Source organism: Zootoca vivipara, chromosome 11 (assembly GCF_965207765.1).
Source record: "Zootoca vivipara chromosome 11, rZooViv2.hap1.1, whole genome shotgun sequence".
In the NCBI taxonomy this organism is placed as follows: Eukaryota; Metazoa; Chordata; class Lepidosauria; order Squamata; family Lacertidae; genus Zootoca; species Zootoca vivipara.
In genome coordinates, this window is record NC_142594.1 from 19,496,260 (window position 1) to 19,784,617 (window position 288,358).

The 288,358-nt window shown below is 42.0% G+C and overlaps 1 protein-coding gene across 1 annotated transcript; it reads right to left on the reverse strand.

Annotated features, from left to right (window-relative positions):
* Nucleotides 1-13,204: 13,204 nt before the first annotated feature.
* Nucleotides 13,205-172,441, reverse strand: KCNH8 (potassium voltage-gated channel subfamily H member 8). Its single transcript, XM_060280535.2, has 16 exons — nt 172,366-172,441; nt 118,309-118,542; nt 104,627-104,758; nt 87,575-87,702; nt 82,875-83,115; nt 73,969-74,126; nt 69,094-69,298; nt 55,932-56,129; nt 52,146-52,345; nt 50,770-51,019; nt 48,075-48,289; nt 29,449-29,487; nt 24,674-25,035; nt 20,416-20,522; nt 19,551-19,627; nt 13,205-14,011 (listed from the first exon to the last, which is right to left on the reverse strand). The coding sequence occupies exons 1-16, from the start codon at nt 172,439-172,441 to the stop codon at nt 13,304-13,306; spliced, it is 3,330 nt and encodes a 1,109-aa protein (XP_060136518.2). The 3' UTR covers nt 13,205-13,303.
* Between the last annotated feature and the right edge of the window lie 115,917 nt (nt 172,442-288,358).

Consider the following 288,358-nt stretch of genomic DNA (forward strand, 5'->3'; position numbering starts at 1 on the left):
TTACAACACTCACAGGTTAGCTACCAGAGAACAATGCTCAGTTAAATAATCATTAACTCAGCAAGAGCTCAAAGTGCTTTCCTTGGTGTTAATCCCCATGTTAAACCTATTCACCAATACACATTTAGGCATTCTCATTTCAGGGTCAATTAAACCATTATACTTAACCGTCCCTCCTACAATTATTAACTCTTAACTCTCTTAGTACTATTGCATACGATTTCTCACGGAGTTCAGCAACATGTGGAGGTCAGAGTAGATAAAAAGGGGTGCTTGGAAGTGACCTAAATCTTGAAAGATAACCTCGACTCTCCCCCACAATGGCAAACTATCTTATAATTGATCTGCCTGTTGAGAAATGGCAAAGACTTCCAAGTTCTGCTGCATCATTCCACCCAATGTCTCTGTGTCAGGAGCCTTAGATAAGGAACTCTTGTAATTTGGGAAGACCAAGAGGCACTGACAAGTGACTTTGTCATTATCTCCGCATAGTAGGGTTGGGTATTGCACAACAACCTGAGAAGGAATCTAAGGAAGTAAGCAGATGGAAGTATTCATAAAATATCCCAGGATCCTTTGCCTCTGTGAAGAAAGGCTGGTGATTTTGCTTTGAACCAAGAACCGCAGGCACCTGCGGCTATGTAAACAAGGCCTCATATTTGTAATGTGTCTTGAAAAAGAGAGCTTGCATGTTGGCCTGGGAATCAGCATGTTTCTTCGCCCCACACCCTCCCTCTTCCCCCCTTGTTTTGCTGCCTGCACAGCGGCAGGTGGTTACAGCTTTCAAAATAGTCTTCAGAAAATGTGCAAATTGAGCCAGAGAGCTATAGGAACATAATTGATTTAATCAAATCACAGCATCTTTCTAAAGTTGTTTGTGGAACTCTACTCCCGGGGTAGAGAAAGGCTCCAGGGTTGCTCTAACAAACTGAAAAGGGGGATTTAGCGCTAAGGATCCCATCTGCCACCTATTTCATTTATAAATGCAAAAATTAATTTGCGGAAAGTTTAAAGGATTTGTTTAATTAAACTCTAAGTAGTGTTGGAAACTACTGAGAGTTTAAGGTGCAGCTTGCCAGCCAAATTTTGATGCTAGCCCTGCCGGTGACCTGCCATGTATGTAGACTTGGGCACATCACTTCAGCCCTCATCTTTCAGTTGACATTAAAGAATAACTGAGAATACTTTCAGAGGCGGCAGACAACAAATAAGTGATTACCAGGAGCCAAAGGGGTGGGGACTCCTAATATGCTAATTACGAGAGAGAGAGAGAGACTGAAATTGAGCTTGGGTATCTACATAATCTTATTTTTACATGATTGGCAGTTGAAAAGAGCACAAGGAGTTAGAAGAATTTGTCTCCGGTTTTTTTTTTTTTTTGAATAGGCTCAAGTGGCATCAGGAAACCAGAAATAACCAGGCAAGAAAATTAGAATGCACAAATACGGCCACTTCATATGACATAGGAACATAATAAACATAGGCAACTACATAGGGACGAAATGAAACCATGTGTGTGGAATATCCCCTAACTCCTAAGCCTGTTGACTTGGTGAGTCTACAGGGCCGTATTTAGGTTTGATGAGGCCCTAAGCTACTGAAGGAAATGGGGCCCTTTATATGTCCAGATGTCCTTTGTCAACAACAAATTGTCACTGTTTTTTGTGTTGAATATATGCTATATGGTAATTATATGGTAATTTATGCAGAATGCAGAACCCTATATACTGTATAAAAATGAGCAAACCAGTGATATTTTAGGGAGCAGGCTAGCAGGCGGGGCCCATTACTTACATCATAGGAGCCTACACAACACAAAACACTGTTGCTGTATGTAGGTTTTATTTTATTTGTTTTTTTATCTTATATTTTGGAAATATACATCCAGGTTTTTTTTCCTTTAAATTTTTTTGGGGCCCCCAAGAGAGCAGGGCCCTAAGCTGTAGCTTGTATAGGTAAAACAACCCCTGACCATTAGGTCCAGTCGTGACAGACTGTGGGGTTGCGGCGCTCATCTCGCGTTATTGGCCGAGGGATCTGGCGTACAGCTTCCAGGTCATATGGCCAGCATGACAAAGCCGCTTCTGGCGAACCAGAGCAGCGCACAAAAACGCCTATTTATCTACTTGCACTTTGACGTGCTTTCGAACTGCTAGGTTGGCAGGAGCTGGGACCGAGCAATGGGAGCTCACCCCGTCGCGGGGATTCGGACCGCCAACCTTCTGATCGGCAAGCCCTAGGCTCTGTGGTTTAACCCACAGCACCACCCGCATCCCATATAGCTTGTTTAGCTTACTGTATACATGGATCCGGCACCGTGAGTCTACTTTGCAGAGAGTAAAGTTGGCCTGCAATTTGAAATCTTTCCTTCTGCCACACCCTTTAGGTGAGGAGGGAGGTCTTCCTGACACCCCCTTGGGGCTGCATCAATTTCAACAGGTCTACTTTGAGTATGACGTAGCTGGGTGTCACCCAGCAGGAATAACTAAGCAGCAAAGCATCCCAAATATTTCTTTTCAGCCCCAAAGTGGAGGTGACTTTGTACTTGGTGGTTGGCTAATTGCTTTGGGATCTGTGGGGATGAGCTGCACTATCTCAATTTAGTGGTTTTCTAGGGGTGCGGAGCAAAGAGTTTTGTGTCTTTGAGATCAATACATCTTTGCTGCGAAGGCTCAGGTCTCCTGGGGAATCACACCTGCTGAGGCAAGAACTATATACATTCATGGGAAAATAATAAACAGAAGCAACATGAAATGGAGGTTGCATCTGAATGCTCCTATCCCAAGGCCAGTCCAGCTCTGATATCAGATATGAAAAGGTATTAAATGAGAAGTGTTCATGCCTGGAGACAGATAACGGGGAGCTGCTAATAGGATCTTAACGTGTTAGAAGAAACCCACGAGGTACTGCTCTGTGAAAAGGGGAAAGCCTTGGCAATGCGTTGACCTTATGTACAGAGCAAACAGCATCAAGATTCCTCCTCTTCTCTTGCCTGCCTGCCTGCAAAATAGCGTTTAGCTTTTATTTTAGTTTTTAGCTTTTATATATCCTGCCAAACATCCCCAACAGGGCCGCAGAGGGTAGCTTATGATAAAGACAGACAGAAATACAATACCTGCTTAACTATTGGCATTAAAACCCGAAAACATATTAGCTGTAAGCAATAGAGATTTTAAAGAAGAACAGCCAGATTAATTGGATGCTTTATATACGTTTTATGTTCTGAACTTCTTACTCTGCCTAGAGCCTTTTGGATCAGGTGAGATTAACCCAATAATAGAAAGCCAATACATATATGCATGGGCGTAGGCAGGGGGGCAGGAGGGGGCAATTGCCCCCCTCTAGAAACAGGGCCGCTGGCCAGCCTGCCCCACTGCCCGCCCGGTGCTGTCTCCCTTCTCCCTGGCTGGCTGTGGGGCGGGCGGAGGGAGCAAAGCATTTGGCTGGCTTTCCCTCCCTCTGCCCCACAGCCAGCAAGGGAGAAGGGAGACGTTTGCGCGGCTCTGGGGCTTTCCCTCCACCTGCCCCAGCGATTGCAGAGGGGGAGGAGGGGATCGGAGCAGCCCGATTTCGGGCTGATCCTGGCTCCCCCTCGCCCCTGCCAATGGCGGAGGGGGAGTCGGGAGTCGGAGCAGCCCGATTTCGGGCTGATCCTGGCTCCCCCTCGTCCCTTCCGATCGCGGAGGGGGAGAAGGGAGTCGGGGCAGCCCGATTTCGGGCTGATCCTGGCTCCCCCTCGTCCCTGCCGATCGCGGAGGGGGAGGAGGGAGTCGGAGCAGCCCGAAATCGGGCTGCTCCGATGTGGCCCCGCCCCTGCCCCTTGGCCCCCCCTTGCCCCCCGCCCCTTGCCCCCCCTGATTTTCATCCTGGCTACGCCCCTGCATATATGGCAGACAGCCTGCTTCCTATAGCATATGAATAATAACATAGTTATATACTTTTGGTGCCTTTGGCTTCAATGAGAGAGAGAGTTAAGCATAAGCTTAGCAGGTTGCCTATGAATATGTGTTATCTTGATGCATTATGGGCACAAGAATGTTCTGGACAGGATGCAGAGGCACGTATAGAGTTGCCATATTTTGAACAGCAAAAAAGAGAACACATTTGTTGACTTCTACTCTTAACTATGGATCGTTAAGGCAACTCTCATTTTAAATACCCCTACTATATGTAGGCTATAGAAGCTGTGATATATTGTGAATAGCAATGTTCTTAACTTTCAACAAAATAATAATAATAATAATAATAATAATAATAATAATAATAATAATAATATTGCTCCCTCACTTGTGACATGTTCACATCTTTGTGAACATAACTGTGCACAGAACAATTTAACTGTTTAATGTGTACATTTGGACTCTCCTTAAGGGCAGGGGGATGTTAGCTCTCACCCTCCCCGACTCCTTCTCCAAGATCTTGTAGCTGAGCCAGGATCTAGTTCAGCCACAAGAGAAGCAATTTTTTACAATACAGTATGTAGCTAGTTTAAGATGTTGCTCTGTTGTGCTTCTTTGCTGCAGACCAGCTTAGCCAGGTGCCTTAGATTTGAGTCTAATACACTAGGAACATTTTATTGGGTTACTGTAAACAAAAAAACCAAACAAAACCCCCCAGACATTTTGCCAAAAATCCACTCGGGTAGAAATTTTTATCCTGAAAAAGAGGACATATGGCAACCAGATCTGAAAAAGAGTATGTGTCCTGAAAAAAGAGGACATATGGCAACCTTACACATAGGAAGCTGGACAAGAAGCAAATATACATAGGATATACTGTATTCACATCACCACTGACCACAGCCATTGCTCTCCCACTGCTGGTCGGTCCATGGATGGGCTTCAGAGGGTCAGTGGAAGAATGCCTTTACCAATCCAATGAAATGAGTCGTATGCAAACATGTTTTTTTTCTGGATCGTGGCTTCATAGCCTTCCTCACATTCTCAAAGGGATCCGTGACCCATAAAAGGTTAAGAACTACTGACCTACTGGGAAGTTCTCGTGTTCAGCCTCCATCACAATGAACAGGAACTGTGTAAGAACATCACCCTGATCTTATGCGTTGGCTGACTGACTGACAGAGGGCATCCCAGACCGAATTACTTCTCTCTCCTCCCAAACCTTCCTCTCCTTGATTGCTCTCTCCTTATCCACAGACAACATTGCCACCCAGCTTGTTATCCAGGCGTAAAACCCAGGTGTGTACACATTTAATCTGTTTTCTAGTGCTGTCGCTTCTCCTTACATGACAGAAGGACATGTGGATCCAGAATTGGCCTCCACAGTCACTTACAGATACACTGTTAAGACCGTATTCATGGAAGACAATCTTACTTGGCTATGAGTGATCACCAAAAAAGAAGAAAAACTTGGCTTCCCAGCTCCTCCTGAAGCCAGCACAAAGTCCATGCCCTTAACTATAAAACTACCCAGCACCTTGACCAACTTTATCTTTGGGCTCACATATGACCCTTGGAAAGTTGCCCAGAAGCAAAGGACCATAGCTCAGTGTTAGAGAATCAGCCCTCCAGGCAGAAGACCAAAACTGTGACAATGTGAAATGAGACTGCTGGTCTTAAAAAAAAAGGGAAGGGGAGGGGTTGCTGCCCCTGCTTGCAGCTAATCTGAAATATCAGATTTTAAAGATCCTTGTTACCTTACCGCTGACGTAATCGTTCTTTATGGCTTCAGTAAATGCTAGCGCTTGGCAAAAGCAGGTTTTGCAACAGGGAAGCAGGTGTGTTTTGGCAGCTGGAACAACAGAGCTGTCAAAGCGAAACCTCTCCCCCCCTCCCCCGTCTCCTCTGTATAGATCTGCCGGGTATGCCAATGAATAATGGATTGTGAGAGATCATACATCTCCTTCTGGATTATATGAGCAGGTGAGGACATTCTAAACTTATGTTAATTACTCCATAAACACAGCCGGATAATAGCAGGCTGAAAAGCCTTTGAGAGAGCGACGACAGCCTAGGATTTGCTTTTGCCAAACCTGCTTTATTTCATTATGAAGAGGACATTCACAATGCCTTGCATTCTGTTCCAGGAGGTTTGCATTGTTCTGTTGGTTGGAGCATATTAATTCCTGGTATATTTTGAACCCCAAGTTGCTGGTGATATATTAGAGAGACCCCAAAGGGTTCTTCCTGCACATCTCCATGGGCACCTCCACACAAGGGAAGCAGAATGCAGTAGTGGAGTGGGCTGTACTATTGTCACAGCCTTCAAGATGAGATATAAATCTAAGCCAATGTTTTAATAATTACCCCTGTTTCCATAATTATAGCAACTGATTACATGCTTTCATTTATATGTTAACAAACTCTTCTATGACTCGTTAACTACAATTATTTGCAGGGTTAACACCCCACCCTGAAATTTGTCCATTCCAAATTCTCTGGAACATTCAGTTTAAAATAATGGTCTGCTGGAATAAATCCACCGCTTCTATAAGGAACAAGCTCCCTTGTGAAATGATTGACAGCAGAAGCATTAGATAGGCATAATGAATCTTTGGTATTAACTTGCATAAAGATGCACGAGGATAAGTTATTCTGTTAGAAAACCTATTTTGTTCACTTAGGCCACAAATGCAGCAGTAAGGATACTGAATGTTTGCCGACAGATATTCTGTGAAATTTCAGCTAGAAATTGTGGGTTATTCACTTGATATCCTCATCTCCATAGAAGCTGGGGGCAGCCTACTGGGAGGTGGAAATACAAATGTCTGTAGCAGGTTCATATTGGGAAAATACCAGAGATGATGATGATCACACAGAGAAGGGTGTCCCAAGCGACTCGCCGTGAAAAAGGCAATAAAACCGTACATAAAGCAACAAGAAAACACAATACCTAAACATGTGCATACAAAAATATTTTTTAAAACCCAAATCATATCCACCCCACTAAAATATCAGCACTAAAACAGGCAAAAACAAACAAACAACCCCCCGCTAACTCTCTACTCTCAAATTTAGCAGAATTTTTTTAGCCTTGCATCTAAAGGTGGGCAGTGCCAATCTTCCTTTCTACTGTGCCACCTCTCATCTCATTCGGCTTTTGTACTTTCTTCTTTCTGCTATAGTATTTATATACTGTACATAGATTATATATCATACATTTTGTATATTAAATATACTGAACTCTGCTCTTCACTCCTTGTGCGATTTGGTTTGGTTTCTCTGTCTCTGTCCAGCTCCTGCCTCCCATACATTCCATCTCCTGAGAGTTACAGTGGGTCAAAGGGCCAGGCTGAGAAAAGGAATCTCCTCCCTCTCTCCTGCTCTCATTTTAACGTCTGATGTGCTCCTTCTTGTAATTCTATAAGCCTCTCTCCTGCTCAGCTTATATATAAATATCTTGGATTTTTAATCCACGCAAAATTGCTTTATGCAAAACAAAACAAAAGCCAAAGGGCTTAAAGAAGAGATGTGTACCTCTAAGAAGGGGGAACGAATGCCATCTGACGTGGTATTGCCGAACACCCAACAAAAAAGCACCTACAGTTCCAAAATGTTTCTGCATTCCCCTTCTGAACTGGAAACAAAAAGAAGGGCAGTAATTTGACTGCAGTTGTTGGGGGCATTCTTTGACCAAACACAAAAGAGGTGATGTCATGGACTGGTTAGATGCAAAGAATGATGGGAACCCACAAGGGAAGAAGGCTCAGAGCCCAGGGAGGGGTGGTGGGACAATGATGAGTGGCTACAGGGAGGAGACTGGGAAGAGGAGGTATCAGAAACTGAAGAGGTAACAGGGCTGACTGAGCTGAGGTGAGTCTGTGGCAGAGAGAAGTCCAGAATCAGAGGCAGAAGCTGAAGCAAGCGAGTGGGATGAGGAAGACCAAGAGGCAGAGATGAATCATGCTGGTGAAGAGTCATGGGTGTCTCCCCCTCCTGCTATGACAAGCTCCCTTCCCCACTTGTCTCCCAGTACCAAAAGAGGCATAAAATGGGTGGAGGAGAGGTTGGCTGCACACAGGTGCAGTCTCCGGTTGCTTGGGAAAGGCCGTGGAGAGGAGGGGAGGTGGGAGTTTTTTAGCCTCAGCAACTGATTTTCATGGAGTAAGACCACTGAGAATGAGCTGCTCTGCTCATCAGGCCTGACACTCAACCAAATCTGTGGAGACAGTGTTTTGTTTTTTGCTAATAAAGAGTTAACACCACCTTTGAACTGTGTGATTACTGGCTGGCACACTCCTGTGACAGGTGAGGATTAGTGTGAGTACCAAGGAAAGGGGAACTGGCTGACAAAGGGGCAAAAGGAAAAGATTGCATCTGTAGAGAAATATTGGAGGTGGGAGCACACTGAAAAACACAAATCAAGGTAGTGCAGAAATCGTAAGTTAAAAACAAAAATGAAGGATACTAAAATGGAATTTGTTTTAGTTTTTATAATGCATACCGTGTTTCTCATATTATAAGACACGTCTTATATTTATTTTTTCCTCAAAAAAACACACTATGGCTTATTTTCAAGGGATGTCTTATTTTTTTCCTCCTCCTCCTGCCGCGGCCGGCATTGCTGCTGTGCCTATCACTATGTCTTATTTTCGGGGTATGGCTTATATTCCTTGAATGCTTAAAATCCTGCTATGGCTTATTTTATGGGTATGTCTTAAAATATGAGAAACAGGGGTAGTACAAAGTAATGAAACAATGAACTATCCAGGCTGGGATGGTTGTAAGGAAGGCAGCTCTAGGAAGAGATACGCTTCTAAAGGCAGCTGGATTGCAAAACTCTCAGAAAGACAATTTGAAATGCTCTTACAATGATTATGTCTACATACCTATCCAATTCCAGTTACTGTTGCCAGACTGCCTGGATATGGTGCTACATTAAAAAAAGATTCATATCAGCTGTTTTGGACGCTTTAAATATTCCACTTTGCTAAGCAATATCCCATTTTCACGAAAGTTGGAAATAAGCATTGCTGAATGTGATGGTTTTTTCCTTACCTCAATCAACATCTCAATCCAGTGTGGCCTGTGATTTTATTTTTAGCTAGAAACACCCTTCACTCTATGTTTCTGCGCATGGGTTTGTGACCTGCACCTCCCTTCTCCTCCATGGATGCCTTCCCTTTTTTGGTCTCTCCTCTGCAACTATACTCTCACAAAATCTCTGCCACCCAAGGCCCTCTTTACGCACACACTGAACCTCACGGGTACCAATTGCCTATGGTGTTATCCCATGTACAGTATGTAAATACTTCAACCAGGGCCAGATTTAGGTTTAATGAGGCCCTAATCTACAGAAGGTAACGGGGCCCTTAATATGCCCAACTGTCCTTTGTCAACCACAAATTGTCGCTGTTTTTTGTGTTGAATGTTTTAGGGAGCAGGCTAGCAGGCGGGGCCCATTACTTATATCTTAGGAGCCTACACAACACAAAACACTGTTGCTGTATGTAGGTTTTATTTGTTTTTTTAAATCTTATATTTGGAAATGTACATCCAGTTGTTGTTTTCCCTTTAAATATTTTTGGGGCCCCCAAGAAAGCGGGGCCCTAAGCTACAGCTTGTTTAGCTAATACATAAATCCAGCACTGACTTCAACCAGAGGTGGGTTTCCCCACACCTGATTGGTCGCCCCCCCCCCAGGAATGGAGATTCACCTAGTCACACTCAATGGTGTTGCACCCAAGATGACTGAGCACGAAGTGTTAGTGGCTGTGCTTACAAATATACACATGAAATCAAGGAGAGCTTTTATGATAAATCAGCTGAGGTTTATTTGCTCCATTAAGTTTCTTGCATTAAGTATTTTATTCTAGATCCAAATGTACAATAGTGGATCTCTGTGCAAGGATCCCATTCATTCCACTCTACATATTTTGTGTTTTCTTTAAAATGAAGTGAAACATAACCAATTTATATATACTTTTTGTCAGCAAAAATAAAATGTTTGCTATTGATAGAAAACACCCCCCCCCCTTCAAATGAGTTTATAAGCTGTAAAAATAAATACTTTCCCACCAGTGGCTTCATTTTAATGCTATGGATTTTCTCTAGTGCTAGTCATTCTTAAAGTAGACCCACTGAAATGAATGAACATAACTAACTTAGGTCATTCATTTAAACTAATGTGTCTACTGGTATAGCATTTGGGCTTTCTGGTATTGCTAATTTTCTATGCTCCCTGTCCCTTACTCTCCAATCCAGAAGAGTGAGTTATAGGGGAAGGAAGCTGAAATAGGTCTCCCTTTAACTACAGCTACTGGCTTACACGGAAAGGTTCAGCTATTAGCACAGGGCAAATTATATACCCCCCGTGGGCCATAGCTGCCAAGTTCTCCCTTTTTTTAAGGGAAATTCCCTTATGCTGAATAGGCTTCCTTGCGAGAAAAGGGAAAACTTGGCAGCTATGCCGTGGGCAATAAAGAAAAGTGATAGGGAGAAAAATAAAATGTTACTATAGAGATTTGAGAAACCAGGACCCTTTGCTCAATGAAACCCATTTGATAGCTCCACAGATTATAACTTCAAAAAACTCTGCCAATGAAAGAAAATCAAATGGTTTGTGGTGACCAGCACAGTGGAGAAAAAATAAGAAGGGAACATTCCTTTAAATCATGCAGGATTTGTAAAATAGTATGTTTCAGGGTTTTTTTTCCCATGGAAAAGAGCCTTTCCCATACAGGAATATTTTAGTTACAGGTAGGTAACCGTGTTGGTCTGACGTCGTCGAAACAAAATAAAGAAATTCCTTCCAGCAACACCTTAGAGACCAACTAAGCTTGTTATTTTAGTTGTACATCCTAGATCCTAACTTCCCAGGGAGTAAGCTCAATTGAACTCAATGGGACTTTTCTTCTTAAAAAGGTGTAGTAGGATTGCACTGTAACATTATCGGGCCATATTATCTTTCGGGGGGAAACAATTCTCATGTGTATGTTTATGTTGTTAATTAATTTCAACATCTCATTCCAATCCTATTATACATAGATGAACAAAGCCTTCTGCAAGAATAGTAGCCAAGTGAATAATAGCAGAATTAATAGGGAGTACCTGGGGACCCAGGTGGCGCTGTGGTTAAACCACTGAGCCTAGGGCTTGCCAATCAGAAGGTCGGCGGTTCGAATCCCTGTGACGGGGTGAGCTCCCGTTGCTTGGTCCCAGCTCCTGCCAACCTAGCAGTTCGAAAGCACGTCAAAATGCAAGTAGATAAATAGGAACCGCTACAGCAGGAAGGTAAACGGCGTTTCCATGTGCTGCTCTGGTTTGCCAGAAGTGGCTTTGTCATGCTGGCCACATGACCTGGAAGCTGTACGCCGGCTCCCTCGGCCAATAATGCGAGATGAGCGCGCAACCCCAGAGTCGGTCACGACTGGACCTAATGGTCAGGGGTCCCTTTACCTTTACCTTTACCTTCCCTTTAGCTTAGTTGGCCTTGCTTCTGAGTAAACCTGAGTAGCATCACACTACATGGTGCCATACCATTTGAAATGAAAGGGTTGCACCTAATGGTGTCAGGTAACGGTATGGCTTCCATTAGAGGAAAAGGAAGGAAAGCAATTTTCAACTATTTCTCCCCTGTAGCCTCTCTGCGTCTTCTATGGAGCTCCCCTAACTCTCTGGAGGACATTTAGGGTTTGCGAGCTGGGCGGCAGGGGGCAGAGGGAATAACTGAAAATTGCTTCCCTCTCCATTCAACTGATGGAAGCTTTACTGTTAACTGAGAGGCCCTGTTGGATTAAACCCACAAATTGACGTTTCACTCTTTTCTAAAGTTAGAACATCTCAGCCTTTAACTTTGGCCTTGATCCAAAGTTGCTTCCTTTGTTCCCCTTAAGATCTCAGATAAGTGGCTGGCCGACCTTGGCAATCATCAAAATATGCCATCCGTTGCTGCTTCATGTGATTTACTGTGCTTCTTCCTCAATTCAAAACAGGGGGTGTATTATTTAGACTAGAACGCATATGTAGTGTTATGATGACACAGAATCTGTGGTATCTATGTTGCACGTTCAAAATGCGCTTCCCTGTGGAAAAGAGTTGGTCTGCATACCCCAGAAATTAGCTATTTGGTTTTCTAATATTATAAATTGCAATTACATGCCTATTTGGGTAACCCACTTGCCTATTTTATTATTTCTAGTGTTAAATTTATGTACAAAAGTGCAAGCCAGTTTATAAATATCCCCTACTGATTTAATGACTATTCATTTTTATGGTGGGGGAAAGTGGTAAGTATTTGCTTTAAAACGTACGGTATTTCAGAATTATTTGCTTGTGCTTCTACAGTCTGAGAGGCCATGGTTTTGGTTGAGGAAGTTACCTCTGATTGTCCGGTTTTACTCTGAAATGGTTACCTGACCTTTAAAAAATAAAGGATAAAAGTGATGATGTGCAATAGCAATAAATAAGGGCATTGGTTATCAACGATTAAAGTAGTACAGTTCATATGTTGTTACATAGTTTTCTGATTTAACATTGTATAAGCAACCTGGTTTTTATTCTCCTGTAAATAAAACAGTACCCTATTCTTGATTTGTATTCTAACGGCATGAACAAGTTCATTGCAAACTGCATGCAGAGAAAAGGGCTGTATGTCTGCTTTAAGCTAAGAATATTTCGATCTAAAGACATAATAATGTATACATGATAGTGCATTAATTCTGAAAACGGCAAGCATTGTTACCAAAAAAAGGAAAAACAAACTCCTGATTAGTCTCCTTATAAATATTTTGAATACATATTTCTTACCAAGTATAGAAAAATAGTATTTTTGATTAAGAGGTCTGATTTACATAACAAAGAGCGTGCAACAATTAACCACTCTCTACCAGCTCTATTTGGTTGATTGTCAAGGAGGTGACATGCAGTGGTTATTGTCCCTTTGCCTTTGCAGCACTGGCATAAATACTAGCAGGAGCCTCGATCACCTGAAGCAAACAATGCTGCTGGTATTGTCTGGCGGCAACAATCAGGCAGTAAGGGGGTGAAAAACCCTTTGCTTCACACAACAAAGACCTCCTGTGCCAAGGCTCCTCAGTCTTCGTGGTCCAGCTACTTTGTCCCTCAGGAGCCAGAGTGTCACAAAAGTCTGTTGAGCAGTCCAGTTAAGCTACAATCTGTGTATAAAAGGCTTTTTCAATGTGCTTCTTAAATCTAGAAATCACCTCTCTGCATATGCGCTGGTCAAACCTTTGCCTTTGCACGGGTCGCCAATTTTTGAGTTTGCAAATTTCCATGAGCATCTGAGGAAAAGGCCAAAAAAAAAATGTCATGCAGTACTGAGTCAAGTTTATAAGCTGGCAGTTGTGGAGCATGCTTGAAGTGTTATCACGTCACTGTTTCCATTATACATTTATGGCTTTGCTATCTTTAATATCCACTGTGCTTTTCATGACATCCAGAGGAAAGTCTTCTGAGGTCTGCGCTGCTGCTGTCCCTGTAGTTCCTTCCAGGTCCCAAGAGCCTGGCAGGTTCTCGAGGCTTAGAGAACTGACTGCTCCCTGACTAAAGCTGCCTTCCTCGGATCTGCTGGGCAACACAAGGTGCAAGGACGTATCCGACGAAGAGTACATGGAGGAGGAAAGAGTTGCTGAAATGGACTGGAGGGGAGTCAAAGTGGTGTCTGAATGTGGAGAGGTGCAACTCACAAACTGCAGGTGATCTTTCTGGATCACATGGTAGTGGGAGGGGGAATGTTCAAGGCCCGACGTATAATAAAATTCGCCACCCGTAGAATTTTGAAGGTGGGATTCAGTTCTTTGTGGGTCGCTACCTACGGAGGTTGCATCCATGTTCCAGATGCCGGCTATCGTATTGGAATGGCAGAGCTGTGCTTTGGTGCAGGTGACATTCGGAACCTGCATATGCATACATGGCTGGTGTGTAGGCCAAGTCATTCTAGTCTGTAAGCTTTCCATGTTGGGGCTCACGGCTGCGCCGTGCACGGCGCAAATCTCCGGGGACTTCTGTGCCACAACCAGGTTTTCCAAGAGGTGCATCACATTCTTCATGTCCTTGCTTAACTGAGAGACCTCTTGAGTCAAAGCAGTGACCTGAAATATATATATATATATTAAAAATATATATACATATAAAAATATTGGCACAACATCATTCAAATGAAAAAGAAAAGGTGGAATCCAACTCATGCCATTGCACTCACAGAAGGGCTTTTGATCCAGCAGATGCTTCCACTAATGGAAGAGGAAGGGAAGATATATATATATTTGGCCAATTCTGCAGACCTCGGAAATCTGCTTACAAACACTCTGGATCAGGGTAGAAGGTGGCGTGGGGTTATGGAAGGGAAAGGGTGAATGGGCAAGAATCACCTTCCATCTTCTTCCATTAGTGGAGCTGTCCGCTGGATCAAAAGCTCTGTCATGAATGTAAGGGTGCCAACAGCATCCTATCCAATAGACAGAAGTCAAGTTTCACAACTTAATCCATCTCTCTGGTTCCAGTTGCAAAATTCTCTTTAAGAGCAGAGGAGTTTATTTTCTAAGGAAAATACCGTATTTTTCTGTGTATAAGACTAGGCTTCCCCCCCCTAAAAAACAATGTCAAAAATGTGGGGGCTTCTTATACACGGATACATCTCTCCCCATTTTCTTAAATCGGAATCCCCCAAAATAGTCTTATACATGGGGGCATCTTATAGATGGAAAAATACGGTAAATCCATTGATTCTTGTTTTGTTTGATATTTGTGCCACTTGTGGTTCACGATTGTGTGCCACAGAATCGCTAACAAATAACCTATTTTAAATTTCGTTAAAACAAACTGTGTGGGTCAAAGTTCTCCCATGGGGAGCAAACCAGAAGATTCAAGAAATCAAGCCTGAGTTTTGAATTACTTCAGGACAAATTGGTGCTACATTCCAGTTTGCTGAGTCAAGCTGGAGCCTCCTCAAATCATATTTTCAAACTATTTTAATAATCTGTTTCCAACATGATGAAGTAAAAACAAATTATTAGAGGGGGTTGCTTTTGAAAATAAACCTTTTGGCTTGAATCCTATAATCACTTACCTTGGAGAAACCCTACTGAACTCAATAGGACGGACTTTTGAATTGATATGTACAGGATTGTTCCGTAAAGGCAGGAAGAGAAAAAAAAGTACTTCTCCCCCCCCCACAAATGTCGTAAATGTTTGCAAAAGCTCAGCTGAAACCAAGTGAAACATTGGATCGGAGGAAATTAAGGCTTTAGTAGCATAGAAATCAATGAGACTTATGCTAGCCATGACTAAAATTTCCCCATTTCAATGGGACTAAGATGTCATTGCTGAAAGCTTTCTATGTAACAGAAATGCTGTTGAAATATTTCCTAGTTTAAGAAGTGCCCAACCACCAAGAATTAACAGTGTTCCCTATCTAATATTATATGTTGTGCAATAGAATGGCCATTTCTTTAATGAAAATGCAAAATTTGAGAAGTACTCATCTGGGAAGGCTTATCATCATGATAGTTTATATGGGTAATCTTTTTTTTTTTTTTTGAATACATAAAATTTGCTATAGGGCTGTTGATGGAGAATATACGTCTATATAATGAAAGTAACCAGCTGTAGTCTACAACCCATTTATTCTAGCATTGTTGGCTGAAATCAATGAGATTACTTTACACACATTGAACTGAGTGAATTGTGGATTAAAGTTGAAGGGAACCTTCTTTTCTCCCATTTGATTCTACTGTACGTAGCTAGCAGGGGAAAAAAACCAAATGAAGGTACAAAATTAAAAATTAGCTCTGCATTGCTTCCAGTAGCAGATAATCAATGTATTTTAGGTGAGATTACTGCCACTGTGCTCGCAGAATTAAACTTGTGCAGTTCACCAAATTGATGAAAAGAGGAAGTAATCTGCAGAAAGCAAGATGAGGCTGTACATTAGTTTTCAAAAGGGTAAACGTACCCGACAGAAAGAGAAAAGGATAATTGTGAAGCATTTGAGTCTTTCTGAACTAAAAGCGTTTCCAATTAGTGGGTGACTTGTACAACTTAACCTGCTCATTACTACAAATTAAGCACCTGACACTGTCATGGTTAAGTCAAAGCAAATCAAGTAGCCCTAAGTCACATCCACACACCTTAGAGTTAAAGCATAGTTATGCCACTTAACAGTCGAGGTTCAATCCCTAGCATCTCCAGGCAGGCCTGGGAAGATCCCCTGACTGAAAATCTGGAGAGCACACTGCCAGCCTCTATAAGGCAACTTCCTATGTTCACTAATTATTAACAATATAAAAATACACTGGATATGCTGAAAATATAGGTTAGGGTTCTAAGAGCCCACGTGGTCATTTAAAGGTTCTCTTTCTGACTGAAAAGCTGCTCCTGAAAACTGGGGAACTCTCTGAAATGGCATTTGAAAGTGTGTGGTGGGAAGGGATAATCCAGGTCATGCTCAAACAAACATCTTAATTTTGCTTCACCTTGACCCTCAGTTTCCACGATTTTGTTTGTTTGTTTCCCCTTCCCCCACGTACCATTGTGTGAAATACTATCTCATAATGTATTTCTACTTCCAGTTTGTTGGGCTTCATATAAGTGGGGGGAAAGCCTAATGACTGTGGTATTAATCTTTAGTGCTTCTGAAATCACATTACAAACAGGTAAGCAGTTCACTACCCATCTTAAGGTGCCTTCAGTGGAGATAGTAATAAATCTCTACGTTTTGGGGTGCATAGTTAATTTTGTATCTTCAGCTTGCTTTATTTGTTTGTTTGTTTGTTTGTTTGTTTGTTTGTTTGTTTGTTTGTTTACTACCACTTGCTTTAAGAAATATATAAAAGTTGAAGCAGTCATGTGAGCTACATCACAGGGTTGTCAAGAGGACAGATAATGGAAGAGGAAAATTAGCACGCCACTGCTTCCTGGGAGGCCACATGCTAACCACTACACCACACTGCTCTCCAATTTGTATGCTGTATGGGGACTAATAGGTCTGCAGTGTGGGCTGAGGTCTTGCAGTGAGAGGTGCATGAAGGTGACCCACCACAGTTTCTCATCTGCAAATGCACCCACAGGCTCAGCAATGTTACCAAGCCTTCATCTGTCCCTGGAACCACTCAATTATATTCCGTAGCTAAGTGAACAGACACTGCACATTGCAACCACTAGGTGGATCTCTCTGCAAGCACTAAACTCTAGGAGGGACCTTTGGCTTTGATTTTCATTCCTGCTATGCCCTGCAAAGGTAAAAAGGTAAAGGAATCCTGGACAGTTAAGTCCAGTCAAAGGTGACTATGGGGTTGCGGCACTCATCTTGCGTTTAGGCTGAGGGAGCCAGCATTTGTCCACAGACAGCTTTCCAGGTCATGTGGCTAGCATGACTAAACCACTTCTGGCACAACGGAACACCATGACGAATGCCAGAGTGCATGGATATGCCATTTACCTTCCTGCTGCAGTGGTACCTATTTATCTACTTGCACTGGAGTGTTTTCGAACTGCTAGTTTGGCAGGAGCTGGGACAGAGCAACGGGAGCTCACCCTGTCGCGTGGATTCAAACTGCTGACTTTCCAATCGGCAAGCCCAAGAGGCCCTTCCCACCACACACTTTCAAATGCCATTTCAGAGGGTTCCCCAGATCTTCAGGAGCAGCTTTTAGACCTGCGTCCCTGCACCTTTCTGCAAATACTTGTTTTCCATAAACTTTAATGGGACAAGGGAAACCTTAATTAACTTTGACTTTCAGAACTTCACCAAATCAATGAAAGTATGTGCTCTCTGAACAAAGCCTGAATGAAGTGCACCAGTACTTTCTACAAAAATGGAAATATATTATAAACCTGCAGAACAGCAGGTTGAAATGCCTATTTTTCAGCACTTTCAAACTTGATGTACCTGTGCTGTAATGGATAGAGTGTTGAACTATGACCTAGGAGGCCAGGGTTCTAATCCCCACTCTGCCACGAATCCCACTGGGTGACCTTGGGCCAGTAACTGCCTCTCAACTAAACCTACTTCACAGGATTGCTGTGAGGATAAGATGGGGAGGGGAGGACCATGTTCACCACATTGGGGCCCTTGGGGGAAAATATAATAAATCAATAGATCATAGTTGTTTGAAGGTTGGCACATTTGTAGAACTCTTCAGGTAGATCCCACATGCCAAATTTCAAAATTACCAGCTCAGCAGGTATTATTTTTTAAGCTGTAGACTGTCAAGGTTCATATTGGCAAAACCTTCTTTTTGCCCCTCTCCTGACTCTATAATAAAACATGGGTAGCTTTCAGCTGCATAAATTTGCTAGGGAGTTTTGGACTACTGGCACACATTTTAAAGTAATGCATCTCTATAGACATACAGTAATCATTTTTGCTAACTAGAGACTTTAGAGTTTTGTGAATGCTAAGCATTTCCTATGAAAGTGAAATGCACTTCTGTATTATAGATCATAATACAGCACAAATTTATGGATCATAGTATGTTTGCTTGATTTTGGTCCATTCTGCTCCAGTAGCTTTTGCTCTGTGGCAAATTACTAGTTCCCCTCCAAAAGGAGAGCTAGGTAGCAATTTTTTGATTGCTAGTAAAGTGCCGTAACACAATTACATTGTATGAAAGCAGTTATTTGCCCTTTTGCTAGAAAGCTTTTAATCTCGGTCGGAAAGACTGCTAATGAAATGTGTTGCTCCTGGCTACCAATGACCTCCTTTCTCATTTTTTCCCCCTTAAAAAAAACACAAAAAAACTGGAGTAGGGTATTCTTAGAAATAAGATGAAGGTGCTGGAAAAGCTAGGGATTGTGTTCCCCCTCTTACAATCCAATGCATTGGTAGGAAATGTCGTCACGGCCACAGACATACACCCTGTCTGGGTGTGCTGCTCATGTGTAAATCGTACACACAAGGGAAAAGCCTACTAAGCTCTCCGTCGCCCTCCATGAGTTCCATTTCATTTCTTTCCACTTCTAATTTGTATATAGCCTTTCTATATTACCATACACAAGGTGGCTTACAGCAACAAAATATACAACAAAGAACACACACCTTATTATTACATCTGATCCAATACAGAAAGTCAAAATAAAGCATAACTTAAAAATGGAACGACTTATATCTAATAAAGTAATATTCAATAAGCTAGTTGAATATAATAACACAATAAAATTAAACAGCTCCAAACGTCAGCAAATGATAATTAAACAGAAATCCACTCTTAACAATCACAATAAATACTGACTGAACTACGACAGAAAAAACCCCCCAGCAAGTCCAATGCATAAAATAAAAAGGACAAAGCACCCTCTCCTTCAAAACTGGGATTCCAAATCGTATCTCTGAGCAGAGAACTGAGCAGACACTTAGATGTCACCTTCTATGTCCTAGAAGGCAATGCAAATTGTGATGCAGGTGGTAGAGTTTAGTGCCCTCGTCCCCATTTGCCCTGCATGCACATACGGTAGCATTTATACATGAGCAGCGCACCTGAAAAGTGCTATAGGCTATTGGAACTAAAGATTTATCAAATATCGCTAGGCATGAAAAATTAGCCTTACCTCAAGGGTGTTGCTGATCCTAACAAGTTTCATTTCTCCACAAAGAAGAGTAGAACAATTGAAATGACATGAAATCCTCCATACCTCATTATTAAGCCTGTTGATCTGTTGCTTTGCTTCTTCCGCTTTGATGACTAGCACAGCAGCGCCAACTTCGTTCTCTGTAATAATAACAATACATACTGTAAGTGGATGGTCATAGAAATCTCATATCTGTGACCTGATTGCTCATTTATTTCCAGATTTTAGTTTGTGAAGGAACGATTTGCCTATGTAAAAACAAGTGTCTAAATCGAGACCCTTTTCTTGATTAAATAAAGCTAAATTAATTCAAATATGTAAAATTCTACCTTTCCTTCAATGAGTTCAGGATAAAGACAACATCAATAAAAATATAAAAATAAAAATAAACCACGGTTCCTCTGGAATTTAAATGACTCAGCTAAAAAGAGAGAGGAAGGGATGGGTAAGGTTTGATTGCTTGCCTTCCATAGGTTTGTGCTCTGGTGCTTGTCACAATTCAGAAATGATCCTCCTCCTCTGGCAGCAATTATCTTTCACCACCCACTGCCAGAATTGCACGTTTGGCTTTGGGACTGCAGACTATTGGACCTTAAATGAACACTTTGCTACTTAATATTAACTTCTTACAATTAGTGTTGACTTCTTTAATGGGGCATGCAGAACTACACACAGGGATGGGCCCTGATTTAGGAAGCAGCAATGCCTGTAAGCATCATGATCTTTTTACCTTGTCTGATAAATGGCAAGAAAAGAAGCCCAGATAACTGGAAAGAAATAGCTCTACACTTCACCCCCCTGTCACTCTTGGCCATGATGATCCAGTCACATCTAAGGATTTCTCCCACAGTTTGCAGTACACAAAAGGCAGCCCTCTCCGAAAGGCGCATTATGAATCATTTGTAAGATGGCTAAATATAGCACTAACCCCTGATGGTAGGAGATGCACTGGAATCCTGCCTGAGTTGTTCAGAGCTAAAGTCAAACGCCTGGCTTTCCTCGTTATTGTTACCATCTTCTGTTCCATCAACGATCCTGTTTGGAATAATTGCACAGAAATCAAGCTTCTTTGTCCTCAGGCATGGCTAACAATACACACATTTTTAGGGAAACAGAACGTTCATATGATGAACTTTACCATTATTCGAACCTAAAATTGCTTAAAAGAAAAGAGCTGCTAGGTCAGTCGGCTGATAACCTGCATAGAAAATTCTATGTTTATCTTTGCAAAGAAAGCACAGAAAGCACACCGAAGTGAATGTTACGGACTTAAAACAACATTTCCCCTTAATAAAGTACTGCAAGCCTTTGTCTGTCCTGTCAGATCTCATTTCCTCCCGAGGGACTACTCATACTTTTGAAGAGGAATAGGGATAAAAGTAGGGTCCAAACCGCTTCCCCAGGTTAGAGGAAATCTGAGATTTTCCTTAGCCTGGGAAGCAGCAGAGTTTCTATAATGAAATGTGTTGAAAAGTTTGTTCCGCTGTAATATTATTTTGGATTTGATGTGCTCCTTGCAAGCAGAGCCTGAAACTATATTGTGATGTTTGCTTCATATAGGAACAGAAGATTGTGGTGTATATGAAAAACAGAAAGAAAGAAAGCAAACAAAAATAACCCTCTGCACACAATGGCCATAAATTAGAATTTCAGCTCGCTGAATAGATGCCCATTCTCATTCCCTGCCTGCCTCCAACATGGTGAAACATAATTTGTGTTTTGTGTTGTGTTAGCAAGTAATAATACAAGCTGTACTGGAGGTTTTGTAAAAACCTGGGAGTCCTACATGCTCTCTTTTTGGGCAGGGGCAGAGATTAATTTAATGTTAAAAAAATCTGACTTGTGCAGTTCCACTCCCTTTATAAACTTTCAAATTGGGCATGGGGAGAGGGAGCACTGAAGCAGCCAATTTCATCCCCACCTTGCACCACACACTTAAACATCAGCAGATAGCTTCTTCTGTCAATAATAGTATATGCAGTGGAATCTCTCTGCATGGGCTCTCAATCACACACAGAGTTGTTGTTGTTTAGTCGTTTAGTCGTGTCCGACTCTTCGTGACCCCATGGACCATAGCACGCCAGGCACTCCTGTCTTGCACTGCCTCCCGCAGTTTGGTCAAACTCATGTTCGTAGCTTCGAGAACACTGTCCAACCATCTCGTCCTCGTCCCCTTCACTCACAGGGAGCCTTCTACATTTAACAGTTGCACAAATAGGATGCCCCCACAAGTGTTATACTAGATCAGGCATAGGCAACCTTTGGCCCTCCAGATGTTTTGGACTACAATTCCCATCATCCCTGACCACTGGTCCTGTTAGCTAGGGATCATGGGAGTTGTAGGCCAAAACACCTGGAGGGCCGAAGGTTGCCTATGCCTGTACTAGATGCATAAAGTTCAGGAACAGGGACTGATACTAAGCTCCCAGGCACTTGCACTCTCATCAGATCGCCTGAATGAGTCTTTCTTCTTTGGCAATATGACTGTGTTTCTGTACTTATTGTCCTGTTTTTCATCCATACTTTGCCGTTTCTGTGTTCTTTCTTTCTTTTTAATTGATGAGCCTTTCTCTCTCCCCCCCCCCCGCCCTCTCCATGAAGGGTTACCACACATCCAGAATACTGCAGTCAGCAGCAGCAGTGTCTGGGCAGAAATTGAGAAGATGTCCGGGAAAATATGGCAACCCATGTCGGCAGTGCCGTTTCCCCCCCAACAACTCAGCAACTTGGGGCAAAAGTAAAATAACAATAATAATAAAGTCCAAAAACTTTGCCCAAAAACATATTTTCTGCCCCGATTTTCACTTTGAAATATGGCAACCCTACCTCCATGGCAGAGTTTGGAAGACGGCTACCCAACCAAGGTGTTGTTTAATTATGGCAACTTTCCTTAAGTCATATGAATGTTTGCACACTCCATCATTTCCTTTGACTTATCATTAATCTCCCCCGCATTTCAAATAAAGAAGAAGTGCTGCCGAGATACAAAATGGGGGAATATCATTTGTTCAGCCAACCTCTGTCGATAAATGCCTGTGCGAGATTAGCAGTTGTATAACACTCATCAGTAAATTTACTGTAATGAAAGGGATGTGATAATGCACCATGAAGGAATGAAAATGGATTTATTGAACTATAACCTATTTTACAAAGGTCACTGAACACCTATTAAAGGTGATTACTTTCATTCATAACTGTCCTAAGCTAAAATCAGCGATGTGGCAGTGGAGGAGGAGGTTCCTCCCCCCCCTCTCCCATTTCTTATTCCTCAGGCACTCCTTCTTGCAGCTAGCTTCTATGGATACAGTTCACTGAGATGTTTCCTGCACAAGCCAAATTGAAATGAATAGGGAAGTAGTACATGCTGTTCCTATTTCTCTCAATGGACCTCATGCAGCAGAGCTCCCCACTGGGTTCGGCTTAATGTCTTTCCAAAAGCCTTTCAAGGTGCGAATGCTGTCTGTGAGCATTTTAAGGAGAAGGGAGCTGAACTTTCGTCTTAAAATTTGCATGGGTCAACAAAAGAGAGCCTTAAAGCAAACAGCCAAGCACTTTGCTGAGAAATCAACCGTTTCTCTGCTTTTGCACTGCGGAGAGACAGCTGTGCAAAGGCTGTTGTTACTTAAAAAAAAAAAACCCTCCAAGGAACCGCACAGTCCCTGAGATTGTCTAAGCTGACTGAGCCAAAGCTTGGACAGAATCACTTTATATATTCTCTGTACATAACGGCATAAATGGCCCTAAATGGCCTCAGTCCAGTATACCTGAAGGAGCGTCTCCACCCCCATCGTTCTGCCCGGACACTGAGGTCCAGTACGTGGGCCTTCTGGCGGTTCCCTCGCTGCGAGAAGCCAAGTTGCAGGGAACCAGGCAGAGGGCCTTCTCGGTGGTGGCGCCTGTCCTGTGGAACACCCTCCCATCAGATGTCAAAGAGAAAAACAGCTACCAGATTTTTAGAAGACATCTGAAGGCAGTCCTGTTTAGGGAGGCTTTTAATGTTTAATTGTTTTATTTCATTTTTCTGTTGTAAGCCGCCCAGAATATTATTATTATTATTATTATTATTATTATTATTATTATTATTATTATTGCCTGCTGGATCAGGCCATCTCGTCCAGCACCCTGTTTTCACAGTGGCCAGTCAGATGCCTGTGGTAGGGTTGCCATATTTCAAAAAGTAAAAACTAGGAGCCCCCCAAATTGTTGAGGGTTTTTTGTTTGTTTTTAAGGAATCCACCCCACACCTTTCGGAAATTCCCCTTGGATGTCAATTCCACCTTTGAAATCCCAGCCATGTCCAGGGCGTATGGCCAGTGGGAAACCCTGCAAACCTACCAATCAGGCAGCCATAGGCAGAGCTGGCGGTAGGGCAAGGAAGGTTTTCATATAAAGTGACTCTGCCTAAGCTTTAGCTCTGACCAGGGACCTTCCCTTCAAAATGCCTTGAGTGGGTATTTTGCAACCAGGGTATCAATTTTTATATAAGATACAATAAAACATACTGCTCTCCATTGCTTCCAGAGCTCTGAAACGTTCCTGACCCAAGCTCTATGGGCTAGCTCAGGGACTGCATGTTTTCAATGACCCTTAAAAAAACACACCTCATACTTTGTGTTCTTTTTACATATCCTTCTGACTTCCAGGACTCTGAATGAAAAACAGACAATTTTTTAAGCAGGTCTGTTGAAGGGATGTTGAAAGATGCAGGTGCATTTTGGCAATTAAAAAACAAACAAACCTGAAATTAAACTGAAATCAGTAAGGATGATTTTTGTGCTTACAGTGCAATCCTGTCGATGTCTGCTCAGAAATAAGTCCCATAAAACTCAGTGGGGCTTACTTCTAGGCAAGTGAGTAGAGGACTGTAGAATAGCCTCAATCTCCCATAATGAATGCTGGATAGGATGGAGAAGGGTCTTATTGTGCCCTTAAACATTGTGGATTGTACTGGTTTTAGTTACCAGTTCTTCTGAATGCCATCTGTATAGAGACCATTATTCCTTTATGGGTCGTAGTTAAAGTTGTTTAACTATTACAGTGGGTGAAATTGGTGGGTAATTTTAAGGCAACAATATTGTTAGCAACAGTAGCAAAGAACGGAAAACATTTATGATCCACAGGAAAAATGTTGGTAGGAAAGGAGAAACTGGGTGCGCGCCATTGTAAGAGACGTTCCTAATATTTACCTGGGGCTGAGGTCTGGGGGACCAGTGCTGTTTAGGGATGGAAGGTGCAGCTTCATATTCTTCTCTCTCCTTTTGGAGTAATAATGCAGTTCCGTTTCATGCTTGGTTCTAGAGGAGGTTGCACTGCAAACTCGGATAGGTGAGTGGAAGGGCACAGTTCCTGAGGCCAACTGTTTCAAGTTTATCCCAAGATAGCTTTTATTGCTTCCTGACTTTTTCTGCTGGGAGGAGGAGGTTGTGCTTCTGGTATGGACTGGAGAAAGAGTACCGGCCTCCTCTTCTACCATCTCCTCCTCTTCTTCCTCATCTTCCACAATAGAGGGAAGTCTCTTGTTGATGCTTCCATTTCCTTTCGAGTCGGCCTAAAATAGCAGATAATTCATATTGATATTAAAATGGAAATCTGCTGGCTATGTCGTAACTACAGTAATCTGAGAATCCAACTAGTACTGTGTTGAATGTTCCTTCCACATATTTTCCATCCATTTCCCAGGAGGGGAGAGATTGCATTTGAAAATTAGTAAAGGGGTAAGAAAATTGCAGTGAATTTCTCTTGGGTGGGGGGCAGAGGTGCTTTTTGTGCTCAACTCGCTTTTGGGAGGGCCAAATGGTGTTTGTGAGTGTCTTGTCTTTCAATCTACGTCATCTTACCAGTAGCCTGCACTTTGTAGCCTTCTGGGGTGCCTGCACTATAATGAGAAGATACAATAAGATAACGCCTCTCATGCAGCTTTTTTTTTTTCAGATCAAGAGGCATGGGCAGCCAAGGAGGCTGCAGAGTGCTGGGGAAAAGCTTACTGGAAAGAAAAACTCAGAGGCACACCATTCTTGGCCACCTTGCAACAAGGTAAGTTCAGTGTGGTGTAGTGGTTAAGAGCGGTAGATTCGTAATCTGGGGAACCGGGTTCGCGTCTCCGCTCCTCCACATGCAGCTGCTGGGTGACCTTGGGCTAGTCACTTCTCTGAAGTCTCTCAGCCCTACCCACCTCACAGGGTGTTTGTTGTGGGGGAGGAAGGCAAAGGAGAATGTTAGCCGCTTTGAGACTCCTTCGGGAAGTGATAAAGCGGGATATCAAATCCAAACTCTTCTTCTTCAACACCCTGCACCCAAATTCTTAAGTGCCCTGAGAATTACATAGAATAATGGAAGCCTCTTCCCGAGAGGAAGAAAACTTTTGAGCATTCAGTCAAACCCAAGGACCATAAATGTTCCCATTGTAAACATTTTGCAGCTTCTTGGGTTCCTTAAATGGGATTCCACTATGTGAGGAGATATATAAAATATCGGTCTATAAACACAGTTCAGCAAAATGAAAGCAAATGCATTTTGTTACCCAGAAATGTTCCATGTTTTTAGTTCATACAGAGCGATGTAATAGATAAATATGTTCCCTGATTAATTTACCTATTTATTTAAATCACTTAAATCCTATGTTTCTAAATTTGTTCAGATGGCAACAAATTAAAGTGTACAAAACAAAATAAAACACAAAACACAAAACAAAACAAAACATAAAACACAACAAAACACAACAAAACAGAAAGCCAAATCTACACTGACAAATAACAACATAAAGCAACTCCAAATGAACTGGACCAGCTTCCCCCCTAAAAACTAGCTCTAAGTTTTAGTAAAAAGGTATGGTAGATCTTACATAGTTACCTAAGCCAAATAAGAATATAGGCAGACCTGCTGAGGGAGACTGTCCCAGAGCTGGGGTAGCCACTGAAGGTGCTTTGCGCATCCTGTGGAAAGGGAACCTGGCGTGAAAGCCTTCACAATGCTATTTGCAGGTGTGTGGGCTCAGGGAGGCGGGTGCAAGTTGTTGTCTGATAATAGTAAATAGCCTTAAGAGCCTTTGCAGACAGGGGAGAACATTTGAAATTAAGTGAATCCAAATAGGGTAACGATGCTCAACAGTAGACAACACTATTGATGTCTGAGAGCTTCAAAGCAGAACTTTTCGCAAGATAGGCACTGTGTGAATTGCAAGAACCAAAATTAGGCAACATTTCTCAGTAAAGAAAATGATCCTGAAACTGGAGTTTGGGTTTAAAATCAGGAGTTTTCCCTCTACATGTAGCCTTATTCCTTTCCATAACATACTTACTCCACGTGGGTTGGAGTGTACATTCCAGATGCAGTTTTCTATTTAGATTAAATGAGCGTAATGTTGCTAACAAGCCCCGTGGTCTGTAGTGGCTTGCTTCTCTTCCTTTCTATCGTATTTCCATCCTGCTTGTGGCAATTTTTCATTTTATGTCCACAACTATATTGACTACTACCTTGACAGCTAACTAGTGGAACTTCCAAGACTCACCAAAAATTTGGACCAGGGTTTAAAAGCTTTTAGTCCTAACCTTCTAACCAAGATATCATATTGGATATCATAATGATTTTCTATATTTTGTTCTCAACTGAGTGGTGCCTTGCAAGACAACTACAGTGGTGCCTCGCAAGACAAATTTAATTTGTTCCGCGAGTCAATTCGTTTTGCGAAAAATTCGTCTTGCAAATCGCGGTTTCCCATAGGAATGCATTGAAATTTCTTTTTTTTGCCTATAGGAACACATTAATTAAATTTCAATGGGAAACCGCAATTTGGAAGATGAATTTTTTGCAAAATGAATTGCGAGTCACCATCAGATTGCAAGATGCATTTGTCTTGCGAAAAATTCGTCTTGCAGGGCATTCGTCTTGCGAGGTATCACTGTACAGTATGGTCCCATTGTGACATAAGTTTTATCTTCATGGCACAATGTATTTTATTTTTCTGTTGGAAGCCACCCAGAGTGGCTGGGGAAATCCAGCCAGATAGGTGGGGTATAAATATTATTATTATTATTATTATTATTATTATTATTATTATTATTATTATGATGCCCATGGAGGATTAAGTATGAGCAATATTACATCAGAATGAAAACTCAATCTGGGAGAAAATATGTAGACCCTGCATCCTGATCAAAGGCTGACCAACCCAAATTCACCTCTGTTTTGAATTTGGTTTAAGAAACTATATATATATATATATATATATATATATATATATATATATATATATATATATGGCAAGGTTTATTAGGGGCTCATTCAAAATATGTACTAATAGGTGAAATAATAACAACAAAAAGGATCAGTGAACATGTTGAAAATGCCTTTGCTTATCATGTAGCAACTACAGCATGTTCCTAAACCAGATTTCCTCAGCCTGGTCCCCTCAATATGTTTTGGACTTCAACTCTCATCATCCCTCACCATTGGCCATGCTAGCTGGGGCTGGTGGGAGTTGTGGTTCAAAACATTTGGAGGGCAGCAGGTTGGCAAAAGCTGCCTTACACTTAGAATTAAAAGCCAAAACTTCCAGGACAGGCTTGAGTTCCAGTATTCTTCTTCTTATTAGAACGAAAGTGTGGGTAGTCTCTTCAGTAGACTCACTGAGGCAGCGGGTGAGATAGGACATTACCTCTCTTCCTCTCTGGCCCATGAAGGAAGGTGAGAACATGCTCTGGCCCCCTCTGATATCACTGAATGGCCGCACAGAGATGCAATGTTCAAACGTATATGCAAAATCAAAAGGGCTAGTTATCTGGGCCACATTTTATCTGGAACGTCAACCGTACAAAATGGGCCTGAACACAACCCAACACATAGGGCTGTATTCAACTAACTTCTTTGCAGAGTAGATGCACTGAAATTAACGGCCACATCTAACTTAGGTGGGTCAACTCTAAGTAAAAGTTAGCTGAATACAACCCCTTTATGTATAAACTCAAGTTTGCTTAGGCTCATTGTATTAGAATGTTTTGCCCCCACAGGGTAGGAAGGGAGGCATGTTCCACTTTCCTCCACTTATGTGGACAAGATCATAGAAAGGTATCATGTGAATCCAGATCACTATACAGTGGTACCTCTACTTACGAATAACTCTACTTACAAATGTTTCTACTTACGAATGGAGCTCCGTCCGCCATCTTGGATGCGGTTTAGATAGGATTTTTTCTACTTACGAATTTTTAGATAGGGTTGCTTCTACTTACAAATGTTTTCTTCCAATGCATTCCTATGGGATTTGACTTACAATTTTTTTCGACTTACGAATGTGCGTTCGGAACGCATTAAATTCGTAAGTAGAGGTACCACTGTATTGAAATCAGCCCTGTGATTATTGAGCCACACAGCACAATTTCAAGAACCCTGATCATATTATTGTTAGGATAGGCGAGTTCTGTGGACTCTTGTTGTTAGGTTCAGTATTAACATGATCATAATTTGGCTATGGAGTTTCTCTCTATATACTTTTGAAATTGCTACATTCACATTGATATAGCATAGTAAAAGCCTGTTGCTTTGAAATCAATATTTCAAACATCATTGTGAGTTGCAATTCAGAAGGTGATCTTTTGGGGAGATGCATCAACATGCAGAAGTTGGAATCAGCATGCAAAACGCATCATATTTTGATATGAGGCAGCCCAATATTTAACGAGAACTTATATATAAATATATTTTACTTCATAATTCTACGCATACCAGCAACTGTGCATGCAGGGCCAGGCTTTAAAATGCAGAGGTAGCAACTGGGCATGCAAACAGGCAAGTCTATCCATGCCAACACTACTGTACCCATTATAAACAAGGATCTTTTTAAAAAGGTACATAATCTCAGTGCCTGCTGGGATCCAAAGGTGACTCTCTGACCCGAAAAGGAACTTGGATTCAGCCACAGGTATTTTAAAACTAAGCTCATTATATTAAAATCAGTCAACCATACCTGACAGATTGCAGACTTGTTTGATAATCTTGTGATTACCTGGAAAGAACAACAAATAGAGGAAGTAGCAAATACCAGAATCTGCACAATGGTGGCTTTTCCAGCAGCAATTTTAGAGCAGGGGATGGCGTAAAAGGGAAATCTCACATCAATTGTCTCTCATGTCTGTTTGCTAAATCAGTTGACAAAAAGGTTTAGTAGAAAGGGAATTATTTTTAAAAATCCCTATGTCTTAAAATGTGAGCAAATATTCACTTATGATACTGAAGCCCACCATTTTTTCTTAGGTGGTACTTTCTGTTTTGATGCATAAGGGTACCATGCCACAAAAAAGTGGCTTTTTAATGGCATGGTGCCTATATGTATATAATCTTATTTGATTTTCATCTTTTGTATATGCCTGAATGTGCCATGGGATAGAACACGCCTAGCAAAAACAACAGATTTTGGTTTGGTATATGGTATAATTTGCATTTTTTCACATTGAACATGCATGCCCTTTGATCTTTTCACTGTGCAGCTAAATGCATTCCCTTGTTTTTATATAACCTTTGTGTTTTGTTTGAACTTACTTATGAGAATTAAGCTGCTGGATGTTACTGCAGGATCAGATCTGAAGCAATTGCAAATTTCTAGAGTCACATGCTTAAAATGCGCATTAGAATTGTGCAGTTTGGGATATTTTTAAGAGTCACTGCTTTTAGATATTACCAGTTGTAATTGTTTTTGGAAACTTTCTAAGTATTTTTCCTTTGTTTTCCTTTTTAAATTTTGTATCTGTTTGCCACCCTGGGCAGAGCAGGATATAGATTTCAATAAATAAATGAAATGAAATGAATATGCTTTAAATGTATAGTGTGGATATGCTATGTCAGTCGTTCATTTTGTTCCTCTACCAAGTTCTTGCGAGATTTCCAATTTGTAAAATTTGTAAACATAGGTACAGGCAGGAAAAAAACAAAACACCTGAACTTGTGGGTGCTTTTCTGAACAGAACCATTGAATCTAGCCGTTCTTACCATTAGTTGCTACTTCCTCTCACACGTTCAAACACAATGACTCACACCTTTAGATACTCTTTGTTGAGAGAGATCTTGTGTTCCTTTGTGCTCCCTTATCTATCATAACCAAGGGAATGATGAGTGTTGGCTCAGTTTCATCAAGAATCAAATTGTAACAACAATAATGTTGCTGCCCAGATGTTGCTGTACTCCAACTCCCATCAGCCCAAGCAAGCATGGCCAATGGTCAAGAAGGAAGGAAGTTGCAGTCGAAAAGCATCTGGAGGAGTCACTCTAACCTGCCTCAGGGAAAATAGCAGCTTGGGAGATAGAAAAATGAGTCAGGGAAGAGCTTCATTACCTTTCTGGCATCATGGCCCTGATTTAATTTGTGCTCCAAGTGGCTGTTTTTACATGTAAGGGTGCTTTCAGATGGATGTTCATTGTGGGATCAATAAATGCAAGTTCTTGCAGCAAGTTCCTCACAACATGGTTGGCATCAAAAGGCTAGCCTGTATTTCCCCCTATTTAATCTGGATTTACCATTTCCGGGGGAAATCTGATTAGTAAAAAAAACAAAAACAAAAACAAAACTCTTGCCAATGACCCATTTGCTGTATCGGAACAGCCCATTTGCAAATTAACCCATCTGGCAGTAGCTAACCAATCCACAGACGGTCCCAATTGTGCGTTTTCCATGTTGCATCTCTTTGCATCCTTCCAGGGCAATGGCCACTGCTCCACATCAGCTCTGATTTTATTTGAGATGGTATTGTTGCAGCCCAATCCTACACATCTTTACTTGGAAGTAAATCCCACAGAGATAAATTAGAATGACCCTCGAAGCAAGTGTGCCTACCCTGTTTCTCATATTTTAAGACATACCCATAAAATAAGCCATAGCAGGATTTTTAAGCATTCAAGGAATATAAGCCATACCCCGAAAATAAGACATAGTGATAGGCGCAGCAGCAATGCCGGCCGTGGCAGGAGGAGGAGGAAAAAAATAAGACATCCCTTGAAAATAAGCCATAGTGTGTTTTTTTGAGGAAAAAATAAATATAAGACGTGTCTTATAATATGAGAAACACGGTATAGGCTGCATATCTGTTTTGTTTTCCATGTCTACAAATTGTACCTCTCTGGGAATTTATATTAATAGTTGATAAATATTTCTCTCAAAAATCTGCAGAAATGGAGCTTGAGTTGCTTATTTTTATAAGTGAAGCATTGGGACAGAGTATGAGAATGAATATTTTACATATAAAAAAATATTGAATTCATTGAGCTCCCTATGAGGGGTGATAGTCGCCTGTGTTTTCTGTAAAAGTCTTTTGTCTCTACTGCCTCTTCTTTGTCTCCAAACAGAAAGCAGTCACACAGACACAAACAAGGACAAAGGCAGACACAGAAAACTGTAGAAAATTTTAAGGCCACAGAACACACATAACCATGGTTACACCTTTCTGCCTCTTGGTGCATTTAATATAAGATGAATTAATTGTGAGTGGACCTGCAAAGATGCCCTGATTTCTTATCACTTTAATACTTTTTAAAGGATGCTGGGAACAGGCTTTGCTTAATAACCCTAAATAAGGAGGTCAACAAGAAGGAGGTAGAAATGTTTTGATCAAAAGAGAAAACTAGGCTTTGATTTTTCTGATCACAGGAATCGGTCTACTGATTCTAGAAGAAAAGTGTGAGAGACAGACCAAATAAACTCAAAGCAACAAGTTACAACATTATCAAACCTTTGCATAGATTTTCAATCACCAGCTTGTGTTATTTAACTCAAATGTGTGACTCCACAGCAGGGTGGAAAACTAAAACCCAGAGATGATTCAGCGGTAATTCAGTTTCCACCAGGCTCACACCTTCTTCCATGTGACACCATTGTGGTACTGAGATCTAAAGCAATCACCAGTATCTTGGTGCTATGCTTTAGTCTACACTGACAGTCATAAAATATGTTAGGGATAACGAGCATGTGTGTTTATGTGAGTGTGTGCTAGTTCTGGGGTGATCCTGAGAAAGTGGGAGCAGCTATTTTGTGAATAACCATGCCCTTGCGACAGTCCATTTTGTGGCCCCATATCCTTTTCTTTTTTAAAAAAAATCCTTGAAAGGTTGAGAACCCTACAGAAAAAAATAGGGGGGGGGAGACACACACACACACAAATCTGTATGACATATTTTTAAATTATTCCATCTGTAATATTAAAGAGTACTCAAATTATGATATTATTCTGCCCTTCAACAGCCATATTGGACAAAGCTATGCATCCATTTTCGAAACAGCTTCACTCATTTCTTATTGCATTAAAAGGTAAAAGACCCCTGACAGTTAAGTCTAGTCAAATTCAACTATGGGGTTGCGGCGCTCATCTCGCTTTACAGGCCGAGGGAGCCGGCGTTTGTCTGCAGAAAGTTTTTCTGGGTCATGGGGCCAGCATGACTAAGCCGCTTCCAGAGCAGTGCACAGAAACACCATTTACCTTCCTGCTGGAGTGGTACCTATTTGTCTACTTGCACCATTTTTGGGAGTGCTTTCGAACTGCTAGGTTGGCAGGAGCTGGGACCGAGCAACGGGAGCTCACCCCATCGCGGGAATTTGAACTGCCGACCTTCTGATCGGCAAGCCCAAGAGACTCAGTGGTTTAGACCACAGTGCCACCTGCGTCCCCTCCTCTTATTGTATTACTATGTATAAAAAAACTTCCCAAGTCTCATTCATTTGATTTGAAAGAGCTTTGGCTGGTCATCTTGATGTTGTATTCAGACCAAAAGAAAATGTGGATATATTGCAAAGAAGGACATTTAAACCTTGTCATATGCACTGAATTATTTGTTCTATGTTTTGTATGTCTGCTAATTTGGGGTGGGGCAAAAACACTAACCCAGCCTTTGAACTGGATTTCCACTCAAATTGGAAATGGTAATATGCTTAGCATTAAGAAGTACAACATTCTGTTTGTGAATGTTGGCACTATGAATGTAGATCAAATGTCATATGCTTTGTTCCTAGGGATTTTTCTGTGTGGTAATGGAAAATATGTGAGCATATAACAAGGGATTACTGTATCACCTAAAAGCTTAGTGACTCATACATGTTCATCTCTCTCTACTTTCCTTTGAGCGGGAGGATATATGTTTTATTTTTGAATGAAATATGTAAATCCCCAAATTGCATCCCACTGAGACAAATGCGATCTGAAGGACCTCTTAGGTTAGCTATAATTGTTACTGTAACTAAACTCAATAATTGAATATAACATTCCCAAGACAATTTTCTAGTCCAACATCTCCTGAATTTTAATTTTTCACTTCATCGGCTTGCTCAGCTTCTGTTCAGTTTGATTGCATTTTATGTATCTCTGGCGGACGAGGGAACTCCTAAATATTCAAGCACTTCCCTTAGCGCCAGCAGGAAAAAGGTAGTATAAGTAACAAAAAACAAACAAACATGTTTCTTCTGCTCCTGAGCTGACAGTATTCATTGTATTTTTACAGGGATAGAAATGTTAGGTCCCACAGAAATACAGTTGTGAATGTATGGAAAGTTTACTGGAACGGTAACCCCCCCCCACTGCTGCATGCAGATAGACTCTTGCTCATCACCTAACACAAGTCATCACTGACAATATATCCATCCAGCTCCCCCATCTTGCAGTCAAGGTTCCAGGGGGATTGGAGAGGGAGGGAAAGTTGGATAGAAACAAAACACACATCTTTATCTGTAAGGTAAGGTTTATATGGAGCTTATATTGGGACGCGGGTGGTCTAAACCACCGAGCCTCATGGGCTTGCCAATCGGAAGGCCAGCGGTTCGAATCCCCATGATGGGGTGAGCTCCCGTTGCTCTGTCCCAGCTCCTGCCAACCTAGCAGTTGGAAAGCACACCAGTGCAAGTAGATAAATAGGTACCGCTGCAGTGGGAAGGTAAATGGCATTTCCATGCACTCTGGCACTCGTCACGTTGTTGTGATGTGAAGCGGTTTTAGTCATGCTGGCCATATGGCCTGGAAAGCTGTCTGTGGACAAACGCCGGCTCCCTTGGCCTGGAAGCGAGATGAGCACCACACCCCATAGTTGCCTTTGACTGGACTTAACCATCCAGGGTCCCTTTGCCTTTACAGTGGTGCCTCGCTTAACGAATGCCCTGCTTAACGAAATTTCCGCTTAACGAAATGATTTTTCGAGCGGAGGTTGCCTCGCTAGACAAATTCGTTTTATGAAAAATTCATCTAGCGAATTGCGGTTTCCCATAGGAATGCATTGAAATTCAATCAATTCGTTCCTATGGGCAAAAAAAAATTTCAAAAAAATTCAATGCATTCCTATGGGATTCGCTAGACGAATTTTTTGTTATAAGAAAAGACCCGTGGAACGAATTAAATTCGTCTAGCAAGGCACCACTGTACCTTTTTACCTTATATGAAGCTATAAGGGCTCAACAAGACCTGATATGGGATTTACATATGATAATTGGGCTCTCCTGTGCTTTATTCTTTTTTTTTTTGATCAACCAACCATGTGAGGCCGCTCGCTTATTTAGTTATTTATTTAATCAGCCATTTCTTACCTATCCTCCTACATATACCGTAATCCCAGGAAGGATTACAGTCATAGCTGCCAAGTTTTCGCTTTTCTCGCGAGGAAGCCTATTCAGCATAAGGGAAAATCCCTGTAAAAAAGGGATAACTTGGCAGCTATGATTACAGTTCAATAAAAGACTAAAACAACCCTACAATAAAGAAATGGTTCAACACAGAACATAAAAAATATAACCCACCCATAAAAAAATACCCAGGGAGCCACAACCTGGGATGCTCACTTTCAGGCACAATGTAATTCCTACTATTTCCCCCAAAGCCCAAGCAGATGAATGACTTTTCACCTGGCACTGAATCGATAAAAAGTATCTTTGCCTTCTGTGACATTCCCCTGATCTAAATTGCCCCCATTTGAAATAGTTATTATCTCCATCTGTGGTATGAGGGGGGAAAGAGACAGCTACTGATGTTGCACACACCTCTCCTACACCTATGCCAATCCACGTCCCGTCCCCGCCTGCGCCCCCACCCCACCCCCCACGGGCAACATAACAACAGGCTAAAGTTGTGATTTAGGTAAGGGAAAGGGTTAAAGCACTCTCTTCCCAGTGCTGCCTCTCTGATCAAATTAGACGCCCCCAAGCAGCTGCTTGCACAGTAAAAAAAAAAAGTAGAAATAAAATAAAATGATGCCTATGCTAAGTAATGTATCTCCTGCGTCATGTCTAGTTTGGTTCTAAAGCAGACATTTATATAGATGGTTTAGTGAAGATTGAAAGCAAAGCAATAAAATTGGATTCCAAACAAGCATGGCTGTTTTAAAAAAGAGCTGTTGCAACACTCAGTAGTTTTGGCATCACAGTCAAGTCAATAATTTTGCAGTATAAAGTAAGCTGCAGCAGAAGGGGGGTCCAATGCCAGTAATTTTGGTGGGAAATGGTCCAGCGGTGGATCTTGAATACATTTAATGGATTGCACCATCTGTGGTACAAAGTGAGGGACAAATTACAAGTTGGACACAAGTGTGCATATTGAAGCCATGTCATATTTTTGCATAGGGTTGTTACACTAGCAGGGTTTTTTTTATATATAAAAAATAAAGACTACAGCCGTGGTAGAAGCAATTTTTAATACCAGGCAGAGGTGTCCAATGCTTTCCCTGTTTCCAGTCAATTTTTCAACAGCGCTTCCTGCTGCTGAGCTCTTGATTCATGCATCTGGGACTCTGTGGGCTGTGGGGGAGCAGTTTGGGCAGAGAACTGAGCTGAAAAGCAGTCAGTGAGGCCAGATTTATCACTCCCCCCCCAGTTTTCCATTCATAGTGCACTTTAATGCACTTTTAGGCCCTCCAAGTGCCCCCATTTTCCCGGGAGGGGTCACTGATTTAGAGAAGCTGTCCCAGTTTCTGATTTGATCCCAGAATGTCCCACTTTTCCTTAGGATGCCCCTGTTACCACTGGAGAAATGTTGGAAGGTATGGAGTTATCTGAACCCCCCCCCAACCATCTGAAAGCAATCCTGTATAGCAGGCACGTCCAACAGGTCGATCGTGATCTACCGGTAGATCACTGGACATCTGTGGTACATCACTGGTAGATCACTGGCTCCGCCCAAAGCAGCTCAACAGCTTTAGCTCCCCTAAAAAAAGCTCAACATTTTTGCCCTGCATACCCCCCAAATGTGGCTTTCTTTCACCCTAAAAGAAGGTCAACAACATTGACCTGAACCCCCCCATAAACATGGCTTTCCTCCTCCCTAAAAAGCTCAACAACTTGGACCTGAACCCCCCCCCCCAAACAGGGCTTTCCTTCATAGAAAAAGTTCAACAACCTTGACCCGAAGCCCCCAAAAAGGGGTAGATCACTGCCAGTTTTTACCTCCGTGAGTAGATCGCAGTCTCCTAGGAGTTGGTCACCCCTGCTGGATAGGGAAGTGTTTTTTTTTTTAAAAAAAATGTTTAATGTTTTATTAAGTTTTTATGTGTGTTGGAAGCTGCCCAGAATGGCTGGGGCAACCCAGTATAAGATGTGTCGGGTATAAATAATAAAATCATCATTATGGAATGGGACGTCCCTATTTTCACTGGAGAAATGTTGGAGGGTATGCACTTTTCTTTAAAGAAAAATGGTGTTAGCCCTTCATTACATGCAATGCGCAGTGTGTCCCTAAAATGCATCACATACAAGCCTAACCAAACATATATCAAAATTCCAAATGCTTTAAACCAGTGCTTTCCAAACTTGGGTCCCTAGCTGTTTTTGGACTACAATTCCCACCATCCCTGACCACTGGTCCTGCTAGCTAATTGGGGGAATGGGGACATTTTGGCAACTACTGGTCTCTCCATTGGTAGAGATCAATGATTCATAGCAGCTGGATGTTGGAGCTTCTAATCCAGTGCAGCAGTCAATAAGTATGGCTTCCTGTTAGTTGGGACAATTTATATACCAACCAATACAAGTTTATATACCAACCAATACAAGTTGTCACAAGTGAAAAGAACCCAATGCTATCAACTGTTGCACAGCACTGGAAAAGTCTAGGACTTAACTGATGACCTTTACACTCCCTGCATTTCAGAAGATAATAGCTATGTTTGGATGTAATTCTAAACCATAGTTGATAGCTATGTTAATGAGTCCTGGGCTCACATGGTTCCTCCTTCCCCTCTTCTCCTCCAGTGCAGTGACAAGGAGGACTGGAAGCATTCACTGTTGTTTTCAGCTAACCACAGTTTACTGTTTTGTGTGAACCAGGACAAACTATGGTTAGGTGAGGGAGAAATTCGATTCTGTTTACATTTAAAGACAAACATATGCAATTCACAGTTTCCAAAAAAATAGAAAAGGGGGAAAGCAAATGGCTGTTTAACAGACTGTGATGTAGATAGAGCTGCTTTGTTTCAAAGACAAAGTTATTAGCTCTTTCAAACTAAAACCCACAGTTCAACTGGGATTCTCATGGACTTCTGGATCATTTATAACTTGCAATAGGCAACCAGGCAAGTGGCTGATTACAAGCTTGCCCTCATGCCCTGTGGTTTTATAATCCCATGATTATTAATTTTTGTAAAACTTGTACATAGGACTGCAACTCTTCCTTTTGGGTCTGTACATTCCAGCTCTTCCAGGGCTACTGTGATCAGAACAGAACTGTGTTTATATTTAACACACACACCCCTCACTCTCACACACAAATGCCTGTTGAACCTAAGATGGTTTTTCTGGCCGAAAGGATACTTGGCTCGGTGCTTTATAACCTCCTTGCGCCACATTTTAAAAACACAGATAAGCCGCTTTGCTGGACTATGGATCTCCACCCCCTCCCCTCATCCAAACATGTAACCCTCTGGCTAAGCTTTATAATCTGAGGCCTCATGTAATAATCCTAGGAAGCGAGGTGAATGAGGAGGGAGAGAGTTCAAAATGGTTCAAAAGCTAAAATTAATAGTTGAGCTTCGTCCCTCTTTCAGTCACCACAAAGCCTAGGGTTGAAAACTCTTTAACTAGCATATCTTTAACAACAATTAGGAGGTGATGTAATTTAGCTTCCTATTACAAAATGCTTTCATTTGTGATTTATGTGGATCAAACATCTGTTTTAAAAGCTGACCAGATAGATTCCACCCTCCTCTGCTGCCCAGCCAACCTAGAGACCTAGAGAGCATAAAATAATTACAAGGAAGTATTTGGGGGGGGGGGGAACCTCGCACAAGATTCGTAAACGTACTAAACAGCAGGTTGGCTAAGTTACACACTTATACAAATTTTGATTTGCAGTTCTCCAAATTATGCATAAAAAGGAACATATTAGTTAAAATAACTTACAAAAATGCTTTGCATCAGGACAAATTGCTTGTAAAAAAATGTGTACAATAGTCAAAACTGCGTACAAAAAACCTATTAGGAGAAATTAGCACTAAAATGCTGAAGAATTTTCATGGCGATTAAAAATATATATTAAAAAAAATACTGCAGAAATGTGGAGAACTGGATTTAAGATTGGAAAAATGAGTTGCGTGTTCAGACCCACAGACCTCCCCCCTAAATAAATCCACACTTGACTCAAATTTTAGTTTTGGTTTTTGGCAGAATTTAGGCCACAACTTTATTGATTACAGAAAGTGAGTGGTTGCATAGGCTCTGGTTCGACTAGCTCCCTGCACCCTTGCAGGTAGCGCTGACCCAGGGCACCAGCATAGGTCAGCCTTGGGTGAACACCTGGATAGGCGAAAAGCCAGGAACAGACTATGTCTGCCACCCAGATGTCCCCCTGGACTCAGGCATGGGCACAACCCCCTCTCAGGGGTTGACCAAACCATTTGAGTCTCTGGATTCCTTTAACGTAATACCCTTCACATAGGGATGGCGAGAGCGTTCTCCCATCCTTATTACCTTAACCAGTGCCTAACTGTAACCTTACAAGTTGTGATGATTTGCTATGCGGCAAGCGAAACCCAAATGGCAACAGCCAATCAGCCAAGTGGTCAAAATTCCTGCCGTGCCCCTGTCCCAATGACAGACGACACATGACGGCAAAGCAAGGTCAAGCGCAAAATGCCCTAAAAGTAGGGAGAGGTGGGCAGGTGTTCTGAATGCACAAGCCAAAAGAGGAAGCTCTGGGTCACGTGCATGGGTATATATAGGTCCCTCGATCTGTTTGGACTGTGCCCCATTGGCCATATTGAACCCAACATTGAGGGACCTACCAATCGGGTGTTGTGGCTGACCAATCTTACCCACCCACAACACAGGAGGTTAGTCTCCAGGTCTCTCCGCAACAGGATTTCAGCCTATACCAAGCATCAGTCACACAGCTACATCTTCAACGTAAAAGAATCCCACTTTGCAACCAATGAGATTTGTGCACATATTATTGTATATGCAATGTGAGGACCATTCAAACACAGCCAGGATCTTTCTTTTCCTCTTGGCTATATAATACTTATTATTTTCAATTTAAATATTTGGTTTTGTCAGTGCTGGGCAGGATGCAACACATTAGTGCTATTTTTAGTGCTTTGTAGGAAAAGCATTCATGCTAATTATACATCCTGTCTGCAGTGACAGATCTCTACATATTCAAGCAAGCCATCTTTTTCTCCACGATGTGACACATATTGATAGTACCTCACTGAACCAAAAGGAGAGAAGTCATGCTTCCCTCAGAGGTTTTCATCTTCCTTTGGGACTTCATTAAAGTTTGTGGAATGCACAGAAGACCTCTGAGTGACTCAGGCTGCTACAATGCTTGGTGTTAAGAGATGAATCAAATCTCACTGCAGCTACAGGGGAAAGGTGTTATTCTGTTTCTGGGGGCACAGTAGTAATCTCACTTGGCATCATCTAGCAAATTAGTTCGTGGTTATGCTATTGCATCCCACGGCAAAACCAGAAAGAGCACTAGCCAACAATGAGCTCTCTCAAAACTTACTTCAAATCTTGCCATAGGCTTAAACTTACTTTAAGTTTTCTTTTGCAGTAAGCTCTCATCGCAAATACTCTATCTGCGCCATCTCTACTCCTTCCAATTTAGTACTTAGAAATATAAGGACTTTACCCTCTTCTATTGTGCCACATGCACAGCTATGAAGCCAACGAGCCACAAGGAATGGGTGTGTTCCTAACCTTGTCCATGTCTGCTTCTTTGCAGGTCCTCACTGCTGGGAACAGGACTACTTAAAAGCAGAGTGACCCTAGAACTCTTGGGTGCAGCAAGGTGAGTTGTCTCCATTCCCTGACAATGGCTGAATGTATTGCAGTGGGTTCGATGCAGAGGCAGGGTATGCATATTGGGAAGGGAGGTTTCTAGTACAGTATAGTATCACCCAACGGGTGGCCTGTGTTCATTCCTCCAAAGGCTACATCTCTGAAGGACCAAATAGGAAGGGAAGAAAAGCTGTGGTAAAGTGAACAAATAATGGATCCGTCTCCCTAAAGTACGTAGAAGATGCAACTGTTTTATTTGAATTCTTTTCTCACTGGCTAAAGGAGTAGCAAAGATTAATTACTGGAGAGAATGACAACATTTGGAACTTATATGCATCAACAGAACCTGAGTTTAGGCTGGGCCAGGGAGGTGATCAATGCCTCTTTATGAGAGCAGGTGGTCCCTGCCTGTTTGAAGGAGGCAGTGGTAAAACCATTCCTTAAGAAACCCTCCCTGGATTTGGCAAACCTAACTATCTACCGGCCAGTTGCTAATCCTCCTTTCCTGACCAATGTTCTGGAGCGAGTGGTCGCAGACCAGATCCAGGCACTTTTGGAAGAAACTGATTTTCTGGATCCATTTCAATCAGGGTTGAGAGAGACAAATGAAAGGGTAGGACCGAGGGACGGGAAGTAGAAAGTGAAGTCAGCAACCCTGAGGATATCAGTCTAGAACAGTTTCCCAAACTTGGGTCTCCAACCATTTTTGGACTACAACTCCCATCATCCCTAGCTAGCAGGACGAGATGGAGACCCAAGTTTGGGAGACCCTGGTCTAGCTGCATCTGAGGAAAGGTCAGAAAGATGGTCTGGTCTTGGGAGTTTGAAGGTTCTATGCCACCCCATCAACCTTACTACAGCTGCACTGCATCCAAACACTTGCAATGGAGAATGTATGGTCCAGTGGCGGAGCTTCATGCTCTGGCACCAGGGGGCGGAGAGCAGGCAGGGGCAGGGTGTGGCATGCGTCCTGGGGCGTGGCATGCTGCCTGTGGGGGTGTGGCACCCAGCATGGGCAAGGGGACATCTGCGATGGCATCCTGCCGGGATCGCGCTGCCGGTGGCGGTGCGCTCCCCCCGCACTCCTCTTCCTCTGCCAGTGGTATGGTCTTGCCACAGCAAAGGCCTGGCCAACAACCAGCACAAAGGTATCATAGTGACATATCCAAACAGTGGGTGGCACAGGTCACCCCCAAAATAAAATTCCAGGTGCAGCTCTCAAATGTAACTAGGATGTATGCCATTCAGGAAATACAGAAACCAACAATGTTGGTGTTAAATCAATTTGCCACTCTACCAGCAATCCATGTAAAGAATGCAGGGTGGGTGTTAACAAGGTTTCCTAAGCTGTCATGTAACTGCATTTAAGCAATCTGCAAATGACAGAGAAGCACCAATGGAAGCCTTTAGTAGAGACAATTGCAATATAAAAACAAAATAAAAGAAAGCATTATGTTGGCAAAGTGCATACGGGCTTAGTTTAAAGGAATGATATAGAAGCTTGTTTCTGCATGCAACTGAGAGAGAAAGAGATGTTCTTTTTTTGCATTCTTGAACTATCCCAATAATCCACAGGGAAAGAAGTACAATAACAGTGCTAGACTATAGGTACACACCTCACCAGCTTCAGATAACACTGCCAACCACTTGGGCATTGATGTTTCTGCCAGCGTCATCAGGGTCCCTTGAAGCATTCAATTCATGTTGCCATTTTTGTTACTCTTCCCCAAGAGGCTGATACCAAATAATCTCTCTGTTATTTTCCATCTTCTCTTACCTTTCCAGGGATATTAAAATCTATGTATCTAAACCAGCACACTCACAGGAGAATGCTTGCAATCTCAACTGAGTTTCCCAAAAAAGACATCTCACTTACTGGTTGTTCACCAGTAAGTGGTAACAAATACTTTATGTAACTGTCAACATTCACCAGATTTCAGCTATTCAGTGTTAACATGCATAGTCCTCTGAAATTTTCTTAGTTTGCAATCCCACTCTCACTTATCTGGAGTAAGTTCCATTGAACTCGATGGGGCTTACTTCTGAGGTACTGGATTGCACAGCACATATCTGCTTATTTTCCATGGAGTGAGATAATCTCCATATCACAAAAACTACAAAGATCTCCTTTTGGATTGGGAGGAAAACGAAATAGAATCTCAAGCCCCAACATGAATACTGTATGTGAATTAGCCAAAATTCTCTTATTTTTCGTGTAAAGGAAAGATTGCCTATGTTGAACCAAAACACTGGAAAAGAAAAGATCAATTCTTAATGAGGAAAACCACCATAAATAGCATATAGGTATTATACATATCCAGTGAAAAGTTATGCACACAGCTAGATATTATATGTATCGGGTGAACAATTCCTAAATAATCTTAATCTATTTTGAGGGTTGTCATAAAAACTCCGAGCCATAAGATTGGTGATCAAATGTGACGACCATTAATGAGATGGCGTTTTCCCAAGTACTCATTAGATAACAGGTGCCACAGAATATTCTTCATACACTCTGGCCAGTATCTGCTTGAAAGATAACGTGCCCTGTACTGCTGATCAGGAGTTCTCACATTTTGCTTACTCGTGAAATCTCAACAAATATAATCAAGTGCATCTGGCAGCACTCATTTTTGTCTTTCATGCGAGTAGGGGTTGATCAAAAGAAATAGGAGGAAATGACAAAGTTCATGCAAGGCCGTTCTATGATTCAAGGTTCCTGGGGGAGGAGTCCTAGGAAGCAGAATAGCTAAATAGTTTTCTTACATTGCACCAGCATATGAAAAGAAAAAGTGCAACAACAAAAAATGCAAATAAGGGTGGTGCTTTGCCTTTTGGATCAAACAAGAAAGTCATCAGGAAAGAGGACCACACTCTTCTGAGGCACCCCCCTTCAAAATGGACTCAAAGCACTTGCTCCAGGGCTGGTGAAAAATATTTGGAGAAAATGCAGCAAAATTGCCTTCTTTGGGGAGTTTTGCAAATCAATTTAACACTGAATTCTACAATGTATATACAATTTAGAGTGCAATCCTATACATGTCTACTCAGTTCAATTAGGTTTATTACTTAATAAGTAAAAATAGGCTGCATGAGTTCTTCTCTTGCAATAATATTTATAATACATAGGGCAGTAATTGTCTCTGCTGTTGTGCACATGACTGTTCTTTTTGTATGCATGCTAAGGAAGAGTTAGATTTAGAAGTAGAGAAGAAGCAGAAAGACTATGTTGACTCTCCATTAGAACTCTACTGTGTATTGCAGAACACTAGATAGACAGATTGTTCTAGTTTTATTACCGGTAAATATTGACACAATCGTGGGTGGATTTCCAATTCTTAGGGATCTTGTGCCATTACACCAAGGGTGCCCAAACTTTTTTCAAAGAAGGACAGATTTGATGAAGTGAACATGCGTGAGGGCCGACCAAAGTTGTTAAGCTTTTTTTTTAGGATTGAAGTTGCTGAGATTTTTAAAGGATTTTACCCTAGGACATATACTGCCATTGGGGCTGGATTAAATGGACTGGCGGGCTGGATTAAACCGCCGAAACGGACTTTGGACACTATCTTTCCCATTCATCCAACTGTAAATAAGATGAAACATTTCATTTAGTCCCTTTAAAAAATAACCAGTTGTCCTCACTTGTCATTTCCTATTATATACGCTGGGAACTTCTACTGGGGCATGTCTGTTAACCTGATCCTGGATGCACCAGTAGAGGTCAGTGGGGGTGCTCATTTGCCCTTCCAAGGTTGAGTATCAATGCTGGTTCCTTAGAGGATTGAAGGGCAGAGCTCTCAGCATGGTGTGAGCACAGTAGCAGAACCCATCCTCCACTCCTGCCACCATTCCTGCACTGCGCCAAACTCCCTGAGCCTCTCAGGAACCAGCAGCAATGCGTGGTGGTGGGAGCTGTGTGCAAAATTCTCCACCCTATTTTTTTTTGGAAGAGACAACATTAATCAAATTACTCCAAGGGGAAGAAAATATATCTAACAATTTCACAGGGGTTGGACTCATCACAAGCAGTAGTAGCAGCCCAGCTTCCTTCTCCCCCCCCTTTTTTTTAGGGGGCTATCACGGCAGGTAGCAGCAACAACAATTATCCTGCTAGTCTGCTCACCATTCTGAATCATTCATGATGCCCCATATTTAGTATCATTGGAGGTCATTGGAGCAGGATTGGAAAACGGCATTCACCGTAAAGAAATGGTGAAGATATTCTGGGGGAATTTTAAGGTGTGTGTGCATGTAATAAACAGGAGGTGGGGCTGAATTAAGAGCATCTCCTGAACCATGTCTTCTGAGAAATTTCAGCTCAATCTCAGCAAATCATAATGACGTATAGTCACTTTGTGTTGCTTCACACACCACGGTTTTTATGGGCACTGTCAGAGTTGTTATGACTACTCCTGAGTAACGACCTTCCACATGCTTGTCTTTCAAAAGTCTTTATTAGTGCACATTATTTACAGTGTAGCAAGCTGTTGGTTTCATGTCTCCTCATTCCGAATCAGAATCCGGCACTGCCCCTTTTCGCGATTTTGACCAACATAAAAGCCTCGGGACAGTGAATCTCCTCCCTTTTCTCCTCCTTCTCAATACCGGTGTCGGGGGGAAGGGTCTACGGTCTGCCCTGTTCCTGTCCACCTTTCCCGCCTCTCTCTCTTCCTGCCTGTGGAGCAGGGGCTCTCCAGTGCTGCCAGAGCCCTGGCACTACTTCTCCGTCTCCTGACTCGCTGCTTCTGATGAGGGGGGGGGGTTCTCTGTAATCCCTCCCCCTTACAGGCACACATTACAGTTTTCATGGGTACTCATTGTGTACCTCCTAAACCATAATGTCTGCAGCATATACAGGTGTATTTGCAGCACACACATATTTTCCTCAGCTCATATATACCATGAAAACACACTGCGGAAATCTGTTACTGGCTTTCAGTTTAGAAGGTGCCGAACAGAGGTCTTTAATTTGTCCCTGTTAAAAGTGTAACATGTGAAGCATCCCACAGGTGTTGATCTAGCCAATTAGTTTATGCAAATACATTCTCAGCTACAAATGCCTGAGAGGAACCTAAACAATAGGAAACTTGACAAAAATCTAATTAAAGTTCAGCATAGATAGCTCAGATAACACTGTTCTCATATCAGAATACCTTGGCCTTGCAACAAATCTGTGAGGTAGGTCGTCATTACTTACTTATTTACTTAGTAACTATTATTTTTATTATTTTTATTAGTTACTTATTACTTACTTAGTTAGTGACTAACTTATGATTACTCATGGTTAGGATTATGCTGTTTTGGAATCAATGGGGCTTACTCCCAGGTAAGTGGAATTAGGGTTGCAGCCTAAGCACTGGCGAAGGAAGGGGTGTGTGGTGGGTGCGACTAGCCCCGGGTGTCATCCCTGAGGGGGGTTGACATCACTGCCCCATAGGGTTGCCAGACTCAATAGAGGACAGGACTTCTGTGCCTTTAATTGCCCTGCTCTCTTTTGAGTCTGGAAACCTTGAAGAGAAGCCAGCAGACCCTTTGCTTGGAAATTAAACAAAGGGTCTGCTGGTTTCTCTTTAAGGTTTCCAGACTCAAAAGAGAGCAGGGCAATTAAAGGCACAGAAGTCCTGTCCTCTATCGAGTCTGGCAACCCTACTGCCCCACCTCCCTGGGATGCTCGCCGTGGGCAGCGCCCTCCTGGGACGCTCGCTCCGCCCCTGCGGGCAGCTAGCCCTGCTCCCGGGTGCACAGCATGTGTGCCGCTCCAGGTGGCAGAGCAGCTAGCTCCGCCTCTGAGCCTAAGTGGTATCTTGTGGGGAAGAGCAATTACTTTCTATGCCAGTGTCACAATTCCATGGGGGTGGATGACACTGGCACTGGAGGTAATCATGAAATCATGACATCTGCCCCTCCCACACAATCTTCCTGTTTGAGATTTACCAAAGAGGCAAGGAATATAGCCACAGAAGCAGAAAGACACATTGTTCTCAGAGTCAACCCTGAGATGTTCACTATATTAAGGACGATGTGGCGTAGGGTGGGGAAAACTGTACCAAGTTTTTCTCCTCCAAAAAGCACAATGTGAAGAAAGCACATAGTTTATAGGATGTGCAGATAGGAGTGTTCCAAATATTTCATGGCATGAATCGATAGGTTCTAGAGATTTAGAAAAATGGTTGTATTATTCCTTGGGCGCTAGTAAGAAATCTCTAAAATCAAGGGATTGCAGTGTTTAGTTTCATTAGATGAAAACTAAAAGGCATGCATACAACTCTTGAACTTTTGATGCATGGCTTTTCTCTGCCTAGTGGGTGTTATTTACTGTTGTAATTCATATACTTTAGCTCTGAAAATAAGCCCATTAATGATCATGTGTGGAGAACTCTCAACAGACTCCTGGTCTTTTAGGGCTTGTAGAGTTCAGTTCAACTTAAGAGCCATCATAAATTGTAATTCCCCCTTGTGCATCTACATTGGCAACATTTTCTTGTATTTAAAACTGAAAGAACTCTCTAAACTACATTAAATTGCAGGAGTAGGTGAGAATTAACTCTTACTTAGGATGTAAAATAGAAATGGTTTAATGTTACTTTGGATTAAGGTTTAGACTAGCAAATATTTGAAAATATAAGCACACAGGGACAAAACCCACACCAAATGAATAATTTATATAGAAGTATAGAGTAATTTGTATCAGATCTATAATTCATCTATATATATATAAAATTGTAAAAGGGGCCTGTGCGTGTGCGTTGATCTTTCGCCAAAACCGCTTGCGTTCCAATTTTGACACAACGTCAAATGCGAATGTCTGAGTAACACCATGCACATTGGGAAGACAGATGTGACACCTCCGCAACGTAAAACCCCCAAAACTTCATCATTTGGAACTTCATCATTTGGAACCCTCAAATCCCACAGCCGAGGAAGCTGGGAAATAACAGGCAGAGAGATTCCACAACAGCGCCCTCTACCGACGGCTACACTGGTACTACACCTAAGGTAGAAAAGCTTCACTCTCCACTTTATCTCAGCTCGGCTATGCAGACTAGGCCACTTTCAAGACTAGGCCGAGTAACACATGTAAAACAGGGGGACTCTGAAGGTGAGGGGGGATCTGAAGGGAGACTCTGAGGCTCCATTTAACAGACTGACTCAGAGCAACGCGTGGCAGGGCCAGCTAGTTATCAATAATTTGATTAAGCCGTGTCTGAATTGTTAAGTTGGACCCAAGCAGAATTCATTTGAAAATGAACACTATACAGTACATATATTTTTACTCTGATGTACATATGAAGGAGAACTGCTGAAACACAAGAACTAATTTTAAAGCTGAAAGTAACTGTAGTCCTATTAAATCTACTTACATCACTTTCATGGCCTTCCCGGAGATTATATGTGAGATCATGCTGAATTTCTTCAACAAACTTGTGAGCATATTCTGGGTAAAGGTCTAACACTTCAAAGAGTCCTTTGAGAATTATACATTGGAGGTCACAGTAGGTTAGAGCTTTCACATCAGCATTTGTTTTAATCACTTGGTCCTTAATTGAGAGATTTGCTCCAATTAAATCTCCTTTACCTAAAAGAAAATATGCAAGAGGAGAGCAATATTATTCATGAACGAATTTTCGACTTTGCTTAGAAACAGAGAACAGCTTAAACAGATTGTGCGGAATACACAGGGAACCAAATACCAAGATGCAGAACTATTAAGCTTCTGTAAGTAAGTTGAAACTAGTGGCTCTGGGAATTCTGGTAATTAATAATAATGGGAGGCGTCAGTAAGGATGATAGTATGAACAGCACAAAGCTGCTGACTGCTATGGTGCACACAATAATAGTTCCAATATAGCCAAAGAAGAAATTTTGTAATTGCTTCACTCAGGTGTATTCTGTTACAATCTAGTTGAAGCTCAGTTTAAATAAATTGAAATGCCATGTTTTTTGCTTTGCAGTTGGAACTGTCATTACTTCTTAAATCTCTGCTTTCCTTACCTCAACTGAAAGAAAGGCAATTTGCAAAGAAACACGGATTAACTGTTATTAAATACCCTCTTCCATAACCAAAGCAGAAATTCTTAAGTATAAGAAAATTTCAGTATTCTGAATTTTGCTCAAAGATCATATTGGCATTTTATATAGGGATGGTTTGGTATAGCATGGCGTCTTATTCATTGCCATATATACTTCCTGTTTGGTGGTAGAATATAAAATAAGAATAAAGCATTGGTTTTTGGGGGCTTGAAGTAATTCTGGAAATTATTAGTTATTCTAAGAATTATACTCTATATCTGACTGGGGAAAGGATTTCCCTATTCAAGCATTCACACTTTTAACAAGTGATCTAGATCCACACCTGCTTACACTTAAACATGGTTCTGCATGTGCAATCTCCCCTGTTCAAAACAATGGAACGAGCTAATACGTGCACACAATGGGGCTCACATTGGCCCAACTCCACTGAAATAAATGGAGAGGAGGCACAGGAGACTGGGAAATGCATGCACTTAATGAACTAGAGGATCCAAACTTTTTTCAAGGAGGGCCAGATTTGATAAAGTGAGCATGTGTGAGGGCCGACCAAAGTTGTTGACCTTTTCTTGGGATTGAAGTTGTTGAGCTTTTTATTGAATTGAAATTGCTGAGGGTTTTAGCCCAGGAAATAAACTGCCAGAGGGGCCAGATTAAACTGACCGGTGGGCCTGATTTATCCCCCGAAGCAGACTATGGACATGCCTGGTGTAGGGGCACTCACAAAAGCAAGCACCCCTGCTCAAACGCTTATAAGCAAGAACAGGTTGAGTATAGTACTGCCAGCAGTGAATGCATGCTTCATTTTTTTTGCAAGCCACCACCGCTGCCTCATCCTCTCTCCACTGCTCCAAGGCCCAGAAACTCACTTTGAAGGGGAGACATTTCCTCATTGGGGAAGGAAGTTCTACTGTGCCCCGAAGAGCACCCAGCACTTCTGCTGCTGCTTCCCATGCATCAAGGTATGTTTTATTTCAACTCCAGGTTAAATTCATCGGATGCAGTCAACAAATGCCAAAGTATGGTACACTAGTATCCCAATGAAAAGTCCTTATACAGTAGTATGAATCATACCTACCATTTCTTTGTACCTGGCATGGGTTGCAAAGGTCACACAAGCCACACTTACCCTGGCACAGGTTCAGCACAGCAGTTCTTGCACTTACTGGGGTGGACACAACTTGATCTATCAGCTAACAATGATCAACAGTACAGTCATACCTCGGTTTAAGTACGCTTCGGTTTGAGTATTTTCAGTTTAAGTACTCCATCTGGAAGGGATTAATCCACTTTCCATTACTTTCAATGGGAAAGTTTGCTTCAGGTTAAGTATGCTTCAGGTTGAGTACTCCACGGACCCGTCTGGAACGGATTAATCCACTTTCCATTACTTTCAATAGGAAAGTTCGCTTCAGGCTAAGTACGTTTCAGTTTAAGTACTCCACGGACTGTCTGGAATGGATTAATCCACTTTCCATTACTTTCAATGGGAAAGTTCGCTTCAGGTTAAGTACGCTTCAGGTTAAGTACAGACTTCCGGAACCAATTGTGTACTTAAACTGAGGTACCACTGTATCTTGCAGGAGCAACCGAACCCAAGATCTGCCAAGATGAGCAGAGTTTGGAATAGGCCAAACTTTGGATGAGTCTGGGCTGAGCCAGAGATACGCCAATGTAAATCCTGAATTCTGGCTCAGCCAGGGCTCATTCAACTCATCCTGAGAAAGGAGCTTAATCCTATTCCAAACCCCATTCAGCTTGGTCACATGACCTAGCAACCCAGCAGGAGCCATACTGGCAGAAAGGGTGGTGAAATGTCTAAATCATGCTATTTTAAAATCTGGCTTGGGCTGGCTCAACCATCAGTAGACCCTCTGCTGAACAGAGTTTGGAACAGTAAGTCACACCAGCATAGTGTACCTTGGTATATATATCATGGAGATGTCATATAGTTTCGATTGCTCTACCCATATATTTCTTTAACTCCACTCTCCGTCTGGCAATAGTAGAGCACGTCCAAGAACTTACCTAGAATTGCCAGCACCATGCTGTCTTTTAGAACTTCCATGGAACCTGAGCACACAAAATAGATAGCCTGCAAGGCATCTCCCTGCCGGAGGAGGTACTCCCCAGGAGCACAAAAGGAGGTTTTGATATGCAGAGACAGAGACCTGAGGCACCCGCGGCTGGCACACTCAAAAAGGGACAGCTGCAGAATCTCCTTGTTCAAGTGCATGGTGATGTCAGAGCGCAGCTCATCAGGAAAGTCCTTTAAAAGCTGTCCAGAAAGGGGGAGAAAGTTTCCCGTTAGATTTCAGTAAATCTACACCTTTATCCATTTAGCTCCTCTATTTGCCATTTTACGAGTCAACTGTGCGATCACCTTTGAAATACTATGTACGGTTGTGGTCACGTCACTTTTTAAAAACATAGAGAGAGCTGAAAAAGTTCAGCTTGAGGGGCTGAAATGGGGCAAAAACTGGTGCACAAGAGTGAGTTCAAAGCTAACTTTGTTGCACAGGTGTACTTACCTTCAATGGTTGGGTGCTTTTGTGGTAGGTGCCTCAAGCAACTTCCATGATCTAGCCGGGAAGCAGCAGGTGGATTGGAGTGGAGCCTGCAGGCCATTCTGCCCTGCCCCTGGGGTGGAGCCAGCTGATTAGCCTGCCCATGATAGGCCAATTATTGGGCAGGGTACTATTCAGTTCCCAGGCCAGTGTGAGGCACATTTGGTGGTCAGTTGGTCTGGGAAAACCCCTCAATGGCTGCTCTCGGCTGGATCATGGAGCTACAAAGTTAGCTTTGCATTCACAAGTTTATGTATTCAGAGATATCCTGTTAAAGGGATCCAGAAGGAGTCACTTCTGTCCAGATGCCCAGGCAGGGGCTAGGGCCATAGAACTCCTCAGAGCAGCAACCCTACAAGGGGTGCCTACTTGACGCGTGTCATAGGCCCCCTTCGCGCCAGGTTGATACCTTAACAGGTATACCCCAGCAGGCGAGCTGGTGGTTCAATGGTTATACCCATCGCCTATGCCAAACTTCTACATCCATAATCAATGAAGTTGTGGCCTAAGTTGACCCGAAATATTGCTGTCTTGCATGTTTATCGGGGAGATGGTCACAGGTTGCGGGAGGCACCTGGTTCACGCAATTGGTTGCTCAATCTGTCCCACTGTGAGTTTCTGCTAACACAATTGTTGTGCTGAATTCCTCTGTTGTGCAACCTTAAAACTCATCCGTCACCTAACCCTCTCACTAGCTGTCAGAGGATGTTGGATACCACCCTATGCATACAAGTAAGATTGTTCCAGAAATACAATATCACCAAATGGCAAAATAAAACACCACCAACATTGTTGACATCAGATTTAAGAATTTATAGCTAGAAAGACCCTGATTACCTCATTGGAATCTATTCCGTTATTGACAGACCAGGTGGTTTGGAAATATTCAAGCATCCTTTGCTTTAACTGCTGTGGTAGGTGATGGACCCTTATGAAATCCTTCAGGTCCTTGGTTCTTGTGTGATAAAGGGACCATCTGGAGTACATCCGTTGAATAATAGCCGTCACATTACCAAACACCAAGGCATGCATCAAAGCTGTAAAAGAGAGAAAGCATACTGAAGCAGAAAAGAGACCCTACTGTCACCAAAACTGATGCTGGAGTTACAGGAAAGAAAGAACTTGCTCATTAATGATGGCAACATAATAAAAGGCGAACAGCAAATGATCTGGAATGAATAAAATAAGTTTGATAGTGAGAATCAATGACTCGCTCTGCTCTGCTCTGCTCTGCTCTGCTGAGAAGGTAGTTTGGAAAATGTAGAGATTCATAAATTCTTTTGTGATATTTCAGTTTAAAACATATTAAAAACCAGAGGACATTCATGAATATTATTAAAACACTGGGAAGTCAGTATATGCAGAATGCATCTTGCAAATTTGTCTCAGAAGAGAGCAAAATGAAAATAACGGCCGGAGAATTAAAATCTACTATATGCTACGTATACATTTGCTCAGCCGACCTATAATTTGAACCTGTAATAAAACTTTCAGTTTGCCTTTATGCTGGTACTTCTGCATGTTGCACAGTTCCCACTTGGAAATGTTGGGCAGCACAACCTGAACCGCCAGATCTGCTGAGTGAATACACTGAAGAGCTTATATTTTTTCCAAATCTTATATTTTCCAAATTATCTTTCTCTTTCCTGGCATATGCTGCCACTACTTCCCTAACCCTGAACAAATGAAAATTGTTTCTTGCTTCTACATTACATTCCTGACCCAGATAATAATGAAAGAATATATTTTATGTTCCTAGAATATTGTTACTGTTTTTTAAAAAAATATAAAACCTCAACATTTTAAACAGCATAATATGTGTTCCTTATCCATAGCAAAAAGAATTAAGGTTATTTCTAATTTAGTAAACTGCACTCCATGGCATTTTAAACAGTAATCTCAACCTATTAGAATTAATGTGAGTTTTGCCATTGAGATCCAGTCAGAAAACTATACCTGAGAGTAACTTGGATTTCTTCTTGAATATTTCCTAACTACATCCCCAGTGACCAGTTCCATTCTGCTCCCTTCCCTTACATTGAAATTATTATAGGTTTTGCTTAGCTAATTATGAGAGTAAATCACATAAAGTTTACTCATCTAATTAATAAGACACTGCTCCTCTTACAGCTGATTATAATCACAGCTATTTGTTTTCAAAACAGAACAGGGATATTAATACAGCTGGGAGGAAGACTGTTTTTCCTCATTCCCGAGCCCCCCTCCCTTTTGCATTAATATTTTCCTTAGTGTTGAGAATATCTCAGACTGTCAGCTTTACAATTTCTTCTTAATGAGGAAGTTATAACAGAGAACAGCCATGCAGGCTAGGTCTGGAGTGAACATTAGGTAATGATACAACATTCAGCACCAAATCTAGGACAATCAGTTCAATATCACAAGCGGCTTTAAATAATAGGTTATTAGTAGATTAATTCAGTGTGATATTTGATAGCACTAACTTTCTTTTCCAGTGCTAACTCAGGTTTGTTTGTTTTTTCTTTTTGTATATCTATATTGTATTCAGCAAGCTCTAGGTCAGTGTTTCCCAACCAGTGTGCCTCCAGATGTTTTGGGACTACAACTCCCATCACTTTGGGACTACAACTCCTGACCACTGGTCTTGCTAGCTAGGGATGATGGGAGTTGTAGTCCCAAAACATCTGGAGGCACACTGGTTGGGAAACACTGCTCTAGGTTGCTGGGTTCTCCTTTTACTCACAGTGGAGACATGAGCACTGCTGAACTAAAGATCACAGCCATGCAGAGTGGGTCCAAAGCAAGATTTGAACAAAAGTCATGTAATTTAAGGGTATAGCTGCTGGGAAGAAGGCAATGACCCACCAGTATTAGGGATGTTGTGTTGGGTGAGTTTCAGTTAGTAAGGCTTGAGGATGTAGACACGGTGCTTGTATTGTTCTGCACCTTGCACTCTTCTCTCTTGTGTCTATTGACTGATAAAAACTAGCAGGGAGGAGACAGCTAGCTGGGCTAGGGAGGTGATTGCCTCCTTGTGAGAGGGGGTGGTCCTTGCCTGCTTGAAAGAGGTAGTAATAATTCCACTCCTCAATAAATCCTCCCTGAATTTGGAAAATCTCAGTAATTATCGGCCTGTTGCCAATCTCCCCTTCTTGGGCAAGGTTCTTGAGCAGGTGGTCATGGACCAAGTTCAGGCACTCTTGGAGGAAACTGATTTTCTAGATCCATTTCAATCAGGGTTTAGGCCTGGTTTTGGCACAGAAACTGCTTTGGTAACCCTGTGTGATCACCTCTGTTGAGAGTGCCTTCCATCAGCTTTGGCTGGTGGGCATATCTGCATTTCTGTCTGGACAGGGATAGCCTAACTTCTGTCTATGCTTTGATAACCTCTAGATTAGATTATTGTAGTATGTTATATGTGGGGCTGCCTCTGAAGATGGTTTGGAAACTTCAGCTGGTGCAGAATTCAGTGGTCAGGCTGCTCACTGTGGCAAGATGGTTTTAGAATATGACGTCAATGCTGGTCAGACTGCACTGGCTGCCAATTAGTTTCTGGGTCCAATTCAAAGTGCTCCTTTTGACCTATCAAGTCTTAACAGCTCAGGACCATAATACCTCAAGGACTGCCTTGCCTCTCATATGAACAGTCCTCGACCCTGGGATCATTATCTGAGATTCTTCTTTGGGTGCCTGCTCCACAAGAGATCTTGAGGGTGGCAACATGAGAATGGGCCTTTTCTGCAGTGGCTCCCCACTTGTGGAATGCTCTCCCCAGAGAGGCTCACTTGGTACCTTTGTTATATATTTATAGGCACCAGGCAAAATCTTTCCTTTTCCACGAGGCCTTTTGGCCAATTAAACAATTTATGAGCAATTAAACTCTCTCTCTCTCTCTCTCTCTCTCTCTGTGTGTGTGTGTGTGTGTGTTGTTTTTGTTTGTTATTATCACATGTATTTTTGTATTGTAAACTGCCCTGTGATCTTCGGATAAAGGGCAGTATAGAAATTTACTTAATAATAGTAACAACAACAACTACTTGTTTATCTGTAGCATGCCCCAAACTCTTGCTTTTTAAGGATGGAGTCTAAAGTTCTGTGCTGCACGATGAATATTAATGCTCCACTCGACAATAACTACAACAATCACAGCTGTGTGGTGTGAAATTTGCATGGCTTAATTAGTTAAGCTGCAATGTTGTCAATCTTACAGCCTAATACACAACAAAATGTGTTTTTTGATAATTTTTCCGATGAACCTCAACTTTGCTTTAAAAAGGCACCATTGATTAGTTTACTATTTAGAATTTGGTTTAATTTATACTGAAGTATGAACTGAAAATATTCCTTCACCCCCAGGCCAATGTTGTTAATTTAAAAGAAAATTAGAGGTGTTCCCAGACCTCTAATAAGAACAGACACTGCTATTTACAAATGGAATTTCAATATCTTAATGTAAAATGACTTCAACCAGTCCTATCACTAGTAATAACTGGTAAGGGTTCTTCTTCCTATTCTGGCTCTGGAAGGCACATGGCCGCTCCTAAAATTATTAACACTTCACGGTGCTGTTGCATGCACCATAGTTGTGAACTACTGCATTCTCACCCCCAGATTCTACTTTCTGCATTTAATACGTTTACTTACCCCCTATCAGCATTGTGCAAATGGAAAAAATCTTTTCAGCATCGGTGTTGGCTGAGACGTTACCAAACCCAACACTGGTGAGGCTGCTGAGGGTGAAATACAGGGCAGCAATATAGGCACTTCTGAGGGATGGGCCTCCTGATGTATTATTGCCAAGGTAGGGAGACTCCAAACGTTTTCCTAGTTCATGAAGCCAACCTGAAGTCAAAGAAACATAGCCCGTGATCAAACTCTACGGAGCCACCATTCTGCTGCTTCATAATACCTTGAATCCAGGAGATAGGATGTTTGCTACTTGATTCTGAAAACAGTTAAGTGCATCCACTTTCAAATATCTTACCAATCACCTGCAGTCTGATATAATAACTATGGACACATGAATTATTTCTACTATGAAGATGACACATTTTTTAAAAAAACAAACACAATTCTACTGCCTTGGCTCATGAGACGAGTCTCTGTACTGTTGTAGGATGTTCCAGGTTGACTACCAAAATGGTAAATGCATGTACGTCCCACTTTTCCTTGAAATTCCATATCAAAACCCACCTCTCCAGTGGAAGTGTTCCAAGTGTTCTGCTCATAGAATGGATGGTAGCACTTCAGACTGCAGGCAGATGGTCAAATTCTTGACTGTGATCAAAAACTAGACAGCACAGAAACCAAAGAGTTGGCATAGAACAGGCATAGGCAACCTCGGCTCTCCAGATGTTTTGGAACTACAACTCCCATCCATGACCACTGGCCCTGTTAGCTAGGGATCATGGGAGTTGTGGTTCCAAAACATCTGGCGAGCCAAGGTTGCCTATGCCTGGCATGGAACCTTTCTCCCTGCTCTTATTCCACCTGCAGGGCTTGGGTCTACATGGAAGAGCATCCAAAACTGAAACACTTTCAAACCCAGAAGGCATTTTGGGGGGGGGGTGAGTTGTTATTTGACATGTGGCCTGCATCTATCTTACCAGATCATCCCCCCCCCCAATCTTCCATACCCTCCAACATTACTCAGATGAAAATAGAGACATTTGGCTTCTGTGTTTCTGTGGCTGGCCCCACTGGAGTTATCATTCCCTGACAACTGGCCCTCGTTGACTCCTTCCCCCCCTATTTTGCCCCCTCAAGCCCCCCCCCACAGAGCATTTTCTACCAGTGGAAGGGCGGGCGCCACCACCACTACAGCAATGGAATACAGCACAATTCTTTCCAGGGCAGCAGCAGCCATGGAGAGACAATAGGATGCTCACTCGTAGCCACTGCCACCAAGGCTCAGTGTAAGCACCAGTTCATCCTCCTCCCCGAGCTTGGCAGGGGAAATAGGGACATTCTTGGATCAAATCAGAAGCCAGGATGGTTTTTGTAATTCTGAGACTTTCCCTGGAAAATCGGGACACTTGGAGGGTATGCATCTTCTTGTGCATGACCTGACTAGAGCTCAGCCCCTTAGGCCATACTGCATTTATTTATTTTTGTACATTAACAACCCACCTTTCTTTCATCATGAAACCCATAGCAGCATGCATGCAGTTCCTAGACAGTCTCCCATCATTGCACTGAAGTTGTGTGGGTTTTTTTTAAAGTAATTTTGCTACAAGTAATTATTTTTCTCTCTCTATGTCTGTTCTTAAATGCTAAGGTGGTTGGTGGTATTGCAAAGGAAAGCAAAAATGAAAAAAATGAAGGGGTCTTTTGAGAACATGAGCCATTGTTAGGGAGCAATTTGATTCTTCTGAGTAGCTCCCTTTTTGTGTTTTGAAGTTTAAAATTCCGAGTATCACACAATGGAAGCGTAATTTGGTATTCTGACCCATTTCGAACAAATCTTTGTGGGATTTTCAGCATGGGGTTTCTATTTCTGACCTGGCATAAAGCTTGAATTTGCTGTTTTAAGCACAAAGTGACAGATAGAAAGACAGAAAGGTTTAGAGTTTAAAAACACTGCTCTTTACAATTACTCTGTCTGTTTGCGAAAGCTCCTTACAATAATTCTTTTACAAACTGAACGAAGTTCTTCTATTTGAAACACTAGGCAGTAGATTTGTGATAAAACATCTCATAATAGTTTAAATGACCAGAGAGTACATTTTCTTGTTGTAAATCAGGATACATAGTTGAGTTCTTACTGTCTAACAAAACATGCGTAATTTGTTAACAAGCTGTACTACATGACAGTTAGAAAGCAAATATTACAGAAATAGTGTTCATCTTGCCCCAGAATAGCTTTGCCTCTATTCCTGTCTATGCCTCATACTTTTTGAAAGCTCATTATTAACTACATATGATAGTTCGATCAAGTGTGAAATACATTAAGAACAGAGTATGCACACACAAAACCCTGAGAATTCTGGCCTTGATGTAAACTTCTATGGGAGCAAGACAGGGCATGTGACCCTCTATCAAGGACAACTGAAGGCACCAAAGACTCCTGAGAGCTATGTGCTGGCCTATCAAACCACAGAGGACTAAGAGCAATGACTAAAGGGAAAGTCAGTGTTGTCATTGTGTAGCAAACAGTTCCTTGAGACCAGGGAACAGAACAGACTGCATCTATATTCTCCTGCACTCCTTGACATTTATTGCCTTGTACTGACCCCATTGGCTTGGGTTTTCATTAAAACTGTCTGTAAATAAGCTAATAGACTGTATTGTTCATTTTGGAGTAGTAAAAGTACATTTGGAGTAATAAAAGTACTAGAAGTGAAGGAAACCAACTACTGGCTGCAAGATTCTTTGATGGCATCTTGAATAAATGACAGATCATGTCCTTGAACTGGTCTCTGGAATGATTTGGGCTTCCCCTAAAGAATCCTGGGAACTCTAGTTAAGCATGCTGAGATTTGTTAGGGGACCTCTTTTGACCCCCACAGAGCTACAATTCTCAAAGAGAGAGGTTTAACTCTCAATCCATCTTCCCACTGAACTCTGGGAATTGCATTTCTGTGAGGGGAGTAAGTATATCCTAACAACCCTCAGCATGCTTAAGGAACTACATTTCCCAGGATGCTTTTGAGGAAGCCATGACTGTCTATAAAGTTGTATAACTTTAAATACACAGTGCAGATAGGGCCTTAGATGTCTCTCCTCACTTTATAAGTAGGAAGGGGGTACACATGGGTGTTTGGTTTCAATACATTTATATTCCACTTTTCCCTCTAGGGAGCTCAAGATGGTGCACAAGGCGCTGCCCACCTCCTTTTTAGCCTTGCAACTATCCTGTGAGGTAGGTTAGTCAAAGAGACTATGACTGCCCCAAGGACACTCAGTGAGCTTCATGGCTGAGTGGGATTTGAAGACTGATTTTCCAGTTCCTAGTCCAGCATCTAGCAACCACACCACATTGGCATCACATTACATTTCTGAGCACAATTCAAAGTGTTGGTGCTGACCTTCAAAGCCCTAAATGGCCTTGGCTCTGTATACCTGAAGGAACGTCTCCACCCCCATCATTCAGCCCAGACACTGAGGTCCAACTCCAAGTGGCCTTCTGGCGGTTCCTTCATTGCGAGAAGTGAGGTTACAGGGAACCAGGCAGAGGGCCTTCTCGGTAGTGGCGCCCACTCTGTAGAATGGCCTCCCATCAGATGTCAACTATCTTATTTTTAGAAGACATCTGAAGGCAGGGAAGTTTTTAATATCTGGTGTTTTACTGTGTTTGATGCTATAAGTTGTTGGAAGCTGCCCAGAGTGGCTGGGGCAACCCAGTCAGATGGGCAGCATATAAATAATAACTTATTATTAATATTATTACTAGTTAACAGTACAGAGATGCCATGCTGCTGCTGCTGCACCAGACACCCATGTGTTCACTGTGGATGTCTGCAGAGGAAAGTCTAGGCTCATAGACTTCCCTGGTCACTCAGGTTATAATGAATTATTATTATGTCATTTATTATTTTCATTCCACACCTTCCTTCTGGCGAAGCTTGGGCCCAGCTAACAACAACCTTACAATAACACAGGTATCATGAAATTATTGTCAAAATTATAGCAGATTAATGAAAACCTTTAAAATCCAGTGGCTGGTGCTAAAACTCTCACTGTTCTAATATACATCTAGGCACCACAAGCCTAGCAAAACTGGTATGTTTTAAGGTGATGCCTAAACTTTGTCAATGTGGGGGGTGATATCAGCTAGGACAGAGCTCCATAAGCAGGTTTCAGTTCCTGTAAAAATGCATAGAGATCTTCGCCCCTGCAGACATCAACACTAATGGGTAGTCACTATGGGCAGCACCAGGGAAATTTGTATCTCATCAAGGGTGAAGCCAGTAGCACAGCCTCACAACCCTTTTAATTGTGTGGATCCCTCCCCACTTCATGCATATAACATTTGAAATGAAGATAGATGAGTTCTAACTTGAATGACTTGAACACACTACGTTCAGATTTCCAGAGCATTTGGTGTCAGGCAGAGAAGGTGCTAAGCACATCTACCACATTTGGACTGTCCCATCTTGTCCTTGTCCTCTGTGTTCTTTCTTCAGGAACTCAGCAAGCAAACCTGACATGCACACCCTGAATTGCAAAGGTAGAGGGGAGGGAGTACCACTTTAAATGAAGGAGAGGCCTCCTTGAATCTCAGTGTTCCTTCATGGTTTGTATCCAGACCTTAAAGTTATTTCACTCCATTTCTCAGATGGTTTTTTTTTTCAAAATGGCAATGTAATTAAAGTACGTACAGTTATTAATCAACAAGCACAAAAGATAGGTGGGTGCACAAATGCTTCTCTAAATCAAGGGGATTACTGGACTCATATTATGACCTTTCGGAAATCTCATCCAAAATGAATTGTAGGTAGAGGGATGATTTCACATCATGTTTTGTTTATCCATTTCTGGGAAGAGTTCCAGTGTTAGATAAAAATGTAAATGTGTTTCCAGGCTGGGATAGGTGATGACGGTAGCATTTACAGGCAACCGTACAAATAGCTCACATTTTACAAGTCCTCCCCCGTTCTTAAATCACAATCTGTCTACGTGTTGCTGCATGCATCCACTTATATATGGCACAAGAAGGCTAGGCCCAACAAGACGCAAACAAACAACAGCAGTACCCAATGTGCAGTAATCCTACTGTTAGTTGCTGGGTCTACCATGTAACAGAGTAGAAGGTCCAATAGGTCTTCTTTTCCTTTTCGTGCAATGATCACAGAATACTAGCTTGGACATTTGAAGGATGTATAGCAATGGGGAAGGCATCTTAGAAAAATTCCAAAAGCAAACTCGCCTGATTCAATTTGGGTGGATCATGACACAAATATTATCACGAGTCCACTTTGGAATCTGCGCTCTGGAGAATCCCTTTACTAGGTGTCCAAGTATTGTGAGCTGCTTCATTACTTTAAAACTGTTTTTTTAAAATTAAAAAATAAGGCATCAAACCACCCACATCCTGGGGTGGCTAGTTTGTGGGGCTTCTTGCTGCTGCATGCTGTGAATACAAACTTCCCCCAGGGAGTGATCAAACATGATGATGTTCCAAAACTCTTGAGGGAACACCAGAGAAAAAGCACAACTGCTTCTACCATGAAGCATAGAGACACAGAGAGAAGCACCTATGATTTCTGATTTTTTGTTAGGAAAAAGAATGATTAGGAAGGAATATGGCCACCTCAATAGTCTAACTTGCACACTTCTCTTACAGTCAAAACTCAGAGGAGAATGAAAGGTAAAGGTAAAGGATCACTGGAAGGTTAAAACTAGTCAAATTCAACTATGGGGTTACGGCACTCATCTTGCTTTCAGGCCGTGGGAACCAGCGTTTGTCCACAGACAGCTTTTCCGGGTCATGTGACCAGCATGACTGAACTGCTTCTGACACAATGGAACACTGTGATGAATGCCAGATTGCACAGAAACGCCGTTTACCTTCCTGCCTTAGCAATACCTATTTGTCTACTCACACTGGTGTTTTCAAACTGCTAGATTGGCAGGAGGAGGGACATAGCATTGGGAGCTCACACCATCATGCATATTCGAACTGCTGACCTTACGATCAGCAAGCCCAAGAGGCTTGGTGGTTTAGACCACAGCGCCACCCGTGTCCCACAAAGAGGAGAATGAAGACCCATGAGAAGAATCCTGTTTGTTTGCTTAATTATCCCTCCCCCCCATCACTTTATGATTGGAGCGGCCTCATAGAATAAGTCACTGTGAATAAAAGCAAAACCTGTCCGTCAAAGGGGAACATTCAAACATGCACAACCTCTCTACTTACTTCCACAAATTACCAGAAACCTTATAAAAGACTCCACAACACACCAAGCTAATCCCCAATGTGATTCTGCACATGTGTACTTGTAAATAAGTCTCACAGTGTTCAATGGGCTCATAGTCATGAGTAAGTGGGTCTTGAATTGCAGCCCCTTCTTTGAGCTTTATCTAATAAACACAAGATAGTTACACATTTACAATGCTGAAACACAAAGATTCCAAAATAAATTTGCAACAAATCTGCCTATGTATCAACTGGCCACTTAAAATATAGCACTAGCAGAGAATCCTCTGTTTAAGCAGACAGTTTGGGGTCAAAATAACTAGCAACTACCTGGAAAAAACTTGGGTCTGCCACCACTAGACTGCATTTTTCTTGGAAGTAGCACTGTACCAACCTGTAGCACTATTAACTCCTGCTGTCACAAACTGCCATCAATTTAATTGGTCTTTCCCCTTGTTACTGTGCAAAACATCAGGCTTGCCTTTCCCAGAATGTCAAAAACCATGTCAGTTTTCTTCGGGATATTGTGATTGGCTTAAAAATAATGAGTTTCTTTTCTTTTCAAACAATGCATCGTTTTATTTTGGATTGTTGTTGTTTAGTCGTTTGGTCGTGTCCGACTCTTCGTGACCCCATGGACCAGAGCACGCCAGGCACTCCTGTCTTCCACTGCCTCCCGCAGTTTGGTCAAACTCATGTTCGTAGCTTCGAGAACACTGTCCAACCATCTTGTCCTCTGTCGTCCCCTTCTCCTAGTGCCCTCCATCTTTCCCAACATCAGGGTCTTTTCCAAGGATTCTTCTCTTCTTCTCTTCTCATGAGGTGGCCAAAGTATTGGAGCCTCAGCTTCACGATCTGTCCTTCCAGTGAGCACTCAGGGCTGATTTCCTTCAGAATGGATAGGTTTGATCTTCTTGCAGTCCATGGGACTCTCAAGAGTCTCCTCCAGCACCATAATTCAAAAGCATCAATTCTTCGGTGATCAGCCTTCTTTATGGTCCAGCTCTCACTTCCATACATCACTACTGGGAAAACCATAGCTTTAACTATACGGACCTTTGTAGGCAAGGTGATGTCTCTGCTTTTTAAGATGCTGTCTAGGTTTGTCATTGCTTTTCTCCCAAGAAGCAGGCGTCTTTTAATTTCGTGACTGCTGTCACCATCTGCAGTGATCAAGGAGCCCAAGAAAGTAAAATCTCTCACTGCCTCCATTTCTTCCCCTTCTATTTGCCAGGAGGTGACGGGACCAGTGGCCATGATCTTGGTTTTTTTGATGTTGAGCTTCAGACCATATTTTGGGTAGTCACTATGGGCAGCCTTTATAGCACACTGCAACTGTCTTAAAGAATTTCTTTGCAAACAAGTAAAACTTAGTCCTTATTCTCACTGATGTAGTAAATCAGCATGTCAATCTGCATCTAAACCAATACTACTAATTTGCTTTGCTGGCTTATATTTTGCTGCCTAATACATTTATATTTTTAATAGACTGACCTGTTTTAAAATTTTGTGCTGTTTTCCTATGCACATTTTTCTCGCTTTTAAATGTATTTTATTTAATGACTATGGAAGATGTCTTACGGAGGCTATGCCCATAAATAAGAATGAAGATGTCTCTTGCCTATAAATTAGGATAATGGTGATGAACCAATCCTATGGTCCCTGGAAGGGTGTCTCGTAGGATTTGGTGGAGCTCTTTCTGTGGGTGGAGAGGGAGCTATGACTTCAAAGAGGAAAGTCAACTCCCAGAATAATTCTCTGCTGTCAATGTTTCAACAACAAAGAGGGGGGGGGAAACAGGGGCATGTCAGGTGTGGATCAATGGAGCTGTGGATCTATGGGAGCTAAAGCCTTGCCATTTCCCCAGAATGTGGGAAGGGAGAAGGTTACCCTGCTCTTGGGCTGGTGTATTCATTTTTCTCCCATTTAGACCAATGGGATGAGATTCAATTTTTTAAGGTTATGGAAAGATGGGAAATAAACAACACTATCTGGTCAACAACAACAACAACAACAACAACAACAACAACAACAATTTTATTATATATACCCTGCCCATCTGGCTGGGTTTCTGCAGCCACCGAGGGCCTTCTGGCGGTTCCCTCACTGCGAGAAGCGAGGTGACAGGAAACCAGGCAGAGGACCTTCTCGGTAGTGGCACCTACCCTGTGGAACACCTTGCCATCAGATGTCAAGGAAATAAACAACTACTGTATCTGATTTTTAGAAGACATCTGAAGGCAACACTGTATTGGGAAATTTTTAATGTTTGACATTTTATCATGTTTTTAATATTCTGTTGGGAGCTGCCCACAGTGGCTGGGGAAACCCAGCCAGATGGGCAGGGTATAAATAAATTATTATTATTATTATTATTATTATTATTATTATTATACACATCTACACAGAAGTAAGCCCCAGTGAGCTCAATGGAACTTATTCCAGGTAAATGTGAACAGAATTTCTACTTCTGTGCCTGTTAAAATTATTGAGAATAGAAACACTAACCTACAGCAGAGAGAAAGATCAGATACCTGCCAAGCATTTGTATTGTAAAAACTCAGCTGTGCTCTACTCTTTTGGGTAAAGTGTGATTCTGGGTGCCAGTTCTGCTAATGTATGGCAGCCCTCCTCTGAAGCGGTAACAGTGAAATTAAATAAAAGGAACCTAGAAGTAGGTCAGCTACAGGTTTCCACGTAAGATTCTCCAGTTGCTATCCAAAGAGCCTGCTGCTAGTTTGCCAAAGAGAACACACAGTTCCCTGGTTACAATGCAAAATGGGTTTTTAAAAAACAGCAGAAAATATCACCTGCAGCCTCATTAGCCAAGGAAACTGACCAACAGGCTTCAGCAGCACTTGGAATATTAATATATTGGGCAAACTATCAGCACAATCCCTTTTAACATTGACTATTTCCAAAAGTTATAAGGGGGCGTGAGTCTTCAAGCTATATCGCCCAAGGGTTGAAAACGGCCAAATGCGATTTTTCGCTTGCTTGGAACTGCTTTTTGCATCTGGCATTTGTGAGTTAAAAACATTAATTCATGCTGAATACCATTTTTAGAAGAAAAGCTACCTAGGTAAAGAAAAGGCAGTCTCATCATTTATTTCTGATTCCTATTTTGACCATAAAGTAGAATCTATCTGGTACTGAAGGGGCCAGTTTTGTCAACCCCTAGCTTTGTCTCTGGTGTGGACAAGCCATAGTCAGACGGGGATGTAAACTTCTCCTCCCCTTTTCTCTTTCTTCCTGTTTAGCTGTGAGAACTGAAGCTTTCCCCTTCCATTTTAAACTGACCACAGCTTGCTGTGACATTCAACACCAGGCAAACTGTGCTTTGCCGTAACTGTGGTTATTAAAAAACAAGCCAACTTCAAGCCATGCTATATGAAGTTCCTCATGCTCATCTTCTGCAAGGCTTCTGTTTTCCTTTGTGCTATTACTTACCAGCTGTTCAGTTTTGTCCCTACATCTGGAACCCGCTGCTTCTTAGTATCTATCTTTCAAAAAGCTTATAGGAAACTATTAATTCTGAACAACATTTTCTTCTGCAAACTCTTATGATGCTTAAAAAAATTCAGAAACTATTGATTCATAGTGCCTCCCCTTCCCCCTTCATGCCTGCTCCCTTACCACTCCAATTATATTGGTTACATGTGAGCTGGGAATTGTTGTTGTTTTTAACAGCATCCAGTAACTGTAGGTGTTTTATAAATAAAATATTGTGCAGGTGGGCATTGGCCTGATCCAGCAGGATCTACTTAAGTCCAACCAGCTCCAGGAGGAACAGTCCCATAAGCTCATATACTGCTTCAATGAAATCTTCTTCCATGACTCAAAACAGTTGTTGCCTTGAAATTCCCAGACTGATGCCTAATTCACTCTGATGTCACATAACTTTCCTAAAGTATAAATCCTATATGTTATAATATAAATTCCTCATCAATAATACTCACAAATTCCCTCTTACAAAAAGATGGCACAGCCACCCTGTTTTGCTGTTTAAGAAAGCCCTACATGGAAATGCGGGACCCAGTTGGCGCTGTGGGTTAAACCACAGAGTCTAGGGCTTGCTGATCAGAAGGTCGGCAGTTCAAATCCCTGCAACAGGGTGAGCTCCCGTTGCTCGGTCCCAGGTCCTGCCCACCTAGCAGTTTGAAAGCATGTCAAAGTGCAAGTAGATAAATAGGGACCGCTCCGGCGGGAAGGTAAACCGCGTTTCCGTGCGCTGCTCTGGTTCGCCAGAAGCAGCTTTGTCATGCTGGCCACATGACCCGGAAGCTGTCTGCGGACAAACGCCTGCTCCCTCGGCCTATAGAGCGAGATGAGTGCCGCAACCCCAGAGTCGGACACGACTGGACCTGATGGTCAGGGGCCCTTTGCCTTTACCCTTTTACAAAGAAATGCAGTCAAGCAAGGCAATCAGCAAAACTGCAAATGCTAAGCAATCACGAAGGTGCCTGGGTACAAATATGCCTGTATTGAAATCTTGGCCCAGACACCAACCTTGCCCTCTGATCTCTGGAAAACATCACTCAATAGTTTAGACCCTTGTTTATGTGCTGGAACTTTGCCCCTTCAGAAAGTGGATGGGAAGTCCTCTTGAGTCATAAGCTCCCTAGACATGAAAATGAGCACATTGGTAAGAAGACTAGACACAAATCTCTCTCTTTGGTGTGCCAAGTCTCCACAGACAGGGAATTTGGACATGAAGGACCACCAAACCATGCAACACTATCCTTGAACTAAACAGCAACACAGAAGGGTTGTACAGCATGCATTTTCTAAACCTGAGAAACCAGCCCTAAGAGACAGATGGGCACATCTATATGCAACAATACAGCAGAGGCAAGTTGTGCATCTGTTCCCCCCCACACACACAAAAGCCACACATGCAAAAAACTGAAGGTGTTGCATGTACCTGTATCTTGAGAAAGTAATATCAGAAGTGATCCAAAGTCAGCTTAATTTGCAAACATTCAGATGTACTAGATTTGTGGACTGGAATTATAACTCCAAATTGAAAGACTGGCAGCTTTAGTTACACCTTAGTTACTGCCTTTGTTAGTTACACCTAAATAATGTAATTTGTTTCTGAGGAAGGAAAAGGACTCATAACTTGAATTTTAACCTAGATAGATATACAAGTGCATGCCCTCAAGGATATATTCAAAATGCATACCCAGAGCTGCTGACAAGAATTTCTGGTGACCGCAGAAGCACTAATGAAGAGAATGATGAATGCTTCAGATTCCACTAGCATCAGCCCGGGAAAGCTTCCCAACCATTAAAATCTTTCTGTCAGTATTCTCAGAATATGATGTATGTGACGATAAAGATCATGGAAAAGATTTTAGCCTAGTGGCTGTCTTGAGGACGCTGATGGAGCACAAGTATGCAACAATAAACTTTCTACGATTAGTACTGCACCGTTAAAACAGAAGCATGGGTCCAAAGGTCAGTAAACTCCCAAGTTCCACCACTTATTGGTTCAAACATACTGAAGATGGCACATGTAATATGACCTCCCTTCAAGCACAAAAACAAACCATAAAGCAATGCACTTTAGTGAGGAAGTGTAAAAAGCAGACATTTCAGTGACTGGAGAAGACAAAAGTAGGCTTATTCAACGTAAATGGAATTGATTTACTGCTTATGGTAAGTCATTTCCTTTAATCACTATACACAAAACAGTTTTGAATTAGTTTTTCTTTCTCTTTTAAGATGCTGCTGAAATTATAGCTGACAGGTGGGAGATTTGCTCAAGACCATTGCAGAAATAATTTATGGCAGCTTTGATGAACTCAAGGAAGACGCATCCTGACTTTTTGGCCTCCAATTAACCTGCTATCCATGGCTGTCCAAAAGTTCCAAAATATAGAATACATTTTGCAGCCAAGAATATTTTCAGAGTAATCTGCTTATTGTCTGCACAGATCTAAATAGCACTTACATATACGTCTAAGAACTCAGAGGGAATCTCTTTTCATAATAGACCTCTCTAAACTATAAAGAATTTTAAAATATTATTATTATCTGCCCTAAGCCCTTAGAAAATCAGGACCTAAAACTGGTGTTGAAAAGATTAAATAATCAGGTAACCAAAAGCACTGTCAACTCAAAATTTATTTCATTTTCTCCAAAGGAAGTATGGAATATAGAAAGTGAGGAACAAAGAATTAGTCTGGAGAGATTAATATACTGTATATATAAAACCAGTAGCTATACTTTTGCAAACAAAGAACTGAAATGCATGGATTTTCAGGAGATTTCTTTTTTCTTTTCTTTCTTGTTTTTTGCTGATCATCAATCCTGCACATTTGGTTAAAATACTGTTGCTTTTTTATGGTTCCTGAAGGTAATGCACAGAGTCCTTGGTCAATGCAGTCAAGTTCTCATTGCCAGCAGAATAATTAACCTGATGAGACGCTCTGAGAAATGGCTCTCAAGGAAAACAATAGGGCTGAAAAGTTCTTAAATTTGATAAGACTGTGCCACAGTGCTTATAAATCTCCTTATAAGAAAATAATAGGCTCTTAGTAAATTCAGTTTAAACATATACAATATATTTAAATTACAAATGATCTGGAAGTTTTTGTGGTCTTACTGGTGGTTGGCTGATGTCAGTGTCATTATTTTATACTCAAAACCTTTATTTTAATCAATCAATCACACACACACACACACACACTACACCAGGGTGAGGCAGCAAGTATTGCCATCACTCTCATTTGGCTTTGGGAAATGTTGCATGAAGCTAATTCAGAGTGAGGCAAAAATTTCCTGCCCTCACTCTGTAGTCCAATGGGTTAAAAAGAAGATCGTGGAAGCCGGAAGTTTACATCATACCAAATCCATTTTTGTGCCCCCCCTTCCCTTAAGCTGCAACATTTTGATGTTTTAAAGTATAACTTTTCAGTCTATGAGGGAAAATAAAGCATGTACCTATGTCCCAAGTAAATGGTTTTTTCTCCATCTCCTTCTTTCCAATGACATACCAAATGCAAGCCATCCAATGAGCTAACAACGCAAACATAGACATAAGAAGTGTCAGAACAATAGTGCTGTGCTGGGAATAGCGATCCAACTTCTGAAGAAGACGTAAAAGTCGCAGCAATCGTACAGTCTTGAGAAGGTGAACGATGGACACCTGAAAGAGTGAGAAGGGAAAGTAATAGTCAGCTGTCTTTCCATACAGGAAAGTGCTTCAGGTACCTGTGTCATTTCTATACTTTTCCGACCTTACAGTTCTATATTTTTTTCTACATCTCTTTCTTTTTTTTCTAGGCCCATGGACTTTGCAACAAGTGAGGCTATCCAAAATATTACATGCAGTGCATTAAAGAGTTCTAGGTGGATTTTCTTTATTTTTTAAGCACAGCAGCATAAGGCTTCTTCAAAAGTTAAATGTTCCATTTAATTTTTTTAAAAAAAAAACCCTATGCCACAAAAACAAATCCCTGAACTCTTCAGAACTCAACATTTTTGTTAGCCTCATTTTGTGAGCCTATTGCAGGACACAAGCACCAAAAAGGAAAGGGCAGTCTGAAGCTATATGGTTTTTTTTTTTTAAAAAAAATGTATAAGCAAGAATGTACACCACTCCAACACCTCTTGAAAGTGAATCCCACTTCCTTCCCCACAAAAAGCCCCTGGACCTATTTGTCTGCAATTTGGCAGGCTTAATCCACTCTGGAGAGGCTTATGTGCCTGTTAATTTTACCCATATTGGACAAAAGGGGGAAATATTACAGCCATTTTTTGTTTCCCATTATAGTGAATGAGGAACACAGAGCTCCATTTTAGACAGAAAACCTTGGAACAGACCGAAGTGTGGGAGAGCAGAGTGACTCAGAAACAGATCAGAATTCACAGATGCACATAAAAGGCGGACCTTGATACCCATGTACATCCCTGGTGAATGCATAAAGGTGAGTTACACAGCCAGGTATGGAAAACCTGAAATGCTTCTAGTTAAATAATATTAATAATAATAATAGAAACTTAAACTTCTCGGGCTCTGTACAAAGATTTTTTGAAAATGTGTTTGCCATCAGGCTTACATCCTAGCAGTGTAAACCTATGCATATTAGTGTTATGAGTTTGTGGGTGCTAGAAACCCTAAATTCCTGAGTCCAGTAGGTGTTAGAATTTCATCAGTGCTTGGAATGTTAAGACTGGGTGGCAGACCCATATGTATTAAGCCCAAACTGTGTGTATTAAATTGTGCTAGACACAGCTAATCCTTTCATTAAGTCAAGTGTTGAACACTAATTAGGCTAAGCTAAGCTTTCTGCTTAGGGGGGGGGGGGCTAAGCCATTAAAAGGACAAAGCATCAAAGGGGCTCGGTGGTCCCTCAACTCCAAGTTAGTTTGAAGATAAAGCCACAGCTGAGAGAAGCTAGAAGCAATGTGAGCCAGCAGCTTAAGAGTAAGGAGTTATGTGACCAGGAGGCGCAAAGCAGCAGAGAGAGAGCATGATGTTGGATCTCTGCTTGGAACCTAGGATGCACCTATGGAGGAAGCAAGACGCTCCTGGAGTGCTGATGCTATGAACCCCTCCATTATTGCCCAAGGTTGTACATATGTGTAAATAAACCATGTGTCAACTTAAAAGGGTAGCTCAGTCGGTAGAGCAAGAGACTCTTAATCTTAGGGTCATGGGTTCGAGCCCCACATTGGGCAAAATGATTCTTGCATTGCAGGAATTGTGGTCTCTTCCAACTCCACAATGCTATTATTCTATTATCATAAAGACACCACAGTCTGTGCTGTACTTCATCCCCAAAAAGGAAACACAGACCCTGGGTAAGCCTGCCTGGAGACCCTGGAATTTCTCACGATCAGAGATTGGGGTGGTGTGTAACGCTATCAGATGTTAAGTCTCACTGGCTTCAATGGGCTTTACTTCCAGGTCAGTAATGTGAAATACACACCACAAAAGGGAAAACATTTGGGGAGGGAAGACTAAATCCAGGTACAAGGCAAAATGGCCACTGAGAAGACAGCTATCGGAAAGGAGGGGCCTATATATACTCCTTTCAAAGGGAAGTTATATCAGTTATATATATTTGAGCTCACATTACATTTTTTTATGATGGATTAAATTAAATCTCCAATTTTTAAAATTATGTGATAATAATAGGTTTGCAAATGAGTGTAATAAATCATGTGTAATTATTTCTCATTACTCATTCCAAATGTTTTTTCCCCCTTTAGCAGTGTTCGGTTTGTCACTGTAAGATCTGAAATTCATATACAGAAGATATATTTTCACAACTTAGAAAGACAGAATGAGGAGTCAGCACTCCTACTCTGTGCTTAGCTAAATTTGATTACTCACGTATGCAAAGCCAGCTGAATTTCACTTTATAGCTAACTGATTTAGACTAGTAAGGTTAAGCTTTTCCTAGCAACTGCAAGAATCTGCATTGCTAAAACTAAAAAGGTGGCTGGAGAAGGCATGGCAAGTGATAAAGTAATTGCCCAGTATTTTTGCTGCAATCTGGGGGCTACAGCGCCGCTGGGCAAAGGCATCTTGTGCTTATTGGGCCCAGAATGGGAATTATACCTCACCCAACAACAACTTATTACTTATACCTCACCCATCTGATTGGGTTGTCCCAGCCACTTTGGGTGGCTTCCAACAAAATATAAAAAAACACAGCAAAACATCAAGCATTAAAAACTTCCCGATACAGGGCTGCCTGGGTTGAGTTTTCCCACTGCTCCACTACAGAATTTCCGGCTGCACCTTAAAAAGGTAAAGGTAAAGGACCCCTGACAGTTAAGTCTGGTTTTTTTCTGGGTTATGTGGCCAGCATGACTAAGCCACTTCTGGCGAAACCAGAGCAGCACACGGAAATGCTGTTTACCTTCCTGCTGGAGTGGTATCTATTTATCTACTTGCACTTTGACATGCTTTTGAACTGCTAGGTTGGCAGGAGCAGGACCGAGCAACGGGAGCTCACTCTCTGTTGCGGGGATTCGAACCATCGACCTTCCAATCGGCAAGCCCTAGGCTCAGTGGTTAGGCCATAGTGCCACCTGCATCCCTATAGGGAACCCTAGACATCCACAAAACAAATTACTGCACAATTTACTAGTTATATAAAATGCTCCTAGCTCTTCTTGTGATCAGAACTTGTATGCTTTTGAACTCACTGAAAGCAGAATCTAAAAGGAAGAAGAAATTATAGCTACCTAGCCTTGTGATAGAGAGGGAGTGTTAACCTCTCCATGGGTAGGGATCAGCTTAGCCACTGTACCAAAGTAAGCAGAGCTTGTGTCATATCAATGCTTTTGAAACTTCAGACTTCAGCCTAACTGCATGCTGTCAGAAGGCTGTATAGTCTTCTCCAGCCTCTGCCTTTGAAAAAACCCCAAATGAAAGTACATACACTGTGCTAATTATTGCTAAGGAAGTATTCTGTTAGATGCTTAGAAATCCTTCACGTCACAATCATAATTAAAAATGAAGAAGTCTCTGTCAGCATTTGTTGACTCCTTTACTCTACATATAAGACTGTCAATTAAATAACAATCCAACAATTCACGAGGCTTCCATTGGTATCTCCAAATAATTCTGGATTTATGAAACTCTTTATGCATGTGGAGGACATTCATGGCCACCTAAGGCAGAATAATTTTCTGAGTAAATCAGCATCGTTGCATTGTGCATAAAGATCTTTAGAGACAGGAGAGTATTAAGGCATTAAAGAAGAAAAACTTGGAATACCCCCAAATCTACTGGTTTGCAGAACTGAGTCAACATCACAACATAGTAGGAACTATGCAAGTATCCCGCTTTTCAGTAAAACATAGCATATTATTTAAAAACCAATGTACATTACAACCCAAATTAATGAGGAGGGAGGGGTTGGTAGCAAAATATGAAAACGTTTAAAAAATAGTGTGGCAAAATAACTTCCTGAATGGGTTTTCTGTACAGTCTTGTGAATGTGCAGGTGCATATCAAGATTGTGGCTTAATGGGTTTTGACTGAACTGACACTCCCACCCCAAAGTCTGTCCTCCCCCACAAAATGCTGATGAACCTTGGAGCCTTCACTAGCTTACATCAACTTGCCAACATCTCTCGGGGTGGGGATAACCAATACAAGAATGATAACTGTGTATGTGTGTGTATATAATTAAAAATTATTAATTTTTAAGTTAGTTGCCACGAATATGTTCCACTAATTCCACTACCCCCCCCCCAAAATGGATAGCACACTTGATCTCATAAGCATTTTCAACTTTTTTTTAAAAAAAGAGCAAGATTTCCACCCCACCCCACCCCCACGCCCCAGTATTTCTAGTTGGCTTACATAACTCAGGGCAGGACCTGTGACACCCTTCCCCATCTTCATTGCCCTTGAACTCCAGCTTCCAGCAGCATGAAAGATGAAGGAAGTTGGAGATCAGAGTTAGGGGACCACGGATTCCACATCTGTGTGGGAGTACAAGATTGGCCCAAATTCCCCTTAGACATTTGTGTTTTGTTAGGGTTTCTCTGAACATAGAGAACCTTTTAAAAAAAAGACTACATGTGCATGAAGCACAGCAGACTTTGTAAGTCGAGAAGATTCCCCTCAGTTTGATACCTAAGGTTTTGCTTTAACTGCTACATTTTTCCCCACAATTGCTTCTTCAGCACTTCAAGACAAAGACAAGACAAGGGAGAGATAACAAGCTGCACTCAATGGTACAGTACACACACACTGGCCCTGTGCTTTCCTTTTGCCTGCGAAGGGCAATATTTTCATTCACAAAAGGGACACTTGAGAACAGTAAAGTGGGATAGAAGGGCCATACTCACCACATTGACATTAAAAGCATAAAGCAGATCAAAAGGAAGTGCAGCAATTAAATCAATGATGAACCAGGTAGTCACATAGTGGATACAAATAGACCTCGCTTCAAATATTACTTGGCCAGACTTGCTGACGTACGTTGTTCGGAAATTTAAAATAATATCTGCTTGAGAAAGAAACAAGTTGTCAGAGACTGCTATTCCCCCCCCCCCTTTAAATGATAAGTAGAGGGCAAAAAAAGCAATGCTCTTCATTTATTTCACAATAAAAACCTGGGAGGGAAACACTTTTGGCAAATATTTTTCAAATGTTTAGCACTCCACGCAACACAGTGAAGACTTGCTCAAAATGGAAAAGCTGAGTCAGCTGAAAGTAACTGAATGGTGAGAGATGGTGGGAACAAATCAAAGCTAAGAATTACAGTGTGGTGACTTGCAGTTTATGTGTTTCTGTATTACAGTTTGTGACTGCATTGCCTATTGCCATGAGAAATGCTTTTGACGTGGCATGCTATAGCATGTTAAAATCCAAACAAAAGTTCAGATTCTGGCAGTTGTCTCAATTATTATCATGTTCCAGAAGATGAGGACCGTATATTGCCCTCGGGCATATAGCTCTTACTGGTGTCAAGGAGAACATTGCTCTAACAATCTACAGAATGTAAAAGGAATTTTGCTAGAAGCTGCAGGTCCTGGCATTATTTCATTTCCACTCTATCAAAAACTTGCACAGAGTTTATATAATGCTTTGCTTGTATCTGACCATTTCAATTCATGTGATCTCAATCAGAAATTGCATGTCTGCAATTCAATTTGCACCATTGTTTTCAGTAATACTAGCACCCCTGGACCAGGCTGGACAGCGGTTGCCTTTCCCTGAGATAACTCAGAATGCAAAAGGTTTTTTAAAAAATCTATTTTGCAAAATGTTTGTGTGTGAGAGAGATGCGGCCTCTGAAAAGAAACATTAGGAAAATGTTGCTATGCTGAAGTTGGCTGAAACTTCACACACATTGCCATTTTTGCCATAACTGCAATACCGCTGATCTAGCGCCATTTGGCACTATGAATCCCCTGGATGTGCAGCAGCTCTGTAAACAGGAAACTCCACAGGACAGTGTGAAGTCCCTGGTAGTGACATGCAACTATCCAAAGCTATAGCTTGGTTTCTGGGCACATCACAGTCTATATCGTTTGTGAATAGAAACCATAAATCTGGAGGACCACCAGGAGCTACTGTCTTTAGGCATTTTTTTTTAAAATTACTATAAAAATGTGAACCATGCTTTAGCCATTTTTAAATTTGAAAATGTCTTCAATGTGCAGTGTGTTCCTATGTGAGTCTACTCAGACGTAGATCCAATGAATTTAAAATAAACCTCTGCTCACCTACTCAAAAGTAAGTTCAGTGGGACTCCCTGGTAAGTGTGCCTAGTACTGATTGATGCTTAGAGCTTGTGCTTTACACTAGAAATGTATTCTTCTTGGTGCATTCATTAATCCAGTGAACCATTTGACTCTAACAACAGTTCAATGTAGTGTTAAAACTGGCACAAGGTAGGGGTTAGTTAGCCCCAGAACCTTTTCAAATGTGAGTAATCACCTAGCTCTGAAATATACGGTATGTAAAAGAGGAGAGAGGGCAGCAAAGAGGAGCAAAGAGGCCCAGAGGATGCTCAGTTCCACCTTTTCTAAAGAAACACTTTTCCTGTCAGCCACACATTTTTTTACATTCCTCCCTCTTTAGTGAAGATACTGTCAGCAGCATATTTCTATATAGCCTATTGATAATAGGAATAAAGAGGGGCCACCACTGTTGAGATTACACTCCTCCCGAGCTGCAGATATGTGGATTGTTACATGTCACATGCCTGTTTCATTCTAGCACAGATTGCTGGTGTGAGCGGAACTTCCGCTCTGTATTGCTTTTGTTTTCACTCTCTCCGAGAAGAACGACAAGGAGAGAGGCCATGTTTTTCTTTGTCCTGATTTATGAACAATAAATGCGTAGCTCATAGCTGTCAAGTTCTCCCTTTTTAAAAGGGAAATTCCCTCATGCTGAATAGGCTTCCTCGCGAGTAAAGGGAAAAACTTGACAGCTATGGCGTAGCTTAGTATCATATCCACGCCTCAGGCCTGATCTGTTGTGTGATTACTCTGCCGAGTAATGTGTGCTCAATCCTGCACTGCAGCTTGAGTCTCAGACGCACGTCGGAGGGAGTGACTGATGGATCTCTACAGCAACAAGGCTAAGAAGGGAGATGCTCTGGCTGGGCCGAGCCAGCTGGCTTTTAATCTCCCGGTTCCGAAAACCACCAGGGGCAGTGCTTTGAAAAGGTTTTGCTGCAACATTAAGGCATCAGGCTCCCCATCTCACTGGTGACTAAAGCAGGTGAAAGGAACAGACATTGGAGCCAACTCCTAGGGGCTGAGGTCCCTTTGGCCCTCCCAATAAAATATTTGAGGGCTTGTTGTTGTTGTTTAGTCGTTTAGTCGTGTCCGACTCTTCGTGAGCCCATCATGGATCAATGCCTTGTCGTGGCGAAGGGGCTTGAATAACTCAGAGAAGCTATGAGCTATGCCAGTGTTTCTCAACCAGTGTGCCTCCAGATGTTTTGGGACTACAACTCCCATCATTCCTGACCACTGGTCTTGCTAGCTAGGGATGATGGGAGTTGTAGTCCCAACACATCTGGAGGCACACTGGTTGAGAAACACTGAGCTATGCCATGCAGGGCCACCCAAGATGGACAGGTCATAGTGGAGAGTTTTGACTAAACGTGATCCACCTGGAGAAGGAACTGGCAAGCCACTCCAGTATCCCTGCCAAGAAAACTCCATGGACAAAGACAACAGGCATATATTTGAGGGCACTGCCATTCAAATGGTGTGTGTTCACCATGTCATGTGATCAATTGTGTGAGTGGGGGCTTACTGCCCCCCTGCCCCAACATTTTAGTCAAGTTGGCACCCCTGGGAGCAGACATGTTAGGACTGACAATGCGACGTGACTTTGACAAATTCCCCACAAACTTTCTAACATAAAATAATACTAATCATTTTCACTTTGGGTTCTTAATATACCGGTAATCTAGATTATAAATAAACTGGGGACCGCATAACTCTATATCCCGGGTAATATCAGTAAGGGAAGGAATTTGCTCCAGTGAGACACGCTCGTGGTGCCGGACTCCAATTTGCATACCGAGGTTTTCAAGGAAACCCTGCTACACCATCCCTGGATGTGACTGAAGGTTCTGCCTAGGTCATTAAGCTGGAGATAGACTGGCTGTTTTAGCTTGTGCTCAGAAGTGTGCAAATATCATCCTTGAATGTGCACATACAGCATCTAATGCTAATATGGCTTGTGACAAGCATGTCAGGTTTCATAATTGCTTTTTCTCAGCCCTACTTCCTGATTTGCTTATAAATATACATAAGATCCTAGTTCCTTTTGTGGCCAACTATTATGCCTGCAGAGTGTTGCCACTAAAGAGTTTCTGATGAAAAGCAATCAAAGCACTGGAACATTTTCACTGGGCATATTGTTCTTCACCCCTTTGACTTTTTACTCAATCAGGCAATTCTGGCAAATTTTAAACTTTTCTTCAGCAATGGCTTTTACCCCTTCATTTCCCCCCCTCTTGCTGTCACTGAATAGTCATTATTCTACAAAAGTCACATCCAGAGAAGATTAATTAGGCTTTACTTCCCGACCTTCTAAAAGCTGCACATTTATTTAATTGGTCTCATTGCTATTTGTTTTGTTTTATTTTTCAGACCCTTAAGATGTGGTGACTTTGACAGATTTTCCCATAAATTTTTCACAGTAAAAAAACACCAAAAACCTAAGTAATAATTTTCAACTTTAATTCTTAATTAAACTGCAGTATTCCAGCCTGTTTAGAATTAAAATTGGGGCAACATTTAAAGCCTGGTTTATCAATCAGATAAAACCTACAAATCAGGAGCACTCATTCATTACAAGGAAAGGGAGAAAGCCGACCCTTCCAGCTGAGAAGAAACAGATGAATAGCCGCTTTGGTCTATTCTAGTAATGGAAAACATGACAACAGACCTAAACAAGAGATTAGAAGATAGCTATCTACTTATTGAGCTACCATGATTCAGTTTTCTAAACGTAAAAGCCAACTAAGAGACACAAAAAATAATTTATTATTATTGACCTGTTTAAAAACGTATATAGGATGTGACTATAACTTCACTTACTTGGGAGTAAACCTCATTGATTTCAATAGGCCTTACTTCTAAGTAGACATAGAATCATAGAGTTGGAAGGCACAACAAGGGCCTTGAAGTCAACCCCCTGCAGAACGACCCTGATAAAGAGTCTCATGCTCTATAAGTTAATTTGCCTGCATGGTTAGGACCTATAAAGGACTCGGATGAAGGAATTGATAGGATGATCATCAAATTTGCAGATGACCAAACTGGGAAGAGTAGCTAATACTTCAGAAGATAGAATCAGGATTCAGGATGACCTTAACATATTGCAGAACTGGGCTGAAACTTAACAAAATGAATTACGGTAGGGACAAATGTAAGGTTCATCTGACTTGACAGCAGTACATGTGAAAAGGATCTAGGGGCCTTAGTAGACCACAAGCTTAACATGAGTGAATAGTGTTATGCTGCAGCAAAAAAGCTAATGCGATTCTTGGTTGCATCAAGAGTAGTGTCCAGATCAAGGGAAGTAATTGTATCATTCTATTCTGCCGTGGTCAAATCCCATCTGGATTACTGTGTGCAGTTCTGGCACACCACAGTTTAAGGAGGATATTGACAAGCTGGAATGTAGGCAGAGGAGGGTGACCAAGATGTCTGGAAACCAAGCCTTCCTTATGAAAAACATTTGAGGGAGTTGGGCATGTTTAGCTTGAAGAACAGAAATCTGAGAGATGCTATGATAGCTACCTTCAAATGTCTGGAGTGTTGTCTCATGAAGATGGAGCTAACTTATTTTCTCCTGGATTCAAATTTACAAGAAAAGAGATTCCATCTGAACATTAGGAAAGAACTTTCTGACACTGAGTTTGGCAGTGGAACGGACTACCTCGGAAGGTGGTAGACCCCCCCCCTTCATTGGAGGTTTTTAAACAGCGCAGCTGCAATTCCTGCAAAGGGTTGGACCCGATGAGCCTCAGGGTCCTTTCAAACTCTACAATGCTATTCCTATTTCAAAGTCCACATCTGATTGTCCACTATGGTGATAATTATGTTATTGCAGTCATTATGTTCCTGAATAGGCCATGCTCCTGCACTTATGCTCCTGAATAAACATCCATGTAACCTGAAACATGGAAGAAGGGGACATTCATAGAAATTATAAGGGATTATAAACACTTTCATTGTTTCTGCTTTCTTCCTACTTACTAAGGCTTTAAATCTACAACAATTCTTTTTTTAAAAAAACACACACAACTAACAACCATAATTTTATTGATTTAGATTTCCAAGATCGCCTACAAACGAGAACCATAAAACAAATATAAAACAGATCAAAAACATCAGAAAGAAAAGCTTTTGAACTTCTGCTTTTAAATCTACAACGATTCCGAGCTTTTTAAATACTCCTATGATGTGGATTCACGCTGAAACCCTTGACCTCAAAGAAGTTACTCCAGTAAAGTTGAGTCAATATGGTGTCCAAAATGGTTATCCTTTTTGGACAGCCCTCTTTTTATTTTTTTAAGGAATGTTTCCCCATTCTTCAGCTATGATGATGCAGACGGATGGAGTGGAATCTAAAGCCCTTCCACAAGGTAAGCAACACATGCGGATAAAGAAAAATAACTACAAAATCAGTGTCACATTCATAGGTAATTTTTAACATATCATGTTTCCTATCAGTGCATGTCTCAGGCTGGAAAACTGGGGGTCATTTTGAATCAATCCACCTAGCTGCATTTTCTAAAATTCCACCTCACAGTAAGTGACTTGTGAATGCCTTCCAAAAGTTTAAAAGTTCCCATGCTAAATTCCGGCAGATCTGAAATAATTTTTTAACGTTCCATAAGACTGTCATTGTGAGATACATCTCAAGGTGCCTAATGAAAACATGCATATCTGGAAGGTGGTAAGAACAGGAATAGCACAGTTGCAGAAGGTTGGGCGAGATTATCTCCATGGTTCCTTCCAACAGTTCTATGATTCTTTGATTCTATAAGCCTATTTTGCATTATAAATGTACATGTACCAAGCTACCAAAGTTAAAACACTGGCATCTGTCAACTAGGCCATGCACAGATGTTGACTGATTTTTTTTAAAAAAACAACCTTTGCCTGTGCATCTCTTCCGTATGGTCTCCCTTTCTGCTGACTCTGGCTTTACAGAGTGGCCATTGTAATTGCTTACCTGCAGGCCTCAGACTTTCTCTTCTACAGGGCCTGACAAGGCAATGGAATTTCTGACTTACAGCCATTCAAAAATATTCACATAGATACAAGGCAGTCATGAGATGCAATAGTACCACAGACAGAAAGAGCTGAGATGAAGAATGTCCATTTATTTATGTCCTTGTCATAAACGCCATGAAATTTGTGCATGGATGAATTAATGAAAGGGGGTGGTGTTAAATTCACTCTCCATGTGGCAGAAGAAATCAGTGGTGCAACTTAAAAGGTGAAACCAATATACAGTGATACCTCGCAAGACGAATGCCCTGCAAGACGAATTTTTCGCAAGACGAATGCATCTTGCGACCTGACGGTGACTCGCAAGACGAATTTGTCTTGTGAAAAATTTGTCTTGCGAATCACGGTTTCCCATAGGAATGCATTGAAATTTAATTAATGTGTTACTATGGGCAAAAAAAGAAATTTCAATGCATTCCTATGGGAAACCGCGATTCGCAAGACGAATTTTTCGCAAAACGAATTGACTCGCGGAACGAATTAAATTCGTCTTGCGAGGCACCACTGTATGAGATAGATGCATGACATGCAAAGCAAGATATGTCAAGCCTTTATTTGTTGTAATTGTAATCATTTGTCGTTAGGCGGGTCAATTATAAATGGAATATAATTAATGAAATGTAATAGTGATGTTTATTTTTGTATTATTGTAACTACGGTATTTGTTTTATTACTATGGAATTTCCAAAAGAAAGCATTTGTAAAAATTAAAATAAAAAATAATAATAATAAGTTGCATTACTGAAATAAATGCACTTTTCGAGGATATTCTAATTTTCCGAGTTTCACCTGTACACCCAAAAATGGGGGGTGGGGCGGCGCAAAGCTCAGTGGTAGAGAACCAGTTGTTAATGCAGAAGGTCCCAGGGCATGATATTAATTTCAAAGAGCCCTTCCAATTTATTTTAACTCTAGTTAAGACATAATGAAATGTTACATCAGCATAGACTTAACTTCATTTTCCTTCATTGTTATTCTCTATTTGCATAGCAATAGCAACAACCCTAGTAAATAGTACGCACAGCACCCCAGCCTGCAGTGTTGTACAGGGAAGAACACATCTTTCTACACCCTGTACAAGTTATGTGTACTGGGGAATAATATATTAGGTGGATAACATATGTGGCTGGTGAAAGAAGGCAAATTCTAAGGCATTAGTCAATGATGGATATAATGGATGAATTTGTGACTATTGCAGCTAATTATTTCAGTTCATATCAGGTGTTGATATGAAATGTGAAGCCTTTTTTTATAGTAAACCCTAGTCATCAGGATTCCAAACTCTACCTTCAGCCTCAGTTTGATATAGAATGTAGGAGAATTGTTCCTATTCCTACTCCCTGGTAAAAGCAGCTAGAACTTTAACGTTAAATAAATCAGATAAGCTATGCACCATAATGGCTAGAAAGCAGAGCTTGGATGTGGGGTAACTCAAGATTCAAATACATGTTCATTCATGAAGCTCATAGAAGTCACCACTTGGAAGGACTGTTGTCAAGGAAAGTCAGTGGTAGAGCATTTGTTTGCATTCAAAAAAAGTCACTGGTTCAAACCCCAGGATTTCCAGGTAAGACTGGGAATGACTTCTGATCAAATCCTGGGGGGCTGCTGCCAGTCTGTGTAAATCATGTTGAGCCAGATGGACCAAAGATTGCTTCAAGTGAGTTTAATCCACTTGTGGCTCTGATCACAGACTAAGGGTTTCCATGACTACCACCTGACACTTGTGCAAGTTTGCCTTGATATATAAACATCAAACAGATACCATGATTCACAGACCCCTTTCATAGTCATGGACTCTGATCATTTTGAAATTAAAATTGATGCAATGGATAACTTTCAAAAGGAGATTCGGGACTTTCCTGAATCCATACCTTTAAAGCTTGAATTCCCAAATATGTGAGGCTTCTTTCATATTAATTAGAGGGAAAGGTGCTCTGCAAATGCTCTAAGTAGGGATGGGTTGGCTTAAAATGCAAGTACACCAGCTTAAATGCCTTGTCAGTCAGTTAGTGATGCCTGGTAATTTGACAGGCATCTATCATCCATACTTTGTGATGAGCTGTCCAGAAAAACAGAAACAGTCCAATATATATTGATGACTAAAGATGGAAATCCAAGTGGCACCTTCACTCCCCCTTCCCCTGCCACAATTTATTATTCTTATTCTCATCAACGGATCAATTCCATTCACCTTTACTTAGCCATAAGTCCTACTGAATTTAGTGTAACTTTATGCTAGCTTAGTGTACACAAGATTACAGCCTAAATCACTAACTGCTTCCCTTTGATTGCATGACAAAATATGCTATCTCAGATTATCTGTTTTGCTCTGCCTAACAGTATGGTTAGCCATGCCAGAAAATAAATACAGATATTTGAAAGCAGCATTATTTCTTCTTTTTTTTAAAAAAAACCTATAGTTATTTTCAGAGCCATGAAATGAGCAAAGCGGAAAGAGAAGAGGTGTGTCTTACCTATGATAAAAAGAATTTCCACTGCAATGTCACTGACAGTTGTGCTTCGCGTTGTAGATAGATCATCATTGCCAATAAAGCAAACATTGTAAGGTACAGTCACGGCAACATAAAACGTTGCCAATAAAATAAGCCAGTCCCAGCCAGCTTTGAAAGTGCTAAAATGCAAAAGTATGAATTTCGACTTTTTTGCATCTGAAACTTTGTATTCTGGAAATGCTGGTTTATCTACAAAAACATTCTGGAAGGGAAAGAGAGAAAGAGAATCAATATAAAATGCATCGGTTCCTATTTGACAACTAATGGAAAACTTTTTAGTAGCCTTACAACTTTGTAAAAGCTGCCCTCCCCCACCCACACATTGCCCACCAAAGCTAAATTTGCCGATATTGTTCCTTTAATCCTCCTTCCATGGGCTCAGCATAATCGCACTTCACATTAATGTACTGCAGGTTTATTTTAACTGTAAGGGAGGAGAATGGAAACACTTTCTGCCAGAAATGGAAAGGGAAAATCCTCGATGCTAACTCAGTAAAGAGGCCAAAAGTGCTCAAGAGAGCGGCTGTTGCATTATAAATCCAGAGAAAAATACATGGTGCTGCTTCTGAGATGTGCTGTTACCAGCGTAAGCTGGCATTTTCAGTTCAGCTACAGCCATTTCTGAAGCATCCATTACAGAACTCTTGACCTTTTAAACTGCCTGTTCATGTAATAATTCTTGGCTGACTTGCCCACCTCGGGTATTAAAATATAATGCTTGGCAATACAACACTAAAGCCATACTTTCTGTCTCTTTATTATCGTAGTTGCAAAAAGGGTAGATCATTTTGTGCGTTGTTGTTTCAACTGTAGGCACTGATGTCAGAGTACTTTGCTAAGTATGGACACAATCTAACAAAAGCTAAGCACTTTTAAGAACACAATCCTACGTTGAAGGGGGGCAAAGCAAGTTTAGTAAAGCCCCAAGGTTTACTAAAAGTAAGTTAGAAAACCAAGCCTTATGAGGAATGGTTGAGGGAGTTGGGTATGTTTGGCCTGGGTAAGAGGAGATTTGATAGCCATCTTCAAATATCTAAAGGGCTATCACTTGGAAGATAGAGCAAGCTTGTTTTCGCCTGTTCTGGAGCTTAGAACCTGAACCAACAGATTCAAGTTACAAGAAAGGAGACTCCAACTAAACGCCAGGAAGAACTTTCCGATGGTACAAGCTGTTCAAAAGTGGAACAGATTCCCTCAGAAGGAGGGAATCTTCCTTGGAGATTTTTAAGCAGAGTTTGAGTGGCTATGGATGCTTTGCAGGGAGGTTGGACTAGTAGACCCTAAAGATCCCTTCCAACTCTACAATTCTATGATAAAAAGAACAAGGATGGGGATGGTGCTTCCTGTGGGAGTGGCATGCTGATTGTACAGACCAGAAAGCCCAGGTTGTCTGGAGGCAGGTGACCAGTGGCTTTGAGACTTCTGAATCTAAAGCCCTGCGAATTCCCCAAAAGGCTCCTCAGCCTGGAGCTGGCATAGCAAAAAATAAAAATAAAAGCCCACCATCACACCTCCCATCCTGGCTGGTGCATGTTTAACAGAGTTTCGGATGTGGCAGTGAATCTAAAACTCTCTGCCTTGCCCTGCTGCTTTCTGATCGCAGGGTGAATTGCTCTGCTCATCTAATAAATTCCAATGGGAGGATTAAGCATATGTTTACATTATATTATTATTTTCAGCAGAAAATATTAAATACACTTAATATTTACATATTAAATATCATGCCTTTCTTTCCCAGGATCATCTCACCATAATTAAAAATTAAAATTCAGAGAACAACAAAATGCAACCTCCAACAAGTTCAATATACCCTCCATTTGAGAAGTGTACTACAAGTCATTTTATTATGTTCAATGACCAGTATTAAGAGCAAAATGCCAATTAAAATTTTGTTAAAGCTGAAAACAAGATAAAATGAAATAAAATCGCATATACATAAAAAAGCAGTTCTGGGTGGTCATTTATCTGTCAGAATGGAAAGCCTTCTGACCTAGAAGTGTCCATCGGTCAATATATTATAGTATATTATACTAATATATAATGGGTGCTAATCGTTATATGTCATATTTTGATTGCTGCTGCACAAAATTAGGCCACTTTGTGTGTTATAGCAGGATTTTTTAAATCAAGGAGAAACAGAGCGGCAAGAAATCAGAGCATCCTGTATATTTCAACTTCTCAGTCATGCAAGCTTTTGAAACAACATTTTCAAGACATGAACTCATATGGCTTCCTGGTTGCCAAAATGTCCTTACCAGCTTGATGTGGATTAAAACAAGCAAAACACAAGTACAGGACAGGCAAAAATAAAAAAATAAGAAATGGGGATGCAAGAGCAAAGTAATGTGTTAATCAATGCACACAATTAAAATTGTATCCACTTGTAGCCCAGAATGCATTGGGGCATCTTGTACGAACATCGGTCCAAAGGTCTGGTGGCAAAAGAAACCAGCCTACGAAAACAGCAAGTGTATTTTGCAGGCTTACTTGTCAGCTGTGGTTACTTAGAGATGTGCATCATCATGGAAGCCTTAGCAGAGACTATGATTGCAATTAAAGCACAAGAAGATCGATTTATGTATTCTACCAAGCTACACACATCCATTTCAAATCCAGGGAGAAATCTCTTCAGCTTCTAGGTTTTATTTACAACAGCAATGATTTGATGCAAAGTCTTGCTGCCAATTAAAGGGAGACTGAAAGTAATGAATTACTAAAAATACCTCGTGCTTTAAGCTTGCAATGGCAATATGAGCAACTGTGCTAAAACATTCCAGTTCTAAACACTGCTGCCCTGGTTCAGGGAATGTGTATTTGGCCAAACTGACATGCATGGTGAAAACTACTTTTCAGAGCCAAACTATATATGTAAATGTATTGTTAGCCATCATGTCCATGTTTTTTTTTAAAAAAAATATTAAAATAAACAAACAGCAGGTTAGCAGGTTAAACTCTTTCCTCCCTCACTGTAGTCCGAATTAAAATCCCACCCCACACTCCGTGGGAGTGGTAGCCTCTACTTGTGCCAATGGGGCCTTTCCTTCCAAGGCTAGTAGCAGCCACAGGTGGGGGGCATTTTTTATTAGGACATTGATAGAGGAAAGGATCAAATCTGCTACTAAATTGCTAACAATGCATTTGCCCCAACACCTGTGAAGAGGACTCAAGAGCCAGCATATTATTCAAATATAACACGAGACAATCTGTAAATCAAGAGCCAATTAATAAGTGAGGGCAAATGAGTTCATTCATTGTTTAGAGGAGAGCACCCCTCTTATCATCCCCTGAGCATGCCATTCGGTGATGATGATGATGATGATGATGATGATGATAATAATAATTTATTATTTATACCCCGCCCATCTGGCAAGGTTTCTCCAGCCACTCTGGGCAGCTTCCAACAAAATATTAAAATACAATAGTCTGTTAAACATTAAAAGCTTCCCTAAAGAGGGCTGCCTTCAGATGTCTTCTAAAAGGTACTTCATTAAAGGTACATTAAAGGTACTTCATCTCTCCTTCTTGCTAGATGAGCCTTGAGGAGGGAGGACCAAACATGTACAGAAAAGCATTCACCCAAGTGTCCCTGCCCATCCCTGTAGGCACCCCAAAACCACTTCCCCCTAGCCTGGGGCTATAGTTGATTGCTCCCATGAACCCACAACCCTGTAATGCCTCAGGGTGGCATAGGATTTCATCTTAATTTGCTCAGCTGCTTCCACTAAACACCACCCAAGGTGATCAGCTTCTACTTGTTTGCCTCCACCCAACCACAGATGATCTAAAAAAACAAGGAGGGGTTGGAGTAGCCCTAAAACTGGCCTGGTCCATTCCCCCATGATTGGTCGCCTCACCCCCGGTCACATATTTGCCCCCTCCCCTTGGGAAATTCAGGCAATTTCACTCCTGTTAATAGTGGGAACACCATTAGTGTCACATCTAGTTTGGCTCCCAGAGATGGACTCTAAATTCACTGTACAGTATATGAAATTGTACCATTCATATGAGAGCACACCTCTGATGTTACCAGAGGTTACATTATCTATGTGAGTTCTATACATCCCTAGGCTGTTCCTACTTAATATGGAAGTTCCTCCTTAGGTAAAACTTTTGCAGAATACTAAGGAAGTCCAAAGGAGTTTCAACAATACTACAGCATTTCTAGGAGAAGGGAAACAGTCAAATTCCTAACACCAGGGATTGGGGTATTCTGAATTGGCTCAAAATCCAGAGAATCTTGGAGATTGTGTGCATCCAGCAGGGAAATTCCTTACCTACTACATTAGATTCAGTTTTAAGAACTTTGCTAAAGAAAAGAAAACATAAAGAAGCTTGCAGCTGTGAAAATGAATTCCATTGATCTGCAAGCTTATGTGTCACCTATATGAAAAGCCAAGGTCCCAGCCAGCCTCTATTGTGTTCTGCCCTTGTCTTGCAATATAGCTCTATTCATTCTCTATAAAAATATTATACTGGCATAGTTTTTGCTTTATATGTTGACCTTCCATATTGCATTATTGAAAAGAAACTTGAGAGCAAGAACGTGCTACAAATAAAATTACAAATGATTAATAGCACCCGTTAGAGAAACTCTTCTGAGTTAGTAGAAAATTCAGTGTACAAATAACCACACAAAAAGAAGCTTAGTGCTCTACACCTACATTATTAATTTTTAATTTGTTCTTTTCTCTTCTTTGTAGGTGTCCAGAGATGTGATAAAGGACAGCTCTACTCCGTCTGCGGGCTGAATCAAAATGTGATCCTGCTCTCCCTCTTCCTTTGAATTTTTCTGAAGAACAAAGATGAGACAATATTAAACAATGCAGACACCACTTTGACTTCTGGACACTGAATCACTGCTATTTCAAGTTTCACCACTTTGGCAGTCTAAGCCCCAGATGGCTGTTTATTTGTTTTGTTTCATTTGTTTTGGTTTTGCTTCCTTTCTGTTTTAAAATTGAATTAATTTTCAGAGAAGGCACCAACCCTAATTCAACAGAGAGAAACACTGTGGTATAGTGGTTAGACTGTAAGGGTAGAAGGGAAAGGGGAGCAATATGGGGACAGGGAATAGGGAAATGGAGTGAGCAATGGGAAGAAAGAGGGGTGCTGCAGGAGTAGGGAGAAAGAGAGTGTGGGTGGATTTGGGTGTGGGAGGGAGAGGAGAAGGTGAGGCAGAGGGGAGGCGGAGGGGAGGGGAGAGAGAAGGCCTACTTGGTCATGCACACAAAAGTTGGATCTAGTGAAATGAATTCTCTTGAAAATGCTTATTTGTTTTGCAAGGTGCCTCAACACACCACCACCACTAAATCACAGGCCACATCTGTCCCCCATGACTGAATCATAAAAGTCACAGATCCAGTGCTTTCTAATATTTCCATTGTGTACTAATCCTTATAGATCCTCCAAATTTTGGACATCCCCTCCCCCAATCCTTATTGGCTCCTCCAAACCACCATCAAATCAGAAATCACTTCTGTGTCCACATATGTATTCCCCGATCCTCACGAATCCTGGGAAATGGACCAACAGTTCATCTGTACAGAATCGTATTTAAGTATACAGCTGATCACCATTGTTTCTGTATGTTCAGAAAATGAAATGTCATTTTCTTCTCCTGTAGCTATTATCTTAGAACAGGCAACCCATGAGGGCTAGAATTCAGCATTCGCTTGATTTCCAGCTTTCAGATTTATAATTGTGGTGCTGATTTAAACTTAGATTTTTTATTTCATTTTACACAATGGCCAATTGAGGTATCATTTATACCGCCCTCCATTCAATTCAGTTGCCATAGCTTCAGTAGAGTATCTCTGGGTTTAATGGTAAAGGGACCCCTGATCATTAAGTCCAGTCGTGACCGACTCTGGGGTTGCGCGCTCATCTCACATTATTGGCCGAGGGAGCCGGCATACAGCTTCCAGGTCATGTGGCCAGCATGACAAAGCCGCTTCTAGCGAACCAGAGCAGCACACGGAAACGCCGTTTACCTTCCCGCTGTAGCGGTCCCTATTTATCTACTTGCACTTTGATGTGCTTTCGAACTGCTAGGCTGGCAGGAGCTGGGACCGAGCAACGGGAGCTCACCCCGTCACAGGGATTCGAACCGCCAACCTTCTGATCAGCAAGCCCTAGGCTCTGTGGTTTAACCCACAGCGCCACCTGCGTCCCTGGGTTTATCTATGGGTTTATCCTTGTGTGAATTAGAGCAGAGTTCGAACTATTTGATAAAATGTTGGGATCAACTGAACGTACTGTGACACAGCATGACACACACCTACAACCTGTTCTAGAGAATGATCCTGCTCTCGGAAAGACGATAGTTGCTGCTATACAGATAACCCCACAAATATAAAGCTACAAACTAGGAATGAGAGCATCAACGTCAATCATATCAAGTTACAACACTGTTTAAAACACTGTGACTGCAAGTGTTCAGTTATCTGTGGAGTAGGCACCAAGGAAGTCAATGTGAGTTGGGCTGTGAATTGCCTTTTGCCCATTAATCAACACAGAGGATATGCCAACTCTGTCCACATCATCTGTGATGCCCCTCTATTTGGACACCTGGCAGGACCCTCAGTGTCGCAGAAGGGGTTTGAAAACATATTACTTGCCTTGAAAACAAATGCTGTGGATCGGAACAAATGTGTATAGAAACAATTTATACCACACTAACAGTGCAATCCTGTAATACAGAGCTTTCCAAACTTTTCATTTTGATGACATGCTTTTTAGACATGCATAAGCAAAGCGGAGATTAAACTAACCCTCTTCCAGCCCTGGGAAGAGCATGGGGAGTGTTCGTGTGATATAGCTACATACTGCATCTGACACACTAACGTGTCATGACACACAGTTTGGAAAGCTCTGCTGTAATATGTCTATTCAAAAGCAAGACTTGCTCCCAGGGAAGTGGATACAGAACTTCAACCTTAAGAATACATATCTGTTCACACACTAAAATAAAAAAATTCCTTCCAGTAGCACCTTGGAGACCAACTAAGTTTGTCATTGGTATGAGCTTTTGTGCGCATGTACATTTCTTCAGATACCTATCAGGTAACTTCAGGTATCTGACATTCACACGAAAGTTCATACCAATGACAAACTTAGTTGGTCTCTAAGGTGCTACTGGATGGATTTTTTTTTTATTTTTTTTTTGACTACAGCAGACCAGCATGGCTACCTACCTGTAACTGTTCACACACTGCTTGTGTGTAATTATTACATTAATTGTTTATTTGATTTGCTGCTCACAGTTCCAACTTTAGCATCTCATGAAGTAGGCAATCACCTACGAATGTCCAGGCTTGTTCAATAAAACCATTTCAGTTATCCTTACAGGTACAATGGGAACAATTTGATTATTATTATTTTTAATGAAGCCTAGCACCCTTTCCTCAAGTAACTGTAAGCTTAAACATGTTGCTAGAAATGAGAAAAGGAATTTGGGGAGCTTCAAACTAAGCTGCCCATCAAGCAAGCCTAATTAAAATCAATGCCAAATATACAGATGAGGTGAAGAAAACCCAATTAGCACAGCAAGAAATCAGCAATAGATAAAAAGTGCATCTTGACGTCTGCACAAAAGGAAACAGAGAGACTTGATGCCTTTATGATTGATGTGAAGGCTTAAATGGAAAGTAAGTCCATTAGTGAGGCAACACAGAGGGGCAATCACCTCTCCCTGAAATGATTCTGGACATGTTTCGTTCACCCTGCAGAGCTGGCTAAGGAGCCTTTTTTTAACACTTCTGTGAAACCCCCAAAGGCTTTTCTAGCACCATGCCATCTACCTGAATGCATTGGCTTTTAATTTTACAGTTTTTGTTGTTTTTGTTTTTGCATTAGAATGAGCATCCTAATCTTCAAATCATTATAAGCCACTGCTAAATACGAGGTATTTGGATGGAATTCTCACATTGGAGAAAGCACTGGCACACTCTTCCTGAATTCACACATTTTACTAACTTTCAGTGCCACTTCAGGGATTAAGAAGAGAGGCCATAGTCTATCAGAATCACCCCAAACAATGTCTTTCTTCTCTTTCCTCAAAAACATCCAAGAAAGGAATTCACTAACTTCCACAGGCAGCTTATTTCATTGCTGAAAGACACAGAGAATTCCAAATTATAGGAATCCAATGTAATTCACACTGGGGTAAAATATGCTGGCTTGCTGGGTCCAGAAGATGATAAATTCTTTGTTAGATAAATGTCTTCTTGAGAGACCAAATGCTTTGGTTGCCTCTAAACAAAAACCTGCTCTGGAACCAGAAGATATGCGCAATTATCAGCCAGTTGCTAACCGACAAGGTGTTTGAAAGGCTGGCTGTTGTCCAGGGATTCTTTGGATGAGCCTGAGTTTCCAGATCCATTTCAACAGAGGGAGGGGTTTCAAGAAATCCCAGAAGGTGGTTCTGGAAGGCTCCTTCTCAGATCCTTGGCATTATGCCATGGGGTCTGTAGGGTTCCATTTGGTCCGTCATGCTATTTAACATTTGCATGAAATCACTGAGAACGGTCATCCAGAGACCTGGGGTGAGGTGTTATGAATAAGTGGGTGACACTTAACTCTATTACTCTTTTTCATCAAATTGAAGGTAAAGCAACAGGAGTGCTAAATCAATGCCATGCTAAAGTAATGTTGAAGGATACAGTGGCAATCCTGCGCTAGATAGCATTGAACTCCCCCAGGAGAATAAATAATTTATTTGTACCCTGCCCTTCCCAGTTTAAAAACTGGGTCAGGGTGGCCAACAGCAAATATAAAACATTGATTAAAATGCGACTTAAAAACAGCATAAAGCAGCATAAATACAACAAAAAATGCAGCATCAATATTAATAAAATTGAAAAATTCAGGGGTCGTTTTTGGGAAGAAGGATAAAAACCCCAGTCAGTAGACATCGAATGATCACCAGGGCTAACTGGCCAAGTTGGTCCTACTAGGGCCAGCAAGGAGACCAGGGAAGAATTTAAATGTGGGGTCCCAGAAAGGTTTTCTTCATAGAAGAGGAAAGGGGAAAGGGAATAGAGGATCCAGCTAATTTAAATTGAAGGCCAGGAATAGCTCTGTCTTACAGGCCCTGCGGAAGGAGATCAAGTCCTGCAGGGCCCTAGTCTTGTGGGACAGAGCATTCCACCAGGTCGGAGCCGTCACTGAAAAAGCCCTGGCCTTGGTTGCTTCTGTGGCATAGAGTGTCTATAACCAGCCTGGTTAAAGGCCAAGGAAGGCTGACTAATTGTTGGAATGAGAGAAATAGAATGGAATATCCAGCGCTTTTTTCCTATTAAAAAAAATGCTTAGGGGTACTCTCATTTTCCTACTCATATTGAAATACTGCCTCTCAATGAGGCCAAACTTAGATTCACAAAATGTTTAGGTATGTGTGTACCCCTGCGTACCCCCAGAAAAAAGCACTGGGAATATCCTAGAAACAGGCAGGGTTCCAGCCAGTCAGCTGGAACAGGAACACTTTATGCAGTAATATTTTATTGTAAGTCCCACCTGTAGGGATACAAATAGTCACTGGAATAGCACAGTGAAGGAACCTAGACATGATTCTGTGATTTATGCTGCAGCAATCAGCTAGAGCTATACAAGAGAGGAAAAAGAGGGCTTCAACAGTATTTCAAGAAAGCCGCATTAATGCAGAAAACGGTAGAAGAATGCCTCTAATATATCTCAGGCAGATATGATTAAATAAAGAGCATTGCATTGCAGACTACAAAAACTAGGGCAGCTTATCTCTGCATTACTAAAAACAAATGGTTTAAGGGGCAGGCCAGGTGTCAGGGAAACCTAAAACTGATATAATATGTTATACAATAGTTGGGAAGAATGGTGGCATATTTTCAAGCTAGTTTGCAACAGTGTGCATCTAATAGTTTTCTTGATTTAGGTGGCAGCCATAAATATTGAATCAGAACAGAAAACATACTTCAGACACACACACACACACGAGTGTGTGTAGGACAGACATTGTGACCAGAGGCTTCCTTCTCAACCGTGAAGGGAGTTCCTGAAAAATGAATGTGTATAGAATGCCACCCTCTCCTCCACTTATTTATGTTCATCTAGTAGACCTATCAAGTCTAAAAAGAGATAGATTATACTTGTGGTTCTTGGATAAAATCTCAGGGCTGCCACCTAAATCATAACATCCTGCTTCTAGAGGCATCTGATAGTCCATGGTTAGCAGGACTGGCCTAAAACCTTTTGGTGCCTGAAGCGAAGGATAAGACATGCCACCTCTATTTCTACTTACAGAAGCATACTCCAGGACCAACAGCTGAATCTTACTTCAATACCAAACCTTCAAGCAGCAAGCCAGAAGATACCATGTGGTGCCCAAGGGCAATGAAGGTGGCTCAGTAGGAATAGCCAGGATTGCTACTGCTGGCCCTAAGCACCTGCTACCTGCTACCTAATGGTAGGCTTGGCTCGGATTATTAGAGGGAAATGTGCTGAACTGATTCACCTAGGAAAATTCCTGTGCTTTTATCACATATTTGACCCAAGTTCTATTGTGAAAACATAGGTGCAGGTGGCAGAATGGATTCTGATTAGATAAAGCATCGCTGATGTGGCACTCAATAGGGTATGTGAGGCCCAAGTGGATCCAGGTCAAGTCTGAAGACTTAACCAAACAGCAGGAAGAATCCTTACCCTAGAGTACGGATGAGGAATCTGTGATGCTACAGATGTTGTTGGACTCCAACAATTCCCGGCCACTTGAATACCAGAGGTTTCCTATCCATGCCTTTGAGTAAGAACCAAACCCCACCCATATCCAGAAAAGTGCACTAAAATGTAGTCTTCTAAAATAAAATAAAAATGCTGCATGAGGGTTCAAACCCTACCAATGTGAATACAGTCAGAACTGAATGACAAACAAGGTCTTGTGTTTCTTTTGAAACATCAACATGGAGGCTTGCAGGTGGACTTCTCAGTAGGCTATTCTAGATTCACCTGGCCCTTATTGAAAAGGTCCTGCTGTTATCAGTAGAATTTGCCAGAAACATGCACAACATGGTCCCATTGAGTTCAATGCTGTTTAATCCTAGAGGGAAAGGGTATAGGATTGCAGCTCAATCTTGCTGCTTCACTGATTTCAGTGGGAACTTGGTACCACTAACATACGGATCGTCCACTGTTCCACTTGTTCTGTGCCCAGAAAGCACATGTCTGAGAGGTTTCCATTTGTCCTGTGGGTCTGAACGGTTTTTCATTGGTCTTGCCGCTTTCCTCAGGAAAACCAGTTGATTATCTCTGAATTGGAACAAACATCAATTCACAGAAAAATCTAGAGATGTTTGTTCCAATTCAGCGGTAAACAATAAGTTTTCCTGAGGGGAAGTGGCAGGACAAGCGAAAGTGTGCACAAGGCCTTAGTCTAGATGCAACTCAATACTTTGGTAGATATTATTTACTTTTACTTTTATTGTATTTACTTTTATTGTATTTTAGTGGGTAGTCTTATCTGACGGATTTTAATTATGTTTCAGGTGCCGATATCTGCCTCTCATGATGTGACAGGTCTAAAAAAAAAGTTCCTTTATTTATATTGTGCTTTTATGTGGAAGATTTTCCCCATTTAGACTGCTCGCAACACAGAGATATGAAGAAAGACTCCAAAAATGTTTTTTCAAATGCCACATAGATTTTAAGCAACTGATTCTCAAAGTAGCCCTGTTCATACTTTGCATGAATAATTCATGCAATCATTAATGAATTAGGTCTGCCCTGAATATGGTAGATTTGCACTTTCATTATTCTTTCAGGTAGCAAAATAAGTTAGTTTAACTAAATTTCTGCCTTAAAACAATATTGTACGCCCTTCTTGCTCTAGCAGCTCTTCCAGGTGCATTGTTTCAACTCACAAACACAAGTTTGAAACCTGAAAAGTCATCAGGGTGTTATTTTTATATACATTTACTCAATGTGTGGTGATGTCCCAATGTTTTTAAAAAACATTAATATTTTTAAAGTTTGGCATTTTATTATGTTTGTATATGTGTTGGAAGCCACCCAGAGTGGCTGGGGCAACCCAGCCACATGGGCGGGGTAAACATAAATTAAATCATCATCATCATTACCATCATTGTCATCATCATCCTAAATACCGTCCCCCAAACACAACAAACAGAAACAAAGTTCTAGCTCATTGGAAAGATGAGGTAAAGGGACCCCTGACCATTAGGTCTAGTCGTGACCGCCTCTGGGGTTGGGGCGCTCATCTCGCCTTATTGGCCGAGGGAGCCGGCGTACAGCTTCCAGGTCATGTGGCCAGCATGACAAAGTCACTTCTGGCAAACCAGAGCAGCACACGGAAACGCCATTCACTTTCCCGCTGTAGCGGTACTTATTTATTTACTAGCACTTTGACGTGCTTTCGAACTGCTAGGTTGGCAGGAGCAGGGACCGAGCAATGGGAGCTCACCCCGTCGTGGGGATTCGAACTGCCGACCTTCTGATCAGCAATCCCTAGGCTCTGTGGTTTAACCCACAGCGCCACCCACGTCCCGTCAAACTTAACATACAGGAGACTTTATTGGTTATGAGGATCAGGCAATGCTGATCCAAGTTGATTCTGGGTTTATCATCTAGTTCAAACTTCTCAGCTAGGACTCCTGCCTCCCAAAGAAACCTATGGCTCGGCTCTGACACAAGCTCCTGAGATCGATCACACCTTTTAAACTCTATTAAATCCTTAATGGAATGAAAAAATGCACCCCCAAAATTGAGATTCTCAGCATTCCCATTACTGAAATTTGCACCAAGCTCAATTTTCTGCCCCATTCTAAACCTCTTCCCAACATTCCAAATTTTGTGAAAACCTGGACCTCAGAAAGAAAGAAGACCTAAGCCAAATAAAAGCACAGGGCAACATACTGTTGCATTATTTACTCTATGTGACCAGAATGCAGGTGTCATTGGCACATAATAGTGACTGAGAACAGATGAGTATAGAGTAGCCATGGTGATAATCATATGGCCAGAATAGTTACCAGCCATCAACATCAGGGCTATATTTTATTCAGAAGATGAAATATTTGCATCTATTCCACATTCTGTCAGTCTTTCAATGCTGCAGCAAGATCTGCCATCATGCTTTCCACTGCGCGAAGAATTTCCTTTGACTTGAATGAATTTTCTCTGCACAAATGCTGCTGCAATTGAGCAGATTCTGTGTCTTTGCATACAGTTGGTTCAGCTCTTGAGTATATTCCTCTGTTTATTAAGTGACCTTTCTCATCTGAGAAAATGTTTCTATCCTGCAGTGAAACTTTAGTCCCTGGAAGATGATAAAGATTATTCATAATTCAGGAGCAAAGCCAGGCACTGAATAATAGTTATTTGTTGACAGCTTTTCTAAGAAATCTCACATCTTATAAGTGTGGCTCACTTGTTCTCAAAGGGCCGAAGCAATGCAGGTTGTCTATAGGCACAGATTGCCACAGATGAGATCTTCCATAGTGGTGCAGGTTTGGGAAGAATCTGCCACAATAATTTGGTGAACAAGTCTTTATATATATAAAAAAACACCTGTGCCACAGAAGCTAAGCATCCTTCCAAGAACTTTATAATCAGCTTGACCTGGCAAACCAATGCAATTTATTGTCCAAGATGTGAAGTTCGCCTATGAATGTCAGTTGCTGGGGAAGAACAGTAGGAGAGGTCCATTACCTTTGTGCTATATTCATGGACTTCAAAGGGGTATCTGATTGGCCACTTTAGGAAACAAGATACTGGCCTCCTGGTATCAGCCTGCAGAATTCCACTTATGTCAATAATTCTTCTTATGTACAGTAAGTTGGTATGCACAATGCGGGTGGCGCTGTGGGTTAAACCACAGAGCCTAGGGCTTGCCGATCAGAAGGTCGGCGGTTCGAATCCCCGTCATGGGGTGAGCTCCCGTTGCTTTGTCCCTGCTCCTGCCAACCTAGCAGTTCGAAAGAATGAAGTGCAAGTAGATAAATACAGGTGAAACTCGGAAAATTAGAATATCGTCGAAAAGTGCATTTATTTTAGCCTAGGACACTCGTACTTACGGGACCGTCTCTCCCGGTATGCCCCGCGGAGGACCTTAAGGTCCATAAACAGTAACACCTTAGAGGCCCCGGGCCCGAAGGAAATCAGATTAGCTTCAACTAGAACCAGGGCCTTCTCAACACTAGCCCCGACCTGCTGGAACGTTCTGTCTCCTGAGACCAGGGCCCTGCGGGACCTGATTTCTTTCCACAGGGCCTGTAAGACAGAGTTGTTCTGCCTGGCATTTGGCCTGGAGCCAACCTGATTCCCTCCTCCATTTTCCCTTTCTTTTTCTTTTTGTACAAGGCTGCATTTTTAATTTTTAATTTAATTTAGATGTATTTAGTTTTGTTTTTGAGTTATATGTTAACCAGTTGTTTTATATTTGGTGTTAGCCACTCTGAGCCCGGCTTTCGCTGGGGAGGGTGGGGTATAAATAAAAATTTATTATTATTTATTATAATGCAACTTATTATTATTATTTATTGATTGATTGATTTTTACAAATGCTTTGTTTTGGAAATTCCACAGTAATAAAACAAATAGTTAAAATACTACAAAATTAAACAAAAATAAACATCGCTATTACATTTCATTAATTACATTCCATTTCATTAATTACATTCCATTTATAATTGACCCACCTAACGACAAATAATTACAATTACAACAAATAAAGGCTTGACATATCTTGCTTTTCATAGAATGTATCTATCTCATATATTGGTTTCACCTTTTAAGTTGCATTATTGAAATAGATGCACTTTGCGACGTTATTCTAATTTTCTGAGTTCCACCTGTAGATACCGCTCTGGCGGGAAGGTAAACGGCGTTTCCGTGCGCTGCTCTGGTTCTTCAGAAGCGGCTTAGTAATGCTGGCCACATGACCCAGAAGCTGTACACCAGCTCCCTCGGCCAATTAAGCGAGATGAGTGCCGCAACCCCAGAATCATCTGTGACTGCACCTTTACTTTGAAGTAAGTGGATGATGGTTACCTAAAGCTTCATCTGCTAACCTATTTATTTATAGATTATGCCCCAATCCTTTCTCAAGTACTGTCATCTCATGAACCGCATTGTGTCCATGATATCTGGGTTTGATTATTGTTTTTGAGTGGGCATCTACTAGGGACAGCAGAGAAATTTGGTTCCATTAGGATTTTAATACGAACCTACCTACTTTGTACCTTCCAAAATAATATGTGAACAGAAAATAGCTTTCCTTCAATATTTACTCTTCTCCAAATTTTGTGATAAGGTGTTCTAAAATGTGTATATTAGGGGAAAGTGTGCATCAAAATGCATATATCAGTGAAATAACATAAAGTGTGTTATATTAGGATAAATTGGTTGCATAAAGGTGAATATCAGGCAAATTGCATATAAAATGTGTATATTATGAGAAATTTGGATTAAAATGCTTTTACATTTTTATTAGGATTTTTGTTTTTGTTTTTTACTATGAGTAATGGTGGATATTTTTGAACATTGTGGGTAAAAGAGCAGACAATTACTAGAGGAATGTCAGCAATAAGTGGAGAGGCCCAGGAAGGTAAGAGAATGGCAGCCAGGGATCCTAGGCAAGATGAGAGATATTGGTGATGAATAGGTGGTCCAGGATGCAAGGGGTTATATGTCTATTCCCCCATTTATTTGCTCTTTTCAATCTGGCCCACACAAACATATAAACAGCAGGCTAAATTAGATCAAGGAAAGATGTTGCCAGTGTTCATCTATAAGATCAGGAAGTAATTAATACATTCAGTGATTCAGCTAAGATTACTTTAAATGAGAACACAGTTGACAAAGACGTAACCAGTGTTAGAATCATTCCTATTACATTACTCAACATAATGCAAGGGACTGAAATAACCCTTGCCACGCAGTGACTGCTAAACTTTCATTTGATTCTTTGAAAGCAAAACAGTTTTTCTAAAATAGCACAGCACATTTCCTGCATGCTGTGGAAGAACCAACCTTTTTTTGTCAGGTTATGCTAAATCTGGCGACGAATAGTGTCTCACAGCAGTATTTGATTAGAAGATTTAAAAGGAGAGAGAGAGAGAAGGAGAGAGAAGGAGAGAGAAGGAGAGAGAAGGTTGATTGACTTTTAAATGCATGACACTGAGTTATGGAAAACTCTTTGTCTGGAACCTAATTAGCAGTGTAACTTGTGGATAATTGAAAAGTAATTTACTGCTTCTTGTTAAAAGTTACAAGTTTAAATATCACTTGCGGAAATTTGCTGTTTCAAAATAATTGCCATGCCAATAGTGTACTGAATATATGAGCTGTTTTGTCAACTGTGTATAGACTACTCTTTGTGGTGAATGTGGGGGGCCCTGCAGAAGATGTATAGCTGTACAATTCCACCTTTCTAGAATTCCTTCTCCCATTGCTGCTTTCGCAACACTCATATCATACTTGGCAACTGTTGATTAAACCCAGTTCGTCTTTAAATCTGAGTCTCAATTGCTGTTTGAGTGACTGCAAGGTCTCCAAGGGTAAGGTGAGTAAGCAGTTTATAAAATTATGCATTGCATGGAGGAAATGGGTGGATAACAGTTTTCCTCCCTCTCTTATAATACTAGAATTCATGGGCATCCAATGAAGCTGAAGATGTTGGACCACAGCCACGTTTGAGTTTTCTGACAAAATGGTCACAAATGATTTGAAGGCCTTTTCATAAGTTCCAGCCAAGCACACACACCAAATGTCGCCAGGACAGAAAGGAAAAGACTCCAGAGGAGCTCAACATCTAGTCATGCTTGAACAGGACAGTTCTAAAGAAGGCAATTTATTCAAGTAACATGGTCCCAAGCTATTTTAGGACATTCATTACAGGTCAAAGCATCCAACAATGCCCCTTCCTTAACCTGTCCTGAAACCAGGGGCGTAGGAAGATAGGGGCGGTGGGGGCGGCCCGCCCCAAGCGGCACGATTCCAGGGGTGCCATCGCGGCTGCCTGCTCCGCCCCAAAACATGCACCCCCACCCCTGCGCACGACACCCCCTGCCCCCAAACGCGTGCCCCGCCCCACTCCCAGAACGCATGCCCCGTCCCTGGGGGCAGCGAGCCTGCTCTCTGCCCCCGGTGGTGGAGCATGAAGCTCCGCCGCTGCCTGAAACTTAACTGAAAATATGAAAAAGATTTTTAAATATACTTTCCCCAAAAATCCAGAAGCTTTTATATTAGGACTTATAGGACAAGAGATAATGAAAGGAGATCAAGTATTATTTATGTACACGGCAACTGCGGCTAGGACTTTGTTAGCCCCAAAATGGAAAACCCAGGAGTTACCGACGATTGAAGAGTGGCACGAAAATGATGGACTATGCAGAATTAGCAAGACTGACTATCAGGATCCGAAACCAGGGAGAGTCAGGGTTCCAAAAGGACTGGAGTAAATTTGTGGACTATATGGAGAATAACTGTAGAAGTTTAAAGACACTTGCAGGACTGAAATGAATCCTACGAATCGACTTTAAGTAGATGAAATAAAGGAACTGCGAGATAGGAGTGAATAAGAAAACCGAATGGGGGGAAGGAGGGAAGTCAAAGCTTGGCAGAGCAAAGAAAATCGTAAGGATTGATAAGATGTTAAGAAGAGAAATTTTGTGTTCACTATGTTTATTATGTGTTGTTGTGTTTGTGATTGTATGTGTGGTTTGTTTTTGTATAAATGTGTTTAATTGGAAAATCTAATAAATTGCTTTAAAAAAAGAAAAGAAACTTAACTGAAATATGGCAGACAAATAATCTGACCCTCCCAACAGAGTGCCTTTTCCTATATTGCATACTGGTAATACAAGTTCCAGAATCCCCGGTATTCTGTCAGTTTCCTGCTGGGATTTCTGGAACTTGTAGTCCTCAACTGCATCGGGTAAGGACAGATTACACAGGAATTTAGAAGTGCCCAGTGCTACTGCTTTCCCCATTTTCAAATTTCTGGGCCTTGGGCTAGGGCAGGCGTCCCCAAACTGTGGCCCTCCAGATATGACGGTGTGGGAAAATAAATAGGCATCAGATTTAGACATAATGAAGAGTCTGCACCAGAATAATAATATCCACATTGGTAATCATAGCTGGCAGATTACTGTGGCAACCCTAAAAAAAGCTTTTATTAACTATTATCCTCAAGGAACTATTTTCCCTAATGTATTGCTGCTTTATGAAATCAATTTTGTCTTGCTTTTTTTTTGTATGTGCTCTTAATAGAAATTCAGCAACAGCAATAATAATTATAACAAAAACCCGGAAGGTACGTAGCAGAACCATAAATATTTACAGAAATCTTGATAATGTGCAACTGAATTTACCTGGCTAGCATTACTCATCTGAAAAATAAGGCTTTGGAAAACGACGATAATATTTTCTTTTCTAAATTATTCTGTAGTTCACAATTCTATTATCTATTTTTCCTGGGCACTCCTTGTATATGCAACTGAAAATACTGAATATTGGCAAGAGTCCAAAGAACCATTAAACTATTTTCGTGAGCCCAAGGGATATTTTTGCTGCATTTCTTGCATTTCTTGCATTTCTTGAACATGGTGTTGCATGCTCCCTGGTGTTGAAGCAGACTTTGTCACTGAGGATTCAAAAGCAGTTTATAGTGTAGCATGAGCGCACACTGTACAAGAAAAAAGTCAAAATTTCCATTGGGCTATCACAACCAGTGTGTATGAAGGCTTAGCAGATATATGGACACCTGCCCTCATAGTGGCCAGCACGACTAAGCCACTTCTGGGGAACCAGAACAGCGCACGGAAACGCCATTTACCTTCCCGCTGGAGTGGTACTTATTTATCTACTTGCACTTTGACGTGCTTTTGAACTGCTAGGTTGGCAGGAGCAGGGACCAAGCAACAGGAGCTCACCCCATTGCGAGGATTCGAACCGCTGACCTTCTGATCAGCAAGTTTAGACCACAGCACCGTGTCAGCTAAAAACAACTTTCAAAAGACTCTTATAAGTGATCTCAAAAATAATTTAACTGTTTCACAATTCCTCAGTGTTTTTTAACATTTACCCCAAGGATCTCTACACCTCCAGATTAATAATATATTTTAGCCTGTTAAAGTTCTATACATTTTGACATTGAATCAATAGGAAGATTTACTTAAACCTTACAAATAACCATTGCAATTATTTCCATCTTTCATATGCTATGTGAATGCTCAGGCCCTTCCCCCATTTTAAAGAAACATTTATGATAAAAGCACAACATGTAACTGTTTACCTCAAATAATAATAATAATAATAATAATAATAATAATAATAATAATAATAATAATAATTTATTATTTATACCCCGCCCATCTGGCTGGGTTTCCCCAGCCACTCTGGGCGGCTTCCAACAGAAAAATAAAACACAATAATCTATTAAACATTAAAAGCCTCCCTGAACAGGGCTGCCTTCAGATGTCTTCTAAAAGTCTGGTACCAGTAGTTGTTTTTCTCTTTGACATCTCTTGGGAGGGCGTTCCACAGGGCAGGCGCCACCATCGAGAAGGCCCTCTGCCTAGTTCCCTGCAACTTGGCATCTCACAACGAGGGAACCGCCAGAAGGCCCTCGGTGCTGGACCTCAGTGTCCGGGCAGAATGATGGGGGTGGAGACGCTCCTTCAGGTATACTGGGCCAAGGCCATTTAGGGCTTTAAAGGTCAGTACCAACACTTTGAATTGTACTCGGAAACGTACTGGGAGCCAACCATCAAAGAATGTCAACCATTTTGAGCAAGTGCTATGGGCTCCCCTTATCACTTCTCCTCTCCCTTAGATCACCTTCCTAAGAGATAGATGCCTTTTCAAGAGATCTGGGTAAAAGTCAGATCCCGTAGAATTAATCTGAGCCTTGAAAAAGCATACAAAGCTGAAAGAGGAAAGAGGAAAGGGAATTACTCTTCTGACATCCTTCAGCTCTATGGGCTTTTCAAGGGAAATTCAATAACCAGCTCATGACTAAAGGGACCGGGAGATGTGTGGGTGGTTCAGAGGCTTCATTGATGCTGCAGAGAGATGTTAAGGGCGCCATAGTGCTTACTGGCACCAAGTATTTGCACCCAGGAGAATTAGAGTAGCTACCCACTTCTCCAAGGCACTGACCTGCCCCTCACACTGAGGGGGACCTGCGTTGTGTGACATGATTTGCACATCATGCTCCCTCTATGTGTCCCACCCCTGTCTGGTGTGCGAGTGCTGCCCAGTAGCATCGGGGGATGGCGACCCCCTCAATATTGAGGAGGGCTCAGCCCCCTACCAACAAATATTGAGGGGGCTGAAGCTCCTTCCACCCCCTATGGTTGGTGCCTCTGCCACACTTACTTTCAGAAACAGACGGAAACTAATGCCAGGCCTCCTGGTGTCCTGAGCATGGATTGAGGACACATGATATGGCCACATTTCTGAAGGTAAGCAAGCCTGGGTCTGCTCAGTGATGAATAGGAAACCACCTTGCAACGCCATGTAAGCTGCCTTGAGTTGCCTGATGGGGAAAAAATGTGGGATATAAAGGTACAGTGGTACCTCAGGTTAAGTACTTAATTGGTTCCGGAAGTCCGTACTTAACCTGAAGCGAACTCTCCCATTGAAAGTAATGGAAAGTGGATTAATCCGTTCCAGGCGATGAAAAACACCCCCCTAAAACAGCAATTTAACATGGATTTTACTGTCTAGCGAGACCATTGATCCATAAAATGAAGGCAATAATCAATGTACTGTACTATAAAATAAATAAGACAGTACTGTATGTTGAATGATTGTGTAAAAGTGTCGTTATTGTTTCACTGTACCTTTAAGAGTCAGGAAAGATCTAGTGACTGGAGTTCTGCAGCTGTGGAGCAGCTCGACAGGTGTTGCTGTGAAACTGATGATGCAGGGTATATCAGGGGTGTTGTGTGTTGCCTCTGTGCTGGGCGATTTCCCAGTGTGCTCTTGGTGGGTGGTTTGGTTGTGTGGGTGTTTTGTGTAAGCCTAATTTAATTTTTGTTATTTTTACTTTCTCCATTAAACCAAGCATTTGTTTAAGCCTTGGTATGACTCTATGTGTAAGTCCCTCAGCCAGCTTCTGCTGAGGCAACTCAATTGCTTCTAACCCTAACACTGTAGATGAAAAAAATTAACATTTACAGTGGTACCTCGGGTTAAGTACTTAATTGGTTCCGGGGTGCCATTCGCACCCCGAAAAGTACTTAACCTGAGCGGCGATAGCGCATGTGCATGAAGCGCCGATAGAGCAATTTTGAGCACGTGCGAAGCACGCAGATTGCTTCTGCGCATGCGCGCATGGCAGAACCCAGAAGTAAACACTTCCAGGTCCACAGAGTACTTAACCTGAAAGTACTCAACCTGAAACATATTTAACCCGAGGTATGACTGTACTAAACATTAATTATGGTGTGATTTCAGTATGGAACTACTGGTGGACACGTGTGAACTAAGCAATTGTGACACACGGGGCACAGTCTCCTGCAATTCCAACAGTAAGCAATGAAGTTTAAATTTTCTAGGCTCAATATGGTTATAACACTGCAAATGACATAAATTCACGACATACCTTTTCCACTGAGTTAGAGCCTAGTCACTTCTATAGTAATGTACATTTTTCACTCTTGTTTCATGTCACACTTCTCTGAAAACATGTCCCCTTTTATTCTGGAAATGATACGAACCTTCTTTTTTATCTTCCAGAGAAACCTTCACTTTTGTATCCGTTATATCTTTGAAAGAGGATAGAAACAGAACGACATCGCCTTTCTCATTCTTAATAGGGACAATGTCCAATAGGCACCAAAATGAATACCCTGTAAAGGGGGGGGGGAGAGAAATAATATATTTAATTCAAACAGCAATCTTTTCTCTTCTTTGGTAGAAAAATATATTTAAGGAATGAAAATTACAAGTAATGCAATTTTTAAAAACCCCAAAACACCCATAAATTATTTAAAGGGTCAATAGTCAGGAAATCACAGATGTTCAGCTCCTGTAAATCTCTTTCCATCATCAGCTGAAGCTCAGTAATTCTGCTTCCTCTGAAAGCAAAGCATTAATTCAAATGCAATATGCATCTACTGGGATCATTAATGGTCTAATGAAGCTTTTTATTATTTTTCTCACATGGTATTTCCCTTTTAACTTGGACTGTGTTTCTTATTTTAAAGAAATGCCCCTCCCCCCCCAGTATATTAACTTTGGCTTCTTAACCTCCTTTATTCACTATCAAATGCCATTACTTTAGATCAGGGTGCCCAAACTAAGGCCCGGGGGCCGGATGCGGCCCAGTCGCCTTCTAAATCTGGCCCACGGACGGTCCGGGAATCAGCATGTTTTTACATGAGTAGAATGTGTCTTTTTATTTAAAATGCATCTCTGGGTTATTTGTGGGGCCTGCCTGGTGTTTTTACATGAGTAGAATGTATCCTTTTATTTAAAATGCATCTCTGGGTTATTTTTGGGGCATAGAAATTCGTTCATTTCCCCCCCCAAAATATAGTCGTCCCCCCCACAAGGTCTGAGGGACAGTGGACCGGCCCCCTGCTGAAAAAGTTTGCTGCCCCCTGCTTTAGATTATGCCATCTCTCCCTCCTTGCCCTCCCCCTGGCATTGGTTACATTCCTGGTGTCTAATGTATAACTCCACTGTTTCAAATACATTAAAACTAATCACACTCTGCCTTAAAATAGAAACTAAAGCGCAGCTCCTCAAATCTCAGCTGTTAAATACAGGCAAGTTGAAACTCATTAAATGCTTGATTTCTACACAGGAGAATATCTGATACCCCTCTGCCTACGGAAATTACTGTGATAAATGTCTTCTGTGCGGTGTGTTAATTGCACTACGGCAGCATGGCAGGATTGTTTAAACACACTAGTTCAAAATGCATACAATTACATGTGTTTAAAATCACTCATTTTTTCCTGAATGGGTATGATGTATTTAATACGCTGGCTGTGATTTTTATAGTCATACTACATACTACTCCATAACATGATTAATAGTAGCAAGTTGCCATTCACACAAATACTTTATGCAGCGGGAGGAAATGGCAACATTCCCCAGTTATTTCCAGCATTATGCCTCGTGTGTTGAGATAAATGAAATTCACATACCAAGGATATCAGGTCTGAATACACAACTACTGGTTACAGGTAGGTAGCTGTATTGGTCTGCTGTCAAAACAAAAGAAAAATAAAATAGAAAAATTCCTTCCAGTAGCACCTTAGAGACCAACTAAGTTTGTCATTGGTATGAGCTTTCGTGTGCATACACACTTCTTCACACGCAAAAGCTCATACCAATGACAAACTTTGTTGGTCTCTAAGGTACTACTGGAAGGAACACAACTACTGGACATACATTTTGGAAAGTGTCTACCAAAGCCACAACAATACATCATAATAAAATGTAGTCAGGGCTCCTTGGGATTTTTAAAATCCCCCCTGCTTAATCTCAGGTGAGCAATTTGTTCCTGTGGTATTATGTTCCTGATAGTCTATGGCAGGACTTTTTTCCCAGCTGGAACTCAGTTCTGGCACCTCTCAGGTGTTCATAGTAAGTTCCGGCACCTCTTTTTCTAGAAAAAATAGCACTGGACTATGTGGATCCTGACCCAAAGAAGGAGTAACCAGCTGATTCAGGTACACCAGTGGTGCAACCTTTGGAGGTGCTGAACTGAGACTCTGACACTGAGCTAGAGTCAGGCCCTGCTAACCAGGAGCTTCCAGGATCTAGAGACACACAATTTAGTACCTCCAGAAGCAACAAGCACTGATCCAGATCCCCCTGAATAATTAGTATCTTTTACACCTGGGGTTTCACGTACTCCAGTATCAGTTTTCCAGGGCAGGAGGCATGGGAGGCACATCCCCCCCCCCATTCTTCAATCTGGACACTGCGAGAAGTGAAATTACAGGGAACCAGGCACAAGGCCTTTTTAGTAGTTGCACCCGCCCTGTGGAATGCCCTCCTGGCAGTGCCAGATTAGGTACTGGCCTATGGGCCCTACGCCTTTTAGGGGCCCCATGACAACGGATCAAAAGAATATTGTTTTGGTTTATTTAATTTTTTGGTTGGTAAAATCAAAAACTTATTAGGAGATAATTTGCAAGCCCCCCTCTGCCCGCCCCCCCCCCCAATTTTGACTTCTTAGGGGCCTCCACAGCATTTAATCCAGCACTGCCTCTTGGCAGATGTCAAAGAGTTAAACAACTATATAATTTCTCGTAGGCATCTGAAGGCAGCTCTGTTTTGGGAAGCTTTTAATGTTTGATGCTGTATTTGTGTTGGAAGCCAACCAAAGTACCTGGGGCTACCCGGTCAGGTGTGGAGTAAAAGATTATTATTATTATTATTATTATTATTATTATTATTATTATTATTGGAAGCTGACTGAGAGACAATAGAGTGCTAGACTTTAGGCTAGAGGATTGCTCCTAGCACAATAAGGTCTCATAGATTAGATATGGGCAGCTCCATCAGTTTCTGTTTCTGTTTCTGTTTTCAGTTCATCACATTTCCACATCACTCTGTATTTAGAACATAATAAAATATAGAACAAACAGAAGACAAATTAGGATTCAATACATTGGCAGCACAAACTGTTTGACCATATAATAATGAGAATAAACAGAAGTAGTATTTATTTATCACTCCGAGAAGAAAACATATGGCTGTATTTTATCTTCGAAATTATTATTCCAAAAATAATAATAAAAAGAGACTCTCTTTCAACAAATCTCTTAATTTTTCTCCTTGAGTAACTTCTTGAGAAATGAGTAAATTTTACTAGCAATGAATGAATGAATAGATTTGCTATAATCACTGACTTGTTTTGCATAAATGAAACACGTACATAGTTAACACTGTTTAAATAAAACAGGCAGTTGCGGCTAAAGCAAAGAAACCACCAACATTAAATTAAACTAGGACTGTAGCTAAATAAGATGCATGAGCAATTCAATGTCTCCAAATTATTATTTTTTCCAGTCTGGATTGTCTGTGTGGATTTCTAGTGTTCTGGAATACTCAGTTCTTGCAACAGCAATTATTTCTAAATCATCAGTGTCAGTGTCTCTCCTTGTAAATATGCCAAAAGAGTTATCTTCAAATGAAGCAGAATGTCACATCCTGCCATTTCTTTAATTTTATTTAGAGCTCCTCTCTAACCATAGCAGCTGGTGAGGCTGCCTTGCTCACACCTTGGCGGGTTGCTGGCGCCAACCAAGAGGGGAAGATACGAGGCAGTGGGAGGTCGGGGTGGGGCAGGCAAGGACTGCAAGAAGATCAAACCTATCCATTCTGAAGGAAATCAGCCCTGAGTGCTCACTGGAAGGACAAATCCTGAAGCTGAGGCTCCAATACTTTGGCCACCTCATGAGAAGAGAAGACTCCCTGAGAAAGACCCTGATGTTGGGAAAGATGGAGGGCACAAGGAGAAGGGGACGGCAGAGGATGAGATAGTTGGACAGTGTTCTCGAAGCTACGAACATGAGTCTGACCAAACTGCGGGAGGCAGTGGGAGACAGGAGTGCCTGGCATGCTATGGTCCATGGGGTCACGAAGAGTCAGACACGACTAAACAACTAAACAACAACAAAGGTTCATGAAAAGTTTTAAATTTAATGAAATGCTCACAGATGTTTTGATGGATGAAAGGGCATCAGGATCTTGTTGTACTGATCATTTTTTGAAACCAACCTTAATTTGGAACATTTTCTATATTCTTGTTTTATCTGTGCTGCAATATCAATTGGGAAAGCATGTGTGCTCAAGTCATGTGCCAGATCACGATTCAAGGCACTGATTTATTATTATTATTATTATTATTATTATTATTATTATTTAATATTGTTCATAGCATGATGAACTTGCACCAATAGTATTAATAAAATAATACAGAACATACATCCTTAATATAAGCCAACATCGATGATGTAAGAGAGAGAAGATACCAGATTCACCGACAAGCTGAAATCAGATCAAACCTCTGAGGTACTAGCTGAAAAAAATCAATAACTTTTAGTACTTGTTGAATGGTGGAAGTCAGAGACCTTCACACTGTCATTGCTTTCACATCTTTACTAGTTTCATTTTTTTAAGATTCTAACATGTAGGAAAATAAATATGTTAAATAAATGCAATTATTTGTACACTACTGGTGTGTGAGAAATCTAGTGGCTATGCTGCATTACATCATGATATGGCATTTCAAAGGGGGGGGGTATTGTTTTTTAGAAAGCTTTTCACAATAAATAACTTCCTTTGCCTCAGCTAGTCCACACAAAGGGCACTGCCACTGTCCATAATCACTGTCTGACTAAGATCTCCTTCACAGATTTATATTTATGCATTCTGTTTAGTGCCCTTAGCTACTTTCTGAGAAGAAAGAGATCTCACCCCCTCTTTGCAGTAAGATCCTAATGTTAAAAAACAGCAACAATGCTTGAACACCCTCAGGGCTGTGAACTCGGTAAAACTAGACAAGAGTTGGTGGATTTAATATTACCGTATACAAAGTCTCTCTCTCTCTCTCTCTCTCTCTCTCTCTCTCTCTCTCTCTCTCTCTCTCTCTCTCTCTCTCTCTATATATATATATATATATATATATATATAGTATCAAAATTCAACCAGCACGGAATCCTTTTCAAACCAGGTGAGCACAAGCCCTTGAAGCCAAACTTATGGAGGCTACATGCCAGCCATGGACAGAGTCAACAGCAAAGTGGGCACAGCAACAAAATTTACTTCCACACCCCTCTCTATCCTCCAGCTAGACAAATAGGAAGCACAATGTCAGGCTTCAGGGAATCAGATCTCTCCCCCAGAGGCAGTAAATAAGCAGATCAAACAAAGGGAACGTTCTTACCAGCTGGTTTCTTTAATAATGACAGAGAGAGAGAAAAGGAATGCATTCTCTCTAGAAACGGCGTTGCTCCCAGTACAGGTTAATCCCATTAATCTACGTCACTCCTACGTCAGGTAATCTGAGCTTGTTGCCGCTGAGCTCTCTGTTCTATCACTCTGAATGCCCATCTAGTCTTAGGCAAAGGGGGGTCAGGAATGCTGTCCAAGGACACTGAATCTGCCAGCTGTCTCTGTCCTGGTGTTTCCTCTTCTAGCTGTTCCTCACCCAGTATTTTCCAGCTTTCCCCCTCTGGACTATGCCCCTCTGCAAACCACTGTCCTAAATCAATACTGTCCTCCTGCCCTTGGGAAGGTTCAGGAGAAGTGGGGACGGCCCCACCAATACTTCTCAGTCCAAGCCCCTGACACACTATTAGAGTTCGAGGGTGTATTTGTAGCTAGGCAAAAACACTCGAGGATGCCACACAGTAGGGCCAATGAGGGTTTGGCCTGAGGATAAGGGGTGTGTCCTGAGGAGGGGTATTCCCAAGAGTCGGGCAGAGGAGGGGTATTCCCAAGAGTCGGGCAGAGAGGCCTGGAGCAAATGACCCTTGAATTCAGTAGCAGATTCCATCCTCTGCTAAATCTCCCGCTGGCCCTAAGGCAAGGCTGGGTGGCGCAATGCGCCAGGGTGCCGGGCCGCCAGGGGGGGTGCCGCACTATTGTGCCTGCGGCAGCCATGCTAGGAAATGGGGCAGGGGGGCCGCTGGAGGGATCTTCGCACCACGGCGCCAGGGTGCCAGATATGCTTAAGACGGCCCTGCTCCCACCCTCTCCTTCTGCATCAGACTGGAGTGAACATAGAGTAGGAAGTGAGAGATCCCGCCTCCTCTTCACTGCCTGCAACACATGGAAAAATCAGGACGAGTTTTCCCTTGAAGACAGGAATCTAGAAGAGGGTGGTTAACCTCGGTTGGTGCCATAGCACAAATAAGATCACACCAGGATCTGGCAGGTTAGGTTTCCTCAACATTGACATTCAATACATTGAATTTCTGCCTGCTAACATTCTGGGGATGAATCTCCTAAAGGCGAATTGTAACAACAATGACATTTTACACAGAAGAAGCTGAAAGCTGGCTTTGGTAGTCATCTTTGCCACATTAAGTTCATAATGGGATTTTACAGCATGGTGAGGAATTACATGCTTAAGAGAGTATTATTCTTCCAGATTTAGCAGATGAAACTGCACAGTCATATGATCCAGCCAGAAATTGTTCAATAAAAGGAATGTGAGTAACTTTCAACTTGTACCGGTAAGTTATCATGTTGTATTTGCTGCTTTTAATACTGCATGTAACAAGAGAGGCCCAATTTATTCAAACACACACACACACACACACACACACACACACACACACACACACACACGGCTAAAGTGAGCAGGGGGAGGAGGGCTGTAACTTTTGATCCCAATGTCACCATGACTCCAACTCAACCATGCTTACACTTTGCTAACTCCCTCCCTCTAATTCATGCACATTTGGCAGTTATCTGACATGGCTGGGCTGCTGGCTGTACCCCCATAGGCTCTTCCATGGGCTTTAATAGGGCTTAGTAAACTGAATTACCTTTGTTGCTTTTGGAAGGGCTGATACATGTACAGCAACTAATGATGAAAAATACATAGTGTACTGTGTGGCTTATGGTGTACCTTACTACTGTATAGGCAACCCCCTATTTGCATGGGCGGGGGGTTGCGTTCTGGGTCATCATGCATGACAGTGAAGCAGACATAAGTCTGCTCCACCCCGTTACGCCTCCGCTCCATTCTGCCTCCTTTTCTGGCCATGATGCACACGTGCGTGGCCGCACATCAATTGGACACAGGTAAATTGGTTGTTGCCTGCATACAATGGATATATGTGTGAAGGAAGCAACCCACCACCTGCTACAACTTCTGGGTTAGCTGCTCAGTTGGTACAGCATGAGACTCTTAATCTCAGGGTTGTGAGTTTGAGCCCCATGCTGAGCAAAAGATGCCTGCCTGCATTGCAGGGGATAAAATAAAATAAAAATTTATTTATACCCTGCCCATCTGTCTGGGTTTACCCAGCCACTCTGGACGGCTTCCAACAAAAGATTAAAAATACATTAAAACATCAGTCATTAAAAACTTCCCTAAACAGGGCTGCCTTCAGATGTCTTCTAAAAGTCTGGTAGTTGTTTTTCTCTTTGATGTCTGGTGGGAGGGCATTCCGCAGAGCAGGCGCCACTATTGAGAAGGCCCTCTGCCTGGTTCCCTGTAACTTTGCTTCTCGCAGTGAAGGAACTGCTAGAAGGCCCTCAGTACTGGACCTGAATGTCCGGGTTGAACGATGGGGTGGAGAAGCTCCTTCATGGTTGGATTAGATTACCCTCGTTGTCCGTTTCAACTCTACAGTTCTATGATTCCAACTGCACCCTTCCCAAAGGTAACTTTTTTGTTTGCAGGAGGAGAAGCAATGACTAAATTAGAATTTTTATGTATAAATACTGAATATTTGAAAGCTCCTTGAGTTCTATCTATCTATCTATCTATCTATCTATCTATCTATCTATCTATCTAAGATTATTGCATTTCTATCCCACCTGTCCCTCCAAGAATATCAAGGCGGTGTATATTACTCCCCCACCCCATTTAGTCCAGAACACTAACTACTACACTACACTGGCTTTCAATATGAACATTAAGAATTCAATTTTATTTGGGGGGCTGTCAGGAGGGGCAAGCATCATTCCTACTCATTTCTATCCATTCTATAGGATACAAATAACTTTTTCTTGCTCGCATTCTGTCTCTGCTTGTTTTTATGTCTCCCTCTTTATCTCTGAAATGTAAAATTGTTCAGGAGCAATTATGTAAGAGAGGAATAAAATCCAAGATACAAGAGAATGAAGGGGTTATTGACTCAGGGCAACTTACTATGTAAAACTGTTCATAAGAAAATACCATTATATAATAAGTTATCATCCTACTTGCTTCATAGATTATCTGTAAATATTTCTGCCAGAGATCTTAAGAGCAAAAGAATTAAAAGCTAGACTAGTCCAGAGGTCCTTCTAACTTGGCATCAATCCTGAAGAGGGCTAAAACTGCTGAAAAGCTTTTGCTGGCACATACTTCAAAAAACTCACTTAAAGTCCAAGTAAGTAAATCATAAGAACATAAGGACTCAAATACATTGATAAGACCAGTACTTTTTTCGGGGGGGGGGGGCATACCCCTAAACATTTTTTGAATCTAAGTTTGGCCTAATTGAGGGTCAAGTATTTCAATATGAGTAGGAAAATGAGAGTACCCCTGAACATTAATGTTTTTAATGCTTTTAATGTTTAATAGATTGTTGTGTTTTATTCTTCTGTTGGAAGCCGCCCAGAGTGGCTGGGGAGACCCGGCCAGATGGGTGGGGTATAAATAATAAATTATTATTATTATTATTTAAGAAAAAAGCACTCGATAAGACTTGACTTCCTAGCTGGAGCCATTTTGACTGTTCTTTCATCAACACAGCATGCTTTTTAAACAAACAACGACAAAAAAACATGTTTTGACAGTGTAATGCTTCCTGTCTGATGATATTACAGCCAAGAAACCCTCATTGAGAATGAATGAATATTGGCAAACATTCAACAGATAGGACTGGCTGCCTGGTGACTGCCTGGGCTAATGCCATACCTATTGCAATCCTCTGTGAATTTTTGCATTTCCCACCTAATTATAACTATCATTCGTATTGTATGGTACTTTTACATCATGTCCCAAGTTAAAATTACAGTGGGGAACAAATGGAGCATACCCTTGCCTCTGGCTTCCTATTAAGCCCTTTATTAGCAGTGTGATATGTAACAAAGAAACAGGCGTTTTTAGCAGTGCACTCCATTTATTGAATGTTTTCCCTACAGAGGCTTGCCCAGCACGTTGCTGGTTTCTTGGAGCTAGGCTGAAACACTTTTGTTCACCCAGGCATTTTAATCTCCTGCTTGTTTTAAAAAGTAAGGTTTTTCTCCAATGTTTTAGTGTTGCATTTTATATTTAACTCACTGTGTTGTATGTACATCACCCTGGGATTATAAACAGGGTGGTACAAACATGTTTTAAAGAGTGTTGTAAAAATGGTAGGGTGTGTGGATGTGTACCCAATACAAGAGGAAAAACTGGTACATATATTAAAGAAATATATATAAACTCACATACAAATACGTTTTCCCCCACCACTATCCTCCAATAACCCTGCAGAGGACTGTCCCATGTATAGAAGAAGATACGGCCACCCTAAGCTTAGGACCTAAAGCCTATCAAATTATTTTTGCCGCCAGAATCACAAAATCCCATAAGCACCTCATCACCTGGCAGTAAAATGATGGTGAAAACAACAATAACCATCAACAACAATAAATTAAATAATGAAAGAAATTAAAGAACAAACCATTTCCTGCCCATTCATGATGCACAAAATCAGCTACCAAAGGCAGCCGTCTCACTATGCACACCCAACATTCCTGACTGCAACAATATCCACCCCTTTTAGCACATGACACTCCATTGACCACCCTCTCTATGATCCCTGTACGCAATGAAAATCCATACTGAACTTTAAAAGCTAAGAGTTTACAGAAGATGGTGAGATGGAACCACCTGCCTGATGGAACCACCAGCATGGACCCGAACCCTCCTGAGCTAGAGGAACTAGTTGTGTTGTTCTCTTGATTCTGACCTACTTGTGTGTTACCTAAGTTTTCAGAAGTTGTCAGGTGCCTTATTTCAAGCTCCTTTTAATCTAGAATGAAGACATGGATCACATCCACACCAGGCACTCATACAGCATTAACAGCCATGCCTTCTCCCCCTACTCCAACCCTAGGAAGTGCCGTTTGTTAAGGGTGCTGGGAATTGCACTGTGAAGGAATGCCTAACAATTCAGCATCAGTTCCCAGGATTGTTTGGCAGAAGCCATGACTATTAAAGTGATATAAGAGTGTTTTAAATGAGTGGTGTGGGTGTGACCAGGGATGAAAGCAATTCAATCTGTAGATGAGCGCCTGGTCAGAATGTGAACAAAAAAATAAAAAATAAACTTGCAACTTGCTGATGCTATAAAGCAACTGGCAAAGATATAACTGAGATTTCAAACTGAGCTTTTGTCTTTCCAGATAAAAGAGCACTTTTAGAATATCTGTTCAATATCTAATAGAAACAAAATGTATCAAGAAAATGTAGCCACTATAGTAAATACTTACTATATTTCCTAATAGCATTTTACCTAGCTCAGTTCTGTGCTTATTTTTCAGTGTTTAAAATGCTCTGTATTATGAATTCGGATATGTGCCTGAAATCACTGCTTGTTCTCTAGGCAAGCCTGCACTGAAAGTGTGTCAGGTCTGTCAATTAGAGAAGTCAAACTTCCTCCTGGTTCTAGGTTTAAAATTGCAGAACAGTCTCACAACATTTCACTTTTTTCCTATTATGTCCCAAGGCTTTTTTGCTTCTAAAATAGTTCATGTAATGTATTAAAATATCTGCAATGTATGGGACAAAAATGTCAATAATAGCACAACTGCATATGAAAACTGAGATCCATTACTGTTATACAGTGGTACCTTGGGTTACAAACGCTTCAGGTTACAAACGCTTCAGGTTACAAACTCTGCTAACCCAGAAATAGTACCTCAGGTTAAGAACTTTGCTTCAGGATGAGAACAGAAATTGTGCTTTGGCGGCACGGCGGCAGCAGGAGGCCCCCATTAGCTAAAGTGGTGCTTCAGGTTAAGAACAGTTTTAGGTTAAGAATGGACCTCCGGAACGAATTAAGTTCTTAACCAGAGGTACCACTGTACTGTACAGCCCCAAGTTTCATTACAAGAGACACAACAAAGGTAAATAATAGTTGTCTCCCCCAGTACATTTGCTTCTTTGCCTGGTATGAGAAATACTGGAAAGCTATCCTATCACCTTGATTTTAATGACACTTCTGCCCCAAGCATGCTACCTGCAAGAAATGCATATTAAAAGGAGATCAGTATGTCTGTATCATTAGGAAAATCTGACTGTACCATGAAACAACCTGGGAAGCAGATTCCAAAGGTCGTATCACTTTCCTGCTTCTAATCTCTATTTCTCCATGTCATTAACAAACAACTTTGGTTCTTTTCGTTTTGTATCATCGACAGCCAATTTACAGCTGAAAGGAAGAAGAGGCTGTATTTGTTCAGTGAAATTAGTTCTTCTATGTTGAACTATTACTTGTTTTCAACCTGTGTACAAATGCTATCCTTCCATCTAAAAATGGAACTGTAGAAAGACCCCACTTGATACTTTGCAACTATCAGGAAGTATGCAACTGAATAACAGAGTTCCTGTTAACCTGCTGAAACTGGTGGGTGAATGTACAAAGGCTAAGCACTAGGTCTTTCTGAATTTTTTTCCCCATTTCAAAAACTCTGGACACACAGTGGGCTCTCCCCTTTTTGAACTGGAAAACTTGAGAAATGCATAAGTAAACACATTACTGCATTGCTTCCTCCATTCACCAACCTCTCCTGCTGCTGTATAGCCTAGTTCACTGGCCAGCCCCCACCGAAATGAACAGAGAGTTGTGTTATAGTAGTGATTGTCTACCCTTCCATATTGTAATGCTTAGTCATTGACATGCATAATGGCTCTGAAACTACTGGTGCAAGAGGATTGCTCATATTCAAGCAGTATTTGTAAATTATTTATCTCTACATATTATCTTTCTTGCATCAGTTTTCCAGGAATATGGTTTAGAGACGCAGTGGCATGTCTCCTTCAAATGCTAATGCTGTCAAAGGACATGATTCTGCTGAATTTTCGGAAGCATCCCTGCAATGCTACATTTTAAAGGTATACTCCATTAACATCCTGGCAACTTCACTAAACTTCATGCCTTTCTGTTTATGGGGTGGGTGTGGAGAGAGAGAGAGAGAGAGAGAGAGAGAGAGAGAGAGAGAGAGAGAGAGAGAGAGAGAGAGAGAGAGAGATGATTCTCTAGTACCATAAACACAGTGTTGTTTCTCTCTTTTGTGTGTATTAATTTAGAGTCAGATTTCCTCCTGTGCAAACAGAAGGCCTCCAGAAGGCCTCTATCCATTCACACAGGGAACTGGGACCAATGGAGGCTTCCTGTTGGAGAAAGGAGATAGGAAAGTGATTTTTGTCAGTTCCTGATTCCTCCATGTCCCTCAGGGCCACCTTCTGTTTGGAAGGGTCCCACAAACTGCCAGAGTAGGGCACACAGGCATGCAGAAAGGAGCAATCAGTGAAAATTGCCAGCCCATCCCCTTTCCCCAGCACCAGCAGAATTAACAGAATTCCATCAGTTCAAAACTTGGGAAAACGTTTCCAGAACATACTCCCCCCTAAATAAGAGCTGTGTTCTGAGCTGAAATATATTTCCACAGCAAAGAAGTTGATTCTCCTCTTTTTTCTGCTTATTTTTGCTACCCTCTTTTTTTATCTCCTTTTCACTTGAAAACCAGGAAGAGCCTGCCTTCTCTTCCTCCTTTTTGTTATCCATCAACCTGACATGTCCAGCTTGCTTCTTCAAGGGACAATGACACATTTCCTCATTGAAATATCCCAAATAATGTGTACAATTAACATTTGCTACGCGCCATTAGTATAGACATGTGAAACCACCTTCAGGAATTTTCATAGTCTTACTGAAATTCCTTTTGCTTCTGTTGAATTTCCTCAAAAAATCCCCACTATTTCAAGCAGGAACTTCCAAATTGACTTTTGAAATTTCAGATACAACTACAATGTTAAAAATAAAGCATTCTTGTGGCTAGATGTGGCATTGCCTGCAGTCCATTAGGCCTGAAGACTTACTTGTTGTGGGTTCTTGTTGTGGGACCAATTTCCTCCCAAGGGGTCCTTTACCTTTACCTTACTTTAAAGTGCAGGCAGGTTGAAGACTTATCGCACAAAGTTCAGAGCTATCCAGCACCTATTCATTTCAGTGTAGGCATGTAACACACCTTGGTATATTTTGCCATGGGTGTCAAAGGTCAGTTCAAACATGCGTTTTCATAACTCTGTGACTGAAATGATAATTACCATGTTTGAAAAGAACCTCACCGATCAAGCACTACCGCTCATATCACATCATCCCACCTCCAGTACAATATTTTTCATTGAGAGTCTCCCAAGCTCAGCCAACAATTTCAAATGGTGCATAATCAAGTTGTGAAATACATATTGAATCAGCTGTGTTGTCAATTAGTCTTATGAGTTCAAGTTACATGTTACCACAATCATGGGTTAGTGTTTCAATACAATCCCAAATTATGGACAATGTGGAATATAATCTACTTTATACCGAATTTAACAAAAACTCATAATAAGGTTCACAACTTTAGCGTGTACTTTCATGCAGATACATATATGTGGCCTTCTGAACATTCATACGCAAAATAAATACTGTAGTCTGATGAATGAAATTATACTCACCGGTCTTTTTGTAAAACATTATTTCTCCTTTGAATTCTATCTTTTCTTCCAGTGACTTTTCAATTTGAAGAATCATCTGCTCATTTGTTTCAGCACCATATAAAAATTTACAGCTGCAGCTCTTCTGCATGACTTCCGTTCGTGCAAATCCAGAAAGCTCACAGAAGCCATCGGAACAGTAAACTATGGGGAATCCTTTAGCCACCTGAGCATTTGCAAGGATAAAGTTACTATCTGTAGGGGAGGGAAGAAAACACATGGAAGCAAAACATTTATAAAATGGATCGCATTGTTCCCAGTACAATGTAATATTCAGGCTGATTCATGTGATGAAAAGTGATCATGGTAGAAAACAACAGCCATATAAATCAGATCATATGTTTTACTTCTAAGAGACAACTGGACTACAAAATATAAAGATAGTGACTTTTTTGCATTGTGGTTTTTTATTATTTGTTATATCAGTCATAAAAAGAGATTAATCCACAGCTGATTTTGTTTTGTTTTAACATTCCTTCCCCCCACTCCCATCCAGAAGCACCAAATGTTAATTTAATTACATTTAACTTCTTTTAATTTCAGTTTTTATTCAAAGGTATCTTTCCACAAATCACTATGTATCATTGGAGGTCTATAAGTAGGTTCTATCTATGTTACATATGCAATGAACTATGTTAGGTTGATTGACAAGTAGTGATTTCCTGTCAAGATATAGACTTTTTTCTTCTCATTAACGCTACAGGTAGTTAAATTAGTGGTTGTGAGTTTCAGTCATAAACAGCGACATCTGAAAGAAACAGGGCCCTGTCAATCAGATACACTATTGTTAAATACCAGCAAATAAATAGAGTGCATTATAAGCAGTGAAGGGAGACGTATGGTTTCTGAATTATGTTGCAGTGAATAATTTAGTTAGATAATTGTAAGCTGCTGTTTCTTTCTTTAGTTCTGTGAAACTTCCCATGTCCTATATGCTGTGTCTTTTAAGATTTTCAGTACATGCGATCCTCTTCCCGCTTTTGTCCTCTTGTAAAACTCCACAATGTAATGGACATTTTCCTGCTACCCTCTCTCACCTGCATTGGGTTGGAGAAGTTTAAGAGATGGCTTGCGTATCTTCTTTAGGGATGCTCTTTGCCACAACTTTGCATCTCCTAAAATGAGCACTGTTGTGTGTTGACCCCTGATCATTAATATACAATTGCTCTCTTGCAAACTAAAGTAGAAATTATGGAACAGCAGAAATATAAAAAAGAACTTTTTCTCAGGTATGTGTGCATAAGAGAAGTGAAGTCACAAGGACATGGGGTAGATGGGAAAGAGGGTATTAATATGCATCACTGATTTATTTTTAATAAGGCTCCCATCATTTTAATAAAGCACTGAAGTTTACTTTAATAGACTTGCTATATTTCAATTCCTGTGAGCTCACTTGCTTGACCTTATCCAATTAAAGCAGTTTCTGGAATTATTCATAACACTTCCTAATAGATTTTATTTGTTCACCTCACATCCACAATCCAGCTAGGTTCAAGCAATTGTTTGACTCCTCAAACTCCCACTTTTGTTTTACTAAATGGAAAATGAATATCATTACCAGTGTTATGTCTTTGTGTGCTGATTCTGCTGTCAAAACAAAATCAGATTCCCCTACTAGTAAAAGAATTAAAATCATATGCTTGCCATGCAAATTGATGATGTTGCCTCTGTATAAAAGCTAATGATCGTGTATCTAAAAAGCATCTGCAGCCTTCAAATTAATTTATTCCTGGGTTTCTTATTGTTTAAAATACAATTACCTACTGCAGAGTCATTCATCCTCTCAGCTAATTCAATGTGAATTACATGAAGCAGAAAAGGAACACTGAATAGATAAAAGGGGATTCTGGGCCATGCTAATTAGCTGCAAAAAGATTTTAATGCCTTCTAGAGCCACGGATGACCTGTCTAAGGGAAACAAACAGAAAAGTCTATATGTATTGGGGAAATTGTGGATGCTGATTCTGAATGTCTTAGTAAATGAGCTGGGGCCAACCATTCCCTTACAAGCATGGGCCTGTGACAGTTGCTGTTGAACTCCAACTCCCATCCATCCCAGTGAGCATGGATGGGCAATAATGATGGAATCTGTAATCTAACATCATCTGGGGGGCCAAGATTAGGGCCAGCGGGAGTTGTCATCTTTTCGTAGGGCCTGCAAGACGGAGCTGTTCCGCTTGACCTTTGGACTGACTCAGTCTGACCCTGGTGTTACCCTCCCCTAAGGTTTTATCCTACAGATATTTAAATGAGGTTGCACTTGTAGATTCCTAATTTTAAAATTGAATTTTAACATTGTATTTAATCAGCATTTTAATTGAATTGTTTCTTTTATGCTTGCTTTGATATTCTTGTTATTAGCCGCCCTGAGTCCGGTCTTGACTGGGAAGGGAGGGGGATAAATATTAATTATTATTATTATTATTATTATTTTCCTAAAGACCATGAGGCGCCAAGTGACCAACTTAGTTCAAAAATGTTATTCACTTACAGACTGCCTCTTTGTAATATGCTCAGGCACTGGAAGGACGTTATAATCCCCTTAAAGGTTAAAAAGTGGCATTAAATGAGAATGAACTGGAGAGACAAACACATCCAACCTCTTTTGCCTGTTTTAAGGTAGAGGTGATTGATCTCCAGTACCCATCAGTCCCAACTGGCATAGCCAATGGATAGGGATGGTGAGTTATGGTTCAACACTGCCAGAGGACCACCGCTTCCCCCCCCCCCCACAGTTGTTTTAAGGGCTTCCCTAGGCTGTTGCCTCTGCTTCCTTATCATAGATCCCAGAGCTATGCTTCCTTGGTTTCAATTTCATTTGTAATACATACTTAATGCATCTAGCACACTGTGGACTCTAAATAAATGATGGTGTTCATGGTAATTAAGCACTACTACCTCCAGACTTGTGAAAATGTAAATATAAGGCTTGTTTTATTAAATATCTGGCCTTACTTGGCACAATGCTTAATTTCTTTTCCTCTAAGTAGATTGGACTGTCTAAAATTAAACTTATACATCTTTGTGGGAAATATACCTAAGGGCCTAGCTGCTTGTTCAATAAAAGTTATATGGGATAAAGGCGAACCCAGTTTAGGAGAGGGATTTGGAATGGGAAAGAAAGGATGGAGGCAATCGTGATAAACATTGCTTTGAATGATTGGTGTGTCTTTTAAAACAATAAAAAAGAATTGTGTATTTTTATAGGAGTATATTTTTATATGCAAATAAAACTCCTGTATCAGCTATGTAAAATTTTGTTACAATTTTCTAGCCAATGAAACCAGATATTACAGGAATAACATTAGACAGAAACCAAAAAACTGTAAAGAAAAGTTAAAGTTAAATCTTGCTCCAACCCACATATAAGTCCATACTGGTTGAATCAACAAACCGGCTTATTTTAGAGGATGGGGGGTTACGGGGGAGGGGGCTTATAACATGATTTTTAAACTGCCTTTCAGGACATAAAAGACCTCACAAAACAGTGTACAATTCTTAATGCAAACGTAATAACATGCAAGATCATCCATTTTAAATCACGTATACCTCTTAAAATGCACGGTACAAATTAATCCAAGCACAGTTTAAAAACTCCTAATGATGGAGCAAGGGGAAGTGAATCGGAGTATGTGCCCCATCAGCCACTGTCTCCAGCATACCCAGTTGCAGACTTTGGAGAAGTCCCGGCTCCAGTTGGAAGGCTGAAAAGCCAGCACAGTGTGAGAAGAAACTGAGAGCAGGCCGCAATTTGTCCCCCCCCCCCCCGGAAATGGGCCCAGGTGGTGCTCATTGGCCGGCTAAGCCCACCCCCGGGGAACACCTGCCCAAGACCTGCTGCCATTGGCCAACTGCAGGTAGGCAGACCACACAACCCTACCATTCACTGGATCACTGACATGGCCCATGGTCCGGCCACAACACCGCCCACCATAAAATGTAAGCAGATTGACGTTTAGTAAGCCACTCTGGTAATATTATTGAAGGGTGGGATGAAAATCTTCCTAAAAAATATTTGTAAAATTAAGTAAGAAGACTTCCTGTCATACTTTCAATAATAAACCGAGTGAAGCCAATGCAGTGCCTTGCCACATGCTATGGCTATCAATGAGTGTGTACACATATGACATACTTGGAAAGGCACTTTGGAAGGCATTAAGAGATACTAATTACTGTCACGTGTACCAGTCTGCCCCCAAAATCAGCAATGAAGGTTCTTCTCATGCGCCCGCTTTTGAGATCAGTTATTCTAAAAAGCATATGTGGGTGAGGGCCTTTTCTGTAGTGGGACCTTGTCCCTGGAACACATTAGCGGGTGAGATCCCCTCCCCTCCAACATTTCTCCAATGAAAATTGGGAGCTCCTATTCCATACCCTCCAACATTTCTCCAATAATTACTAGAATTCAGAAGGGCCCTTTGTTTTCACTAGCCTTCTCCTGAGCTTCTTTTTCTGAAATTGTTTTCCTCAGATAATTTTTGGATAGATGAGAGGTGGCCTAAAAGGTTTTTAAAATAGACAAATGCTTTAGCACCCTGGATCTCCTGCATAACTGAGGTTCTATGATGAACATAAGTTAGAAGCTGCAAGACTATAAAATTTGAAATAAATCTTTTTCAAACTACATTCAAACTTCACACCATGGGATTAAGGCTAACATTACAAGCTTGATTTTAGTTAGAAAACTACAGTATCTCACACTATTAAACAAATCATACTCAGAAGCCATTGAGACAACTGGACTTCACACCCAGGAGTTAATTTACATCCATTTATTTCAATGGGTCTTCTCTGATCATCACTTAATGCTTAAAGCATCCTAGAATAAAAACATTTGTTTTTCTCTTTCTACTTTAGATGCCAGTTTGTTTTCGTGAATAGCAACACTTCTATTAGAGCTGCTAATTTGATTACATAATTTTGTTCCACAGTTGCTAACAGTTGGGCGGTTGTGAAACTCTTTTTCAGCTGCTAATTATTGATGCAAAGTATACAGCAGTACACATATATTATATAATATAATTTTCCTTATATAGCAGTAAACTAAGATGTAATTCACTCATACAGCTGTTAAACGTTTTTCTCACAACTATAGTGTGTGGCATTTGTTTTACAACTGCTGTCAGAAATTTGCTGTGGTCCCTCAAAGTTGTTAATTGTGAGCAACATTTCTTTTACAGCTATATGCTGTTATTCAACATTTCTTCTACAGTTATTCTTTTTTTCTTACAGTTACTGTTTTCGGGCAAAATATAATGTTTATTCCATAGGTGCTAATTGGCAACAAGACAAATGACAATGTTTTCTTATTGCTGTTAGATATGAGCAAGTGGGATACAGTATTTCTCTCAAAGCTGTAGATTGTGAGTAAAGTGGAAGATTTAGTGGGCAAGTGAGATATTTCTTCCACAGCTGTAGCCCGTGAACAAAGTGGAGTATGTACAATTCTATCATTCTTATGTATTTCACATCTAATAAGTGTTTGGGGGAGGGAACCAGTTTTTCTGCAAGGGAAATATCAGAGACAGAATTAGGAAATGTTGGATTAGAATGAAATCAATGGACTTTCATAATCTAACTCAATTGATTTCAACAGGTCTACAGAGTAAGATTTAGTTGGGTATTATCTAAGAGGTGGCTATTATTACTATCATAATTATTAACTAGCTAGGAAATTAAACAAAGGGTCTGCTGGTTTCTCTTTAAGGTTTCCAGACTCAAAAGAGAGCAGGGCAATTAAAGGCACAGAAGTCCTGTCCACTATTGACTCTGGCAACCCTACATTTAGGAGAAATGAATCTTGCAGGGGTCTACATCTCTAATGCCACCCGCCTGGGCACAGAAGAATTAATTATAGATGGGAGTGCAGTACACACAAGCTGTTTCCACCCATTTTTGTGATTTCCGCCTCCCAGTGCTGCCCCCCTTACCATATCCTAGGCCTCTATTGAGAGCCCTTGAGTGATCATAAGAGGCTACCCAATGGTGCATGGGAATGGGGAGTCTTTGCCTTCCAGATGCTGCTGAACTGCAACCCCCATCATCCCTGGTCATTGCCTGAGCTACACAGAACATAACAGGCAGGAAACCACGGCTGGAAAAGAGGCAAAGCCAAGTGATTCTTCAAGCTTTTATCAAAATAAAAGAAAGACAATGGGAGCCTTGGGAGCCACAACTCCCTTCATGAGTCTAATAATGAAAGCAAAGCCTTAATGTTCAAACAAGCCCATAACAATTTGACATCCTTGGACTCCCATCAACAGCAAAATAACATTTCTTGCTGCCTACATTGTTCAGCAATAACCTGGCATTTGGTGGAAGTGGAGAAGAGAAATCGCTCACTCTCTGCTGTGTGTTTTCCCCCCAGGGAAACAAGCAAGGCTGTGTGGGCGTCCTATCGGGAGGAGATCGACTGACCACAGCAGGAGCAAGAGAGAAAGCATTCTTCAGGATGAGGTAGGGAAGCACTGCCTTTAATCAAAGTAATTATCCAGCGAATCAATAATGGGTCAACACCGCAATAAAGGAACAGGCTAAGACTTGCTCAAAGGAAACAGAAAACCTTTCTTCACAATTCATGTTAATCTAGTTAAGTCTTTCCACTCAAGACACCTAAACAAAGCTGTCACTCACATACACACCACAAGAAGAGGCTTGATGAATCCTCTTCTGCCTCTTTTCTTACATTGTAAAACTTTCATTGGGCCCAATTATCTTTTTACAGTATGTGGTAGAATCAGCAATTTTTGCAATGTCAGCTTTGTCAAGTGTTCTGTTAAGAGCTGGTATTAAATATTGTACTTCTGAGCAGACATTCTTATTCAAGTTAGTACAGTGGCTGATTGACAAATCAAGAAGTCCTTGTGTCACGGTGGCCAGAGTAGGCTACTTCAGAGTAACGACTCTACACAGCTCTGCATTTTATCTTTTATTGGTGCTGAGTATTTACAGTGCTGATGGCAGTGCTATTTACAAAGACACATCTGTTCAGCTTGAATCAGAACCTCCAAGTGGCTTTTGGCGCGTCTTGTGCCAGCATAACAACTTGGGGAGACCCATCCTCTTCCCCCGACGCTTTCTGCGCAGTTCCGGAGTTGGGGGAACTGGTCTGCCCCCCTTCCTTCCCCCTTCCTGTCTCACCTGGGACGATGGCTCTTCTACCCTGCCAGAGCCTTGGACACCACTTCCTGTTTCCCCACTTGAGCTGGAGCTTTCCCTCTTTTCAGCCTCGCTCGGGGCTGGGCTGGAACTCAGGAGGGGAGGGGCTTCGCGATATCCCTTGCCCCTCACACCTTGGTTTGAATCTTGCCTCTCCCAAGGTGGCCTTAGGCAATCAGTCACTCTTTGATGCTATCTGCAATATTGAGATGATGACAGTGTTTAATTCAGCCTTCCCACATCGGGTGCCCTCTAGCTGCTTGGACTACAGTTCTCATTATTTCTTATCATTAGTCATGCTGACTGGGGCTGGTACAAGCTTTAGTTTATTTTTTATATAATATATTTATTTTTACATTTACAGTTGTACCTTGGAAGTCGAATGGAATCCGTTCCATAAGCCCGTTCAACTTCCAAAACATTCAAAAACCAAAGCGCAGCCAGATGTCCAGCTTCAGAAAACCGTTCAAAAACCAGAACACTCACTTCTGGGTTTTGATCATTTGGGAGCCAATTTGTTCGGGAGCCAAGGCATTTGAGATCCAAGGTACAACTGTATATCCCATCTTTTCTCCAAGATGGGGGCCTCTTCACAACTAGCAATGAGATCTGGGTAACGACTTCTTAAATGGGCTTGTTCTACAACAGATCACCATATATATATATATATATATATATATATATATATATATACCACTACATCTCAGATTTTGATTAAAATTGTTGCACATCTCACATGTCAAACTTACAGGTGTGAATAAAAAATTCCTATGCCTTATGATTTTTGACTTTTGGAGATGAAAATTATGGAAATGTTATATATATGCATCATAGAATGATGAAATGAATGATAGAAAAGACCGCAGTCGATATATTTTATTTTAGACACCTATGAGAACACATACTCCATGAAGCACATTTTTCAAAATACTCTTTTTTCTAGTTTTTCAAGCAGCATATTCATGTACAGTTTCGTCATGAGAGCTTCCTTGCAATGTCATTTTCTAGAGACAATACGCATAAATAATTTAAGCGTTCTTTAGTCATGGTAGACTGAAATTTGGTCTTTATAAAGGACGCTTTGAAAAATCCCATTCTGCTTCTCAGCACGTGATAGGCCTTGACAAGGACACCTTAAGCACAGTAGTAATATATCGGGGAACACTTCAGTTAAGTATTGCTCACAAAAAAGCAGAAGAATTTACACACACACACACAGCACCAATTTGAGTTGTGTGACTCAGATTGGGTGTACTATATCCAATTTTTTTTAGCAATGTGGACTAAAGTCACTTCTGGTAGCCTTTCAGGACTAGGGGCCCTGAAGCTTAACCTTTATTAGTTTCATAGTCGATTGACCCCTGCTCATCTGCACCTACCATTCAATTCTAGTTTGATGCAAACTGGAGAAAGGTGGTGAGGATTACTTGTTCTTCTTAGGAACAAGAAGACACAGTTCTCAACCACGTGCCCTCTGTGCCTGACCCCCAAACAGCCCTTGGTTATATCCAGATGGTAGTCCTGAAGGTTATCCAGTTCTCAAAGACAAATGCCCTGTCTTGCAGTGATTTGTCCTTGCCTGTCCGCCAACATATTCATACTGTGGTTTTTTTAGTGGGTTTGGACCAGCACAGGCTGTGCAGTCCGCACAGTGCCTCACTGTTACACTAGCACTAAAAAGAAGATATTTCTTTTTATAAATATGTGTGGGCTTGATTCCCTTTTGGCCAAATGCCATCCCTAAAGCACAGAATCTACTGTCTGAATTATCTGTACACATTCTTAGTGCAGATGTTGGGTTGGAGTGCAGCACACTCAAGAATCAGCATGTTGATTATGTGTATAATAACTATTATTGTAATGATGCTTTATTTATTTAACATGCTGAACTCAGCACTCAACAAAAATAAGTTACAACTCCTGTCCTCAGGCTTGCAAAGATTCGAGAAAGATTATTATTTGCTAAAATGCCAACACAGTATTGTTGATTGACATGCTTTAAAAAGCATGGATTTGAACTGAATTAAATATTTTGGCTGGTTGGTAATTTTTCTGCTTCTACCAAAGGATTCAGACATTATTTAATAAAAATGGGATGATAGTTTTTATTTTGCATGTCTTCACATTTCTAGAAAGTGTTTCCCATCCACAAGATTTATTTTAATAATAAACAACGGTAGCAAAATCAAGGAAATTTGTTTTGCACAGTATTTTAATAGTAGTGAACTGCCCTCTAGAGTCTTCTTCAATCAAAACACAAGCTGCTTAGTTAAGATGTACCCTCTTTCCTGAAGGCCAATCATATACAGGTCTGCCCAGAAATAACTCCTACTGTAGTCAATGGGAGTTGCTATCATCTATCAATCACATATATCTATAGCTATAGCTATAGCTATAGCTATAGCTATAGCTATCTATCTATCTATCTATCTATCTATCTATCTATCTATCTATCTAGCTATAGCTATAGCTATAGCTATAGCTATAGCTATCTATCTATCTATCTATCTATCTATCTATCTATCTATCTATATCTATCTATCTATCTATCTAGGGAAGCTTTTAATGATTAACAGACTATTGTAGTTGAATATTTTGTTGGAAGCCACCCAGAGTGGTTGGGGAAACCCTGCCAGATGGGCGGGGTATAAATAATAAATTATTATTATTATATATTATATTATATTATATTATATTATATTATATTATATTATATTATATATCTATCATCTATCTAAATTAGAATCATAGAATTGTACAAGGGTCATCTAGTCCCATCCACTGCAATGCAGGAATCTTTTGCCCAACGTGGGGCTAGGACCCATGACCCTGAGATTAAGAGTCTAATTATTACTATTCATTAAATTTGCTAGTCACTTTATCTTGCCCAGGGCAACCCAAAGTGACTCAATTATCATGAGTTAAACTTATTAGCTACTTGTTACCCAAAAGGTTTCCAAGCAACTTACATTTAAAAACATAAACATAAATACATTGTACCACCTGGATAACTCAGTTGGTTAGAGTGTGGTGCTGATAAGGCCAAAGTTGCAGGTTCAATCCCTGTATGGGACAGCTGCCTATTCCTGCATTGTAGGGGGTTGGAATAGATGATCCTCGGGGTCCCTTCCAACTCTACAATTCTATGATTCTATATGGGGAAGGGGGAGGGGAAAGAAAACATCATCTAAAACTTTAATGCTTTTTCATATGCCGTACCAAAAACAGCCTCACACAACAGCCATAGGAAGCTTCAGAAGCACACCAACAACAGGACAGAATTAGCTCAGGCCTGTAGGGAAAGGCAAGTCTACAACTGGCACCTAAAAGATACCAGCAAGGATGCCAGACTGACTTTACTGTGCAAGTGGACCTCATAATGTGTGCAGTGAATGAATGTAAGTTTGAAGTCTTAGGAATTGCTTCATATATTACATATTAAAAGATGTCCAGCAAATACAGTTGCAATTGAAATTATTGAACCCCCATTGCAAATCAGGCTTATTAGCAAAATTTACAGACTTTCAGCTGTTTGAAATGAGCAAATCAAACAAAAGCATTTGAAATAGCTCAACACAATGGATTTGAGCTATTCAAGTGGATTCAATGGATTCAAGTAGTTCCCCCAAATTCAGCTGAAATTGAAACTCTGGTGCATTGGAGCTCCTGCCAGTCTTCAGCCTTTACACTGAACAGGTGAGGCAAAACTGCTCTTCCTCCACAATGAACAGGGAAGGATTGTCGATAGAGCATGAAACAGTCCTTTGCATGTTTTTAAACAACCAGGGAAGGGGAGGCGGGTGTCAAAGTTTAAACTACACATAGGTCCTGCCTTATGAAGGTTTGCTATGCAAAAAAAAAAATCACTTTTCCAAATACAAGGAATCAGGACCCATAACAACAACAACAACAGCAACAACAACAACAACAACAATTTATTATTTATACCCTGTCCATCTGGCTGGGTTTCCCCAGCCACTCTGGGCGGCTTCCAACCAAATATTAAAAACAGTACGTACAGCATATTACCCAAATCTCAAGATACGCACTGCAGATTCAGATAACTGAACAGAAAACATTTTTTACTTCCTTGTTTGCCTTTTCCTGGTTGGCTGAGGAACAGAGGGAGAGAGGAAGGTGGAGGGCAATCAGACAAACCAGAGAGCATTTTTAATGGGATTTTCCTGGGCTTCTCCCTGCATTTTGGTTTCAAAATCCCGTGATGGGGAACGCATTAGAAAATCTTCCTGTAGTAATAAATGGAAATCATTGACTCGTTATGAGAAAGCTCACCTAACAAATGATTTCCAGGGAATGCATTGTGTTTGTAAAGTGGCGGCTGAGTGTATGGAAGGGATGCAGCATTCAATAATGGACTTTTCCACACAGAGCATCTACTTGTCAGCCATAAAACAGATGCGCAGGAGGAAAGAGTCTTCTCCAAATTTGTTTATCAAAGCATTTCTCAGGACGCAGAATTTGCTGGTGGTTCAGCAGTATTGCCAACACTTCATTGGCTCTTGCCTTTGCCTATTGCAATTATGTCAGTCTCAATTTTCTTATAGCATTGGGCTTGTTGTCTTTGAAGTGATTCTAAATATTCCCGAGGCCTTATTCTCTCTCTTGTTGGTGCCAGATGATAAAAGCCTTCAATGCCACAAGGAGAAGAAAAATCTATGATAACATAAATTCCTTAAGCATAAAATTCAAGATCAAGATCCCCCGCCCGTTTCATGCATTATGCATTAGACACTTGAAGAAATGAAAATATATGGGCCACAAATGTAAACAATACTGTGTACATTACCGGCATTTAATATAATGGCCTTCACAAGACCAAGTGGGAACAGCATCATTTCAAGGAAAGAGTCATAGCTCAGCATCAGAGCAGGTGATTTGCCGAAAGGCTCGAGATTAATTTCTAGGACCTTCAGAAAGAGCTGGAAAAGAGTCTTGTCTGAAACCTATGACAGCCACTGCCGGCCAATGTAGACCAGGCACCCCCAAACTGCGGCCTTCCAGATGTTTTGGCCTACAACTCCCATGATCCCTAGCTAACAGGACCAGTGGTCATTGAAGATGGGAATTGTAGTCCAAAACATCTGGAGGACCGAAGTTTGGGGATGCCTGATGTAGACAATACTGCTGGATGGACCAATACTCTCACCAAGTATTCTGCAACTTCCTGTGAGCCTAAGTGTACAGTCCAGGAACACCTGATACTGGAACTTAGAATATATGGTCCTAATCAGGAGCCTGAGTTAATTAGTTAGTTAGTTCAAGCTGAATTTACTAACTTATTCATCTCATATTAAGGCAGGCATCCCCAAACTTCGGCCCTCCAGATGTTTTGGACTACAATTCCCATCTTCCATGACCACTGGTCCTGTTAGCTAGGGATCATGGGAGTTGTAGGCCAAAACATCTGGAAGGCTGCAGTTTGGGGATGCCTGTATTAAGGTATGAAAAATAACACACAGTTTCTTCCATTTTCATTCAGGCATTTACACAGAGGTTTCATTCTGACACCCCACAAGCAGAAGTGAAAATCGCTTAAGGGGGGAATGCACCCCTAAATGCCACTCTCCCTCCCCAATCCAGATCAAAAATACTGCACGAAAAATATCCACAACTGGAATTGAAGCTCTAGGGCTGGCAGGAGACTGGAGGATGCATGGGAAAGCGGCGGCTGCTGGCTGCTGTGCTACCTCACACACCAGCTGTTAGGCGGGGAGGCTGAGCAGCCTAAGCAAAGCCCTGTTGTGCCTCCAGTCTTGGCCCTCAATGAAGTCCTCTTCGGGCTCTGGGAAGGGTCTCCCTGTGAGGTGCAAGGACTCTCCAGCTCTCCCCCTCCATTTCTGGGTATGTAGTAAATTATTTAATTGTTTCCCAGTGCTGTGTATATATGTCGTCACACGCAAGTCAATTGTGAGCTAGCAGGGTGGGTGGGATGTATCAATTCTGTCATTTGTATTGATGTAAACCTCTATAATGTATTTTGTATGGCTAAGCATTTAGCTCCAGCATCAGTATACAGTATTTCATTTTATTTTATTGCTGTGGCTAGTGGCTAATGCAAATAAAGTGTGTGTGCGCACACACACACACGCACACACACGCACACGCACACACACCCCTGTATTTTGTTCTATGAGATTGAGAATTCAATCATGAAGCAAAGATTACCAGTAAAACTCTTTAGGCAGCAATAATTTACAAAGTTCACTTTAAACTTACGGTAGTGAAATGATTCATTAAGCACTAGTGCAGAGAAGGCTGGGATCACAATTAATCCACACACACACCCCAATATTCATGATACCAGTCATTACTGTGGTTGCAGCTTTTCCTTTAATTGGCTGAAAGTGAAATGGAGTTTCCACACAGCACTACATTATCCAGCAATTCCCTTCCCCATGGTTGAGATCTTTATGCAATCATAACTCACAAATAATGTCCATTAAGCAAAGGTACTGCCTGATGTTAATTATGACTGGGAATTGTTCTTGAGACATGCCCACTGAAAACTTCATTACATCATACTCAATTGATGGGGTGTTGCAGAGCGATTCAGCCTCCTAATTTGCTGTTGGAGGTATCCTTCCATCTGTCTCTGTCACTGCCAAAAAGTTATTTTGTTATTTTATTTTGTTATTTTAAGTTTGATTAAATATATTGATTAAATATATTTTCTCCTTTTCATTTTTTAAAAAAATAGGAAGCAGAATTACAGTTGCTGCTGGTGGTTTAAATATTTCACTATTAAACAATGCATTGTTCTACTGATAGTATTGTTCAAAGGAAAAAAAAAGGAGTATAAACACTTGACAACTGGGAAACACTGGCCTGCGAGCACTCCAGTTGGAGAACACCCTTTACCAAAGGTGTCATGGGCTTTGAAGAAACTCGATCTCAGGACGAAAGGTAGAAACATGCTAAGAGGAAGGCACGCTTGGCAAATCCACACCGTGATCAACTCCCGCCTGGAAACCAATGTCCCCACTGTGGAAGGACGTGTGGATCCAGAATTGGCCTCCACAGTCACTTACGGACCCATTGTTAAAATCGTGTTTATGGAAGACAATCTTACTTGGCTACGAGTGATCGCCAAAGAAGAAGAATTGCTCAGAAATTAAGTGGGGGGGGGATTTCTAAAAATATATTCTTTTTTTGCTGGTCCTGCCCCTTTTGTTGCTTCCTGTGAATGAAGGCTTCAGAATCAGCGATGAATGGTCTTGTAAATGCCCCTTGAATAGCCCTCCCCCTTATTCTGGAGGTAAGAAAAGCTTTACTTGGCTATTTCCTATCTCTCTTTTTGCATTTTTCACATAGTGAATTATGATCTAAATCTGAACAGAAAAACATCAAAGTGCAAGTAGATAAATAGGGACCGCTCCGGCGGGAAGTAAACGGCGTTTCCGTGCGCTGCTCTGGTTCGCCAGAAGCAGCTTTGTCATGCTGGCCACATGACCCGGAAGCTGTCTGCGGACAAACGCCGGCTCCTTCTGCCTATAGAGCGAGATGTGCGCCACAACCTCAGAGTCGGACACGACTGGACCTGATGGTCAGGGGCCCCTTTACCTTTAAGGAACTAATAGCGAAAGTGCTGTCCCCGAGAGGAACAGGAATGAACAGTGGGGCAATTAAGAAACTATCACTAATCATTCTACCACTATCAACACAAAGCAATAGAAAGGTAAAGGCCTGGAAACGGTAGACTTTTAATTAAAGGCACAGGAACTGTTAAAAGTTTCAGTAGTACTTTTCTGTACTCACTGTGCTACTGCAATTGTGTTTAATTGGGGGTGGGGAAGTGGAGTGGGGGAGCCACAACTCAGGTAACTGAAAAGCTTCCTATAGGAAGGCAATACGGAGAACACTGAACTGCAATTAACATCCTGGTAGTAGGACCCAGAAGCATTCTGTTAGTTAGTTAGCAAAGATGGGAGTAGCAGCAGTTGCTTCACTTGGCAGTTCTGTGCTCTGTTGAGCATTTTGTGGAACACTTCTGCCCATCCTTGCCACCGCCTGTCATGGGAAACTTATGGGAGCAAAAGGGGTAGCAGTGCTCAGGCACTGAGCAAAGCAGCTTCTGCATCCACTGCTGTGTTCATAAAATACCATGCAGGGGCCATTTAACAATAGTCCCTGTTTGATGAAGGTAACAGATAGACTAGTCTGTAGTTAAACTAGTTCTGGTACAGTTTTTCCTACATGCTACAATTAAATGTTGCATTCCGAAGTCCGCTAATACTCCCGTTCTAAGAATTTATTTCTTCGGGCCTGAACTAATCTGTCTTTGCAATTCAGAGTTCCTGTTAGAAATGCTGCAAAGAATTGTGACTGCGGTTCTATTTGCACAATACCAAATATCAATAAATAAATAAATAAATAAAATGTGCATGGATTGTGGACCTGAAAAAAGCAACAACATGTAGGTTAATGCTTTTCTCTTTTCTTTTCTTTTCTCTGGTCTTGTTGATAAGCTATTTATGTGCTGCATTCCTGAGATATTATTCCATGGTCTAGACACACACATTGAATAATAGCAAGGTCTAAAACTACTCTTTTCCTCTAAAATAAACTTATGGGTTAGTTATTATCCAGGCAATGCTACATATCTTGTAAACTTAAACTTGGGGTGTGAATAATGCCCTTCTTGGAAACTGAGCCTTTGTTTTGCTTCACTTTGCTCTGCTCTGCTCTCTCTCTCCCCCCCCCCCCCGGTTTGTTTTGTTTCCAGCAAGAATGAGAGATCCTTATGCTTTTAGATTTTAGATAAATCTGAGCTTTCATCGTCATTTTCTCATTTTTTAAAAAAGCTATTGTATAACAGCAAAAATGAATTTTAAAGAGTGTCCCATTAGATTTCTGTTTCCCTGTGTTATAAGAATTCTAAGGCCCCAAATATAAAATAAACGTTCATAAATGAAGGCAAACACATACATAAGTATATAAACCACGTGTCTGAAATAGTACAGGAGAGCAATCCTGGAGTCATTTTGACTCTCCCAAACCATTTTGACCAGGGGCCGGCAAAGTTTTTTGGGCCGGTTCATGGTCCCACAGACGCCGCGGTCGGCCAGAGTGTGTACGTGCGCACGCACGCAGGCACAAATGCTATTTCTGGCGCTCCTTCCAGTGCAGAGGAGGCGTGTGCAGCTTCCCATTGGCTGCAGGAGCTTCCTGCAGCCAATGGGAAGCTGTCCAGTGTCACGGAAGGCAGTCCCCGCTCTGCTCTGTGACGGTTTAGGCACGGGAGCCGACCGAGCGGGCGGCGGGGGTCCATGGGCCAGTTAAACGACCCCCATGGGTCTGCTGCTCTGGTTCGCCAGAAGCGACTTTGTCATGCTGGCCACATGACCCGGAAACTGTACGCCAGCTCCCTCGGCCAATAACGCAAGATGAGCGCCGTAACCCCAGATTCGGTCACGACTAATTTTCAGGGGTCCCTTTACCTTTACCTTTTTAGGATGAGCCTGTGACCTGGATTCAGGAACTAAAAGTTTTTACCATCACAAAAGAATGGCCAGGCTGCCCAGGTAAAGGAATCCGTGACCATTCACAGATATCCTGGCAGACAGGATTTCTTCTGTGATGTATGTATGATGTTATTGGCGGTGGTCTTGAGCTACAGAGTGGGCAATTTTGTTCTGGGTTCTCCTCCCTCCTGCGCGTGGCGAGTGGGGACCCTGTTGCAACAGTTAATAAAGATCAGGCTTACTAGCCGCTTTGCTTCTCAATATACTCTGATTGGCCTCTCTCTGTTCTCCTACTGATAGGGAACCCTCTTAAGGACTTTCTACGGGCTCTTGGATACCCCATAAGGGAAAAGGAGCAGGGTTTGTTTCTATAACACCATAAATATCGATTTTGCAATTTAATTTTTTATCAAAGCCACTTCATATGGTTGTTCTTTTCAAACTGTATGTTTAATTGTAACTTTTAAAACTGTTAAAAACTATATTTAAATGGTTTTAACCTGCCCTGTGACCTTAGGGTGAAAGGCAGGTAATTAATAATGATAATTAATATGTGCGTCAAAATATTTTCAAACTCCTTACATCCCCTGCAAATATGATCCTAAAGTACCCTAGCTGATTAGTTAACATTTGAGACATGCTCAGAAGATCAAAGGCACTGCAGAGACATGGTGCTATGAATCATTGCTAATGTTGAACCTTTGTTAGGATACTGTTAGAATTCCCTACTATCTTAATTAGTTATGAAAGGTTCAAGAGTTCGTTTGTCAAGCTAAAGACAAAGACAGAATACAAATTTTTGCACATTATTATACTTGTCATCATAATTCAGATAATTTATACCGCAGGTTCAGCTGCAAATATTTTATTATTTATTTATTTCATAAAATATATATACCATTTAATTGGAAGAAGAAGAAGAAGAAGAAGAAGAAGAAGAAGAAGAAGAAGAAGAAGAAGAAGAAGTGTCAAAGCAGTTTACAAATATACCATGTGAACCAACCTATTATCTGGAGCCTTACTCTGCCATAGGGGGAGACGCAAAGCTGGACTTCTGATTAAAGCACTCTCTCCTGAGGGAGGTTTCACTGTCCCTGTCCTTCACTGTTTCCAGGTAGGCAGCCAAGACACTTTTATTCCACTGAACTTTTGTGTTTTGGGGTGGGGCGGGCGTTTTGGGGACGGGGCAGGCAGCCGTGATGGTGGCCCTGGGATCGCATCACCGCCCCCACCGTCCTACGCCCCTGTAAGAAGGTGCCTTACACCAAATCATTCTATTAATCCATGTAGTCCACTAGCAGTGGTTTTCCGAGGCCTTGCAAAAATGTCTTTCTTTGCTTGGCTGCCTGTGACCTTTTAAACTAGAGAATTACCGGTAACCTAGACCCTTCTGCATGCAAAGCAAGCACTCAACCTTCTTAGTTGAAAAAGAGTGAGAAGCCTCAGATAACATGGCTATTGCCTTTTCTGAAGGTTGTTGCTGACATTATGTAATGTTCAGTGACAGAACATCATGGTTATAATCGCCAGTTTGGGATACATAACAAGCACTTCAGATTTAGTGAATCAGTACTTTCCCCCCACAGTGATTATAGATTTGATGATGTTGATGACAATAATTATAATTAACGTTGGGCATGATCCTACCAAAATCAAGCAGTTTTCAGTCTCATTTATTACAACAGGAGATCTTTAAGCACATGGGTATTTGCAATGCGTAACTCAAACTGGACCTCACTGTTGTTTCTGAGTGGTGGTTCTTCTTCTTCCAAAATTGGTTTTTCCTCTGTAGGTTCATGTGGGGTTGTTACTTGGCACTTTCTGGAAACAGTTTTGACAGAGTTGTTGACAGATTTCAGTAGATCCGATAGGGTGGGAAGGAGTAGTTGCCCAACAGTAAATGTAAAATGCTATTTTCTTCCATGTGGGTTATCTTTCTTTAAACTGGCCTACTTTAGCATACTGTAGATGTTCCTCAAGTTTATTTTCTACAATTGGCAATGGGATCAGGGCAGCAAGAATGGAGGCAACTCTAGTATCTCTCTGCATGGTGGTTTAATAAGCTCAGAACAAGGATTCACATCCCTAATCCTCACCTCTATATAATGGCTCATTATGCTGCTGCTCTAATATTTAAGCAATTGTGTTACATGAAAACTTTCACTTCTTACATTGGTAGGTTTTATCCCTTCTCTCCTATAATACCCCTTATCTGGCTTCCTGTTTCCATGATACTGCTTCTCATCCATTCTGCTCTTTAATCTGCTTCTCTTGGAAAATCTCTCTCTCTCTCTCTCTCTCTCTCTCTCTCTCTCTCTCTCTCTCTCCTCTCTCCTCTCTCCTCTCTCCTCTCTCCCTCCCTCTCATTCTCTCCTTCCCTGGTGTAGCAGAGTCATGACCCATTTCAGGGGTGGAAAACCTGTTGCCCTCCAGATGTTTCTGAATTCCAACTCCCATCTGCCCCAATCAGTGTGGCCAATGGCTAGGGTTGATGAAAGCTATAATTCAACAATATCTGGAAAACCATATCCCTGTTTAACTCTATTCTACTCAGAATTGTTTGTCATGTATTAGGATACATATTTCTTTGGGTGCTTCAGAAACAAGAACCGGACCAATCATATAGCAAAACTATATAACTAACATTTTAGTTCTGAAACCAAAGCAGTGTTACTCCATGCAATGGTGTAGTAATAATTATGTTTCCTCATATTGTAAACACACTTACAAACAAAAGAATATAAATTCTCTAAATAAATAAAAGTTATGTCCTTTTTTAACTGTTCACAGCAAGGTCAGCTTTAGCACCTGGAACAACATACAAAGACAATCGTTACTAGCTTCCACTGCTATTTTTCATAGGGTTTTTTTATTAAGTAATTTCCAGCTTGCCCATCCACATAAATTCCTTCGCATTGTGGACAGCACAATGCTTTTTAGTAAACATGCTGTGTGGAGCTAAATAGGTTTGTACTCAGACTTCTTTGAGAAGACAAGCCTAAAATTCCCAGCTGTGCTATACTGCCTCTGAGGCATGTTTCCATTAGCAGTTGCAGATGGGAAAAAATTTCTCTGGGGATTGAAAATTCACTCCTACTTTTTGAATTAAGCAGTCTGGGAGAAAGCTATTGGTTGAGCTTAGCTGAAAGCAGAAATGAAATTGCCAGCTCAGCATTCAGAAGTAACATTATTGGGCTGAACAAGATTGCCTCTGGGCATTACCACTTAAAATGCAAAAGCAACCCACAACATTGCAAAGCATATTTGGAAAAAGATGCCTTATTTGTCAGGTAGAAAGAAGTGTACTGTGAAAAAGCAACAACAACAAAGAGAAAGAGAGAGAGAGAGAGAGAGAGGATTAATTAAGTCATCTCTGATACCTTTTGCACCGTAGCCTTTCTTAAAAATATGTTGGCGATTTTCCCCCAGCAAAAATTCTGTTTAATGGAGCATGAAAAATATATCTTGTGTTTGGTTATTTCATTAATATCATACCTCCAGAGAGGTGACCCTAAATTAAAATCCTTCAAAATTCACACAAATTCACTGCAAATGCCCTTAGGCTCCCCTTAGCTTACCTGGCCCCAGCTAAAAGTACAGTTGGAGTAAGCAGAGGGACTGTTGGCTCTTCAGAAATGAAAGTAAAAAAAGACCCATTGAACACACACAAGTCTGTCAGCACCCACAAAAGAATGGGTCACAGTTTGTTAGAAAGGATGGGAATCTAAAAGGAAGGAAATTGACCACAAAGAAACAACAACCTTAGGTGCACCTCACCATTAAAATATATACAGTGAAAACTTCAAGCAGCATAAACAAAAACCATCTAATGAAAGCTGGCAAGAAGACAAGATTCATGCGCTATATACAGTGTCAGCGAATGAGCTAGAAAATGATAAAGTCATAACTATCTAGGAGCTTCTGATGGGGAAAAGTTGGTTTTCCGGAGATAATCAGAAACCTCAAGCATTGCAAACCCCAGTGTAGGTAGGAATGCAGCTTTTTGTACTAATGTCTTACGCACATCTTCCCTAGAACTTGGATAATCATCACATCCTTGAAGGCTGTTCAGTATTTTTGTGAAAGAAGAATGAAGGAACATCATCACATCTGACACTGAATCCTGAATTGTGATTACACCATGGATGTTGCTTTCTCTTACATCATTGTGTTACCAGCTTTATCTTCCCATCTCTTGCTTTTCACCTGCTGTTTAATAGTCCAGCTTAGTCAGTGGCAACAATTTCACCTTTCATAACGCTGTTCCAGTAATAGCCATGATTTCAACCAATGAAGCTAGCCTGTAGACCTCACAAAGGGTAAATGAGTAGTTCATACCTATAATTTTTTGAAGAATTGTTTGGAAACTAAACACAGATGATGACGGCAGATATATATTTTTCCTTCCTTTGTTGTTCTTACATTCTCCCTTCATGTCTAACATGTCTCCTTTCAGTAAGAAGAAGAAAAAGGCAAACATAGTAGTTGTCAAAGCTACTACCCAAGAGAGGTTTTCTGTCTCATTAAGGATGGCTAATCCTGTCAAGAAGAAATGGTCTCCTAACAAAGAAAGAAAGAACCTTTGGACTGAAGGACTAAGAATATAAAGGCAGCGGTTAGTATGATTGGCTTAATTCATCCAGTCTAATGCCACAGCCTTTCAAGTAAGTCCTCTGCAGTACTGTACTAACAGAGATGAAATAATGACAGGCAGCATAGCTTTAAAATCATAGCCTAAAACCCTTTAATGATTTTCCATTCTTTCCCCATATCTTTAATACAGTACCAAAGTGCTAGCCAAGTCCTAGGCTTATATCTAAATTCCAAACCATACTGAGAAATTCAATGATGGTATCAAACTAGCCTTTTTTGAAACATATCAGCTCTCTTCCCACTCCTGGTACTTCATGGGTCATACATTTATGTGAGAGATGACAAACATAGTGTTGTAAGGTTTTTTGGGGTGGGGGTGGGGGACAGTGGTTAGGCTGTATGTCTGAGTACCTTCTAATTCCTGGATCCAGCAAGGGTTAAAATCTAATGTAGGATTCTACTGTCGGAATAGCCAGGCCAGCTTCTTGGTAATGGTCCTAAGTATGAGTCATTAGTATAAGAATGGAAGCTGCTCTGTGCCAGAAAGAAAATGGGTGGGCTTCCATCCTCATCTTGCTGGCACTTAGAAAGACAAAAGCCAGAGTTGAGTACAGTGGTACCTCTACTTACGAATTTAATGCGTTCCGAACACACATTTGTAAGTCGGAAAAAAATGTAAGTCAAATCCCATAGGAATGCATTGGGAGAAAAAAATCGTAAGTCGAAGCAACCCTATCTAAAAATTCCTAAGTAGAAAAAATCCTATCTAAACCACATCCAAGATGGCAGACGGAGCTCCGTTCGTAAGTAGAGTTATTCGTAAGTAGAGGTACCACTGTATATGCAGTGCTATTTTTCTAAAAAAAGAGGTGCTGGAACACACCAGAAACACGTCCCTCATTCTGTTAGAATGGCAATGGCACTCTGAGAGGTGCCAGAATCCATCTGAGGTGCCAGAACTGAGTTCCCGTGAGTTCCCCATGGAAAAAACCCTGAGTGTATGTGAGCTGGGCTAGAAGCAGGCAGAAACCTGAGAGTGAGAGACATGCCTGATCTCTGCTTGAATCCAAGGTGGTGGCTATGGGGAGAAACAAGACCCTTGTTGGGTGTTAATGCTGTGACCCCCCCCCCCACCGTAGGCTCAGGTTGGTATATATGTGTAAATAAACCACATATCATAAAGACACCAAAGTTTCTGCTGTGTCTCATTTCCAAAAGGAAACACGAACCCTGAGTAAGCACCTGTGACCCCTGGAATATCGCACCACTCGGAAATTGGGGTGCCAAGCAACAGTATGAGTGGAGACTTGGTAGGTATTGCATCTAGTGAACAAAAAATAAATAATTTATTATTTGTACCCCACCCATCCAGCTGGGTTTCCCCAGCCACTCTGGGCGGCTTCCAACAAAGATTAAAATACATAAAAATGTCACACATTAAAAACTTCCCTAAACAGGGCTGCCTTCATATGTTTTCTAAATGTCAGGTAGTTGTTTATCTCTTTGACATCTGATGGGAGGGTATTCCACAGGGCGAGCACCACTACCGAGAAGGCCCTCTGCCTGGTTCCCTGTAGCTTTGCTTCTCGCAGTGAGGGAACCGCCAAAAGGCCCTCAGTGCTGGACCTCAGTGTCCGGGCAGAATGATGGGGGTGGAGACACTCCTTCAGGTATACTTGGCCGAGGCTGTTTAGGGCTTTAAAGGTCAGCACCAACACTTTGAATTGTGCTTGGAAACATATTTATAAAGAGGGAGAAGATGTGAAAAGGAGTATGTAGGGCAAAGAGATGTACCCCACACTTTCTGCCTCCTTACTGGAAAGCAGTTCTCTCTCAGACTGACTCAAATATGAGTATTTGAGCATGGATGGGCGGCAAAAACTGCTTAGAGCAGCAGAGTGCAGTGAGGTAAAGTGAGAATGGGATAGTTCCCTCCCCTCTGCGCACCTTTTTATATAAAAAGTAGAGCTCCACTCCCATTTTACATGTAAATGGGGTAAATACAGCTAGGTAGCTGTCAGAGGTATTTTGGCCCTCACCACGGTCCCTGCATCCTGATGTACTGTTCCAAGATTATTCCATTTTCACTCTTCGCCAACCATGAATTTCCACATTATATATGAGCTTTCACACAACATAAAAAGCCACTTCCAGAAATACAGTGGAATATGCTGCCAGTTTAGTACTTATTCCTTTCTGTATGCTTCCAGAAATTCCATTTTCAATAAGCCCCTTTCTGATGTAGTTTGGCTCTCAGATTCACAGGAAAAGAGGGTAGCCCTCACATTACCACCTGCAGGCAAGTCTAACATTAGAAGAATAAGAATTTCAATAAAATCTTGACGGAAACCTTTTACAGTAACAATTACACATTTCAGGTTACTTTTTATTAATCAATGTGTATTTGGGCATTGACTCTTATGATTCTGATACATTGATAGATTAGGTACATAGATAGCACCCCACTTAGTTGTTTTATTTATTTTGATAATTTATATGCAGCTTAATTACAGTTGTCTCTAAGCAAAGCAATATGGTGCATTATATACCTTATGGAATATTCTCTACAGGGAAGCTAGGCACCAGCTCTGATGTATCGTCAGTTGCAAGCAAATGCAATTGTTTATTTTTCATTTTGTATTGCTTTATTTTTATACTGATTTTTAAGTTACTTTGTTGTTTTGTTTTTTAAATTATTCAACCTGCAAGTTGCACGGAAGGGTGGCATGTAATTTTTTTTAAATAAATAAAAAAGGAATAGCTATATTTGCAGCTGGATATCCAAAGGCAAAATGGTGGTTTTTATCTGCTTTCATTCAGAAAGCTGCTTCACAATGATTCAACAGTACAAAAGAGTGATATGTTTGCTTTTTAAAACACACACATGCATGTTGTCAGTTCTGCTCTATCCCTAAGGAGCACATGAAATAGTTATTTGATACATCCCTTACAAGATCTAAAACTGCATAAACAGGAGGAGGAGGAGGAGGTGTAATCAGAACAACCAATCTAAATCCCATTAGATTGACAATGAGAGAAGTATCTGGCACTCTTCCAACATAATTTAGAATAGTGGCAGATGAGAAAGAGTAATCAGAATTAAATATGACAGCCCCTCAATGGCTTCATGTCTCTTCTTCTTGTTGACATGTCTCTTACAAAGATATTGGCCAGTTACAAAGGCCTCCTGATTCCTCACAACCAAGTATGATACATCTGATGAAAACAAGACAGGGTACTATTACACTTATACAGCAGATTTCTTACTTATGTACCCATAAGCATGGTTAGCAACAGGAAATGCAACAGGTGGTGTTTTTTTAAGGGTGTGTGTGTGTGTGTGTGTGTGTTAAGGTTTAATGAGTGTCTCTCCCATAAAATTACAAAAGTACACTGAGCAACTTATATCAATAGGCTTAGACAGGGGGTGCATAATCGGGTCATGCAGAGGATTCTGATGAATCCCCAACAATCAGGAAACTCCATAGGGGACCTGGGATTGTTTGAGGCAAAGAGGGATGTGCCTGATATGCCCTGAGTCATAGCAGCACCTGAAAGCAGTTTGTGACACCTCTGTGTTTCAGATATAAAAAACCACTTCAGACAAGCATCAGCTAAAAATGAAATGAATATCTGTAAGCTTACCACATACAGAAAATGCCAGGGTGGGGAGAGGGGAAAGGGAAAGTTCTTCTGTGACTGACAGGTCTGACTGGCAACCAGAGAGAATTATTTAACCAGGTCTCTCCAATTGCAGTGCTTTAAGAGTTGAAGTAAATAAGTAGTTTCACTTTCATGTGCTCCTTGTTCTATGCTAGATTTGTCTCTGCGAAGCAGTAATGTTTTAAAGGTGTTACCATTTCAAGCTTTTCTTTAGCCCATGTGTTCCTGTTTACCAGCACCAGTTTATGTCGTTCCAGTCCAGTCCCTTATTTACCAACCTTAACATCTTACTGTCCTGTTTCATTGATTCCTTTTGATATAATCCTGCTGTCTGTCAGTGATCTTTCTTCCCCTAAGAATAGCTCTGGTCCAAGGAGTTTGCTTTCAGTTCCATGTGCAGTCTGTTTTATTTAATCTGTCTCAAGTGATTTGATTTATTAGTCATAGACTGCCTCGTCATTATTGTTGAATTCTTTGTGTGTATAATTAAATTCCCTCTGTGTGTGACAGGGAGAAACAGCCACACACCCATTACTGCTTGTTGCACTGTAGTAGAAGTTAATTTAGTGTATTCATGTGGTTTTTAATTCTTTTCTACTTATCAGCCATGGTCTGCATTACTATTATTATTTCTGTTATTAAATCTTAGTGTCTTTGTGTTTGAGAGAGTGTGTGTCTCACCCACACACCCAACTGTTTTACTGGACCGCAATGCTATTTTGCGTACACTCACTGTTATAAGCATAACAATCACACACATTTATCACTATTATCATTATTATTCTACAGACACACTCCTACAGACACACTCCTAATGGATTGTAAACAATCCATTATTGCACATTAGCAAACTGTGTGGCAGCTTCAGTGGTAGAGGTGGGGGAAAAGGCACAAGCATTACCATAGGCCAGTGTTCGCGAACCTATGGCACACGTACCAGAGTGGGCAGTCAGAGTCCTCTCTGCGGGCACGCAAGCCATTGACCCAGCAAGCACAGTGGCCATCCACTCCCCCCACGCCAGTGTGGGTGGGAAGCGCTCCTTAGAGTGTGCTCTGCCTGCAGTGGTGCCGGGGGGGAGTTTTGCCAGGTGGGGGCATGCCGCTGCGAGCAGTAAACGTTCCGTAGAGCATGCGTTGTGTGAAGTGAAGTTCCGTGCCTGCGAACCAGCTGGCGGTGTGCTATTGGTGAGTTGGAGATGCATGTTTGCTGCGCTGACACAAGCAACTTACAGCGTTTTTAGTGGTGTTAGTTATTTTCTGCATTCCCTAAAAAAGCTCCAGATCTCTGTGCAATCCCCCCCCCAAAAAAACCCCTCAACAACTTTGCCGTGTTGGCACTTTGCGAAAAATACGCGGGTTTTTGGTTGCAGTTTGGGCACTCGGTCTCTGAAAGGCTCACCACCACTGCCATAGGCCATTTGAGTTCCCTACCACAACCTAACTGAAATGCACTTTCACTGCTGTAGACACGAGGAGCAATGATATGCAGTGGCAAGTTACCCCACACTCAGAGGTTATTGGGGTTAGCAAGAGCAAGTCCACTTCTCCTCCAGCTCTTTTTGTATTGCATGGGGCCAAACTTTGCCACTGGCAGCTCCTTTGACTGGAGGGGACGTCGGTTTATTAGATACAGAGATTGAGAAGTTGATTGCAGAGAGCTGGTGGACACTTTAATTGAGTAGAGCAGGGGTCAGCAAACTTTTTCAGCAGGGACTGGTCCACTGTCCCTCAGACCTTGTAGGGAGCCAGACTATATTTTGAAAAACAATATGAACGAATTCCTATGCCCCACAAATAACCCAGGGATGCATTTTAAATAAAAGGACACATTCTACTCATGTATAAACATGCTGATTCCTGGACCGTCCGCGGGCTGGATTTAGAAGGCGATTGGGCCGCATCCAGCCCCCAGGCCTTAGTTTGGGGACCCCTGGAGTAGAGGGATCTCTTGAACAGCCCTCCTCACAGTTCCCTGAAAGAGGAAGCGGCATTCTGGTGCAGAGGAGGAGCACACACTGCAAAGGAAAAAATACCTCTGATACCAGTCCCTCCTCTACATATCCTGCAGAGGTCAACCAGAATAAAGGCAGAGATTCTTGGTCCTCACAGAAGCAGCAGAGTATGGTATGGGATCCCTTTTGGAGTGGCAGCAGATCCAGCTATGACAGCTGCCTGCATTGCATTAAGCAGCTGAGCAGGCAGAAGATTTCATGGCACTACACCACTAGCTGCCTTAGAATGGACCTGCACAGGCAGCTGCCCCTGAGGAGGGTCAGAGGGGCCCTAAACACAATCCTGTCCACCCCCTCCAGATTGGGCTCTCGACCCCAGGTGATCCAAAGTCCTCTCCTCTGGAAGAGACCAACTTAAGTCTCTTCCAAGGTGAGTTGAAAGCTCAGAGAAGAAAAGCAGTAAGGCAGGCTTCCCCAACCTCGGCCCTCCAGATGTTTTTGGCCTACAACTCCCATGATCCCTAGCTAGCAGGACCAGTGGTCAGGGATGATGGGAATTGTAGTCTCTCACACACACTTGATCTTAGCCAAAAGGCCGAGAAGCGATTATAGTCTCAAAACATCTGGAGGGCCGAGGTTGGGAAAGCCTGCAGTAAGGGTAAGAGGGGTGCAGGGCAGAGTGAGAGTGGTATCGCTGCAATATAAAGTGAACAGATTCTACCCTTTGGGCTGAAGCTGCTGTGACGCAATATGAATCTTGCAAACTGGGAGCGATGTAACACAGAGTGAAGCCACGCTATTTCCCCTGCAAGTCTCGACTTTTATTTTCACTTTGCTGCATGCACATCATCATTATGCCACCTATTTAAAATAATTCTTTTTTAAAAAAAATCACGCCACTGAACAAACTTTGCATCTAAAATACCGCCAATGAATTTTGAATGCTTTTCTAATGGTACTGCAATGTATTAAGCTGATTTAAATGCAGCACACCTGTTTGATCAGGTAATACCTACATGTCTACTCAGAAATAAGTTCCTCTGGGCACAATGGAAATGATTCCCAGGTAGGTGAGTACATGACTGTTGCTCAGACACAAGTACACAGATTTGGGTTGTGACAGCAGAGCAGGCCCCATTCTATCCCCTTTGCCTGCTCACATCATTTTGTACCTAGAAACTATTTGCATAGGGTCATCCACACACCTTCCCTAATAATTAAAGTACTGGCTATATGAATCATATCTGAATAATATAACAGCATTGGAATGATAATAAATTCCTAATTAACAAGCGGAAAGTGTATTTGATGTTGTGAGTTATTAAAGGTGTCTAGTGGAAGCTTCACCACTGACTTCAATAAGAACAGCAATAAGACCTGTGGTTTTAAATTAGAATTTGCCTAATTAGGTTGATTAGTATAAAAAGTCCGCATGTAGCTTTCATAAAGCCATTTTCTGTGGCTCTGATTAGTTACAACTCAAGAAGCAGCCATGGAAGTAGGGTAATTGTGTAGAGAAGAGATGGGTCTTGAATGCAGAAAAGGATCAAAGCAACAGGGAAGACAAAAATATCAAAACAAAAATCCACTTAGTGAAAATTCACATGCTATCTTTCCATGCAACAGGATGCAAGTGTAATTAATTCCCACAGCCCTTAAAAAGTACTTTGTATCATGTACAGGCTGTTTTAAAAGGGGCAATATTTCTTGGAGGTCTGGAATGGGAGACTTGTTTGTATGCTCAGGAGCTAGCTAATTAAGGGGAATGAGGCAAATGGGTTACAGATCAGATTGGTTGTTAGTGTGTGCTGTTTCATTTCTACAGCGATTCTACTGCTTTAAGAATTATTTTTATGGATTAGACCAAAAAGCTATATTGGCTGGGAGTGGGGAGTAGGGGGGGGGGAACCAAGATAAAATCAACATCAAAATAACACTATTTTTTTAAAAAATCCACTCTCCCCTAACCATAGGTAAAGGTAAAGGGACCCCTGACCATTAGGTCCAGTCGTGACCGACTCTGGGGTTGCGCGCTCATCTCGCATTATTGGCCGAGGGAGCCAGCGTATAGCTTCCAGGTCATGTGGCCAGCATGACAAAGCCGCTTCTGGCAAACCAGTGCAGCACATGGAAACGCCCCTAACCATAAATTAACACAATATATTAAAAGCTTTCATTTCTTTATAATGTAGTATTGCAGGAGTAATGGTACTCTCTGGACATTGGTGGACTCCAATGCCCACCAGCCCTAGCCAAAATGGCCAATGATCAGGGATGACGGACATTGCAGTCCCACAACCTAGGTCCTAGAGGAAGAATTAGGTTGGATGAAGGCTAATAAACTGAAGCTTAATCCAGACAGAGGTGTTACTGCTCAGGAGGAAGATGAACTTTGGAAGAGGGATTCAGCTGCTTTTGGATGGGGTAGCACTTCCATTGTAAAAGTTTGGAGGTGCTCCTGGATCCAGTTTGGCAGTAGCAGCTGTGGCCAGGATTGCCTTTGCCCAGTACATGCCAGTGCACTAGCTGTGCTCATTCCTGAGAAGATCAGCCACAGTTACACATGTTTCAGTTACATCCAGATTGGATTACCCTGATGCAGTCTGAATGGGACTACTTTGAGGAAATTTTTGGAAACTTCAATTGGTCAAGAATGCAGCTGCAAGAATTTTAGTGGGCACCATATTACACTGCAGCATTCTAAATGTTGGTGAGATTATGTTCAGAGCCTGAAATAATAAAATAATAATAATAATAATAATAATAATAATAATAATAATAATAATAATTTATTATTTATACCCCGCCCATCTGGCCGGGTTCCCCCAGCCACTCTGGGCTGCTTCCAACAAAACACTAAAATACAGAAATCCATCAAACATTAAAAGCTTCCCTAAACAGGGCTGCCTTGAGATGCCTTCTAAAGGTCTGTTAATTGTTGTTCTCTTTGACCTCTAGTGGGAGGGCGTTCCACAGGGTGGGTGCCACTACCGAGAAGGCCCTCTGCCTGGTTCCCTGTAACTTGGCTTCTCGTAGCGAGGGAACCGCCAGAAGGCCCTCGGCACTGGACCTCAGTGTCCGGGCAGAATGATGGGGGTGGAGACACTCCTTCAGGTATACTTAGCCGAGGCTGTTTAGGGCTTTAAAGGTCAGCACCAACACTTTGAATTGTGCTTGGAAACATATTTATAAAGAGGGAGAAGATGTGAAAAGGAGTATGTAGGGCAAAGAGATGTACCCCACACTTTCTGCCTCCTTACTGGAAAGCAGTTCTCTCTCAGACTGACTCAAATATGAGTATTTGAGCATTGATGGGTGGCAAAAAAACTGCTTAGAGCAGCAGAGTGCAGCAAGGGAAAGTGAGAATGGGATAGTTCCCTCCCCTCTGTGCACCTTTTTATATAAAAAGTAGAGCTCCACTCCCATTTTCAGGTATACTGGACCGAGACCGTCCAAATGGCGCTCCTTCAGGTATACTGGACCGAGACCGTCCAAATGGCTTGGATTGAGGACACCTGAGAGACTACCTCCTACTGTGGCCGGACCCTAGAATCTATTGGAGAGATATGCTGCTAGAGTGTCCCAGATTGTGCAGTACTTACCCCATGAGATCAGTTAGTTCCCTTCCTTCCTGTTTTCTGTTGGCTGTTATGGCAAGCCATTGCCTTGCTAGGCATATGGTTTTTTCCCCATAGCATACCCTCATTTTAGAAAGCTTTTATATGCTGTTTTTATGCAGTTTTACTTTTGTGGGCAATTTTGTTGCCCTGAGCAGTACTAATGCATTGATACAATGATACAATCTTTTTATATTCAAGTTTGATTAATGTATACAATGTATTCACAGCCTGAAATCAATACACAGATGCCTCTCCATAATGTAGCCCATTTAAGACATAACACTAAAACAGGGATCAACTTTTCCCACCATTTGTACCATTACACAATTTTTAAAAAGTTGAGTACCTTAATATGACATCTTGCAGCTCTGTGTATCATCTTGGCTGTGAGTCCTGGAAGACCTGCTTCCTGTCTTGCAGGCCTTTTTCCACCTGGCCCAGGAGGACAGAGCCATGACTGACTTCAGCTGCAAAAACTGAGTCTGCTGAACAGACATTTGGGCTGGGGTATTGTTTAGGGATTTTTGTTGAGGGCAGGCAGGTTGTTGCTGTTATTGATATTATTATTATTATTATTATTATTATTATTATTATTATTATTTATCTTTAATTTAGATGTTGCAATTTATGTGGACTGTTTCAATTTGTGTACTATTTGATGTGTTTTTATTGTTTATGACCACTTCTGTTATGTTTGTAATTGTGTCTTATTTTTCATGTTGTGAGCCTCCTTGAGCACGATTTTAACTGGTGAAAGGCGGCATACTGATAAAATTATGTATGCATGTGTATCATTACCACAGATCAGATAACTGCCTACTGTAATCTTTACCAGAGCACAGACAACTATGGACAACAGCTATTACAGCACTTTTTTTCTATTAGTGATAATGAGCATAGTAAAATTAAGCAGTTATTAAATTGTTATTAAATGTAAGTCATGAAACACTTCTGAAACTAATTATTAGTTAAAAATTGAACTGCAAAGCATTATCAAGGAATACCAATTAGTGCCAATTAAACATACAATATATAAGCAAAATTAATAAGCCAGGAATTCAAAAGAATCAAATAGCATGCTGTCATCAGTACAAGCTGGTGCAAAAAATAAAATGGAATTCACTGGTACACTTAAACCCTAAAGAAAGCAGGTTCAAACCACCACCAGCTGTGCACTAGCTGATGTACGGGGAGTTCAATCCTGCTTGTGCAGTACCTTCTCCCAATCACTTTGGTATCAGGTGAGTGGTCCTACCTGGGTGAGCTCCCAGCTCCAACCAATCTAGCTGTTTGTAAGCACACCAGTGCAAGTAGATATATAGGTACCATAGCTGCCAAGTTTTCCCTTTTCTCGCGAGGAAGCCTATTCAGCATAAGGGAAAATCCCTTTTAAAAAGGGATAACTTGGCAGCTATGATAGGTACTGCTGTGGTGGGAAGGTAAAGAAAAAAGAAAAGAAAAGGTAAAGGATCCCTTGACGGTCCAGTCAAAGGCAACTATGGGGTTGCAGCGCTCATCTCGTTTTCAGGCCAAGGGAGCCAGCGTTTGTCCACAGACAGCTTTCTGGGTCATGTGGCCAGCATGACTAAACTTCTTCTGGTGCAACGGGAAACCGTGATGGAAGCCAGAGCACACGGAAACGCCACTTACCTTCCCGCCACAGCGGCACATATTTATCTACTTGCACTGGCATGCTTTTGAACTGCTAGGTTGGCAGGAGCTGGGACAGAGCAGCGGGAGCTTACCCTGTCATGGGGATTCGAACCACCGACCTTCTGAGTGGCAAGCCCAAGAGGCTCAGTGGTTTGGACCACAGCGCCACCCGCGTCCCCTGGTGGGAAGTAAACGGCATTTCTGTGTGCTCTGGCTCCCGTCACCATGTCCCGTTGCACTAAAAGCGGTTCAGTCGTGCCAGCAATATGACCTGGAAACACTGTCTACAAACAAATGCTGGCTCCCTTGGCCTGAAAGCAAGATGAACACTGTACCCAATAGTCAAATTTACTAGACTTAGCTTTATAGTTGGCCCTTCAGGGTGGGAGAGATGAACATCTTTTCCCCCAGCCCTGCCTTAAAGGATTGTTGCCTTGCAATGTATGATGCTGCAATTTACTGAAACGTTTTATATGTGGGGCTGCCTTTGAAAATGGTTCAGAAACTGCAGCTAATGCAGAATTCAGCAGCCAAATTGTTGACCATGACAGGATGGTCCGAACAGATAACACCAATTCTGGCATGACTGCACTGCTATCATTTAGTTTCAGGCTCAGTTTAAAATGCTATAAAGGCACACGCACCTCAGGACCAACATTCCTCAAGGAACCAACCATCTCTTTTTGTTAAACAATCTGAATGCTATGATTTTATTCTGAGGCCCTTCTCTGTGTGCTCCTTCTATGGGAGGTCCAGAGGGTGATCACATAAAAGGAGGCCTTTTAGCGGTGCCTCCCTGCTTGTGGAATGTTCTTTCCAGCATGGCTCACTTTGCGTAATCTTTATTTTTAGGAACCAGGCAAAAGCTTTCCTTTTTACCCAGCCCCTAATTCGTAGGGTTTTAGGTACTTGCAGCCCGTTTTAGTGGGGCAGGATCTGTGATGCCTGTCTTGTTTGTATAGTTTTGTTTGTTTGTTTCTATTGGTTGTTGTAATTAGTTTTACCGTTTACTATTTTGTGTTAACAAGTGACACAAACTGACTGAATAGTGATTAATAAATATAATTATAATGATAATCTACAGTAACAACAGCATAAATAATAATGAAAATGAAAGTGGCTATGCTGGAAATGAGTCTTAAGAAGCAGAGGAACCTGTTTAAGCAATACCCTCTGACCTGAAAAGTCTCAGAGTAGAAGAAGAAGAAGAGAAGAAGAAGAGTTTGGATTTGATATCCCGCTTTATCACTACCTGAAGGAGTCTCAAAGCAGCTAACAATCTCCTTTCCCTTCCTCCCCCACAACAAACACTCTGTGAGGTGAGTGGGGCTGAGAGACTTCAAAGAAGTGTGACTAGCCCAAGGTCACCCAGCAGCTGCATGTGGAGGAGCGGAGACGCGAACCCGGTTCCCCAGATTACGAGTCTACCACTCTTAACCACTACACCACACTGGCTCTCAGAGGATGGTGTCTCTTCAAGAGATTATTCCTTCCTGTCTTTTGCCTCCCCTGGGCTTGGAGTCTGGGGAGCATGACAAAGACTATCCATCAACAGACCAGTTTTTTAACTTCTGCTCGAAGTTATATGGGTTCTTCAGTAAATTAAAGCATGGAGAAATCTACCATAAAGGTGCATTGCCCTCATTTTGTTCATTCTGCTTGAAAATGTCTATGCACCTTTAATAGTGATTCAAAGAACAAATAGTCTTTTGACTACTGTTGATTGCTGAATGTAACTAACTGGCAACTTGGCTAGATCCCATCACTGCACAATGCAAAGAGTATTAAAGAAAATGATATTTAATACTGAGCTGGAACGCTGAAGAAATTAAATACGCAAAATACAGAATAAAACTGTCTTTAACTGCATGCAACTGAAAGGGGAATGATTTAAAAATACAAAATAATAAAAGCTGCCATGATCTCTAACAAATTAAATTGGTGAAGAGGAAATTATGTATTTAAACGCCTGAAAATGGTACCACGAGCAATATGTCATGATACATCCACGCATTGGGAAGCTAGCCAATTTCAGCAAGTTCTGTTTCCAAGCAGAGAAAGATCCATAGCAATTCAATGAATATATTATGCAAAGCACACTTTTATTTCCATTAGAACACATACGGTTCTTCTGATTTATCCCCAATATATCTTGAAATTATTCAGAGCCCTGTGACATTTTTAAAATTTTCATTTTTAAGTTTTTGTAGATCAGAACCCACTTTGTCAGATGAAGAAGTTTATCCACAGTTGGCAGATATGGATTGATAGATACAGGCTTGGGTGCTAAAAATGGGTCTGGAAGTTCACAGAAGGAAATTTTCCTCTCGCCGCTTCTACTCTGCAGCCACCTGCTCTTTTGGGGAAAAAACTTTTTGAAGCACCTGGGGCTATTGAACTATGTTAGCTCAGTCAGTAGAGCATGAGACTCTTAATCTTAGGTTCGTGACTTCGAGTGCAGAGTTGGGGAAAAGATTCCTGTATTGCAGGGGGTTGGACTAGATGACCCTCATGGTCCCTTCCGATTCTATGATTCTATATGAGAAGGAGCATGGGGGGGAGGGGCATTGCTGAGGCAGGTCAGGAGCATCCAAAATCAGGAGGGAAGGGAACTTTCCTTACATTAACTTACCATAACATCTGCATATGAATTCCAACAGAGAACGTTTGTGCTAGAGTCTCCCTTTGTCTCTTTTTATGTTTGATCTGCTTTCATCATTCATGCCTTATAATTTCACAAGTAAACCTTTAGAGAGGACTATAACTTTATATATATACATACCATATTTTTCTGTGTATGACATGCCCCCATGTATAAGATGACCCCTATTTTTTGGGACCGCAACATAAAAAGGGGGGGGGGATTGCCAAATCACACACATTGCCATGACCACCAACCGTCAGCACACTTGCCGCCCAAAGCCCACCTGCACACTCGACACCACCACAGCCAATTGCATGCACGCCTTGCTACTGCTAAAAATAACCCGCCCAATTGGCACAGCCACAGCCAATCGGCAGCAGGCCTTGCCGCAGCAACCAATCACACACCCAATCACCACTGCCAATCTCCTGCTGGCTGCTGCAACCAATCGCCCCCCCCCCCCCCACTATCCATGTATAAGATAACCCAATTTTTTTGCCTATTATTTGTAAGGAAAATATATCGTCTTATAGACGGGAAAATTCGGTATATCCAAGTGCCCATAGCTTTCCTGTGAGTACAACAATTATCTCACGTAGATGACTACAGTATCAAAGGAATAATTAAAATTATACTCTGCAGGTAGTGCCTTAGGGTGATCTCTTTTCACACCTCCCTGTCATTCACTTCATCTGCCGACGACACAAGCTTCTAAATATTGCAAAAGAATCAAAAACTTTAAAAGTTTTGTTGCGGCTGTCAACAGTTTAAAGAGGCTACCTTGTGAGACATTCCATGCTGTCTTTTACGTCAAAACCCATGTGTTATTTATGAATTGGTTGTATAATGATAGATTATTCATGCTCTGTAATTTATTGCACTACTTGCCCTAAAAGCCTTTGGAGAAAGAAAAATAGCACGGATAGGCATACTTACTAGGCAGCGATATTATTAAAAATAGATGGCTTGTATGTTTTACAGTACTATAGGTTTTTAATTGCTGCTGCAGCAGCAACAACAACAACAACAAAACAACAACAACAACAACAACAACAACAACAACAACAACAACGTCGTTTAATTCCCAGTAGGAATGAAGGGTTGCTGTTTGGAAGCAGGGTGTCTGAGGCTGTAATAATGTCCTGAGAATAACACTTACCGTACTTTGAACCAAGTCCCTATGAAATCAATGGGACTGACTTTCATGTAACGTGTAAGAGAGTAAGCAGTACAGTATTTTTCTTTTAGCACCATTTTTTATTTAATGGGTCTCAACAAGTGTTGCTTAGGCTGCAATCCTGTGCCACTTTACTTGGGAATAAACCCCAGGGGCTCCTGTACCTGGGTTTAAACAACTTGGATGAATGTTGGAAAAATCAGTAGGTGCCAACTCCAACCTTATTCTTTGAGTCTTAAATTATGTGACATTTTCCCCACAACACTGCATTTTGGTTCTGAAAAACCAAACAACAACAACCATTGGTTATTAAAACATATGAGTTTCGGTCAGTTATTTGACTACTGTATTACTGATTAAATTTGCATTTGGCTAAAACCAATATTTGTGAAACAAGAAGCTTAATTTTTCTATTTTTTAGATGATATGCATGGTTTTTATGGTGGGCATCATCTCAGAAAAGCTGTTTCAACCAGATCATTTAGATTCTAAGAAGATTTTTTAATTTGATAGCTCTAACTGATCATTCAGTTAAACATTGGTGTCCTGCTTCATGATGCTGGGGGTGGCTTCATCTTTAAAGGCACAGGGGCTCTGCCTAAAATCACCACACACAAAAACTCGGAAGCTTAAATACAAAGTGGAATCACGAGATACCCCAACATATAGCTCTTAATAAACCCACATGTGCTGGGAAGTGTTATACTCTCGCGGACAGAAGTTGCTCCAATAAAAAGCATCACCATCCCTTCTCTGTGTCATTGTTAAAGGCAGGCAGCCTGGTCTGGAGAGATAATGGATTCATCATGAACTACTGTATTGCAGACGCTGTGTGAGGCTGTCTTTGTGTTTGCAGCATTGCTCTGAGCAATCAGCCACTAAAATGTTGAACAAATGGCTTCACTTTAGAGCGAGCCCTGGCAGAGCAATAAAGCCTGAGCTGGGAAGAGCTTACAGAAAAAGGAGGAGGAGGTTGAAATGTAGCAAGGCAGATAGATTTCAGATCTGAGGATAGAGACAGACCTAGTTAACAGGTGGATTTTATATTTTCAAATATGGGGCATCAGCCATTGTAGGTTCCTTCTTCCCAGCAATTCTAGGTGCAACCTGAAACCTGCATAGCATCTAACAGACCCTCATTTGAATGTCTGCAGCCTTCTCCCCCATTCCATCTTGAGACTGTGATGAGATCCAGACCCCATCACCACCACCACCATCAGCCAACTTTTTCCCTTCTCTACTGTGCAGCCCAGAAGTAGCTAATGTGGTGCCCTCCAGATGTTGTGGATCACAACTCCCACAGCCCTGACCATTAGTCAAATTTTGGGGGGTAGATGGTAGAAACAAAGCCTACAACATCTGGAGAGTTACATGCTGGCTACCTCTGATTTACCCTGATAAAAGAGTTCTGGAGGCTCAAATGTTTGCACATTAAGGTATTGTCTTAATATAGTATTTAGCTTTAAGAAATTCTCTCATCTACTAGTCATTGTGAAATTATGACAATTTGGCAGGGATAACCAGCATTCTATCCTCTGGAAGTTGTTAGACTGCAGTTTCCACCATCATTGACCACTAGCCATACCAGCTGTGGCCGATGGGAGTCCAACAAAACACAGATTCTGCCCCCCCTACCACTAATGGACTGCAGTCGTGAACACTGGAATGATTTATCCAAAATAATATCATTGATATAGTATTTGTACTTCCCCAGCTCCCTAAGAAGTAGGAACATTAAGGGAACAGCCAATCATAGTGTCTCTTTCCCATGAGAGGCTTAAAAAAAACACCCTTGATTGCTTGATTGACAGCTGATGCCTGAACACATCTTACCAGCTGTGGAGAAGGCTGAACAAGTTTGATAAACACCTTAGAAGACTCCAATAGTACTGCCTCTGAACCTCGAAGGGTTTTTCTCCACAGAGTTAAACCACAGAGCCTAGGGCTTGCTGATCAGAAGGTCAGTGGTTCGAATCCCCACGACAGAGTGAGCTCCCATTGCTTGGTTCCTGCTCCTGCCAACCTAGCAGTTCAAAAGCACGTCAAAGTGCAAGTAGATAAATAGGTACTGCTCTGGCGGGAAGGTAAACGGTGTTTCTATGCACTGCTCTGGTTTGCCAGAAGTGGCTTTGTCATGCTGGCCACATGACCTGGAAGCTATACGCCGGCTCCCTTGGCCAATAAAGCGAGATGAGCGCGCAACCCCAGAGTTGTCCGCGACTGGACCTAATGGCTAGGGGTCCCTTTATCTTTACCTTTTACTTTTTTTGCTTTAACATGAAAGTGGTCAGGCACAATGAATGGAGAGAAACTAGAGGCACTGGGTGGTATTCAACTATGTTTTATGCAGGAACATGACTAATTTACGCCCATTAAGTTCAGTGGGTCTACTCTGAAAAAAAACTTTGTTGAATAGCACCCAGGGCTAAGATGTATCTGATCCGTATGGAAATTGTTATCTTCATATTTGAGCTCAACTTGTTTGATACCTTTGGGGTTTGTGTTTAAATAAAATGGTTTTAATGTATGTTCATATTTTGTTTTAAAACAGTAGAATAAAAAAGAAGGCAGCAAACAAATTGCTTGCATATATGGTCTACCCACACTTATAAAAAAAACGTATTTGCCAAATAAATTATACTATCTAGTAATTGATGTAAGAAATAAATGTCAGAGAGATCATTAGAATTCTGTGTGAAAAATGAACACAGGGGTTTGTTGTCTTCTAATTGGTCTTTGCAAAACATATTATGAAAAGTGACTTAAGGTTGACTGAAAAATTAGATTAACTTTTGGACACTTCTTCTATAATACTCTTGAGTCAGCCATCTGGCCACCCTTTTCCCCTGTGGGATGAGGGTCTACAAAACTATAGTAGTAGGCTTCCTGCCTCAGCTACAGAGAACAACATATTATGTTGAAGTTTTACTGTGAGCCATTAGGGACAATCTGAGTGGCATCGTATATGGAATTTATTGAAGTAGGGGTGGAGTGGAAGTTGGCAGAACCTAGTTGAATCTGGACTTTAACCCCCCCCCCAAAAAAAATATTAATTACATTGCACAACACAATTTTACTAGATTCCCCCCCCCCAAAAAAAAGCATCTAAAACAAAGCCTAGTTGATAAGGGATGGTAATGGAACACATTAAGCAAATGTGGAGTCATGAGCAATAACTATAGGGGGTTTAGATGCCACATCTGTTCAAAGTACATGAGTAGGGTATGTGGGAATGCACATGCTTGAGCCATTGCCTATGCATCCAACAGCCACACACACACTCTGCTACCTATCCCCTCATTTCCCTCTGTGTTTTCCTCTACAGCAAATGCAGTAAATGCTTTCTTGACCGTTGGACCCACTCGATGTGCTGGAGCCTGTCTTCTCATGCAAGGGAGGTCTCCAACACTACCTCCAAGCATCTGGAAACAGCTGTCTGTAGACAGTGTGATAAATCTGTAATGCAGTACACTTCCGATAAGCTAGCTTTCTACAAATTAAAAACTGACCCAGACATCCTGAGAGTGTGCTAGATTAGTCACATTCCAGGAAAGCAGCAGACCACCCGGGCCATACAACACCTCTTGTCTGCTGAATCCCATTACACCTTACCCCCTAAAATAGACTGTTAAGTGCTAACTAAGTGAAACACTGCCTCCCAATAAATGGTGATATCCTTTCATGTCCTACTTCCTTTAAAAGTAACACCCAGCCCTTGTAGTACCAGCTTTGGAGCTAATTTTCCACCTTCTCCCTTGACTGTGCTCAAATGTACAAGGGATACCCATGCCCCAAACTGCAAAGTACTCACAAGTACGCATTCAGAATAAGGTCTTAAAGGGTAATTTACATTGTCACTGTGGCTACATTTAGATAATGGTAGCAATGATGTCAGACTCGGTTTGCTAAACTGCTATTAAAATGTATCATTTACAGTAAATGCAGGAGTCAAGAGACCTACACAGTTGTTTGGGGCACATTCAAATAACAGGTGGGAAATAGCAGGGAGAGAAAAATAAATTAACCAGTATTTTCCAGCTAGCAAGTTGTGAACCTCTTGGTTCTGAAGTGTGTTGCCATTGAGATTTATATGCAATAAAGTTACTGCAAGGTAAAATGGGCAGAAATAAAGTGAACATCTTCAAAGGGAAGCAGTTTCTGTTGTTTTGAATCTAGTGGGGATGTATTTCCTGCACAATCCACATACATTTTCAATATGATACAAAACTTATTTGTGCATTGGATAAAAATTGTTGGAATCAACCCCCGCGGAGGAAGGAGAATAGGATAAAAGGGATGTAAAAAATACAATAAGACTCAAGTCAACATCCAGAGCTGTTCCATCAACTTCCCCTGGACTTCCCTAGGGCATGTGCTAAATATTTCATTGCTGTGGCCATACAAAAATCCTCCATTAAAAAACTGAGCACAGGGCCTTGAATTTTAATTACGACTAATTGCATTTGTTAATCACTTTATTCAAAAAGTGACTTAATAATAATAATTCTTATTAATTATTTATACCCCGCCCATCCAACTGGGTTTCCCCAGCCACTCTGGGCAGCTCCCAACAGATTAAAAACAGATACAATACAAACAGATAAAAACAATGAAAAGCCAGAAAAAATTTAAAACAATGTTCAGTACAAAACACCTAAAAATGCTTATAGGGTAACAAAATAAAAGGGACAAATCCCACAACACTCTATTAAATGATGAGAAGCTCTGTAGAGGCCAACTTAGTTACCAAAGGCCTTAGTGAACAAAAATGTATTTGCTTGGCATCTAATTTAGTGCTTGAAGTCCACTTTCAGAAAGGTATGAGCTCACTCAGAAGCACTGAGATACTTAACACCTAGAAAGTCTTCCTTTGTGTATATTTCTCCAGCCTGAGTATCAGCAAGCGACCAATCTCTAAAGCAATCTATTCTCTTATTGTGTCTTCTTTTTTAATTGTGCCATTTACAAACTGTTGCTGGAAGCCGCAGATTAGCCATGGTAAATGAACCGTAAAAAAACTGAACCACCACACAAATTAGTACAATAATTTGGAAATTAAAAGATAATCATTTTGCTGTGATCAGCAATAATGTGTTAAGCTTTAATGACTGGAAATCTAGCAGTTGTAGTACTAACGACTGCCCTTGCATGAGTTCTTATCCTTAACTGAATTTCTAGGAAAAAAATATTGTCATTTGGGTAATTGTTATGATTATGTCTATTTTAATTACATGCAAGCAGAAATAACTTGGGGAAACTCTGTATTCTCTTGTCAGGAAATCAAAATGGGCTGAGTAATTTCCCAGCGGTGACAGTATCAATGTGCCAGAAGAATAGCAAGGTTTATATTTTTGCCCCAATAACTTGTTGGCTGTGGCTTCCATTGTGTGACTAAGGCTTACAGGAAACGTTTCATGCTTTAAAAAAAAAATCCCATCAACCAACTCTGAAAGGAATTACCCAAGGCATATCATGAGAAGAGACAAGTCTGCCATGCTATTAAAACAACAACAAACTATATTTACAAGAACCCCCCTAATTAGCTTCTAATTCTTGGGTTTCAATGGCGAGTGATTAACTGAAACTGTTATTGCTATATGGGGTCCTCCCTAACAGGACAGCATGTGTTGCGGTGCGACCTGGCAACCAGACCCTGTGTTGTGGGTGGGAACGTTTGGATCGCCACAACACCCTACTGGAGGTCCCTCGATCCTGGGTGCAATTGGGCCAGAGGGACACCAGTCAAAGCGATTGAGGGACCTCTATTTAAGCCCATGCACATTTCCCTGAGCTTCCTCTTTTGGGCTCAGTGCACCAGAACACCTGCCTACCTCTCCCTATATTTAGGGCTTGCGCTTGACCTTGTTATGCAGTCGTGTGTCGCCTGTCATTGGGACAGGGGCATGGCAGGAATTTTCCCCACTTGGCTGATTCGCTGGTGCCATTTGGGTTTCACCTGCCGCGTAGCAATTCGTCACAACTTGTAGGGTTGCGGATAGGCTCTGGTTCAGCTGATAGGGGTGGCAGGATGCCTAGCCATCCCTATGCGTTGGGTATTCTGCTAAAGGAATCCACGGACTCATGGCTGGTCTCCCTGTGAGGGGTTGTGCCCAGAGCCTGAGTCCAGGGGACATCTGGGTGGAGTTCTATCAGGGCTCTTGCTTGCCACTGTCCCAGGTGTTCACCCCAGGCTGACCTATGGTTGGTGCCCAGGGTCAGCGCTACCTGCAAGGGTACAGGTAGCTAGTCAAACCAGATTGTCATCAATAAAGTTGTGGCCTAAATTCTGCCAAAAACCAAACCAAAATTTGAGTCTTGTCTGAATTTATTTCGTGGGGTGTTTAAAAGGTCTACACAGGCAAGTAGCAAATTATTCTCTAGTGATTCAGATTTCTAGAGTCAGTTTCAGCTCTTTGGAGAGAGATGTTAAAAGTTCCCCCTTTTCTTTTCCTTCTTTCAGCAACAAATTATTAGAACAGGACAGCATTGTGATAACTCATGCCAAATAAGCAGGACTCCTTTCATCCTTTAAAAATGAATCTCTGGGTGATAAAAACATAAGCAACAGATTCCCCCCCCCATCCAACATTCCATTATTAAACGAGAAGGTAGAGCAAATTTGGCAGAAGCAGGGAAAAGTGAAATTTATTGATGATGAACTGAAGTAAGAGCAAGCAAGTCTTTGACCAAAAGATGCTCTTCAAGATACAGTTAGAAATGTATGGTATAGGAATACAACTATTTTTGTAGCTAGCAAACTAGTAACATCCATTTGTGGAAGCTGTTACTTGTCAAGCGATTCCATTTCCCCTTTCCTACACAGCTCATTTTAAGACCATTTCCCATCACTTTAGCACTTGTTTCCATTTCAGATGCTTTACTGTTCGTGTTAATTCCATGAACACAGTAGATGCTTTCTGCAGTAATCACAATGGAATTTAATTGAAATAGATGATACGTGCCTGTACAGTTTTGCATTTTCAAATGAAGAATGATATTCAAATCGAACAATTTAAAGAGATGTCTTATTCTTGCTTCTTCGGTGCCGGCAGTATCCAAAATTATTCTGATCTCTCACAATACTTAGAGGCAAAACAGATTTCTGACTACTGCAAAACAAATATACTCTGGCTCAAAATATAAAAACCAGAGAACAAGTGTAGTGTAGTGGCTAGATCGGGGTAGTCAACCTTTTTATACCTACTGCCCACTAATGCATCTTTCTTGATGGTAAAATTTCCTTACCACCCACCAGTGCTCAATAGAAGGAGGATTCAGCTTGTGCCGTAGAACCCCCTCTACCACCCACCTAGAATCCTGAAATGCCCACTAGTGGGTGGTAGGGACCAGGTTGACAAACCCTGGGCTAGACAGTTGGACTAGGACAGGGGTTCCTATGTTCAGACCATTGGCCATGAAGCTCACTGAGTGGCTTTGGACTAATCACTGTCTCTTGGCCTAACCTAGTGCTCAGAACTGCTTCAAGGTAAAATGAGGGGGAAATGGGTAGTATTCAACTGAGCTTTACTCAGAGTAGACCTGTTGAAATTAATGAACATAACTAAGTTAAGGCCATTAATTTCATTATGTATACTCTGAGTAAAACGTAGTTGCATGCCACCCACTTAGTAAGAGAAGAAGAAGAAGAAGAAGAAGAAGAAGAAGAAGAAGAAGAAGAAGAAGAAGAAGAAGAAGAAGAAGTCAATGTCAAGAATAATAAATCATTTTCTACACTTCCATTTTTGAAAAGAGATGCTTACAGTCAATGAGCACCGGTGTACACATTTGCTTTTGTTGTTTCTTCTGAATGGTTTTTATAGGTTTTAATCCTTGCCCTTTCAATATGCATTTTTACAGCACTGGGTATTTGTTTTATTTTAGAGCAAGATAAAAAGAACCACATTTTTCATCAAACAGCATATCTTCCCACAAGAGTCTCAAGATTAAGAGTCTCATGCCATCCCACAAACTGCTTTTTAAAGTCCTTTCAGTTTCAAAAGCAATTTCCCATGGGTTAATCTTCTGTTGAAAAGCAAAAAGGCCGAAGCTACATTGAGCATCTAAAACAAACTGTGTTCCATTATTTAATGGGGCTCATCTGGAGGGGTGGGGGAACATGCATAGGATTGTGCTGCATATGGAAAAATCCAGCACAAAGTCTCTTGTGCAGGCCCCATTAAAACAAATACAACTTTGCAAGAGCTCTGGTGGATTGCAGCAAGGGTTTTAATTGGCAACTTCTGAAGCTTCGCTTAAATGGTAATTATTATTACTGTTATTACTATTATAATTCTAACTTTCAAGCTTTAATCTTGAGTAGAATTTGATTTTACACAAAAAATAAAGGAGTATGAAACAAATATTGTTTATATGCAATCCAATATTTGCTTCTCTACAGATTTAAAGGGTGGTGGGCATTTCCAAGGCACAGGCATAGAAAAAGTGGGGTTTTAAACCAATTGTCCTTTTGTGATTGCTAAGCAAAATTCAACCTGGCAGTAGCTTATGATAAATTCAGACTTCTGGTATTAATATTTCTATGCAGCTCCTTCCAAGCCACTGCCCTTTGCTCACTCAGCAATCTAATCAGCAGCTCCCCAGGTTATTAACAGCTGGTGTAACTTCCCATTTTCATTCAGTGAACATACCTAATAAATAATAAGGAATGTGAATACAACACTTTGGTCATCACCATCATTTTATGTCTTCCTTCATAATCACTGTCACTATCTGTCCAATTTGATTGCTGAATATGTATAAGTGATAATCATCCAATAATGGGGCACTGACCCTGTGGGACGCCCTCCCATCAGATGTCAAAGAGAAAAACAACTACCAAACTTTTAGAAGACATCTGAAGGCAGCCCGGTTTAGGGAAGCTTTTAATGTTCAATAGATTATTGTATTTTAATATTCTGTTAGAAGCCGCCCAGAGTGGCTGGGGAAACCCAGCCAGATGGGCGCGGTATAAATAATAAATTATTATTATTGTTGTTGTTGTTATATTATTATTATTAATTATTATTATTATTATTATTATTATTATTATTATTATCATTTGTTTCAATAGCAGAATTATTTATTGTTGGGTTCTACTGGCTAGAGTGACAGGTTCAGAAACTAGAAGGTCTGGATTTTAATCTGTACATCATATACTTACTGGGTTGGCTTAAGCTAGTCACTCTCTCTTCAACTTTGGTACTCTAGTCACAAACCAGGAATATAAATTACCATCTTACAGAGCTGATGTGAAAATAAAAACTATGATGCTATTTGCACACAAACGGTACTAACCATAAGATGTGCCATGTTCAACAAAAATGTGGTTTTTTTAATTGGCTGTTTCAGAATTCATAATAAGTAGAACATGCACATTCTGTTCTTCTCCATTGTTAACTTCAGGGCATAGGAACCAACTCCTACCGGTAGGGGCTGAGGTCTCCTCACCCCCCCCCCAATAAACTATTTGAGGAGACTAGGGCCTCCCAAAGTTGATGGGCATTGCCATTCAAATGGTGTGTGTGTGTGTGTGTGTGTGTGTACCACATCATGTGATCGATAATGGCAGGGCAGGGCCTACATGCGCCCCCTCCCAATATTTTATTCAAGTTGGCACCCCTGCTTCAGAACAGGGATTAAACTAATATACAATTATTTCTACAAAAAGGTTTAAATACTTGAATAAAACTATATCCAGTATAAATGTCCAGTTTTTCTTAAGAAAAATCAGATAATATGAACCTCAGCTCAACTTCAACAGATATCAAGAACAGAAAAGTAACCTTGTCATGAAAAATGAGGCCTTAACGAAAAGTTTCTGAGAAACACATGAAACTCTTGTAGAAATAATTTTCAGCTCTACACAGAACAGGGGCACCTCTGTTTTCAGCAGGTTCCACTTGGAAGGCAAAGTAAAATTATAGGTCTGTCAGAGTCCACCCTTAAATAGCTCTGGGAACAGAAACTTAAACTTCCACTAGCTATAACAAGGGCTTCATAATAATATAAAAATGTAAGTGTTGTAAGAATTCAGTTACCTAATAGGAACATTCCAACAAGAATATTCCAACTGTGCAGTCATACAGGCATAAAACTAAAACCCTTCATAGGTGTATTTGGAAAATTCTTCCCCATTTGTAGAAGGCAAATGCTGTATCCTATTTTATTCAGAAAAAAAACATTTCTTTTCCATTAAATGTGGATTCCATTCTCTTTTCAAGCCCGCTGAATCTAAGAAACTAAAGAAACATCTAGCAGTATATTCAGGTTACAGATTTACAACGAAGGGATTATTTTGCCCCTTACCCAATGCATTATTAACATGCTTAATTTACTACCATGGTCTTCATTTTGTAACAGCCAGAAGGATGGAGTGAATAACAGTGGATGGAGCACTCTCTGACTATTACATAATGCACTTTAAACTAGTGTGCAGCCCAGGCCAATGTTGCGAGCAGTACAAGGATCCTTACTTTAAATCGGCATTGCACAAAACTGGGTATCTCATATTTCTGAGTTTGAGAACGTTACTTTACAAGTATGTTCCTAGCCCTCCTCATTGCCTAGAAAATGTCTCAATCACAACTGCAGAAAAGAGTTTATCTAATGAGATTTACTGACCATGTAGAATCCACCACCATATTCCTCTGCAACGACACAACTATTCCTTCTAGTTACAGTATTTCCCAACCATGCTTTTCAGCAAAGGGCCTGAAAGACCATGTAAAGGGAAACTGTTTCTCAATGAGGCAATTACACAAACTCGTTTCCCCTTTATCCTCCCACCCAACAAAATGCTGACAGAAACATGAAGAGAGTAAGATTGGGCAAGGGAAACAATTGGCCACAATGGGTTGTATTCACTGCTAATCCTGCTCAGAGCAGATCCATTGACATTTATGGGAATGTCTCACTTAGGTACACTAACATGGGTGTACTCTGAGTTAGACCTAACCGAATACCATCCAAACAGATAAGCAAAGGATGGAGCAGATAAGAGACAGGAACAAGGCTACAGGAACCTCAGAAAGAGGTTTAAAAGAAACACTTGATGTGGACTTAAGGCAGAATCAAACATGGAGATAAACAAAATCATGTCATCAAACAGTTTGATCATGTTTGTTTGTTTGTTTTAAAAAAACTTTTCTTCCTGCCTTTATAGTGATATTGTCAGGGCAACCCAGTTTTTGAAATTGGTTTAAAATTGCACGGCCATATTTCACCCTAAACTAAATAACACAATTATTTCATTCTTGTCTTTTGAAACTGTGGCCCCCTAAATCAGGCATCCCCAAACTTTGGCCCTCCAGATGTTTTGGACTACAATTCCCATCTTCCCCGATCACTGGTCCTGTTAACTAGGGATCATGGGAGTTGTAGGCCAAAACATCTGGAGGGCCGCAGTTTGGGGATGCCTGCCCTAAATCATTGCTAGAGAGCAACAGTCATACTTTACGTTTCCAAAAACCAAGGCTCTTTTTCCCCACTAGTCAACTATATCTTATCTCAGCCTCTTTGCCCTCCTTTTTCATACTCCCCATGTGAACCAGCCACATGAGTGTAACTATGCACAGTACATGTTCTTATCCAACATTTAGGGTCTGCAACATTTGCTATAGGTCCCTCAGTGTTGGTAATGTAAATATCTTAAAGCTTGCATATCAATGTACAACCTAGTGCTTGAAACCAGAATCCAGGAGGTGGTGGTTTTGTCTTGTTTTGTTTTAATCTTTTTCTTTGTCCAACTGGAAGTAACAGAACTTGTAGCTTACTTAGTTAACTGAAATTCATATATACCGGTAACTCTTCTTCCAGCAAAATCTCATCTTCTTGAACTGTCTGCAATTTATTAGATTACTTCTTTTCTTATGTAAAGGTAAATTTATTACCCTCCGAATCTATTGGCCTGGGTATATATTTGTAATAATTTCATCCTGGAACTTGTAAACTATTCTTACACATGATAATATATTGTTTTGCCCTCACTCTCCCAAACAGTATCAAATGGGAGGGCATGGAACTCGGGGTGCACTTTACAAAAAGGAGCCTTTGAAGACTATGTAAAATATCTGCAAGAGAAAAGACCTTTCAATACACACTGGTTGCCTGTCCAGTTCTGGGTGCATTCAACATTGTGATGATTATAGGATATAAAGCCTTACAAGGCCTGAATCCAATGTACCAGAGTACATTTTCCCCACACAACCCTCTCTGTCTATTATGTGTCCATCAATTTAATTATTTCTGCACATTGAACAGGGCCTTCTTTGCTCTGGTGCCCTGGAGAATCACTTCCTAGAGAAGCTTGCTCTAAACCCCAAGAGGAGCCAACATGGCTGTCTCCCGATATTGTTGGGCTACAATTCCCATAGTCCCTGACCATTAGCCATGTAGGCTGGAACTGATGAGGGTTGTGGTTCAAACCATGAGGCCACTGTGTTGGCTGCTTCTTCTGTACCACATTATAAACAAGTGAGAGCCTCTTTTTTTAACATTGTGCTTTTTGTAACTTAATTTCATGGTTTATGGTTTGGAGGGAAGGTTTTTTGGGGTGGGAGTGGTGTTCTGTTTATGTTGACTTTATCCTGCTTATGTTCTACTGTACCTTGATATTTTATAGGTATTGTGAACTTTGGTCACATTGAACAAAGAAAAAGGGAGAACAAATTTTCTAAATTAAATAAATATATAATCATGTAAGTAGGCGGAGCAATCCTAAATGGGGCTAGAGAGCAGGAGTGTGAGACAGTAGCAGAAGGGCCCAATGATTGGCCTTTTGAGGGATCCAGCAGATCCATAACCCTGCTACCCTGCTAAGAAATGCTCCATTAGGGAACCTCCTGCTAGAAGGAGCATTTTGATCACTCCGGTGAAGCAAGGGCTGCAGGTGCAGCAGAACACCTTAACCTGCCCATCCTCAATCAGCTGCATTCCTCTCCACTAGCCAACTGGGGAAACAGGAACACAGACATCAACATACAGGATTAGGATCGCACAGAAATGCTTTCCACCCTTATCAGCAATCCAAAACACATATTGGAAACTGTCCTTTGGTTTCCATTTTCCTAGCCTATCTTTTTCTTGATTTGAGACAACTTCCGAATTTGGCATCTATATTGTTTGAGAACTCATGAACTCCCATGGGATAAAGGGTTCACATAAACACCAGTTAATTGTATTGTTATGTGTTGGGGTGCCAGAATTATGTGAGTGCAAGGCACCCATAATTCTGAAAATTGGTAAGAGTTAGAATTAATCAAGGCTTGACTAAAGTCTGCTAAACATGGAAATTCTGGGGGTTTGTTTATGCTAACAAGCCAGACTAGCCTGGCGAGGCTAGCTCAGGGTAAGCCATTAAGGAACAAAGCAGAGTAATGGCCCATCAAGAAACCATCAAGAGAGAGTGAAGACTGCTGGACAAGAAGGTGAGGGAACCCTCCTCTGGCTGTGAGGGTTTCAGGGTAGATGACGTAAGCAAACAGGAAAAAAGTGTCAGTTTGGCAAGCAGTTTCGGAAGCAGAGAATGAAGGGTAGAACATGATGTGGGCTGACGGTGACAGGCTGAAACAAAAGAGACACAGAGCATGGTTTTTTTGCTGATCCTTGAATCTAAAGTAACCTTGAATCTTATGGAGGAGGGATTTGAATGCTCTGCAACCCCTTCATCTAGATTCAAGCTGTATATATGTGTAAATAAACCATCTATCATAAAGACATGGCTGTCTCTGCTGTGCCTCATTGTCCCAAAAGGGAACACAGACCCAGGTTACTGTTTCTGATACCTCTGCAATCTCATGCTACTCTGCAGAGATTGGGAAGGCGTGTAATAGTATATTCAAGCATATCAAGAAATTGCTGAAGTCCAAGGACTGCTTGTCAGTCAGGAAAAGCCAAGAGGCAGAATGAACTTGTCCAACAAGTTATTCCTCAAGAAGGCAATGGCAAGATCGCCACAGCCAGATAAGATAGATGGTGGCACAGCACCCTGGAAGTACATCACCTTGCCAATGGGCTAATGAGTGTAAAAGCGGTTGTCTTCAGGGAGATGGAAGCTATACCCCAGCTGCCATGGAAATGGGTAAAGCATGAGGGTCCCATAAAGGTTTAAAGCGGATCAGGAAGCCATGGCAGCATTCCCATCCATTATGTCACCAGTGAGGAAAGTCACATTTCCTTAAAGGTAACTTTTCAAGAGCTGTGTACTGGTGGTGGACATGGGTGGGGACACTAGTGGGCTAGAGCTAAAAGTGGGTAGTCACTCTCTTTCTAATTCTCTGTCTTTCTTTTACCACCCCTTCCACCCCTTAGTTCACTCCTGGCCACTCACATGATATTTGGCTGAGAGCTGCATATGGCCTTGGGACTGCAGGCTGCCCCTCTTCTTCATTACTTGCATTTCAAAATGTGCTCTTGAAGATTTGCAACCCCATCGTTTAGCAATCATGATTGCTCCAGTATAAGTACCATTGATTCTGAGGTGGCTTACTTCCAAGTTAGAGCATTAGGCTATGATTCTAAGCACACTTTCTTAGATAAAACATCTATTAAAAACAAGTGCACTTTAAAGTAAAATGTGTAAGAATACAGCTTGAGTACTTTAAGGCTACTTAAATTCATATAAACTGCTGGTAATAGCCAGTAATGAAGCAAATGTAGCATACTTCCAGAAGGGTAATACCCAGACCAATCCATGAGCCTTTATTTATTCAGTAATTTCACTTCAGATAGCCAACTGTGCTGATATCCCAGCTGCTTTCATTTGCTACAAGTGAGACCAATATTCGAGATCTGCTCTTTTCTGAATCACACATCACTGGGGAAGGGAGTTAATTTCAAGCAAGACATCCTAATTTGTATTTTTGTGTCTCTTGTCAACTGCAACCATCAGGTTGAAAAGGGGGTGTTTCAATTCATAATGTTTGTTTAAACGCTTGAGCATTTATCACTAACATTATACAGGGACTCATTATACAGCAGAACAAATGGTAGTGATGAAATCCAACCTATTTCTCCTCTTTAATGTCCCATAGTGTTCAGTGATTGCCATAACAGCAATGCCTCCAGCAGGACTAATATGCTCCTTTCCACACCAATTCCCAATATTATCTGAAGAGATATGTATACTACTGCTCAGGTGTAGCACCTGGTGAGTGATGGAACTGCATAAGATCATTATGTCAGGAATGCTTTGATGGTGTTTCCTGCTTGGCAGGGGGTTGGACTGGATGGCCCTTGTGGTCTCCTCCAACTCTATGATTCTATGATTAGATGAGCACAGCCCATCTAGTCCAGCGTCCTCTTCTCACACCGGTCAACCAGATGCCTTATGGGAAGCCTGCATGCAGGACTGCAATACAGCAGCTCTTGGCCCATTTCTGATTCCCAGCAAGTGGTATTCAGAGGCATACTTCAATATAGCCATTGTGACACTGAATAACAACATTGCACATGTTATTCATGTGTACCATGAATGCAGTTTGGGAAATCATGAAAATGTACAAATAATTCTCAATTAAAATCCAAATCGCACTGTGTTCCTAAGCAAAGTAGAGAGAAATATGGTTGCCTGTCACTACTGTAAGCATCATTCCTTGCTTGTGAACTTCCCAGTCAAATTTTGGCCACTGTTTGAGAGAAGACCCTTAGAAGACTATTATGGAGACACTTCAGCTGATGAAATTTGCCGCCCTCTAAATTGCTTAAGTACAAGCGTATAAAGACCCAAGCAAAGTTTTCTTTTTACTTGAGGTGATTCAATCTGCCAAGATTCTCTATCGCGTGTAAACTTCAATGATTAAAGATGAAATAGATTTTTTAAAAACAAAATTTATGCTCTAATGAGAGTGCTTTATAAATCAGAACATATTTCCCAACATGATCAGGAATCCTTTCCTGTACTGTTGCCCAGAATTAGAATTAATTCTCCACAGGATTAAAGATGTATTGCTGGATAAGAGTCTTACTGATGACAACATAATATATCCTCCCCAAAGATTTAGAATAAAAAGGAGCTATGTTAGCTACAGCCAATGTTAAAACATGGGCTCAACATTTATAACACCATAATATCACTTTCAAAGGGGTTTGCAGGACAAAATAGTTTATGTAAATTGTACTGTGCAATATTTAAGGACACGGTCTATTAAAAATGAGTATTTATCAGTCTCATTGATTTTAGTGACAGAGTTAAGCAAGTGCTTGTCTTGACTCAGTCATGTGCCACCTTTGAACATTATAACATTGAAAATTGTTTGAGGAAAGATTGGCAGCTTTTGCCACAACCCCACAGAGTGCTGTATTTAGCCCAAATTTAGATCCCTTGCCCACATGTACTCCAACTTGGCTTGGTTGTGATGTAACCTGCATTCCTCTAGAAGTCCAGAAATCAGAAGTCCAATTGAGCTCAAGGGTGGGTGTATTTCTTTACACATTTACATATAAAAAGTTGTTTGGTGTAGGGGTCTTTTAAAAAAAGCTAAACAAAATGACATTTTACTTCTATAGTTTCATGGGGGGGGGATCCTTATGCTTTCACTTGGTTCCAGTATGTAGCACCTGGATATTTATTTTTAATTTCTCAAGTTGAAATTACTTGAAATTGCTAACATAGAATAGAGCTGGAAAACTAAATGCACAAACAAAAGAATGAATTTATGCCAAAATGAAAACCTAACTTTTTCATCTAATCCTACTAACCTGGTCCCAGAGTATGACACAATTTAATTCAGCATTACGATTTATTATAAGTGATTACTGTAGCTATAGAGAGTATAATTAACATCTTACAATTTAAGAAGACACAACTGTATCACCCTGATGCATTGAACCAGAGTCTTGACTAGCGCAATATTCATAGGAGACGGGGTGTGGGGTGGAAGCAACAACCAAGAATTGTCAACACTTTAAAGAACTGATTCATGGTAATCCTCCTAAAAGCAGCTACAGACTTCACAGAAATACTGACATTCTCCCACTGCTAATAAACGTTTGCTGAATGATCCTTATGTACTCCCTTTATTTAAATATTTAAATAGTTCTACATCTATCAGGGCAAATAGCAACATTCTTCCAAAAAAGAATGTTTTAATAATCCTTCAGGTGGTGTGTATTTGTGTGTGTGTGTGTTGTCGCGTGTGCATGTGTTCAATTACAGTATACATACACACACCCCATACACAAACGCGCACACCCCTATGTGAAAACAATATATCACAAGGGAACCATTGAACAGGGATTAACTGAAGCAGCAGGAAGGCCATGTGTGTCCTGTGAAGGGAGGGAAATTGTATTCTAACTGGGTTTTCTTTTCCTTTTAAACACACACACAAACACAAGGAACAGCTGGAATGTTAAAAACAAACAAACAGGCCATCAGGGACACACGCAACCCTTTAGAGAGAAATCTAGGATTATACTTCTGGGTGAGAACGATTAGATCTGTCCAGGGTCCTGAAAGGCTAACCTTTCTCCCTTTTTTCTCCCGGTTGCCGTAATAAACTCATTCATTAATCGGACGGATATAGACTTCATTCAGTAACCTCAGACAACAGCTGCCCAGCCAATACACAACCTGGTTTACCAGAATTAAGCTTTTAAAGAGATCTTTTTTAAAAAAATACAATAAAAATCAAAGCTCCATTCTGAGAACGAGGTCTGCCTGTTTCTGTCCCTCCCACCTCCATCCAAGTCCCTTACTTACGAGGAGATTTCCCGAATATATCTTAAACCAGATCACACAAGGGAGAAATTGGACGGGGAACGGGGCGGGTGTGTGTGTGTTCAAATCATCTTTGATCGCGAAGTCTCTTTAGATACCCAAAGTTTGTAAAGTGACAATAATAATGATGTAGGATGGGCAATAATGGAAAGCACCCCCTTTTTCTTTTAAAAAACGAGAGAATTCACATGTTGTCAGCACCCCTTGCGAAGAAATAGTCTGCAAAGTTTGATCCAAGCCATTTCCCCAGCCCTCCTTCCCAAAAACAGCACCGGCAACGAGATGGAGAGTTTCTCCAAGCCCCGAGAAGCGCCTTGCCTCTGGCTGCCCGGAGGTGCGCCTTGCCTGGGCGAGACTTACGTGTGCCGTCAAACCTAGTGGCGATGGTGTCCAGGAAGGTGTTCTGAGGTGCCAGTAATCCTTTCATAACAGGCATTTTTCCAGCGCGGTGTGAAATTCTCCATCAAAGTTTGCCTTGCGAAGGATGGGGTGGCGGGTAAGAAAGTGCAAGCGCGCTGGTGGCGGAGGGAAGAAGAAGAAGAAGAGTAGCAGCAGGAGGAGGAGCGCCACGGACTTTCGGGCATAGGGAACGGATGCTACTTTCGCTGCCGCCGCTCCTGCCCACTTTCGCAGACCCGGGGAAGGCGCCCTGCGCGCGAAGCCAAAGACACCCCTTTGCGCGTGCGCACTCGCCAAGTCCCCCACCCCTCACAGCCCTACCGCTTGCCACCAGCTGCCGCGAGCTTTGTTGCGCGCCCTCCCTTCGCGGGTGCGGGGAGTCGCGCGGGAGGCTTGGTGGGGACACCCCATTGGCTAGCAGACAAAGCGCCAGGTTTTGGCGGGAGGGAGAAATGGCGGACTTATCACGCTGCTGCTGCTGCGGGGGTTGAGGGGGAGCGGGGAGCAAAGGTATAGCCACATGCGATACCCAAGGGCAAAATAAATTCGATGGCAAAGACGCTGTGTTTTCAGCGCCAGAGCTCACACCCTAGACCATGTGAAACAACAAAACAGCAACAATAAAATAATGTGTGCAAATGCATTTCAATCACCTCATAGTATCTACAGCCCTATTCCTCACAGGGTCAGATGTGGGTCGTGTGAGGAAAGGACTAGGAGAGCACCTTGAGATGTTTTCTTCCCATGCCCACTTTTATATATTGGGAAATATATAAGCCCATCAATGATGCTAGGTTTTGTGGTGCCTTATTCTCCTCAAAGGTCTACTAACTTATTCAATAAAAGAACAGCAGTAGCTAATCCACTATGAACTACAGAAGCTGGGAGCTATAGGACATCAGACTAGTAGCAGCAAAGTATCTCAAAAAGTTTTGTATTGAATATTCATGTATGCCATTTTCATTTCATCTTAGTTTAATCTTTTAAAATAAATTCTTAATTAAATGTTGAAAAAGATAAAAGGTGAAGCTAGCCTCCCTGGCACCAACTGCCAAGAAAAGAAATGGAGAAAGGCTAATTCTTCATTATCATAAATGTCTTAGGCTGCAATCATATGCAAAAACACCTGGGAGTCCCACCTGAGAGGAGTGAGACTTTCCACAATGCCAATACTGTAATTCATTCAACAGGGTCAGGTAGTTGGCATTTTAGGGCTGTTTGTATTGCAGCATTAAAACAAAAAAGCTTCAGTCCTTTGTCAATGTATTCAATAATAACATTTTTCTGCAAAACACTTTCTTATACATAACACAGTCACAATATTTGCCATATTTCATGGCACAATAAAAAGGAAAGCTCTGGGTATCCACACCTACTGAATGTCACTACTAAAGTAATATTCAAAAGAAGACAATTGATGGATGAGACCCTCCTATTTTCTGCAGGACACATCTAATTGAAATGAGCAATGCTTGGGTTTAGGGCTTGTCCGAGAGGTTTTTATTTGTCCCAGCAATTTCCTTGGGAAAACCCACTGTTTACTTGTGAATGAGAACAACTGTCAATCAGACTGACGTTTGGAAGAAATCACAGGACAAATGGAAGTATGGATGAGCCCAATAGTCTGATACTGTAATTGCTAATCTGAAAGCCACAGCAAAATAGGAACCCATTAGAAATAGACCCAAGGCTCCCAAACTGGTCACACCCAGAAGATGCAGTGCACTCCCTCTCTGTAAGATTAATAGAATCTTGGAAGGGACACCAATGGTCATCTAGTGACTCTAGTCCAACTCTGTACAATGCAGGAATCTCCATTTTAGCTGACCATCCAACCTCTGTTTATAAACCTCCAATGAAGGAGAGTCCACCACCATCTGAGGGAGACTGCTCCACTGTTGAACAGCTCTTACCATCAGAAAATTCTTCCTGATGTTTAGACAGAATCTCCTTCCCTGCAATTTGGATACATTATGTTGGTTTGGATCCTGCCTTCCAGAACAGGAGAAAACAAGGTTGCTCCATCTTCCATGTGACAGCCCTTTAGATATTTAAAGATGGTTATCATCCCCCCCCCCTTCTCGGTCTCCACTTATTCAATCTAATTCCCAGACTGACCTTGCCTTTCCCCCCAGTAATTCTTCACTGGGGTGCATTCTGTCACTTTTCTGTATTTTGAGTACTTGGATAATAATTTAATTACAAACCACTTAACTATGAGATGAAACCAAAGCTCAGTGATGAGCACATGGTTTAGTCCCTAGTATCGCTAAAACAGATTGGGTAGCAGGTGAGAGGAAAACTTCTGCTTAAGACCCTGGAGACATACAGCCAATCGGATATATTGGTCTAGGTGAACAAATAGTCTGAACTTGTATAAGGCAGCTTCCTAATTATTCCCAAGGCTTCACACTTTTCTCCCCTGTGCCAACTCACACTTCAAGCATTCTGATGAAATGCAGTCAAATCTACAAAAGCTTATGTCACAATAAATCTATTTTGTCTTCAAGGTGTCACAAGACTCCTTTTTGTGTGCGTGTTTGCTGCAACAGACAAACATGGCTCTCCCAATGGAGTTTAACCCAATGAAGAGATGCAGTGGAACCATTTCCTCCTTTAGAAAGTGCTGTCTGCTGCATCTCTGCGTGAAGCCAATCCAGAAACACAGACAAAAAAAGTGCCAAATGTGGCTGATCCTTTGAGGGCAAGCAATTCGTATTTTTAAGCAAAGATGCTATGGATAATCAAAATGAGGGGATCATAAAAGTGAAAAAAATAGTGCCTCTGTTTGATTGCCACTTCCATCTCCATCTTCCCTGCCCTCTCAATGGTCCCCAAACCTACCAGGGACAGAAGAAGGGAGAGCAATCTACACTAAGGAGGGCACTGGAAGTTCATGTCCCAGCACATCTGGATGGGACGTAACCCAATTCTTGGAAGAAATTGATGTATTACAATGTTGTGATGTGTAATCCCACTCCCAGTGTCCTCCTCAGTTAGGACACAATGTTCTGCCGAGAAGCCTTCCTGTCACCTTCTACCTTTTATTCTGCCCCAGGTAATATTTTGGAGGGTCTTAGGAGGCAGGAAAGGAGAAGCTCAACATCAAAAAAACCAAGATCATGGCCACTGGTCCCATCACCTCCTGGCAAATAGAAGGGGAAGAAATGGAGGCAGTGAGAGATTTTACTTTCTTGGGCTCCTTGATCACTGCAGATGGTGACAGCAGTCACGAAATTAAAAGACGCCTGCTTCTTGGGAGAAAAGCAATGACAAACCTAGACAGCATCTTAAAAAGCAGAGACATCACCTTGCCGACAAAGGTCCGTATAGTTAAAGCTATGGTTTTCCCAGTAGTGATGTATGGAAGTGAGAGCTGGACCATAAAGAAGGCTGATCGCTGAAGAATTGATGCTTTTGAATTATGGTGCTGGAGGAGACTCTTGAGAGTCCCATGGACTGCAAGAAGATCAAACCTATCCATTCTTAAGGAAATAAGCCCTGAGTGCTCCCTGGAAGGACAGATCGTGAAGCTGAGGCTCCAATACTTTGGCCACCTCATGAGAAGAGAAGAATCCTTGGAAAAGACCTTGATGTTGGGAAAGATTGAGGGCACTAGGAGAAGGGGACGACAGAGGACAAGATGGTTGGACAGTGTTCTCGAAGCTACGAACATGAGTTTGACCAAACTGCGGGAGGCAGTGCAAGACAGGAGTGCCTGGCGTGCTATGGTCCATGGGGTCACGAAGAGTCGGACACAACTAAACGACTAAACAACAACAACAAGGAGAAGGTGTTGGCAAATGTGCTGGAGTGCTTTGAGTGCCTGCTAGTGTTTTGCATGTGGTCACTTGGGAGTATGCACAAAAATGTCAATCCTTTGTGTCTGCTCACTTGGACCATTTGCAAAGGGTTAAGCCCTTTGGGGTGAAGAAAATGGACAGTTGTACATCCCTATTTCTAAACACTCTGAAAGTCAGCCTTTTATTGTCTAAGAGTGAAGTGTGCTCTCCCAGTCTTCTCAGAAAGCTGTGTGTCTCAACAATGACTCAGTGAACTGAACTAGCCTTGCCTTCTTGAAGCATAATCTACATTACTGTGAATTTTTAAGATGTTTGAACAAACTAATCAATGAAGATGATTTCTAATCCCACTGTTCAAACTTCTTGACCTTTACCGACTGCTGCAGTCATGCAACTGAAAATAATTTGCCAAGCAAATATAATTGCTAATGCTCAAGGCCTCCTTTGGTGAATTAAGAAACTGATTCATCCTTACCTGTTTGTTAACATGAGCTCCCCTGAAGTTTAAAGAAGTTCATAATATTTAAGAAAAACAATATTGGAAAGGGCAGACAGTGGCAGCCTGCTGTTCATCTCTTATGAAAGAGCTAATATAATATGAAATATTATCTGCAAAGAAGACTTATTTAGAATAGGAAATGATCACTGAAAGTACTATGAACTCTCCCCTTAACCGAACGCTGGATTTCTCCAGTGCTTCTTCTTTAATTAAAAAAACAAACAGCAGTAGTTATTTGCAATGATAAAATGGAATAATTGCATTTAAACCGTTCTGTGTATCATAATTGCCTATCAGTGAAACAACGACCTGCCATTTCCATGTAATTCAGACTCTTGGACTACGTGTGTTGCGCTGGCATAAAATAGCATCCAGAAGAAGGATTGTAACATGCAATGCATGGCAGATTCACATGAATCTGTCCGATGTGAAAAAAATCACAATGAGATCATTTTACTAGATCAGATTTCTGTGGTGATTATGATAGAAAGTGCCATTTAGTAGGGGTGTGGATGGGGCCCCCAGGTTTCCCCTTGTATCTGAGTCTGTGCATTTAAAAAAAAATCCAATCTGCTTCGGAGTGGTTTTGTGCTTTTTTGGCTTCATTCTGTGTTTTGGCTTCTGAGCTGCTATGAGGCCCCATTCACTATAATGGGAAATATAAAAAATGGCTACTACAACATTTTCCCCTTTGTGCTAAAGTATATGCAAAGGAGCTCCTCCCACTCGCTGAATGAATTAGGTCTGCCAAACTGCAGATAAATAGGTCTGGGGTTTTTTGTCGGGGAAATAAAAGGGGTTCACTTTCTTACATAACCCATTATTGGAGAAAATTGGGGTTGGTCTCTTGCTCTTCCTTACACTAAAATAATTAAGAAGTAGCTGAGTGGTGTGTACTCTTGTAAGTATATTTTTTAATAACTTTGCAGCTTCACATTGCCATTTGTTTTCTGGGGCTTGTGTGCTTACAACACGGAGCTGTTCTGCAGGAATCGTTTCCCAAAGCCTCACTTCTTGTGAAGTGCATCAATCTAGGAAAACATAGAGATATAGGAAACCATGGAACTATAAGAGTGACAGAAACAACCAACAGAGTGACAGAAAGAAACAAGACTTGGGGGGGGGGGGCTGAACTAACTAAAGGGTGTATTGACTCTGTGCTTTAACTTAGAGGCAGAGACTTACAAATCACCCTGATTTGCCTCATTATTCAGCCCACCCATAGAGCTGATGTACAATGTTTACATCAGAAAGTCAACTAAATCTTTGTTGTAATGGCAATTATGAGGGTATTCCCTTAACCCCCCTTTCCCCCTCTAGTTTCTAGACTCTAGTAAGCAAAGAAACTGTATTGTGTAAAGTCATGCTGCCTGCTGAAGCATTATGGTCTTTTACCCATGTTCAATGAATGATGGGAAGTAGATCTGAGAATAACAAGATACATGAACTTTTCTTCTGAGCTGCTTTTTAGAATTGCTTGACAAACACATCACTTTTACGGGTAGCAACTGGGTGGTGGGGGTATGGTAGGTCATTTCTATTCTCTACCCCCCCCCCGCCGCCGCCGCCGCCCCCCAGTAGCTGATCAAGAGGGGAGAGCCAGTAGAGAAGAAAGCCAGCATTCCTTCTCCCTCTCCCATAGTGGCTGGAGTCAAAAGGGAAGAAACTTTGTTCACTATCCCTGGTTCCCACAATTCGCCCCCCCCCAACTTCTCCTCACTGTCCTCCTTCTCATCTGGTGGTCATGACACGACATGCTGAAAAGTAATAAAATGATGAGCAATGAAAGTAATAAGGTTAAGGGGACTTTGGATGCATGCCTCTACCCATATAGAACTGCACTTTAAATTTAGGTCCAACTTATTTCAGTGGGACAGTGTTAAGCATTTGCTCAGCCTTCCAAACCATTGGGACTTAAAGATGGTTTGCTTCAGCTGGTTTGCAGCATCTCTCTGAATTTGTTAACCATCAAGAACCATAATTAATTCTGAGATTATCAGCACTATGGGATGGCTGTGGTTGATAACACCGATGTTTCTGATGTCTTGGGACTTACAACAGCTACACATTATCAGTACAACTGTTTGCTCATTATTTTGTGCATATAAACAAGAGCCTGTCAGGTTTGGGTCAATAAAATGTGATGCTTTATGACTTGAAATTATGTGATTGTGCTTTATGATATAGAATTCTGAAAGTTAAGATGATGAATAAAAGTACAATTGTCTTAAGGTAAAAGGTAAAGGGACCCCTGACCATTAGGTCCAGTCGTAACCGACTCTGGGGTTGCGGCGCTCATCTTGCTCTATTGGCCAAGGGAGCCAGCGTACAGCTTCCAGGTCATGTGGCCAGCATGATTAAGCCGCTTCTGGTGAAACCAGAGCAGAGCATGGAAACGTTGTTTACCTTCCCGCCAGAGTGGTACCTATTCATCTACTTGCACTTTGACGTGCTTTCGAACTGCTAGGTGGGCAGGAGCTGGGACCAAGCAATGGGAGCTCACCCCGTCATGGGGATTCAAACTACCGACCTTCTGATCAGCAAACCCTAGGCTCTGTGGTTTAACCCACAGCGCCACCCCTGCCCCTCCAGGTTGGGAGGTACACATCTTTTATTATTAATTTTTTTAAAAAAAAAACCATCCACATTTGTAATAATATTTCATCACAAATTCAGTTTCAATTATTTGAACAAAAATTGCACTATAATTAGATGCAAAAGATAGAGAGAAAACCCCAAGCACGTGGAATTACTTTCAGGGGGAAAGTATTGCTCATTGCAATAAGGGCTTCCCCTGTAATTTGAGATAGTGACACAGAGCTGGAGAACTCAAAACAGATATAGCACACTTAAGTGCAGTTCCAGATATAGACTTAGCTGTTTACCTCCCAACACATCCTTCCGTGATTGTCAATTTCTTCCTCCCACAGTAAGATCTGCAAGGATTTGTGAGGAACAGAGCCTGCCTACTTGCATGTGGATATCTACAGAACATAGCAATTTAGCATGAAAACTAACCTTGACAGTAGAATTTCCCACTTACTGTGGCTGTGGGTGTCAGCTTCAGGGTGATGCCTGGCTCCAAACATAGAATCATACAATTGTGGCGTTGGAAAAGACCATGGGCCATCTAGTCCAACCCCAGGTAGTGTCTACTGCATTTGTCTTGTGGTTGTAATACCAGCAGCATATAAATACAGCAACAGGGCTAGTTATTAATATGCAAAATCTCCCTGCTGCTCTTATAGTTCTCTGGTTCAAGCCTTCTATGTTAGTATTCCCTAGATGTAAACTATTGGTACCATACTGTATACTAAATATAAGGAATACCCGTTGCACTATAATAGTACAGATCTATTTTTATATCACTTTCTTACCATCAAAGCACCTCAATGATTTCCCGAGCTTATTTTTATGACGATAGACTATTACAGAAGGAGGCAATTCGCTTTTTCAGAGGAGAGGACAGAACTATAAATCATTAGTTGTGCTAAGGCAACAATTTCTAGTCACTTCTTTCAGTTTCAATATATATTAGCTTTAATCAGACTTTGAGAGGATTGTCTCCTGTCAAGGCTACATGAGCCATAGTCCACAAATATCATATGCCCTCTATTTACAAAAATTTAACACTATTTGCACAAACATCAACCTGCTGCACTTCTAACCCCCATCTTTGCACAAGTTTCTGGCACAAGACTACAAATTGTATTTGAATTAAAGGTAAAGGTAGCCCTGACTGTTAGGTCCAGTCACAGACGATTCTGGGGTTGCAGTGCTCATCTCACTCTATAGGCCAAGGGAGCTGGCGTTTGTTAGCAGACAGCTTCCAGGTCATGTGGCCAGCATGACTAAGCCACTTCTGGTGTACCAGAGCAGCGCATGGAAACGCCATTTACCTTCCTACTGGAGCAGTACCTACAGTGGAACCTCGGTTTACGCCTACCTCCATTTACATCCAGGTTCCGCGGCGTCGGATGCGCAGATGCAAACTGCGCAGCGCGTGCGTGCACAGAAGCGCTCTATCGGCGCTTCGCGCATGCACAAAAGCATGTCTTCGGCGAGCAAATGCCTCGGCAAGCGAACGCCTCCGCGGAATGGATTGCGTTCACAAACTGAGGTACCACTGTATTTATCTACTTGCACTTTGACATGCTTTCGAACTGCTCGGTTGGCAGGAGCTGGGACCGAATAATGTGAGCTCACCCCGTTGCGGGGATTCGAACTGCTGACCTTCCGATCGGCAAGCCCACAGGCTCAGTGGTTTAGACGACAGCGCCACCCGTGTCCCATGTAGTTGCATTAGGATGTCTTAAATATGATCATCATTGTACTGGAATGTCCGTGCAAATGGGCTGAAGATTTAGTCACTTTTATATCCATAGTATTCAAGAAAAAAGGTTAGCTAAGCTGCACATCGACAAAAGGCAACTAACTTCCCAGCTGTTCTCCTAGGATAATTTATGATGGTTATTTATTTATCAAGAACATTTTGTATATCGCTTAAATTTTTTGGCAAAAAAATAAATCACAAAGAGGTTTACAAAAATTATAAAACCAAAATGCAGGAGATACAAATAAAAAACAGAAAATTTCATTATAAAATGTCCATTATTTAAACAGTAACTGAATAGTATAGCATTATCAAGCATCCAAATAGGCGAACAACTAAGTTTTTGTATGGGTTATTTGCCCACAATAGTTAAAAATAGAATCAGATTCCTTGACTTTTCATGTCTGAACAGTGGCTTAGAGCAGGGGTGATCAGAAAGTAGACTGGGAATATGCTCAGGTGATTTGCAGTGGATTGGCAAGGGACTCTCAATTTAATAATAGCAGCAATAAAATAGGGAGCATAGGAAATTTCTCTCTACTGAGTCTGACAACTGGCTCATCCATCTCAGTGGAGCACAATCTTAAGCACATTTACTGAGCTCAGTGGGACTTACTCCCTAAAAAGTACTTAACATTGCACCCTTATAGGTTCAAATTGGATTGTCAATCAAGAGTTCAATTATTCCTTCTTCTTCATGCTTTATATTACTGGGATGCAGCACTGGGAAACTGGAAGTCTAATCCTGTTGTAGGAGATGTGGGGAAAGGCTGCTTATCTGTCCTTTTTTAGCTTAAAATTCCTGAGCAGCATTTTCTTTTTTATATTTTTATTTATAATTTTCATTTATATACAATTATTTTGCCAATTTTTAACATTTTCAATTTTGACTCCCTCCCCCCCCCCTTTCTGTGGTTCCCTACGGTTATTTTCATCCTTTCCTGCATACTCCAAATTATCTTGACCTATTCTTTTATTCATCTGTTCTAATATATCATGTGGACGCGGGTGGCTATGTGAGTTAAACCACAGAGCCTAGGGCTTGCCGATCAGAAGGTTGGCGGTTCGAATCCCCATGACGGGGTGAGCTCCCGTTGCTCGGTCCCAGCTCCTGCCAACCTAGCAGTTCGAAAGCACATCAAAGTGCAAGTAGGTACCGCTCCAGCGGGAAGGTAAATGGCGTTTCTTTGTGCTGCTCTGGTTCACCAGAAGTGGCTTAGTCATGCTGACCCGGAAGCTGTACGCTGGCTCCCCTGGTCACTAAAGCGAGATGAGCACCACACCCCCAGAGTCGTCCATGACTGGACCTAATAGTTAGGGGTCCCTTTACCTTTAACACACACACACACACACACACACACATACTGCAGGTTTTTACACTAATCCTACCAATGTCTCAATCTGTTTACAGTTTGTAAATACTCAGTAAACCACTTCCATTCCTTTCTAAAAAGTTTGTTGTATTGATTTCTTATTCTTCAGGTAAGTTTTGCCATTTCGCCATACTGCATTAGTTTCTGTATCCAATCTTCTTTCATCAGGACCTCTTCATCTTTCCAATTTTGGGCAAACAACATTCTTGCATGAGCAGCATTTTCACCCATGTGAGAGATATGGGGGACAATAGATTCCCTGTATCTTCATAGAGTCATAGAATCACAAAAATGTGGAGTTGGAAGGGACCTGAATCACATCTAGTCTTAACTCCTTGCAGTAAAGGAATCTCAACTAAAAGCATCCATGTCTGTAAGTAAAACAGCAGTTTGAGCAATGCAATTTTGAGCTAAAAAAAAGAGAGTCAAGGAACATCCACCCATCTTCCCTTCGGCATAGCTGTCAAGTTCTCCCTTTTTTAATGGGAAATTCCCTTATGCTGAATAGGCTTCCTCGCGAGAAAAGGGAAAACTTGACAGCTATACCTTCAGCCTCAACCTACCAAAGGCTGGTGTGTGGGTGTGTTTTAAAAAGTGGAGCAAAATATCACAGAACTCTGCTTAACATGTAATTTGAGCCCAAGATAGCCAGAATCAGATAAACCTTTTTCCACCACCCCTCTCTCCTTACTGCTCTGTGTCACCTTTGAGAAACACTACTCATTTCGTTAGCCTGGGGATGCTAAAGCACATCACATTTCCTTCCTTCTCCAGTTCATTAAATCAGCTTTGATTTTCCCACCCTGGGAAAACCAACAACCAGAGTTCCCCTGAATATTACATAACTACGTGCATCTCATAGGTAGAGACTGGTGAGTTTAGGCACACAGATGCACCCTGAGCAGGACAACAATAGCTTATCCTTAATTTTGAAAAACCTGCTTCTGAAGTTTGCTCTAACTCACCAGCTACCTTCCATTCTGAGTACTGTAATGGCTTTATTAGCTTTTCATTCTCATGAGGCCACTGAAACATAGGAGCCAGCAGAAACTCTCTGCAGTCGTTAAGTTGGTCTGAACATAATATATGATTTGGATTATTCTTTGTTCTTACTCACAGTACATTATCCTTTTATTACCGTCACCCTCCCGTCCTTTTATAAAGCTGGGAAATAAAACACTAACAAGCATTTTGACTTACAACTTGGATTGGGAAGAGATAAGAGTTTCAAAACATATGAAGAAATGGAATCGGGGAAAGAATATTGTGGCGCTGTGGTTAAACCACTGAGCCTAGGGCTTGCTGATCAGAAAGTTGGCGGTTCGAATCCCTGTGACGGGGTGAGCTCCCGTTGCTTGGTCCCAGCTCCTGCCAACCTAGCAGTTTGAAAGCACGTCAAAATGCAAGTAGATAAATAGGAACCGCTACAGCGGGAAGGTAAACGGCGTTTCCATGTGCTGCTCTGGTTCACCAGAAGCGGCTTTGTCATGCTGGCCACATGACCTGGAAGCTGTACGCCGGCTCCCTCGGCCAATAATGCAAGATGAGCGCGCAACCCCAGAGTCGGTCACGACTGGACCTAATGGTCAGGGGTCCCTTTACCTTTACCTATATATATATTAGTTCTAGATCTTTCATGTGGTTTGGGGACTATTTTAAATAAATAAATTTAAAGCCAGCCTTTTAATTTTAAAAAGATTTTATTCTGCGGGGGTGAGACCACCTGGCATAATTCTGTCCTCTGTGGTCATGGCACGTATAAATAATATTTGTGGGTCAGTCTCTCCTTCTCATTAATGGATGACAGAAGGATTTCCACATCAGTGCTGGATTATCCTGCAAAATGATGGGACACTTAGGGGGTCTGCAGTTGGTTGGTGCTGAGAATGCCCAGGTTGCAGGTTCAATCCCCAGAAAGGATAGGTGCAGATTCCTGCAATGCAGGGGGTTGGACCAGAATCCTCAGAGTCTCTTCCAACTCTATGATTCTATGATTTTTTTAAAAAATTAAAGAAATTTTGTTTTGAAAGTATTCGTTTCATTCTTGAAGGATCTGCCAATCCTGAAAACGTCCTTCGGGAAAGAAAAAAACATGTTCATGCAGCCAGTTTGCCCCCTTTCTCACGAGATAAAACTTGATTAGGAGGAAAGCAAGCATGTTATTTCCAAAGCTCAGAACTGACTGCCTAGAAATACAATAGTAGTAGCTGTTATGCTGGGAATTCACTTCGACTCATAAAAGTTGCACAATCCATTCCTAGGATTGCTCAGTCAGTATAGCATGAGGCTCTTAATCTCAGGCTCATGGGTTCAAGCCCCACGTTGGGCAAAAGATTCCTGCATTGCAGGGGGTTGGACTAGATGACCCCCGTGGTCCCTTCCAACTCTCTATGATTCTATGATAGCTGGTTAGGTGTTCACCTGGAAACAATCTGTTCAACTGAGCTTCTAATTAAGGTTGCCCCCAGACTATCGAAGTGTTGGTGCTGACCTTTAAAGGCCTAAATGGCCTCGGCCCAGTATAACTGAAGGAGCGTCTCCACCCCCACCATTCAGCCCGGACACTGAGGTCCAGCGCTGGGGGCCTTCTGGCGGTTCCCTCTCTGTGAGAAGTGAGGTTACAGGGAACCAGGCAGAGGGCCTTCTTGGTAGTGGCGCCTGCCCTGTGGAACGCCCTCCCATCAGATGTACAGGAAATAAACAACTATCTGACTTTTAGAAGACATCTGAAGGCAGCCCTATTTAGGGAGGTTTTTAATGTTTGATGTTTTATCATGTTTTTAATATTCTGTTGGGAGCCGCCCAGAGTGGCAGGGGAAACCCAGCCAGATGCGCGGAGTATAAATAATAAATTATTACTATTAAATAATAATAATAATAATTATTATTATTATTATTATTATTGCTTTGTGATGGGGATTCAAGTTCATATTTGGAAATGTAGGTTTGTGCAATTAATGTGCTTTGCCGTCCTAGTGCAACAAATAAATATGTCGTGTAGTGCTTGGAGTGCCAGAATAGGACCAGGGAGATCAGAGTTCAAAACCCAGTCAGCCATGAAGTTCACTGGGTGGCATTGGATTACACTCTCTCTCTCTCTCTCTCTCTCTCTCTCTCTCTCTCTCTCTCTCTCTCTCTCTCTCAGCCTAACCTACCTCACAGGGTTGTTGTGAGAATTAAATGAGAAAGGGAAGAACCATATACACCACCTTGAGCTCTTGGAAGTAAAGGTGGGCTATAAATGTAACAACAAACAAACAACAACTCCAATTTTAAAAAGGAATGGGCATTTTGCAGCTAGTGAAGTGAAGCGGGAAAGCATTAAAAAGCAAGAATGGTTAACAGGAATATGTATAAACACCCTGCAAGAAAATCAAGATGAATTCAGGATGAATGCATAATAAACACTGGACATAATCTAACCTCCGCATAAGCTTTGTGCAAGCAAATCAGGATGAGTGTGCAATAAATACGTCATCCAGAGAAGCCCCAAATTCACACACAACCCAAAATTCACTTATAGTCCAAACCTTATGCATACAGTCGTACCTCGGGTTGCGAACACTTCGGGTTACGAACAACCCGGGTTACGAACTTCACAAACCTGGAAGTATTTTCGCCGCGCGCCTTTGCACATGCGCAAATCGCAAAAATAGCGCTTTGCGCATGCGCAAAACGGTGGTTTGGGCCCTTTTTGGGTTACGAACTTTTCGGGTTACGAACTGCGACCCGGAATGGATCGCGTTCGTAACCCGAGGTGCCACTGTATTTGCTAAGGCATAAGCTCCGCTGGACCCATTGAGGCTTACTCTCAAATAAGCGTGCCTAGGATGGCAACCTTAGGTTATCACAACCTGTTCCTTGCAATGGGGTTTCTGCCGGAGTCCAAGCCCTTCTAAGCACCATACTTCCTTACTCCAGTAAGGGCCCTCTGCTGTACAAATGTTACATGGTAACAAAGTTATCTTTGAATTTCCTTGCTTTTATTGGTTTGAGTCATACTTTTAACAGTATTCAGATCTAATTTGGAGACTAATTACTTTTCCATCACAACACTGCTGCTCTACCCAGATCACCTAATGAATATGTGAGCAATCTGGAACAAATCTAGTTCACAAGGCAAGTCCTTATAATACAATTTCCCCTTAACCCTTTTGATTTATGAGCTCCTCTAACCGGACGTAGCCCCACCGCACCCCCAAAGATTCAAAGATTTCTATAAACCTGCACAATGAAATTATTTGGAAACGGCGGACAGCGCTCCTCACATTCTTGTGTTAAACCTTAGCTAGTATGGCAGGTCATGTTGAATGACGATGCAGAAGAAAAACACCAGGGAGATTTTAAATGGCTTTTGTTATTATTTTCCAAACAAACAAACCTACAGCTCTTTTACAGTCTGAGTGGCTCCTCCTTACATTATTGATAATGTGAATATTTTTTCCTGTGGGATCCACAGAAACCTTAATATACAAATATGGTAATACAGTTTAGGTCAGGTGGTGGTTTTCTGTCTTGAGCCTGGCCAATGAAACTGTGCTTACCGGTAGCACTGAAGAAAAATAAATAGAAATGGGATTAAAAGATGGCTATCTTAGATGACTGTCAACAAGGAAAAGCAAACTGGGAGAAGGGATAAGGGGGAAGGCATGGCAAAGAGCCAGATTAAGACCTGCTGAGGCCCCATAGCATTAACAAAAAGCAGGGGGGGGGTATTCTAACAGAAAGGAAAATAAAAAGAGAAGTAGTAAAGTTTCATATTTGCATATATGTCATGTATATGTGTACAGTGGTACCTCGGTTTACAAACACAATTGGTTCCGGAAGTCTGTACTTAACCTGAAGCAACCTTTCCCATTGAAAGTAATGGAAAGTGGATTAATCCGTTCCACACGGTCCACAGAGTACTTAAACTGAAGCGTACTTAACCTGAAGCGAACTTTCCCATTAATCCATTCCAGACGGGTCCGTGGAGTACTTAAACTGAAGCGTACTTTGAAGCGAACGTTCCCATTGAAAGTAATGGAAAGTGGATTAATCTGTTCCAGACGGGTCCGCGGAGTACTCAACCTGAAGCGTACTTAACCCGAGGTAGGAGTGTAATTGGTTCCGGAAGTCTGTACTTAACCTGAAGCGTACTTAACCTGAAGCGAACTTTCCCATTGAAAGTAATGGAAAGTGGATTAATCTGTTCCAGACGGGTCCGCAGAGTACTTAAACTGAAAATACTCAAACTGAGGCGTACTTAAACCGAGGTATGACTGTATATAAATTTACATATTTTATGATGTACATAAGGCAAGGATGCAATGAAAAAGCTAAGGATCTTAAAATTTGCAGTAAGCCTATCTATATTTTAATCAATTATGTAAAACTTGCCATTTACCAATTTATTTGCATTTATAGGCCCCTTGGAAATGGAGACCCTAAACTGTGGCTAACTTAGCTTGTGTGCAAATCCAGGACTGAGTGGGATCAAAAGGAGAAAGGATCAGTGATGTTGTTCAGAAAGGAGGGTGGTTCAGGAATTTAGGTAAAGGTTAGCAACTAGTTTTCCTGAAAGGGCATTTCAGAAGGCAGCGATGGACCTACATTCCCTCAAATGGTTTGATAGCTTCTGATTGCAAAGTCCATCTTCGTCCCCTGAAGGTTGACAATGGAGGATCAGGGGGACATATCAGGGGGCCAAACTTATCCCAGTTCCTTAAATCCATCTACATTTTGTAAATTGATACAATGAAACATTAGAATAAAAACTGATTTTATTCATCCTTTTTAAAATAATTGCACACTGAGAGTACAGTGAGAACAACTTTCAGTGTATCTGAAGAAGTGTGCATGCACACGAAAGCTCATACCTATGATAAACTTAGTTGGTCTCTAAGGTGCTACTGGAAGGATTTTTTATTTTTGTTTCAACTGAAATGATGAAAGGCAGGTCGTTAAAGGAGACATTTGACAAGTCCAATGCAGCTGCAAATCAGCACAGGTCACGAATTACTTCTCCAAAGTCATTAATTTTCTTGCACTTTATACCTTTCATTGGAGAATAAAGAAATAGGGAAGAACAACTTGCTCCGATGATTGTGGTATAAAGTAAGATTTATGAGGTTTGGGGAAAATCAGCTGCTTCAGATTTGCACTTATGAAACCAACATGAATTTCTCTTCCAATCCAGAATGCTGATTTCCAGTACTGTTAATTCCAGTACTGTTAAATCTGCCACACCAATTTTATGAATAAAAGGAATTGTGTTCCCCCTCTTCTCCTGCCCAGGTATTTTGTGCAGGGGTTTTTTAAAGTACAGCTCGTGTAGCAAGACCACCACCTAGTGCACCCTATAGGGTATTACACCTACCACTTTCATTAAAAGAATAACTCAAAAGATAATTTTTTTAGAAAAAAAACAAAAGTTGTCATGTTGTCCCATAAGAAAAATTTCAATATCCACATTCAGGGAATAACTTTATTAGGACAACCAAACTGTCACAAAATGAACAGGTATATGCAAGCCGAATTGAATTCTACGGTGGCGGAGCTCAGCATGCTGACAAATTGAGATAGATTCACTAAAGGCTCTGTTTGTTCAAAATATAAATTAGCAGCAGAGTGTCACATCTTTTAATGCAGCTCTGTCCGTGTTCATCAAAAGTAATGTAAGAATCTGGCAATCAAACTGGGGAGCAGGTGGTCAAGCTTGATCTTGGTTTATGGAATTACCAACTCATCCACTCACCTCCCAGCTGTCCCACGATTAGTGAACTGGACGCCATAAATGAGCTCCTGCCATGTTCTGCTCTGACTTAGAAAACTATCATGTGCACGGAAGCTCACTCTGAGCATTTGCACAAGCAACGCTAACAATATTGGGGCTGAGCTGAAATTTCTCAGAAAAAAATGACATTTCTTTTTCTCCCCACCCCTCCATCCCGAAAGGAAAAGAAGGCCAATTTGCAGAATGTTTTCTGAATAGTCTCTACCATTTGGGGAGGGAAATGGCTAAACATTGCTATTTCCTTCCATATAACGGCCTGGCACAATAGGGCATTGTGGGGGATTTATAGCTGGTGCTGCTACATGCAGTGGCTGAAGAAAAAAAATCAGCACAAAATGTTAGGCAAAACAAAATATGCTGCGTTGTTGACACTGCTAACAGGGATCCCCACTCCAAGAAAGTGTTGGAGAATTTCTTCCATATGGAGAAATTTGATGAAATTATCTCCTAGTTTCTCTGTCTAATAACTGGCTGGGGAATCTCTAATTATGCTCTGATTGGAAAAGGGAGAGAGAAGGAGTATTTCTTTTCCTCCTGGGGACAATCAATGAATATCAGTGAATATCAAAAGAAAATACTTCCTTTATACGGTGCATAGTCAAAACTATGGAATTTGCTTCCACAAACTGCAGCTATGGCCACTGACTTAGAAGCTTAGATGAATCCATTACACCAGTGTTTCTCAAACTTGGGTCTCCAGCTGTTTTGGACTACAACTCCCTTCATCCCTAGCTAGCAGGGCCAGTGATCAGGGATGATGGGAATTGTAGTCTGAAAACAGCTGGAGACCAAAGGTTGGGAAACACTGCATTAGACAAAGAAGGATTAAACCAGGCATAGGCAAACTCGGCCCTCCAGATGTTTTGGGACTACAACTCCCATGAACCCTAGCTAACAGAACCAGCGGTCAGGGATGATAAGAATTGTAGTCCCAAAACATCTGAAGGGCTGAGTTTGCCTATGCCTGGATTAGCTACAATGCTGAAGGCAACATTCCTCTGCAAAGCACTTGCTTGGGAATTCCACGAGGAGAGAGCAGTTGTCCTTGCTGGCTTCCTTTAGGCATTTGGCCAGCCACTGTGAGAACAGGATGCTGTCCTAGATGGTCCTTTGGCCTGATCCAGCAAGCCTCTTACATTTTTATGTTAAAAACAACCCTTGCTCACAGCCCATGCAGATATTGCCTTTTAATCTCCCGTGAATCACTTTTTAATGTGATTTAGAGCTAAGTCTTAATTTGCTCAGCAGCTCGAAAGCAACTGACTCTTTCCCCCACAAGGCTCTACTAAAGTGGTTATTCTGAGATCACACAGGAAGAATCGGCGATCCAGCTTCTTTTCACACTAGCCCCACCTATCCCGGGATGTGGAGCAAGGCTTTTCCGCATTCCGTTCCGCTGATGGGACTTTTTGCAAGGTCAATGATGTGGCTACTTCCCACCCCTTCCAGGACGTGCAGCAATGTTCATGTGCAAAGTTCATGCAGTCCCTCTCATGTGATCTTGAGGTCCTTAAATTACCAGAGCAGAGCGGGAAGAAGCTACATTTGTTGAGCTGAGGTGCCAATGAAAAGAGGCACTTATGCACCTTCTCTTGCCAGTCAGCACTACAGTTGGGTTGAGGGAAGCAAGATGGAACTACTGTAATGGGAGCCAGGTTCAAGGAGGCACTCAGTAAAGCGCCATCTGGTGGTTCCTCCAATGTTTGCAGCTCACCCAACAGCTACATACAGCCCTCGGTGGGCTTAATAAGTGATGGTGGGCAGCAGCGGTGCTTAATTCTTCGGGTAGTGGCAGACCTAGTGTCATTCTGGGGCACTGCAAGAATTTAATATGGTGAGCAGCTTGCAGCCACCTCCAGGTAGAACGAGAGAGAGGACAGCAGATGGGTCTGATACTGACATGGCACCAGCACTTAATGTTGATTGGCAGCTACTTATGGATGCCAGGTGTTCACATAGGTAAGATGCCAAAGGTAGGATGCCAGGCAATGTGGCGAAACCAGCAAGGGAATTTGCTGTAAAGTCTAAAATCTTCAGAGTTATACCTGCTGATTTCCTTTCGTATTTGGGGTTTTGCAAGCTTTGCAGTTGTGTTGCGGGGTTGAACAGCAGATTCCTCGAACAAGAAGCCCACTTTGAGGCAGTCTGAGCACTGTTTTACAAAAATGCATCTGATAGAAATGCCACTTCTTGATAAGCATTAAAATATCAAAATACAGTATGACTATCAGCACCCCTGCTGCTCCTTGAATAATTTTTGTCGGCAGCTGAATGGCACTTCCATTTAAAATGGAAAACAGTGTTTTGGTTTTCGTTTCCACCTTTCTTTGATTCTGAGCTGTAAAAGCTTTCCCTCAAACTGTAAATACTACATTGAAGCTAGAAACACTTTTGTCAAGTAATTGCTTTAAATCAGGGAGTGGCTGCCGCATGGCGGACAAACAGCCTATTTAAATTGTCTTTCGCCTTTGCTTTTCATTAAGTGGTAATTCAGCTGCTCGTTTTTCCCTAATGCTCTGTGCTCACTTTCAAGCAATTATTGATGGAGACTATGATGTTAATGAGTTTTGCATAGCAGATTTAGGAATGAGGCTTTTTATTTATTTAAAAAGTGAAGATGTTTTTATGGCGTTCATATGAACAAGTCACTTTTTAACCTGCTGAAGAAGTATTTAATAATGCATTTACAGCAATGTGTGTGAAGGTAGTTTCCCTGGGAAAGTGTGGTCTATGAATACAAAATAGTGTTGCACACCACCCCAGTCTCTGAGCAGTGCAAGATTCCAGGGGTTCCTGGGATGGATCTACACACAGGGGGGAAATGCTATAAATAAGTCAGAAATTAAATTGTTATAACAAAAGACTATGTATAAAAAAACAGTAATAATCACATTGAATTTTTTTTGCTCCCTGGTGCCATCTGGTGTTGCATATTTATAACACATTCAAAACATTGTTTTTTTACTAATGTAGCTGAGTCCCAGGCGCTTACACAGGGTTTATGTTTCCTTTTGGAAATGAGGCACAGTGTAGACTGTGATATATGGATTTATGATATATGGATTATTTACACATATCTACAATCTGAGCCTATGATGGAGGTGTTCACAGCATAATCACCCCAAAAGGGTGTTGCTTTCCCCATGGGCACAGCCTTGTATTCAAACAGACACCAGACATCATGCTCTGCCTGCTACTCTGCTCCTCTGTCACATAATTCCTGACTCTAACCTCTGGCTTTATCTGTTGAGAGTGAGGCCCTAACCCAGGCATCCCCAAACTGCGGCCCTCCAGATGTTTTGGCCTACAACTCCCATGATCCCTAGCTAACAGGACCAGTGGTCAGGGAAGATGGGAATTGTAGTCCAAAACATCTGGAGGACCGAAGTTTGGGGATGCCTGCCCTAACCATTTGCTGTCTCATACCGGGTCCTTTTGTTATGCTTTCTTCTCTTAATGACCCATCCCCCGGGCTCTCACCTCAAAAGGAAACGGGCCTGTCTTAATTAGCTGTTACAACTTGCTAATTCCAGGGAATTAGAAGTGTCTAGCACACAACTGATCGCAGAAGAATTGATGCTTTTGAATTATGGTGCTGGAGGAGACATTTGAGAGTCCCATGGACTGCAAGAAGATCAAACCTATCCATTCTTAAGGAAATCAGCCCTGAGTGCTCACTGGAAGGACAGATCAAAGCTACGAACATGAGTTTGACCAAGCTACGGGAGGCAGTGGAAGACAGGAGTGCCTGGCATGCTGTGGTCCATGGGGTCACGAAGAGTCGGACAAGACTAAACGACTAAACAATAAGCACACAACTTAATACACATGTGTCTGGCACCCTGTTTTAACATCCCAAGCCTTAATTAAATTCTAACACTAGCTTGATCCAGAGATTATAGTGGTCTGGCACCCACAAACTCATAACAATATTCTCCACTTGTTCCAGTTAATTTAAAATCATCTAAATTGGAGTAGCTCTCTCCCCCAGATGGATACATATGATAAAATCTCCTTCTGTTTTCACAGTCAGGCTGTCGTGTTGGGGATCTGAGCTGAAATTTAGCTTGTGGTGATGTTGATCATGTGATTGCTTTGTCAAACATGCAGTTGAAACTCGACCTACACTGAATTTATACAGATGCAAAGCTGCCCAGTGGCTGAGAAAACATGGGATTAATTACAATTATTTACCACGGCAAATAATAAAACCCTGCAGCAGCCTCCGTCAACCTCAAGATGTTTTGGGCTACAACTTCCATATGCCTCAGTCAGCACAGCACTAGACTGGTAAGGCTGGTCTACAGTCTTAAGTGGATATCACCATCCAGTCAGATACATACTTTCTCCTGGATGTCTGGCTGGCGTTATGGTCCCTCCATCAATTCTGGAATGTGTGTTAAATTCTGCGCATTTCCATTTCGTCAGCATATTTTCCAGAATTTGCAGGTTCTAGAGTTTTCCTGGACACAGTAAGGGTTGTTGTGCTTATAGCAATGAGTTGCTTCAACACAGGGTTGATTAATATACATTAATATATTAAGCAGAAATCAATGAGACTCCTGTTAAATCATGACTAAGTTGTCCCATAGAGTATGGTGGGATCTTGGTGCAGCTAATTTAGGATTGTGGCCAACTAAGTCCTAGTCAGAGTAGACCCACTAAAATTAACAGGCCTAAAATAACAATGTCCATTCATTTCAATTGGTCTAGAATGAATATTGGATCCAACCCGTTGTCTTTTGGAGTAATCACTTCGTAATAAATTTGAAGCATGAAAAACACAAAACAAGCAGTGAATTTTATTCTCAGTAAATATTTCAGCATCAGCTTTCACATTCAGTATGGAACAATACAGTACTTTTTTTTTTTACACAGAGTAGTGAAACAAAATATAATCCAAGAAAACCCCCTATTTCCAGCAAGAATTCTCTTCTGAGAATACCACAATAAAAGGTTGTAATTAATGCCAAAAGAGGGTGAACAATCTATTAACATAATCTGAGTAAAACCCTTCCATGTTTAAATGCAGACGCTAACTGCTAGTATAATACTTTATTAATTAACAAAGTATTTATCCACTGGGAAATGAGGATAAAAGGCGGCACTTTGTCAGACTATCGTAAAATGTGTTAGCTCTTCATAAGAAATGCATAAAAATCAGACAAAAGGAACCATTATCTTTTTAAGCCAATTACATTTAATCTCAAAAGAAAGAATGAGTCTATCAGTTCTTCCTTGTTTTGTGATGAGCCTGCCCAACTACTTGTAAGATTAGGACTTCTTGAGAGACTCCAATAATCAGCATCAAATCTGATTAGGGCACTGAAGTAGACCATACAAATGATCATTATTTCCCCCCTCTTTTTTATAGTTAAAATGACAGTCACATCACAAATTGTACACAAGGAAAGTGAAGGCCTATGTCATCACAGATATTTCTGTTGATCTCTTTATTGTTAGAGGAAGTTCCTGCTCTGATCCTGGTTCGCAGAATCAAATCTCTGAATTTTGTCTGTTTGTTTATACAGCCGTACCTTGAAAGTCGAACCGAATCCGTTCTGGAAGTCCGTTCGACTTCCAAAACGTTCGGAAACCAAGGCACAGCTTCTGATCGGTTGCAGGAAGCTCCTGCAGCCAATCGGAACCTGCAGAACCCGCATCAGACATTTGGGTTCCAAAGAAGGTTTGCAAACCGGAACACTCACTTCCGGGTTTGCGGCGTTCGGGAGCCAAAACGTTCAACTCAAAGGCGTTAGACTTCTGAGGTACGAGTGTAGTTCACTTTACTTCCAAGGAGCTCAAAGCGGTGTGCATGCTCTGCTACCCAAACCTCATTTAACACTTGCAACAATGCTATAAAGGCCCCGCCTGTACCATATATTTAGAGCACTCTGATACCGCTTTAAACATGGCTTCCCCCAAAGAATCCTGGGAACTGTGGTTCACTAAGAGTACTAAAAGTTGTTTAAAAGGTAAAGGTAAAGGACCCCTGATAGTTAAGTCCAGTCACAAACGACTCTGGGGTTGTGGCGCTCATCTCGCTTTACTGGCCGAGGGAGCCGGCGTTTGTCCGCACACAGTTTTTCCAGGTCATGTGGCCAGCATGACTAAGCCGCTTCTGGCGAAACCAGAGCAGCGCATGGAAACACCGTTTACCTTCCTGCCGGAGCAGTACCTATTTATCTACTTGCACTGGCATGCTTTCGAACTGCTAGGTTGGCAGGAGCTGGGACTGAGCAACAGGAGCTCACCCCGTTGCAGGGATTCGAACCACTGACCTTCCGAACGGCAAGCCCAAGGCTCAGTGGTTTACACCACATTGCCACCCGTGCTGCTACAGTTGCTAGGAGTCCCCTATTCCCTTCACAAGGCTTCAGTTCCCAGAGTCCACTGGGAAGTGGTTTATTGAACCACTCGGAGAATTGTAGCTCTGTGAGAAGAACAGGAGTCTCCTAGAAACTCTCAGACCTCAGGAAGCAGAGGCAAAAATGTGGTGAGATATCAGTGAATCTTACTGGGGAGCAGCATCAGCAGCGCCTTGGCCCCCAAACTGCAGGTGCCTGGGGCTGTGTGCTGTCACTGGGGGGCACATGCACATCACAGAGCATGCACGCTAAGTCACCACACCTGCCCGGCATGCTGACATCATGCACGCACGTAGCAGGGCACAGGGATGTAGCACATGCACCCATACTTGTGGAAAGCTCTATTTTATTCACCATGCTAGTCTGGGATATTCAACAGTGATTGCACATGTCCTCAACTCGGTAGGCAATGGGCCGCAATTTCTGTATTCTGAGAGAGAGCTATGAATGGTTTTACCTGGAAAACATGCCTTGCATGAAATAATAATGTGCAAAAAGTAATTCAGCCCATCATTAGTCATCTTTTCCCAGGTGATATCAAGGCATTTCCACAAGTATTCCATGTTGGGACTTGCTACAGGACTGTGTACATTATCAGCATCTCTCTGGCGGACCTGTGTTGTATACTAAAGGCATGACTGCAGGTGCTGCCTTCAACCTTCAGTCTTAAATGTTCTTCCACACATGTATCCAAACCACCTGCATGGTTCCGCCACAAGGCCATGCCAGACTCTGGGTCAACACTGTTTCTCTTTGTCTGCTAAGGCTTCATTGTCTTTTAGCATGCGTTTGGCATCAAGGTAATTTATGCAGGTATTTTGTATGCACAGCAAATAATGAGAAACACCTGCAAAAAATTTCCCTCCTTCTCTGAGTTCAGCAACTAATTATATTTTTAAATAATGGCTACCATTGAACACAATTATCCAAATCACTTTAAGTAATGGAGTCTTTTAAAGGCGTTTTTGAGGGGGAAAATTGCAGTTTTGAAACACTCTTTTTATTTGCAATATGGGAGACTAAGAAGTTCAGGAAGCTGCTCAGGAGCCAAAAAATAAAGTGTTGTACCAGTTTCAGATCAGCTAATTCTCATCTTTGCTCATTCTTTCGGAATCTCTCTTTCTCTAATAGTACTGGTAGGAGATGGTCCATTATTGCCCTCCTCCCAATTCTGTTTATGGGTAAAAAAAAAAAAAGGTATAGGACCCCTGGATGGTTAAATCCAGTCAAAGGCGACTATGGGGTTGCGGCATTCATCTTGCTTTAAGGCCGAGGGAGCTGGCATTTGTCCACAGACAGCCTTCCAGGTCATGTGGCCAGCAGGACTAAACCGCTTCTGCCGCAATGGAACACTGTGATGGAAACCGGAGTGCACGGAAATGCCGTTTATCTTCCTGCCGCAGCAGTACCTATTTATCTACTTGCACTGGCGTGCTTTTGAACTGCTAGGTTGACAGAAGCTGGGACAGAGCAATGGGAGCTCAGCCCATCGCAGGGATTCGTATTGCCAACCTTCTGATCGGCAAGCCCAAGAGGCTCAGGGGTTTAGACCACAGTGCCATCCACCTTCTTATGGAACTCTTCTAGATATATATATAACAATTGTATACATGTATACTTATCCAACTTAAAATCCAATTGGAAGAGACAAATATCTGATCTTAAGCCCATCAACAGGTTCAGGCTAAACTTAAAGGACAGGCTTCCTATGAATTTCTCTCTCTCCATGATACACTACATCCAAAATTCTTCTTGTGGGTTTTTAAGGTCCTGGGAACCCATTTCCTTTGTTTCTGATCACCAGACTGGCTGAAATCTGGTTTAGAAATGCTGTACCATTAAAAAAAATACTGTGCTTTTGGAAGCTGCTCACTTTAGTTGGTCAAATGAGTCTGTCACTTATAGGGTAGCTTCTGAATAGCTCTGGACATGCCCTTCTTGTTGGGGCAGTTTGCTCTGACAACAGTCTTCAGGATACTCACTTCAAATTATTTGTAAACCAAAAAAGATTAATAAAATCCGTACCGGTATATGCACACTCCATAAATCAGGCTAGAATACTGTGGCAATGGAGAAATTAATTGCAATTTTGGAAGGAGAGGAGATACAAATTTCTCTCATCCAACCCTTGTATTTTTAAGCAAGATGAACCAAGATTCAGTAAGGAGCTGAAAAGAAATTATCACTGCAAATGAGAAAGTTTCACCTTTTTACCCTGTTCTCCTTTAGCTTCTCATTGATCTTTGTGGGGAAAATGGTAGCCTAGTAGTGACTCTTGAGGGAAACAGTAGCTGTAACAGCTAATGAAGTTACGTTTTATTTCTCACACGTATTCTTTTTTTATTAGTCTTACTACTGTATTATATTTTATTAATTTTCCAGAAACAAACAAACAAAAACAGGAATACATCTTCATAATCAAACATAATGAAGAAAAGAAGAAGAAAAATTGACTCCCCCCTAATCCCATCCCTGGTTCCATTATTTACCATCACACCCCATGTCCATTTTAAATTTAAAAAACCATTGAAATTACTTATTGTCCATTCATAATATCACCACAAGTATTTCTAGAATCCTGCTAATGCATTGACCTGTGTACATGGCTTCTGTGTATATGCAATAAAGTCCTTCCAATCTTCTTTAGATTCAACATATTCTATGGTGAAGACAGGGAACCTGTTGCTCCCTAAACTTGTCTGGGCTGCAGCTCCCATCCTCCCTGACCATTGGCCATGCAGGTGGAGTTCTACAGCATCTGGAGAAACAGGCTCTTTCAAGCCTGTTTTATGGCATTAATGTACGAGAAACAGCAGAGCCCTAATCATGGGAGTAATGAAGGCTGGTTGGCAAGCATTTCCCTTAACCTTATAAAATACCCTAAGGATCAGCTAGTCCAACTCTTTGCAATGCAGGAATATGCAGCTGCCAAACCTGCAACCTTGCCGTTATCAGCACCACGCTGTAACCAACTGGGCTATCCAGGCTGTACCTCCTCATCCATTACCAAATAGTGGGGTAAAAGGTAAAGGGACCCCTGACCATTAGGTCCAGTCGTGACCGACTCTGGGGTTGCGCGCTCATCTCGCATTATTGGCCGAGGGAGCCGGCGTATAGCTTCCAGGTCATGTGGCCAGCATGACAAAGCCGCTTCTGGCGAACCAGAGCAGCACACGGAAATGCCGTTTACCTTCCCGCTGTAGCGGTACCTATTTATCTACTTGCACTTTGACATGCTTTGGAACTGCTAGGTTGGCAGGAGCTGGGACTGAGCAACGGGAGCTCACCCCGTCACAGGAATTCGAACCGCCGACCTTCTGATCAGCAAGCCCTAGGCTCAGTGGTTTAGACCACAGCACCACCTGCGTCCCAGACACATGGGTAGGTAGACGAGTCTAAAAAGCCCAGGACACAAATTTCCATGGCCCTCTAGCAGCTGTGGTGGCTCATTTACCTGAAGTAATGTATTTAGCGTTAACTCTGGAAGTGTATACCTCAATATGATACGTCCGCTTCATGTTGCATCTTTTCAGGTTACGGACGCACCAAACCCGGAAGTCCCGGAATGGGTTACTTCCGGGTTCAGCGCATCCGTAACCTGCGCTCATGCACAGAATCGTTAAATTGCACTTTGCACATGTGCAGAAGTGCTGCATTGCATCACACGCGTGCGCAGATGCGGCGCTTCATGTTGCAGCCTTTTCATGTTGCGAACGGGCCGCCAGAATGGATCCCGTTTGCAACATGAGGTACCACTGTACTCAATTCCAACTAAGCCTCCTGATGTGTATTTTGCTCTAGGAGGCTTAGTTTGGTCAGAATTGAGTTCATTGGGGCTGCAAGAAGGCAGATATTTTCAGTCCAACCTGTATTTGCCACAATCAGCACTGCTTCGTTTCTGCTGCAGTTCAGCGTCCACCACACGCTACGTAATTCATCCCGCTGTCCATTATTTAAAATATGTTACATAACTTACGTAACTATTTGCACACCTTATGCAATTTAGATTTGTTTCAATGTAAAGGAAATATCAAAACAATGTAAAAAAAAGAGAGAGTACAGTGGTACCTCGGTTTATGAACACAATTGGTTCCGGAAGTCTGTTCATAAACTGAAGCGTTCATAAACTGAAGCGAACTTTCCCATTAAAAGTAATGGAAAGTGAATTAATCCGTTCCAGATGGGTCCGCGGCGTTCATAAACCGAAAATTCATAAACCGAGGTGTTCATAAACCGAGGTTCCACTGTAATTAATTACCTATCATTTGCAAACTTTAAGAAAAGAACAACAATGTGAATAAGTACTGACTGCATTCGCTTAACTGGATTGTATTCTGTTCCTGAGCATGAATGAACATGGAAACAGCAGCAATTTTTGCTTCCTTTTCCATTTTCACCAGGATCCTCCAACATCCCTGACGTTCACTGAAGCACAATATAACTGTTCTGCAGCATTGATCCTGCTCCATGCACACAATTAATTCACAATCCTGTTCTCCTTCAGGCCCCCAAACCAGACACACTTGGTCCTCACATGCTTGTTTTGTTTACAAAATGGAGCCTAGTGGATGGACAAGAGAAGAAAGGGGGTTTAATCCTTTGCCTTCAAAATGATCCTCTTTTAGTTTACTTTCCCCCTGGGATGAAAACAATCAGCTTGGCCTGCAGATTGGGCTCAGTCTAAACTCACTGAGTTTCAAGTACTAAAGTCCCCTTCCCATGGCCCAGTACAGTTTTTAACTTCCCTGAAAGAGACGCAGGATACAGCTAGGAGGAAAGTAGAGCAACAAAAGCTATAGGGAGCCAGAGTAAGTTGCACCAGGGTAAGTTATGCCAGTGTAATTTACTATTACTCTCTTCAGGAGCGGAGCGATTGCACCCCTAACAAAGGGCAAATTTACACTGATCAGTTATAATCTGACATCAGAGGGCGCTATAGAGCAGTGAGTTGTCATCAATGGGAACTGGCATTGAGAGTGATTGTTATGGGCGTTTTACAGCGTTTTTACAATCAGTGTAGATCCAGCCAGGGGGAAAACAAACTTTTAAAATAGAATTTAATACCACTTTTTTGCCAGTATAACTTCTTATTGTTTGTTAAATCATGTGGCTGAGTTGAAAAACGTTTGGAACAGGTGCAGTCTACCCTTGCCACAACACTGCCCCATAACTCCCAGAATGCTCCTTTTGTGGACTAACCACAGCCTCAGCTCAGCCGGCTTTGGTTCATCTACCTGAGCCAGGATGGAGGCCTTACACTGGCATATATCCTGGTGAGCCAGGATAAGGATCTTCAGCCAGCATAGCCCCAGTTAATCCCAGGCTCAGGCACCGGAGTTGGAGACCTTCCTATTTCAAATGTCACTCAGTTGAGCAGAGGCTGAGTTTGTGCTGCTCCTTGTGCCACAAATTCCCCCATTCTGTATTTGAAATACGCCAGGGGTGAGCAACAGGGTCCTTTCAGATGCTGGGCTCTGGGAAGCATAAGAAATGGTAGGGGGTGAGGGGAGGACCCCCACACTGGCTACACTTGAAATATGGGAATATCTATCATTACTATAGATCCCAAGCCGAAATTAAGATTGCCGGAAGAAATATCAACAACCTCAGATAAGCAGATGACACAACCTTGATGGCAGAAAGTGAGGAGGAATTAAAGAACCTTTTAATGAGGGTGGAAGAGGAGAGCGCAAAATATGGTCTGAAGCTCAACATCAAAAAAACCAAGATCATGGCCACTGGCCCCATCACCTCCTGGCAAATAGAAGGGGAAGAAATGGAGGCAGTGAGAGATTTTACTTTCTTGGGCTCCTTGATCACTGCAGATGGTGACAGCAGTCACGAAATTAAAAGACGCCTGCTTCTTGGGAGAAAAGCAATGACAAACCTAGACAATATCTTAAAAAGCAGAAATATCACCTTGCCGACAAAGGTCCGTATAGTTAAAGCTATGGTTTTCCCAGTAGTGATGTATGGAAGTGAGAGCTGGACCATCAAGAAGGCTGATCGCCGAAGAATTGATGCTTTTGAATTATGGTGCTGGAGGAGACTCTTGAGAGTCCCATGGACTGCAAGAAGATCAAATCTATCCATTCTGAAGGAAATCAGCCCTGAGCGCTCACTGGAAGGTCAGATCGTGAAGCTGAGGCTCCAATACTTTGGCCACCTTATGAGAAGAGAAGAATCCTTGGAAAAGACCCTGATGTTGGGAAAGATTGAGGGCACAGGGAGAAGGGGACGACAGAGGATGAGATGGTTGGACAGTGTTCTCGAAGCTACGAACATGAGTTTGACCAAACTGCAGGAGGCAGTGCAAGACAGGAGTGCCTGGCGTGCTATGGTCCATGGGGTCACGAAGAGTCGGACACGACTAAACGACTAAACAACTAAATAAAAACAAAACTATAGATGAGGAGGCAAGACATCGTGCAGAAGTACTGCCTTTGGGGACATTTTATGCTGCTAGTTGGAATCTTAGAAGACAATGTGCTCTTAAATCAGAGAATTTGACTCCACATGAGGATCAGGGACATTCATTCCCAATGGATCCGACCGTGATTCCTGCTTGGTGTTTATGAAAATGAAAGGCAAAACAAGAGCAAACTTTTTATCTGCACTGCAGAGCTTAACCATGGCCAGGAGAGGGACCCATTGGCTAAGAGTTGCCGCTTTGTTTCTGTTGCTATAATATCATCAAATGTTTCCAGTGTAACATTAGACGTTCAGAAAGTAAAAGGACCGTCTTGGATGCTCATTAGAATGCAAGTTCTGAAAGCTCGACTGTTTCTACTTTGGCATGAGAAGGGGACAAAAAGACGGTGCTACTAATGGGATTTAGCGTGATATGTGGAGGGACCGTGACAGAAAGCTGATAGCAGAACCAGGCACATAATATTAATGGATTTCATTTTTTAAAATTATTTTTTAAAAAATAATAATAATACAGAACGGCAATCCGCTTCATTTGCTTTCCATGGCACTTTTATTTTTTTTTATTTTTTGCCAGTGAGGGAAAGTTTTCCAAAGTGTTACTCCTTTCAGATGACCAGTGAATGCCAGGCTCGCAAAAAAATAAATAAACTGTAACTGTAGAAATGATGAGCCATGTAGCGCTCTTGTTTACTGTCTTCTGGTTCATTTCAGTTAAAAAAAGAGAAGGCACCAGGCAAATATGATAAAAGATATATCAAATGGCCTCTTGGAGATTACGGAGCAAGCATCTGGCTTCTAGCCAGCTCATACACTGACAGAACTACAAAACACACTGGAAAATATATGCATCTTGTAGGGTTGGTGGTTTTTCTCTCCCCCCCCCCGGCCGCCCCCCATCGCTGCCTTATGCACACAAGCACACACAGTTGAGCGATACATTTATTGATCTTGGCAGTCTTCCTGATTTATTAAACCACTCCTTTTGTATCGTTTGGCAAATGATCAATCGCATTATTTTCGACGCAGGCATTTGCAGATTGTCAGTGGCAGCAGGTATAAAAGGGAATGATACCAGATTAGGGGTTTAGGTGAATTAACAGGAGAATGGGGACTTCCGCTTTTCAGAGGCTAGACTGCAGAAGCATAAGTGGGCTGACAGTTATGATAGCCAGTCCTGGGAGTAAATTCTAACAGCATGACGCTACCACTGTCAAAGATTTTACTACGAAGCAGAGCTGTTCTCATGTACCTGATTATTTCCCAATTTGTTGTCACAGCAAGCATACCAATATGCTCTTCTGGAATGTGAAACGAATATGAGTGGGAATTGAAATCAAGGAATTGCAACATTCAAAGCCCCATACTGCATTTATGTGTTATACAAACCTGTAAGTTTTGGAAATTGTGGCACATGAGTAGTCCTATTTGAATCAATGATTGTTCCTGTGATTAATTTTAAAGCTATGCTTGTAGGACTACATATTAGAACTGTCTGTTTTTCATCAATATGATACCTTTTAGACACTTGACCAGGCAAATACTTGCCACTCATCTTTACAAGTATTAAATATATGCAATTATTTAAAAACATGTTTTTTAAAAAAATGGTTTTCTGGCCTTGGTTGCGTCAACATTAATAGATAACGCGATTTATATTTCCTAAGCAATCATCTTGAGTCAAAAGAAAGGTGTTTCATCACAGAACCTATTCAAAAATGTTGTCTTTCATACTATTTTTTTTTTTTGCAAAAATCCATAAAATGAGACTGGTGAAATTACATAATATGCATGTCCTTCAGAGACATCCAAATGCCCAAATTAGCTAATCTGCATTTTACTTGAAATATTTTAATATCCTTACAGTTAAAATGCTGCGAATGAAAATGAATCTCCGTGTCTCTTTCAAGACTGAAGAAATGAGAAATAAACAGCAATCAGGCTAAAGATGCTGTATTAAACAAACCAAGTTTTGTTTTGCTAAACTAAGCAAAATTAGTTGAATGCCCTAAGTAATAGTTGCTGGTATTTTTCTCTCTTTCCCCCCTCCCTTAAATTATTTCTCCACTTGTTTTTGTGTCTATGCATAAATTAAAAATCTGCTGAAATTTATTATTCATCTGAGATGTAATTAATATGCAAAATTATGCAAATTAAGATGCAATTAGGTTTCAATTCTCTAGTGGAATTTTCCATTATAATTTAATACAAAGTAATAGAGTAATTGGTGTCACGTGTAATTACTGTTACTCACGTGTAGATGCGGACGTGAAAATGGCTTGTTTGCGTTAGTTATCCTATGCAAATGTACCATGCAACCTCTCAGCACTGGGGGGCTAGGTAAACAAAACCTGCCTTAAAACAAGAGGGAGTAAGTGACCCCCCCTTTCCTTTTCATGTACTGTCATTTTCAAGAACAACATGAATAATTGTAATTGATTTTGCTGCATTTATTCCTTAGAATTCATAAATAGGTACAGTTCTGTGTCATATTCGCTTTATTATTTTAGAGAGTACTTATCTCCAGCAAAACAAGACATAATAACTAGCACGACAAAGAGATTGTGATGTTCCACTGACACGGAGAAAATCAAAATAATAAACCCAAGACATTTTTCGCCAAATCAGACCCATTCTACCAAGTTCCACTAGCTTCTCTTTGGGGCAGATTCTTTTGTCAAAGAGGACAAACCACATCCTGGTCAGATGGTTTTATTTGGTCCCAAGTCTGCAAATATGGAAGGAGGCAAGTACTACTGACCAAAATTTGCCTCTAAGCAAGTAGCACCCAGCTACTTGGTCCCAAGGGAACTGCTTATCCTTAAATAAGGAATAAACTGGCAGCAGACAGATCTGGATCTAGAGGATCTAGAGGTAAACTGTTGGATGTGCAGTAGATCAGCAAGAGTTGCACCTCCCAATAATGTTTCATAATAGCAGCAACAAAAAGACTCCTTCCCTCCTGTGAACTAAGCTGTGAGGATCTCTGCTTTGTATTAACTCAGAGGCAGATTCACACTGGAAAATGAAGGTCAACCCAAGGCAAGGCTGCTCCAGGTTTGATGAGATCATGCCAAGTTACCTTCCTGTGTTGGTGGGCCCTAGGCAGACTTAACAGGAAGGGCCGTAGCTCAGTGGCAGAGCATCTGTTTTCCATGCAGAACGTCCCAGGTTCAATTCCTGGCATCTCCTGGTAGGGCTGGGAGAGATTCTTGTTTGAAACCCTGGAGTAGACCGTAATGAGCTAGATAGGCGAATGGTGTGACTAAGTCTAAGGAAGCATCTTATCTTCCTGCGTACATCACCACGTGGCAGTGGTGCTTCAGTACTGTTAAGATGGCAGCTCCTGGGGGAAACAATTTAAAGGGGGACTCTGGGCAGAAGTCAGTGGTAGGCTCTGCCGGGGCCCTAGCAGATACCCAGGGTGCTGGGTACTGACACCCAACGTATCACAGGGTATGGCTTATGGGGTGCAGTAATAGAGGGGCGCGGGTGGTGCTGTGGTCTAAACCACTGAGCCTCTTGGGCTTGCCGATCAGAAGGTCGGCGGTTCGAATCCCCGCAATGGAGTGACCTGCCGTTGCTCTGGCCCAGCTCCTCTCAACCTAGCAGTTTGAAAGCACATCAAAGTGCAAGTAGATAAATAGGTACCTCTGCTGCGGGAAGATAAACGGCGTTTCTGTGCACTCTGGTTTCCGTCACGGTGTCCCGTTGCACCAGAAGCAGTTTATTCATGCTGGCAACATGATCCACAAAGTTGTTTGTGGACAAACGCCGGCTTCCTCGACCTGAAAGCAAGATGAGCGCCGCAACCCCATAGTTGCCTTTGACTGGACTTAACCATCCAGGGGTCCTTTACCTTTACCTTTTACCATGCAGTAATAGACAACTGCCTGCATCCTCTGAGGGACCATTTTCCATCAGTTTCTGCCTCTTAAGATATGATTTTGTACCTGAATCTGGTTGAAGGACTTGTAGAAACAAAACCAGGAGGGTGAGAGAGGCGTGTTGGAAAGAAAATAAACTGATATTGATTTAGATATATTAGTAACTTTGTATCAATGTAACATTTTTATATCTGTATATGTATTTTTGTAATATTTTGCTTATGTTGTCTGCTTTTGCTTCAGTTTTCTGTGCACCTCTTAGAGATATTTTTTAATATATTAAGCGGTATAGAAATTAAAGAATCAATCAATCAATTCTTTAGCCCACTCCTCCCCAGAGCCGACAGTGTTAGAAACATTGGCAGATTTTTTTTCTATATTTGCCTTAATTTCACATACCTTTTTGCCAGCCAAGTCACAGGGAAAATAAGTGAGCAATGGAGTTTCATAAGTAGGCAACTCAGCCCAAGTTCATACGGCTGCTTACACTGGCAGAAGATGGCTGTAAATAATGAGGGGATCTTATTATGCAACAAGGGACTTTCCTTGCTGTTCAATTAAAATTAAAGAGCTATTTGCCTGTACATATATCTTGGTATCTTGATAACTAAGTGGGTGGTGCCAATGTTTCTGAACGTTGCTCAGTTGAAAATCTGGCCCCTGTACCTGAATAAAAACTTCAGAGTTTAATAAACTAAAAGGGAATTTTTGGGATTAGGGGGGAGGATGGATTGCAATAGACATTTTGTATGTAGTTTTGTTTTTCTATTGTACCTAAACAATTGAATAACAATGGAAAGATAGGCATATTCATCTGTTACACGAAAAGCACCAACGTTGTGTTCACGTTACACATTGAAACCATATTCAAAGCACATTTCACTCTTTAAAGATTTCACTGTAGCTTGCTAAGGGTTGCTGGGAATTGTTACTACAGTGCCCAGTTTTCTTTGAGGGAAAGAATGTACTTTCATTGTGAGTTAAAGTGTGTACGCAAGCTAAGAGTCCCTTAAGGACCAATAATAGATTTATCATAGCATGTATTTACATTGATGGAAATTCACTTTATCAGATGTGTCCAAAAGCTTATGCCAGATTTGATCTCTTAGTCTTTAAGGTTGAACTTCCCCTGCATGCCAAGGCAGATTCCAGTGGACTGAGTGGATGAGACCAAGAGTGGGTCCAATAGTCAAGAATGTGGTTTCTGCTCATCAACCTGGTAAGGCATCTAGGAGAAGGAAAACTCTGGTCCTAAACCTCCACAGCCTTGCAAGATAACCTTGGGAGAAGAAAAGGCCGAGGAGTAAACCGTACACAAATCCAGAATGTAATCCCTAAAATGGTTGGGTGGCGTCTTGTACGCCTCCTTCTGGCAACTCCTGCAGCCAATTTGGTGTCAAACGTATTGATCTGCTTTTCTTTGGTGCCGTTTGATATCACTTCCTCTGTTGATACAGACAGATGCCAACAGTCTTTAAGGTGCCGCAAGACTCTTTGCTGCTTTTAAACCATGGGATGAAACACAATGGCAAGTTTCCATGAATTTCCCTAAGTCTCTGTGTAAAGCCATCCAAACCGATGACTATCACTGCATCTTGTGGAAGCAAATTCCATAGTTTCCTTCTGCGCCATGTGAAGAACTACTTGCTCGTATCTTTCCTGAAACTTCCGACATTCATCTTCATTGTGTGGCCTCAGCTTTTAGTATTTTGAGAGAGTAAAACTTCTCTCTCTTCACTTTCCTCCCACCACACGTAACTTTATCAACCTCTGTTATGCCCCACCTTACTTGCCTCTCTCCCAAAATTAAATACGTACTAAAGATACCCCCCCCCCAAAAAAATGTAACTTTCCTCATAGAGGAGATGCTCCAGCCCCTTGATCATTTCAGCTGCCCTTTTTAGGACTCTTTCCAGCCCTATGAGGAACTAAGGAGTGGTGACCAGAACTGAACACAATATTCCGAGTGCAGATGTTGAACCACAGAGTTGTGTAGCAGCATTATGATAGAGACTGTTTTATTTTACCTCTCTTTCCTAATGATCCCTAACCTGCAGTTCACTTTTTTTTACAGCTGCTATACACTGTGTTAACACCCTGATTGAGCCACCCACCCAAGGCTTCTTTCCTGCTCAGTCATCGCCAGAAGTTAGCATCTTTTGCCGAAATGTGTATGACTTTACGCTTGCTTATACTGAATTGCATTGTATAGCTTCCTCCCTTTTCATCCAGTTTGGAGAGATTCTTCCTTACAGGAGCTACTTAGAGCCCCTTTTTGTTCTCTCCCTGCTAAACAGTTTGGTGTTTGTCAGCAAACCTGATCATTTCACTGGTCACCCCTAACTCCAGGTAACTTATGAACAAGTTTAAAGGGACAAGTCCCATTCCTGCTCCTTGGAGACCCATCTTCTTACTTCCGTCCATTGGGAGCATGGTCCTTTAAGTTTTCCCTACCTTCATCTTTATTCACTGTTTTTTTTGGAGTGAGTTGGGACCACAACTTTTTTTTTGGTAAAGGTGAAGCATTAGCTGTGGAATTCCCTCCCCAGGGAAGTTTCCCTGGCATCCACATTGTTAAAAACATTTCTATTCTCTCTCCCATTGTGAATAAAACATATTTTCACTTAAAAGGAAGCTAAGTTTGAAACAGGGCAATTGAGTTGTTTATTCTGCTGTCCGCATTGGTTCTGAAGTTGTGATGAGTTTGGAAAGTGCTCTTGCTCCATTATATGTGTGTGTCTTATTGTAAATTCTTATTGTGAACTGCCCTGGGTCATATTTGTTTGGAAGACTAGTGCATAGCTGCCAAGTTTTCCCTTTTCTCGCGAGGAAGCCTATTCAGCATAAGAGAAAATCCCTTAAAATAAGGGATAACTTGGCAGCTATGCTAGTGTCTTACAAATATGTAAATAAAATGAATACTAGGGCAATGACAATGGGTTGAATCCAGAGTAACTAAATTGCACTTTGATCCCATTGAACTCATTTGGACAAATTAGTCTAACAAATTATTGTTGGTTTCAGTGGGAACTAAGTATTACTACGTTTCCAGTGCTTTTTTCCCTAAAAAGAAAGTTTAGGGGTACTCTCATTTTCCTACTCATATTGAAATACTGCCCCTCAATGAGGCCGAACGTAGATTCACAAAATGTTTAGGGGTATGCGTACCCCTGTGTCCCCCCCAGAAAAAAAGCACTGAATCTCTCTCATTGGCTCCAAGGTTGTGAATTACAAGGTGAAATAAACAAGGAAACTGCCCCTCATTATCTGGAGGCTGTTACTGATTTGCCTAGTCTTGAGTTAAGAGGTTTTGTTCAAGGAAAACGGATCACGTAAACAACACCTGAAGCTTAGTTTTTTAATATCTGGTAGTATACCTATTGTGGGCTCTCATACACAGCGCTCAGGTTATACGTTTGGATTCAGGAGTGAAATAAAAAACACACCAAATGATGGTAAATTAGCACAATTCATACATAGCCATCTTGTGCCAAACTCATTTCCTTTCTTACTTTTCATTCCACCTCCCCCTTCTGCTCCTGGCTAATTATTTAAAGTAAAAGACATCCATAAGAAGAAATAAAAACTGCCATTAGTCTCCTGTGCTGCACCCCACCCGGGCCTCACCCATTCATCCATATGTAGCTTCCCCATTCTCTCCCGTAATACTACCAATTACTATGCAGTCAGGACTATTCATATTCATATTCACATCTCACAGTGGACATTTAAGCTACACTCTGAGCAACACTCATACCTTAAACTACACCTATTATACAGCTGTTGTACAATTACTGTAAATGAAGTGCACAATATGGGGCTCGGCTTGTATAATAACTTGTAATCAGTGATAGGGGAAGGGGCTTTGATTCACTTTCCTTGTGCGCACAGATAGTTTCGCTTCCTCGCCCCACCCTGCAAATGGTCTGCTTTCTTTCCTCTCGTGGAAATCTGAGAAAATGATTATTGTTAAAGAGATGCATCACCTATTGCTTTTGGGCTTAAACAACCGCTGCAGGGGCAGAAATTAGTCCGTCTAGCTCTTTGGCCCATGTTTCTAATGAACATTGCCCAGGGTGCAGGTTGTGATAAACCAGTACCAACTCAGAAGCAACCGAGCTTGTAGAAGCTGAGACTTGCATTGAGTCTGAACCAGTTGATTTTTTCAGGATTCTCTGACACAGTTCACTCTCATCCTGGCAATGTTTCTCGTTAAGATTATTCTTCCTTAACAAACAACAACACAGTTTTCAGAACATGATTGCTGGTTGCAGTGACAGGCCATTAACCACCACTCCGACCACATGAGTTGGGCTTTAGTTCCTAACAGGGGCTCCAAATCCTTTTCTCTTTGATATAGGATCCTAATGATGACAAATTCAAACCGTCCTCATTTGGCGCTGCAACGAAGACGACCGTGCAATCTCTGCATTGTCATACGGCCACAACATGAACCCTACTCATCAGACATATACAAAAAAATTAGCTTTGAGAATTCTTTTACGTGCAACTTTGGTTGTTTTGATTTTTGGGGTGATATGTGGTGCATACTGGCTTGCCGCATGCATTCTTTATGATTTTGCAGTGACAAAATAAATGGACTCTCCTCATGCGTATCTCACGGGATATCCTTTGTTCCCTATTTGCTTCTGCAACTATATGGACTGGCTTTTCCCGATCCTTTTCAACTCCCATTAATTTCCTAGGAAATGTTTGTTTCATCATTAGAGCCTACTGACTCCTCCCTCTCCTCGTCCTCACCTGCCAATCACCAGTGCCATGCTAACAGAACATGCCTTATAAAATTAATTGTGCTGCTTTGCGTTGTAGCTCATCAACGCATTTAGAATTAGCCGAAATGAAATAATGGGGGTCAGTTCTGTAAAAAATGAGTTTACTTTCATGCCAGCTGCAGAAAATGAACAAAACTGGCTTGGTGCCAAGAAAGGGAGAGTCTCACATTAGGAAAAGACAAGGAAAGTACTCACACAACACGGCGCATCAAAGGAAATATTATATTATACACTGTGTACATTACACACCTATGCCTAAAGAATTTATTATAGTGTAAGTGCCCATGCCTGACTGGCTTCACTTCTGACCCACTCTCTCAATGGAGTAACAATCATCATTTTATTTTATTTTAATTAAATAAAAGCTTTGCAATGTTGCTTTGTGAGGCACACAAACTGTGCTTTGAAGAGGAATGCTTGGAGCATCCTGGACAGCCTTTGAAAAGCAAGTCTGACTGCATATCTCATTTTATGTTGAACTGTTATTTAAATTCATTGAATTAAACGCAACAGGATCAACGTGAAATATCAGTGTTTGTACTTGAAGAGGGCAATTGACCTGCATACGTTGCTGTTCAGTTTTACCATGCTTACTTGGGGGCGTTCGCACACTAAACAGGAACAAAACTTGCTATCAACAATGGGCTTCCCTTCGGTGGAGAAGACAGCCTTACGAAGGGATCCAATCCACTGAGACAAAATTCGAAAGATGCAAACATGCACAGGATGTACCATGTAGGCTGCAGCACACCTGGAACTCTTTATCTGGGCCAAGGTATGTAACACCGTTGGCACAATTAGCATTTGTGTAAATGGTTTTTTGTGGTGTTTTTAAAGTACTGTAAATAGCAGCCATGGGGATGCAGGAAACGGGAAGAAGAGCAGAGTATGACCAATATGTTCATAATTTTGAATAATAATAATAATTTATTATTTATACCCCGCCCATCTGGCTGGGTTTCCGCCCATCTGGGTTTCCGCCCATCTGGCGGCTTCCAACAAGACATTAAAATACAACGATCTATTAAACATTAAAAGCTTCCCTAAACAGGGCTGCCTTCAGATGTCTCCTAAAAGTCTGATAGTTGTTTTTCTCTTTGACATCTGTTGGGAGGGCATTCCACAGGGCGGGCGCCACCACCGAGAAGGCCCTCTGCCTGGTTCCCTGCAACTTGGCTTCTCGCAACGAGGGAACCGCCAGAAGGCCCTCGGCACTGGACCTCAGTGTCCGGGAAGAACGATGGAGGTGGAGACGCTCCTTCAAGTATACTGGACCGAGGCCGTTTAGGGCTTTAAAGGTCAGCACCAACACATTGAACTGTGCTCGGAATGTGCCTCTAAGTGTTATTTTCATTTTCCCCCGGGAAAGCTGACTAAGCATGAACATTAGGGATACCCAGTGCCTCAAGTTCCTTAAGGAACCTTTCTTTCAGACTCAGTGGGAGTTTCTCTCACCACCTTTGCATCATTGTGTGAGTGCCTTTCTCATGACCTGAACCAGAATTTACCATATTTTTCCGTGTATAATCCCCCCCGTCTATATCCCCCCCCTTTTTAAGTTTAAAATTGGGGTCAACTTATACACGGAATGTTGCAATTAAATCTATAAATAAATACATGCTGCCATCCATATTCTTTGCCCCCCAGCCGCCCCTCACTATTGGCCTCATGACAAATCCTGGTCTGGAATCCCCCCCCAGCAGCCCCCACTCCAGACATTGTCCCTTCCACCCGGTTCCCTCAGCCGCTACCCAGACACCCCCCCCCCCATTCCCCAAGCGCACTCACTCAGGCAGCTCGGGCAGTTGCAGCTCCTCGATCAGCATTCACATCTGCCGGTGCTCATGGAGTAAATACGGTACGTACCGTAAATACTGAGACAAAAGTGCAACAAACAGGTGGGAGAGCTGGAGCTGGAGCTGCAGTGGAGTTACACTGAGCTGACAGGAGCAGCCGCCATTACACAGCTTGCCTCACTAACTAATGAGATCGGCTGAGTACTGTGTTAGATACGAACCTTTGAGAGATGCATTCAGCTTCTGCCATGTGTTCACTGAATGGCCTTGAGTCCATGTCATGGCATGTAGGCTTCACACACGAGCCCTGTTCAGGCATTCTGTGGAACACATGAGCACTTAAACTAGGGGAAGTAATTAGGGATCTAGATGCAAAGTTTGCCCCCAATGCCCCACTGTGCGAAGGTCTGAAATGGACTTCTAAGACAGTGGTCAGCAAACTTTTTCAGCAGGGGGCCAGTCCACTGTCCCTCAGACCTTGTGGGGGGCCGGACTATTTTTTGGGGGGGGGGAATAATGAACCAATTCCTAAGCCCCACAAATAACCCAGAGATGCATTTTAAATAAAATGACACATTCTACACGCTGATTCCCGGACCATCCATGGGCCGGATTGAGAAGGCGGTTGGGCCGGATCTGGCCCCCAGGCCTTAGTTTGCCTACTCATGTTCTAAGAAAGGGGTCAGGAAACTTTTTCAGCAGGGGGCTGGTCCACTGTCCCTCAGACCATGTGGTGGGCCGGACTATATTGGGGGGGGGATGAACCAATTCCTATGCCCCACAAATAACCCAGAGATGCATTTTAAATAAAAGCACACATTCTACTCATGTAAAAACACGCTGATTCCCGGACCAAGAAGGCAATTGGGCCACATCTGGCCCATGGGCCTTAGGTTGCCTACCCCTGTTCTAAGAGATTTCAACTGAAGACGATTAGGTTCTACCCTGAGATTGGTAACCCTAGTAAGTTAGGATTCCCCAACACAGAGAGGCAACACTGACTTACATGCGTACAGTTGTTAACAGAATCAATAAACCAAAATGGAGGTGGCTGGGTCACATGAGGCATGTGTATGGAAACATGTGGGAATGCCCAGTGTCAAATATCTGTCTAGGGAGCACTGTGAGAGATATACTACTCTGTGTGATGCAGTGGAGGGATATAGGAGCCCGGACTCATTCATACCCGTCACTGGATGTGCAAATCAAATGGCAGGGTGTAAATTAGCTCTTTGTTCCTAGTCCCAAGAGGCCTTTTAAAATACTCTTGTCCTTGGATGTGTGGGAATGAACCAAAGGAGGTGGGGGGGAACAATGAAGATTTATGGCTACTAAAAACAACTAAGCCAGGAATGGTAAGCACCATTCAAATGAAGTTAATTGATAGATGAATAATAGATTGTGTGAAGATGTATTAGGGCTTGTATTATTTTGTACTATTTCCATTATATTGGGACTAATTTCCATAGTAATGCTGTTAGCTGAAAAGCTGCCTTTGTCTATCAGGTCTGCGCCGGAGAAACAAATATGAAAATAGCAATATTTTTAACAATATGTTGGGGTTTTGTTTAATAAAACTAATGTTTTCAAACCTGCTTTTATTAAAACACAGTAAATTCCATCAATTTTTTGACATGAAATTTCATTATGTACCGTAAATATTTATCACTTTCCAAAGAAAAGTTTACACATTAGTTGAAGTCCCGCTCATTTGGTCATAAAGCTGGATTGGAAATGAATGCTTCTTTAATTTTGCTTCCTCTATTTAAAGCACACTTTAATATGAAACAGGGAGCCAAAACCCAATTTTATTGCATTAGTAATAAGTAAGACATAAGTGAGGGTTGAGGAGGAGCCTGTGGCCTTCCAAATGCAGCTAAATCACAGTTGCTATTATTCCTGGCCAGCATGGTCAATGGTCAACGATGGTGGGAGTTTTGGTCCAACAATATACCGTGTTTCCCCTTTTTTAAGACGTAGTCATTATATAAGCCATAGCAGGATTTCTAAGCAATTGCGCGATACAAGCCATACCCCGAAAATAAGACATACTGATAGACCCTTCACCCAGTAGCAATAACCCCCCTCCCGCCAGCCAACCCCCCCTTAAAAATATCTCCATTTTGCTGTCGCTCCACAGACACGTATTTCCTTTAAAAGCTTGTAAAAATGCACTGAAGAGCCGTAGCTGCTGGCTGCCGAAGCCTCGTGACCTCCGTGAGCGCGTCTGTCTCTCTCTCTCCCCCCGCCCCCTGCGTCTCTCTCTCTCTCTCTCTCTCTCTCTCACACACACACACACACACACACACACAGAGAGAGAGAGAGCACCCACCTCTCGCTTCCCCCCACCTTTCCCTTCCATTCTATGCGCCCACCCCTGAGTTGCCTGTTGATTTCCTCTTGACGGGAGAGGGGCGATTGAATGCAAAGGCTGTTTTCCCTTTAAGGGAGAGATCTCCGTGTGCGCGTCTGTGTCCTCTGTCTCTCTGTCTCTCTCTCTCACACACACACAGAACCCACCTCTCGCTTCCCTCCACCTTTCCCTTCCATTCTATGCGTCCACCCATGAGTTGCCTGTTGATTTCCTCTTGACGGGAGAGGAGCGATTGAATGCAAAGGCTGTTTTCCCTTTAAGGGAGAGATCTCCGTGTGCGCGTCTGTGTCTCTCTGTCTCTCTGTCTCTCTGTCTCTCTCTCTCACACACACACAGAACCCACCTCTCGCTTCCCTCCACCTTTCCCTTCCATTCTATGCGTCCACCCATGAGTTGCCTGTTGATTTCCTCTTGACGGCAGTCTCCTGTGTCTGATTGTTGTCTCCTTGCAGCCTTCCTTTCTACCTTATGCTTGCTTGTCTGTGGAGCTGCCCCTTTAAGGATTTGTAAGTAGTCTGGATCGCAGTCCTTGCCTTGGGGACTTTTTTAAAAAAATTAAGGACTTTTTCCTTCTTGCTGTTTGTGAGCACAAAAGTTAAACTGCCGGTCCTAGCTTCCTTTACCCACAAAATTTTACCTTGCTAGCTCAATTGCTTCTTAATTGCTACCATTTACCAAGTCAGCAATCTTAATTGCTGTTTAGCTGGCTTCTTTGTTCTCAGCAGGTAGCTTCTTTGCTATCAGTGATAGCACTACAAAGTTCTGGTTACAGGTAGGTAGCCGTGTTGGTCTGGGTCGAAGTAAAATAAAAAAATTCCTTCAGTAGCACCTTAAAGACTCATACCAAAATAAAACTTAGTTGGTCTTTAAGGTGCTACTGAAGGATTTTTTTTATTTTAGCACTACAAAGTGTTACATTGTTGGAACTTAAGTCTTGGGCAGCTGGCTAGTAGAGATCCTTATTTGCTTTACTATAGGCTACTGCTAGGACTGTATCACACAGATAGATTCCATTATACTGGTTTAGATTTAAGAAGCTCCAGTGTAGCAGATTGCTATTAAGTGAGTCCCCACATCAGAGGAGAGAGAGAGCAGCCCTTTGCGAACATCCCAGGGCTGGGGAGAGAGGGCTGGGCCAGGGACGCACACCTCCCTTCCCTCAGACTCATAATAAAAATACGAGTAAGACATCCCACCAAAAATAAGCCACCCTGTGGTTTTTTGAGAAAAAAAAGTAATAAGACGGTGTCTTAAAAAAGGGGAAACACGGTATGCAGCACCATATTCATCCCTGGATTACGTGAAGGAACTAAAATAAAGACATACAGAAGGTTCACCATTCAAATCACTGCATCTCAATGGTCCCAATTTCCAGGTAATGAACGCAATGACAGGTTCCATCTGCACTAAACATTAAAAGCAATATATTACCACTTTAAACAGTCGTGGCGTCTCCCAAACAATCCTGGGAACAGCAGTTTGTTCAAGGTGCCGAGAGTTGCTAGGAGACCCCTATTCCCCCAGGAGAGCCAGAATTCCTTTAGTTCCCTGGGAAGAGAGATTCATTGCTAAACCACTCTGGGAACTGTGGCACTCAGTTTGAGGGATGGGCAGAGTCATTCACCTATCAATCACCCAACATCAAAGGATATCAGCTGATTCAAAGTGGGAGCAAGGAAAGGCTCACCTTACATAAACATTAAGAAGTTCGCAACCCTACAGCTAGACCAGCGATGGCCTAAGACTTTATTCTGTCTAAGGTGAAGGACAATATACTGCCTCCCTCCCATTTCACATACAGAAGCTCCTTGGACTGGAAACTGGATCATACTTCCAACTCTGGCAATAATTTTGCTTGCATTTTAATACAGAACTGAAACACAGCTGTCCTTCCAAATTTGCAGTTTCCCGATTTTGCAACAGTGTTCTGGCGTACAAAAATGCATATATACAGGTAAAGTGTGTACTGAAGTGCACACATCAGTGAAAATAGCATACAAATATGTGTGGTATTGGGTAAAACTGGTATTCAGAAATATGTGCATTAGGCACAATTGCATACAAAATGTGTACACCAAGAGAAATTTGCACTAAAATGCTGGTGAATTTTCATGAGGATTTTAAAAAAGCCAACAACCCACAAATTTCTGTGGAAATGGGAACAGCTGACTTTAGGATTGGAGAAACAAGAAACTGAACTAATCTGAAATTGACAGATTGATCCATCCCTAGCCAAGAAGGCATTCTTCAGTCTAAACACCTTTTGGAGCTAGAGAATGAGGCTGGAGAGGTATTAATAAAAAGAGACCGTTTGAGGTATCCCTGGTAGACTTGACATAATCAAATGAGTTTGCACATAGCAGACTAGGAAATAGCGGGATATGTTAGACATACCCTGGCAGGGCAGATGTGATAGATCACTGGATGGAATGGGATGGGAGGGAGAATTAACAGCTCAAGTGCTGGGTGGCTATTGCAGACTGCTCTGCTGTGGTCACTGGCTGCTGCCCAGGACTGACCTGCTGGGAGCCTGAAGGGCCCTGCCCTGCCTCTCTCCACCTGGCTTGGCTCCATAAAGTAAGGTTACCAGACGTCCCCGTTTCCTGGGGACAGTCCCTGGATTTACAAATCAGTCCCCTGACAAAATCCATCTATTTAGTAGGAAGTTGAAAAGTATCCCCAGATTCATTGAAAAAAATCTGGTAACCTTACCATAAAGGACTGTTGTTGTTGTTGTTGCTGCTGCTGCTCGATAGAGAGGGCTCCTTTTTAAAATTGTTTTTATTTTTTATTTATGTCATTTTAAATTGTTATTGATACTAATGTTGTATTTTTAGTTTTAGATTTTATGTGGAAATTGTTTTCCATTTGGTTGTGTACCTTTCGATGTGTTTTATTTATTGTGACTTTTGTTGTGTTGGTAATTATGTAAATCTTGTCATGTTGTAAGCCTTGAGCATTGTTATAACTATGGAAAAGGTAAAGGTAAAGGGACCCCTGACCGTTAGGTCCGGTTGCGGACAACTCTGGGGTTGCGGCGCTCATCTCGCTTTACTGGCCGAGGGACCCGGCGTACAGCTTCCAGGTCATGTGGCCAGCATGACTAAGCCGCTTCTGGCTAACCAGAGCAGCGCACGGAAACGCCGTTCACCTTCCCACTGGAGTGGTACCTATTTATCTAATTGCACTTTGACGTGCTTTCAAACTGCTAGGTGGGCAGGAAAGGCGACATACAAATAAAATGATGATGATGATGATGGTGGTGGCTGGCTAGAGCCCTTCTGAGTTTTCTGTTTCCAGAGCAACACAGGAACATTCCACAGACTAATGGTCAACGGTACATGTTTAAACGCCAGCCAGGTGATGCCTCTTCTCTCAAAGCCATTCCAGCAGCTCTTTTGCTGCTTGTTGTTTCCCCTCCACTTTAAATATCGGAAAACATATCCTGTTGCAAATTCTTGTCGCACACTGTGAGTTACTTACAGATGCCCAGGCAAACCTAAATCAAATCCTCAGAGAGATTCTTCTTTCTCTAAACTGTGCTCATTTGAGAAAACAGATGGCAAGCTGCCATCTTCCTCCTCCTCTTCTAAACAGACCCCTGCAGGGTACAGCAGCCTCATTAGAAACAGTGGTTACAGATTTCAAAATGGCCGTCAGACAGCATCCCAAATATTGCTGCTCAGGCAGCCAGATTCCTTTAACCAGTTTTGTGCCCTGTTGTATTTTACAGACAGAACCAGGTAAGGTTTTACGGTAAATGAGCAACAGAATCAAAATGTAATAATAACCAGGTGAAGCAACCAACCATCTCTCTTAGGTTAAAGCAAATGACTTGTCAAGGAGCTGAAGAAATATAAATTTAATGCCCAAAGAGTAACATAGAAACAAACATTACTGACTTTTCATTTAATATAAACCAGCCTGGAACCTTTTCAAATGCTATTTCCTGAAGGGCAGCATGAAGAAACAAAAATAAAAGCAGTAAAACCCTATAAAGAGGGTTGCAACTGCTATTGGATTATGGATAAATTGTGATGGTTTGGAGGAAATGTTAAACCATAGCTTAGCATTATTTTATTATTCATTTATTGATAATGTGTATTGCCCACGCTTCATTTCATAAACCCCAGAGTGGGCTTAACACCAGTGTTACATGCAGAAGCCTACTCTCCCCTCCCCTGGCAGAGCCACAAAGATTAGAACAAGGGTTGGTAACCTCAGACCCAGGGGTTAAATGTGGCCCTGCAGGCCTTTCTATATGGCCCTTGGAACTCTATCCAGACCACATACCCCCTGAGCCACACCTCTCACATGCTGCATTTTGCACTTCCCTTGAATGGTTTTGCCTGACTGGAATGTGTCCTTGATAATACATTGCTTCTTGCTTGCCTGAACAGAAGAAATACAGAGGGATGTATGAGCATGTAACAAACCAGTGTAGTATGCAAATGCAACATTAACATTTGTTGGTCTGCCCACTTTTGCTCTCGAGCTGAAAGTGGTTCTCCCTCCCTGGATTAGAATCATCTGCTTCCATTTTCAACTCATCACACCTTATTGTTTTGTCAGAGTCAGGAACTGCAGTTAAGTTTTACGGGTTGTATAATTTGAAGAAACTGAATCTCTCCCCGCCCGCCCCATGTTTTAAATAGTATCTACATACCCCCCAATATTTCTCCGATGAAAATAGGGACGTCCCATTCCATAGTGATAACTTTACTATTTATGCTTCACACCAAAACAAGGGGAGGGAAGGGAGAGATGCAAAACCCCAAAGCTGTTCATACAACAGTGTTATGTCCAGATGCAACCGTTATTTCATGAGCCTAACAATATGTCATGGGGCGGCACTGTCAAGGAACTTGAAACCACACCAACATCACTGGAGCTTCCTAGAGCTTAACCTTGCATGACATCATTTTCTCAGCCTGAATGTTTTGCAAAGGAAAATGAGTTAAAACCGGATGCATCCTTCCTGTGCTAGTGCTGCAGAATTGATGCCACTGATAATGTTGGAGATAAAGTGAGGACAACGGCTAATGTGTGCGCGCGTGCAGTATTTTATTAATTTTTTTAAAAAAATCACATATACACTCCAAAACGTAATACTTTTTTCTTTGTTTTCTTCCAACTTCCCCTCCCATTTTCCACCGTGTTTTTAATTTATCCCCCTTGCTGCGCCCTATCTGAGCCATGGCTAATATATTGGCTCCCTAATATTGTGAAGTGGATGGTTTTGCTGTTGGTGGCGGGGGGGGGGGGTAGGAGAACCCAGAGACTAGCTAAGAAGAAATGTGACAACTTTTTCTAATTGCCATATGGAGCTACAGTTTCGACGAGATATATTTATATGAATTAGGAAGGACAGAAGAGATTTATATTATTAACCCAAAAGGCAGCATTTTGCTAATTAAATTGTTGCACATCTTATGTCACTTCCTACGTAGGTCACTGTGGAAGAGGAGGAAGTCTTGGGTGGCCTTCAGAATAAAACCCAGGAGAGCATCCCACAAACACATGGCATCTTTACGGCATGGAGAGTTTCCTTAAGCAGATGAAATTGCGGGTGAAAACTGAGACACGGTGGCATGACACAATTAGCAGATTTATTAATTACGGGGCACTTGGCCTAAGGATATGAAGAGCTAGCAAACTTCACATTAGCACTGACATCTAGGACCCTACACCCATTCAAGCCAAAAGATTAAGCTCATCTCGGCTAATCTTTAAAAACAGCAGATGAATTTTTAAAAGCGATTTTTTAAAAAAGATATTAAAACAATACTATTAATTGGACACAAGTGGGTTCTGCAATGAAGTTTAAGAAGAAGTTTAAGAAGTTTAAGCCCTCCCAGGCTGCAGCATAGTCGTTGTTGTACTACTCAGGGATCAGGAGTGAGACTTTCAGGAGTGGGGAAGGAACTAGTGCACATATTTTCTCACCCAAGACCTCCTCCTGCAGTGCCATATAGTACTGGAGGGCAGCCATCCCTCCCCTTCCCACATGCAACTATTTTGGATAGAATAAAAAAATTCCTTCAGTAGCACCTTAAAGACCAACTAAGTTTTTATTTTGGTATGAGCTTTCGTGTGTCTGCACACTTCTTCAGATACACTTGAAACAGAAGAGTCAGACCCTTATGTATATACAGAGGGTGGTGGGGGTGGGTGGGAATGGGTGATGGGCTGATGGGAGTGGTAAACCTGTAGATGGCTGTTAATGACTGCTGGTGACTGCAATTGGTCCTGCGGGGGGAAAGCAAGGGCTAAGGCGCTAAAGAAAGCTTGATCATGCATAATGAGATAAGAATCCTATGTCTTTGTTCATCCCAGGTGGCTCCATGGTTTTAAGCTTGGTAATGAGTTCCAATTCAGCAACTTCTCTTTCCAGTCTGTTCCTGAAATTTTTCTGTAATAAAACAGCTGCTTTGAGATCTTGTATAGAACATCCTGGGAGATTGAAGTGTTCTCCTACTGGTTTCTCTGTCTTGTGGTTCCTGAACCACAAGCTTCCATTACCTGTCTGACTCTTCTGTTTCAAGTGTATCTGAAGAAGTGTGCAGGCACACGAAAGCTCATACCAAAATAAAAACTTAGTTGGTCTTTAAGGTGCTACTGAAGGAATTTTTTTATTTTGCTTCGACTCAGACCAACACGGCTACCTACCTGTAACTAGTATTTTGGATAGTCATACTATGTTGTTGTCAGCCTGAAGCAAGTCACTAAGAATACAAATTTTAAAAGAAGTCTGGCAGGGGGTGGGGGCTGATTTAGTGTTTTTAAAAATGGCATGATATAACACCCCCTTCCCCAGCGCAATGACTTGGTTTGGACCCCAACTCACTAGATGTGGTGGGATTTATCAATTTCAGTTCTCTCAATTTCTCATTTATGCAACCTTAAATTCATTACCCACATTTTGGCAGCCATTTGCGAGTTTTCTTCTTTTAAAGAAGTCCTCATGAAATTTCTACAGTGTGAGTTTCTCCTAATAAACACATTTCCATATGCAGTTTTGACTAATGTACACATTTCTGCAAACAATTGCTCCTAATAAACCATTTCTCCCTACAACCAAGCAGTATATAAATTTTATGAAATAAATAATGTGTTTTGTGTTTTATTTCCTCTAACACTACTATCCCCCAATAGATGCATTTTCTGTGAACATTCTTTGGTTTGATGGCTGCACACCAAAGTTTGGATGGACGCAGATTGCGAATGATGGCTGTGTTATGGTTCTCAAATTGTTAGAAAGTGTGAATTTGATATATTTGGGTTTATGTGTGAACTGAGCTCAATTTCTCCACCATCCCTACCGTCACTCAGAGCTGCTTGAAAGTACCACATCAGAAGATCTGATCACAGATTTCCAGTATCAGGTACTGTTTTATCCTAACAGGAAGTAATGTATTTCTAGCAGAGGTGATGGTAGATGGGTTGGACTACAACCATCATCCATGAGAGGAGATATGATAGCCATTTTCAGATGTATCAAAGACTGTCCCATGGAAGCGGAAGCAAGCTTGTTTTCTCCTGCTCTGGAGGGTAGGACTTGAACCAATGGCTTCAAGTTACAAGAAAGGAGATTCCGACTAAATTTCAGGAGAAACCTTCTGACAGTAAGAGCTGTTCGACAGTGGAACAGTCTCCATCAGGAGGTTGTGGACTCTCCTTCTTTGGGGATTTTTAAGCAGAAGTTGGATAGCCATCTGTCATGGATGCTTTAGGCGAGATTCTTGCATCAGAGGGGGGGGGGTCAGATTAGATGAGCATTGGAATCCCTTCCAACTCTACAATTCAATGGTTCTATTATTCTAATTGATGCTTTTGAATTATGGTGCTGGAGGAGACTCTTGAGAGTCCCATGGACTGCAAGAAGATCAAACCTATCCATTCTGAAGGAAATCAGCCCTGAGTGCTCACTGGAAGGACAGATCATGAAGCTGAGGCTCCAATACTTTGGCCACCTCATGAGAAGAGAAGAATCCTTGGAAAAGACCCTGATGTTGGGAAAGATTGAGGGCACTAGGAGAAGGAGATAACAGAGGACGAGATGGTTGGACAGTGTTCTCGAAGCTACGAACATGAGTCTGACCAAACTGCGGGAGGCAGTGCAAGACAGGAGTGCCTGGCGTGCTATGGTCCATGGGGTAACGAAGAGTCGGACACGACTAAACGACTAAACAACAACAACATTATTCTAAGACCACTGACCATGCGATCTGGGCATGGCCAACCCAAGACACGTTGATGCCTGAGAAGAAGGACAAGATGGCGCTCCACCCCACTCCCATTCCAAACCCAGAAGAAGACTAGGCAGCAGTTGAATTTTACTGTAATATTGGCAATGGGCCAGCACATCTGAGAGCAGAAGATTAGTTTAGGGGTACAGGACAGGCTATGTGACATGTGCAGTTCAGTTGCCTTTTAACACCTTATTCCCCGCTCCACCCTATACCCACTACTTGCAACCTCTGCTGCCCAAGATAGCTGATTCACTCTAGCTAATGGTATGGTGAGCCTTGGGAATGATAACTTCAACATCTGGAGAACCACAAGTTGCCTACCTCTGACATGCAGGATAAGTTCAGTGGGTGCAAATAGTCTTTGTGAAACCCTGGAGCACATTCTTGCAATTTCTTCTGTGAAAATTGGTGTTTCAAAACGGGCGTTTTTGTTTGTTTGTTTGTTTGTATGCCCTTTAAAATGCTTTTATTTCAACATGTCCAGCTTATTATAATAATACCAAATATGTAAAGTATTTTGAGGCAGTTGCATTTCCTTTATTTAAATACTAGCTGGCCTGGCCACGCCCTGCTGTGGATCATCCCTGTGTTTCCCCCCACCCTTTCCCGATCCATGACGTATCCCGCCCCTCCTCCCTCCAACCCCCTGGCTCATCCCTGTGTTTCGGTAGGATACCTTTCCCTCTGTTTTCCCTGGGGAGTGTTGTCCCCTCCCCCCTGTATCTCCATACATTGGCCCCTGCGCACGCATTGTGAACATTTTTATATATTTAGATTTAAAAAATTTGAAACAAGAACATGAGAAGCAGAAGTTATTATTGTTTAATTTTATTTTTGGAGTTGTCATTTATTTTGGTGGGTATTGTATGATTTGGGTGTTGTTTTGTGTTTTTTGGGGGGTTGTGTGTGTGTGTGTGTGTGTGTGTGTTATTTGGATTTTCTAATTTTGGAGTAGGTGATCCAGAGAACCCAGAGAATTACTTTAACAAATCCCGACCGGGGATGGGGGTGTCAAATAGCGAAGACCCACAGCCCCGTAGCAACAGAAGGCGAGTTCTGAAGCACCTGAGCTGTTCGGTTCCATAAAAACCCCAGGAAGTGGCATGGGGAAGGTAAGAGATTGTAAATGGGGGGGGGATTGGCCACTGCAAATATCCGAGGACCTAAACTGGGGAGAGAAAGTGCATGGTTGTTTTTTTTTAAAGAAGCAGAGGCTTGCAATCAGTCATAGTATAAAGCCTAGGTTAAAAGGGGCACGACTGCCCTTACTTAAAATGGCTGCAGAAGCCTCGCATGTGACACAACGGCCGCTAAATTTTAAAGTAAAAACCCCTTGCCGTGCCCCCAAGTGCGTTGCTGTGGGTCATCCCTGCCCGGGCCTAGTGGGGGCCTGGCGGCCTGGCAGGGACCTACATAAAACAAAGGCCGTGCTGCAGCCTGCAATCTGGGCGCTCGCCCTCCCCCCCAGGCCTAGTGGGGGCCTAGCAGCCTGGCAGGGGCCTAGGGGTCTGGTAATGGCCGCCTTGGTGGTTTCAGTTGCTTGGTTGAGTCTTCTCTGGTGATGTCTAATTTGTGCACCACTTTTTTGTGTGTTTAATCGCTATTTAAGGTATGAAAGCTGTGTTTTTTGGGGGGGGGGAATTATGCCAGATCCCTCACTGATGGGCAAGGTATGCTTTGTCCTAATTTGATGCAATTTGGTTCAGCGGTTATGGAGAAAGGCCGTGACCTCTGCGCGTGCAGTGCCTACATTTATATATATATAGATATTCATGGAGGGAAAGGATTCTAAAAATTTGTATGCCTGGTTTTTCCTTCACTTTTGCTCTGAGGCAGGGGGAAATCCAGTTCCCAGTCATAGAAAATGCCCGTTGTCTCCTGACTCACTGAAGTCTTTCTGTTTCAATCTCTTTAACAGGGAGCTTGCTTCCTCCTGGGAAGATTTTCCTTTTAAGATGTCAAATTACATGTGAAGGGCTAATTTTCGCCTGGAGATCTTATCGAGGAGGATCTTCCTTCTCCACAACCTTGGGAGGGCAATGTTTTCCTCTTTAATAACTTTTCCCTTTATTAATAGGGGCAGCCTCTAGAGTTCTGTAAATGGCTCGACTCAAGTAGGAAAGGTAATCAAAGTCACAGGAGTTTCGCTGAAGCTGCTTCTAGGCACCTGCATTTGTTTAGTGTGCCTGTGTCTGGGAGGGAGAGAAACTCCTCGGAGAGATGTCTCGGAATCAATATAGAGGGAATGCTTTTGCTACTCTTTCAGGGAACTGTGTTTCGTGCAAAACTGGCACTTTGCAATATATCAGAAAGGATAAGTTAATCCTGAAAATATGATTCATCACTAGCCGCTGTATTAAAACCCAGCAGTTCATCCTGAGGCTGAAGACAGATGATAGCTTTTATTAAGACAGTTGAAAATGGTATGTTAGCAACATCACTGTCATGATCTGTACACTCATTCTACTATTATCTTTGGGGAAGGGACCGCAGCTGAATCGTAGGGTGCATGCTTAGCATGCAGAAGGTCTCAGGTTCAATCCCTGACACCTCCAGATTTGTTTTTAAAAAGATCAATTGTTGATGTGGAAGGTCTCTTCCCTGAGATCCAGGTGAGCTGCTGCCAATTCGAGTAGACGCTCTAGTTCTGGGCCAGAGAGATAAGGTAGCTTTCTTTGCATCGTTCTGCCCAGACAATGAGGTCCAGCGCCAAGGGCCTTCTGGCGGTTCCCTTGCTGCGAGAAGCCAAGTTACAGGGAACCAGGCAGAGGGCCTTCTCGGTAGCGGCACCCGCCTTGTGGCACGCCCTCCCACCAGATGTCAAAGAGAAAACCATCTACCAGACTTTTAGAAGAGATCTGAAGGCATCCCTGTTCAGGGAAGCTTTTAATGTTTAAAAGACCATTGTATTTTAACATTTTGTTGGAAGCCACCCAGAGTGGCTAGGGAAACCCAGCCAGATGGGCGGGGTATAAATAATCTATTATTATTATTATTATTATTATTATTATTATTATTATTATTCCAAGCAAAATAAGTTCAGATACAAAGTTTGCTGCCTTGCTCACAGGCTGAGTTGGCGAGAACCATTTCAGCAACTGTTGTGTCAGTAGAAACAGGGGCAGAGCGTTCCACCCAACTTTCTAACAAGCAGCATTCACAGTCCCCGTTGCTGCTGAATACTATTTTTTCTTCAATGTTTCTGATGCAAAAGACTCCAGAGTAAGGGCAGGAAGTATTGCTCCCTGCTCCCGCCCTCACTCTGATTAGACTTCATGTTGATATCAGAAAACGCACAGAGATTTTAGAAATATTGTGCGGCACAGCGAGCATGTCACTGTTTTTAATGTAAAATTCGCTACCTTGGGGGCAAAGGTATATCAGATCAAAAGATTAACGCACAATCTGCAGCAAGAAACACCTTAAGAATTCCTAAGAGTCCATCTTTATTGCTGGTTGACTTGCTAGCGACCCTGCACGTTGCCTATTCCCAAGCTGAAGTATTTTCACTAAATGCAGGGAAATAAAATTATTAGAAGATATAATTTAAGTACCAGGTGGCGCTGTGGTTAAACCACTGAGCCTAGGGCTTGCTGATCAGAAGGTCGGCGGTTCGAATCCCTGTGACGGGGTGAGCTCCCGTTGCTTGGTCCCAGCTCCTGCCAACCTAGCAGTTCGAAAGCACGTCAAAATGCAAGTAGATAAATAGGAACCGCTACAGCGGGAAGGTAAACGGTGTTGCAGTGTGCTGCTCTGGTTTGCCAGAAGCGGCTTTGTCATGCTGGCCACATGACCTGGAAGCTGTACGCCGGCTCCCTCGGCCAATAATGCGAGATGAGCGCTGCAACCCCAGAGTCGGTCACGACTGGACCTAATGATCAGGGGTCCCTTTACCTTATGGCAAAGGATAGATTGTGTGGCAAGTGAAGTGATAAAAGAAGAACCATCGGCATCCTGATGCCTAAATGTATTGCATATAGTCATATAGTTTTATTCATCTTCATGGGCACTTGGAGGAGCTTATGGCATCCTGAAAATGAGGAAATAAACAATCAAAGGGTTTTCTGTAACTATGCTTCTGAGCTTTGAGCTCCAAGAGCTGGTTAATCGAAAAATGACTTTATTCTTGAATAGAAGGAGCAATTGAAAATGATTGAACAGACATACCCCCTAATGATTTTTTTTCTCAGACACAATTATAATAATTAGCATTATAAAGTGCTAATTATCTTTGGACACAGAGGACTTGCATGCCAAAGGCAGGGGTCCACATTAAGTAAAGAGGATTTCGCTCAATTCTGTTACCGTTTCCCCTCCCCCCTTTTATTAAAAATAAATAAAAGACACTTAACCCATCAAGCTTTATCTGAGAAATAGTTCGTGATGCTAATGCCTGATGACTAAAGTATGGCATGATCCAAGATTTCTAGGCTCTCCGGATCTTCACACAAGGAATTACATATTTCTTTAAATAATCAGAGGGCTTTTCAGGCGATTGAGCCACTGGACTTTCTGCCTCATTGATGTGTCTCTCCCACCTTTCACCTACCAAGGGCTTTTTTTCAGCCAGAACTCAATTCCGGCACCTCTCATCTGGGCACCATTGCCATTATAAGAGAACAAGGGAGGCGTTCATGGTGAGTTCTGGCACATTTTTCTCTAGGAAAAAAATAACCCTGCACCCACCTACCCCCCCAAAAAGAATAGCGATGGGGCAATATTAGGGTCCTGTCAACCACAACATGCATTGGAACAAGGTGGGGAAAAGATGATATTATATAGAGTGAGAAAAGGCTCAGAAAAGAGCAAGCAAGCAAAATGACTAAAGCAATGCAGCAACTCTCCTATGAGGAAAGGCTTACAACATTCAGGCTTCTTTTCGTTTAGAGAAAAAGATGAGTAAGAGGTGTCACGATAGAAGTTTATAAAATGATGTATAGCATGGAGAAAGTGGATAGGTAAAAGAGAGAGAGAGATAAAGGACTCCTGGATGGTTAAGTCCAGTCAAAGGCGGTTATGGGGTTGTGGTGCTCATCTCGCTTTCAGGCCAAGGGAGCCGGTGTTTGTCCACAGACAGCTTTCCAGGTCGTGGCCAGCAGGACTAAACCGCTTCTGCACAACAGAACACAATGGAAGAAGTCAGAGCGCACAGAAACACTGTTTACCTTCTTGCCACAGCAGTACCTGTTTATCTACTTGCAGTTTTTGGCGTGCTTTCGAACTGCTAGGTTAGCAGGAGCTGGGACAGAGCAACGGGAGCTCAGTTCACCCTGTCGCAGGGATTCGAACCGCCCACCTTCCGATCAGCAAGCCCAAAAGGCTCAGTGGTTTAGACCAGTGCTCCCCAACCTTTTTATCGCCGTGGACCAGTCAACGTTTGATAATTTTACCGCGGCCTGCTGAGGGGGGGGACATTGATTGTTTATATTTTATTTAGATTGTTTTGATTTAATAATTTTAATTTAATTGTATTTAAATGTTACTTGGGCGGCCCGGTACCAATTGATCCATGGACCGGTACCGGTCCGTGGCCCGGGGGTTGAAGACCACTGGTTTAGACCACCCACAGCCCACCCATATCCCAAAGTGGATAGAGAAATGTTTTTCTCCCTTCTCTCATAACCCTAGAACTCATCCTAGGAAGCTGAATGTTGGAGGATAGACAGTACTTCACATAATTAAACTATGGAATTGACTCCCATAGGAGGCAGCAATAGCCACCAAGGTAAGTGGCTTTAAAAGAGGATTAGACACACTCATGGAGGGAAAGGCTATTCATGGCTCCTAGCCACGATGGCTCTGTTCTGCTTCCACAGCCAGAAGCTGTATGCTTCTAAATATCAGTTGCTGGGAAGAGCAGGATGAGAGAGTGTTGTTTCACCCAGGCCTTTGGTTGAGAATGGGATGCTGGACTAAATGAGCCACATGGCTTGATCCAGCCAGCTCTTCTTATGTCCTTACATTATGTTCTTATGCAGAATTGGGGAACTGCTGCAAAAAAAGAGGTTGTAGCTTGGAATGAACTTTTGTGTATGTGTGTGTGTGTGTGTGTTTCTGGAAGCCAGCCATGCCCTTTTCTGTGATACTCCATCCAATTCTTCTTCTCTTCCAGTTTCTGTTTTCCCCTTCCAGCAGACACACGGCTGTATGTGGCCACTGAACACTTCTGCAACTCTTAGGGTTTCTCTGATTCTGCTGGTGGTACCTTTCTTCTTGTGCATGAATGATGCTGATTTGTCTACCTGAGAACCAGCACTTGAAGAACACCGTTACAACAGAATTGCAGTAGCATTTGTTCCAGTGGTAGCAGTTGAAGCAGAAACAGAGCCTTCGTCTTCATACTTCAGGAGAATGTACAAAGCCTTCGCTCACAGATTCTCCAACCTTATTACAAAGGATACTTGGGGCACAGACAGCAGCCCTTAATCAATCTAGATTCAATGTCAAGGAAGGGAAGCAGTCACCAAAGTTCTCCATCACAATACCAGGTGCCAATTCAGCATGCTATTGCAAATGCTTCGAAGAGATTTGTTGCAGTGTGTTAAACCAGCATCTACATCTCCAGCAATCCACAGACCAAAATGTGGTGGTCCAACCCTGCCTCTAAACAGAATTTGAAAAAGGCTGTTCCTGAGCAAAGCAGTTTATACCCTAACTCAGTGCCAATATCAAACTGGATGGGAACCTTTTAAAAATAGTTATGGAGGTTAATGGGGAAAACTCTAAAGCATCACCCCCCAGGTGTTACCTGTTTAAAATACCTAAGTAGCACTATGGTCATAGAAGATGATTAATTTTACGTTTTAATGAGCTGTTTGAAGTCCTTTACCACTACTGTTCATCATATGAATCAAAAGCTTATGGATTTGTAGTTACATAGATCCATTTCATCTTCATTTTGCTTCAGATTTATTACCACATTCAATCTGGCTCTATCGCTCAGAAAATATTGTGGTCATTGTGGCACAGCAGAGAGTTTCTGCCTTCACCTTCACTGATACCCATGCAAAGCTATAACGGGAGCATAGTTACCATATGATTAAGGGGGAGCACAAATTTTCATCCAATTTCTGTTCTACTCCCAGGGTATTTGTCTGAGAGTACATATTACAGCCAATATGCAGAAGCTCAGTGGGTCCAGGCACTGGTCAGTGTCTGGATGGAAAACTGGCTAAGAGCCCCAAATTGGGGGGGGGGGCAGGCAGGACATAAATGTCCTAACACACACATGTTCTCAAACTACAGGAGTATAATCTATTGTTTGCTGAAGTAGCTTTTATGAAGTCTATAGCATTGTTTCTAGAAGCAATCTGCAAAGACATATAATCAATGAAGTACTTATCACTAAGCCAATTATACTAATGTAAAGAAAGGTTCGGAAATTACTGCTGCAGACAGTGTTGCATTCCTCCTGTATTTCCTTAAGCATCTTTGCCACCAAAATGCTTCTACTAGAGATACCAATGAACCCTGCAAAACCTGGACTATTAAGCCAGCTTTTGAGACTCCATGGTCTAGCCTGACAAGCGTATGACAGGAAGAGTTGGAACTGCCTAGAAACTTCTAGCCTAGGGATGTGAAACCTGTGGCTTTCCCAGAGTTTTGGAATCTGCTCATCAGCTCCACCCAGCATGGTCAATGGTTAGGGATGACAGTAATTCTAGTCCAACAGCCTATGAAGGACCACACATTCGCAGACTTGGTTTGAGAATATATTGTTACATGCCACCACAAACTCCACAACAATGTGAGACTCTAGAGGTCCAGACACTTACCGAGTGTTCATGTTTCCTTTGGCAACAAGGCACAGTGGAGACTGCGATGTCTTTCTGATATATGGTTTATTTATCACATGCATATGTCCTGAACCTATGATGGAGTAGCTTCTAGCATTACACTCCCATGGCCACAGTCCTTTGATTCAAACTGCCAGCCCACATGGTGCTCTGACTCCCCCCTCTCCAGCTTGCCTTGTTTAACAGAGTGAAACTTTTAAGCTACGTCACATTTCAGCAAAACTGTAATCCTAAACCTCTGCTAATACCCTTTGTTATTCTACCTAACTCTGAACTCAGAGAGGGGCTTCACCCATTTGTCGGCTGGCACAGAATCTTTATTTATTTATTTATATTTATTATTATTATTATTATTATTATTATTATTACTTTTTAATTAAGTTTTTGGAAAAAATGTATACATATAAAACATAGTGATTTCAAACATTAAAATACAGAGTTCTTTCAAACCCTTAGACCTCCTTCCCTCTCTCCATGGGTTCCATCTTTAAGATTAAATTTACTGCATCTTTTACCCTTATCTAGCTATTATATAACCATAATTACCATTAAAACAATTCCACATTACAAATGTCTTTACATCCCTGCCAAAGATTTTAACTGTTTACAGTGGTCTTTTAAGTAAATTACAAATTTACTCCAGTCTTTAGAAAATACTTGATCTTCCTGGTTTCGGATCTTCCCCCTCAGTTTCGCCATTTCCGCATACTCCCCATCAGTTTCATCTGCCACAAACTCTGTCACCTACAAACTCATAACAATACCATTGCTGCACATCAAGGCCTGGAACCTGAGGTTGTCATTCACGTTGTCAATTGATCTTTCTGGTTCCGCAGCACACACATAGACACTTTCTGTCTGATTCAATTACCACAGTTTATTTCTTAAATTATATCTATGCCGCCTTTCATACACAATAACAAACAACACACCAGGAGTGCAAGAAAATTTCAGTTCACTGAACATGTATGGCACTGCTAACCCTTGGAAGCCTTGCAGTCATTCCTACCCCTTTGATCAGGAATTGGAAATGAGAGCAGCAGCAGATTACTACATTTAGCGCTGTGCTAAAAGCTCTCCTCCAGTTCTGCAAAACTTTCCTTTCCTTGTAAAAGATGCCTCTTCGTGTCTGCCTCATTCACAAGGTGCTTTGAAAGGCCCAGAAATTTGGAGGGCATGAGGTTACTTATTCTTCTAATGTAGTTAAGGTCGACATATGTGTTAAGAGCAATGTTGAAATCATGATTTATGTGCATCTATACAAATAAATGTGTGCAAATTCATGCAAATCTGTGTCTTCTTTTACCCTCTTTTCTGGTGATTTATAAGTGCTCACCTTAGACAGACAATACCGAGCTACGTGGACCAACAGTCTGGCTTGGGATAAGGCAGCTTTCCTATGATCCTAAACGTATTACGGTGGTCCCCATTGTTTCCTTAATACCACCTTTATTGCCACATTTCTGCTTGCACATAATTTTGAATGATAATAGTTTGGGGAATGTGCTGCAAAGTGTTTCATTATACTGCAACAAGATGGTCTCTGACAAAGTCTCTCTTAATGATGCTGTGCCTTTAAGTTCATTCAAGTGATAGGCACACCCTGGAAACCTACAAATAAAAGGCCACGGAAGCAGGAGCCAACGATCCCTGTTGGTTTTAACAGGTATAGATCTACATGGAAGGCATATTACGTACAATCCCTCAGTGCCCTCACACTTAATATTCTTTTAGCCACCCAATCTGTGCTGTGCCAAGTGAGTTGTGACTAGGCATGTAAACCGTGAATTATTGCCTCTCCTCGGTGATGAGAGCGAGTGATAAAACACTAAAGACATCCACTGCAAAGATTTGCTGAATAAATGATAAATCACTGAACAATCCAATATAAACACTTCCGCATAATATTCTGCCAGCTTTCGCACAAAATTGGTACTGGCCTGCCTGTGGTGTTATGCACCTACCTGGGTGCTGCCGGGTGACTTGACTGGTGATGAGGATGGCAAACAGGCCAGTTGATCACTGCTTGGCAATGCCAGGTCCAGGTCCTCCAACCCTATGTTGTTTCTGATGTTCAGTCCCCATAGCTGCCAAGTTTTCCCTTTTCTCGCGAGGAAGCCTATTCAGCATAATGGAATTTCCCTTTAAAAAAGGGATAACTTGGCAGCTATGTCAGTCCCTAACCCCTCTGCTCTACATGCAGAAGGTCGCAGACTCAGTCCCTCACTTCTCCAGGCAGGGTTGGGAAAGGACCAATCTGCAATCTGAGTAGTTTGGGAGCAGGGGGGGGGGTTGCCTCCCAAGCATCCCTTGCCCATGCAAGATAATGGATGCTTAGGGATATTTACCACTGGTCCCATCACCTCCTGGCAAATAGAAAGGGAAGAAATGGAGGTAGTGAGAGATTTTACTTTCTTGGGCTCCTTGATCACTGCAGATGGTGACAGCAGTCACAAAATTCAAGGATGCCTACTTCTTGGGAAAAAGCAATGACAAACCTAGACAGCATCTTAAAAAGCAGAGGCATCACCTTGCCAACAAAGGTCCATTTAGTTAAAGCTATGGTTTTCCCAGTAGTGATGTATGGAAGTGAGAGCTGGACCATGAAGAAGGCTGATCGCCGAAGAATTGATGCTTTTGAATTATGGTGCTGGAGGAGACTCTTGAGAGTCCCATGGACTGCAAGAAGATCAAACCTATCCATTCTTAAGGAAATCAGCCCTGAGTGCTCCCTGGAAGGACAGATCGTGAAGCTGAGGCTCCAATACTTTGGCCACCTCATGAGAAGAGAAGAATCCTTGGAAAAGACCCTGATGTTGGGAAAGATTGAGGGCACTAGGAGAAGGGGACGACAGAGGACGAGATGGTTAGACAGTGTTCTCGAAGCTACGAACATGAGTTTGATCAAACTGCGGGAGGCAGTGGAAGACAGGAGTGCCTAGTGTGCTATGGTCAATGGGGTCACGAAGAGTTGGACACGACTAAACGACTAAACAACAACAACAACAAGGGATATTTAGGAAGTGTTGCATCCATCTGCCCTACCCCTATTCTCAAAGCCCAGTAGCACATGCTGCCATTTCATTGCTCACAGACACATTTCAAGGTGTGCTGAGGAGAACTTTGGCTTGTCTCCCACCCACCCCAAGTGGGCAAGCCCACGGGCAACCAGATAGTCCTCTTCACCACTGGCAACCAGGCCAGTGTACACTTTCAGAAGTGAGAGGGGTCATAGAGGAAGAATGGAATGGTGTAATTTAGGGATTGGGAATCTAAGGTCTGAGGGGAGAATGGATCCCTGCAGGCTGCGTTATCTGTCCCTCAGGCCACACACACAAGCTATGACCTATACCAGTCCTGCTGGAATTCCCTGTGCATGTGCTGCTATCTGCTATCTGCCTTTCATGTTTGGCATGCTTCATTCCGAGCTTCAAGTCCAGATTGCCTTCCGCATCCTCTTCTTATTAGTATTTAAGGACATGCACTAGAATCAATGGCAACTGGAAAAAAGTACTGGGTACGTCAGCATATATTAAGCTCATCACTGAGCAAAGCGTCTCCTCATATTTGAATCCCTGTTTCCTGTCATTTGTATTTTAAACATTCTAGCTGTGACGAATTGTTGAAGGGAAGGCACCTTATTTTATGTTTTTAATAAAAACAAATAAATACAGAGTTAAGGAGATAAAGGAGAATTAAAATAATGTGATATGAGCAGAAAACATCTTGGGAAGCATCCATTTTGCCCCCCCACTCATACTCACAGGAGTAATGAATATTAAATATAGCGCCATCTTCTTCTTCCCTTATGAACAATCAAGGGAGTCAAAATCCAGCTACACCACAAAGAGTAAATAGGTTAGTGATAAACAATTGGTATAGAAAGTTCAGTGGAGATATAAATATCCTACGGGCTGTCAAAAGCAATAAGTTCAGCCAAGTCTCCAAAATCTACTTTTAATGATAATGGCAACAACTTTATCCTTTTTATTAGACTTTACATACATTTATGAGCTTTATCATTTCAAATCAAATCCAATATATTTGTCACTGCATCAGGGCATAAAAGTAGCCCATGAATCTTGAAGGTTGAGTCAAGATCACGAGAATGCTCTCATTGCTAGCTCTTTGCTCGGAATTTAACCACTGCTGGGGCACAACTGTTTCTCAGTAACTAGTAATGATAAATGTTTGCCCAAAGATTGCTAACATCTCAGCTGTTAATGTCACTTAATAGTTATGGAATGGCGACACATTTGTAATAGGTTGCTTTGCAGCCCAAACTGCTATAGTTAAAACTTTGACTTGCATAACCCCTGGTGAATCTACAAAAATGCAAACGCAACATGCTGGCTAAATAATAACTGTTCGTGAAATGGGTTATGATGTCATTTGAAATATACAAATAAGCCACTTCAAAATGATGTATATATCATACAACACATCTCACAAAATATACAAGTAACTACAAGTTGTTATATGTATCAGAGACAAACAAAGAACCAAACAAATCAATGAATAGCGAGGAATGCCAAGCCGTCTCTCAAAGGAAGACGTCTCTCCAGAGTTTCAAAAAGACAGTATATCCGGGATAGTTCAACTGTTTCGGAATAAAGTCTTCATCAGCGAATAATTATCAATGAAATATTCAAACTAGTGGGGATCATGCTAGTGGATCAGTGGTCACTGGTTAGTGTAGCTGTTATCCAGTGTGCAGATCCACTAGCGTGATCCTCCGGATCTCAGCCTCTAGGAGCTGGCTCCTATCGTGATGGGACTTCCCAGAATTCAAACTGGCCAATTAGAGGCCAGACTGTGGGGTGGGAATTTGGAGATGGACCTGAGTAAGCCCATCTTCACTCAGGTCCACCTCCAAAACATAGCAGCCGGCCATACCAGCTTCCACTCGGCATTGGGGGAAAGAGCCTTATACCCACCCCCCTCCTCTTGATGAACATATCAGGGTATCCCTGGTAAAGAGGTCCTAAGGGGAAGGTTCTGTCCCTATGTACTGATGGTGGGCCATATAACTCTCCAACTGGCATCCTGGAGTAGGGGTGCCAACTTGAAAGAATATTGGGGGGGAGGGCAGGTAAGCCCTGCCCCGCATAATTGATCACATGACATGGTGCATGCACACCATTTGAATGGCAATGCCCATCAATTAGGGGGGTCAGCCCCCCCTCAAATATTTTATTTGGGGGGCCGAAGCCCCTAGGAATTGCCTCCTATGTCCCGGAGGGGCCACCCATATTTGATGTGCATCAAATGGGGATCCTTAGTCCAGGAATGACCCTGACAAAGTTATCAGCCAGCAACCAAATTGGCTAATCCAGGAAATACACCCAGGAAATACGTCTAAATTTAAGCTGCCTTACATTTGTAATCAATAAAATTGTGGCCATTTTTTATCTCAAAAGGTTGTCATGTCCTTTATTGCACACCAAGTGATCTGTTTTTGAAACTGGTGGTCCTAAAAGTTACCCTGTTAAGACTTTCCTTAAGAATTCCTGCCATAAATCTTGGCAGAACAGAACCTTTCTTGTGCTTGCTTTTTCTCACGGATTATACAGTCGCTCACAATATCATGCTGAAGTCGAAAAAATATACTCTAATTTACAACACGGTTCATTTGCATCTGTCTATGTGCATGAAGGGGTCTTAGAGTGGTCTTAAATGTAATTTACACCCACCAAAAGGCTCCTTTAAACTACCAAAGTGGTATAGAGGGGCCTTAGTGTAAATGATAATCAGGCCCAGAAGAGTTCATCACTCACAGCAATTAAAACCAAAAGAATGCAAAAGACCTTGGGCAATAATAATTAATTTCTGAAAAATATGGATACTGAAACCAGCTGCAAATACTCAGGATACTTGGGAAGGAGGAATTAACCATCTATTTAGCACAAGAAAACCCCTATGCACAATATTGAGCCAAATTAAAGGTTACATTTGATAACAAAACAGAAATATTGAAGTATCCAAAGGAGGATCGTTAAGTCTTGGGATAAAAAAAAATAAACTGAGAATTGTGCTCTAAAAAAAATAATCATGGAATTGTGAGAATGATATTTGATTTCACTTATGGTTGAAGGTCTGGAGTCTAAATAATTTGATTAGTAAATGCAGAGCAGAATTATAAGCAAGACAGTATTGAAAAGTATGGGGTCCCTAATCCCATTTTTTGGAACCACCACACCATACTATACTAACTATATTTTGGAGAATGGCTTGTCTGTTTGTTCTCCATGCATTCGGACACCTCTCAAGATATTGCCGTCCAACTCAGCAAGAGGGTTCCTGAAGTGGGGGTGGCAGTTTTCATTGATGTTGGGACACTGGCCACTATTTGAATCAGAATAGTGGTACGAAATATGACTTTGGTGTGCCTTTGTTCAATTTCGGGTGTGTTGGGTCCAAACTGTGCCTATTTCAAACCCAGCACGAGGGTTTCTGAGGCAGTAGCAGCAGTTTTCATCAATGTTAGAAAACCAGTCACTGCTCTGGATCAATGTGGCACTCAGAAAAGTTTTTTTGGGGGAGGGGGGCATGACAAGTCCAAACTGAGCTGATTTGGATGCCTCTTAAGATATTGTTGCCAAGCACAAGGGTTCCTGAGGTGCAGGCAGCGGTCTTGAATCAACATGGTGGATCAAATAAACTCTTATAAAACATTAGCTCCCACCTCCACCCCACAAAAGTGAGTCAGGAGCTGGGTGAGGAGCTACCCAAATTAGGTCGGAGCCCCAGGCTGCTGTGTATGTGTGGTGTGTGTGTGTGTGTATGTGTGTGTGCAGCACCAAAACTCACAAATTGTACTATCCATGAAAAACCACTTTATTGTTGTTTCTTCAAATTCCCAGTCAGCACCAGGCTCTCTCCAAGTAATTACCTATTTTAGGCTTGCCATACGTCAGGAAAATTCCTGACATGTCCTTTTCGGGTGTAAAAATGGTGTCAGAGTAATTTTTTGCTGAATTGGCAATGTATGGCAATGCGGTGGAAAAAGCAGCATTGGGAGTAGGTTTGCCCCCCAAAGCTCAACAATTTTGGTGGCAATAGTTGTTGAGTTTGTTGCTGTTGTTTTTGGCCAAGGTTGTTGAGCCTTTTTGTTTTTGTTTTGCCCATTTTTTGCACACAAGCACTAAAAACATCTCATTTGTCCCTTACATTCATAGCCAACAATGCACATATACATGCAGAGCCTAATTCATTTGGGGCCAAAGGTGAGTTTAAGTTAACCTCCGCACAGGTATCTCTAGCCTGCATAAGCAATTCCATACACCCAGCCAGCAGCCAGTGCTGTTGAAGAAGAGGAGGAGGAGGAGTTTGGATATGATATCCTGCTTTATCACTAACTGAAGGAGTCTCAAAGCAGCTAACATTCTCCTTTCCCTTCCTCCCCCACAACAAACACTCTGTGAGGTGAGTGGGGCTGAGAGACTTCAAAGAAGTGTGACTAGCCCAAGGTCACCCAGCAGCTGCATGTGGAGGAGCAGAGACGCGAACCCGGTTCACAAGATTACGAGTCTACCGCTCTTAACCACTACACAGGCTCACTGTTGAACAACCTGTGATCTTACTGATCAGCTTTGCAGGAGTTGGGATGAATCATCTCCCCTTGCATTTCACTGAACTGCTCACTGACATAACTGCAAAATGTTTTGCAGGGATGTGAATGCTCAGCCCTAGTGGCTGTACACGCATTAACTAGACTTGTGTTAAGTAGGTGAAATGGCAGGTGTAAGCCATAACAAAATAAAAAACATCCTTCCAGTAGCACCTTAGAGACCAACTAAGTTTGTCATTGGTATGAGCTCCCGTGTGCATGCACACTTCTTTAGATACACTGAAACAGAAGTCACCATACCCTTATATATAGTGAGAGGGTGGGGAGGGGTATTACTCAGAAGGGTGGTGGGAATGGTTGATTGGCTGATAGGTGTAGTAAACCTGTTGACGACTGCAATTGGTCTTACAAGGGGTGAGATGGCTAAAAATAGCTTTATCGTGTAAAATATATAAGCTTTATCATGTATAATATATAAGCTTTATCATGTATAATATATAAGGGTCTGGTAACTTCTGTTTCAGTGTATCTGAAGAAGTGTGCATGCACACGAAAGCTCATACCAATGACAAACTTAGTTGGTCTCTAAGGTGCTACTAGAAGGATTTTTTTCTTATTTTGTTTCGACTACGGCAGACCAACACGGCTACCTACCTGTAACTAAGTTGCAGGGAACCAGGCAGAGGGCCTTCTCGGTGGTGGCGCCCGCCCTGTGGAATGCCCTCCCATCAGTTGTCAAAGAGAAAAACAGCTACCAGATTTTTAGAAGACATCTGAAGGCAGCTCTGCTTAGGGAGGCTTTTAATGTTTAATAGATTATTTTATTTCATTTTATTTCATTTTTCTGTTGGAAGCCGTGTTTTGCTCCCATCGAAAAGCACAATCACCCATGCATTGCTAAAATGGCTGTTCAGAAACCCCGCAAGGAGGGTGGTAAGTGGTGGCATAGTCAGGCTTGGTTGATGGTGGGCTTTCCTGAACCTCTGGAGCCCTCAGTTATCTGTGGGCAACCCCCCCCCCCTACTTAATCATCTCTTTAGGCAACCATGTTAAAGTAAATTCAAGTGTTAAGCTAATAGTGAGGTTACTGCAGAGACCAGATGTTTATAAAATGTGCATATGTGATATTTTTTTTCTATCTTTGATTATATCCTTTGTACTTTTGTATGAAGCCAGTGTAAAGAATGCAGTATCTCCACTTCCACCGCCCCATTTATCACGAGCAGTATTATGCTCTCTTTCTCTATACCGTATGCAATATAATAAATATACTGTATTTAGTTATCCTTCCTTACTATATTTTTTTAGTTACCCCCATTCACCTATTTGTAACTTTAGGAATACACGCAGCCAAGCCCTAGGAGAAGATATTGTTAAACTGAAATTTTAGCTAGTGAATGAATAATTGATTGTCCCAAACTTTATTACTCATGAAACTCAGTACTTTCTGGAGGAAAAAAAAAATCTTATTAAACTTCCTGTGAACAAAGAAAGCTTTAAGAGTGATTCCAACGCAATGAGGCACTATACCTCAGGCACCTATATAAGTTAAAGATGATCCTGCTAATTACGAAATTAAGAAGCAAAAGCTGACGTCTGAAGTCCCACAAGGAATTATTTTGCAACTTGGAAAGCAGTGTGCAATATGGTCAGTCCAGCGCAGCTCGTGCTTCTTTGCAAGCAGAGGTAGTTTCGCCGCCTCTAAATATAGTTTAAGTGTTTCATAAGCTGACCATAATTCATAGCACAGTAGCATTGTGCGCTATTGGAATTCGGTGGCAGCTGTATGATACACACACAGCATCTAAGTGGCATCCCCTCCATGAATTATGGCACCCTATTGTCATTAGAAAGCATCGTTATTGTAAGGGGAAACACAATATTTTCCTAGGGTGAGCAAACAGAGAACTAAATGTACTGGAGATTATTCAATAATAATCTAGATATTCCCTGTCATACCATACAGTCCTGTTTCCTTTAAGGTTGAAGTCCTATGCCTGCTTACACAGTGGGACTTAACTGCTGAATAAATATGTGCAGGGGTGGGCTCTTTCGCTGGCTTAATTTCTGCTTTGAGCTTGACAGCTCCTGCTCTGTGGAACTCCTTGCCACTAGAGTCTCAGCAGGAATAACCCCAGCTTAATTTTAGACGTCAACCGAAAGCTGTTACTCAGACAGGGCTTTGAAACATGAATTTCTTTTTCTCAACTTGTTTTAATTGATGTTTTATGAATTTCACTGTAGTTTGGTATGCTGCATTCCACCTTTCTGCATTTTTAATATGAAAACATGGTCCAGAAATAGCTGAATAAAGAAATGAAAAAATCACTCCATGACTACTCTAATTTTACTGAACGACGTGTGTGTGTGTGTGTAAAATGTGTTTTTTAAATTTTAGATACAGTTGTAAGCCACTTTGTGGGGAAACTGTGTTGAAAAGCGGACTATAAATTTATTTATTTGTTTATTTATTTTGAATAGCTTTGTTCTGCAAAAACAAAAAAAACCCAGATGCATGCATGTCTCATTTCATCCTTTTCAAAATCAGAAAACTTTCATTTCTATTTTTCTTTGTCTGGGAGAAGGTGAACGCTACTTGCAAACATCCCTAAAGCTCAGGATAAGCCAGACAGAAGCAAAGCCATTCATTTGAGATTCAGGCAGTATCTCCAGAAACAAAAACGAAGTATTTTATATTTCCCCACTTAACTGTAATACCTGAAAAATTCTGATCAATAGACTTTGAACTTTGTGGGTGGATGATATGCTATTTTCCTCACTGGTATTCTGTATCCTATTTATATAGCTCAGCAAAAGTCAAAATTATGCTACTGATCGGATAAATGATCCTCCCATTATAACATAATCTAAGAAAAATACATCTTTAAAAGCCAAAGAAAACATCTGATGTGAAGATGGCGAAGCCAATTTCATCCCAAAGAGAAGATATTAAAGCGGATGGAAAATATGTATGCAATGATTTAAAAATAGATGGCATAATGCCTACACCACTCATAAACAAAAACTTATGCCATAAAAGTGAATCATTGCCCTTACTCGCTATTGCCTGATGTTTTGGGGCTTTGAAATTCACCTCAACTATATTCCGGTTGATAAGTCTTTCCAGAGGAATGAGCAGTTTCTGCAACAGTTTATACTAGGTGCTGAATGATGAACACATCTCTATTTCTACAGCCCTATTTATTACAAGATTTTATTTTATTGTGAAAAGAGGGGGGAATTCTAAAACATTTTTGTTCATGGCGGTACTTGTTGGGAAGGCACCCATTTCCCCCAAAATGTTTTCACCAATATATGCATTTCTGTGCACACTTTCACCAAATATCCACATATGAGTACTTATTATCTTGCACCACATGATTCTGAGAAATCTGAATTCTGAAGGCTATCTATGCTGCAGTTTGCATATTGTTTCAGAAAGTACAAATTAGGTACGTTCACATTCAAATCCAAACCAAATCATTTCCCCCCTCCATTACTATGTGGACAGAAAGCTTTGTTGTTTAGTCGTTTAGTCGTGTCCGACTCTTCGTGACCCCATGGACCATAGCATGCCAGGCACTCCTGTCTTGCACTGCCTCCCGCAGTTTGGTCAAACTCATGTTTGTAGCTTCGAGAACACTGTCCGACCATCTCGTCCTCTGTTGTCCCCTTCTCCTAGTGCCCTACCCCTTCAGAAATGCACTTTGCCTCTTCTGTGCCCACTACCCTTTTTTGGGGGGGGGGGATGCCACCACTGCACATAGCTCCAACCATAGAAATGATTGTACACAGTGTTATCAAACCAACAAAAATCATACATGCAGGGATTAAAAACATACACAAACTAAGGTATAATTGATTTATGTATAGGAAGATGTTTCTTCTTCTTTGGCGATCACTCGTAGCTGAGTAAGATTGTCTTCCATAAACACAGTTTTAACAATGGGCCCGTAAGTGACTGTGGAGGCCAATTCTGGATCCACACGTCCTTCCACAGTGGGGACATTGGTTTCCGGGCAGGAGTTGATCATAGTGTGGATCTGCCAAGCGTGCCTTCCTCTTAGTACATTTCTCCCTTGCGTCCTGAGTTCAAGTGTCTTCAAAGCCCATGACACCTTTGGTAAATGCTGTTCTACAATTGGAGCACTCGCAGGCAAGTGTTTCCCAGTTGTGAGGAAGATGCAACATGAAGCAGCTCACTTTTTCTTATGTTCAGCTACTGGAACATTACACATTACTTTGGAGACCTTTTACAAATAAAGCAAATTTTCTCAAGTGACTGCCATAATCTCTGTCTGAGTAGCAAGTATCTAGTTTTCCCCAGTAGTTTTGGGAGCAATTCACATTACCAACCACCATAGAGCAAAAATTTACTTTTGGTCTCTTTTCCTTCTCAGGTCTTGTCAATGAAAAGAACAAAGAGACCAACAAATGAAGAAGGAAAAAAAATCAGGCAGGTTTGTCAAGAAGCTAGACTTTGAGCAAACGGCACCGGTATGCAGGTGTATTCGCTGTAGAATACACAGAAACTTTTGTGATGATGTATGTAGGTCATTGTTGGTTATGTAGGCATGTATAGAGGTTATGGCACAGATGCAGAAGATAAGCATATGTGAAGCTGTCTTGTGTTTATTTGCGTTGCCAAGCTTGGAGTGCAGAAAAGCGTCATGTACCCAAGCATGGTTTCAAATGTCTGAGAAAGCTTGCAGTAGTATCCTAGATGTGGCAAATCTAGGGTACTTTGCTAAGCTACTTTGGTTTCTCTGTAAATATGAAGAACTGTAGGTGTGCAGAGACCTCAGTCTGCACCAGTCATGGGTACTGTTCCATCTCTCATTGTAGGCTGGCAGTCTGCTCCCCAAGATATGCAAACAAACCAAAGATACAGGTTCTTTGCTGCAAAACTCTGCCCACATATAAACCACAGGGTAAATGCGTGCTATGCCACAGATTAAGATAATGCCTACAACATGAAGTGCCTTCATACAGCATACGCAAGATGAGATTTGTTGGGTTTTTAGAAAATAACAATTGATGTAATGTCTGTGATACTTCTTGATGGGGTTAAAACTCCTTCTGAAGGAGCAGGTATGCAGCTTGTGGGTGCTTCTGCACCCTTTGCTGTCGCTTGAGGCTCAGGTGGCCTTGGTAGCACAGAGCGCCTTCCACCAGCTTTGGCTGGTGGCCCAGCTGCACCCTATCTGGGCAGGGATAACCTCTAGGTTAGATTATTGCGGCACATTATAAATAGGGCTGCCTCTTAAGACGGATCGGAAACTCCAGCTGGTGCAGAATTCGGCCATCAGGTTGCTCATTGGGACCACACGGTTTGAGCATATCACACTGATCCTGGCCCGACTGCACTGGCTGCCAATTAGCTTCCAGGCCTAATTCGACGTCCTGTTTTCGTCCTATAAAGCCTTAAACGGCTCAGGACTACCATACGATACGTCAAGGACTGCCTCTCTCCATATATAACCAGACCCTGCAATCATCATTTGAGGCCCTTCTTTGTGTGCCTCCCTCACGAGAGGCCCAGAGGGTGGCAATAAGAGAACAGGCCTTTTCTGCAGTGGCTCTCCATTTGTGGAATGCTCTCCCCAAGGAGGCTTGCCTGGCGCATTCCTTACATATATTTAGGCACCTAGAGAAAATGTTTCTCTTCAACCAGGCATTTGACTGATTAGCATTACACGGCCTTTTAACTGTGTCTGTGGGAGGGGGTTATTGATTTGTTTTATTACAGATGGTGTCAGCTTGATTTCATTTAGTAGCGAGCTCCTTAACCCTTGCACCACTCCTCCATAGCCATTTTAATTAATCTTTCTCAAGCAAATTGATAGGACCTTTTGAGGCTAACATAGTACCCATTCCCAATTTATGTTGTGCTTATAAAAGTGAGTGACTCACAGTTTTACCAGCAATGTTCTGTCTTTAACTATCATTTCATAGCAGCTTTCCTATTCCCCCTCTCTTAAACACTGCAGTGAAAATTAATTTCCCTCCTTTAGAATTCACAGAGCAGCTAACTGAAATAGGAAATATTATTTCGAAATATTATTTGGTAAAAATAAAATACTGTGAAAGGACAAGGGAGAAGACGAAAGGGTCAGGTGTTTTGATACTGCAAATAAACTGTTCTTGTATTTTTCTATCAGCTTCTGCAAGGCAACTTTGAAATCGATGCTGTTGAAACTTTGGTGTCTATAAAATTTCAAGCAAAGAGAAGTCCAGCCACAACTTTCTCTGCATTGTCTCAAGTTTACTTCAGTGACTGGCTGGCATTATTTTCCACGGCATCTAAACAGTTTAATAGAAATAACATAGTGCCACTTAGTGGCAAGCAACAAGTAGAGATTCCAGGATGTGTGTGTGAGAGAAAGAGATTCAGATACACTTCTATTTCAAATTCTAACATTATGTCTTCTGAGAGCTTCCATTTACATTAAGCTCATTATTGCCACAACATTACATGCAACTTCTTATACAAAAACACAAAATGAGTCTCCAAAAATGGAATGAAATAGAGCCCTGCTTGTAATTAATGTAACATTAAGAACACTCAGTTTTGTCTTCAAATTATAGCCATTTTCTAAAAAGGTTAGAATGCCTAATATACAGTAAAAGGCATAAACATCTACTAGTATTTGTACTTTTTTTTTTTACTGTTGATGTTTTTGATACGTGTGCCTCCATCACCTCCCTGCCAAACTCTTTTCACTTAAAATGATTAGAGCAATTTAAGCACCCATAAAAGTTAAGCACCCATAAAGGTAAGACTTTTGGAACAGCCACACATGTGCTGAGCACCATTTTGTGCAGCATACTGATATTTAACCCAAAGATTATTTTTAAAGGTTTCCTGGATAATACTGTCATGGATTCTCTGCAGAAGGAATAGAAGGGATGTGACAGCAATGTAGCTCAAGGCTCATCCACACTTATTATCCTTGCTTGTCTCATGCTTTCTAGGGGGGGGGGGTTGGCTTTGCCTCGCTGCTTTCCCCCAGAAAACCCACTCTTCAATGATAAATCGGAACAAATGGCACTCCACATAAAATTCAATTGCCATTTGCTCCAATTCAGCATTAAACCACGAGTTTCTCCAGAGGAAAGCGGTGGGGCAAATGGAAGTGTGGATGAGCCCTTCGTCTTAGATGCATAGTTCTCAATGATACCAAAGCACCTGTATATCGTCCTCAGCCTCATCATTTGATGATGGTATTTATTCATATCTCGCCTTTCCCCCAGAACCAAGATAGCCTGACCACTGTCATCTATGCACTAGTAGCATCCATGCTAGATTTCTGCAAGTCACTCTATGTGGGGCTGCAGTTGAAGGTCGTCCAGAAGCTGCAGCTGGTGCCAAATGCAGCAACTCAACTGCTCACTGGGGCAGGATATCACCAGCATTTTATCCCGTTGTTGAAAGATTTGCACTGGCTGCCAATTAGCTCCTGGTCTAAGTTCAAGTTACTGGTTTTGATTTATAAAGTTCTATACAAGTTGGAACTGGGATACCTAAAAGATCATCTCACCCCTTATATAACCAATTGAGCACTGCATTCTGCAGGTGATGGCCTCCTGCAGAGTTTATCAGGGGGTCCATTCCACACAATGTAATATGTCTGAGAAGATATGCATTTGATTGCAATGTTAAGAACAACAGAGATACTTGTGCGACTGGTTATTATAATAAATATTTAACATTTGTGGTGGGGTGGAGGGAAGGAATCCAGAAATTAAAATTTCTATCTACTAGAATGTAACTGAATAGGAAATTTAGACTGTAAATATCTGCAAAGGAATAATCCTACATATGTCCATTCCACCTGATCCACCATTCAGAAGAAATCATTCACAGTGTTTACCTCATGGGAGTAGCTTGAACATTTTAATTGTCCTCACTGAATTGCACCAGCAATATCCGAGGGAACTATGTGGAACTGACAGCTTTTCCTTCTGACAACCATTTTTGTTGGTACATTGATGATGCTACATAAAGAAGAAAATACTAATGCAATCCAACAGTGTATATATAAGCTGAACCTTAACAGAACCAATGCATATAACAGGTGGAAAATAATACTTATTGCTATGACCTGTTTGGAATTCTGCACGGAATGTTAGGTGCCACATTTCTTAAATTGTGTTTTAAAAAGAAACCGTAGGCAAATCATATGGAACTGGGGGGGGGGAGAATGAATGTTTGTGTGAAAGAAATTAGCTGAATGTTTTAAGTGTGCTCAGCTAATGTGACCTGCTCCATATTTGATACATCACATTTGATTTGGAAACAGATTGTTTGGATATGTTTGTACATGCCAGCACTAGAACCCCCTCCACCTCTTTTCTCCCGCTTGTTTCCTGTTATGCTAATTCAGTTTGGAAGGTTGGAAAGGAATTGCTTCCTTCCTGCGGGTCCAATATCCAGGTCACATCCACAGGTGAAGTCACATATTAGCATACAGACAGAGTAGTAACTACTACATTTGCGTGCATGTCAATAATTGGGAGTTTAATCTCCTTCCCACTGGATCATCTTGTCAATCCTCATCTTGACTGGTTTAACCCTTTCTGCCCCCCAAAGGAATTTTCAAGCACATGGAAAGACTAAATAGGAGTCAGAGGTGGCTGAAGACATTTTGGTACCTGAGGCGAAGAACAACATGGCGTCCCTAACTATGCCTACTTCCAGCTACACAGGCTGGGCTCCCCCACTCATCCACCCACTTTCCCTTTCACACCATCAATTTATATTTATAGATGAGATTCAATATCCCTGATTGAAAAGGATATGTGTGGCGGGGGGGGGGGAGGAAAGAGAAATTAAATTGGGGACTTTTATTTCTTGCTAAAACTAAAAACCTTACAACATCTTACACAGGGCAGCACTCATACACATACCTACAGGATTTTAAGGATTTAGGGGAGCATGACCAGTTCGGTCACACTGGGTGCAAAGTTTTGGGGGCACAGCAGGGGACGCTGCAACTATGTTTTAGAATAGAACAGGAGAGGTGGGGAGGGGAGGGGGGATTTTGGCACTGCATAGGGTGTCGCTGAAAGTTGAGACCCCAAGGTCTGCCATTGCACCTGCCACTTCATAGAGCGAAGCAGTTGTTCCAAGCACACAAATATCTCATTCGCCATATTCCTTCTACTCGTGATACAAGGAAACTTGTAGAATTTAGGTGCACTCAACTGTTTGTAGGATTGGGCTGTTGGTTATTAATACGGAGCTATTGGAGGAAGCTCCATCACTCAATTCAGTGGAACTTAGTTCTGTATATGTAGGATTGAGGCTGCAAGCCTAGCCTAACCATGCCTACTCAGAAGTCAGTCAAATTTAATGGGGCCTGCTCCCAGGAAAGTGGGGTTAGGATTGCTGCCTAAATTATCAATTACTGAAACCTGTAAGTTACAAGTAGGTAGCCGTGTTGAAGAAGTGTGCATGCACGCAAAAGCTCATACCTATGACAAACTTAGTTGGTCTCTAAGGTGCTATTGGAAGGATTTTTTTTATTTTGTTTTGAAACCTGTAAGGTAAAAGGTAAAGGTAGAGGACTTCTGGATGGTTAAGTCTAGTCAAAGGCGACTATGGGGTTGTGGCGTTCATCTCACATTCAGGTTGAGGGAGCCGGTGTTTGTCCACAGACAGCTTTCCAGGTCATGTGGCCAGCATGACTACACCACTACTAGCTCAACGGAACACTGTGACAGAAACCAGAGTGCATGGAAACACCATTTACCTTCCCGCCACAGCAGTACCTATTTATCTACTTGCACTGGCGTGCTTTCGAACTGATAGGTTGCCAGGAGCTGGGACAGAACAACAGGACCTCACTCCATCATGGGGATTTGAACCGCCAACCTTCCGATCAGCAAGCCCAAGAGGCTCAGTGGTTAACTTTAGACCTCAGTGCCACCCGTGTCCTGTAGTAGGGCATGAGAACCAGACTTACAGGGTGAATTCAGATAGTCATTTTTCTTTTGTAGTTTCCCACACATGTGGGACTTCAGGATTAATTGGGATTCCCCAGTTATTTCCCAACAAGGTTTGCATTACATTTCTACCCTTCAAATGTGACAATGCATTGTCACAATACCCTATTGCAACATTTCCCCTTCCATAGGCATTAGTAAATGAAACAGTAACATGGATATTCAGTTCCTATCTCAGGGAAAGGGGCAAGCAATACAACATATAGTATAGCCATTGAATGGATTTTGTGGGACCACGACAGGACAGTCGAGATGTCTTTCAATCCTAAGCTTTGCTTTCAAGTCACAATTATAAATACAATGCAAGTTCTTCTTAATTTTGTAGTTGCCAGGTTTGCATACAGCATTAGCCATTTTCCAGTACATTTCCATTAGTAATGTCTTTGCTGATTAGTTTTTTTCTAAATTAGCATGTTTATCCATTAGCATATCAATATTGCTGCCAACTATCCTCTTAATTTTTAGTTTTCTTCCTGCAACAAAAAAATGCCAATAAAAGCAAGCATTTCTTGAAGCCTTAATTAACTCAGCACAATTCTCTCCTCCCTCCCTCTCCCTCTCTCTCCCTTCTGTGTTTTTTTAAATTTTAATAATAGTGCATAATATTTGCCCAGATTATAGATTTGCCTTGCTTAAAAACTCCATTCAGCAGAATAATCAAAGCCTACACGTTTGAGAATTTAGCAAAAGCAGAGTCCACTCACGGCAGAAAGAGGAGGACACTGGAGTCCGTGTTGAAGCCCTACTTGGGTAATATATGGAGAGCTGGATCTAAATGGCATACGGTGTTTGCAAATCATCTGCATAATATTTACATGGTATGATTTTTCTGTGATGTCACATGGGCTGTTTCAAGAGTGGAATTAAAAGAAGGGGTGACTTGTAAGCAGGTATTGATCATCCTGGGCATAAGATGGATGGCGGCTAACAGATTGAGGTTGAATCCTGACAAGACAGAAGTACTGTTCGTGGGGGACAGGAGGCGGGCAGGTGTGGAGGATTCCCTGGTTCTGAATGGGGTAACTGTGCCCCTGAAGGACCAGGTGCGCAGCCTGGGAGTCATTTTGCACTCACAGCTATCCATGGAGGCACAGGTCAATTCTGTGTCCAGGGCAGCTGTCTATCAGCTCCATCTGGTACGCAGGCTGAGACCCTACCTGCCTGCAGACTGTCTAGCCAGAGTGGTGCATGCTCTAGTTATCTCCCGCTTGGACTACTGCAATGTGCTCTACGTGGGGCTACCTTTGAAGGTGACTCGGAAACTACAACTATTCCAGAATGCGGCAGCTAGACTGGTGACTGGGAGCAGCCGCCGAGACCACATAACACCGGTCTTGAAAGATCTACATTGGCTCCCAGTACGTTTCCGAGCACAATTCAAAGTGTTGGTGCTGACCTTTAAAGCCCTAAATGGCCTCGGTCCAATATACCTGAAGGAGCGTCTCCACCTCCATCATTCTGCCCAGACACTGAGGTCCAGCACCGACGGCCTTCTGGCGGTTCCCTCGTTGCGAGAAGCCAAGTTGCAGGGAACTAGGCAGAGGGCCTTCTCGGTGGTGGTGCCTGCCCTGTGGAACGCCCTCCCAACAGATGTCAAAGAGGAAAACAGCTACCAGATTTTTAGAAGACACCTGAAGGCAGCCCTGTTCAGGGAGGCTTTTAATGTTTAATAGATTACTGTGTTTTATTTTTCTGTTGGAAGCCGCCCAGAGTGGCTGGGGAGACCCAGCCAGATGGGCGGGGTATAAATAAAAAAATGTTTAAAAAAGAAGCTGCCTTGTCCCAGGTCAGATTAATGCTCTACCTAGAGTTCAGGTGGGTAACCCTTTTCAGCCCAGGGGCTACATTCCTTTTTGGGCAACCTTTCAGAGGCCACATGCCAATGGTGGGTGGGGCCAGAGGCAATAGTGGATGGAGCAATCATTCTTAATTTTACTTCTGTGTGGTAGGCTAGTTTCTACACACAGCCCTCTCTATCTTACACCCAGTATTGCATTGTGCTAAGTATTGCACCTAAAGCTCCCTGGCGCTTGCCATTATCAGCCCTTGAGCCTGATTCATCTCTGGCCACAGTAGAGCAACTAACCCTGTGATTAACAGAAGTATACAGGGAACAGGCTGGAATCTGCAACAGTGTCAGTTCTGCAGTTACACTGTTATTCAGGACAGATACTCTTGTCTGACATAATTAAATCTTGATGGTAATTATTTCTGCTGATTCCTCGCAGACTGCTGCTAAAGATATGCTTATCCACTTTCAACCATACTATCTTATTAGAGTATATGCATGCTGGTAATTAAAAGGCAGTACTTTTTTAAAAAAATTTTTTGGAGGTTTCTAAGTGTATTTTGAAAAGGAATAAAAGATAAAGCTTTCTCTAGAATGATCCCACGTGGCTGCAAAGCTGGAGAAAGCAAAATCATTGCATGTGCAGAGAGCAAGAGGTTGTAAATGTGTAGAACTGGGTGTTTCAAATAAATAAATAAATTCCGTGGGGGTTATTAATGTCAAGTAGTGCTTGACCCTTTCATGCTTTGCAGGAATGTGCCATATCTGGAAAAGGCTAATTCTTATCATTCAGCTCAGTCTTCTTAAAGCAGAAAATCCACAGAATCAATAGTGCTGGTTTATTTTGCATGAAAAAGTCTTTTTTCTTCTTCAAAAACAAACCAAAACAATTTTACTCCGAGGGCATGGGGAGGGGGCAATGTTCTGTGGTGGGTTTTTTTAACATGCAGAGGCTTTGAGTGCTGGAAAGATGATTGCTGATAACCATCATGCAAAGGAAACAGGCTTCCTTTTTTCACAGGGTTACTCTGGTGGAAGTACAACTTACTGTTCAATCTGCATTTACTATACAAATTCAAAATATACCAAAAGGGACTTAAGAGCACGCCACTTCCCAGACCATGAGCTGACGGTCAAGACTTGTGTCAGCTCCAGTGGCTCCTCCTCATGCAGCTGCTGGGTGACCTTGGGCTAGTCACACTTCTTTGAAGTCTCTCAGCCTCACTCACCTCGCAGAGTGTTTGCTGTGGGGGAGGAAGGGAAAGGAGAATGTTAGCCGCTTTGAGACTCCTTAGGGTAGTGATAAAGCAGGATATCAAATCCAAACTCTTCTTCCTCTTCTCCTTCCACAATGACCAACACAATCCTCTGCGTGGTTACTTCAAACCAAATCGCCCAGATTCAACGGGTCTTACTCCTAAAGGAGGCTGCAATTCTAGACAATCTGACCTGATTCAGGGGGATGGACTGGAGGTTAGTGGTAGAAGGTTTTTGGTTCAATCCCCACCATATCCAGGTAGGAAAAGGAATGTTCCTTTCAGAAACCCTGGGAAGCCACTGCCCGGCATTGTGGAGCTAGACCAGTGGTCGGACTCAACAGGGCTTATTTCTGATGTGGACTTATTTAGGATTGTGAATATAGGCAGTGGCCATTTGTGGCGCACCAAAACCGGAAGTGACCTGAAACCATCACAAAAAGGGGTGGAATTGTTTCAGCCTAAAGGATCTGTCCATCTGTCTGTGTCTGTCTGTCTCAATAGGGTAATACAAGCCACATACCCCAATGTCCCCACCTGCATCCCACACCCCAATGTCCCTGACCTTCTGTGTGCTGAAGGGGATGGTTCTGCAAGGGGCTTCTACTCACAATTTCTTGAACAAGGTGCAGTGCAAATACAATATTTTGTGTTTGTGTGGTCACAGGTGAGCAAGGGTAGCTGCCATGTAGTTGCAGACCCTGCTTTAGCAGGCTCTCAAGTCGCACGGAGGGTTCTACTGACATTCAAACAAACACGGGCAGAATCCCCCTACAGACCATTGTGGTTAATCTGAAACACTTAGTAGCTGGTGGAGAAGCTCGTAGAAGCAGGCCATAAAGCTTCCCCTCCCTGTCATGATTTCCACTACTCATATCTAAGAACACAACAATATTTTCCCAATACAAGCACATTTGCCAAGAGCAAATGTTTAAACAAAAGAACTTAGGAATCTTAATGAAACACCCCGAGGAAAAATCTTTAAACTTTGGCCTTAAGTTTGCTTTGTTTGCTAATCGGCTTCTATTTCTAGTAGTGAGTGGGAAGGGTAAGTTCAATATGTTAATAAGAAAAAAAAAGTAATAATATTTAATTAATTCTGGCTGAACACACATGGTTTAATATACTTGGCAATATCATTCTATCACATGATATGATAATTTAATGGAACTTTTTTTATTTAAATTGCTGGCAAGTTTATGAAATTATAAAGCAAATAGGCCATGCACTTGGGTGTAATTGACTGTATAAATGTGTTTTATACTATATTGTTGGCAAATTAGCCACTCCCTGTCGCAGAATCAATTATTATCTCACTGTAGCCTGCAAAACACAATCGTAGAAATATATATACGTGGCGATGGTGAATCTTGCACTGTACATCTAAAAGTCAAACAATAAACATTAGTTCCCTGGTATGATCATCTGCACATTTTTTGCTGTTGAAGGTATTCAGTAATGGCAGAAACCGGTATTTCTCTCCAAAGCAGTGGCTTGACTTGTGTGCGTTTTAGCAAGAGGAAGTAAACAGAGATGAGATAGCAGGCAAGGCATTGTTTGTGATGGGACCCAGGAACAAAGAGATGAGACATATACTATAAGTTGAACTAGAGCCACAATTATCCACAGTATCTGCAGAGGCAATGGGAAGTGCTGGAAGCTAACTTCATCAACCTTGGGTGAGTTCAACTCTACCCAAGCAAAGGGAATCATAAGGGACTTTTCAGTAATGGCTCCTCACTTGTAGAATGCTCTCCCCAGGAAGGATAGCCTGGTATCTTTGTCCGATTTTAGGTGCCAGGCATAAACTTTCCTTATTGTAGTTAATTTGTTTCAATAGTTATATTGCATTTCATAGAATCATAGAACTGTCGAGTTGGAAGGGATCCCAAGGGTCATCTAGTCCAACCCCCCTGTAATGCAGGAATCTCAGCTAAAGCATCCATGATAGATGGCCATTCAACTTCTGCTAATAAACCTCCAAGGAAGGAGAGTCCACAACCTCTCTCGAGAGAGGCTGTTCCACTGTCGGACAGCTTACTACCAGAAAGTACTTCCTTATGTTTAGTCAGAATCTCCTTTCTTGTAACTTGAAGCCATTGATTTGAGTCCTACTCTCCAGAGCAGGAGAAAACAAGCATGCTCCATCCTCCATGTGGCAGCCCTTGAGATATTTGAAGATGGCTAGGATATCTCCTCTCAGTCTCAGTTTTCCAGGCTAAACATACTCAGCTCCTTCAACTGTTCCTCATAAGGCTTGGTTTCTAGACCCTTGGTCATCTTGGTTGCCTTGATCATCTTGGTATTTGTAAGTCACATTGAGTCATTTCTATGAATAAGGTTACTACTGATGATGATGATGATGCATAGCCCCAAAACCTAGATCCCACCTTATGGTGACTAGGGAGGTCTTCCTTCCCCAACCCTCTTCTGCCCCAACCTTGGGAAGGTGCAGCAGGTTAGCCTCCATATAGCACTCCATATAGCCACATGAAAGGAGACATGCTCTTTTCTGAGACTGCAACTTTATAAGACTTGGTAGCCAGGTATTAGTGCTTAGTAACATGGCAGCCTAGATGGCAACCTTGAAGGACAGATTTCATCCTTCAAGCTCACAGAAAATGTAGGGGTATGTCCATCAAGCTCAGTACTGTCAACACTGATTGACACCAACTCTCCATGGTTTCAGCCAGGAGTGGGCATTGAACCTGGGACCTTCTGCATGCAAGGTAAATGCAAAGCAGGTGCAAAGCACAGCACAAATGACTTGGGACACAGGGAGCTGGGAGAGGGCTACTGAGAGCTAGGTCCCCAGGGGGGAATGATTCTCTTTCCGTTTCAGTTGTCAGATGAAGACACAGATGTCACATGTTGACAAAGTTTCCTTCTTAATCAAGAAGAGGAGAATCCGTGTATACGTGGAGCGCTTGTGAAGTTCAAATAGTTCATATTTTGCTTATGTTTCAATAATGAGGCAATCATCTATGAAATTCTTCTCCACTTTGTCTTGCCTTTGAATGAGCAGGAGAGTTATAAATAAAATGTTGTTCAAGGAGGTGTATAAATAAATTGGCATAATTAGGTGTCATAATTAGGTGCCCATTGCTGTTCCAAACACATTTGCATAATTGTCAGTGCTAAAATGAAAATAATTGTTTGTGAGGACTGCTTCAGCTAGGCTGCGAGTTCCTTACTTCATATAGTTTGCCCTAACTATATGTTTAGAAAATATTTTAAACTTTGACTGTAGAATTAGTATACACAAGTTGAAATCTACAACAGGGAACCAAAATGCAAAATCCGCCTGCTAAATTCAGCTGCTCTGGACTTTTAACTTATAGAGTTTGCTGTATGCTCTTTGGCTGCCTAAATTTGCAAAATGGCTCATTATTCCATATTTCTTCAGTCAAACAAGTGCTGTGTATGTTCAGGTTCTCATAGAAAGGATTCAGGTTCTCATAGAAAGGATTGAGGGTTGTTGTTTTTACCACTTCTAGCTTTGTAAAAGACAAGAGGGCCCCTGCAACCAAAAGCTGCAACTTATCCCGTGTGTGTGTGTGTGTGTGTGTGTGTGTGTGTGTGTGAATGTGAGCCTGTAGAATTAACATCAAAGATAGAAAACCCTTCTCTAACTTGGGTCTTATTTCATGTGCAGGCAACTGAGAAATCTTTGGCCTACAATATCTCAGGGCTGCTATACCCTCTCTCACTCAGTACAGCCCTCCAATCTGATATAGGGTTATCCTAGTGAACTACACTACAGGGTTGTAGTATCACACTTTCTTATCCCAGCCTGTAACGTGGGATATATAAAAAAATGGATCACATGGCAGGGGTTGCTGCAAGCATCAGCTGAAACCCAAACCTTGAATAGGATTCTAATTTTTGTTGTTGTTGTTGTTGTTGTTGTTTAGTCGTTTAGTCGTGTCCGACTCTTTGTGACCCCATGGACCATAGCACGCCAGGCACTCCTGTCTTCCACTGCCTCCCGCAGTTTGGTCAAAACTCATATTATTATTATTATTATTATTATTATTATTATTATTATTATTATTACTTATACCCCACCCATTTGGCCGGATCTCCCCAGCCACTCTGGACGGCTCCCAACAGAATATTAAAAACACGATAAAACATCAAACATTAAAAACTTCCCTAAACAGGGCTGCCTTCACATGTCTTCTAAAAGTCAGATAGTTGTTTATTTCCTTGACATCTGATGGGAGGGCGTTCCACAGGGCAGGCGCCACTACCGAGAAGGCTCTCTGCCTGGTTCTCTGTAACCTCACTTCTCGCAGGGAGGGAACTGCCAGAAGGCCCTCAGCGCTGGACCTCAGTGTCTGGGCTGAACGGTGGGGGTGGAGATGCTCCTTCAGGTATACTGGGCTGAGGCCGCTTAGGGCTTTAAAGGTCAGCACCAACCCTTTGAATTGTGCTCGGAAACGGACTGGGAGCCAATGAAGATCTTTCAGGACCAGTGCTATATGGTCTCTGGACAACACCGCAGGCTTCTTCTAAGCCACTCATTCCCTATTTTGAACCACTCTCTTTCACCCAGAGCACCTTCTAGCCTACAAATACAATGAATTGTATTTGCATTGGGTTTTGCATTCGTGGGGTAATTTTTAGGAAGTGCTTCAAACTAAATGATAACTAGTTAGAAAGAGCAGGGACAATAACCTTTGCTGTTACCATTTGGCGTGGTGGAGGGATGAGACACATTGATGCCCAAGTCCACCTGCATTAAGATATTGGATTTCTCTATTGATTTCTGTAGGCAGTTCTCACTTTTGTCTCTGGAGACATTTTAAAATAGCTTCTCAGTGTGAACCAGGAAATGGCCTATCTAGACATTGAGATGGTTTGTGTGTGTGTTCCTTCCAGTCCAGCCACTCCATTTCATTCAGCTTCCCATCTATTTTTTCTGTGTTCACCTCCTTCCTGGCAAACCCTTACGCGTCAGTCAGAATTCCATAGGCACTGGTCCTCATTTTGTGGCAACTGCTCCCCCACTTAATGGTATACCTAGTCATATGATATGGGGTATCCCAGTTACTGTCCCAATTAGAGTAGGAGAGCTTAAACAAACAAAAACCCCATCTGGCAACCAGTGCACCCCTTTGGTTTCAGATAGAAGATGGGTAGACAAGTCTAAAAAGTCAGGGGCATAAATTTTCACAGCCCTCTAGTGGCTAGGGGGGCTCATTTACTTTCTGGATGCCCCATGATTATATTATAAAGTAGTTGTGTTCTACGCATAGCTGCCCGTTTTCCCTGGGAAACCCCCGTTTTCTCATACCGTTTCCCGGCGTTCCCGCCCGGGCCATTTTTGGTGCCCATAGATGGGCAGAGCGACACCGGAAGTTGCGTCTACGCACTTCCGGACATGCGTAGACATGACTTCCGTTGCCGGCGCCGGCCATTTTTGGTGCCCATAGATGGGCAAAGCGACACCGGAAGTTGCGTCTATGCAACTTCTGGTGCCACGCGGCTGCTGGTCCCGGATTCTGCAGTCCGGGACTTGGCAGGTATGGTTCTACGTTATAAATCAAACACAACTAGGAGTAGTTTTTTTTGTTTTCCAATGTATTTCTTATAATTTTTGTGTGTGTGGCACAAACAAATTTTTATTCTGAAAGTGTGGGCCAGAGGGGGGGAAAGCTTGAGAACCACTGATCTAAAGCATATGCTCTGGATTGATCCAACTTTGCCAGAATATAACATTCCACAAAGATCCATCTAAGTTAGAAACTTCATTTTGGTTTATTTAAGAATCTGTCCAGTACAATTTTCCACCCAGCCAACCACAAGCTAGCCCATCAGGTGATAAAAGCCCAGAAATAACCACATTTTGCACACTCCCCAATTTGTTGAATATACATGTCTACCATTGAAAATGAAACACCATTCTGTTTAATATAATCTTCGGTGGTGACACTATATGATTATTGATGTTGCTAGCCCTCATGCCGTTTTTGTAGACATCATTGTAATGCAGAGTTTTACAATGCCAATTGGTCTGGTGAGAAGCCAGCTCCCTGTAGAGCATGTCCTTGGGGATGCTGCCATCTTCTATTTTGTGGACTTGACCAAGCCAGCATAGAAGTCACTGAGACAGGAGTGTGAACATCCTGGGAATGTGGGCTTGGGAGAGCACATCTTTGAGAATCTGCCCTGCCATGTGATACCCAAAATCATCCTGCACAGCAACTAAGCAAAGCTGTATTAGCCATCACCCAGAATATGATTACATCAAGAGAAAGGTAGCAAAGGGGACTGTTTGTTCCCCTTGGGGACTGTTCCTAGTCCTCTTCCTGAAATTCCAGTATTCCAACCAATTGTTTGCTGTACAATCCTGCCCCTACCTTACACTGTTGTGGCCAATGGGTGTGATGACAAGAACTGTTGATCACTAGGCATTGTTTGCATTTTATAAAAATGTATTTCATTTCATTAGTATTTAGCACAATTAAATATATTCAGCTGCCCACGTCTAAGTACTGACTCTTCCGTATCTTCTCCATGCCTTAAGTCCTATCACTACAGGTCCACAATATAGGCTTGGACTGGGCACAGGCGATACTGAATAAATTTCAATTCAATGCTATTCTAAACACCTCAGTTCTTTTTTAATATATTGGTGTTGTGCCCATTGCTGTAACATAAACATCGATTTTGTACATGGTGCTTTCACACCACGTATTATTAGGAATAGTCTCCAGCTCTAAAGCTGTAATGACCAAATCAAAGTGAATGAAAGGGTGTTTGTAGAGCCAGGTAATTTACAGAGGCAAAATGAAAGACTTTCTCAAAGGTCCTTCCTGCTTACATATATCTAAAATTACATGTTATGCAAATACACCATTTAATTGGAATTATCCACAAGATACTCCTGTGATCTCCAATTAAATGGAAAAAGGCAAGATTACTACTAACAGCTAGTAGTTTGCAATAGTAAGTGGTCTATCTTGGTCAATTTTCCCCTTGTGGGTGATAAATTCCCCCTATTTGCCAAGTCAGCCAATTGATATTGCTTGAATAAATCAGGATAATTGATAGCCTCTTTGAAAAATCTATTGCTGAGCAGATTAGGAGGTCCATATTTGCAAAGTTCTAAGCAAAGCTTTTTTACCCCCAACGAAATGACCTCCATAGTAAATAGATCTAGTATGTTTTTCAAGGTTGATCATTAGACATTTCTATATTAGCTTGAAGTATTCTTTCCCTTCACTTTGCCCAACTCAGCATATGCTTTGAAGCAATACCACTTGGTTTCCATTATTAAAGTTTCCAAATTTTCTGGATATCCAAAGTTATGGGTAGCCAGAACCTTTATGTTTCATCATAAGCACATGCTGTGCCAAGGTAAATTAAGGTTAATATCCTACGCACACATAACTGGGTGTAAGTCACAGTGAAACTTAGCTCTCTGAGTAATCATGCTTAGGGCTAGGTCGCATGCCTGTATCATGTATTGGTTTTTTTAAAAAATACATATATAAAAGTTTCCCAAGTTTTATTCTCTTTCATGATGTCCAGTCCTGTTTTTTCCTCAAAGAGAAAAGAGAATTTGTGTGCTTCGAAATATATAATGCAAAGACTTCAGGATAGATAACCGTGGCAAAGATGCATAGGAGAAGTAAGGTATATAGAGAATGGACTGTTTACAATAAACAGGGGGTTGGGGAGAGGGAAGGAATAGGTATGTGCCCATACCCATTTGGGTCTGGGATCCACTGAGAACCATTTGTGACTTATCTGAAGTCATTTGTACTTCTGTACTTAAAATACTGTGTGGCGTAAATGTAAAGGTACCCCTGACTGTTAGGTCCAGTCGTGGATGACTCTGGGGTTGCGCGCTCATCTCGCTCTATAGGCCGAGGGAGCCGGTGTTTGTCCACAGACAGCTTCTGGGTCATGTGGCCACAGCATGACTAAGCCGCTTCTGGCGAACCAGAGCAGCGCACAGAAACGCCGTTTACCTTCCCACCGGAGCGCTACCTATTAATCTACTTGCACTTGACGTGCTTTCGAACTGCTAGGTTGGCAGGAGCTGGGACCGAACAAGGGGAGCTCACCCCATCGCGGGGATTCGAACCGCCGACCTTCTGATTGGCAAGCCCTAGGCTCAGTGGTTTAGACAACAGCGCCACCCGCGTCCCTACTGTGTGGCATAATATGGCCTAATTCAGAGGCGGCAGGTTGCCCCCACGCGTCTCCTGACGCCTTCCCTGATGTCACGTCCACCTGGCTCCGTCAACATTGGGGTGGGGCGTGCCCCCTTCAAGCAAATTTTGAGGGAGCTGAATATCAGGCCCCTAGAGTTGACACACCTGGCCTAGTTGACATGTGGTCCACCTCCGAAGGCCTTCTGGCGGTTCCCTCATTGCAAGAAGTGAGGTTATAGGGAATCAGGCAGAGGGCCTTCTCAGTAGTAGCGCCCACCCTGTTGAACACCCCCTGAAGGCAGCCCTGTAAAGTGAAGTTCTTAATACTTGATGTTTTACTGCGGTTTTACAACTTGCTGGAAGCCACCCAGAGTGTTTAATAACATATGATGATGATGATGATGATGATGATGATGATGATGATGATGATTAGCCACTATGTCATCCATATCCAACTACGTTTATTTCAAAGATATAAATATTTGCAATGGCTAATCATACACAGAACCCACTAACCAGAAAAACAGGCAGTAAGTGATTACTCCCCAGCTTAACTAGGGACAAGGACGCCTAAGAGCAGGCATCCCCAAACTGCAGCCCTCCAGATGTTTTGGCCTACAACTCCCTTGATCCCTAGCTAACAGGACCAGTGGTCAAGGAAGATGGGAATTGTAGTCCAAAACATCTGGAGTGCTGAAGTTTGGGGATGCCTGCCTAAGAGCATATATCCTTGTTGGACCAGGCCAGTGGCCTTTCTAGTCCAACATTGTGTTTTCACAGTGGCCAACCAGATACAAAGTGGATGCTATGACAATTATAATGCTCAAGTACTCCATGAATTCCATCTTTAATTCCTTCCTTCACCACCTTTCAAAGGGCAATGTTATCATGTCCCTTTATCACAAGGAGCTATTGGCATTTTCAGCTGTGCTGGCTTTATCACATCTTCTCTACTTATTAAGTGTGACGGACACTTCATGTCAGGGATATGGATGTCATTCAGGCAAGTGGGGTTTTGAAGATGACTGATCTTCTCAGTTCCACAGCAACAAAAATAAGAAGAAATTGTGTTGTTGCGCTCTTCAAAGTTAAATACCAACCAAGGGTGGAGGGTGGGGGATTAATGTGCTCCAATCCAGCATTTTCTCTTAGTATGCTGTTGCAAGCTTTGAAAGTCCTGTTTAAGTATCTCTTTTTAAAAGATAAATACCTATTAAGTAATGTATATGCACAAGCTGAAATGTTAAATGGTTTGTTGAAACCTATTAGAATACACAAGATGATAAACATAAATTATAGCTAATATACTGCACCAGTGATTTTTAAACATAAAAATTACTGACACTGTAAAAACACACTTGAGTCATCGTAGCAGCATAATAGCACTAATCCATGTTTATCCAACCGTGCACTTTTCAAAAACAACACAAACCTCTAATAAATGCTTTGGCTTCACCTTGACAACTTATATGGGTTATTGCCTCGTTCATGCCTGGATAACCATGTGTTATGACTTAAATGTTCTTTAATATCAATTTATGCCTTGAAGAAAAAAGATTGAATAACACAGTGTACATATGGTTCAATTTATTACAGCAAAACAATCATTTTACTTGGAAGATATTTTCTCCTGGTACATATCATAGAAATCTTATTCATAGAGCTCCCAATAAACCAGATTTTTTATGTCACAATAAATGAAACTAAGGCAGCTAATTGTCCCTAAGATTCTAAATAGATGGGTCTAGTTAGCTTTCTTGTCAATCAAGAAATAAATTCCTTTAACACTTGTAGTTCTGGACTCTAATGTCTCTAATTGGATTTTACACTACCTGATTAACAATGTAGTTTATAGACTATTGTTTAAAAAAAAAGTAGAAGAGGAAATTGTAGGTTGTCAGCATTATGGAGAAAGCAAGCGAGTAATTTAATGTTTTCACAACAACAGCAAACTGCAACGCCTGATCCATGAGGTTTTGTTTGTGAAAGTTTATTGTGTATTGGTGAAACCCATAAAATGAACTAGCAAAGTGCTGCTACATATTATTACATGGAAAAAGCAATAAAAATATTGATTTACAACTCATGAAATCACACTAAGCAGAAAAAAGGAGAACGAAGGCAGCTCTCTCTCTTTCTTTTAGGAGCATGTGCAACTAGTTAGGGAAAAGGAGAGGATTTGCCACCAAGTGTGGGGTTTTGGTTGTTGTTGTTTTTTTAAAAAAAAAGTACTCTATTTTTTAATTAACTCTGCACTTTCTGAAAATGGGATTCAGAAATCTTTGCAGACAAAAACAAATAGGTAAGTACAGGTAGGTACACGAGAACATATGCTTCCTGACTGCAAGAATGTCTCTTGTGATGTAACCTCTGTTATATGGGTGAGGCAGTCTGGCTCCAAGACCTGCTAAAGGCCATTATTACAATGCTATGAACACTATAAAATGCTGTGAAGCATTTTCTTTCATTATAAAAACCCCTCTTTTCATCCCCAAAAATATTTTGTGAAACATTTTGCCTCTAAAAGAGACATAACTCTTCGTTTGCACCTATTCAAAGTTGGATCCTGGAGGTTTGACTGGAGAAGAGGGAAATAGTTTAGCAACAGAAAGTAAAACAAATCTGAACCTCAAACATCTCTGTTATTCTGATCCGGACAGATCTACCACTATATTCTTTGGCATTTGCAAGCCATAGCTGAGCACATGAGTAAAATTGTAATGTATACTTCTATCAGTCATTATTACTACAGTGGTACCTCGGTTTACAAACACAATTGGTTCTGGAAGTCTGTACTTAACCTGAAGCATACTTAACCTGAAGCGAACTTTCCCATTGAAAGTAATGGAAAGTGGATCAATCCGTTCCAGACGGATCCGCAGAGTACTTAAACTTAAAATACTCAAACTGAGGCGTATTTAAACCAAGGTATGCCTGTATTAATACTTCTATTGATCATAAATATTTAAAAGAATACACCCACATATTGATGGCATGTGATGACAGATTTGCAAAAGGAAATATCTAGGGTTGTATCCATACTAGTTCCATTGCAATTGTGTCACATTGAAATATGTGTGAACAGATACCCACAATTAATTTACAGAGTATCCTGCCTCCATCAAGGCTTTGCAGAGTACTCCCAGTGGCCGTAGAAGTTTGGGTGGTGGCAGAGAGAGTGGACCCAATTCATGTACCAGGTCTGGGCCAGGATCAGACCCTACACTGGTGAGTGCCGGCTGTGAGAGTGGCTCAGGATCTAATGGATCTCAGCCTTGCTCAGCACCACCTTTGAAACACCCCATTTCAGGGTCTTCTGCTAGTCTCTTCTGGCAATCCTACTGGAAAGCTTTATCTGTGTACATGCTCATAACTCTGACATATACTGGCTGGAGGAACATGAGAGTACACTAAGAGTGTTAACTACAGCCATGGAACCTTTCTCAATTTGGGCACAACCTTCTATTAGTGGGGAGTGGAAAACTTACTCTCTAACAACAGTGACACGGGGTCAGAAGTGCAGACAACCAGCTACAAAATCACTCTTAATGTCAGATCAAACAGCAATTATAGTCAGCATTCCAGGGCTATTGAGCATGCTCAGTCTTCATTAGTGGGTGACCACTAAACATGACCACTAAACATCTGGGCTAGTTTGGGGAATTACTCTTCCCATAGGGTTTTCTATACCTCTACAAACCTCTCAGACCTATTTTCCAGGGACAGTTCTGGATTTACAGAAGCCATTCTGGTTTCTGATTTGATCCCAGAACACCCTGCTTTTCCTTAGGACACCCCTGTTTTAATTGTAGAAATGTGGGGGGGGGGGTATGGTAGGACGTCCCTATTTTCATTTGAGAAATATTGGGGGGTATGGAGTTATTCAACCCGGGAGCCAAGGAAGTAAGTAACTATACATCCTTAGAAGACATCTGAAGGCAGCCATGTATAGGGAAGGTGGGTTTTTTTGTTTTTGTTTAATGATTTATTATGCTTTTATATATGTTGTAAGCCGCCCTGACTGGCTGGGGCAACCCTGTCAAATGGGCAAGGTATTTAACAATAAAATTATTATTATTATTATGGAATAGGACATCCCTGTTTTCATCAGAGAAATGTTGGAAGGCTTGACCTCTGTGTTAAAGGTAAAGGGACCCCTGACCATTAGGTCCAGTCATGACCGACTCTGGGGTTGCGCGCTCATCTCGCATTATTGGCCGAGGGAGCCGGCGTATAGCTTCCAGGTCATGTGGCCAGCATGACAAAGCCGCTTCTGGCAAACCAGGGCAGCACATGGAAACCTCTGTGTTACTCTGTGCCAATTGGCTTATGCCTGTCTTGTGCTCAAGTATTGGCTGTTTAAGCAATGGCACTTATACCTGATTATTGATGGGGGATGATAATAATATTTAACCATAATTACAAATCTTTTCTATGCTCACAGCCAGAGCACTGCTGTATGAGGAATGAACTAATTGACTCCTAATCTTATTAATAGGATTCAGCGAAGGAATTTAGTTGCACACAAGAAATCTATAAGAGTACTGACACTTGGTCTGCAAAAACATTATCATCTTAGGTTGCATTTATCCCCATCACCCAGTAAAGTTGTCTACATGTCCCCAAATCTCCCACAGCCATTTGGGAGTCACAGAGTAATATCTTAGCAAATCCTTTCTCCTAGCCAAATAATCTTCTCCAAGCTGATAAATAAAATATGAAAGTATATGGAAAAGGTTAGCGTGCCATATTATATATTCTGAGGTAAAAATTAAGAGCCAAGGACTGAACTTTTGAAAATAACGGGTTATAATGGAAAGAGTGATGCAGCCTTAATTACAATTCTGCAGTGTTATAAGAAAGAAAAGAAAAAAACACTGTTCCATACCATATAATGAACTAAGACTGCAAATTCCTTTGAGCAGCTGCAAAGGTGGTGTGATGGATAGAAGATGGTTTATGCTGCCAGCTTGCTTCCCCCCCCCCTCTAAATCTAATTATAACATACTTCACTGAAAAGGGAAAAATTGAAAAGGAGCACTAACTGTAGACAATAATTCTTCTAGATATAACTATCAAATGAGATAGCAACATATTATTAGCAGACTAAAACTAAAACCACAAAGAGATTAATTGTGGGTGGTAGAGGTGGATGGATGTTTTTATTTTGCCTAGAGTTTGTGCTGATTAAAGAGAACAGTGGACTAAGCTTGTGATCCTAGAAATGGTGCCATTGCTTTAAGAGACTGCAACATGCTTTCGACTTTGTGGAGTGGCAGGAAGTTCAAAGGATACCACTACCCAGGTTTGGTTTCAATTGCAGCAGAGCATCATGTGCAACACTTGCAACCTTTTTGGGTAACATCTGCAAATATATAGATTTAGAAATATGCAATATGGAGGCACTGTAGCTACTCTAACCAGGAAGCATCCTCTACTGAGAGGATGGGAGAGAGAGGGGGGAGGAGGAGGAGGGGGACCTAACATACCTACCTCTTAGTGCTTTCTCACTCCTCCTAACCTGGTCTCACTACAAATGCTTTCAGATCATCACTGGTTTTAAGTGGCATTCAGCCACATGGCCAGCCAATTTAGGTTGCACGATTACAGATGATTGGGAGGTCTTTCACAACAAACACACTTTTAGGATTTAGACTTTTTGCAGTAAGGAAAGTTGCAGGGAAATGCACCAGAAAGTGTGGAGGAACACAACTGTCACCCAACCTCCCCAGAAACAAATCAAGATGAATGCTCACTAAATAGTCAATTACATGTAAATAGAATGCTCACCTCAATAGAGTACTCCCTTCAAACAATGCAACATAAGACAAATCAATGCAGCCTCATTGCAATCAAATCAAGGTAAACATTCACTAAATAAACAAACATTCACTAAATAAACAGAATGCTCACAAAATAGCCTCCATGCAGACCAATAAACAATTCACCTGGAAGTGCCTGTATCTATCTATATATCTGTACTGACACAAAGATCTGTTTGAAGATAGCTATCGAATGGCTCTCTTTCCCAGACTAAACATACCCAACTCCTTTCAAGCTTTCATAGGTTTTGCAGGGACCCTATCATCTTAGTTGCCCTACTCTGGGCACTGCCCTTCCAATTCCTTTTTAAATATTTGAAAAGTGTTGGCATACTACCTTGTTAGCTTCATGGCTAGCCATTATTCCCCCCCAAACAAAAAAGATAGCCCTCTTTAGGCATTTGAAATATATAAAAGTTACCACATTTGGGGGAGGTGGCGTACAGCAGGGACAAGTGTTCCAGTTCTTCTCCCGCTCCCACCCAAATTGCCTTTTCACTGTTGCCTCCCAATTCATGCATGGCAACCGCCTGAAGCAGATTGCTTTGGGTACCCATGGAGGTCCCATGCATTTTGGAACCTTAGCCTTCCAGGGTTTGAAATATATTTGGGAGTCTCTGTAGGCAAAATGCTCCCTGCTTCCAACAATGCCTTCTGTCATTAGAAGACAACAACTAAAATGGCGGCTGAGGGGCGTAGCTGGCACCCTGATCTCTAATGCCCTGCCTCATGTAGCAACTGCCCCAGATTTTGAATGCCTGGACAGATTGCATTCAATGTTGATCTCATTCAGAGCAGACCCATGGAAATGAATGAGCATGGCTAACATAGGGCTATTATAGTTTCAATGGGTTTACCGTACTCCGAGTTGTACTTGGTTGGCAACAACCCCATGATAGCAGGCTGATTTGTGTTCACAGGTATGTGTTAGTCACTGCACAATGAAATGTTTAAGGGTTGTGGTTCTTTGAGTGCTTCAGAAATAATGTAGCCGATGAAAATACAATCCCTAAGGAAACGCGAGATAGACAACAACAAAATGTCTTAACTGAATCGCTCTGCTCTAGTTACAAAGATGCTCCATCTGCATCTTTTTTTGGAGTACACCGTATCTTTTTGCATGTATCCTGCATAAGAACTAGAATCTGCATGGTGAATAGAATTAGAACAGTCTAGGTAACCATTAAATCCTATATATTTTAAACATTTTGCTTGATTTCCAAGCTAATATAATTTTATAGGCTGCGTTGATGCAGGAACAACGGACGTGAAGACAGTTTCTCTCTCTCTCCCTCTTTGCTGTCCTAATGATTTTATCTCATCCTTGAGATGATTCCCTCTAGTGATTCTTGTAAGGAAACAAGATACCTGATCCTTTAATCCTGCTAACATTTAAAAAAAGAGATCCAAATTAGTTTTGCTCATACCAGATGTTTCCTATGCAACTGGGTATAACACTCTGGAGGCTGAAATAGAAAACAGGTAAATTCAGCTCTTCCCTTTGGAAAGTCTGTATTACTAAGAGAATTCAGTGTTGGGGGGGGGACCACTTATTGCCACTTTAAACACTTCCCACTTCTTCTTATGCAAATAAGTGATTTGTCAATCCAAATGTTCATTTTTGACGGGATGGCCTTGATCAAGTCTCAGCCCACACTGCTGTATGAATGTGTGCTGTGCTGAGGGTAAAATGGTTGAATCCAATGCACCCTGAGTAAAGTCCCTAGAAGAGTTACTTCACATGGGGCTGAAAAGTCAGCCCAAGCTAACTTGTTCTCATGGCCATCCTGCACTGAAAAGATTGTGTGAAGTCTTAGTGGGACTGGAATATAAGCTACAGCACAGAAAAATGGAGTTTGTTCATGGTGAACGTGTCAACTGATAGGTACTTGCCTCTCCACTGTGCAACATCTTCTTTGGAACAGACCAACAATAGGTTCCAAAATGAATGGGCAAGAGTGTGCTACTTTGGACACAATGAGATTTACCCTTGGCAACCAATAAAAAAAGCACACAGGGCCACCCTACCTACTGGGAAAGTGAGACACTTCCCCAAATGCTAGCGTTGAATGGGGTAGCAGACTGTGTGAAGAGGCAGAGCCATGAAGCCACCACCCTGACACTGTTGTCTCTAAACTTTACCTGAACGGGGCTGGGCTGGGTCAGGGTGGAAGCAAGGTCAATACTTCCTGGATGTAGTGGTGGAGCTAATTTGACACTGCTACAGGTGCATGTATGCAGTCCTGACCTCATCACTACTCTGCTCCATCCCAGCTATGCTGATGTCAGGAGGGTGGCTCCATGGTTCTACTTTTCCATACTGGCTGCCAGGCATCAAACATTTAAATCACATGACTTCTCCCAAAGAAGCCTGGGAACTGTAGTTTATCCTTGCCGAGCACTCTTAATAGCAGCAGTTCCCGGTGTTCTTTGGTGGGGGGACTATATGCATGGTTTGAGAATATCTGCTTGCCTGGGGCTGTGGGGGAGAGGTCATCTTCCTGAATGGCTTTGCTGGACCTACCAAGTGGGGCAGGCCTCATCCACAAGACCCATCAGGGGCAGGGACATGGGGGCAGTCACGTGCTGGCCACCCTCTTTGTGGGGGTTTGTTGGGAGGGCATTCTAGGAAGCATATAGGCCTGGCAAAGAGACAGACACTGCTTGCTGGAACATGTAAGGGGTTGGCAGACTGTGAGAATTCTTAGAAGAACTCTGCAGCCTTTCCTGAAGAAAAAAAAAGACAGCATAAATCTCCAGTGCTCTTCCCTCCAAACAAAATGGGTGCGTCATTGACTATTCTTACATTGCCGTGACTCTGCGCTGAAGGATCAAGACAATGTGAATGTTTTTCTGCAGTGGCAACAACACTTCTCTTTGTCTTCCACTCGTGGAAGGCAAAGCACCCACCTTTCATCTCTCCCCCCTGGATTCCCTTCCCCAGCCCCTTTATAAATTAATTATTTACCACATCTGCTTTTTAAAGAGGTGCTATGGTCTCCACTTGTTCATTTGCTGAGAAAAATATCACACTGAGATTTCAAGTGTCGTAGCAATTAGCGAAATGGGGAAAGGGGTGCTTCTCTGGAATGTTCAGGGACATTGTACTTCATCATTTTCAATTTGTTTAATATTACAATTAGTATAACTTCAGATGTGTTTGTAACCTTAAGAACATCAACATGTTTCCATTATTTAATGTGTATGTTTTCAACCTACTTCACACTGCAGAATTTATTAATGCGCTTTATTTTTTTTAAGCCCTCTTTATAAAGTGGTCCTTCATCTCACAGTGAAGGACTTAAGACCCTTGTAGAAATCTTTCACTGATGAGCATTTTAAAATATTGAGAAGAAAAGGGGGGGGGCTTAAGTCTTACTGAATTAACACAGTACATTTTCATTGCCACAGAAATGTGTAAGTTTATGGTTTTAGAGGCTACCAGAAGTTTATCAAGCAGAAATATATGGAAGTATAACACTGAAGTGGCCTGATCCATGGGTATTCATAGCATTTTTTGTTTTGTTTAAATATTTAAGCAAAATGAAAATAATTTAAAGAGTGGAAAGTGAGGATGAGATCTGTTTTATTCCTTTAACATGTGATAGACAACAGGTCTTGTATAGTTAGGGATTTGGCCTCATAAGGTTCTTAAGGGCATGACCTATTTTTAGTGATCTGAAAAAAAATGGGTCTCTTGGGAGCCATGACCTTTTACAATATTCCCAGAATGACCAGTCTCTCATTCCATCACTTTTATATATAGATTTTCCCCCCCAAAGTGCATTTAGCCAGCTTTAGAGAAGCACATGCCTTCATAAAACACAAAGTTCACTTCTCATTTGGAAAGGATGTCAAAATATCATTTCAAAAAGAAAATATCATTTTCTGTCACAACTGGAGAATTGGGAGAACCAGATTACAGGTAGCGTAATCTGGTCACAAGGGACCAGAAAGTCTCAACTTTGCTGTTGTCCTGAGCCTCCTCACCATTTGACTTCATTGAATGCCCCCATATTTTAGAATTATGAGAGAGGGATATAAACATATACCCAATGTAGTGCCATTGCAGGATAATGTGGAAGTTGGAAATGGCCACCCTCAATTTCCCACAATGACCCAGAGAGATGCTATGGGAAATTTAAGTGGCCATGTGCTGCTCCTCTGCCAGGCAAACTCTTAGCCAGGAACCTACACATTCTGCCAAGGTTCTCCTCGAATACAGAACTGGCCATTCCTATCTTTTAGATTATAAATTTGTTATTGGTTTGACAGCTTTTCATTTCATTTATTTATTCATTGCTGAAGAGCAGGATTAAACTGTCTTGAATACATAAATAAGCAATACTATCATTTTCCACAGGCAAGACTAGAACAAGGGGACAAAAGCATTTTCAGTTCTTCATGGGGATGACTGTATAGGGTAGACCCTATTTTACAGATGAAAATTATCTATTTGGAGGGCTGACAGAGGACAGACCTCTATTTGCAAGAATCATCTGTTTAAAGTGTGGGGAACTCCTGACTAAAGTGCAGAGTGTTTGAGGACCGGGACATTCACAGGGAAACCAAATGTTTGTTTACAAAGCTATTGTATGCCAATCTTACTGTATGCTTGTGAAACATGGACCACTTATAAACACCATCTCCAACTCCTCAAAAGATTCCATCAACGTTCTCTCTGAAAAAAGTTACATGTTACTTGGTAAGACAGGCAAACTAATGCGAGTGTAGGAAGAAGCAAGAATCACCAGTGTCAAAGCAACAATTCTTCAACATCAACTTCGTTGGAATGGTCATGCCTGATTATCATCTTCCAAAGCAGCTTACTCTATTCCAAACTTTAAAATGGAAAGTGTAATGCTGGTGGTCAACAAAAGAGGTTTAAAGACTCTCTCAAGGCATATCTTTAAAAATGTAGTATAAACACCGACAATTGGGAAACACTTCCTGTGAGCGCTCCAATTGGAGAACAGCCTTTACCAAAGGTGTCGTGGACTTTGAAGATGCACAAACTTGGGACCAAGGGAGAAATGTGCTAAGAGGAAGGCACGTTTGGCAAACCCTCACCATGATCAATCTATGTCCCCACTGTGGAAGGACGTGGATGTGTCGATCCAGAACTGGCCTCCACAGTCACTTATGGACACACCGTTAATACCATATTCATGATAGGCAATCTTAGTCAGCTATTAGTGAAAGAAGAAGAAGAAGAAGAAGAAGAAGAAGAAGAAGAAGAAGAAGAAGAAGAAGAAGAAGAAGAAGAGACAATGCTGAGCTACATGGACCAATTGTCATATTCAGTTAAAGTCCACTTCCTGTATAAGGGCTGTCTGGTCCAAGTCCGGTTTAAATACACAGAACCACAAGAAGGAGCGAAGGGACACTGAAATTGCAATCCACAGTTAGCACCTCAGGTCACCTGGTCCCAACCTTCCTCACTATGGTAAGACATATTGTATTTCCTAAATAGGCATCTAGACATATAAACTAGTATACAAATGTTATGCGAACATGTTTCCTTTTTTCACCTCTCCTTTTTGTAATGATTAAGTGGTCATCCTACCTCTTGATTCAGGGGAGAGGTTGCTAGTGTGTGTGGTGTAATTCATAGGTTGGTTTTTCTGCTAGGGAGCTTTGTTTTGTTTTGTTCTGAAAAGAATTGAGCTTTATGGAGAGAGAAATATTTCACAGGCAGAACAATCTCTACATCTGCTATTAAAACAATGCATACGAAAATCTTGCTCATTTTAGACTCCGTTATGTAACAAAACCAATGAAATCAGCCTCAATTAATAATGGGACATAAGTTTTTCAGAATATTATACTTTGGACAAGATAGTGGCGTGTTGATAGGGAAGTGGAGGAGAAAGAACAGGCTGTCTTCCTCCCTCCTTCTTCCAAAAAGATGTATTCAGCCGAGTAAATCCCTCTGGAATTCTAAGAGTTATTTATAGGCAATTCTTCGATGTGGCAAAAAGTGCAGCCTTTTTGTAGGAACGTAATTTGTGTACACACTTCTGAAGCTGATCGCTATAAATATTTAAAAGTGGCAAATGGGCAGAGGACCTATGTTGGCTCCTAATAGTTAAGACCACCAAAGAACTCCCTTGGGTGGAGGCCCAACATAGATTGTAGCACCCAGTGTCCCTCCATCTGGCTGAACAGAAGCAAGGAGTCTTTCCGCTCTTCCATCTAATTAATAGGAGCACAATTCCAGAGTTCCTTTGCAGCTTGGTACTAATGAGCGTGAATCAACTGAAAAATTAAAGCATCCCATTTTAAACACATTTATGACTTATTTTATTATTTCCTTCGATGATTGGCATTTTAGGATTGCGGAGGAGGTTAGTGTTGCAATAGGATCCATCCTCCTTGGAAAAAAAAAAGATTCAAGTTTGTTTTAAAAAGTTTGGGCAGCCCAGAGAAAGCAGAATCGCTGCTTTGCCCTCTTAGCATTGGGGCAGCTAATAAGGAAATACCAATACCAATATCAATCCAATTCCTTCACACAGAAAACGGAAGAAGCATAGTAAAAGAGAAGGAGGAGGAGGAGGAGGAGAAGGAGAAGGAGAAGGAGGGGAAGGAGAAGGAGAAGGAGAAGAAGGTTTGCTCTGGGAAAACATTTGCTCTGGATCATCATTATTTAATTATTATTTATGCTAGTTATCGATCGCTTCCTCCTGAAGTACATCAAAGTGATTTCACAATACATCATGAGGAAGCTGGGGAGGGGCAGGGGGGGAGAGACAGCAGAGAGAACACAAGTTCTGGGCACCACAATTTAAGAAAGATGTTGACAAATGGGAATGTGTGCAGAGGAGGGCGACCAAGATGATCAAGGGTCTGGAAACCAAGCCTTATGCGGAATGGTTGAGGGAGCTAGGTATGTTTAACTGAGAGGAGATATCCTTGCCATCTTCAAATATCTAAAGGGCTGCCACATGGAAGAGGAATCAAGCTTGCTTTCTCCTGCTCCAGAGGCCAAGACCCAAACTAATGGATTCAAGCTACGTACAAGAAAGGAAATTCTGACTAAATATCAGGAAGAATTTGATTAGTAAGAGCTGTTAGACAATGAAACAGATTCCCAAGAGTGATGATGAACTCTCCTTCCTCAGAGGCTTTTAAACAGAGGTTGGATGGCCCTCTGTCATGGATGCTTTAATTCAGCTTCCTGCATTGCAGAGGGTTGGACTAGATGACCCTCGGGATCCCTTCCAACTCTACGATTCTATGATTCTCACTATGATGACAATGTAGCTGCCATTTTGCCAGCTCCATAATGTCCCAACAGGCACAAGGGGTGCAGGAGCAGGAGTGGTGGTACTTCTTCAAGTAATACACAGTTAAGCTATGGAACTCATTTCTGCAAGAGGCAAAGATAGCCACCAATTTGGAAGGATATTAGACAAAGTTATGGAGGAGAAAGCTATCAGTGTCTGCTAGCCATGATAGCCATGGTCTGCTTCCACTGTCAAAGGCAATATGCTTCTAAATATCAGTTGCCGGAAACTGCAGAGAGGAAGAGAGCTATTGCATTCAGGTTCCATTTGGGCCTCCCACAGGCAACCCGTTGGCCACAGTGAAAGCAGGATGCTGAACTAAATTAGCCACATGGCCTGATCCGGAAGGCTCTCCTTATGTTATGTTATTAACAGCAAGCATAGTTTTTGAGTATTCAGCTCCAGGAGTCCCACTGATGCTTTTTCAGGTAACAGAAGCGAAGGTGTCTTGCATTGTCGATGATCAGATGGCTCTAAGTTGACTTGACTTCTGTCCACGAAAATATCCCAATTCCCTTGTAAAACATTTCTGTTACAATCACTTTAAACCAGTAAAACCAGGGGCCATTATCAGGACAAAACAGCAAATAAAAAAGCCTTAAAATCATGTTTATGGGAGGGGGGGAATTATTTAGAGAGCCATAATCTGTACATTATCAGCAATAACATTCCATCTGACAATGTATATAGGCACATATGCTGGGACACAATTAAATTCTTCCCATTTGCAGCTTACAAGTACTGCAACCGGGTAAGCCCTGGTATGCAGAGTATCCCCAATGCTACCAAGCTGGCGATGCTGTAGTAATGCTAATTGCACACATAGATACACAGATGCAAAGATCACAATGGCGATCGCTATATTTGGAAACGTATAACACAACCCACACAAAATACTTAGAGAAACCGAAGAGGGGAAGCTTTTTCTACAGTATTTCTTGGAAATGTATGTGGGCTGGGATCAAGGCACTGTGGTGTTATTTGCCAATTGTACAAATAACAGTATTTGGCTCATACAGAAATTCTTGTGTACGTATGGGTATAATCTCAGGCGCTGGTAGAGGCCAACGTAGATGGAATCAGATTCACAAAACCCGGACACAAAGAGTCACAGATTCACACTAAGATTTTGCCAGCCTCATTTCCCAACTGTAAAATGACAGCTAAGTCATACAACATGGGTCAGGGATCATAGGAGTTGTAGTGTATATCATCTGTAAGGCTGCAGACATAGAATCATAGAGTTGGAAGAGACCACAAGGGCCATCCAGTCCAGGAAACACCATCAAAGCATTCCTGACAGATGGCTGTCAAGCCTCTGCTTAGGTAAAGGGTAAAGGTAAAGGGACCCCTGACCATTAGGTCCAGTCGTGACCCACTCTGGGGTTGCGCGCTCATCTCGCATTATTGGCCGAGGGAGCCGGCGTTTGTCCGAAGACAGCTTCCAGGTCATGTGGCCAGCATGACAAAGCTGCTTCTGGCGAACCAGAGCAGCACATGGAAACGCCGTTTACCTTCCCGCTGTAGCGGTTCCTATTTATCTACTTGCATTTGACGTGCTTTCGAACTGCTAGGTTGGCAGGAGCTGGGACCAAGCAACGGGAGCTCACCCCATCACAGGGATTCGAACCGCCGACCTTCTGATCAGCAAGCCCTAGGCTCAGTGGTTTAACCACAGCGCCACCTGGGTCAAGCCTCTGCTTAAAGACCTCCAAAGAAGGAGATTCCACCACACTCCTTGGCAGCAAATTCCACTGCCGAACAGCTCTTACTGTCAGGAAGTTCTTCCTGCCCCAGGTGCAGAATTTGTTAGGGGCACAAAATTCCAGCATTTGGTGCTCCCCCGATAAAGCTATGTGCCTCCATCACTGGGCTCCGTTAAAAACGGCTTCTCCATTGAAACCAGGAAGTGACCTCTTCTGATAATGGAACAACTCTCCCCCGCCCCCTTAATCTCTGCAACTGCAATCTCCTGGGTGACACAGATGCTGTTAGGCAGTTGAATGCGCATGTGTACTCCATCCATTTCCCTCCCCACCCCACCCCACTCTGCACAGCCCTGGGCACTGGCAACCCATGCTACACCACTGTCTCCTGGGCTTACCTGGAGATCCCAGGGATTCAGCCTGGGACATGCAAATCGACAACTGAGCTATGACTCTGCCCTAACTGCCCTAACCACTTAAGTATAACAGATTGTTCCTTCCTAAGGGTTCCAGACAAACCTAATTTCACATCCACACATTTCTTAAAAAACAATGTACAATCACATTATTTTCAATGTGTGCCTGCTCCAATATTATTCTTTTTCATCCCATGCAGTTAATAATAAAGTTATTCCATTTCTTGTTTCTTTTAACCACAGACATTTCATTTTCAAAGTGGCTGTCCACCAAATATTTATTGTTCTAAATATTTTATTAAAAATACTCTGAGTAAATTGATCAAAGAAGAATTAATCTTCTATGCCATGCACTCTTCTTCTTCTTCTTCTTCTTCTTCTTCTTCTTCTTCTTCTTCTTCTTCTTCTTCTTCTTCTTCTTCTTCTTCTTCTTGTATGGGAACATTTTATCCAGTCACATAAAAATGCTAGAACATTTACAAGATTATAACGGGAGAAACAGCCCTGGTGAAAGCTGCGGTTTGTAATTGCAAAGTTAATTATCTTTCCTAAACCATCAGTTGTCACTTAGATAGACCAGATTCTAGCAAGCTCTCCGGGGACTGACTTTATTTCATTCCTAATGGCTTGGGACCCACCATTTTGCTGTCTCTGAACATTTGGTCACTGAATGCACCATTTATGGAGTATTGTTTAATTAAGGACAAATTAAGAGAACTGTGCATAGAATTTAATTTCATATACTGTGTAAATTCTTTTAAAGAGGGTGCTAACTACAGGCATTATAACTTTTCATTAGCCATTGCTTCTACAATATATTGAGAGTGTATTGTTTGCAACAGTTACACTTTGTTTACTCTTCAGGGACTTCCAGGCACTGAAGAATCTGCGCCTCGTGATTTACTAACCCGTTAGCTGCCACACACAGTTCAACATCCAGTCACATTTTCAAAAAAAAAAAAACAACCAACAGCAGGGTACAAAGCATATGTTTAGACGGATATGGGAGAAAACACACTGCATGACACAGCACAGACTCATTTATTCCTGCGTCCTGGGAGAAGGAAGAAAAGGCTTGTATAATCAGAATAAAGTCTAATAAATAATTCAGAATGACTGGGTAAATGGGCATGCAAGTGAAATTCGATTCAAATCAATGGTCTGACGGTTTCCTCAAGTCCATTATTTTCTGTGGGTCTACTCTGAGTATGACTAATATGGTATATAAATAGAACCACTGGTAATAGCCAATCCCCTTGAGTACCCATGCTCACACAGAAATTAAGTGCATGAGATGTGTGTGCAGGGTCACATCCTCTGTTGGGTGGGAGACTTGGTGGGTTGGGGGTTAGTCTGGATGGTATCTAGCGTCCCTTCCAAACCTGTGATCTTCTGTATGTGAGGTTGGAATCTATGAAACCTGCCACACAGCAATATACCTCATGCCTGCTTGTTAGACAAAATGATGTCAAAAATAGAGTAATTGTAGGTGTCATGGGCACACATGCTGCAGAGGAGGGGTTCACTGTCGACCCTCAGAGCCACTTGCCCCAGCTGCTGCTCCTTTCCATCACTGCCTTTCCACCTGCCCTCTGAGCATGCAAGAAGTGACGGGATAGAGCAGCTTCCTCCACTTGCCTTATGCTGTCCCCCTGGGCAGATTGAGATCAAGGAGAAAGTACAAATGAATGGGCAGCAGGAACAGGAGGAAGCAAACCCACTCAAGGAATGGTCTCACCAAAGGCATCCTCCCCAAGACCCCAACCCCTATCAAAAAATGATCCTGCAACTGGCAGGGCTACTGTATATCCCCAGCTCCTGGTTTGACGGCGTGTGTTACAATATACTTTGCAGAAGCAAAGCAAGCCTGGGGCCGGTCCGTGCCTAAATGGAAGACCACTTGGGAACCTCATATGTTCTACTTTGCATTGCATGGAAGAAAGGTAGGCTATAAGGGAAATTAAGAAAGCAAAAAATAGTTTTGAACAACCCTTTCATCAGTTACACTCAGGTCACATCCACACCACACATTTAGAGTGCATTTAAAGCTCATGTCTTCCTACATAGAATCGTGGGAAGTGCAGTTTGCAAAGGGTGTTGGGAATTGTAGCTCTGTGAAGGGTTCTCAGGATTCTGTGGGGGGTATTCATGGCTGTTAAAGTGCTATAGGTGTGACTCATGAGCCCTCATATATCGTATTTACATCCTGGCTACCATTCAAGGAACTCAGAGTATGTCTTTTTAAAAGCCACACAACATCCCTGTGAAGTAAGTTAACTGATACAGATCACCTGGTAGAATATATTTGAACTTGAGCTGAACTAATATTTCTCAGAATACATTTTTGAAATTTCTTTCCCCCCCCCCACTTTCTGAAAGAAGGAGCCCACTTGGCATAATTGTCTCTGAATATCCTCCACCTTTTGGGGGGGCCTGCCATTTTTCTCCCTCCCTTTCCAATGCTCTCGAACAATGATTGGCCTGGGGCATTGTGGTAGATGCAAAATGGTGGCAGGTTGCCAACTCAGTTGTTGCTGCTGTCACCTGCAGGGGGCAGTGAGAGAGAAAATGAGGAATAAATGGCTATGCGACTGTCACTGCTAATGGTGAGCCCCAGCCTCAAGGAATTGTGGGGAGAATTTATCCTCCCTCAATTTATCTGTCTATAAATAAGGTAGAGGATTTATAGAGACCATTTGTGCTCAGCTGTAATTTGAACACAGGTCTTGGTCCAACATTCTGTCCGTTATATCACCCTGGCCTTGCTTTTGCATAGAAGTGGCAGTGTAGAGATCTTCCATTCTCTGTAAGCTGCACCACCTCAGTGCCTGGCCTTAAGCATCATTGATGGAGTGGTTCAACAATCACTCAGCTATGCAGTCTACTCAAATGTTGTACATAGACTTAATAGACACTGGGGTTTGGCACCAACTATTGAGGACTGAGCCGTTTGTCTGGTTGTTAAAGTTAATGGTTTAGAAATTATAGCACTGGCATCTACACAGAAACTTGCCATGTCTAATTGGGCAGTGGAGCTGCTTTTTAATTCCAAATGGTAGCTATAAATGAATCAGTATTAACCTCAGCTAAATCTACTTCTCTCGTGCTCAGGACTCCTTTCTATTTAAACGTTTGCAAAGGCTGCATGTCTCTTTCCAGGCTAAGTTATTACTTCTAGTTTTAATATTTAAGTCTGAAAAAAGAAACAAGGATTCCATGCGTCAATAACAAGGAATATGGGAGGAAGAGTTCAGAATTTCCTTTGTCTGCTTTTGTTTAATTGCAGATGGTTGTGTCATCCAGAGATGAGCACATTAGCCAAAGGCTCACTGGAGCTCATGCCTGCTACTTCACATTGCACTAAACTGTGGTTCAGTGCGATATGCAAACACTGCCATTGCGCCTGTTAGCTGTAGCCAGGTGGTGGTGGTGGTGCCAGTGGTGTTGAGGCAGCATAGGACAATGGTAATAACAGGGAATGAACCCCCAGCTCCACCATCCGGGTAGGAACAAACATGGCCTTTCTAGGATCTTCAGAGTACTGAAATCTCAGAAACATTAGCTCCTTGACAACCTTCTACAGCCTTCATCTGACCTGTGCCAGGAGATAGCCCCAACCAGAGGACAAAATTCTAGCCCAAGGGGTGTGGGTGCTAGACATATATTCTAGGGTCCAAAGGTCACAAGCCATTGAGTCTCAGTTCAGGACCCAGTAAACAAAGACAGATGGAGCAGAGAAAAGTTCCAGCAAGGCAAAGTCAGGCAAACGAGAGCTCAAGGTGAAGCAGGTAGAACCCTGGATACCTCAGAGAGCCAGTGTGGTGTAGTGGTTAAGAGCGGTAGACTCCTAATCTGGGGAACCGGGTTCGCGTCTCCGCTCCTCCACATGCAGCTGCTGGGTGACCTTCTCTGAAGTCTCTCAGCCCCACTCACCTCACAGAGTGTTTGTTGTGGGAGAGGAAGGGAAAGGAGAATGTTAGCCGCTTTGAGACTCCTTTTGGTAGTGATAAAGTGGGATATCAAATCCAAACTCCTCTTCTTCTTCTTCTTCTTCTTCTTCTTCGAGCAGCACCTAGAAGAAGAAGAAGAGTTTGGATTTCCCCCACAACAGACACCCTGTGAGGTGGGTGGGGCTGAGAGACTTCAGAGAAGTGTGACTAGCCCAAGGTCACCCAGCAGCTGGATGTGGAGGAGCGGAGACACGAACCCAGTTCCCCAGATTACTAGTCTATCGCTCTTAACCACTATACCACCTAGGCTGTCAATAGGAGAAAACAGGCCTAAATGCAGCTCCAGCAACCAACAAGCTGAAGCTGAACCTTAAATGGAACCATGAGTTCCTCCAAGCACCACACTGGCAATCCTCTAATTCAGTGGTTTTCAACCAGGGTGCCGTAGCACCCTGGGGTGCCTTGAATGATGGTCAGGGGTGTTACCGTGGGGGTAACACTGGCCTCTGTCCATCTTTCCTTCCCTCCCTCTTCTGATGCCCTCTCAAATCTCTGCCTCCCAAAGGCTTGCACAGCTGTTTGTGGCAGCAGCCCTGGCTACAAGCTCCCCAGGCGAATGGTGCCTCTGGGGCTGGCCAGGAGGTGCTTCCCAGACCCCTGTGGGGCAGTGGGAGGAGGCACCTCTTTTGGGGGCAGGGGGGCAGCTCAAAGACCAGGTGCAGCAGCTGCGGCTGCCCAGAGGACTCCAAGGAGTGTGAAGAGGAGGCTGAGGAGACATTCTTCAAGGGAGGGTGTTCAAAAAGGCATGAGGGGCTGCCAGCTCTGCAGGCAAAGGGTGACACAACCGAGCTCCTGGGACCCACAGGGGTGCTGCAGAAAGAACGTAGTTGGTCAAGGGAGCTATGGACTCAAAAAGGTTGAAAACCTCTGCTCTAATCTATAAAACAGCAAAGTAATAATGTGTGTGAGAGAGAGAGGCGGGGGGAGAGAGATGGAGGGAAAGAGAAAATACTGTTATTTCTCCCATACCCTAAGGATGCAAGCATATGGTTTTGTGGCCTTTGAGCACATGGATACATTGAAATTCATATATAAACCTACACCGGAAAACAGTGCATTGTTTTTTTATAAGAAAGAATTAAAACTGTCTATACAAAAGCAATTATAAACAAAATTAAAGCGTGGAATGAAAGTAGCATCGAAACGGTTACAGCATCAGAAGCGGCATTATTGAAATTACACAGAATTCAAACCTGTCAAAAGAGATTTAGGAATATAGTCCAGAACTTGAGTATCCCCCATTGGGTAACTGTCTATAATGCCAATATAAATGCTTCCAAGTGCTCACATTAGATCATCTATATGCTAAGGGCAGCATATCACTACAGACTTGTCATTTTTAATTTCAGCTTTATTTATTTCCTTATAAGTCTTTGAGCTTGCATTGGAAAGCACATTGTAATCACTTACGAAGAAACAATGTGGGTGGTGAGGTGTTGCTTTAACAAGTCTGATATGAGTAGGCCATGCTTTTGGTTGGCTTAATGGCTCCTAGTAAGTTTCCCTTATCCTTGTAGTCTATTTCAGATAGTTCTGACATTCTTCCATGCACACAGTTCTCCTCACAGTGGACCTGACAATTAATGGCCTATAATACAACAGATGTATTCATTTAATCACACTTCAAGTTTTAAATACCCTCTCTTCCCATCACTAAGGCTCAGACTACTTTGCTATACTTTGAACAATTTGTGTGTGCATTTGTGTGTGTGAATCACAAATAGGGAACCTGTAGCTCTCTTCAGTTGTGGTTGGAATCAGTCCCAGACAGCATAGCCATTGGTCAAGTATGATAGGACCTGTTCTCCAGTAGCATCTTGAGAGCCAAAGATTATCCCCACCACCACCACCGGTATAGATCAGAAGTATGTGTACTACCAAATGTCTGGCTAAGCAGAAACTGTCTTACATAATTTCCAGTAGATCATATCCAGACTTGAATGAATTAACCAGTAAGTAGATTTCAGAGTTGGGTAGGAACAGCTGTGACTGTCTCTCTACATGTCCTTCCTATTGAAATCTGATGTTCTAAAAGCATTTTCTAAAGCTTCCTTCTCTGGGCACATTCATCCATATGCAGGCCACCTTACATTGCATTATAGTTCATTTTTAAACCTTCTACTGCCAAGCAATTTATATGTGTATCAAGATGTTCTCAGTATATTCAGAAGCCAAAGCAATGACCAAGAAGATGGAGGGTGGGGAGACAGGTGCTAAATGGATATCCAATTCCAGAAAACATTTGAAGACTCTAAACAGTAATGAGAAAGAAATATTCAAGTTTACTACATAATGCAAAAATTGGAAATGGTTGTGTTTTAGTCTCGTTGAAAGGAATAGGACTCACGACTAACTCAAGTTCTCAATTTTTATGAGGCTAACACATGACTAAAACCTTCCTCTCCTGATCAGGACTTTATGGAGTGATGGAGCTATTGCTGCAATTGTAGCCCTGCAGCAACTAGATCAGGAGATAGAGGGCTGTAAGAACATCATGTCAGCCTGTAACAGGCACACAGATTAAGGCACAAATTGTGACTGCACATGACAGCCATGAAAGGAATCCCAGGCCAGCTCAGGTCTGCCCTCTCCCCACTTCCAGAACACCCCACCTGAAGGCCTTACTTGGGTACCACTGATGGGCATTCTGAGGACTGTACTCAGGGGAGATGGGGGGGGGGTTGATTGTCCAGTGCAATGTGGGTTTTGATTGCTCTGCACATTTAGGTCAAACCCACAAAGACCAATTATCAAGGAGAAGAACATCATGGAAATATGTATTAGTCTCTGGTACTGTCATTAGAGAAGCGATGGCTATTGCATTGATTAGGGGATTTAGAAGGAGCCTGAACAAAGCAATTAGAAGGCATCCCTGCACTAGCTAGTCTACTTACTCTAATAGGTTATGTCCATATTTAAACTCCACATCATTATTCCTCTTGGGTTCTATACATTATTTACAAGGGACAGTCTAGCCTTGACAGTGGGAACCAATGGCTTAGACACAGAAATTAATGAAAACAACAAGATCCAAACTGGATGCAATGTGGTGCTCTGTAGAGCTGCCCTTGAAAATAAGTTTGAAATCTTCAGCTGCTCCTAAATGTGGTTGACTATCAGCCAACACTGTAAAAAGAATGGCAACTGAAGCAGTACAATTGGCTTACCAGTAACTATATGCTGTGGCTAATCCCTGTGATTGCCCCCACCCTCCCACCGTGTCCTGATCCATGATGTATTCTGTGTGTGTGTGTGTGTGTGTGTGGTCGGCTTATCCCTGTGAATCCCCCAACTCCCTCTTCCCGGTAACCCCCACCCAGGGGAGGTGTGGTTCCCTGGGTGATCCTGGTATTTGAGGGGTGGGAGGGGCGGGTTGAGGAGAGGTGAGGTTCCTTGGGTGTTCCTGGTATTGGTGGGGGAGCGGAGGGTTGAGGAGAGTGAGGGTCCTTGGGGGGTCTTGGTATTGGTTGGGGAGGGTGTTGTGGATGGAGGGTCTTGGGGGTAGAGGGTTGTAGTGGGGTTTTGTGGTGGGGCGGGATTCTGAGGGGGTTAGTGTCCATGAGGGTCATGGGTCTTTGATTGTGAAGAGGCGTGTGGAGGGTGTAAGTCCGTGGGGTGTGGGGGTGTGGAGTGGTTTGATCGGGGGGGAGGGGTTGCGGGAGTTAGTTTAGAGAGGGCTAGGGCTGTTGTGGAGTGTGGGGGTGGCATTATCAGTGGCGGCAGGATCTGTGGGGTGGGGGTGTATTGGTGTGATCTCCGGGGCAGGGGTGGGTCCTGGGAGGAGGCGGGATCGGCGGGGGTGTGATCCATGGGGTGTGGAGTGGGGTTGCTTGGGGGGAGGGGTCGCGGGAGGTAGTTTAGAGAGGGCTATGCCTGTTGTGGAGGCGGCCTGGTCCGTGGGGGTGGCGTTATCGGCGACTGCGGGATCCGTGGGGTGGGGGGTGGGGTTGTGGAGGCGGCCTGTTCCATGGGGGTGGTGTTATCGCCGGTGGCGGGATCCGTGGAGTGGGGATGGGGATGGGGATGGATCGGTGTGATCTCTGGGGTGGGGGTGAGTCCCAGGAGGTGCGATCCATGGGGTTTGTGAAGTGGGCTTGCTCGGGGGGGAGGGGGTCGCGGGAGGTGGTGGGATGGGGGCGGGATCCGTTGGGTGGGGGTGGGGGTGGAGTGGGTTTGGTCGGGGGGAGGGGGTCGCTGGTACGTGATCTCCTGGGCAGGCGCGGGTCCCTGGGGAGCGGCCTGGTCTCGGATGTGCGATCTCCGAGGCGGGCTTGGTTCCCTGAGCAGCGGCTTGGTCTCGGGGTGGTTTGCTCTCTGTTGGAGGCGTGGTCTCCGGGGCGCGAGGGATTGTGGGAGTATGTTTGTCCGTTGTTTGTTGAATGTCCACTGGAGGGTGCAATTTTTTTGACCACAAATCCAGGTTTTTACCTGTGTTAGGTGTGTCAGCTGGTCAGTGTAAGTGCATGATTACCTGCTCACATGTGAGTCTGAGGTTGTGGCCAAATTTCAGGACGATCGGGTAAGTGCTTGTGGGAGAAAAGTGGGGGAAAACACACATGCACCTTCACCATTTTTTTATATATAGATATATATCCAATAGCACCACAGGGCCGCCATTCAGGAATCATAGAATCATAGAATTTTGGAGTTGGAAGGAATCTCAGCTAAAGCATCCATGATAGATGGCCATCCAACCCCTGCTTAAAAATCTCCAATGAAGGAGTGTCCATCACCTTCTGAGTGAGTCTGTTCCATTGCATGGAGTGCAGTGGTTGATACTGAACACACACCCAATGCCTACGCCCAAACCTGCTGACATCTGTAATCAATACAGTTGTGACCTGTTTTATCCCAAAATGGACTGGGACCTTGGCACATAGTGAGGGGGATTTAACACTTTCCTCTCATGCAACAGTCCCAGTGAAAATCAAGTTAGCCCCATCTCCCCGGAAACCACAGTCGGAGTCCTGATCTCCCTAGATAGACAGGACGCTGTTTAAATAAAACAACACCGTAGACTGTTAGTTTTTAAGGTGCCACAAGACTCTTTCATGTTTTCACTGCAACATGGTTACCTCTCTGAAAATAATCAATAAACTTATCCCAATTCTGTGTGACTCTTTCAAGTTTTGTTTCCTGTCTCTCACTTCTAAGTAACTAGGGAATGGTTGCTTTTTATTATTAATGCTGCTGTTCTTTTATTGTAACAGGAGCATTGTTAATACATTTGTTTTGCTTGGCGTTTTGGATTGTTAGAGATTTTGGGGACTGCTTGGGTGTTAAAGTCCAAATTAATTTCTCTCCTGGTGATTCTCTTGGCCACCCCTTGGCTTTTTGGTCTAGTGCTAGTTTTATTTTTGCTACAGGTGAATGCAAGACTTACTGAGAAGTCGGAAACACGTCAATGGAGGTAAAACCTGGGTCACTGAGTTCGTTCTGATACCTTGCCTCAAAGCTTCCATTAGGAGAGAGTTGCTTCTTGTGAATTTTCATTGTTTCCCTCTCCCCAAGGATTGTGGAGACTGTGGGTGGTGGTAGAACACAAAATAAATCAATACTCAATATGAAATGCACCATGTTAAAATGAAAAGTTTTATTGCAACATCTAAACAAATTGCATGAAGCCTTTTCTCACTTCGGTACTGCTAATATGTATCTATGTATACGCCGAGAGAAGAAATGCCACGGTGCCCTTGCATCATCAACGCAACCAAACGCCTTCATGTGCCCCAGCTGCAACAAAACATGCCTCTCCTGTATCGGTCTCTACAGCCACCACATTTTTTAAAAAAATCTCTGCTCTGCTTAAACAGAAGTAATAATAACACAGAACTCATCAGCACTCTAAAGGCAGCATGTAGACAGCCTCACTTCTTGCAAAGGCCACGGCTGTAGAGACATAGAAAAACATAGAGAAGTAGTACACAGAAAAGTAGAGTACAGAAAATCCAAGCGACCTGTGGATTCAACTAGGTGTGTATTATTATTATTATTATTATTATTATTGTTGTTGTTGTTGTTGTTGTTATTATTATTATTATTTTATTAAATTTATTATTTATACCCCACCCATCTGGCCGGGTTCCCCCCCCCCCCGCCACTCTGGGCGGCTTCCAACACACATTAAAATACATTAAAATATCAGATTTTTCTAAATGTCAGGTAGTTGTTTATCTCTCTGACCTCTGATGGGAGGGCGTTCCACAGGGCGGGTGACACTACCGAGAAGGCCTTCTGCCATGTGTGCTTGTGTGTTTAAATCAGGTAGAAATGAAACCTCCCAAAATTACCCCCTCCCATTCACCTCATTATTAAGCCCCAGTATAGAGCCATTGTATATAACCCTAATAAATGTCTAGATGATGATGATCATTTTATTTATACCCCGCCCTCCCCAGCCAGGGCCGGGCTGAGGACAGCTAACACCAAATATGAATTACAATAAAATGTAATAGGGAAGAAAAACAACAACAAACAAACAAACAGTTAATTAAAATACAGCTTAAAATACAGCCTCATTTTAGTAGTAGCCCCATAGCTGCCAAGTCTCCCGTATTCCTCGGGAAACCCCTGTTTTTCCAGCTGTTCCCAGCCGGAAAAAAATGGATTTTTTTGTTTTTCCCCAGTTTATTCTGGCACGGTGGCCATTTTGGAACTGGGCGGAGCATGCTCAGAAGCGACTTTTGATGCTGCTCTGCCCAGTTCCAAAATGGCTGCAGCGTGACTTCTGGTGTGATGGCCATTTTGGAATTGGGCACAGCAGCATCAAAAGTCACTTCTGAGCATGTTCCGCCCAGTTCCAAAATCGCGGCAGCACTACTTCCGGTCTGCTACTTCCAGTCCGATCCCTTATTTTTCAGGCTGGAACTTGACAGGTATGAGTAGCCCACAAATCAAGACCATAAAGGGAGGAAACATCAGATATTCACTGAAGCCAGCTATCCATGCTGGTTCTACATGGGCCAGCAAAAAAGCCAAGGGGAAATTTATATACCAATGCGCATTTTAAGGGGTCAAGAGTGTGTCTAAGCCGAAGGCCAGGCGGAACAGCTCCGTCTTGTAGGCCCTGCGGAAAGATGTCAAATCCTGCAGGGCCCTAGTCTCTTGTGAAAGAGCGTTCCACCATGTCGGGACCAGTGCTGTGTGTGCGTTCCATAATTTTTCATAGACTAGTTTCAGAAAAGGCTAATGTTCTTATGGGATGCTCTCATTTTGCTTTAGCTAAGCACCAAGCGGGAAATTAAATATAACACTTAAACAATCAGAGACCCAGTCTAGAGCAACATACAGCATTTATACATGTGTCTAAATTTAAGTACAGTATGATTGTATAGAACTATGGGCATGAGCTAGCAAATGGGATTGAACAAAGCTCTGTTGCCTTCATAGAAGAATCCTAAGCACATGCTTGTAGACTCATTGCAGGAAAGAGAGAAATGGGTCACAGCCACTGGCTTTCCCCCAATCTGCACGTGTTGATCTGCCATAGCCCCTAAGTACTCACAAGTTGTGTGATTATGTGAAGTTGTATACTTTTTCTTGTACAAAGTCTTCATGTGCAGGCCTGTTTACCAATGTGTGAGGGGTGGAGTGGGTGGGGCTTGTTGCGCTTCCCCCCTTCCTACGCTGACTCTATCCCCATTCACAGCATCTGAACAAGCCTGCTCTGTCATTGATACAATGCTATAATGGAGGGGAAATGTACTGCATAATCATGACCTAAGTTGTAATACTTCAACGCATTAAATAAGTTCAGTTTAAATATATGAACAAACTGATTAAGGGCAGTAAAATCTGAAGTGTGACATCAGAACTGTTCATTATAATACTTTTATGTTGTTAGATTTGAATTATTATAATAATGTGAATGTGACCTTACACCTATTAATAAACGTATCATGTTCACATCCATTTACAGATGCTGAATTTCTAAGTGCCAGATAGTGCAATTCCACTTTGATGTGCTGTAAAAATAAAATTGAAAACTGAATAATCAGAGATTATATTGAAGACTTCTAAGTCAATATATAATTAGCAGCCCACTCAGCCACACAGTCATTACCACACCAAAGAAGAAACAATACAGGGAAAATCAACACTTTTGTTCTTTACAATTAATTATACTTAATTAATTAGGTTTGGTCAAATTTGAGACGGCACTAGAGATTGGCACGCTGGACTCATATTTCAGTATTCAGTAAGTGTTTATTCATTACTGTGGTCAGGATACTGTTGAGCATTTGATCTAAAGACCTCTCTGCTGTGACACTTGTAGGCCATTTAAACACTGAGTATAAATGCTGTGATTTAGTGAATGCTGAACATTTAGACACATCAGTCTACAACAGTGTTAATTATTATCCATGTTTGAATACTGGAATTAAAACAAAAACAAAAAACACAGTTGGGTTCCAAAGCTCTACAATTCACACTACCCTTTTCTTAAGAAATTTGCTTGCTGGTCTAGGTGCAGCGAAGCTGCGGGCTGTGGGGCTAAGGCATGGTGAAGTTGCAGTGAACACCATACAACTATTCTGGGCTAACAGAGGCCACTACTTTATTGATGACCGATGTCAGCTGGTTTTGGTGTGTGTCCGGTATCAACCAACCCACTGCTGGTTGATTATCTGGCAGGGTTAACCAAGGTTAAAGGAGTGCTATGACCCATCAGCCCCCATCTGGGCATCTGTACAGAAGCACCTCCCCCTGGATCCCCTTAATGGGATACCCTGATTCCTTGGACCAGGGTGGTGGGCCGCTCCCAACCTCCCTACCGTGTTTCCCCTTTTTTAAGACGTAGTCATAAAGAAAGCCATGGCATGGTTTTTAAGCATCTGAGAAATTTAAGACATACCCCGAAAATAAGCCATACTTCCACACCGTGGAAACCAACCCCCACAGGCATTTCCACTCACAGAGTCACTCCTTGCAGCCGGCACTGCAGGAGTGCGCTCAGTTGTGAAGCCGGGCTCCAATCAGCTGTTCTGTGGTGCTCCAACGCAGCGGAGGCAGGAAGCAGGGGGAAGAAAATGGCATTTTAAAACGCCGTTTAACAGGACCCTGTTTCTTGTCTCCCTGAGGGCAGCAGTCCCGGCAGCGGGCAGCCCCGCTGCCGCGGGAAGACACTGTAAAGTTGGGGCTCTCCGGTTGGGGCTCTCCGAGCTGGGCACCCCGGGGCCGCCCCCCGCTCCCCCGTCCATGGAGAGCGAGAGGAAGAGGGGTGCGCGGGCACTTGGCACGACGCCCGGTGCCTCCGGCTCCCGATCGCGGCAAGCGACCCCGCACCAGCTACAGACCCGCCCCGCAACCCGCCGAGGGCTGCTGGGCTACGGCCACCATTCTGCCTGCGGGAGCCGGGAAAGAGCGCGAGGAAGAGCCGCCGCAGAAGCCGCCACCGCAGAGGCACTGCGAGCGCGCCGCCCTGCGAGCCCAGGGCGAGCTCCAG

What these genes read in the sequence shown, in the direction of transcription:
- KCNH8 (XM_060280535.2), bottom strand. Translation starts at nt 172,441, where the DNA reads ATGCCTGTTATGAAAGGATTACTGGCACCTCAGAACACCTTCCTGGAC. An exon ending in ACGGAATAGATTCCAATGAG is followed by an intron (nt 51,020 to 52,145) that starts GTAATCAGGGTC and finishes CTTTCTGGACAG; the next exon opens with CTTTTAAAGGACTTTCCTGA. An exon ending in TGCATCTCCTACCATCAGGG is followed by an intron (nt 19,628 to 20,415) that starts GTTAGTGCTATA and finishes TTATTATTACAG; the next exon opens with AGAACGAAGTTGGCGCTGCT.